Raw genomic sequence first — 258,882 nt, 5'->3', positions numbered from 1 at the left:
AACTCGATTTGTTCGTAGCCGCCCCGGCGCTTAGTACAGTGCCTGGAGTACAGTGGTTGTACTCCACTGTACATTATTATTATTATCGTATTCACTATCATTACCATTCCTGAGCAGTGGGGCTTTCACTTACATAGAGTGTGAGCCCCATGAGGAACCTAATCATCATAATAATTAATTAGTATTATTATGGTATTTAAGCTCTTCCTATGTGTGAAGCACTGTTCTAAGCGCTGGGGTAGATACAAGGCAACCGGGTTGTCCCACGTGGGGCTCACCGTCTTCATCTGTAAAATGGGGATTAAAAGTGTGTGAGCCCCACGTGGGACAACCTGATAACCCTGTCTCTCCCCCAGCGCTTAGAACAGTGCTCGGCCCTTAGTAAGCGCTTAACAAATACTAACATTATTATTATTATTATTATTCATCTCCATTTTACAGATGAGATAACTGAGGCACAGAGAAGTGGTTTTCCCCAGGTCACATAACAGACAAGTGGCAGAGCCAAGATTAGAACCCACATCCCCTGACTCCCAAGGCTGTGTTCTTGCCACTAGGCCGTGCTGCTTCTCTAATTAACAATCAATTATGTAGTTAATAATAGGATGGTACTTGCTAAGCCCTTACTATCGTCCCAGCACCGGAGCAGATACAAATTAATGAGCTACGGCACAGTCCCTGTCCCATGTGGGGCTCAGAATCTCACTCCCCCTTTTACAGATGAGGAAACTGAGGCCCAGAGAAGTGAAGCGACCGGCCCAAGTCCACACAGCAGATAAGGGGCGGAGCCGGGCTTAGAACCCAGGTCCTTCTGACTCCCAGGCCCAGGCTCTACCCACGGAGCCACGCCGCTTCTACTAGGGCTGATGATCTCGTATCTACCCCAGCGCCTGACACGTAGTAAGCACTTAAATACAATGATGATGAATATAATAGCAATAATAATGAGGATAATGATAATAACTTGTTTAGATGCTTTGCTGTCTGTCTCCCCCGTTTAGACCGAACCCGTTATAGGGCAGGGATTGTCTCTACTTCTCTGGGCCTTAGTTACCTCATCTGTAAAAGGGGGATTAACCGTGAACCTCACGTGGGACAACCTGATGATCCTGTATCTCCCCCAGCGCTTAGAACGGTGCTCTGCACATAGTAAGCGCTTAACAAATACCAACATTATCATTATTATTATCCGTCGCCCAGTTGTCCATTCCAAACGTTTAGTACAGTGCTCTGCACGTTCCCCCGATTAGACCGTAAGCCCGTCAAACGGCAGGGACCGTCCCTATCTGTTGCCGACTTGTTCATTCCAAGCGCTTAGTACAGTGCTCTGCACATAGTAAGCGCTCAATAAATACTATTGAATGAATGGATACTATTGAATGAATGAGGGCGGGGTGGGGCGGATCAGGGCGGGGCGAACAGGGGTGTCTGGGCGCGTCTCTAGACTGTGAATACGTTGTGATTTGTTGCTGTACCCTCCCAGGCGCTTAGTACAGTCCTCGGGACATAGTAAGCGCTCAGTCAATACGATTGAATTAATGAATGAAGTGTCGGGGCGGGGCTTGGCGGTGCATGACGTAATAAGGGGGCGGGGCTTGGAGGTTGAGGGCGGGGGTCGGAGCGCGCCCAGAGATGGCGCGATCGCGCATGCGCGGAGACGTGCGCGCGCGGAGGAAGGTGCGCGCACGCGCACTACTGGAGGTTGTCTGGGAGAGACGGTCAGAGACAGAGTGAGACAGTGAGAGACACCGAGACAGAGTGGGGGGGAGAGAGACAGAGACAGAGTCTGGGGAGGGAGACAGAGACAGTGAGAGGAAAGCCAGGGAGACAGTGTGAGAGACCAAGACAGAGCGCTCAGTCCAGTGCTCTGCACACAGGAGACGGTCAGCTCCTTGAGGGCGGGCATCGTGTCTGCTCGCTCTGTTGGACCCTCCCCAGCACTCAGCACAGTGCTTCGCGCACCCTAGGTGCTCAACAGATAGTATTAGTCGACTAGAAGATCTGAGGGCGGGGACTGTGGCTGACTCTACAGTCATTCAATTGAGCGCTTCCTGTGCGCAGGGCGCTGGACTGGACGCCTGGGAGAGTCCAGTGCGACAATAAACACCCATCCCCTGCCCACGATGAGCCGACTGTCCTCTCCCAAGCGCTCGGTACAGCCCTTAGCACCCAGCGGGCACTCAGTGAACATCACGGATGGTCTGAACCCATCAAATCCACATTTCCTCTACCTATCATTCATTTATTTCTCTTCACGTCCATCTCCCGCTCCAGACCGTCGGCTCCTTGTGGGCAGGGAGCGTGTGTCTGGGGTTCTACTGGACTCTCCCAAGCGCTCAGTCCAGTGCTCTGCGCCCAGTAAGCGCTCCATAAACACGACGGCCTGACGGACTGACCGCGTGAGGAAGCGGGCCTTCCTCCGGCTCGTCCCGCTTCGGTTCCAGGCCGCCGCTGTGATTTCCGGGGTGACCCCGGCTTAGCCCTCCGTGGGGCCGGGGGGTGGGCGGAGCTCGGTTCCCCCGGGATTCGGGGGGCGCCTGGGTCCCCCGAAGGCCCCCCAGGGCGACCCACCCGGCCCCCACCTCACCGACCGGAAGGACACACAACAGGCGGCGGCCGGTGACGTCCGTTTGTATTGTGTCCGCGCCTTCTCCTCCGTCCGAACACCCGAAATCTTCTGCGTCCTGAGGGTGGCCGGGGGGGAGGGGAAGGATCGGGGGGGAGACCCCCCACACACGGTCCCCTCCCCCCAGCCCCGTCCCCATTCCCCCACCGGTCACCCCAGGCCCAAGATGGCGGTCTTCGGTCTTCACAGGAACATGTTGTCGAAGCCGGGGGGCGGCAGGTGGTCGGGGGTCGGCCTGCAACGGGGAGGGGGGACACACACCAGGAAACGTTGGGAGGTGTGGGGGGGGGGGGGGCGTCTGTGAGGGGTGGGGTGTTTGGGGAGTTTCTGTGAGAGTGTCTGTGGGGCGTTTGTGAGGTGTGTGAGGGATGTGGGGTGTGTTTGTGCAGTGTGGCGTGTGTTCGTGAGGCGGGTGTGGTGTACCTAGGTGTGAGGTGTGTCTGTGAGACAGGGTGAGAGAAGAACCTCCCCCAGGGGGGCACAAGACCTCAGTGACCCCCCACCCTCAACCCCCTGCAGGGAGAAGTGTGTGGTGTGTGTTTCTGTATCCTCTACCCCAGACTGGGCACTTTTCTTTCATTCTGCCTCTTTCTCCCCCTCCCACCCCACCTCACGGAGCAGATCGTCCTCCTCCTCCTCCCCCTCATTCCCCCAACTCTGTTGCATTGGACTGTCCCAAGCGCTCAGTACAGCGCCCGGCACGCAGGAAGCGCTCGATAAATACCACCGACGAACGAATGGACCGTCAGCTCCCTGCGGGCGGGGGAGCGTTGTCCGCCAGCTCCGTTGGATCGGACTCCCCCAAGCGCTCGGTCCAGCACCCTGCCCTCGGGAAGGGTCCAATAAATACCCACCCCGAAGCGCTGGTTCCGTTGGGCCCGAACGGGTCGAAGCGGGCTCCCGGGGGGACGGCGCCGGGCGGGAGGCGGTTGGGGAGGCCGGAGGAGGGGTCGAAGAAGGGCCTCGGGTAGCCGGACCGCAGCGGGTCCATGATCATCCCGCCGAGGTGACCCCTGCTGCCCGGGACACGCACGGAGAACGAGGTCACGTCAGCGCCCCTCCCTCCACGGGGCCCGCGACGGGCGGTGTCCGGTCCGAGGTGACTCCGCAGGCCGGGCCGCGGGGAGAACCCAGTTCGGCCTACGACCTCCCGGACTATCCCCCCGCCACGGGCCTCGGTTCCGACCCACGCCTCCCTCCTCCTCCTGTAGACACGCGGGCAGGGACGGTATCCGCCAACTTCGGGTTGGCCGCTCCCGGGCGCTAAGTCCAGTGCTCCGCACACAGGGAGCGCTCAATAAATACCACCGGCGGATTGCTAGACTGTCGGCTGCTTGCTGGCGGGGAACATGCCTATGCGCTCTGCTGAACTGGACTCTCCCAAGCGCTCAGTCCAGTGCTCCGCACATAGGAAGCGCTCGATAATAATAACGTTGGTATTTGTTAAGCGCTTACTATGTGCCGAACACTGTTTTAAGCACTGGGGTAGATACAGGGTCATCGGGTTGTCCCAAGTGAGGCTCACAGTCTTAATCTCCGTTTTCCAGATAAGGTCACTGAGGCACCGAGAAGTGAAGTGACTTGCCCAAAGTCACCCAGCTGACAGGTGGCGGAGCCGGGATTAGAACCCATGACCTCTGACTCCTAAAGCCGGGCTCTTTCCACTGAGCCACGCTGCTTCTCAATAAATACCACCGATGGATTGCCAGACAGTCAGCTGGCAGGCACTCTATGTGTCTATGCACTCCACTGTAGTGGACTCTCCCAAGCGCTCAGTCCAGTGCTCTGCACAGAGGGAGCGCGCCACAGATAGCCCGGGGATGGACTGACCGGGGGTGGGGGGGAGACGTGTCGGCGGGGTGTGCCCCCCGAATCTGCTCACCCAAAGGGGTCCAGGTCGGCTCGTCCCACGGCAAAAGGGTCCAGCGGGTTGGGCCTGAGGTAGACAGAGAGGGTTTCATCAGAGGAAGTCGGGGGGTGGGTGGGGGGCGTCCGGAAATGGGGGTCCTCGGGCCTTTTGGGGAGGGGCGGTGGTCCAGAAACTGGGTCAACCCAACCTTCTCACCGCCCTCCACCCGGTCTCTCCGGCCCCCCGGCCCATCTACCCTGGAAGCCCGTCTCCCGCCTGTCGGCTGGTCGTGGGCGGGGAGTACTCACCCGGGGGCCGGGCTGCGGGCGTCCGGGTGCGGGGGCCGACCGCGCAGGGGGTCGGGGTCGGGATCGGCGCGGGGGGCCCGGTCGTCGTCGGCGGCCTTGCTCCGGGGGCAGAGGAGGAGGGGGCTGACGACGGCGGAGGCGATCAGGGCCCGGAGAGCTTCGCGGTCCTTGTAGACCCTGCCGGGCCCAGGAGGGGCGGGGGGTGTCGGGGAGGGGTCGGGGGGCCGGTCCCCGGACCCCCGGGGGCGAGGGCGGGCCCGGCGGGCCGGCGGAGGCCTGCGGGCCCCCCGGGGGCGAGGCCGAGGCCGGCGGGCCCCGCGGGGGCGAGGGCGGGGTCCGGCTCTCCCACCCCGGCCTTTCGGGCCCTTGCCACGGCTCCTCCTTGGCATCGAAGCGGCCCCTACTGCCCTCGCCCCCGCCCGCCCGGGGTCCCTCCCGTCGTCTGTCATTGTGAGCTCACCGACGGGCGCGTCACCGGGCCGGGACCCCGGGGCTCGGAGAGATGTCCGACAGCACCAGCCCGGGGCCTCGGGGTTCGGGGCCCCTTCGTGGATGAACCTCGAGTAACTCCACCCTCTTCCTTCCATGCTTTCATCCCTGTGGGTGATCTTTCCCTCCAGCCTTTGCTCCTCCCCACCCTGGAATGGTCCCCTATTGCCTCGGTTGCCGCTACCGGGGGAATTTCCTGGACGATGGACGGAACGTACGACTTATCGCGGTGGATACGGGAGGTCGGTGGGGAAGCCCGGCCAAGTGAGGGGGACCTCCCGGGACATAAAGACGGGTGGAAGTCGATGGAAGGGCTGCAGGGGGTCTGGCGCGAGCTGGGGGTGCGACAGGTTATAGACGTAGGCCCGTCTTTAAGGGACCCAATGCCGTCCTGTTCGCGGCCGGGATGAAGAGTCGCATCCTCCGAGGGGTAGGGAGTTTGAGTATCGACGTCGGGGCCCTCAGAGGGGAGAACGGTATATGTCGTAGGCCAGGCTGTGGCAGATCTAGGCGAGGCGGGGCGGACTCGGGAGAGCCGGGACGCCCGCGTCCGCAGGACAGACCGAGAGGCCCCAGGAGGTACCCCGAAGATACGGGAGGGGGAAGCCGTAAGGGTGAGCCGTAGACAGATGTGGATCGATCTCCTAGCGGCTACCCCGCGGAAACAGACCGGGAAACAACCTGACGCCGCGCTGGGGAGCGGGTGGAAACGGGTCCGTCCGGCCCGGCCGTTTCGACCGTTGGATTCAGCCCTGCCGTCGGCCGCTGCCCCCGCGACCCCTGATGGAACAGGGGGAGGTGGGGGAGAAGGGCCGGTTCCCAACCCGGCCCCTACCCTGGGGGTGGGGCCCGGCGGGAGACCGGGGGCCGCGAGCAGAGATGGCGATCGACCGGACCCGCACTAATAAGCGGCGGGTCCTAGCCCCGGTGGACACCGGGGCAGGACGTGCCCCTATCTACGGTACCGTGTCTCGTTTTCCTCGACCCGGAACAGCCATCGATGGAGACGGCGGGAGGACGGTGAAAGCTGCCTCCTCCCTATTCCTGCAGATAGGCCGCTTGGCCACCGCGCCGTATCAAGCGTACACACCTCCGATTCCAGAATACATTCTCCGGGAGGAGAGCTATTGCGGGGCCTAGAGGCGATGACTACAGTGGGAGAATTGTGCCGGCGCGTGCGAGCGGTGAAAGCGGCCCTCCGAGGCCACGCCCGACGGCGCTCACGCCAATGCCGGCTACTGGGAGGACACCAAGAAACCGCGCCTATGTCGTCTTTGCGCCCTTAAGCTTAGCGTTCCCCACGGCCCGGCCCGTGCCGGGCACGGGGAACGTCTTCCTCCACCGGGCGAGTACCGTGGCCTCTGCGATGAACCGGTCCGACCGTTGGGTGTGCGCCCACCTGCCGGTGTCCAGCGCCGGGTGGGTGTCCGTCCCCGGCGTGGGACCGACCGGAGTGCCGTGCAAGCCTGAGACAATGCTACCGCGGGCTTGTGGACGGCGGATGACCGGAGACCCGCCGGACACCATCGCCTCTTTAGCGGCAACCGGACCCGCTCCGGAGCCCGACTGCGGGCCCGGGATCCGTTCGACGCCACCGGCTCCGGGCGGGTCGGACGTGGGTCGCAACTCGGTGGGATTTTCCCTTCCGGGGACCTCTCCCCAGTCCCACCCCCAGCCCACACGCTTCCTGGGTGCACCCCTCAACCCTACGGGGGGTGAGGGGGAGGGAGGGGGACCCCCCCCCCCCAAGTACCTGTGGAAATCCTGCAGGTGTTCCTCATCGACGTAATCAGCCACATTCAAGGTCAAACTCACCACTTGCTGGGAGTTGCACTCCTAGGGAAAAATAATAATGATAGTACCAGGTAAGTGCTTACTATGTGCCAAGCACTGTTATAAGCACTGGAGTAGATAGAAGCTAATCAGAGTGGACACTGTCCCCGCCCCCCGTGGGGCTCACGGTCTTCACCCCCATTTTACAAAAGAGGGAACTGAGACCCAGAGAAGTCAAGTGACTTGTTCAAGGACACACAGCGGACATGCGGGGGGCGGGTAGAGCTAGAAGTGGGTGGGGTTACGGGGGGGGGGCTTAGGGAGTTTGGGAGAAGGAAGCCTCCCTGGGTCCTGGTTGGGGGCTCAAGGAGCTCTAATAGCAATTAATGTATCTTAATACCAACATTTATCATTCTCATTGCACCCTATGGTGTGTTTACAATCAGTAATGAGTATTTGCCTCAAAAATCATTAATATTATCATAATAATTACAGAAGCAGAGCAGCCTAGTAGAAAAAGCCCCGGCCCGGGAGTCGGAAGGACCTGGGTTCTCATCCCGGCTCCGCCCCTCCTCTGCTGTGCGACCTTAGGCCGGTCGCTTCCCTTCTCTGGCCCTCGGTTCCCTCCTCTGTAAAATGGGGACCAGGACCGTGAGCGCCCTGCGGGGCGGGGACCGCGTCCAACCCGATGAGGTTCTATCATCTCCCCCGGGGCTCAGAACGGTGCTCGGCACACAGTAAGCCTTTAACAGATACCGTCATCATGAAATACTACGAGAAGAAAAACGGGGCAACGGACGGAAGGCCCCTCCCGCTGCCTCCCGGGTTCCCTTTCCCCTCGGTCTCCCCGGGGGGCGGACGGGCGGACGGGCGGTCTCACCATGGCGTTGAGGATGAGGGTGCCATCGACGGGGACGGCCTTGAGGAGCAGCTCTCGGGGGGCGGCGGCGGGGTCACGGTGGTCCGCGGCCCGGCGGTAGCGTAGGGTGAAGAGGTCCGGGTCGGCGTTCCACCCGGCGGGGAGCAGCTCCGACTCCTCCTCTTCCGGACCCGCCTGCCGACCGGATTCGATCGTATTTATCGAGCGCTCACCGGGCGCGGGTCACTGCACTAAGCACTTGGGAGAGGACGGTACAGAGACGGCACCGGAACGGGGTCTCCAGACGTGCCCTTCCCTTCTCCATCTACACCCACTCCCTTGGAGAGTTCGTTTGTCCCCGTGATTCAACTCCCACCACAATAATAAAAATAATGATTATTATTGTTGTTGCGCGCTTACCGTGTGCAGAGCACTAGACTAAGCATTTGGGAGAATCCAACACGGCAATATAACAGATAAAACGAGCTGCCCCCAAGGAGCTGACGGTCTAGAGGGGGAGCTGGACGTGAAGAGAAATGAATAAATGGTGGAAGTGGCATTCCCTGCCCACAGTGAGCTGAGGGAGTCTTGGGGGAGTTTGTGGATGCTAAAAAACACTAACCCAAAACCCCAAAACAACAGTGGGGAAAAAAAAGTGGGGGGGGGGTGGAGGTTCTGAAACTGGAAACTGTCCCTGGGGCCGTTAAGGAGGGGAAAAGGAAAATGAAAAAATCAAAAACGAAAGTGAGATCTGCCTGAGGCCGGGAAATGATGGGGGGCGGGGCCGGGGGGGCGGGGGGAGACAGAGACAGAAAAAAGAGAGACACAGTGAGAGGCAGAGAGAGACAGAGAGAGACGAGGCGGAAGCAGGGGAGAGGGATCCCAGGACAGCTGAGACCCCCTCACACCCTGAAGCCGGGGGAGGGCGGGCAGGGTGCGGGTCCGACCCGATCGTGAGGCGTTTAGCGCATAGTAAGCGCTTCAATCTATCCCTAAATGCTGTCGGTCCCACCTTCACGACATCGCTCTTCTCTGCATGCCAACGGCTCCCACATTAACCCAAGCGCTCATCCTCTCCCGGCCGGAGGACCGCCTCGGCCTCCTGGCCGATCTCCCGGCCTCTCGCCGCTCCAGTCCGGGCTTGGCTTTGCCGCCCGCGTCCTTCTTCTACAAAAACGCTGAGGCCGCTTTTCTCCCCACCGTCCCCGAGACGCCCCAGTGCTCACCCGGCCCCCTCATTCGTTCAGTCCTATTTACTGAGCGCTTACGGTGCGCAGAGCACCGTACGCTGCCCCCGCCGCACACGGACACGGGTGGCCGTCGACCGTGAAGGCCTCGGTCCGCCGGCCCGCACCCGCCTCACCTCGCCGAGCGGCTGGTGCAGTCCGGCCCTCGCACCCCGCTCCTCCGATGCCAACCTGGTCTGTGCCCTTCGCCTCGTTCCTCTCGCCGACCCCTCGCCCGTGTCCGGCCTCGAACCCCTTCCCGGTCCATCGCCGACAGACGACCCCCACCCTTCAAAGTTCTCCTAAGACCCCCACCTCCTCCGGGAAGCCGTCCCTGATTAAGCCCTCTTCCTCCCTCCCCCCCCACACCTCGGCCGTGATCCCTTTCCCCCTCTGGTCCTCCCCCAGCCCCGCTCACGTCTGCGTCCTCACGCTCTGCCCCATCGGTTCGACTGCCTGTCTCCCCCTCGACCCCGTGCTCTCCACTGTACTGGACTCCCCGAAGCGCTCAGCCCAGCGCTCGGCACACGGCAGACGCTCCGCCGAGTCGCTTCTCCGGGCCTCGGTGCCCCCGTCTGTCAAGCGGGGCTGGAGACGGCGGGCACCCCCGGTTGGGACGTGTCCGCCCCGATTCGCTGGCCTCCACCCCAGCGCTTAGTACGGAGCCCGGCCCATAGTCAGCGCTTGAATGGACACCACGGCTGTCGTTATCGTCGTAAAGAAACAGCAGCGATGGGCCGGTTGGCGACTCTCTCGGCTCCTTCTCTGAGCCTGGGGGAGGAGGGAGGTTTCCGCTATCTTTCGGACGCCGGGAACCGGAGGCGGGGGTGGGCCCGGTGGGGGACGGGGGTGACCCGGGCAGATAGGAGATGCGATGACTGGACATTTTGGACAGTAAACAAGTCCGCCGGGCCGGTGGGGGTCGGAGAAGCGGCGCGGCCTCGGCGCGGCCTAGAGGGTAGAGCCCGGGCCTGCGAGGCACGAGGACCTGGGTTCTAATCCCGCCTCCGCCACCCGTCGGCCGTGTGACCTTTCCCTTCTCTGGGCCTCAGTCCCCTCCTCCGGAAGATGGGGATGGAGAGAGGGTCGGCCCCCTGTGGGACAGGGGTTGGGTCCGACCCGATTTTCCCAGATCCGCCCGGGGCGCTTAGTACGGTGCCTGCCACCTAGTAGGCGCCGAACGGATAACACAGCCGTTTCAGTCCGGTGCCTGGCACGTAGTGAGCGCCGTGACGCCTACCACGGGGAAATCAATGGCGATTAATAAGTGCTGGGGGACTCGTTCGGCGCTCACTGCGTACTGTACTGAGCGTTGGGGTGGATAGGAGCTTAGGAGTCGGAGGTCACGGGTTCGAGTCCCGGCTCTGCCACTTGTTGGTATTTGTTAAGCGCTTACTATGTCAGCTGTGTGACCTTGGGCGAGCCACTTCACTTCTCTGGGCCTCAGTTCCCTCATCTGCAAGATGGGGATGCGGACCGTGAGCCTCACGTGGGACACCCTGACGACCCTGGGACTGCCCCAGCGCTTAGCACAGTGCTCTGCACATAGCGAGCGCTTAACAAATACCAACGTTATCATCAGACGGGTGTCGGGGGCCGGGCTGGGGAGGGGGGGGCGGGGACCCCCGGCTCCAACACCTTGGGGGAGGGGAAACACCCTGGGGAGGGGCCTGGCGGTCGGGTGGGGGAGTGGTTAGGGTTATCACCGTTATTATTAGTAATAATAATTTGTATTTATTGGATGCAGAGCACCGTACTAAGCGCTTCGGAGAGGACATCGCGGGGGGGGGGGGGGTAACCCCAAAAGGCAGGCTCTCCCTCGGACCCGTGGGAATGGGAGGTTGGGGTGGGGGGAGGCCGGAGAGGGGTCAGGGGTCACGGGGAGGGGGGCGGCACCTGGTCCCCGGCGCCGAGGCAGCGGTAGCGGTGGGTGACGAGCTCCCAGTGGACGAAGCAGAGCAGCGCGTCGTGCGGGCGGGCGAGGCCCGGGGAGGCCCAGCGGAACAGCAGCTCCAGCCCCGCGCCCGACTCCGACCCCGACATCCCCGCACGGCCGCGCGCTCGGGCGCGCCCCCGACGCGCGCCCCCGACGCTAGGGGCGGGGCCGGCGCCCGCGACGTCAGGGGGCAGGGACCTCGAAACGCCACGCCCATCGCGACGCCGCCCGATCCAGGCCACGCCTTCGCCGCGAGAGGGGGCGGAGCCTGGAGACGCCACGCCCACCGCCCGGATGACGTCGTCGGGCCCCGCCTTCGCGTTCGGGGCGGGGCCTGGAGGCGCCACGCCCACCTCTGTCATACGTCACCTACCGCTGCGCACGCTCCCCCCGCCCTAGGCCACGCCCGGCGCGCCCCTACGTCACGCCTCGCGCGCAGAGGGGCGGGGCCCGTCGAGGCCCCGCCCCCTCCCCGCCGCCTTATCTCTACTCCCGGCCCGCCGCCTTCTTTCTACCAACGCCAACCTTCTCCCCGGGCGTTCTCTCCCGAGCGCTCAGCACAGTGCTAAGGAATAATAATAATTCATTCATTCATTCATTCAATAGTATTTATTGAGCGCTTACTATGTGCAGAGCACTGTACTAAGCGCTTGGGATGAACAAGTCGGCAACAGATAGAGACGGTCCCTGCCGTTTGACGAGCTTACGGTCTAATACTGAGGTCGGTATCCGTTAAGCGCTTACTATGTGCCGAGCACTGTGCTGAGCGCTCGGGAGAGATCAAGGGGTCCCCCGTGGGGCTCACGGTCTTCGTCCCCATTCGACAGATGAGGCCACTGAGGCGCGGAGGAGCGAAGTGACCCACCCCAGGTCACGCGGCAGACCCGGGGCGGAGCTGGCATCGGAATCGAGGCCCATCCGGATCCCAGGCCAAATAGCGTTTGACGAAGAGCAAGCCCCTAACAAATAATATTTAAAAAAAAAAAAACCAAAACAAAGAACGAGAGGAAATACTTTCCACGCAGTGAGGCCAGAGGAAGCGTCAGGATCGGATCGGAGTTGGAGACGACCTGTTGGAAAAAACGTCAGAATAAATAAATTAATTTATAAATAAATACACAACTCTATAAATACGGATGCCGTGCACGCTCAGCGCATACTGAGCGTTTAATGAAAACCACAGTGATTACCCTTATTTCGAGGCTAGTGCTAGGGGAACGTGTTGGGAAATTTTTCTTTTATGGAATTGGGTGAGCGCTTCCTACGTGCCGGGCGCTGTGCTAAGCGCTGGGGTGGATCCAAGCGGTCCCTGCTGTGTGGTCTTGGGTAAGTCCCTTCACTTCTCCGTGTGCAAAATGCACAACTGCAAAATGGGGATTCGATCCCTCTTCTCCTTCCTTGTTAGACTCTGAATCCCGTGTGGGACAGGGACTGGGTCCAACCTGGACGTTTAGCACGGTGGTAGGCACATAGTAAGCGAGCTCCTCGCGGGGAGGGAATCGCGTCTACCAAGTCGGCTGTGTCGGATTCTCCCGAGCGCTCGGTACAGAGCCCTGCGCACCGTTAGTGCTCAAGAAGCAGCGCGGCTCAGTGGAGAGAGCCCAGGCTTGGGAGTCGGAGGTCACGGGTTCGAATCCTGGCTCTGCCACTTGTCAGCTGTGTGACTGTGGGCAAGGCACTTCACTTCTCCGGGCCTCCGTCACCTCATCTGCAAAATGGGGATGAAGACTGGGAGCCTCATGTGGGACGACCTGATGACCTTGTATCTCCCCCAGCGCTTAGAACGGTGCTCTGCACAGAGTAAGCGCCTAACGAATACCAACATTATTATTGTTATGAATACCACGGATTGATTGCTAGACTTGCAGCTCCTTGTGGACAGGGAATGGGTCGCTGACCCCGTTCAGTTGACCTCTCCCAAGCGCTCGGTACAGCGCTCAGCGCTCAATAAATACCGTCGATGGATTAATAGACTGTCAGCTCCTTGTGGGCGGGGAACGTGTCTACCGACTCTGTTTTATTGGACGCTCCCAAGCGATCGTTGGTTAGTTCAATCGTATTTTTCGGGTGCTGACTGCGTGCAGAGCACTGTACTGGGCGCTTGGGAGAGTCCAATACAACGATAAAGAGATACACGCCCTGCCCGCAAGGAGCCGACGGCCTAGGAGGGAGGTGGACGTGAAAAGAAATGAGGAAATGAGGGGAGGTGGACGTGAGCGATGCGGGGCCGGGGCGGAGGGAGGAAGAGAGGGAAGCAGTGGGGGCGACGCGGGAGGAAGCGGGGAGACGGAGAGAAGGGGGCGCAGTCAGGGAAGGCTTCTCGGGGGAGGAGGCGGGCCTGCCAGAAGGCTTTGAAGGAGAGGAGAGTCAATGTCGGATAAATACGGTGCTCGGTACGGTGTTCTGCACACCGTAGGCGCTCAATAAATGCACTCGACAGAGGAGCCGAGGCACAGATACTATTAGAAAAAACCGTCGTCGTCGTCGTCTCCGGCCAGGAAGCTTTTCCACAAACCGCGTGAGGCTGTTTCTCGGCAAGGAGGAAACAGCCCCGAGATGGAGAATCGTCGGGGCCTTTCCTGACCCAACCTCTGCTTTCTCGGCTTTAATTAGGTTAATAGACGAAGTTGGACTTCATCGCATCGGCTAATTAGCTTAGTCACCCTCGATTACAAGCCACAACTATCTAAATAGATCTCCGCTCGGCTCTCCGGAGAGGAGGCTCCATTAAGGGCGGTTAAGAAGAGAGCGGACTCGATTTTCCGAAGCTCGGAGTTCAAAGTTCACCCCCAGTTTAGTTCCTTAGAGAGGCAGCGGGGCTCAGTGGGGAGAACCGGGGCCTGGGAGTCAGAGGTCGTGGGTTCCAGTCCCGGCTCTGCCGTTTCTCTGCCGGGTGGCCTTGGGCAAGCCGCTTCCCTTCTATGGGCCTCAGTTCCCTCATCTGTAAAATGAGGTTGAAGAGTGTGAGCCCCACGTGGGACAACCTGATGACCTGGTGTCTCCCCCAGCGCTTAGAACGGTGCCTGGCACATAATAAGCGCTTAAATATCATCATCATTATTATTATTGCTCTCCTTCTTTCTCCCCCTTTTCCCTCACTCCTTCCCTTCCTCTTTTTCTGCTCTCCGCTCTCGTGCCGGATATAAATTCTCCATTTAACTTCCATTAATGTCCGTCTCCCCCTCTAACTCCTTGTGGGAAGGGAACGTGCCTAACCTCTCTGCTGGCTTGGACTCTCCGTAGGCGCTCAGGACAGCGCTCTGCACGCAGGAATCCCTCAAAAAGGGTGGATCGAAAGATTGTCAGCTCCTGTGGGCAGTGAACGTGTCCTTCGTCTCTTTTGCAGCGGACTCTCCCAAGCGCTCAGTACAGTGCTCTGCACGCAGAAAGCGCTCAGTAAGTACCACGGATGGATTGCTAGACCGTCAGCTCCTCGTGGGCAGGGAACGTGTCTACCCACTCGGATTGGACTCTCCCAAGTACAGTGGTAAGCGCTCAATAAACACCATTGATGGACGGATTATTCTGTTCTTTTCCAAAGCGATCAGTTTGCTCCCTTCCCGGCTTTTATATTCTGAGTTTTTCGTCCTTCTCTGAATCAGATTTCAAAGCTAATTTTTAGATCAGGTAATGTTGTTCTTCTCCCTAGCCTGAAAGCTCCTTGTGGGCAAGGAATATTTCTATCAACTCTGTAGGACAGAACTCTCCTCGTGCTCAATAAATACCATTAACCGATTGATTCCTCTACTCCGGAAGATGGACTCTTTAATTCTCCCACTGTTCTTTCTTTTTTTAATAGTATTTTTTAAGCGCTTACTATGTGCTAGGCACCGGGATAGAGGGAAGCAGCACGGCCCAGCGGAGAGAGCCCGGGGCTGGGAGTCAGAAGGACCCGGGTTCTCATCCCGACTCTGCCACTTGTCTGCTGTGTGACCATGGGCCGGTCACTTCCGTTGTCTGGGCCTCAGTTCCCTCCTCTGTCAGATGGACATGAAGACCGTGAGTTACGGGGGACGGGGACTGGGTCCAAACCAATCATCTCGTATCTACCCCAGCGCTTAGAACAGTGCCTGCCGCATAGTAAGAGCTTAACGATTCCATCGTTATTATACAATATCCCCTTTAAAGCTCACAGTCTTATTCCCCACTTTGCGGATGAGGGGAATGAGGCTCGGAGAAGGAAAGTGACCGGCCCAAGGTCACCCGGCAGACAAGAGGCGGAGCCGGGATGAGAACCCAGGTCCTCTGGGCTCTATCCGCTAGACCGCGCTTTTTCCCACATCAAGCGTTTGATGATCGCCACATCCTCCACCACGCAGCGCTTATGTACAGATCTGGAATTTATTTCTATTAATGTCTGTCTCCCCCACTCTGAACTGTCAGCTCATTGCGAGCAGGGAATATGTCCGATATATTGTTCCACTGGACTCTCCCAAGCACTTAGTCCAGTGTTCTGCACACAGAAAGCGCTCAATAGATACCAACGACTGGCCGACGCTTGGTTTAGTGCTCTGCACACGGTAAGCGCTCAATAAATAGAGAAGAAGTGTGGCCTAGCGGGAAGAGCCTGGGCCCGGGAGGCGAAGGACCTGGGTTCTAAGCCCACCTCTGCCAGTCGCTTTCTGTGTGACCCTGGGTGAGTCACTTCACTTCTCTGTTCCTCACTTACCTCATCTGTAAAATGGAGATTCTTTGTTCTCCGTCAGCTAAGACAGTGAGACCCAGGTGAGACGGGGGCTGCGTCCAACATGGTTAATTTGTCTCGGCTTCAGTGTTTAGAGCAGTGTTTGACAAATAGGAAGTTTAATAAATACAATAAAAAATTTAAAAATATCATTGGTTGATTGATTGACCCCAGTTAAATATGGGAGTCTAAAGTGGGTTCCACTGACCTTAGAGAGAAGGAGAAGAGGAGGAGGAGGAGGAGAAGAGGAGGAGAAGAAAAGGAGAAAGAAGAAAAAGAAGAAGAAAGATAGGACAAAGGAGAAGAAAAGAGGAAGAAAAGGAAGAAGAGGAGGAGAAAGGTAGGACGAAGGAGTAGAAAAGAGGAAGAAAAGGAGGAAGAGGAGGAGGAGAAAAAGAAGAAGAAAGGACGAAGGAGAAGAAAAGAGGAAGAAAAGGAAGAAGAGAGGGAGAAGAAAAAGAAGAAGAAAGGAAGAAGAAAAGAAAAGGAAGAAAAGGAAGAAGAGAAGGAGAAGAAAAAGAAAAAGAAGAAGAAAGATAGAAAGTAGAAGAAGAAAAGAAGAGGAAGAAAAGGAAGAAAGAGGAGGAGGAGAGAAGAGGACGGAAAAAGAGAAGAAGAAGAAGAAGAAAGAGGAGGAGGAGGAGAAAAAGAAGAGGAAGAAAAATAATAAAAAGAAGAAGAAAAAAGAAGAGGAAGAATAAAAAGAAAGAGGAGAGGAAGAGGAAGGAGAAAGAAAAAGGATGACCAAAGAAGAAAGAGCAGAAGAAGAAAAGGAGAAGGAGGGGAGTGGGGAAGAAGAGAAAGAAGGAGGAGGAGAAGCAGGAGGAGGAAGAGGAGAAAGACGGGCTACCGGTCTTGAGGGGAAATGTCTCCCCCAGCGCTTAGTACAGTGCCCGGCACATAGGGAGCGTTTCACAAATACCCTAAAAAAACACAAGAAAAAGAAAAAGAGGGGAAAAACACTCCCTTTATGAAAAAGGAGCCGAAAGGCCGAGCCGGAGTCGAGGGGGAGAAGTGGGAGCCGTTTCCTAAGCCCGGCAGGGGTCCTGGGTTCCTTCGCTGCTTTTATTGGAAATCTGTTGCTCCCGATGGATCCACAAGCCTGGAAACCGTTTCAAAACTTTCCCGGCTCTCAGCGGGCAAACATTTTTCAATAATTAAAAACTTAATGAAAAAAAACCAACGGACCCAATCCCCGGAAATTGTGCGTGCGGGGGCGGGAACGTGATTTTTCTGCCATGGGGCTGGAGCCCAGGCCGGGGGAGAGAGAGTGGACGCTTGTCTCGGCCCGAAAGCCCGCCTCTTCCAGGCTGCCTTCCCGGATTGACCCTCCAAGGCCCCACCAGTGTGAAGGGCCCTGGACTGAACCCTAGGGAGAGTCCAGTAGGCTTCACAGACACATTCCCTGCCCCCAAGGAGCCGACAATCTATCGATCAACCCGTGGTATTCGTTGAGCGCTCACTGTGCGCACAGTGAGCGCTCAAGAAATACGATCGAATGAATGAACGAACGCAAGGGTCGGTCGGTCGATCACATTTATTGAGCCTGAGGAGCTGACGGTCTGGGAATCCATCGGTGGTATTTACTGAGCGCCTCCCGTGTGCAGAGCGCTGTGCTAGACGCTTGGGAGAGGACAGTACAACAGAATGGATCGACAGACTCCGGGTCCACGAGGAACTGACAGTCTAGGAATCCATCACTGGTATTTACTGAGCACCTACTGTGTGCAGAGCACTGTACTGAGCGCTTGGGAGAGTCCGATCCAACAGAGTGGGTAGACACGTTCCCCGCCCACAAGGAACTAACAGTCTATCAGTTCATCGATAGCATTTATGGAGCGCTTTCTGGGTGCAGAGCACTGTACTGAGCGTTTGGGAGAGTCCAGTCCAACAGAGTGGGTAGACACGATCCCGGCCCACAGGAGCTGACGGTGTATCAGTCCAGCGATGGTATTCATTGAGCGCTTCCTGTGTGCAGAGACCCGTACTGAGCGCTCGGGAGAGTCCAGTCCAATCCAGAGGGTGGACCTAAGCTTTTCCAGCGCTCAGTACAGTACCTGGCACTTAGTAAGAGCCTAAGAAATACCATCTTTATTATTATTATAGTTACTCCTCCGGGCCATCCCTCCAGGTAGAGGCCGTTTCTCTCAAAGGTCCATCCGGAAGCTTCAGTGTTGCCCGAGTCGGCATCCTGTTTATCCGACAAAACAAACTTTGGGAATCTGGAGCCCCGTCGGTCCGAGCCCATCCCGGCTCTCCGGGGATTCGTCGATCTTTCTGGAGTCCGGGCGAACTGGGCCCCGGGAAGCCGGAGGGGCAAGACGGGGTTCGGAGGGAAACCGAGGAAGGGCCCGCGGGGAGACGGGGGCGGGCCGGAGGAGGAGAGGGGGGAGGAGAGGCAGGGCGGCCTAGCGGATAGAGCCCGGGGCTGGGAGCCAGGGGAGCCGGGTTCTCGTCCCGGCTCTGCCCCTTGTCTGCTGCGTGACCTCGGATGAGTCGCTTCACTTCTCTGGGACTCGGTTTCCCTCCTCTGTCACATGGGGATGGAGATCGGGAGGCCCCAGTGGGACGGGGCCCGGGTCCGACCCGATGAACTTGCATCGGCCCCAGCGCTCAGCCCAGTGCCTGGCACCTAGTAAGCGCTTATTACTATGAGCCCCGGGCTCCGGAGCACGGTCGGCGCTCGACGGATACCCCGCTCCTTATTATGAACAGACGTCGGCCTGTCTGACGCTCGTCGGGGAGGAAAATCTGAGCCCCGAGAAGCATCGCCCTGAAATGCTCGGTTGTCTGCAGGGGTGTCAGCTCTGTTTGTCATTAAACTCCCGTCTTCGCCTTGATTTCCCCCAGATGTCGAAGGCTCCCGACTTAGACGCCGAGCCAGGAACCTCGTCTGCCGGCTCTCTTCTGTTCTGTCGGACGCTCCCCGGGGCTCGACGCGGTGCTCTGCACGCAGTAGGCGCTCACTAATGATGATAACGACCACGACGGTGACCGTTAGGGAGGCAGAGCGGCCTAGAGGGGAGAGGCCGGGCCCGGGAGTCGGAGGGCCTGGGTCCTCGTCCCGGCTCTGCCCCTCGTCCGCCGTGCGACCTCGGGCCGGTCGCCTCGCTCCTCCGGGCCTCGGTTCCCTCCTCTGGAAAACGGGGACGGAAACAGTGAGCCCACGGGGGACGACCCGATGACCTCGGCTCTACCCCGGCGCTTAGAACGGGGCTTGGCACCTAGTAAGGGCTTAACCGATGCCATTATCATTATTATCGTTATTATCGTGCCCTTACTATGAGTCGGGCAGTTACGTACAAGTCTGTAATTTATTTATTTGTATTAATGTCCGTCTAGACCGTCAGCTCGTGGTGGGCAGAGAGCGTGTCTACCGAGTCTGTCGGATCGGACCCTCCCAAGCGCTCAGTACAGTGCTCCGCACCCGGTAAGCGCACAGTAAATACCACTGATTGATCAAATTCATCAATCAATGGTATTCATTGAGTGCCCCCTCCCTCCTTTCCTCTTCTTCTCCCCCTTTCTTCGTCCTCTTCCTCCCTTCCTCCTCCTCCCCCTTCGTTTCTCCTCTCCCTTGTCCTCTTTTTTTTTTATGGTATTTGTTAAGCCCCCACTGTGTGCCGGGCACCGTCCTGAGCGCCGGGGTAGATACGAGATCGCCGGATTGGACCCGCTCCCCGTCCCACAGGGGGCTCGGGGTCTTCATCCCCCCTTTTACAGATGAGGCAACCGAAGCCCAGGGAAGTGAAGTGACCAGGGTCACACTCTTCCCCCCCGCCTTTCTTAAGTCCCCCCACAAAGCTGCCTTTCTTAAGTGGAAAATTGAAATCCATCATTTCCAGGCGGGGAGGGTGATGGAGGGAGGGCGTGCGGTCACATAATACAGCGCAATAAAGCCCAAACGATATCGTTTAAGAGCCGTCATTAAGCCCGTTTTCCCTCGGATGAGGGTATTTAGGCGTGGGGGGTGTCGGGTTGGGGGGGACCCTCCCCCCAAACCCCTCATTACGGCCCAAGAAGCCTCCTGGTTCTTCCCAGAGGTCAGAGCCCGGGGATCGCGATGCTCCAAATCTGCCCTTGTTCTCCTTCCACGGCCGAGGACCGCGGGGATCCTATCTGGGGCTGTTCCCTCGGCAGCTCTTGGAGGGCAGGCAGGGCGTCTGCTCACTCTACCGGACCCTCCCTAGCGCTCGGCACAGTGTTCTGCACAAAGTAGACGGTCAGGTCCTTTCCAAGCGCTTAGTACAGTGCTCCGCACACAGTAAGCGCTCAATAAATACGACTGAATGAATGAATGAAATGGGGATTCAGACTGTGAGCCCCATGTGGGACGGGGACGGAGTCCAACTCGGTTACCTCGTCTCTATCCCAGCAGCTTAGAACAGTGCTCGGCACATAGTAAGCGCTTAACAGATGCCATCGTTATTAATTATTATGTAGCCTGGCTCAGCGGCAAAAGCCTGGGCTTGGGAGTCAGAGGTCATGGGTTCTAATCCCGGCTCCGCCATTTGTCAGCTGTGTGACTTTGGGCAAGACATTTAGCTTCTCTGGGCCTCAGTTCCCTCATCTGACAAATGGGGATGAAGACTGGGAGCCCCACTTAGGACAACCTGATGACCTCGTTTCAACCCCATTGCTTAGAACAGTGCTTGGCACATAGTAAGCGCCTACCAAATTCCATCGTTATTAATTATTATTATTATGTAGGGGAGGGACGCTCTCCACAGAGCCACATTTGACATCCAAACTTCCAAGATCATGAAGGAACAGACGCTTTCAAACGAAAAATGAAAAAGCCTGCTTCTCTCACTCAGTCCATCCTATTTATTGAGCACTTAACGTGTGCGGGGCACTGTACTTAACGCTTGAGAGCGTCAAACAGAAGAGTAGAACGGACCCATTCCCTGCCCACAACCAGCTGACAGTCCAGAGGGGGAGACAGGCACGAAGAGAAATAAATTCATTACTCCCGCTAGGGCGACTTGCCATCGGATGGAATCGGTCGGTCCATCGGTGCTATTTATTGAACACTTTGGATAGGGCCCGGGCCTGGGAGTCAGAAGGACCTGGGTTCTAATCCCGGCTCTGCCACATATTAATAATAATGAAAATGATGGTATTTATTAAGCGCTTACTACGTGCCAAGCACGGTTCTAAGCATCGGGGTAGATACAAGGTGATCAGGTGGTCCCCCGTGGGGCTCACGGTCTTCATCCCCATTTGAAAGATGAGGTCACTGAGGCACAGAGAAGTGAGGTGGCTTGCCCAAGGTCCCCAAGCAGACAAGGGGCGGAGGCGGGATTAGAGCCCACATCCTCTGACTCCCGAACCCGGGATCTTGCCACTTTGCCATGCTGCTTCTCTGCTGTGTGACCTTGAGCAAGTCACTTCGCTTCTCTGGGCCTCAGTTCCCTCTTCTGGAAAATGGGGATGAAGACTGGGACCCCCACGGGGAACAAGGGACTGGGTCCAACCCGATTAATTTGGATCCACCCCAGCGCTTAGAACAGTGCTGGGCACACGATGAACACTTAACAAGTACCATAATTATTATTCAGAAGCAGCATGGCGTAGTGGCAAGACCACAGGCCCGGGAGTCAAAAGGTCAGGGGTTCTAATCCTGCCTTTGCCACTTGTCTGCTGGGTGACCTTGGGCCAGTCCTTTCCCTCCTCTGAGCCTCGGTCCCTCCTTCCGTCAAATGGGGACGGAGATCGCGAGCCCCACGGGGGACGGAGGACCGTGACCGACCCGACTGGCTCGGATCCACCCTGGGGCTGAATGCAGCGCGTCACACATAGTAAGCGCTCAACAAATACCATAAATATTATTATTATTATCATTAATGCCATCTTTATTGCGCAAAAGTTCACCCAGCCCAGGAATGGGAGAGAACAGAATGCCAGTTGGGAGGAGTCCTGGATTTGGGGGGGACGGGGAGGGGGACGGAGGAGGTGGCAAGCCAGAGAGGGAATGGTCGCCGGGGCGACCGTTGCCTAGGCAGGACAGGAAAGCCTCCAATTCTCCGGGCGGACGCAGCCGGAGCGAGACTTCGTCGTCTCCTCTTCCGTCGGTCCCCGCGCGGAGCCCCCGGCTCGGGAGGAGCAGACGGGGCCTGGGCGTTTTCGTCCGTTCGACTCCTCGGTTCCGTCCCTCCCGCTCTGACCATCCTCCCCCCTCCCGGGATTTGGGCACTCTACTAAGCGCTGGGGCGGATCCAAGCAAATCGAGCTGGACCCGATAATAACGTCAGTATCTGTTAAGCGCTTACTATGCGCAGAGCACCGTTCTAAGCGCTGGGGGAGATACAGGGTCATCAGGTTGTCCCATGTGAGGCTCCCGGTTAATCTCCATTTTACAGATGAGGTCAGTGAGGCACAGAAAAGTCACAGTCACCCAAATGCCAATTGGCCGATCTGGGATTCGAACCCATGACCTCTGACTCCCAAGCCCGCGCTCTTTCCACTGAGCCACGCTGCTTCTCGTAATCCCTGTCCTCCGTGGGGCTCCCGGTCTCCAACTGCAATTGGGAACCGAGGCCCGGAGAAGGGAAGTGACGGGTCCAGGGTCAGCCGGCAGACGAGCGGAGGAGCCGGGATTAGAACCCCTCGACCTTCTGACTCCCGGGCCCGGGCTCTACCCGCTGAGCCGCGCTGCTTCCCAGCCGCTGGACGCTGGAAATTGCACCCTGATCCCTCGGTGATGGTTCACTCCCTCCCTGGAGTGGCAGAGGGGAAGGTGCCAGTCTGGATACCCAAGGCAGGGTCACTAAGGAGCCTGTTGTGGGCAGGGGATGTCGCCGTTTATTGTCTTGTACTTCCCAAGCGCTTAGTTCGGTGCTCTGCATGCAGTAAGCGCTCAATGAATACGAAAGAATGAATGAATTAAAGCCGACGTCCCTCTCTTCTTGTTGAGGAGTGCAAGGCCTAGTGGGTAGAGCTCTGGGCCTGGGAGCTCTCTGTCCCTCAGTTCCCTCATCTGTAAAATAATAAGAATAATGGTGGCACTTGTCAAGTGCTTATTACATGTCAGGCTCTGTACTAAAGGGTGGGGTGGATCCAAGCAAATCGGTCGGACCCAGTCCCCGTCCCCTGTGGGGCTCACAGTCTCCATCCCCATTTGACAGAGGAGGGAACTGAGGCCCGGAGAAGGCAAGCGACCGGCCCGAGGCCACGCGGCAGACGCGGGGCGGAGCCGGGATGAGAACCCACGACCTCCGACTCCCGAGCCCGGGCTCCGCTGTGTGACCCTGGGCCGGTCATTTCACTTCTCTGTTCCTCAGTTCCCTCGACTGGAAAATAAGAAGAAGAAGAACTGTGGTCTTCGTTAAGCGCTTAGCGTGCGGCAGGGACCGTACTAAGCGCCGGGGCGGATCCAAGCAGTTCGGGTTGGACACGGTCCCCATCCCCATCTTACCGATGAGGGGACCGAGGCCCGGAGGAGCCAAGTGACTCGCCCAGTGGGGATCGAGACCGTGAGCCCCTCGTGACCGGCTCGTCTGCAGCGCTTAGCACGGTGCCCGGTACGTAGTAGGCGCCTAACAGACCGCCGGCATTTTTTTTCCTCTCTTTAATTTATTTTTTTCTCCGAGCCCATCCCCGGCCTCGGAGCCCGCAGCTCGGGCGGACGATGCCCTCTCCGTTCTTGATGCGTGAGTCCCACAGCTGTAATAATTTTCCCTCCCCTCACCGACCTCTCCCTCCACATTCTTCCCGCTCCCTTATTAGTAGAGGAAAAAAAAGAATTAAGCCTTTTTAATTCTTTTCCAGATGGTTGGAATTGAATCCGGGGCCTCGCCGCTCCAGCCGCCACCGTTGGCCTTTCCAAACTAACGTGAGCCCAGACACATCTCCGTGGGTGAAGACCTCCGCTCCGCACCCAAGCCGGGCCTCCTCCTGTCTCTGAGGGAGACGGAGAGCCCGAGGCCGGAGAGACGCCCGCTGGCGCCGAGGGACAGATCTTTCCTTCGATCGGACTTCGGTCCCCCGGTGCGCGGAGGACTGTGCTGAGCGCTTGGGAGAGTCCAACGCGGCACAGCCGGTAGACGGGCGCCAGGATAATAATAATGTTGGTATTTGTTAAGCGCTCACTATGTGCAGAGCACCGTTCTAAGCGCCGGGGTAGATACAGGGTCATCGGGTCGTCCCACGTGAGGCTCACGGTTAATCCCCATTTTACAGATGAGGTCACTGAGGCACAGAGAAGTGAAGTGACTCGCCCACGGTCACACGGCTGACAAGAGGCAGAGCCGGGAGTCGAACCCACGACCTCTGACTCCGAAGCCCAGGCTCTTTCCACTGAGCCACGCTGTCAATCCATCGGGGTTTCCTGAGCGCTCACTTGTGCGGAGCACTGGCCCCAACGCTTGGAAGAGGCCGGTAATAACGGCGGTATTCGTTAAGCGCTTACTGTGTGCCAGGCACTGTGCTAAGCCCCGGGGTGGATCCAAGCGAATGCCGAATTGTCCATTCCAAACGCTCGGTACAGTGCTCTGCACATAGTAAGCGCTCAATAAATGCTATTGAATGAATGAACGGGTTGGACACAGTCCCCGTCCCTCGTGGGGCTCACGGACTCCATCCTCCTGGCCTAGAGGCGAGAGGCCGGGCTTGGGAGTCAGAGGTCGTGGGCTCTAATCCCGGTTTCGCCCCTTGTCTGCTGGGGGACCTTGGACCAGTCACTTCCCTTCTGTGGGCCTCAGTTCCCTCCTCTGGAAATGGGGATGGAGACCGTGAGCCCCACGGGGGACCCTCTGAGGACCTTGTATTAACCCCAGCGCTTAGAAGAGCGCTCGGCAACTAGTAAGCGCTTAACAAATACCATCATAATTAATAAGGGAAGCGAGAACTCGAGAAGTGAAGTGACTCCAGCATGACGAGACACAATCCCTGCCCTCCGGGACGTTCAAATCAATTCTCCCTTCCTTATTCCTAACCCCAGACATTCATGGGCGAATGGGAAGCGAAGGAGGTTAAATGAAAGTACTGGACTCCTCTCTTCACCTGCCTTCCCCGTGGCCTCCTGAGAAAACACGTTGGGCCGGGAACCTGGGTTCTAATCCCACCCCTTGCCGCTGACATGCTGCGTTTCTTTTTTTTTTTTCCTTTTTTCCATTTTTCGATGGTATCGGTTAAGTGCTCACTATGTGCCGGGCACCGTACTGAGCGCCGGCGGAAGCTACAGGTAGTCGGGTTGGCTGCAGCTCCCGTCCCAAAGAAGAAGAAGAAGAAGAAGAATTATGGTATTGGTTAAGCGCTTACTATGTACCCAGCACTGTTCTAAGCACTGTTCTGAGGGCTCACGGGCTTCATCCCCATTTTCCAGGTGAGGGAACTGAGGCCCAGAGAAGTGAAGCGACCGGCCCAAGGTCACAGAGCAGATGAGTGGAGGATCGGGATTAGAACCCAGGCCCCTCTGACTCCCAGTCCCGGGCTCTTTCCGCTGGGGCCCGCTGCCGTGTGACCTGGAGCCGGTGACTTTACCTCTCTGGGCCTCCGTTTCCTCATCCGGAAAATGGGGATTCAGTCTTTTTCTCCCTCCATGTCGGACGGAGACCCCGTTCGACCTCATCGTCTTGGGCTGCGCCCGGCGCTCGGCATACAGCGAGCGCTTAATACGTCACGTCGACGTTACCATCGAGCGGGCCTTCCTTCGGAGGGTTCTCTTTCTCCAGGGGGTTTAGAGAAGCACCGCGGCCCGGTCGGATTCCGGGACCGCTGACCCTCCCGACCCACGTTCTATCCGCCAGACCGGGGCTATGTACTGAACGCGCTTCGGGTGCGTCTTAGAGGCTAAGAGAAAGACGAGAAGATGCTGAGCACCTGCTCTAGATTCTAGGAAATGAATCGATGCTATTTATCGAGCGTCCGCTGTGTGCCGAACACTGTACTGAGCGCTTTTGAGAGTCCAATAGAGTGAGTTGGGTAGGGATGGTCTCTAGCTGTTGCCGAATTGGACTTTCCAAGCGCTTTAGTCCAGTGCTCTGCACACGGTAAGCGCTCAATAAATAGCAGTGAATGAATAAATGAATGAGTGGACACGATCCCCGCGCTCAAGAAGCTGCCAGTCTGTTGGGTGCCGAGCACTGTACTGAGAGCCTTCGAGAGCCCAGTACAGGTAATGGACACGGTCCCTCCCCTCAAGGAGCTGATAGACATCTGTCCGCAGAGCTCTGTGCTGAGCGCTGGGGAGAGTCCAATAGAGTGACCGGACCCTGCCCTCGAGGAAGTGACAATCCAGTGGGGGAGAGGGACCCAAAATGGTTTACGTTTGAGGAGGAAAAGGAAAATGGAGAGGGGTGACAGGGTCCGAGGTTCCAAGAGGAGCTTGTGAGGGGGATGCGAGCAAAAGGGACGTGGGGTCTGGAAGCGCGCAGGTGAGAGTGAGAAGCAGCGTGGCCTAGTGGGTCAGAAGGTTCTGGGTTCTAGTCCCTGTTCTGCCGCTTGTCCGCCGGGTGACCTTGGGCCGGTCACTTCACTTCTCCGCGCCTCAGTTCCCTCCTCTGGAAAATGGGGGTGGAGACTGCCAGCCCCACGGGGGACAGAGACCGTGTCCGACCCGATCTGCTTGGATCCACGCCAGCGGTTAGTCCAGTGCCCGGCACAGGGTGAGCGCTTAACAAATGCCCCAGTTATTCTTCTTATTCTCCGGTCCTCAGTCCCCTCCTCTGTCAAATGGGGATGAAGACTGTGAGCCCCCTGTGGGACAGGGACTGGGTCCAACCCGACTTGCTTGTGTCCGCCCCAGCGCTTAGTACAGTGCCTGGCAACTAGTAAGCACTTAACAAATACCACAATTATTGGCATTATTCTCCGGGCCTCAGTTCCTTCCTCTGTCAGCACGGCTCAGTGGGAAGATTCCGGGTTTGAGAGTCAGAGGTGATGGGTTCTAATCCTGCCTCCGCTACTTATCAGCTGTGGGGCACTGGGCAAGTCGCTTCACTTCTCTGGGCCTCAGTTGCCTCATCTGTAAAAGGGGGATTAAGACCGGGAGCCCCAAGGGGGACAAACCGATGACCTCGTATCTGCCCCACTGCTTAGACCAGCGCTTTGTAGAGTCCCAGCGCTTAGTACAGTGCCCGGCACATAGGAAGCGCTTAACAAATACCACAATGACTAACAGCGCTTGGCACTTAGTAAGCGCTTAACAAATACCATCATTATTATCAAATGGGGATGACGACAGGGACCGGATCCAACCCGATTTGCCGGTATCCGCCCCAGCGCCGAATACAGTGCTTGGCACATAGTAAGCGCGTAATACCGTAACACAAACCATCAGAACAGATAAAAAGCGGGAGCTTCCTTCTCCCAGTGTTTTTCTGCCCTCCCTCTCCCTCCCCTAAGATTCCCAAGAACCTCTCCGTCCGCTCCCAAGTCACCGGTCTCCATTCCAACCTCCCCCGAACGGGCCCGTGTCTGTCCTTTCTAAATGCCGTCTTCGGCTGCCAGCAAATAGCTTCAAATGGGAAAAATATGTCCAAAATTAAACCAGAAAATAAAAGAAAAATGAGGATCAAAGGGCGCCTGGGAACCGGAATGGGTTTTCAACGTCGGGGGAAGACGCCGTCTCTTCTTCCTTTAGGCTGTCGGCTCGCTGTGGGCAGGGAACGTGTCCGTTCATCGTTCGACTGTCGTCTCCGCGCGCAGGAAGCGCTCCCTAAATGCAACCGAATGAATGAAAGCGCTTAGTAAGGGGCTTCGCACGCAGTAAGCGCTCAATAAATACGATTGAATGAATGAATGAAAGGACCAGGGCAGGTCGATCAGTTGATCAACCGATTATTGAATACTCTCCCTCCTACTTTTTTGGTGGTGTTTGTCAAGCGCTTACTACGTGCCAGGCACTGTTCTAGGCGCTGAGGTGAATACGTGGTAACCGGGGTGGACCCGGTCCTCGTCCCAGGTGGGGCTCACGGTCTTTCTCCTCATTTTACAGAGGAGGGAACGGAGGCCCAGAGGAGGGAAGTGACCGGTCCAAGGTCACCCGGCAGACGAGTGGCAGAGCCGGGATGAGAACCCGGCTACTTCTGACTCCCGGCCCCGGGCTCTGCCCGCTAGGCCGCCCTGCTTTTCTGTCGGCTTAGATCGTGAGCCTCATGTAGGACCCGGTTATCTTTTATCTCCCCCAGGGTTCAGTACAGTGTACTAGTACACAGTAAGCGCTTAATAAATACTATTATTGTATTTTTATACTATAAAATTTAGATTTATATTATATATATTTATAAGTGCGTTTATGTAATATATAATTATAATAGTAATTGTTAAGCACTTACTATGTAAGAAAGAAGAAGAAGAAGCATTTACCACGTGCAGGGCACCGAACTAAGCCTTGACAGGAGTCTAGTACGGTAGAGTTCGTAGGCACGGTCCAATCGATGAATCGATCCGAGGTATTTATCGAGCACTTAGCTGTGTGAATTCAGGCTCCCACGTGAATTCAATCACTCATCCTATCGGTCTCCTCGCCGACCTCCCGGCCTCCGGCCTCTCTCCACTCCAGTCCAGACTTCACTCCTCTGCCCGCATCATTTTTCTACAAAAACGTTGAGGACACGTCACCCCGCTCTTCAGAAAACTCCAGGGGTCACCCGTCCACCTCCATATCAAACGGAAACTTGTCACCATCGGCTTTAAAGACGTCGATCCCCTGCCCCCTCCTGCCTCACCTCACCGGTTTTCTATTATAGTCTAGCCCATACACTTCTCTCCTCTAATGCATTTTCTCCCGTGTGGCCGCTGACCCCTGATCCCCATCCTGCCTCACGACCCTCAGACCGTCGCTCTCCCTGCCTTCAAAGCCTTCCGGCGGGCCCGCCTCCTCCTCCTCCTCCTCCGAGAAGCCTTCCCTGACCGCGCCCTCCTCTCCTCTTCTCACGCTCCCTTCGCGTCGCCCCGACCGGCCCCCTCTCTTCCTCCCCCCGGCCCGGCCCGCACCGCTCATGTCCCCCTCCCCTCATTTCTTCATTTCTCTTCACCTCCGTCTCCCCCTCTAGACCGGCAGCTCCTTGTGGGCAGGGAATGTGTCCGTTTAGTGTTCTATTGGACTCTCCCAAGCGCTTAGTACAGTGCTCCTCACACAGTAAGCGCTCTATAAATGCCACCGATGGATTGCTAGACTGTCAGCTCTTTGTGGGCAGGGAGCTTGTCTACCCGCTCTGTTGTTTTGGACTTTCCCGGGCGCTTAGTACAGTAAATGATCGATAGATACCACTCATTGATCGATTAACACTGAGAGGCTTTGGTGAAGTCACACCATCTCCCTGGGCCTCAGTCTCCTCACCTGTAAAATGGGGATGAAACCTCTGTAGTAATGATCGTATTTACTAAGCTCCCGCTGGGTGCAGAGCACCGTACCGAGCGCTGGGAATCATCTCCTGCCCCGCCGGGGTTCTCATCCCAGCTCTGCCCCGTGTCTGCTGCTTGATCTTGGGCCAGTCACTTCGCTTCTCTGGGCCTCGGTTTCCTCCTCTGTAAAATGGGATTCTGAGCCACATCCAACCCCATGATCTCCTGTCTAACCCTAGCGCTCGAACAGCGCTCCTCACCAAGTAAGCGCTCAGTAAATACGATTGAATGATTGAGCCCTAAGCGCTTCGGAAATGATTATCATTTTATTATCTCCGTCGGCGTTCTTTCTCTGTGACTTTTATAAAGTGCACGCCCGTGCATTCATTCGATCGTCTTTGTCGGACGCTAACTGCGTGCAAGGCGCTGGACCGGAGAGCTCAACGTCCACGATTCTCAAAGGCCAGGAGCAACGTGACCTGGTGGAAAGAGCCCAGGGCTGGGCGTCGGAAGACCTGGGTTCCCCCTCGACACCCTCCTCCCGGGAGTCAAGCGATGTGTGGGCTGGGGAAATAAAAGGACTTCAAGGCCTGTCTCTAGACTCGTTTGTTTATGGAAAGAAAGTCCGGGCCGGAGGCTCAAAAACCTGCGTTTTATGGGTAATTTTTCAATTTCTTTTACACTGGTATTAAAAAAATCCCAGTCATTATTACATCGGGCTCCTCTGTGGGAGGGAGGGCTCGGAGGCCTTTAGGAAACCTGGCCGGGAAAGGAGAACAGAAAGAGGGGGTAATCAGACGGCTCAGAGAGGACAGGATGAAAAGGGAGAAGGAGGCCGAGGGTTTTCGAGGCCTCGGTTCATTCGTTCGATCGTGTTTGTTGAGCGCTCGCTGTGTGCGGAACACTGGACTGAGCGGTTGGGGGAGTCCGTCACAACTATTTACAGCCACGTTCCCCGCCCGCGACCAGCTGACATTCAGGGCCTCTTGGGAGGTTTCCCCATCCCGGCCTTTTCCCCATTATTCTCCCAAATATTCTCCCCCCACCCCTTTATGGTATTTGTTAAGCGCTTACTAAGCGCTGGGAGAGACACCAGCTCCCTTTATTCATCCCCCTCCCAGCCCCACCTCACTTATGCCCGTACTTGAAATTTATTGATTTCCATTCACGTCTGTCTCCCCTCTAGACCGTCAGCTCCTTGTGGGCAGGGAATGTGTCCATTTATCGTTGTACTGGACTCTCCCAAGCGCTCGGTACAGCGCCCTGACCGGGCAGGGATCATATCTACTCACTCTCGTACCTGCCCGAGCGCGCAGTACGGGGCTCTGCACACACAGCAAGCACCTAGTAAATGCCACTGACTGGGGCAGAGGGAGAACAAGGTATCGAATCCCCATTTTCCAGAGGAGGGAACTGAGGCCCAGAGAAGTGAAGTGACCGACCCAAGGTCACATGGCAGACAAGCGGCGGAGCTGGGATGAGAACCCAGGTCCTCTGACTCCCAGCCCCCGGGGCTCTTTCCTTCCTTCCTTCATTAATTCAGTCATTTTTGGAGCACTTGCTGTGTGTGGAGCGCTCTACTAAGCGCTTGGGAAAGTACAACACAGTGCTTCTCTTAGAGGCTGCACGGCAGAGTGGATAGAGCCCGGGCCTGGGAGTCAGAAGGTCAAGGGTTCTAATCCCGGCTCTCTTTCTGCTGTGTGACCTTGGTCAAGTCGCTTCCCTTCTCCGGGGCCTCAGTTCCCTCCTCTGCCAAATGGGGATGGGGTCCGTGAGCCCCACCTGGGACGGGGACTGCGTCCATCTCGATTTGCTTGCACCCATCCCAGCGCTTAGTACACTGCCCGGCACCTAATAAGCGCTTAACAAATACTAATGTCTGTCTCCCCCTCTAGACCGTGAGCTCATTACGGGCAGGACTGTGTCTATCTGGTGTTAGATCGTCCTCTCCCAAGAGCTTAGTAGGGTGCTTCGCAGGCAGTAAGAGCGCAATAAATAGAACCGAATGAGCGAATGAAATCCCGTCATTATTACTAAGACAGATGAAGTGACTTGCCCAAGGTCACGCAGCCGACGAGCGAGGGAGCCGGAATTAGGACCCGGGTCCTCGGACTCCGAGGAGCGAAGCGGGGTGGGAGGGCTGCGATAGGGCTGTGGAAGGGTTAAAGCGACCCACCCCCTCCCACCCCCCCAACTTTCCTTCCTCTCCGCTTCCCGTTCTTAAAGGGAGATTTATTTGGTGTCAGGAAAGAGAGGTCACTTGGGAAAATCCAAGATCGTTGGATCCTTCCTCTCTCCGCTACTAGAGACCGGGCCTGGAAAATCAGCCAGCCGGCCTGGTGGCCCCCTGACGTATACACTTGTTATTATAATTATTATTATTAAAGAATTAATAGTAAGTGCTGAAATACCATTATTCAATTATATCATTATTATAATCGTAAGTGCTTAAACGCCATTAATATTAATAGTGATAATAATAATAATGGCATTTAAGCACTTACTATGTGGCAGGCACCGCACTATGCGCTGGGGAGGTTATAAGCGAATTGGGTTGGACACGGTCCCTGTCCTACTTGGGGCTCACCGTCTCAATCCCTATAATAGTGATAATAATTACTATAATAATAATTGCGGTATTTGTTAAGCACTCACTAGGTGGCGGGTCCTGTACGAAGCGCCGGGGTGGTACGAGCAAATCGGGTCGGACACGGTCCCCGTCCCCCGGACTCCGTCCCCGTTTGACAGATGAGGGAACCGAGGCCCGGAGAAGTGAAACGACTTGCCCGAGGTCACACAGCAGACATGTGGCGGAGCCGGGAGTAGAACCCGTGACCTTCTGACGCCCGGGCCCGGGCTCCACCCATCGGGCAACACGACCCCAAGAAGGATGCGGCGGGGCAGGGGGGAAAGGGAGTGACAGAGATACGGGTGCAGAGACATGGGGAGAGGTGGAGAGGGAGGAAAAGGGAGAGAGGGGAAGAGAGACAGAGACGGGGGAGAGAGGGAGACGGAGGGAGAGAAAGGAGAGACGGGGGAAGAGAGAAAGGGATGGAGAGACAGAGAGAGGAAGGGAGAGGCAGAGAGGGAGACGGAGAGACGGAAAGAAAGGGAGGGAGAGAGGCAGAGGGAAAAAGAGACGGAGAGGGAGAGAGGGAGATGGAGAGACGGAAAGGAGAGTGAGACAGAGAGGAGAAAGGGAGGCAGAGGCAGAGATAGCGAGACAGGGAGAGAGCAGAAGAGATGGAGAGAAAGGGAGAGACTGAGAGAGAAAGAGATAAAGGGAGATGCAGAGAGAAAGGAAGAGACGGAGGCAGAGAGAGGGATAAAGAGGCAGAGATAGAGAAACAGAGATAAAGAGAGAGGCAGAGACAGAGAGACGGGGGGCAGAGACAGAGAGACTGAAAGGGGGAGGCAGAGACAGAGAGGCCTAAAGGGGGTGGCAGAGGCAGGGAGACCGAAAGGGAGAGGAAGAGACAGAGAGAAAGGGAGAGGAAGAAGAGAGAGAGAGACTGAAAGGGGGAGGCAGAGCCAGAGAGGCCTAGAGTGGGTGGCAGAGACAGAGACTGAAAGGGAGAGGAAGAGACAGAGAAAGGGAGAGGCAGAGACAGGGAGAGAGAAGACAAGTCAGAGAGACTGAGAGGGAGAGAGACTGAAAAGAGAAGGCAGAGACCGAGAGACAGACAAGGAGAGGCAGAGACAGAGAGAAGGGGAGAGGAAGAAGAGAGAGAGAGGCAGGGAGAGAAGGAGAGACAGAAAGAAAGTGAGGCCGAGACAGAGAGACAGAAAGGGAGAGGCAGAGACAGAGAGACGGCAAGGGAAAGGCAGAGACAGGGAGAGACAGAAAGGGCGAGGGGGCAGAGATGCGGGGGGTGGGGGCGAGACAGACAGGAAGGAGCGGGGTGTGGAGCCGAGAGGGTTAAAGTCTCCCTCGATGGCTCCTCCACCCCCATCTCTGAGGTCTCTCCCGAGTCTCTGAGGTCTCCCCCTCCCATCTCTGAGGTCTCTCCCGGGCCTCTGAGGTCCCCCCTCCCATCTCTGAGGTCTCCCCTGTGTCTCTGAGGTCTCTCCTGGGCCTCTGAGGTCTCCCCCTCCCATCTCTGAGGTCTCCCCTGTGTCTCTGAGGTCTCTTCCCGAGTCTCTGAGATCTCTCCTTCCCATCTCTGAGGTCTCCCCGGTGTCTCTGAGGTCTCTCCTGGGTCTCTGAGGTCTCCTCCTCCCATCTCTGAGGTCTCTCCTGGGCCTCTGAGGTCTCCCCCTCCCATCTCTGAGGTCTCCCCTGTGTCTCTGAGGTCTCTTCCCGAGTCTCTGAGATCTCTCCTTCCCATCTCTGAGGACTCCCCGGTGTCTCTGAGGTCTCTCTGGGTCTCTGAGGTCTCCCCCTCCCATCTCTGAGGTCTCTCCTGGGCCTCTGAGGTCTCCCCGTCCCATCTCTGAGGTCTCCCCGGTGTCTCTGAGGTCTCTCCCTCCCGTCTCTGAGGTCTCCCCTGGGTCTCTGAGGTCTCTCCCTCCCCTCCCACCCCGTCTCTCCTCCCCAGATCTGCGTCCAAGACAGGCGGCAGGCGGGCCGGGGAGGGGGGGCGTGTGTCCCTGGGGGTGTGTCTCTGGGGGGGCGGGAGGGGGCAGAGATCTCTCCTATAAAGCCCGGAGCCCCCGCTTGCCCCCTGCCTCAGTTTCCTCCGCTCTCCGCTCCCACCGGCCCCCAGCTCGGCCCCTCTCCCTCCTCCGGGGGGGAAAGAAGAGGAGTGTGTGGGGGGGGGGGGGCGCGCGGCGCTGTGCTGAGCGTCCCCGGGCCTCCCCCCGGGCAAGGAGCAGGGCGTCCAGTCCAGTCCGGTCCCGATGCCCCTGCCGCTGGCCGAGCTGCTGGTGATGCTCCTCCTGCGGGCGGCGGAGGCGGTCGGCCCGGCCCGAAGGAAGAGCCACGGTAAAGCGGGAGGGCGGCCGGGAGGAGGGGGCCGGGCTCTCCCCACCGCTCAGTACGGTGTTCGGCCCGCAGCGGCCGCTCAGGAAATAGCCGGGACCGGTCGATCGATCGTTAACGGGCTGGAGGGCGGGAGTCGGGTGTTCTTTCCCTCTGGGGCTCCTCCGAGCGCTCAGTACGGTGCTCGGCCCGCAGTAAGCGCTCAATACATAGCCAGGACCGGTCGATCGATCGTTAACGGGCTCGAGGGTGGGAGTCGGGTCTTCTTTCGCTCTGGGGCTCTCCCGAGCGCTCAGTACGGTGCTCGGCCCGCAGTAAGCGCTCAGTAAATAGCCCGGACAGTTTGATTGTAACAGACGAGGGTGGAAGTCGTGTCTTTTGCTGTTGCACTCCTCCAAGCGCTCGGTACGGTGTCCCGCGTGCGGTAAGCGCTCAGTAAATAGCCCGGACTGTTCGACTGAGTGATTCTAACAGCCTTGAGGGCGGGCGTCGTGTCTTCTTTTGCTATCGGACTCTCCCAAGCGCTCAGTACAGTGCTCGGCCCGCAGTAAGCGCTCAGTAAATAGCCAGGACTGTTTGTTTGAGCGTTAACAGGCTGGAGGGCGGGAGCCTGTCTTCTTTTCTCATTTGCCTCTGCCAAGCGCTCGGGACAGTGTTCGGCACGCAGTAAGCGCTCAATAAATCACCCTGACGGTGTACAGTGTTCTGCATGCGGTAAGCGCTCAGTGAATAGCCCGGACTGTTTGATTGAGCATAACGGGCTTGAGGGGGGAAGTCGTGTCTTCTTTAACTGCTCAGTACAGTGTCGCGTACGCAGTAAGCGCTCAATAATATTAATAATGATAATGGCATTGGTGGGGCACTTACTAGGTGCCAGGCTCTGTACTAAGCCTGCTCACCGTCTCCATCCCCGTTTTCCAGAGGAGGGAACTGAGGCCCAGAGGAAGGGAAGTGACCGGCCCGAGGTCACACAGCAGACATGGGGCGGAGCTGGAAATGAGGACCGATATTAAGCGCTTTCTATGTACCCGGCACTGTTCTAAGCGCTGGGGCAGGTACGAGGTCATCGGGGTGGATACGTGGGGCTCACAATCTTCATCCCCATTTTGCAGATGAGGGAACTGAGGCCCGGAGAAGGGAAGTGACTGGCCCAAGGTCACACCGGCGGACAAGAGACCCGGGCTCTCCCCGCTACCCCAGGCTGCTTCTCTACTACAGTGCCCGTCACGCCGTAAGCGCTTAAAAAATACCCGAATTATTATTATCATTGTTAACAACAAGAAATATTGATAGTAAAAATAATTAAAAAAGAAACAAAGCGCTTAATACAGTGCTTTGCTCACTGTAAGTGCTTAATACATACCAGAATTATTATTAATGAATAACAGTAGAGGTATAATTAGTAATGATAACATAAGATATAAATCAAGCGTTTAGTAGTCCTTTGCACCCTGTAAGCGCTTAACTACCTGGATTATTAGTATTAACGAATAATAATGCTGATAACCTTAAGAAAAATAAAATCATAAACAAATCAAGCGCTTCGTGTAGCGCTTTGCACACGGGAAGCGCTTGACAGATACCTGGATGATTATTATTAATGAATAACAGATAGTCTTAATGATAATTAAATAAATCAAGCGCTGAGTACAGTGCTTTGCATACTGTGAGCGCTTAATAGATACCTGAATTGTTATTATTAATGAATGATAGTATTGATAGTATTAATAATGAAATAATGAATTAAATCAAGCCCTTAGTACAGTGCTTTGCATACTGTAAGCGCTTAATAAATACCTGAATTATTATTAATAATGAATAATAGCATGGATAGTATTAATAATGAAATAATAAAACAAGCGCTTAGTACAGTGGTTTGCAAACTGTAAGCGCTTAACAAAGACCTGAATTATTATTATTATTAACGAATAATAGTATGGCTAATCTTAATAATAAAATAATAAGTAAATCAACTCAGTACAGTGCTTCGCAGAGGGGAAGCGCTCCATAAATACGATCGATTGAACGAACGAGCGAACGTCGCCCCCTCGTGGCGCGCAGCGGCCCTGCAAAGGTACCGAGGGCACAGCGCCCCCGCGCGGCCGGGCCCCGCTATAGGCTTTAAAGCGAAGCAGCGCGGCTCAGTGGCAAGAGGCCGGGCTGGAGAGTCAGAGGTCGTGGGTTCCAATCCCGACTCCGTCGCTTGCCGGCTGGGTGACTTTGGGCAAATCACTTATCTTCTCTGAGCTTCGGTGACCTCATCTGGAAAATGGGGATGAAGGCAGTGAGCCCCACGTGGGACCACCTTGTATCCTCCCCGGCGCTTAGAACAGTGCTTTCCACCTAGGAAGCGCTTAACAAATAACACTGTTATTATTAAAGCCATCCCCCACCTCGCCCCCTCCTTCCTCACCTCTGATCGTCTACTACAGTCCGATTGGCACACTTGACTCCTCTAACGCCAATCTTCTCCTCGGGCCTCCATCTCTCCCACCTCTGGCCCGGAAGGCCCTCCCGCCTCAAATCCCACAGACGGTGCCTCTCCCCCGCCTTCAAGCCTTATCGAAGGCCCACCTCCTCCTCCAAGAGGCCTTCCCTGACTAAGCCCCACTTTTCCTCATCTCCCCCTCCCTTCCGCATCGCCCTGACTGGCTCCCTTTGCCCTTCCCCGCCTCCCAGCCCCACACCGCTTCGTCCATATCGGTCATTTTATTCCTTTGTATTGATGAGTGTCTCCCCATTCATCTGTAAAATGGGGATGAAGACTGTGCTCCCCACGTGGGACAACTTGATGACCTCGTATCTACCCCGGTGCGTAGAAAAGTGCTCGGCACATAGTAAGCGCTTAACCAATATCATCATCATCATCCCCCCGCTGGACTGTGAGCTCGTTGTGGGCAGGGAGTGGAAAGAGCCCAGGCTTGGGAGTCTGAGGTTGTGGATTCTAATCCCGGCTCTGCCACTTATCAGCTGTGTGACTTTGGGCAAGTGACTTGACTTCTCTGTGCCTCAGTGATCTCATCTGTAAAATGGCGATTGAGACTGTGAGCCCTAGAGGGGACAACTTGATGATCTTGTATGTACCCCAGTGTTTAGAACGGTGCTTGGCACATAGTAAGTGCTTAACAAATATCATCATTGTTATTATTATCACTGTACTTTCTCAAGCGCTTAGTACAGTGCTCTGCACGCAGTAAGCGCCTAATGAATCCGACTGAATGAAAAAATGAACGAAAGGCGCAATGCCAGCAGGCCAGTGGGATGAAGACCGAGGGCGCAGGCGTAAACGCGGGAGGGCGAAAGGGCCGAGGGCGCAGGCGCGAACGCAGGAGGGCTAAAGAGCCGAGGGCGCAGGCGCGAACACAGGAGGGCGAAAGGGCCAAGGGCGCAGGCGCGGACACGAGCGCGAAAGGGCCAAGAGCGCAGGCGCGGACACAGGAGCGTGAAAGGGCCGACGGCGCAGGCGCGGATGCGGGAGTGGGTTAGTTTCGAGGGCGCATGTGCGGAAAGTGTACGGAGCCGGCCACGCCCTTTACAGCTCTTCCTTCGAGTCTTTTCAGCTTTAATAATAATAATAATAATAGTAAAAAGGCTCTAAGGCACTGTACTAATCGGGGGGATGAATACAAGGCAATCAGGATTGGACAGAGTCCCTGTCCCAGATGAGGCTCACGGTCTTAATCCCTGGGTCCTTTGCTAATTATTGCTGAATTGTACTTTCCAAGCGCTTAGTACAGTGCTCTGCACACCGTAACTGCCCACTAAATTACGGTTGAATGGATGAATGAATGCTGTGACCTTGGGCAAGTCACTTCATTTCCCTGTGCCTCAGTTCCCTCCTCTGGAAAATAGAGATGAAGTCTGGGAGCCCAATGTGGGACAGAGACTGTCCAACTCGATGAGCTTGTATCCACCACAGCGCTTAGTACAGAGTCTGGCAGATAGTAAGCACTTAACAAATACCACAATTATTATTAGTATTATTGATATCAATCCCCATTTTGCAGAGAAGGGAACAGAGGCCCACTGGAGGACGGGCACTGTATTGAGCACTGGGGAAAGGACGGTACGGTGAGGGGGCCCGTTCCCTGCCCTCAAGGGGCTTCAATTCTAATGGCTTAGTAGACATCGTGGCATTTATTGAGGACCCCCTAGGTGTAGGACACTGAACTGAGCTCAGGGGAAAGAACAAGACACAGAAAGGACCCAGTCCCTGTCTACAAGGGGCTTTCACTCGAACGGTCTTGTAGTCATCGTGGTATTTATTGAGCGCCCCGTAGGTGTAGGGCACCGTACTGAGCGCAGGGGAAAGTACAAAGCACGGAAAGGACCCATTCCCTGTCAACAAGGGGCTTCCACTCGGATGGTGTTGTAGTCATCGTGGGATTTATTGAGCGCCTCCTGGGTGCGGGGCCCCGTACTGAGCGTTGGGGCTGGGGGGGACAGAGAGCCGAGGCGGGTGGGTCCCCCCCCCACGCCCACGCCGCCAGGGCTGGTTGTGGGCAGGGAACGGGTGAATCGGACTCACCCCAACGCTCGGTCCAGTGCTCTGCACGCAAGAAGCGCTCAACCAAGAGGATGGAACGCACGACGGAGGGGGTGACGGGGTCCGTGATGTGTGGGCAGGGAGCACGGAGGGGAACACGGTGGGGAGCGCCGGCGGGGGTCCGCGGAGGAGCTGCCCGGGCTGCCTGAGCTGCTCGGAGGAGAACGGCTGCCTGTCCTGCCGCGACAAGCTCTTCCTCTACATCGGCCGCGAGGGCCTCCGCCAGGTGGGCCTCTGCCTCCACGACTGCCCCCGGGGACACTTCGGCCTGCGCGCCCACGACGCCAACCGCTGCAAGAGTACGTCCGGGCCGGCCGGGGGACGGCGGGGCTGGGGGCGGACGGGACCGGGGCCTGCCTGGATCGGCTAGTCCGAGGAATCGCCCCCTCTGGGAAGCCTCCCGTGACTCAGCTCTCGTCTCCCCGTTATCGGGATGCCGCGCCGACCACGTGCCGAGCGCTGTTCTAAGCGCCGGGAGGGGCGCGAGGTCATCAGGTGGTCCCGCACGGGGCTCGCGGTCTCCATCCCCATTTTCCCCATGGAAATGAAGTGACCGGCCCAAGGTCACAAAGCAGACAAATGGCGGGGCCGCGATTAGAACCCGAGACCTTCTGACTCCCAGGCCCGGGTTCTACCCGTTAGGCCGTGCTGCTTCTCAGTGGTTCAGGGAATTCCCTCCTCCAGGGAGCGTTTCCGGACTAAGCCCACGTTTCCCCTCCCCCCACGTCCTGCCGAATCAGTCCGTCTGGACTCCGGGAAGCCTCCCCCTGCTGGGCCCTCATCTCCCGTCCCCGCAACTCCCTGCTGAACTCCCCATTCTAGCAATCCACGGAATCGCCTCCTCCAGGAAGCCTTCCCCGACTAAGCCCTCATTTCCCTTCTCCCACTCCCTTCCGTGTCATTCTCGCACGGGATTTGGCCCCTTTATTCCCCCCCACCTCCGACCCCACGCCGCTTAGGTCCACATCCGAAATTGCTTTACTTCTCTTCACGTCCATCTCCCCCTCTCCTCGTATCTACCCCCTCTGTTCCACTGGACCCTCCCAAGCGCTCACTACGGTGCTGTGCACACGGGAAGTGGTCCGTCGATCCCGCTGATGGATAGCTAGACTGACATCTCTTTGAGGGGAGGGATCGCGTCTACCAACAAGCGCTCGGCGCAGTGCTCCGCGCACAGTAAGCGCTCGATAAATACGAAAGAAACCCAAACTCTGTTGTACTGGACTTTCCCAAGCTCTCAGTACAGCGCTCGGCACAGTGCCTGGCACATAGTAAGCGCATAACTGATGCCATAAAAAAACCTCCAAACCACACACGCACCCAGGGATTGCACGGAGGAGGAGACGGAGGCCCAGGGGCAGGGAAATGACTCACCCGAGGTCACGCGGGTGGAGCCGGGACTCGAACCCGGGTGTCCCCCTCACCCACCCGGGCTCTACCCACTGGGCCGCACCGCTGAGGGGAGGGGAGGGGAAGGGTCCGGCGGGAGTCCCGCGGTGTCCGAGCCGGGAGGGGGAGGGTCTCCGTGTCCGCGGTCTCCGTCTCTGTGTCTCCGTAGGATGCAGCTCCACCTGCGAGAGCTGCTTTAGCCAGGATTTCTGCATCCGCTGCTCGGGCGGCTTCTTCCTGCACAAGGGCAAGTGCCAACCCACGTGCCCGCCGGGTACGGAGCCCCGGCCCGGAGACGCCCGAGAGTGCCAAGGTGCGGGGGGGAGGGGAGGAGCCCGCCGCCTCAGCCCCCCGACCCCGATCTGACCCCAGGCCCGACCCCCAGCCTCGACCGTGACCCCTGACCCTGTTCCGCAATCCCGACCTGATCCCGGGCCCGACCTCCAAGCCCACCTGTGACCTCTGACCCCAGCTCCGACCCCCGTTCCTCAACCCGGATCTGCCCCCGGTCCCGATCCCCCCCGACCCCAACCGTGACCCCGGATCCGTTTCCCCGTTCCCCACTGCGGGTCCGACCGCAGCCTGACCCCAACTGTGACCTCTGACCCCATCCCCGTTCTCTAACCCCAACCGTGACCCCCGCCCCCCGCCCCCGATCCGAGGTCGGGGCGGTCAGGGGCTGAGGGTCCGGTACCCCGCGCAGAGTCCTGCGAGGCGTCGGGCTGGAGCCCCTGGGGTGGGTGCGGGCCGCCGGGGCGGGCCTCTGCTTCGCCCCGGGGGCTGGAGACCCGCACCCGCCAGGAGCCCCCCGCCTGCCTCCCCCGCAGCCAGGCCAGGACCTGCCCCCTCCGCGCACGCTGCCAATCGGGTGAGGACCCTTGGCCGCCAGGGCCGGGGCCGCGGGGGGCGGCGGGGGACCTGGGTCCTCCTCCTCTTTTCTCCTCCTCTACCTCCTTCCTCTCCTCCGCTCCACCCTCCTGCTCCTCATCCTTTCTCCTCCTCCTCCTTTCTCCTCCTTTTCTTTCTTTTTCTCCTCCTCCCTCTCTTCGCTTCTCCTTGCAAAATCCTTATTTTTCTCCTCCTCCTTCTCACCTTCCTCCTCTTCTCTCCTGTCTCCTCTTCCTCCTCCTTCTTCTCCTCCTCCTTTATCCTCCTCCTCTCCTTCTCCTCCTCTTCCTCCTCTTCTCCCGCCTGCCGATCGGGGGATTTATCAGCCCGGACATTCTCCTTTCTTCATCTCCTTTTGCAGAGAACAGCGTGAGCAGGAGGAGAGGAAAGAAGGAGCGGACACAGCAGAAGGAGAGGAAACCCGAGCCGTCTCCCTAAGGCTCGATCCCGGCCCCGGCCTCCCGCCCCGGGGACCCAAACACCCCCCTTCGACCCTCACTGCCCTCCACCGCCCCCCAAATCTGCCTGGAGAGTCAGGAAGTCAGTCAGTCCTATTTATCGAGTGCTTCTTGTGTGCCAAGAAAGCACACGGGAAGCTTCCTGTGTGCTAAGCACTGTACTGAGCGCTTGGGAGAGTCCAGTAGAACAACAAACTGACACATTCCCTGCCCTCAACGAGCTGACAATCTAGAGGGGGAGACGGACGTGAATAAAAATAAATAAATGAGAGATGTGGACGTACGTTGTGGGGGCTGGGACGGGGGAGGAAGAAAGGGAGCCAGTCGGGGTGACGTGGAAGGGAGGGGGAGAGGAGGAAAGGAGGGTGCAGTCAGGGAAGGCCTCTGGGAGGAGGAGACGGGCCTTCGATAAGGCCGTGAAGGCGGGGAGAGCGACGGTGTGCGGGCCGTGAGGCGAGAGGGCCTTCCGGGCCGGAGGCGGGACGGGGGTCGGAGGACGGCGGCCACACGGGACCCATCGAGGCCCAGCCAGAAGGTTGGCATTAGAGGAGCCGAGTGTGCAGGCTGGGCCGGAGTAGACGAACGGCGAGTGGAGGTGGGAGGGGTGAGCCTGGTTTTGTCTTTTGGGGGAGAGAGGAAGAGGAGGAGGAAGGAGAGGGAAGAGGGACCACCAGCCGCAAGGAATTCCCTTGTTTGCCGGGGACTTGGCCGCGTTTTTGAGGGAAGGGGTGGCTCCGGCTCCGCAGTGACCTTCCCCCCTCCCCGCCGACCGGCTCAAACCGGCCCGAACCGGCCCGAACCGGTTCCATCTCCGCATGGTGACCTTCTCCATCCCCCAACCCCCCGAATTCCAGGTCCCCACGCGTGACGACCGACCACACTTGGCTCCGTTGGCCGGGTGTCACTGTGGCCTAGCGGGTAGAGCCCGGGCCTGGGAGTCAAAGGACCTGGGTTCTCCCCCCGGCTCCGCCACCCGTCTGCTGCGCGACCCTGGATCAGTCACTTCGCTTCTCCGGGCCTCAGTTCCCTCCTCTGTCGAATGAAAATGAAGATCGGGAGCCCCACGCGGGACAGGGACTGGGTCCAACGCGAGTGGCTCGGATCCGTCCCAGCGCTTTGAACAGTGCCTGGCACCTAGTAAGCACTTAACAAATGCCATGACGGTAACAATGATTATTATGAGCTTGTGCCTCCCCCAGTGCTTAGTACAGTGCCTGCCACATAGTAAGCGCTTATCAGATGGCATTAAAAAAAAAAAAAGCCAGCATCCTACCCGCAGCCAAGCCAGCCGAAGGGGGAGTGGATCCAGAAGCCCCCTTCCCCCTCCCAAGCCCCCGCCTCCCTTCGGAAGAGTTAACGGTTACCCCAATTTACCCCCACCCCCATAATCCGGTTGTGGTCAGGAAGCCCGGGGCTTAAACCCTCCCTTTAGACTGTCAGCTCATTGTGGGCAGGAAATGCGTCTGTTTCCTCTCCCCAGTGCTTAGACCAGGGCTCTGCACACAGCAAGTAATAAATACGATTGAATGAAAGTGCCTGCTTCTTGGTGTATTGGACTTTCCCAAGCGCTCTGCACACGCTATTTTTATTCCCACTGATGTCTGTCTCCCCCTCTAGACTGCCGGCTCCTTGTGAGCAGAGAATGTGTCCCTTTACTGTTCTGTCGTTCCCTCCCCAGCGCTGAGTACAGTGCTCTGCACACAGTATATTTATTTCTATTAATGTCTGCCTCCCCTTCTAGGCTGTCAGCTCGCTGTAGGCAAGGAATGTGTCTTTACTGTTGTGTTGGACTCTCCCAAGCGCCTGGCACACTGCTCTGCGCCTGGGAAGCGCTCGATAAATACCACTGAATGTACGAACGAATGTATCTGCTTGTTGTTTTGTATTCTCCCAAGCGCTTAGTACAGTGCTCTGCACGTAGTAAGCGCTAAGTAAATCCGAATGAATGAATGAATGAGCCTGAGGAGAAGCAAGTGTATTTTATTCCCTGGAAGGACCGAGAGCGGGATGGGGGAATAAATAACCCAGGGAGACGGCAGAGGGATGGATTTGGGGGGGGGGTCAGTGGGATGGGTGGGAGCTAGCGAAGAGGGGGTCCCGGGGGCAGGGACCCCAGGATTGACAGACAACTGCCCCATGGAGCTCTGGGAAAAAAGAGGCAGGCTCCCCCACCCTCTCGGGGACACTGTACTGAACGGGGACAGCCCGGCCTAGCGGATAGACCTGGGTCCTCATCCCGGCTACGTCCCTTATCTGCCGCGCGACCTCGGACGAGTCACTTCCCCTTCTCGGGGCCTCGGTCCCCTCCTCTGTAATAGGAGGATGAAGAGACGAGACGGGGACTACTGTGTCCTACCCGATTAGCTTGGATCTGCCTCAGCGCTTAGTAGAGTGCTTGGCACAGAGTAAGTGTCTAAGAAATACCATAAAAAATACAGTGCTTCGCCTACAATAGGCACACGACACAGTGCTCTTTGTGCAGAAGGTGCTCAGCAAAAAGTCCTGACTGTAATAGGCACACAGGAAGCAGCACGATCTGGTGGAAAGAGCCCGAGCCTGGGAGCCCTAAGGTTATGAGTTCTAATCCCAGCTCTGCCCCTCGTCTGCCCGGTGACCTCGGACGAGTCGCTTCCCTTCTCTGGGTCTCAGTAGCCTCATCTGACAAATGGGGATGAAGACCGTGAGCCCCACGGGGGAAGGGGACGGTGTCCGACCCGATTTGCTTGGATCCGCCCCGGCGCTTAGACCGGTCCCCGGCACGAGGTTAGCACTTAACCAAAACATCTGTTTATGATGTATTGGACTCTCAAGTGCTCAGAACAGTGCTCTGCACACAGAGAGTGCTCAATGAATATGTCTGAATGAATGAATGTAGCGAATGGGTCTGTTTATTGTTGTGTTGTCCTCTCCCAAGCGCTCTGCAACCAGAGAGTGCTCAATAAATACAATCGACTGACTGGCTAAACGAATGAAATACCATTTTTTTCCCTCCCCTCCGGGGGCAGGGTACTTCCAGTGCTCGGTACAGTGCCTGGCGCGTAGTAAGCGCTTAACAAATACCACCATCATTATTATTATTATTCTGGCTCTCACCCATCCCTCTGGCGGTCGGGGGTCGTGTGGGCGAGGAGGGTGATTAAGAGCGTGAGCCCCACACGGGACAACCTGATTGCCTCGTGTCTCCCCCAGCGCTTAGAAGAGTGCTCGGCCCAGAGTAAGCACTCAACGAGCACCATCCGGATTATTCTTAGGTGTCCCGGGCCCCCTGGGCGGCTCTCAGCCCATAGAGCCACTTGATGACGCGGGCGTTGCGCTCCACGGCCGACACCCCGTAAGGGGCCCGGGGGGACCCCCCGTCGCCCCCGTCGCCCGTGCCCGCGCTTCTCGGGGACCCGGGCCCGCCCCAGCCCGCGTCCGACCCGTCGCTCGGGGGCCGGGCCGAGGCTCCGTCCGAGCTGGGCCGGGGGGCGAGGGAGGCCTGGGGGGGCAGCTGGTCGGGGTCCAGGCCGCAGAGGGCGAAGAAGCGGTCCGCCTCGCACGCCCCCCGAGAGAACCTATCGCTCACGTCCGACTTGGAGCGGTGCGGGGGGCCCGGACGCCTGGGGCGGGAGGCCCGAAATCTGGGGGGCCCGGGGCTGGGGTTTTCCGACGTGGGGGTCCCGCCCCAGGGGGTCTCGGGAGCGGTGGTCCCCGACGTGGAGGGCCCGGGCGCGGGGGTCCCAGATTTGGGGGTCCCGGGCGTGAGGGTGCTGGTTGTGGGGGTCCTGAAGGTGGGGTCTCCAAGTGTCAAAGTCCCGGGGGTGGGAGTCCCAGATTTGGGGGTCCCGGGCCTGGGGGTCCCGGGGGTGGGAGTCCCAGATTTGGGGGTCCCGGGCGTGGGGGTCCCGGGCGTGGGGGTCCCAGATTTGGGGGTCCTGGATGTGGAGGTCCAAAATGTGGGGGTCCCGGGGGTTGGAGTCCCAGATTTGGGGGTCCCAGACTTGGGGGTCCCGGGGGTTGGAGTCCCAGATTTGGGGGTCCCAAATGTGGGGGTCCCGGGCGTTGGAGTCCCAGATTTGGGGGGCCGGGGTGTGGGGGTCCCGGGCGTGGGTGTCTTGGTAGGGGGGTCCCCTAACGCGGGGATCCCGGGGGTGGGAATCCCAGACTTGGGGATCCCGGCCACGGGGTACCCAGCCGCAGGGGGCCAAGGGACCTTGACCCCCCGGGTCCTTGAGGAAGGGGCTGCGGAGATCTCGGCCGTGGGGGGATACCCATAGGGGAGGGTCCGGGGGGGCCCGCAGGGCCTGACGTCCACTCGGCGGACCGGGGGCCCCAGCCGGGGGCGGGCGGGGGTCACGGGGACCGCGGCGGGGGTCACGGCGGGGGTCGCGGCGGGGGCCGGGGGGCTCTCGCAGAGGTCGATGAGGCGGGCCAGGGTGTCCAGGTTGAGGTGTGGGGTGGGGGGCCCCCGGGGGGGGACGGGGGTCCTCCTCCGCGGGGGCGGGGGCCGGGACGCGACCCCCCTCGGGCTCTTGACGTACTTGGCCTTGTCGGCCTCCAGCCGTTCCACCGCGGTGGGCGGGCGACCCCCGGCAGGGGCGGGGGGCTCCACCGGCATCTCGCTCCCTCGGAGGTCACATCCCGGAGCGCGGAGTTCCGGCCGGTCCGCGCGGAGAGAAGCCCCCCTGTGAGGGGGAGGCAAGGGAGGGTGAGGGGAGACACGGAAAGAGGGGCCGTCGGGGGGGGAAGACCACCGGGACCCTCGGACACGGCTCGGGCCCCAACGCTGGCGGTGGGACTGGTGTCCCTCCCTCTTAGACTGTGAGCTCCCTGTGAGGCAGGGATCGTGTGAGATCGTCACTTACCTGCTGTGGGACCTTGGGCCGGTCACTTCACTTCTCTGGGCCTCAGTTCTCTCATCTGTAAAATGGGGATTGAGAGGGTGAGCCCCACGTGGAACAGGGACCGAGTCATAACCTGACGATCTTGTATCTCCCCCGGCGCTTAGAACAGGGCCTGGCACATAGTAAGGGCTTAACAAATACGATCCAAAAAAATATATATTTAGCACCTGTTCCGGGCAGACCGCTGTACTGAGCACTTGGTGGAGTCCAGTAGAGTTAACTGCCATCATCCCTGCCCTCGAGGAGTTGACGGTCTATCAATCGGTACCATTTTTGGAACGCCTTCCATGCACAGAGCGCTTTTCTGAGCTCTTGGAAGAGTCCGGGAGAGGTAGTCTACAATCTATCCATCAACGGTATTTATTGAGGGCCTATTCTGGGCAACACTAGTAATTGAGTGGGGAGAGATAAGAGGCATATCTGTAATCTTATATATCTGTAATTTTATTTATTTGTATTGCTATTTGTATTGATGTCTGTCTCCCCCCCCCGACCCCGTCGACTGTGAGCTCATTGCGGGCAGGGATGGTTACTCTTTATTGTTGTACTGTACTTTCCCAAGTGCTTAGGACAGTGCTCTGCATACAGTAAGCGCTCAATAAATACAATCGAATGAATAAACAAATGAGACAGGGAGGTCAGCGAGGCGGCAGATAGAGTAATCCTGGCAGGAGAGGATAAGAGAGCCATGTGGCTTAGTGGCAAGAGTCAGATGATGTGTGTTATTATTATTATTATGGTATTTGTTAAGCGCTTAATATGTGCCAAGCACTGTTCTAATCACCGGGGTAGATATAAGGTTGTCCCACGTCTCACAGTCTTCATCCCCATTTTATAGTTGAGGTCACTGAGGCCCAGAGAAGTGCAGTGACTTGCCCTAGGTCACCCATCTGACAAGTGGCAGAGGTAGGATTAGAACCCACATCCTCTGACTCCCAAGCCTGTGCTCTTGCCACTAAGCCACGCTGCATCTCAATAATCCCGGCTCCGCTATTTATCTGCCGTGGGACCTTGGGCAAGTCACTTCAGTTCTCTGTGCCTCAGTGACCTCATCTGTAAAATGGGGATGAAGACTGCGCGCCCCACGTGGGGCAATCTGATTACCCTGCTTCTACCCCATCGCTTTGAACAGTGATTGGCACGGAGTAAACACTTAACAAGTGCCATAACTGTAATTACTATTCACTGTACTAGGCTCTTGGGGGAGGACAATATAACAATATAACCGACACATTCCTTGCCCACAGTGAGCTTACTACCTCTGCCATCTGCCAGGTGACCTTGGGCCAGTCACTTCCCTTCTCTGGGCCTCAGTTCCCTCCTCTATCAAATGGGGATGGAGACCGCGAGCCCCACGGGGGAGAAGGGTTGGGTCCAACCCGATTGGCTTGGATCCACCCTAGCGCTCAGTACAGTTTCTGCCACATAGCCAACCCATAACAAATACCATTAATATTATTATTAGCATTATGAGAAGCCGGGTGTGCAGACTTGGCAGCCCTGAGCGCTTTCCATTGGACCTCACTGCCCGGGCGCACGAGGGCGTCGCACGTGCGGTGCGTGCAGTGCACGTGCAGGGCGCAGGCTCGTGCACCGAGGGGTGCGATGTCACGTGGCCCGGGCGTGCCGCCGCGCGCCACGCCCCCGTAGCATCCGGGAATTTCCCATGATTGACCTCGCGCCGGGGCACCATGTGACAGGCCCTGCAGCCAATGAGAGGCCGGGGGCGGGACCTTCCCTAAAGAGCGGCCGCCCCGAACACCTTCGGGGGGAGCCGCGCCCCCACGCGAGCGCTGCAGCCAATGAGAAGCCGGGGGGCGGGACCTTCCCTAGGAGCGGCCGCCACGAACAACTTCGGGATAAGCCACGCCCCCACACGAGCCCTATAACCAATGAGGGGGTGGGGGGGGCCGGAACCTTCCCTAGGAGCGGCCGCCCCGAACTACTTCGCGATAAGCCACGCCCCCACACGAGCCCTAAAGCCAATGAGAGGGCGGGACCTTCCCTAGGAGCGGGCCCCCCCGAGGGCGGAGCCACGCCCCCACCCGAGGGCCCCAGCCAATGAGAGGCCGAGGGCCCCGAACGCCCTCGGGAAGCCACGCCCTCACCTGAGGCCTTCAGCCAATGAGAGGCCGGGGGCGGGGCTCCTCGCCCCGAACCAGGTTGGGCGCGGCCGGGAACCAGTCGGACCGGCCGCTGCCCGCCTAAGCCCGGGAGGGGAAACGGGAGGAGGGGGAGGGGAGGGGACCGTCCGTTCCCCCCCCGCCCCGAGTGCCTGACCCCAAACCTAATCCCCTCCCCTTTTTCATGGTATAATAATAATAATAATAATATTGATGATGGTATTTTTTAAGCACTTACTATGCGTCAGGCACTGTCCTAAGCACTGGGGTGGATCCGAGCTCATCGGGCTGGACACGGTCTCCATCCCCATTTGACACTATACTAAGCACTGGAGTAGATATAAGCTAATAATAATTGTGGTATTTGTTAAGTGCTTATTATGTGCCGAGCACGGTTCTAAACCAGTTAATCGGGTTTGGACACAGTCTAGCTAATAATAATAATGATACTAATAATAATTATGGTGTTCGTTAAGCGCTTAGCATGTGCCAGGCGTTACACTAAGCACTAATCCAGGCTCCACCACGTCTAATGTGTGACCTTGGGCAAGTCACTTCCCTGGGCCTCAGTGACGACATCTGTCAAATGGGGATTGCGACTATGAACCCCATGTGGGACGGGGACCGCGTCCAACCCGATTTGCTTGAATCCACCCCAGCGCTTAGTACAGTGCTTGGTACAGAGTAAGCACTTAAATACCAATAATATTATTATTATAATAGGTTGGACACGGTCCCCGTCCCACATGGGGCTCACAGGCTTCATCCCCATTTTTTTAGAGATGAGGTAATTGAGGCCCAGAGAAGTGAAGTGACTTGCCCGAGGTCACACAGCAGACAAGTATGCTGCGCTGCGAGAAACAGCAGGGCCTAGTGGCTAGAGCCCGGGCCTGGGAGTCAGAGGATCTGGGTTCCCGGCTCCACCACTGGCCTGCAGTGTGACCTTGGGCAAGTCACTTGTTATTATTATTATTAATTATTATTAATGTGGTATTTGTTAAGCACTTACTATGTGCCGAGCACTGTTCTAAGCACTGGGGTAGATCCAAGGTCATGCGGTTGGTCACATTCCCTGTCCCCCGTGGGGCTCACAGTCTTCATCCCCATTTTACAGAGGAAGGAACTGAGACCCAGAGAAGGGAAGTGACTGGGCCAAGGTCACCCAGCGGACAAGTGGCAGAGTCGGGATGAGAACCCAGGTCCCCTGACTCACAGGTCTGGGCTCTACCCACTTCGCCAGGCTGCTTCGAGTCACTTCCCCTCTCTGTGCCTCAGTTTCCTCCTCTGTAAAATGCGGGTTCAACCCCTGTTCTCCCACACCCTTAGACTGTGCGCCCTACACGGGACAGGGACTGTTTCCCACCTGGTTACTGTATATCTGTATCTACCCCAGCATGTAGCTCAGTGCTTGGCACATAGTAAGTGCTTCATAAACCCCTTCACTATTGTATACCTCTTCTCTAGATCACACTCCCTCTCTAGACCATCAGCTCCTTAAGGGCAGAGGAATTGCCTTCCAAATCTGTTTTTTTTATTTTTATCTTTTAGTGGTGTTTGTTAAGCGCTTACTATGTGGCAGGCACTGTACTAAGCACTGCGGGAGATACAGGTTGGGCACCGTCCCTGTCCCACATTCATTCATTGATTGATCGAGAGGGACCGTGTCCCGTACGTTTATCCTGTATCTACCCCAGCGTACAGCACAGGGCTTAGCACCGAGCAAAGGCCAAGCTACTGCCTCTGGGGCCGGTGCGGGGAGGGAGGGTGTCAGTCTGACCTAGGCTCTTCCAGCCTCCTCCTCCTCCTCCTCCAGGAGAACCCCCAGGCCTCCTTCCTCCCTCAGCTACCACTTCCACTTTTCTTCCAGACATAGAGAGACCTCCTCCTCTCCTCCTCTCCTCCTCTTCCTCCTCTCCTCCTCTTCCTCCTCCTCTTCCCTCTTCTTTCCTCCTCCTCGCTTCCCCTCATTTCTTCCTCTTTTTCTCCTCCTCCTCTTCTTCCTTCTCCTTTCTTCCTCCCCTCTTCCTCCTCTCTTCCCCTCATTTCTTCCTCTTCCTCCTCCTCCACCGTTCCTCTCCCTCCACCTTCTCTCTTCCTCATCCTCCTTTTTTCCTCCTCTTCTCCTCCTCCTCCTTTCGTTCTCCTCCTCCTCCACCTTCTCTCTTCCCCTCATTTCTTCCTCCTCCTCTTCCTCCTTTCTCCTCCTCCTCCGTTCCTCTTCCTCCACCTACTCTCTTCCTCATCCTCCTTTTTTCCTCCTCTTCTCCTCCTCCTCCTTTCTTTCTCCTCCTTTCTCCTCCTCCACCTTCTCTCTTCCTCGTCTTCCTCTGCCTTGTCCTTCCCTCTTCTTCCTCCTCTCCCCAGAAGCAAATCCCGGTCGCAGCCCTGACTGAGATTGCAAAGTCCCCGTGACCCCAAGACCGGCCCCCTCCCCAAACACTCCCCCACACACATCCAGAGACCCCGACTCCTCTGAAGGTGGTGGGGGGGGGGGTGGTCCCTGGACCCCTCCCACACAGGGACCACCTGGAAACCAGACAGACCAGTTTGCCCAGACAGGGGTCAGCCCGGGTGGCGGCCCGGAGCCCCCCTCCCCACACGCTCTCCGCCCTCCCTCCTACCTGCCGCTTCTCCCGGAGAGTTTGCAGAACGCACACCTGCACCTAGGCCTCGGACAGTCCCCTTCGTGGCACTTCTTGTCGGGTCCTCGGAGACGGATGGGGCGGCCAGAGACCGGGAGAGGTCAAGGCCCCAGCTGGGATTCCTCGATCGGCCCGGAGCTACCGGAGGTGGGAGAGGAGACGACTCGAACTGAGATCCCCCCCGGCCCAGACCTCCCGGGGACGGGAGAGGAGAAGTGTCAAGTTGGGATCTCTGGATCGGCCCGGACCTACCGGAGATGGGAGAGGAGAAGGCCCGCGTTGTGATTCCTCCGTCGGTCCGGAACTCCAGGACACCGAGGAGGAGAAGTCTCAAGCTGCGATCTCTGGATCGGCCCGGAGCCGGCAGGGACCAGAGAGGAGAGGAGTCGTGCTCCCCGGATCAGCCCGGACCTACCGGAGACGGGAGAGGAGAAGTCTCAAATTGTAATCGCTGGATCGGCCCGCGACACGGGCAAACTCTCCCCCAAGTCGGGGAGGGACTGACAGATGGGTGGAAGGTTGAGGGGGGAGGAGGAGAAAGAAGACGAGGAGGAGGAGAAGAAAGGGTGGAGGAGGGCAGGTGGCTGAGAGTCTGAAACTTGAGCTCTGACTCCTCGCCCTGTGACACCATCTGGGCCTCGGGGCTAGGCCGCCTGGGTCCTGTCAATCAAAGCTCATCCCCTCTAGACTGACAGCTCGTTGTGGGCAGGGAATGTGCCTCTTTATTGTTGTACTGGACGCTCCCAAGCGCTTAGAACAGTGCTCCGCACACACAATATTGATTTCTGCTCATGTCTGTCTCCCCCTCTAGACTGTCAGCTCGCTGTGGGAAGGGAATGTGTCCGCTTATTGTTCTATTGGATGCTCCCAAGCGCTTAGGACAGTGCTCTGCACACCAAAAGAGCTCAATCCAAGCACTTAGTACAGTGCTCGGCACACAGTAAGCGCTCAATAAATGCGACTGAATGAACAAATGAATACAATTGAATGAATGAAGGAATGCCGTTTGCTAAGAGATTATGGGGGCACTGGGCTGAGCGCCTGGAAGACGGAAGAATTGGTAGACGCGATCCCTGCCCCGAAAGAGCGGACGGTCTACTTATGCTGAGCACTGTACTGAGCGCTTATGGGAGTCCAAAAGTCAGTAGACACAAGGCCCTTACAGTCTGCAAAGGGAGACGGTCATTAAAATGGATTCTTCTAGACCGTCAGCTCATAGTGGGCAGGGAACGTGTCCACCGCCCTGTTCTATTGGACTCTCCCAAGTGCTCAGTACAGTGCTCTGCACACGAGAAGCTCCCAGTAAATACCACTGATTGTCTGAATGAGTGTAAGCTCCTTGTGGGAGGGGAACGCGTCTACCAATCTGTAATACTGGCCTCTCCTTAGTGCTCGGTAAGGTGCTCTGCACACAAAAACTACTCAACTAAATTTTTGTATACTATTTGTTAAGCAGTTGCTATGTGCCAGACACTGTACTAAGCGCCTGGGTGGAGACGAGCAAATCGAGTTGGACGATCGAGTCCTAAGCGGAGCTCACAGTCTTAATCTCTCCCAGACAAGGGAATTGAGGAGTGACGTGACTCACCCAGGGTCACAGGCAGACAAGTGGCAGAGCCAGGATTAGAACCCAGGACCTTCTGATTCCCAGGCCTGCGATCTAGCTACTAGGCCCTGCTGCTGTGATTGATTGATTGATTGTAGATGGGAGAGTGATTGTAGGGGGTGTGTGGGGGGATTAAGGGCCCCAGATCATGCTGGGAAGTTATGTGGGTGACTCAGTGGGAATTTCTCCATCCCTTGAGTCACAGCTGAATCCACCCCCTGGGGAGAGGGAGGACACCCAGCCAAACCCCAGATGAAAATGAAAAATCCGGCGGAATTTCCCCCTCAGACGGGAGGGTCCGGGACTACTTCTTCTCTTTTTTAATGGTATTTTAGTGGCCGAAGAGTGCGAGTTGGGGTCGAGCGGAAGAAGAGACCAGATGGGCAGGAGGGAGAGAGCTGATTAGAGAGACACTGGTAGGATCAAAGCCCCTTCTGCTTACTCTTCAATAATATTAATATTACTGAAGAGTAGCAAGGGCTAGTGGATAGGCTCTCCTCCCTCTCCCCCTTCAATTAATTAATTAATTAATTAAATTGTATTTATTGAGCACTTCCTATGTGCAGAGCACTGGACTAAGCGCTTGGAGAAGGACAATACAGCAATAAAGCTTGACAATCCTTGCCCACAACGAGCTCACAGTTGGGGGGGGGAAGAGCAAGGGGAGCAAGTCGGGGCGATGCAGGAGGGGGAGAAGAGAGAAGGAGGGTGTAGTCAGGGAAGGCTTCCTGGAGGAGGAGGAGGTGGTGGCCTTCCATAAGGCTTTGAAGGTGGGAAGAGTGATGTTCTGCGGGATTTGAGGTAGGAGAGCCTTTCGGGCCAGAGGCAAGATGTGGGCCAGGCGTCAGTGGCCACTCAGTTGAGTTTTCCTCCCTCTCCCCTACCTAATAATAATAATAATAATCTGTTCAGCGTTTACCATGTGCCAAGCACTGTTCTAAGCACTGGGGCAGATACAGGATAAGGAGGTTGGGCCCAATCCCTGTCCCACATGAGGCTCACACTCTTAATCCCCATATTCCAGATGAGGTCACTGAGGCCCAGAGCTGGGAAGTGACTGGCCCAAGGTCACCCAGCAGAAAAGGGGCGGAGTCGGGATTTAGAACCCACGACCTTTGACTCCCAAGGCTGGGTTCTAGCCAGTAGGCCCTGCTGCTTCCTTCCTCATCTCTCCTCTTCCTCATCCATTCAATCTTATGTATTGAGCGCTTCCTCATTCATTCGATGCTATTTATTGAGCGCTTCCTGTGTGCAGAGCACTGTACTAAGCGCTTGGGAGAGGCAAATCCAACAATAAACAAGACACATTCCCTGCCCACAAACTCTTCCTCTCTTCTTCCTCCCCCCCTTCTAGACTGTGAGCCCTTCGTTGGGTGGAACTTGTCTCTGGTGCCAAACTGAACTTTCCAAGCGCTTAGTACAGTGCTCTACACGCAGGAAGCGCTCAATAAGTACCACTGAATTAGTGAATGAAATACGATTGAATGAATGAATGAATCCCCCCCAAAAAAAGGTTCCAAAGCGGGAAACGAGGCCGCGGACGCTACCACTCGCTCGGTGAAGAGGGGGGACCACCCCGCCCCCCCGTGAGTGGACGCTTCCGGCGACGCCCTGCCACCCCCACCTTTCGTCAGCGCGTGGAGCAGTCCGACTCCGCAGCCTCCCCGACGCGGGACCGTCCACGTTGCTCTGGCCCGAGGGGCGTGCGAAGCGCGCTTTTATAGTCCTCGCCTCCCCCCCGCCGTCTGGGGCGCTGTGGTTCGCTCCTGGCACTCTCATTGGTCGCCGGGCTCCGTTCGAACGCCGCGCCGCTAGGGTTGCCGAGCAACAGGCCCCGCCTCCGCCAGGCAGGGCTATTTATTGAGCTCCTACGGTGTGCTGAACACTGTATTAAGCGCTAGGAGAGTCCGCCATAATGATAAACAGACACATTCCCTGCCCACAGTGAGCTTTGGTGTTTGTTAAGCGCTTCCTATGTGCCAGACAAGGTTCTAAATGCTGAACTAAACGATAAGAATAATAATAAAATGTGGTCTTTGTTAAGCGCTTCCTATGCGCCAGACACTGTGCTAAATGCTGAGGCAAATAATAATAATAAAATGTGGTCTTGGTTAAGCGCTTCCTATGTGCCAGACACTGTGCTAAATGCTGAGGTAAGTGTTATTAATAATAATAATAATAATGGCATTTTAAGCGGTTATGTGCCAGGCACTGTCCTAAGTGCTGAGCTAAATAATAATAATAATTGTAATTGTTAAGCGCTTCCTATGGGCTGGGCACTGTTCTGAGTGCTTAGGTAAATAATAATAGTAAAAGAATAATAACAATAATGGTATTTGCTAAGCGCTATGTGCTAAGCACTGTTCTAAGCACTGGGGTAGATAGAAAGTCATCAGGGTGTCCCTCGTGGGGCTCCCAGTCTTCATGCCCATTTTCCAGATGACGACAATGAGGCCCAGAGAAGTGAAGTGATTTGCCCAAGGTCACACAGCAGACAAGTGGCAGGGGCGGGATTCGAACCCACGACCTCCGACTCCCAACCCTGGGCACTTTCCACTGGGACACGCTGCTTCTCATAACTTAAGTGCTTACTATGTGCCAGGCACTGTTCTAAGTGCTGAAGTTAATAATAATAATAATTCTGGTATTTGTTAAGTGCCTATTATGTGCCAGATACTGTTCTAAGTGCTGAGGTTAATAATAATAATTTTGGTATTTTTTAAGCGCTTACTATGTGCCAGACACTGTTCTAAGTGCTGAGTGTAAATAACAATAATAATAATAATTCTGGTATTTGTTAAGTGCTTACTATGTGCCAGACACTGTTCTAAGTGCTGAGGTAAATAAAAATAATTCTGGTATTTGTTAAGTGCTTACTATGTGCCAGACACTAAGTGCTGAGGTAAATAACCACAATAATAATAATAATAATAATTGTGGTATTTGTTAAGCACTTACTATGGGCTAGGCACTGTTCTAAGTGCTGTGGTAAATAATAATAATAATCATTCTGGTATTTGTTAAGCGCTTACTATATGCGAGGTACTGTTTTAAGTGCTGAGGTAAATAACAATAATAATAGTGATAATAACTGTGGTATTTGTTATGCGCTTACTATGTGCCAGACACTGTTCTAAGTGCTGAGGTAAATAATAATAATAATTCTGGTATTTGTTAAGCGCTTACTATATGCCAGACACTGTTCTAAATGCTGAGGTAAATAATAATAATAATTCTGGTATTTGTTAAGCGCTTACTATATGCCAGACACTGTTCTAAATGCTGAGGTTAATAATAATAATAATTCTGGTATTTGTTAAGTGTTTACTAAGTGCTGAGGTAAATAATGACAATAATAATAACAATAATTGTATTTGTTAAGCGCTTACTATGGGCTAGGCACTGTTCTAAGTGCTGAGGTAAATAATAATAATAATAATAATAATAATTGTGGCATTTGTTAAGCGCTTACTATATGCCAGACACAGTTCCAAGTGCTGAGGTAAATGATAATAATTGTGGTATTTGTTAAGCGCTTACTATGGGCTAGGCACTGTTCTAAGTGCTGAGGTAAATAATAATAATAATTGTGGTGTTTGTTAAGCTCTTACTGTGGCCAGGCATGGTTCTGAGCATTCAATAAAAATGATTGAATTAATTGAAATAATATTAACAAAAATTCTAGTATTTGTTAGGCATTCACTCTGTTCCAGGCACGGTTCTAAGTATTGAGGTAAATAATAATAATAATTGTGGTATTGGTTAAGTGCTATGTGCCAGGCACTGTTCTAAGTGCTGAGGTAAATAATAAAATAATAATAATAATAATAATAATTGAGATGTTTGTTAAGTGCTTACTATGGGGGAGGCACTAATTGCTGAGGTTAATAAGAACAAAAATAATAATAATAATAATTGAGGTGTTTAAGTGCTTACAATGGGGGAGGAACTAAGTGCTGAGGTTAATAAGAACAATAATAATAATAATAATAATTGAGGTGGTTGTTAAGTACTTACTATAGGGGAGTAAATAAGAACAATAATAATAATAATTCTGGTATTTAAGTGCTTACTATGTGACAGGCATGTTCTAAGTGCTGAGGTTATTAATAATAATAGTGATAATAGTAATAATTCTGGTGCTTGTTAAGCACTTACTATGTGCCAGGCATTGTTCTACATGCTGAGGTAAAAAATAATTATAATGATGATTATGGTATTTGTTAAGTGCTTAATATGTTCCAGGCACTGTTCTAAGTGCTGAGGGTTAACAATAATAATAATAATAATAATTCGGATATTCCCCTTTCCCATGTCCTCCCTCCGGCCCGGATCTCCCTCCCTCCTCATATCGGACAGACCACCACTTTCCCTACCTTCAAAGCATTATTAAAATCACGCCTCCTCCAGGAGGCCTTCCCTGCTTCGGCCCGCTTTACCTTGACTCAGTTTCCCCTCTGCGTTGCCGCTGCACCTTGATCTGTGACCCTTGGATATTAGGTGTTTCCCCCTCCCCTAATCCCACAGCACTTGGGTCCATATCATTAATTATATATTATGACACCCCCCCTCTCCCCCCCCCCCCGCCGTGAGCCCCATGGGGCACATGGACTGCTTCCAACCTGATTAGCCTTGTATCCACCACAGCGTTTAGGACAGTGCTTGGCACTTAGTAAGTGCTTAACGAACACCTCACACGGACATAAAGCAAATAAATAATGTCCGTCTCCCCCTCTAGACTGTAAACCTGTTGTGGGTGGGAAATGTGTCCGTTTATTTCCATATTGGACTCTCCCAAGCTCTTAGTACAGTGCTTTGCACACTGTAAGCGCTCAGTAAACACAAATGAATGACTGAATAAATGGACTGTCAGCTTCTTGAGGGTAGGAAATATGTCTCTCTCCCTCTCTAGACTGCAGACTTGTTGTGAGCAGGTAATGTGTCTGTTTATTGCTATATTGGACTCTTCCAAACACTTAGTACAGTGCTTTGCACCCAGTAAGCGCTCAATAAATATGAATGAATGAATGGAGGGAATGAATGAATGGAGTGAATGAATGAATAAGTGGACTGTTAGCTCTTTGTGGTTAGGAAATATGTCTGTTGTATTGGACCCTCTCAAGTGCTTAATACTTAATCGCGCTCAATATAGTGCTTGGCACATAGCGCTTAACAAGCACCAAAATTATTATTATTATTAAATACCGTTGCTGGATTGACAGGGACCGTTTCCAACCTAATTACCTTGCATCTCCCCCAGCGCTTAGTACAGTGCCTGGCACATAGTAAGCGCTTTCCAAATACCATAAGAAAAGATAATAGCCATGATGATGGTAATCCTATTTGTGGAGCACTTACTATGCAGACTCCTTGTGGGCAGAGAATGTGTCTGTTTCTTGTTCTGTTGTCCTCTCCCGAGCGCTTAGTACAGTGCTGTGCACACAGTAAGCACTCAGTAAATACAAAAGAATGAATGAATGTGCCTAGCACAGGGATGGATAAAAGATAACCAGGACGGTCACAGTCGGTTAATTCTCTGGCTGGGCCTCAATGAGTCCCAGGTGGCCGCAGACCCCTGACCCCTGTCTCGCCTCTCGGCCCCCAGACTGTCGCTCTCCCAGCCTTCAAAGCCTTCTGGCAGGCCCGCCTCCTCCTCCTCTGAGAAGCCTTCCCCGACTGCGCCCTTCGCTTGGATTAACGTGGGAGCCGTTTGGATGGAGAGGAGAGGGCAGATTTGAGCCATGTGAAGGTGGGACCGACAGGATTTAGTGAGCACTTCCTGGTGCAGAGCACTGTACTAAGCGCTAGGGAGAGAACAGCAATAAACAGACACATTCCCTGCCCACACTGAGCTCACAGTCTAGGGGAGGAGCACTCATGTCCAGATTTGTAATTTATTTCGATTTAAAGTCGGTCTCCCCCTCTAAACTGTCAGCTCTTTGTGGCCAGGGAATGTGTCTGTTTACTGTTCTGTCGGACTCTCTCCAGCGCTTAGTACAGTGCTCTGCAAACAGTAAGCACTCAATAAATACGACTGAAAGATGAATGAACTTGTCAGCTATGTGACTTTGGGCAAGTTAACTTCTCTGGGCCTCCGTGACCTCATCTGGAAAATGGGGATGAAGCCTGTGAGCCCCATGTGGGACAACCTGATGACCTTGTATCTACCCCAGCGCTTAGAACAGCGCTTGGCACATAGTAAGCGCTTGACCAATACCATCATCATTATTATAATTATTAAAAATTCGATTTTAATGAACCCAGGTCCACGGACTCCCAGGCCTGGATTCTTATTCTCCTGGCTGCGCTGCTTCTCTAAGAGAAGTGAAGTGACTGGCCCAGGATCTCACAGCAGATAAGTAGTGGAGCCGGGATAATGAGAAGCAGCGTGGCTTAGTGGAAAGAGCCCGGTCCTGGGAGTCAGAGGATGTGGGTTCTAATTCCGGCTCCGCCACTTGTCAGCTGTGTGACCTTGGGCCAGTGACTTTACTTCTCTGTGCCTCAGTTACCTCATCTGTAAAATGGGGATTAAGAACGTGAGCCCCAGGTGGGACAACCCGATTACCTCGTATCTATCCCAGCGCTTAGAACAGTGCTTGGTACATAGTAAGCGCTTCATAAACACCATAATTATTATAATTTATTAGTGGGTAGAGTCCGGGCCTGGGAGTCAGAAGGTCACGGGTTCTAATTCCGGCTTCTCCACTTGTCTGCCGGGTGACCTTGGGTGAGTCACTTCACTCCTCTTAGAGAAGCAGCGCGGCCTAGCTGGGGGCCTGGGAGTCAAGAGGACGTGGGTTCTAATCCTGCCTCTGCCATTCGCCCGCTGTGCGACCTTGGGCAAGTGGCTTTACTTCTCCGTGCCTCAGTTACCTCCTTTGTAAAAGGGGGATGGAGACCGCGAGCCCCAGGTGGGACAGGGACTGTGTCCAACGTGCTTAGCTTGCATCGACCCCAGCGCTTACTACAGTGCCCGGCACATAGTAAGGGCTTAACAGAGACCGCAATTATTATTATTAGAACCCAGGTCTTTGGATTTCCAGGCCCGGGCTCTTTCCGCTAGGCCGGGCTGCAGTGGGTCAGAGGTGGGTTGGGGGTGGGGTCTCCCCCCTCGTGACTGTCTGACCCTGTGCCCCCTCAACTCTGGTTTGGAGGGGGTTGGGGGAGGGTCTGGGCCCCAGCCGTTGGTCAATGGAATCAGCTGACCGGGAAGTCTTCAATCCCCTCTGAGCCCTGCCCGGAGCCAGGAGCAGGTGGGAATAATAATACCTTTGGTATTTGTTGAGTGTTTACTAAATGCCAAACCTTGCCAGGTAATAGATACAGAATAATCAGGTCTGACCCGATCCCTAGCCCACGCCCCAAATAGGAGGAAGGAAAACCGAGATCTAATCTCCCTTTTGCAGCGGAGTAAAACGAAGTCCAGAGAAGTGAAGTGAAGTGACTGACCCAAGGTCACCCGGCAGGCAGGTGGCGGAGCCAGGATTAGATCTCCGGGCCAAGGTTCTTTTAGATGGGGGGGGGGGGGGGGCTGCGGGGGCGGGGGAAGGGGGGCAGGGGAAGGGAGGCGGAGAGGGATTTTCCCAGAGTTCAGGAAGAAGGGAGGTGCTGGAGGCTTTATCAGGAAGGCCGTGTCCTTTCCTCCACTTCTCACAGGGAGGGAGGGAAAGAAAGGGGACTGCTCTTTCTCCCCCTCCTCCTCCCCCTTCTCTCTTCTCCTCCTCTTTCCCTTCTCTCTCCTTCTCTTCTTCCTTCTTCTCCTGTCTTCTCCCTTCTCTCTCCTCTTTCCTTTCCTTTCCTTCTCTCTTCCTCCTCTTCCTCCTTCTCTTCTTCCTCTTCCTCCTCTCTCCTCCTCCTCCTCCTCCTCAGTCTTCTCTCCTCCTTCTCTCTCATCCTCCTTCTCTTCCTTCTTTCTCCTCCTCCTTCTCTTCCTCCTCCTCCTCTTCCTCAGTCTTCTCTTTCTTTCTCCTCCTCCTCTCTCTTCCTCCTCCTCTTCCTTCCTCCTTCTCTTTCTCCTCCTCTTCCTTCTTCTCTTCCTCCTTTTCCTCCTCCTCCTTCTTCTCTCTCCTCCTCCTCCTCTCCCTTCTCATTCATTCATTCAATCCTATTTATTGAGCACTTACCGTGTGTAGAGCACTGGACTAAGCGCTTGGGAGAGTCCAATACAATAAACAGAACCATTTCCTACCCGTGAAGAGCTCCTTCTCCTCCTCTCCCTTCTAGAGCCTGGGTCTGTGATTCAGATTTTCATGGGTTCTAATTAATCCTGCTCTGCCACTTGTCTGCTGTGTGATCTTGAGCAAGTCACTTCACTTCTCTGGGCCTCAGTTTCCACCTCTGTAAAATGGGGATGAAGGCTAGGAGCCCCAAGTGGGACGGGGATTGGGTCCAACCCGATTTACTTGTATCCATCCCAGGGCTTAGTAAAGTGCCTGGCACATAGTAAGTGCTTAACAAATATTATTATTATCCTCCTTTCTCTTCCTTCTTCTCCTTTCTTCCTCCTTTTTCTCCTCCTCTTTTCCTCTTCCTCCTCCTCCTTTCTTCCTCCTCCTCCTTTCTTCCTCCTCCTCCTTTCTTCCTCTTCTTCCATGGGCCTGGGAGTCAGAAGGCCATGGGTTCTAATCCCAGCTCTGCTGGGGTGACCTCGGCCAAGCCAGTTCTCTTCGCTGGACCTCAGTTCCTTATCTGTCAACTGGGGACGGAGACTGTGAGCCCCACGTGGGACAGGGACTGCGTCCAACCTCATGGCCTTGGATCTACTCCAGTACCTACTACAGTGCCTCACACATAGTAAGTGGTTCACAGATACCATCGTTAAATTTTATTTATTATTTCCTCCTCCTCCTCCTCTTTCTCCTCCTCTTTCTCCTTCTCCTCCTCCTCCTCCTTTTTCTCCTCCTCCTCCTCTTGTGGTCTGTGTGTCTTCCCCAGGAACAGGAAGAGCAGAGAGCAGGCCACCCTGAGCCCTCCTGCTTTGCCCCTCCGTACCCACCCGGGGCTCCAGGACCCCAGGGCGGAGGCCGCAGCCCGGCCCACCCACCCCCCAGCCTGGCCACTGCCCACGGCGGAGGTGGGAGACCCAGGACCGGCGGAGCGCGGACAGTGCCGACCGGGTCGACTCCCGCGGACCCGGCCGGCCGCTGACCAGCCCGTGGCAAGACCGGCGTGGACGTGACCGGGGCGGACGGAGCACCCCGGGAATCTGAAGCCCCTCTGCAGGTGAGGAGCTGGGCTGGGGAGGTGGGCTTCGGAGGGGGAGACAGAAAGCCCTCTCTTGGGCATTGGAAAAGGGATGGGATCATCATTCATTCGTTCAGTCATTCAGCCAGTCTCTCCGGGGAGAGATGGGGGCTGCTGGTCTTCATCCTTGATGGGGGTCTCTGCCAGTCAGTCGGTCAGGCGATTGTATTTATTGAGCGCTTACCGCATGCAGAGCACTGAACCGACCCAGTCTATAGTATTTACTGAGTGCTTTACTGTGTGCAGAACACTGGACTAAGCCATTCGGCAATCAGTCAATTGTATTTATTGAGCGCTTACTGTGTGCAGAACACTGGACTAAGCCATTCGGCAATCAGTCAATTGTATTTATTGAGCGCTTACTGTGTGTAGAGCACTGGACCGACGCAGTCACTCAGTTGCTTGTAGTTATTATTATTAATAATAATAATAGCGCTTATTTGTTAAGTGCTTATTGAGCACTTACTGTGTGCAGAATACTGGAATAAGCCAGTGTCAGTAGTAGTTATTGAGCGCCTACTGTGTGCAGAGCACTGAATGATCAGTTGCATTTACTGAGCACTTACTATGTGCAGAGCACTGGACTAAGCCAGCCAGTTGCAGTTATTAGTAATAATGACAATAATAATAGTGCTGTTTATTAACCGCTTATTGAGCGCTTACTGTATGCAGGGCACTGGACTAAGCCAGTCAGTCATATTTATTGAGGGCTCACTATGTGCAGAACACTGGACTAAGCGCTTGGGAGAGTCCAGTATAACAGTAAACAGACACCTTCCCTGCCCACAAGGAACTGGCAGTCTAGCGGGGGAGACGGACATTGATAAAAAATAACAACAAATAATCTGCGTCGGGATGGTACTATCTGTTAAGCGCCAGCTATGTGCTAAGCACTGGGATGAGCACTGGGGAAGAGCCAAGATGATCAAGTTGGACGCAGCCCCTGTCCCTAATAATATAATAACTGTGTTAACCCTAGTTATTGTTATTATTGTTACTATAAAGAAGTAGCGTGGCTCAGTGGAAAGAGCCCGGGCTTGGGAGTCAGAGGTCATGGGTTCGAATCCCAGTTCTGCCACTTGTCCTCCGTGTGACTGTGGGCAAATCACTTAACTTCTCTGTGCCTCAGTTCATTCATTCATTCAATAGTATTTATTGAGCGCTTACTATGTGCAGAGCACTGTACTAAGCGCTTGGAATGAACAAGTCGGCAACAGATACAGTCCCTGCCGTTTGACACATCTGTAGAATGGGGAGTAACTGTGAGCCTCATGTGGGACAACCTGATGACCCTGTATCTACCCCAGCGCTTAGAACAGTGCTCTGCATATAGTAAGCACTTAAATACCAACGTTATTATTATTATTATTATAAAGTTTTCTGTTAGGCACTTAGTATGTGCCAAGCACTATGCTAAATGCTGGGGGAAGAAACAAAGTAATCAGGTTGGACAGGGTCCCTGTCCCTAATAATAATAGTAATGATGCTAATGATGGTGCCCCTAATTATTATAATATAGTAATAATGATCATTGTTATTCTGGAATCTGTTAAGCACTTACTAGGTGCAAAACCCTGTGCTAAGTGCTGAGGTTCCAAGACCATCAGGCTGGGTGCTGTCTTGTCCCTCCTGAGGCTCACAATCCAAGTCAAGGCGGGGGAGTGCGGAGGGGGAGAATGGGGGAGCTGGAGGCGCTGGGAGTTTTGGGGGGCTGCGGTTTCTGGGGGGCTAGGACTTCGGGAGGGCTGGGGTTTCTGGGGAGCTGGGGTTTCTGGGGGAGCTAGGAGTTCTGGGGGAGCCGGGGTAAGGGCTCTGCCAGATGGGAAGGGTGTCAGTGTGCGGAGGGGGGTCTTAGAGTTGAGAACACGGGATGGGGGTGGTTAGGGGATGGGAGGGTGGTCTCAGTGTGAGGGTCTTGGGGTCGCCACCGGACCCGACGAGCTCGGGTGAAGGTTTGGGTTGGTAAGAAATCGGTTTTCCAGAGGTTTGGCTGCAGAGCATGGTACAGACACAGGCCCCGGGCCCCGAAACCCACCCAGAGACCGGCCCTGACCAGAATCCGCCCCGGCCCCGGTAGGAAGCCAGGTGGCCCACATCTAAAACCGGCCAGAACCGGAAAGAAACCAGCCCAGACCAGAAACCGACCCGGACCGAGAAACCGGCCCATACTGAAAATCCACCCAGACCGGGAACCGGCCCGGACCATGAAAATGCCCCTGACTAAAAACCGGCCCAAACCAAGAAAACGTCTCTGACTAAAAACCAGCTCAGACCAAAAACCAGCCCAGACTCAAATCCAGCCCAGACTGAAACCGGCCTACATCGAAATCTGGCCTGGACCAGACCTGGACCAAGAAATTGGCCCCGACCAAAAACCAGCTCAGGCCAAGAAAATGTCCCAGACTAAAGACAGACCCAGGCCAGAAATCAGACCAGACCAAGAAAACATCCCCGACTAAATATTGGTTCAGACCAGAAACGGCCCCAGGCCGAAGTGTTCCCCGACAGGAAAATCAATGCAGACCCGGTCCGGGTCTACAGTTCATTCATCCAGTCGTATTTCTTGGGCGCTTACTGTGTGCAGAGCACTGGACTAAGCACTTGGGAAGGTCCAATACAACAATAAAAGTGACATTCCCAGCCCAGAACGTACAGTTTCTAACCACTCAACGAGGACAAACATTAGATCCAACTGCAGTTGAACGAACGCCTAGACACACAAGTCAACGAGTGCTTGTGGCCCGAAGGAGGTGCGAGCTACAGTATTTGCTAAGCGCTCACCAGGTGCCAGGGCGCTGTACTGAGCGCTGGGGTAGAGATGAGATTATCGGGTTGGGCGCGGTCCCTGTCCCACGTGGGGCTCACGGTTCTCACCCCTGTTTTACAGATGAGGGAACAGAGGCCCAGAGAAGTGAAGTGACCTGCCCGAGCCGCCCGGCAGGTACGGGTAGGAGGCGGGATTCGAACCCAGGCCCTTCTGTCTCCCCGGCCCCCAGAGCGCCCCCTGGTGGTCCAGAGTCAAAGGGCAGGGGCTCTCAGAGAACCGTGGCTCTCACCCCGGGTGCCCCCTGGTGGCCTAGAGGAGAAGCGCAGGGGGGGCTCAGAAAAAATATGGCGCCCACTGGTGGTCAAGAGGAGAAGTGCAAGGGACGGGCGGTCTGAGAAACGTGGCGCCCTCTGGTGACCGAGAGGAGATGCGCAAGGGGAGATGCGCCCCCCTGGTGGCCTAGAAGGAAAGCACAGGGGAGGAGGAATCTCAGAAAAGCGAGGCGCCCCCTGGTGACCGAGAGGGGAAGCGTAGGGAAAGAGAGGGCTCAGGGCAACCTGGCGCCCTCTGGTGGCCTAGAGAAGTGCAAGGGGGGGTCTCCGAGCAAAGTGACGCCCCCTGGTGGCCGAGAGAAACGCGGGGACGGGCAGGTCTGAGAGGAAACGTGGCGCTCCCTGGTGGCCGAGGGGAGAAGGGCAGGGGGTTCTGAGATAAAAATGGCGCCCCCGGCGGCCTAGAGGAGAAACGCAAGGGGGGGCTCAGGGAAACGTGGTGTCCCCTGGTGGCCGAGGGGAGAATCGCGGGGGGGGGGGCTGAGAGAAAAGTGGCGCCCCCGGCGGCCGAGAGGAGAAGCGCAGGGGGGTCTCAGAGAAACGTGGCGCCACCCGACGGCCGAGAGGAGAAGTGCGGCCCGAGGGGGTGGGTCTCAGAAAACGTTGTCTCTCCCCCTTTCCTTTCCCTCCCCTCCTCAAGGCACCCCTCGTCGGCAAAGAGGAGCAGCACGGCGGCGGCCATGTCCCTGCTGACCCACGTGCTGGTGTGCGCCTTCGGGTCGGGGTCCTGGGTGGCCATCAACGGGCTGTGGGTGGAGCTGCCCCTGCTGGTCCCGGAGTTGCCCGAGGGCTGGGCCCTCCCCTCTTACCTCACGGTGGTCACCCAGCTGGCCAACGCCGGCCCCCTGGCCTTGGCCCTGGCCCACCGCCTCCTCCGCCCGGCCGGCCTGCCCGAGGTCGCGCTCATCGCCGCCCTGCTGGCCCTCGGCTGCACCTCCTGCCTGCTCCTGGCCTTCCTCTGGAGGGAGACCTCCGCCGTCGGCCGGACCCGCCACAGTACCGCCTTCCTGACCCTGACCTTCCTCCTGGCCCTGGTGGACTGCACCTCGTCCGTCACCTTCCTCCCCTTCATGGCCCGCTTCCGGCCCGCCTACCTCACCTCCTACTTCGTGGGCGAGGGGCTGAGCGGCACCTTGCCGGCCCTGGTCGCCCTGGCTCAGGGCTCCGGGCAGGTCGTCTGCGTCGGGGGCAACGCCACCGGCAACGCCACCGCCGGCCCCGAGGCCCGCTACCTCCCGGCCAACTTCTCCCCCGCCGTCTTCTTCGGCCTGTTGGCGGCCCTCATGGGCATCTGCCTGGCCGCCTTCCTCCTGTTGGCCCGCCGGGCCGAGGCGCCGGGGTCTTCGACCCAGGACCTCCTGGCCGGGCAGGTGACCCTCAGCGCCTTCCGGGAGCTGGACGCCCCCGGGCGCGGGGCGCCGGACGGGGACCCCGGGGTCCGGGAGGATGGGGAGGACAAGGTGGCCGCCCGCTCGCTGCCTCGGCTGGCCTTCATCTACGCCCTCGTGGCCCTGGTGAATTCGCTGACCAACGGGGTCCTGCCGTCGGTACAGACGTACTCCTGCATGGCCTACGGGGCTCGGGCCTATCACCTCGCCGCCTCGCTCAGTTCCACCGCCAACCCCCTGGCCTGCCTCGTCGCCATGTTTCTCCCCAGCAGGTACGGCCTCCTGGGCCCCCCACCCCTTCATTCATAACGGTGGTATGTGTGAAGCGCCCCCTCTGTGCCGGGCACTGGACTAAGCGCCGGGGTGGGTACAATTAAATCGGCTTTAATTGCCCAGTCTGTAGGAATCAGCGGGGCCTTCCGCTAATGAGGGGAGGGTCCCCCGATAGACCCCCCCCCCCAATGATTTCTCCTTCCCCCCAACCCCGGGTTTCCCCCAGGTCCTTGGTGAAGCTGGGGTTCATCACCTTGGCGGGGACAACCTTCGCCGCCTACAACATGGCCATGGCCGTCATGAGCCCCTGCCCGCTGCTGCAAGGCTCGAAATGGGGAGAGGTCGTCATCGTGAGTACCCCCTCCCCCCACCCTAGGCCCGGGACCCCCACCTCCCATATGGAGGGGGCTGAAAATCCCCCGGCTTCCTCTCACCGCCTCCCGCCTGCCTCCTCGTCCCTGCCTCTGGAGCTCGCCCTCTTTTCCCACAATCCTCGCGCCAGGATAAGGACACTCTTTTCCCGCGATCTGCCGGGCCAGGGCAAAGACCCTCTTTTCCCATGATCGCCTGGACCAAGACAAGGCCCCTCTTTTCCCGTGACCCCCCGCGCCAGGACGAGACCCCTCCTTTCTCACGCTCCCTCAAGCTAGGACAGAGATGCCCTTTTCCCATGACGCCCCCGTGCCAGGACAAGGCCCCTCTTTTCCCATGACCCCTTGCACTGGGGCAAGGTCCCTCTTTTCTCCTGACCCCCACCCGAGGATACGACCTCTCTTTTCTCACGATCCCCCGCACCGGGGCGAGATCCATCTTTTCACGACCCCCTGCACCGGGACAAAGCCCCCTCTTTTCCCATGATCCCCCCCCACGCCGGGACAGGACCCATCTTTTCCCATGACCCCCCGCACCGGGACAAAGCCCCTCTTTGACCGTGACCCACCATGCCGGCACAAGACCCCTCTTTTCCCATGACCCCCCGTGCCAGGACAGGACCCCTCTTTTCCCATGATCCCCCGTGCCGGGACAAGACCCCCCCCCCCCCAGCCCCAGGACAAGACCCCTCTTTTCTCATGATCCCCCGCACCAGGACAAGATCCATCTTTCCATGACCCCCTGCACCGGGACAAGGCCCCCCCCTTTGACCATGTTCCCCTGCCCCAGGACAAGACCCTCTTTTCCCATGACCCCCTGCATCGGGACAAGACCCCTCTTTTCCCACGACCCCCTGCACCGGCACAAGGCCCCTCTTTTCCCACGACCCCCACCCGAGGATAAGACCCCTCTTGTCCCACGACGCCCCCCCCGCCGGGACCAGGACACTCTTTTCCCATGATCCCCCCTGCCAGGACAAGACCGCCCCCCAGACTAGGACAGAGACGCCCATATTCCGTGGCCACCCCCGTTTCCCATGACAAGGACGGGCTTGTCCCCCCGCGCGGGTCGGGGGGTGTCGGGGGTCCCGGCGGCGGCGTCCTGAGGCGGGCTCCGTTTGGGCCGCCAGGTGGCGTCGTGGGTCCTGTTCGTGGGCGCGCTGAGCTACGTGAAGGTGATGACGGGCGCCATCTTGCGCGGCCACGGCCACGGCGCCCTCGTTTGGTGTGGCGCGGTGGTGCAGCTCGGCTCCGCCCTGGGGGCGCTGCTCATGTTCCCGCTCGTCAACGTCTTCGGCTACTTCCGACAGGCCGACTTGTGCGACGCCCGCTGCTGAGCCCGGCGGCGACCGCCACCGGACTGGGCGGGGGCCACGGAGTCATCATCATCATCATCATCATCGGGATCGGCGTCGTACTGATGGCATCCCTTAAGCACTTACGAGGCGCCCGGCGCTGTGCTAAGCGCCGGGAGGGAATACGAGGTCATCGGGTTGTCCCTCGTGGGGAGCGCAGTCTCCATCCCCCTTTTCCAGATGAGGTCACCCGGAGAAGGGAAGTGACCGGCTCAGAGTCACCGAGCTGACCGGGGCGGAGGCGGGATTAGAACCCACGACCGAACCCGGGGTCCGCACCGAGCCGCGATGCTTTTCCGTTATGATTGGGTCCTGCCCGATAATAATAACAATGATAATGCTGCTGTTTGTGAAGCGCTTCCTGTGTGCCCAGCACTGTTCTAAGCGCTGGGGGAGACCCGAGGTCATGAGGTGGTCCCCCTTGGGGCTTCCGGTCTTCATCCCCATTTTCCAGAGGAGGTCACCGAGGCCCAGAGAAGGGAAGTGACTTGCCCAGAATCACCCAGCGGACAAGTGGCGGAGGCGGGGTTAGAACCCACGACCTCTGACGCCCAAGCCCCGGGTCTTTTCACTGAACCACGTTGCTTCGCACTGATTGGAGGGGGGGCTGGTGGTGGGCGGGCCCTGGAAAACGGTCCTTGTTGCGCTCGCCTCAGTCCACCGACGGATGGTAATAATCATATTGGTATTTGTTAAGCACTTACTATGTGCTGAGCACTGCTCTAAGCGCTGGGGGAGTTACAGGGTAATCAGGTCCCACGTGAGGCTCACAGTTAATCCCCATTTTACAGATGAGGTCACTGAGGCCCAGAGAAGTTAAGTGACTTGCCCACAGTCACACAGCTGACAAGTGGCAGAGCCGGGATTCGAACCCATGACCTCTGACTCCCAAGCCCGGACTCTTTGTACTGAGTGCCTCCCGCCTGCGGAGCACTGTACTGAGCGCCTGGGGGAGTCCGATCCCGTCCAGTCTGCAGCCGAAGAGAAAACACTGACCGTCTCCCTTCTCCGTCCATCCTCGCCCGACTTGGGGCATCTCTGGGGACCCCAAGGGCCGAGCCCACCTCGACAGGCCCCCCCCCCGCAAACTTTATTTTTATTGTATTTGCTAAGCGCCGACCAAGAGTCGATCGCCGTGCTGAGCGCCGGGGAGACGAGATCATCGAGTCGGACGCGGTCCCTGTCCCGCGGGGGGCTCCCGGCCTAAGCCGGAGGGAGAACAGGGATTTTTATTGTGATTGAATGAATGGATGGATGAATAGATGAAGGGAGGTGGACATAAGCGGTGTGGGGCTGAGCGGGGGAGGAAGGAAGGGGGAGAAGAGGAAAGGGGGGCGCTTGGCACAGTCCAAAATGGGGATGGGGACTGTGAGCCCCCAGTGGGACAGGGCCCGGGTCCAACCTCAGTGGGAGAATAGAAGTGAAGCACGGACCGTGTCTCTTGGCCGGGGGCGGGGGGTGCTCGCAGTGTATCTGTCTGTATGTGTGTTGGAAAGGATAGTATTTATTAAGTGTAGTAAGTGCTTACAGTGTGCAAAGAACTGTACTAAGTGCTGGGGAGAAACTACACCAGTGGGACCCTCCCTCTCCCAGCCGCCCGTCTGATGTGGGCGCTTAGTACAGAGCTCTGTATCCCGTAAGCGCTCAGTCATATGATCGAATGAATGAATGAGAGTCCCTCAACCCTATGTTTGACTCTTTATGGTATTTATCCTGGTACAGAGTTAAGCGCTTAACAAATACCACAATTAGTAGTATTATTATTTGGGGAGGGGCTGCACTTCCAGGCGTCCACCCCGCTCCCCACTGGGGAGGGGCCTGGGCTCTGGAGGGGCTCTCCCCCACCCCCCCCAAACCTCCCCTTCCCCCCTCACCTGCAGCCCCGGGAGGGGGTGTTTCCTGACCTTTGACCCGCAGTCGGGGTCAAGCTGCCTGCACAGATAATGATGATAATGATGGTATGTCGTTAAGCGCTTACTATGTGCCAAGCACTGTTCTAAGCACTGGGGCAGATACCAGGTCATCAGGTAATCCCTCGTGGGGCACAGTCTTCATCCCCGTTTTACAGATGAGGAAACTGTGACCTATGTGGCCCCTGACCCCCATCCCGCTTTACGGCCCACAGACCATCGCTCTTCCCCCCCCAAGCCTTACGGCAGGCCCGCCTCCTCCTCCGAGAAGCCTTCCCGGACTGTGCCCCCCCTTTCCTCCTCTCTTCTGCGTCGCCCCGACTCGCTCCCTCTCTTCCTCCCCCGCATTCATTCATTCCATCGTATTTATTGAGCGCTTATTGTGTGCAGAGCACTGTACTAAGCGCTTGGAATGACCAATTCGGCAACAGATAGAGACCATCCCTGCCCAACAACAGGCCCTACACCACGCATGTCCACCTCCCTCATTCATTCCTCTTCCTGTCCATCTCCACCACTCTAGGCTGTCAGCACCTTTTGGGTAGGGATGTCACAGTTTATTGTTGTGTTGTACTTTCCCAAGCGCTTAGTACAGCGCTCTGCACCCAGTAAGCGCCAATCAATATGATTGAATGAGTGAGTGAATGAATGAAGCGAGGAGGGAGGGCGCTGAGTCACCCTCTCCTCCTCGGGGGGCGGGGGGCGCTGCTGAATCACGCTGATTCGGTCCCCCGGCTAGGCGCGCCCACCTTTCCTCTCCGGGGGGATGGGAGAAAAGACAACGGAGAAATCCCCCAACCCGCCCGCCGGAAGGAGACCCCGAAAACCCAGACGACCCTAAACTACTGTTATCGAAGGGTCAGCGGCTATATGGAGAACGGATCCATCTTTGGGGCTCCGGGGAGGTTCCACTTAGGATGGCTCCCTCCCCTCTGTGAGGAATGGTACGGTCCCAGGGGGTGGTGAAGTCCCGTCGGCGGTTCCGCGCGGCCACTAGGGGGCAGGATGGGGCCGCGGGACGGCGCAGGCGCGGTCGTTGGCGCACCCAGCTCTGCAGTTTGTCTGCTATGTGATCGTAGGTAAATCACTTCAATTCTCTGGGCTTCAGTCTCCTCATCTGTAAAATGGGGATGGAGACTCTGAGCCCCACGGGGGACAGGTACCGTGTCCAACCCAATTTGCTGGTATCCACCCCAGCGTTTAATGCAGTGCCTGGCACATAGTAAGCTATTAATAAATACGACCATTACGATTATGAGGGCGCTGAGTCATCCTCTCCTCCCCGGGGGGCGGGTGGTGCTGCTGAGTCACGCTGATTCGGTCCCCCTGCCGGGCGCGCGCACCCCTCCTCTACCGAGGGAGGAAGGGGAGAAAAGCCAACATGGAATCCCCCAACCTGCCCCCCGGAAGGGGACCCCCCCCCCCAAAACCCAGACGACGTTAAAACGGTCGAACTGGGGGGGGTGTTCAGCGGCTATTTGGAGGACGGATCCATCTTTGGGGCTCCGGGGGAGGGACTTCTGGGGATGGCGCCCTCCCCTCTGTGAGGAATGGTACGGTCCCAGCGGGTGGTTAAAGCCCCGGCGTCGGCTCCGCGTGGCCACTAGGGGGCGGGATGGGGCCGGGGGAAGGCGTCGGCGCAGGCGCAGTGGAGGGCGCCGGACCGGCGCCGGAGCACCGTAGCATCCACTCGGGGAGCATCGCCACCGTGCACAACATTCCGATGAGCGTTCTCATCCGGCCCCTGCCCTCCGTGCTGGACCCCGCCAAGGTGAAGAGCCTCGTGAAGACCATCCAGGTGAGACCACCTCCCTCCCCTGGAAGCGGGTGGCGGGCAGGGGGAGTCTCTGTTGGACTCTCCCTAGCGCTCAGCAGAGTGTTCTGCACGCAGTAGTCACTGTCAGCTCCTCCGGGGCAGGGATGGTGTAGAATAGTGCTTGGCACATAGCGCTTAACAAATGCCATGATTATTGCTATAATAATTATTACTCACTCTATTGGACTCTCCTAAATGCTGTGCACACAGTAGACACTGTCAGCTCCTCCAGGGCAGGGATGGTGTCTATCAACTCGGACTCTCCAAGCGCTCAGCACAGTGCTCTGCACCCGGTCGACTGGCAGCCCGTTGAGGGCAGCAAACGTGTCTAAATATTGGACTCTCCCAAATGCTCAGTAGAGTAGTAATGATTGTGGTGTCTTCCATCAGTCCTATTTACTGCGTGTTTACTGTGTGCAAAGCGCTGTACCGAGTGCTTGGGAGAGTCCGATCCAAGAGCATTTGTTTTATGATAAGTGCTCACGCTGTGAACGGTGATATTTGCTAAGTGCTTACCCTTTGCTAGGCACTATACTAAGCGCTGGGGGAGATGCAAACTCAACAGGTTGGATACAGGCCCTGTCCGGCAGGAGACTCCCAGGCTTCATCCCCATTTTCCAGACGAGGTCACTGAGGCCCAGAGAAGGGAAGTGACTTGCCTAAAGTCCCACAGCTGACAGGCGGCGGAGCCGGGATTAGAACTCAAGACCTCCGACTCCCAAGCCCGGGCTCCTTGCACTAAGCCACGATGATTCTCCGTTAAGACTGGGTCCTGCCTGGTAATAATAATCATAATGCTGGTATTTGTTAAGTGCTTACTTGGTGCCAAGCACTGTTCTAAGCACTGGGGGAAATACAAAGTCATCAGGTTGTCCTCTGTGGGGCTCACAGGCTTCATCCCCATTTTCCAGATGAGGTCACCGAGGCACAGAGAAGTGACGTGACTTGTCCAAGGTCACACAGCTGACAAGTGGCGGAGCCGGGATCAGAACCCACGACCCCTGACTCCCAAGCCCGGGCTCTTGCCATTCAGCCACTCTGCTCCTGTCTACCCTAGTGCTTAGTACATTGCCCGACCCATAGTAAGCGCTTCACAGATACCGCTTTTTTCTTTAAAAAAAAAAAAAAGTGCTCTTGATGGATGGTTTGATGGTGCTCTCTCCACCTGCCTTCTTACCCAGGAAGAACCGGAGCGGGTCCCCCCGATCGACGTCTTGTGGGTCAAGGGGTCCCAGGGCGGGGACTACTATTACTGTTTCGGGGGTTGTCACCGGCACGCGGCCTACGTGGCGCTCAACAAGGAGACCCTCCCGGCCAAAATCGTCCGCTCCACCGCGTCAGATCTGCGCCTCTACCTCGGCTCCTCCGCCCCTAACCTGAAGTAGCCCCTTCCCGCGCCTCCGCCAGGCCGTCCGACAGATGAGGAGCCAGGCGGCCAAGCAGGTGGAGCCTGGGAGTCGGGAGGACCCGGGTTCTTCGTCCCGGCCTCCGCCGCCTGTCCGCTGCGTGACTTTGGGCCGGTCTCTTCGCTTCTCTGGACCTCGGTTCCCTCATCCGGAAAATGGGGGTGAAGCCCGAGAGCCTCTTGCGGACGGGGCCTGGATCCAGCCCGTTGAGTTTGCATCTCCCCAAGCGCACAGTATGGTATTTTTTAAATACCGTTAAAAAATAATAAAAAAAATTGGGGCAAGAACTGGAGTCAGAGGAGGCCTCCTGTCTCACTTCCCTTTTGGCACCCTCGGTTTTTCCACCCGTCAGTTGGGCGAGTAAAGCACCTCACGTGGCCTAGTGGGAAGAGCCCAGGCCTGGGAGTCAAAAGGACCTGGGTTCCAATCCTGCCACCGCCACTCGTCGGCTCAATGGAGTAGGGACCGGGTCTACCGACTCCGTTCTGTTGCTCCATCTGACTCTCCCAGACCTCATGAGTACAGGCCTCATGTAGGAGGTGCTCAGTAAATACCTCTGAAGGAATGATTTATGTTAATAATAATAAAAATAATAATGTTGGTATTTGTTAAGCGCTTACTATGTGCAGAGCACTGTTCTGAGCACCGGGGGAGAACCAGGGTCATCGGGTTGTCCCACGTGCGGCTCACAGTCTCAATCCCCATTTTACAGATGAGGTAACTGAGGCCCAGAGAAGTGAAGTGACTTGCCCACAGTCACACAGCTGACAAGTGTCAGAGGCGGAATTCAAACCCATGACCTCTGACGCCCAAGCCCGTGCTCTTTCTACGGAGCCACGCTGCTTCTCAATGTTAATGTCCGTATCCCCTCAAGACCGTCAGCTCACGGTGGGCGGGGACCGTGTCTACCCACTCATGTCTGTTGCTCTATCGGGCTCTCCTAGGCGCTCAGTACAGCACTGTGCGCATGGGAAGCGCTCAATAAATACCTCTGATCTGTCTCGTTGCACTGGGCTGAGGCAGTGCCGGGAATGGCCAGCAGGTGGAGCCGTTTCTCCGAGCCATTCATTCATTCAAAGGAATTTAATAATAATAATAATAATGTTGGTATTTGTTAAGCGCTTACTATGTGCCGAGCACTGTTCTAAGCGCTGGGTAGACAGAGGGGAAGCAGGTTGTCCCACGTGGGGCTCACAGTCTTAATCCCCATTTTACAGATGAGGGAACTGAGGCACAGAGAAGTTACTGAGCGCTTACTATGTGCAGAGCACTACTAAGCGCTTGGAATGGAAAATTGGGCAACAGAGACAATCCCTGCCCAATGACGGGCTCACAGTCTAAACAGGGAAATGGACAACAGAACGAAACAGAACAAAACAAGTAGTCTGGCGTCAATATCATCGAGATAAATAGAATCATAGAGATATACACATCATTAACAAAATAAATAGAGTAATAAATAATATATACAAAGAGACACAAGTGCTGTGGGGAGGGGAAGGGGGAAGAGCAGAGGGCGGGAGAAGGGGGAATGGGGAGGAGAGGAGGAGCAGAATTTATTCAGTCGTAATAATGATGATGGCATTTGTTTAAGCGCTTGCTATGGGCCAACCACTGTTCTAAGCACTGGGGGAGATCCAGAGTCATCAGGTTGTCCCCCGTGGGGCTCATGGTCTTCATCCCCATTTTACAGGTGAGGTCACTGAGGCCCAAAGAAGTGAAGTGACTGGCCCAAAGTCACACAGCAGGCGAGCGGCGGGGGGGGGGGGGATTAGAACCCATTACCTCCGACTTCCAAGCCCGGCCTCTTGCCACCGAACCGCGCCGGAGAAGAGAGTGGAGAAATAGGAGGGAGAGAGCCGATTGAACCTCTTACCCCTGGCCGCACAACAAGGAGCCAGGTAGGGGATGAGAACCCAGGCTTCCTGCCTCTCAGCCCCGGGGCTTTTTGCCCCCGTCCCCACGGACCACCCCTACCCACCCCCCCCCCCCCCCCATCCAGACTCTGTATTGGGCGTCTGATGGAGGATGAGAAGCAGCCTGGGGGTCAGATGGGTTCTAATCCCGGTCCTCCCCTTGTCCGCTGTGTGACCTCGGGCCAGTCCCTTCACCTCTCTGGGCCTCAGTTCCCTCTTCTGTCCAACGGGGGACAGGGACTGGGTTGGGTTGGATCCACCCCAGTGCTTAGGACAGGGCCTGCCACAGAGTAAGTGCTTAACAAATGCCATTATTATTATTACGTCCTCAGCTGCCTCAGATCCCTGGGGGACGGGGTCCGGCTCCTCCCCTCAATCTGGGGGTCGGGGCAGGGGGAGGGAGGGGGCCTGCAACTCTGACAAGCGTATAATGTCTCCCACCTGCCCGTCTGGGACAACTTGTCCACGGTGACCTCGGTGACCTCCCCCCTCCCCGCTCCCAGCCCACCCCCTGTTCCCACGGAGGAGGGGAAACTGAGGCCTCAAGCCAGGAAACCGCCTTGGACTCCCACCACCCGCGCATCTCTCTTTTTTTTTTTTTTAATGGAATTTGTAGTCCTTATAATTGTGCTATTTTCGAAGCTGTCACTATGGCCCGGGAAATATACTAAGCGCCGGGGCAGAGCTGGGATTAGAACCCAGGTCCCCTGACTCCCAGGCCTGGGTTCTTTGCGCTATTTTTTTATTAATGTTATTTGTTAAGCGCTTACTATGTGCCAGGCACTGTTCTAAGCACCGGGGTGGATGGCTCAGTGGATGAAGAGCCTCCAGAGCCTTCTGGCAGGCCCGCCTCCTCCTCCGAGAAGCCTTCCCTGACCGCGCCCTCCTTCCCTCTTCTCCCGCTCCCTTCCGGGTCACCCCGACCGGCTCCCTTTCTTCCTCTCCCTCGTCCCAGCCCCGTACCGCTCACGTCCCCCTTCCTCACGTGTTCATTTCTCTTCCTGTCCGTCTCCCTCTCTACATCGGCAGCTCCCTGTGGGCGGGGAAAGTGTCTCTTTACTGTTGCATTATCCTCTCCTAAGCACTTAGTACAGTGCTCTGCACACAGTAAGTGCTCGATAAATACGATAGATTGATCGAGAAGCAGTGTAGCATAATGTTTAGAGCCCGGGCCTGGGAGTCAGAAGGAGCTGGGTTCTCATCCCGGCTCTGCCGCTTGTCTGCCGGGTGACCTCGGGCCGGTCGCTTCGCTTCTCCGGGCCTCAGTTCCCTCCTCTGTAAGATGAGGATGGAGACCGGGAGCCCCACGGGGGACAGCCTGCGTCCGACCCGATTTGCTTGTCTCCACCCCAGCGCTCGGTACACTGCCTGCCCCATGGTAAGCGCTTAACACGTACCACCATTATTATTATTAGGATTATGTCAGCCCGGACGGAGGCCCCCCAGTTAAAATCATCGATCGGTCCGGCCACCCGTCTTTAAGGGCGCTAAGCGCTGTGCCAAGCCGAGCGGACCCAGCCCCTGCCCCGTGCGGGACTCACAGTCACAGGCCGATCTCGGGGAGGCCGGGGGAGTCTCCGGCCGACGGCCCCCAGAGGTCACGCCGTCCTGGGCTGTGGGAAGCCCCACCCTCACCCCATCATTCATTCTCCCGTTCACTGGTCCCCCTTTTTCCCGAGGGAGGACCGGAGGCCCAGAGAGGCCAAGCGACCGGCCCGAGGTCACCCGGCAGACGAGGGGCGGAGCCGGGATGAGAGCCCGGGTCCTCCTGCCTCCCAGGCCCGGGCTCTGCCCGCTAGGCCCCCCTCACCGCCGAGGGCCAAGCGGGGGGCGGCCAAGGGGGAGACCGGAGGTGACGGGAAGATCCCGAGACGCCAAATCTTGAATCCATTTGTGCCGCGAGGAATGTTTTCCGAGCTGGGCCGGAGCGGAGACCCCCCGGCGGGGGAGGTGGGGTGGGGGGCCCGCGGTCCATCTGTCCCACGTCCGGGCCGGGGACCCCTCCCCCGACTCCCGAAGACCCCCATCTGGTCCCCTGTTTATTTACCCACATTCTCGTCTCACCTCGCACCCCAAACAGCCGGGGGATAGCGGAGCCGGTCGGGGCGGGGGGGGTCCCTCGACCCTCCCCCGCCGGCCGAGAACAGCCCGGGGGGGTCTCCCCGTCATCTGACCCGGAGGGCGACCTCCCTCCCCTGAAGACCCCCGCCGCATCTCCTACTCCCCCTGACAACCTGGAGCCTCCTTCCCTTCTCTTCTTTCCTCCCTCCCTCCCTCCTTCCTTCCGTCCTTCCTTCCTGAGATTTAGAGGAGCGGTGTAGCCTAGTGGGTAGAGCACATCCTCCTTCCCGGCAGGGAACCGCGGCTGCTGATTCCGTGGCCTCGTGCCCTCCCCGGCGCTTAGGACAGCGCTCAATCAATACGACGGATCGACTGACGGAAAGGAAGCGCTTTACTAATACCACTGTTATTAGCCTCACGCGAGGGAGATGGGAGTTGGCATCCTGGGCCATGAAGCTCAGAGAGGGGATAGTCATAGTAATCATCACGATAACTGCGGTATTTGTTAAGCGCTTACTATGTGCTAACTGCTGTTCTAAGCTCTAGGGGAGATCCGAGGTCATCTGGTTGGACAGAGTCCCTGTCCCCCGTGGGGATCACGGTCTCAGTCCCCTTTGACAGTGGAGAAGGAAGTGACCAGCCCAAGGTCACACGGCAGATGAGAGGTGGAGCCGGGGTGAGAACCCAGGACCTTTTGACTCCCAGGCCCGGGCTCTACCCACTGAGCCGTACCGCTTCTCCCGAGCGCTTAGTCCAGTGCTCTCCACACAGTAAACACTCAACAGATGCTTTTTTTTTTAATGGTATTTGAAGTGCCTACTATGTAGCAGGCACAGTACTAAGCGCCGGACTAGATCCAAGTTCATCAGGTTGGACACAGTCCCTGTCCCACGTGGGGCTTACATTCTGAGCTCCCGTTTTACAGCCGAGGTAACCGGGGCCCCAGAGAAGTGACTGGCCCAAGGTCACACGGCAGAGAGGTGATGGAGCCGGGAATAATAATAATATTATTGATGTTAATGATAATAATCACAATAGTTGTGGTATTTGTTAAGCTCTAGCTATGTGCCAGGCCCCGGGGTAGATCCTAGCTCATCAGTTTGGACAAGGTCCCTGTCCCAAATGGGCTCACAGGCTTCAGCCCCATTTTACGGATGAGGGAACTGAGGCACAGTACTCTGCACATAGGAAGCGCTCAATAAATACGGTTGAATTAATAAATGCTTCTCATTGATTTAATTTATTGATTGATTGTCACCCAAGCGGCGGTGATCAGGGCGGTAAATTGTGCCGGGGTTATGGACCCCCAACCCCCAGTGCTTCATTCCCCCTCCACGCCCGCAGGACAGAACCAGATCTGTTCCTCGTTGACCCCTACCTCCCATCCTTCTCATTCAGTCATTCAATTCCACTGTATTTATTGAGGGCTACCTGTGTGCAGAGCAGTGTGCTAAGCGCTTGGGAGAGGACAACGGAGCAATAAAACAGATGCGTTGCCTGCCCGCAAGGAGCCGCCGGTCTAGAGGGGGAGACGGAGGTGAAGAGAAATGAAGAAATGGTGGAGGGGGACGCGAGCGGTGCGGGGCCGGGACGGGGGAGGAAGAGACACGGGGAAGAGAGCGGGAGAAGAGGAGGGCGCGGTCAGGGAAGGCTTCTCGGAGGAGGAGGAGGCGGGCCCGCCGTAAGGCTCCGAAGGCCGGGAGAGCGACGGTCTGGGGGCCGTGAGGCGGGACGGGGGTCAGCGGCCACCCGGGACCCATCGAGGCTCAGCCGGAAGGTTGGCGTTAGAGGGGCCGAGTGTGCGGCCTGGACTGTAGTAGATGATCTACTTTAAAGCCGACGGTGAGGAGTTTCTGTTCGATGTGGAGGTGGATGGGCAACCGCCAGAGGGTCTGGAGAAGCAGCGGGGCTAAGTGGAAAGAGCCCGGGCCTGGGAGTCAGAGGTCATAGGTTCAAATGCCAGCTCAGCCGCTTGTCAGCTGTGTGACTTTGGGCAAGTCATTTCACTTCTCTGCGCCTCAGTGACCTCATCTGGAAAAGGGGGATGAAGACCGTGAGGCCCACGTAGGACAAGCTGATCACCTCGTATCCTCCCCTGCGCTTAGAACAGTGTTCTGCACATAGTAAGCGCTTAACAAATGCCGTCAGTAGTATTATTATTATGGAGGAGTGGGGTGACGTGTCCTCGATCTTTTTGTAGAAAAAACAATGCGGGCCGTGGAGTTCAGGTCTAGACCGGAGCGGGGAGAGGCCGGAGGCCGGGGAGGTCAGCGAGGAGGCCGAGGCGGTCATCCGGGCGGGAGAGGAACGAGCGCTCGATGAACGTCGGAGCCGTTTGGATGGAGAGGAGAGGGCGGAATTCAGCGACGCGGAGAAGGCCGAACGGCCGGGATCTCGTGACGGTTAGAAAATGTGGGTTGAATGAGAGAGCCGAACGTCTTCCTCCCCTCCCCTTCCCACAGCCCCCCTGGACAATTTGGCCCACCCCCGGGCCCCCTCCTCCGGGAAGCTCTCCACCCCGGGAAAAGTCAACAGAGTCGTCGGTTCCCACTCCCCGGAGGGAGCGGAGGTTAAAGGTCGTCGGCGCTTTTACAGGTGTGTCCCCCCCCAGGCTCCGGGGAGGGGGCCGGCGGGGGGCTTCCCCCGCCTCCGCTCTCACCCGGACCCCTGACCGGACCCCCCGCCGGACCCCCGCGTTTGCTACCAACGGCCTGAAACCGGCCAGGAAACCCGGGTGGTGGTTGGATGGTTGTTTGTTTTCATGGCCCATCTTGGGTTGACCCTTTGTTTGTTTGTTTTAACGGAGACCGTTAAGCCCTTATTTTGTTCCCCGGGCACTGTGGTGAGCCCTGGAGGAGATCGTCTTTATCATCATTACCATTTTTTAATGGTATTTGTGAAGCGCTTGCGAGGTGCCGGGCACTGCAGTAAACGCTGGAGGAGATCATCATGGGCTTTGGAGTCAGAGGTCATGGGTTCGAATCCCGGCTCCGCCACTTGTCAGCTGTGTGACTGTGGGCGAGTCACTTAACTTCTCTGTGCCTCAGTTACCTCATCTGTAAAATGGGGATGAAGACTGTGAGCCCCACGTGGGACAACCTGATTTCCCTGTGTCTACCCCGGCGCTTACTGCTCTGCACATAGTAAGCGCTTAACAAATACCAACATTATTATTAGATCATCGTTAGCATCGATACCATTTTTTTAAAATGATATTTTATTAAGTGCTTATTTAGTGCCGGGCACCGTAGTAAGCGCCGGGGGAATTCATCGTTATCATCAATACCATTTTTTTACGGTATTTGTTAAGCACTTACTAGGTGCCGGGTACTGTACTAAGCGCTGGTGGGGAGATCGTCATGATCATCAATACCATTTTTTTACGGTACCTGTTAAGCGTTTATTCTGTGCCGGACACTGTAGTAATTGCTGGGGGAGATCATCGGGATCATCAATACCCTTTTTTTATGTTATTTGTTAAGCGCTTACTACGTGCCAGGCACCGTGTTGAGCGCTTGGGTAGATCAGGTTGGATCCAGTCCGTGTCCCATTTAGAACTCAAGAGTTTTCATTCCCATCTGACAGGGGACGGAACCGAGGGCCCGAGAAGAGAAATGACTGGCCCAAGGTCATACAGCAGACAGACCGATCCCCTCACGGTCACAACGAGCCGACAGTCCAGAGGGGGAGACGGACGTGAAGAGAAATGAATAAAATCACAGATACGGACACAAGTGCCGTGGGGCCTTGCGGGGGCCGGTGAATAAAAAGGAGCAAGTCACCAGCGCTTAGTCCAGTGCTCTGCACACAGAAAGTGCGCCATAGATCCCGTTGATCGACTGATTAAGCAGCCCAGCCCAGTGGGTAGAGCCCGGGCCTGGGAGTCTGTGGAAAGAGCCCGGGCTGGGGAGTCGGAGGTCGTGGGTTCTAATCCCGGCTCCGCCGCTTGTCAGCCGGGTGACCTCGGGCGAGTTGCTTCACTTCTCTGGACCTCAGTTCCCTCATCTGAAAAATGGGGATGAAGACTGGGAGCCCCAGGTGGGACAACCCCATCACTTTCTATCCTCCCCAGCGCTTAGAACGGTGCTCTGCACAGAGTAAGCGCTTAATGATATTTCTCCCCCGTTTAGACTGGGAGCCCCTCATCGGGCAGGGATGGTCTCTATCTGTTGCCGAATTGTACATTCCAAGCGCTTAGTCCAGTGCTGTGCACATAGTAAGCGCTCTATAAATACGATTGAATGAATGCATGAATCCCGGCTCCGCCTCTCGTCCGCTGTGTGACCTTGGCCCGGTCACTTCGCCTCTCCGGGCCTCAGTTCCCTCCTCTGGAAAATGGGGATGGAGACTGTGAGCCCTAATGTGGGATCGGGGCAGTGTCCAACCTCATTTGCTTGTCTCCACCCCAGCGCTTAGTACTGTGCTGGGCATGTAGCGATTGCTTAAGAAATACCATAATCATCACTATTACAATTCTTCTTAAAAGAAAAAATCTATTCAAAAGAGGAGAAAACTAAAAAGAGGCATAAATTAAAAAGAAAAAATTAAAGAAAATGAAGTAAAAAGTAACAAATTTAAAAGGCCAAAATTAAAGAGAACAATAAATTAAAATGAAAGGTAAATTAAAAAGAGAAAGTTAAAGAGAAATATAAAGTAAAAAAGTGAATTAAAAAGAAATTAAAGAGAAAAAAAGAAAATTGAAAAAAGTGCAAAGAAAAATCAAGTAAAAAGGTAAATTAGAAAGGAGGAAAAGTAAAATGAAAACTAAATTAAAAAGAATAGGTGAAAAGAAACATAAATTAAAAATAAAGTGAAAAGATGAATTTAAAAGAAAGGAAAGAAGATGAATTAAAAGGAAAAAGAAGGCTGAATGAAAAGGAAAAAGAGGAATTAAAAAGAAAGGAAGATGGATTAATTAAAGAAAAAGAAATGAATTAATTAAAAAGGAAAAAGATGAATTAAAAGGAAAGGACAAGGAGATATAGATCGAAAGGAAAAAATCCCAACGAAAACAAAGTAAAAAGAAACGAATGCAAAAGGATGGAAAAGAAAAATCAGGTCAAAGGACCCCTAAATTAAATGGAAAAGAAAAATAGAGTCCAAAGAAAAATCGAAAAGAAGAGAGAGTCAAAAGACACATCGGTGAAAAAGAGAAAAAGTTCAAAAGAAGAATCCAGTCAAAAGAAAGAAACTGAAAGGGAAAATGGCAAGGAAAAGAGAGGGGGTAAGGAGAGGTCGACGCAAAAGGCGTCGGAAGGGAAGGAGGGGCTCCGGGCTCCGGGCTCCGGGCTCCGGGCTCCGGGCTCCGGGCTCCGGGCTCCGCGCTCCGGGCTCCGCGGCCGGCGATCCCGGCTCCGGGTCGTCGGGGCGGCCGGCCGGGGGCGCGAGGCCGAGCGGCGCCCTCCCATTGGGCGGCTCGGGGGCCCCGCCGCGCCGCCATTGGCCGCCGCCGGGCGCCGCCCCGCCCCCTCCCCCCGCGCGCCCCTCGCGGCCTAGAAAAGGGCGCGCGGGGCGCGGGCCGCCTCAGAGCGCGCGGGGCGTGGGCGGCGGGCGCGCCTGCGCGGAGGTGCGCGCGCGCGGGCCCCGGCGCCCATGGCCTTCGCCGTGCTGCGGGCGGCGTCGGCGCACGTGTCCTACCGGACCCCCGACAGCGACGACGACGACGACGACGGCGACGCCCGCAGCGACGGCGACGGCGACGGGTCGGACGGCGGGCCGCGGGCGGGGCCCGGGGCGGGGGCGGGGCCCGGGGCGGGCCCGGGGTGCGGGGTCCGCAGCGCCAGGCGGCCAACGCGCGCGAGCGGGACCGGACCCAGAGCGTCAACACGGCCTTCTCGGCGCTGCGCATGCTCATCCCCACCGAGCCCGAGGACCGCCGCCTGTCCAAGGTGGAGACGCTGCGGCTGGCCGCCGGCTACATCGCGCACCTGGCCAACGTGCTCCTCCTCCACGCGCGCCCGCCGCCGCCGACGCCGACGCCGCCGGGACCCCCGGGCCCCGCCCCCCCGCCCTGCGGGCGCGCCCTCCGCGGGCCCCGCGCCATCTGCACCTTCTGCCTCAGCGACCAGCGCAGAGCCGTGAGTCGCACCCCGCCTCTCGCCCGCCTCCCCCCCGACGCTCTCTGGGGTCCCCCCCATCTCCGGGGTCTCTCCTGTCATCTCCGCAACCCCCCCATCTCTGGGGTCGCTCCTCTCTCTGCAAAACCCCCCCCATCTCTGTCTGGAGTCTCTCCTATCTCTCTGCGATCTCCCCATCTCCTTCTCTCCGGGGTCTCCCCTGTCTCTCTCTCTCCCTGTCTCTCTCTGGGATCCCCCCATCTCTCTCTGCAACTCTGCCTCTCTCTAGAGTCTCTCCTTATCTCTCTCTGGGGCCCCCCCATCTCTCCCTGCCCCCCAACTCTCTCTCTCTGGGGTCCCTCCTATCTCTTTCTCTCTGAAGTCTCCCCCTGTCTCTCTCCGCAGTCCCCCCCCCAGGCGTGGTGGTCAGTTTATCTCTCGGGGGGGGGGGTCCCTTTATCTCTGCCTGGGGTGCCCTCCTATCTCTCTGGGGAGTCCCTTTATTTCTTTCTGGGATCTCCCCCTAGCTCTGTCTCTCTCTCGCTGCAGGCCCCTTCTTTCTCTCTCTGGGGTCTCCCCTTATCTCTGCAGTCCCCTCTGTGTCTGCAGGCCCCCCCATCTCCCCCCCTTTTCTCTGGGTTCCCCCCCAACTGTCTCTCTCTGGGGTCCCCTCCTGTCTCTGTCTGTCTGTCTCTGTGTCTCTCTCATCTTCCCTCCTGCCCATTCCGCCCCCCGACCCTGTAACAAACTGGGGACGGGCGGGGGGACACGGTCAGACAGACGGATGGACACCTCTCTCCCTCTCTCCCTCTCTCCCTCCCTCCCCTCCGCTGTCCCGCTCGGAGGAGGAGGAGGAGGAGGGACGAAGGCAGCAGCCGCGGCCCTGGCTCCCGACCGTCCACCGACCCGCCCCTCGGAGGGTATTTATTGAGCGTCCATCCCGTGCAGGGGAGCCCCGGGCTGGGCGCTTGGAAGAGGTCAGAGAGCAGACCGTAGGGAGAAGCGGGTCCGGCCCAGCGGAAGGAACCTCGCGGCCCGGCTCCGACACCTGTCTGCCGCGCCGCCTTGGGCCGGTCGCTCCCCTCCTCCGGGCCTCGCTTTCCCCCTCCGTAAAATGGGGATTCCCTCCCCGTCCGACCCGATGAGCTCCTCTCCTCTCCCGGGCGCCCGGCAGTGACGTGATCGTCGTGGGATTTGGTAAGCGCTTACTCTGTGCCGGCCGCTGTACCGAGCGCCGGGGTGGAGGCGAGCTGATCGGGTCGGACCCGGTCCCCGTCCCTTGTGAAGCAGCGTGGCTCAGTGGAAAGAGCATGGGCTTTGGAGTCAGGGCTCATGAGTTCGAATCCCAGCTCTGCCACTTGTCGGCTGTGTGACTGTGGGCGAGTCACTTCACTTCTCTGGGCCTCAGTTCCCTCATCTGTAAAATGGGGATGAAGACTGTGAGCCCCACGTGGGACAACCCGATTCCCCTATGTCTACCCCAGCGCTTAGAACAGTGCTCGGCACATAGTAAGCGCTTAACAAATACCAACATTATTGTGGGGCTCGCGGTCTCCGTCCCCGTTGGACAGAGGAGGGAACTGAGGCCCGGAGGGGTGAAGCGATCGGCCCGAGGTCACCCGGCGGAGCCGAGCCGAGCCGGGAGGAGACCCTGGGCCCCGGGCCCTAACCATTGGGCCCCGGGCCCTAACCATTGGGCCACAGTGCTAGTAAGTGCGCATCGGATAGCCTAAACCCCTCCCACCACCGGTCCGAAAGGATGGCGTTTAAGCGCCCGCGCTGTGCCGAGCACTGGGGAGAGGCAGGGCGGCTCAGTCTCCGTCCCGTCCGCCGGGGAGACGGGGGAGCCTGACCGTTGTGGTGCTAAGCACCTGGTACGGTGCTCACCCCGCTCCCTGTAAGCTCCACGTCGCACCCCTGGCATCCCAGAGATGGGACAGCCGATCAACCGCCGGTATTTATTGAGCGTCCACCGTGCGCAGAGCACTGTGCTGAGCACCTGGGAGAGTCCAGTCTACACAGATGCGATCTCGGTCAGTTGCTGGTGTTTGAGTCCTGACCGTAGGCAGAGCGCCGTACTGAGCGCCTGGGAGGGTCCAGTCCAGGAGAGCTGGGAGATAAGGCTCTTAATCGAAGGTGTTTAATTGAGCCTTCACTTGGGCAGAGCACCGTACCGAGTGCCTGGGAGAGTCCAGTAGAGTTGGGAGACACGATCTCCATCAGTTGATGGTTTTTGTTGAGCACTCACCGTGAGCAGGAGACTATACCGAGCACCCGGGAGAGTTCAGTCTAATAGAGATGGAAGACACCCTCCCAATCGATCACTGGTATCGATCGAACATTTAGTGTGGGCAGGGCACCGTACTGAACGCCTGCGAGAGTTCGATCCGGTAGAGGTGGGAGACACGATCCCTGCCCTCGAGGAGAAACTGAGGCAGCGCTCGAGTGGTGTTGATGGTGGGCGGGGGGCGCCCGGGTGACCGCCCCCAGGAGACCAGTGGGGATGCGGTCACTTGCATGTCCCCTCCCCAGTGTTCTGCCGCGTGACCTCGGGCGAGTCACTCGGCCTCCGTCTCGTCCTCTGTAGAATGGGGTTTCGGGGCCCGTTGTCCCCGTTCCTCGGATCGCGAGCCCAGGGTGGGACCGGATGATCTCGTGTCTCCCCCGGCGCTTAGCGCATAGATCGTTGTCACATCGTGCTCCGCGGGCGCTCGGTACGTCCCCTCACTACCACCTGAACGGCGATGGCCACTCCACGACCGATGGTCGACGGCGACAACCCCCTGGGGGTTAGGACGGAATCCCTAGGTGCTCAGTACATTCTCATCCTGCAACCAGAAAACAGCAACTCGTTTCTACAAACGTCCATCTCCCCCTGTGGGCAGGGAATGGGTCTAACATTCTATTGTCCTCTCCCCAGCACTTAGATAAATACAGTGGACCGAGAGACTCCGCCTCCATGCCCGTAGGTTGACGGTGAGCCCTCCTCCTCCCTCTGGGGTTCAGGCCCGAGTCGCTAGGCGCTCGGTACATCCTGAGCAGCGTGGCCTCGCAGGCAGAGCCCGGGGCCTGGGAGTCGGAAGGACCCGGGTCCTCATCCCGGCTCTGCCCCTCGTCCGCTGTGCGACCTAGGGCGGGTCACTTCGCTTCTCTGGACCTCGGTTCCCTCCTCTGAAAAGTGGGGATGGAGACCGGGAGCCCCACGGGGGACGGGGACTGGGTCCAACCCCATTTGCTCAGATCCACCCCAGCGCTTAGAACAGTGCCTACCACAAAGTAAGCGCTTAACAGATACCGCCGTGGTCATCATTATCAATATTATAGTATACGATTAACATTCTTATCAACCAGAACAGCGACTCCAACTCCACAGCCGTCGGTTGACGGCGCGTTCTCCCTGGGGTTCGGGACAGAGTCGCCGGGCGCTCGGTACATCCCGTGACCACAGCTCGGACGGCGACTCTAGGGCCGCGGGGCCGGCGGAGAGGCCGGTCGAGCTGTTACGCGTTCACTATGTGCCAAGCACTGTTTTAAGCGCCAGGAGAGAGACGGACTAATCGGGTTGGACCCAGTCCCCGTCCCCCGTGGGGCTCCCGGGCTTCATCCTCATTTTCCAGAGGAGGGAACGGAAGCCCGGAGCGGTGAAGTGAGCGGCCCGAGGTCGCCCGGCGGACGAGGGGCGGAGCCGGGACGAGAACCCGGGTCCCTCTGCCTCCCAGGCCCGGGCTCTACCCGCTAGGCCTCGCTCCCTTGTCCGGATCTTCCGTCGGCCGTGCGGGCGGCCCCTGTGGCATCTGCCAAGCGCTCACTGTGTGCTGAGCGCTGGGCGAGCTCCGAGCCCATCAGCATGAACCCGGTCCCCGGCCCACCTGTACAGTGGGGATTGAATTCTCGTCCTCCCTCCCCTATAGACGCTCGGCCCCGTGCGGGACCGGGACTGTGTCCGACCTGATTAACTGGTGTCTACCCGGCATTCGGTACGGGGCCCGGCACGTACCGAGCGCCTAAGAACTATCGCTCGTTATTGTATTTTCCATCTGCCTAGGACAGTGCACCTAGGACAGTCCCCAGTGAGTGCTCAGGTCATGGCACGGCTGCTACCAGACTCCTCGTGGGACCCCTTCTCCGCCTCGTACTTTTTCCCCAAGCGCTCAGCGCAGTACCCCGAACCCACTGGGCGCTCCATAAATACCGAGACTATTACTAAGAACATTAGAGCGGAAGCCCCTTGTGAGCAAGGAACGGGGTCTCCGTCTCACCCTTTTCCCGGCGCTCAGTACGGCATCCCTCCACCGTGACCTTCGGACGCCCCGGCTGGCCTGCGGCGTGACCGCGGGAGAGACCCCTTCAACCTTCCAGGGCCTCCGTTGGCAAATCTGCAAAATGGGGAGAATCGATCGATCGATCAGTGGTATCTAAAGAATACAGAGCACTGTACTACGCGCTTGGGGGTGTCCGATTTTCAGAGTTGGTAGACTTCTGCCCTAGACCGTGATGATGATTCATAATGATAAATAATGGTATTCGTTATGTGCTTACTATGTGGCAGGCTCTGAACTAAGCGCCGGGGTGGACCCAAGCAAATCGGGTTGGGCCCAGCCCCCGCCCCACGTGGGGATCACGTCACGTCGTCCCCATATTCCGGATGAGGGAACTGAGGTCCAGAAAAGTGAAATGAGTGGCCCGAGGTCACCCAGCAGCCGAGAGACGGAGTCGGAATTAGAACCCACGACCTTCCGACTCCTCTCTCCAATGATATTTATTGCCCTGTTTATTTTGTTAACGAGGTGTACATCTCCTCGATTCTGTTTATCTTGGTGATGTCTTGTTTTTGTTTTGTTCTCTTCTGCTTTGCTGTCTGTCTCCCCCGTTTAGACCGTGAGCCCGTCGTCGGGCAGGGACGGTCTCTATCTGTTGCCGAATTGTCCGTTCCAGGCGCTTAGTACGGTGCTCTGCACACAGTAAGCGCTCAATAAATACTATCGAATGAATGAATCCACCGGGGGTTTTTATTGCTCGGTACCGGTGGGCAGAGCGCCGTGCCAAGCACTTTCAGCATCACCTAGATCCTCCCGGGCCCCTCGAATCCGTGCAGGGCTCTAGCTCGACGTGGGCCGGGAAGAGGTCGGCTTTTTTCTGTCTCGCTGCCCTCTCCCAAGCGCTCGGCACAGCCCTCTGCCCACAGTAGACTGTCGGCTCCTTGAGGGCAGGGATCTTGGCCGCTAGCTCTACCGTGTGCCGAGCGCTGTTCCCAGCGCTTAGGAGCGTCCAGTGGACTGTCAGCTCCTTGAGGGCAGGGATCGTATCTGCTGCCTGGATCGGCCTCTCCCAAGTGCTTAGTACAGCGCCGTGCGCCTGGCGGGGGCTCGGTGCGTGGTACAGGTTGACGCACCCAAAGCAGCGGGACTGAGCGTGTAGGGGAATCAGAAGGCCCTGGGTTCTCATCCCGGCTCTGCCCCTCATCCGCGGGGAGACCTCGGCCCGGTCATTTCACTTCTCCGGGCCTCAGTCCCCTCCTCTGCAAAATGGGGGTGGACGCCGTGAACCTCACGTGGGACAGGGACGGTGTCCAACCCGATCGACCTGGGTCCACCCCGGCGCTCAGTACAGGGGCTGGCGCGCAACGAGCGCTTAACAGAGAAGCAGTGCGGCCCAGTGACAGGAGCCCGGGCTTGGGAGTCAGAGGACGTGGGTTCCCATCCCGCCTCCGCCTCTTAATAATAATAATAATAATAATGGTATTTGTTAAGCGCCGTTCTAAGCGCCGGGGAGATACAAGGTAATCAGGTTGTCCCACGTGGGGCTCACGGTTTTAATCCCCATTTTACAGACGCGGGAACTGAGCCACAGAGAAGTGAAGTGACTTGCCCAAAGTCACACAGCTGGCGAGCGGCAGAGCCGAGATTAGAACCCATGACCTGACTCTCCCAAGCCCGGGCTCTTTCCACTGAGCCACGCTGCTTCTCCTCTTGTCTGCCGTGTGGCCTTGGGCCAGTCACTTGACTTGTCTGCGCCTCAGTGACTTCACCTGTCAAAGGGGGATGGAGACGGTGACCCCACGGGGGGCCGCCTGATACGAGCTGCTTAGAACGGTGCAGGGCACATAGTAAGCGCTCAACAAATACCGTCATCGTTATTATTCTTATGATACCACTCGAGGGTCCGGGCCCCGTAGCGGGTGCTCCCCGGGAGCCGGCCCCGGTGCTCGCCCCGCGGCGGTCCCCCGGGATTGACCTGTCGGTTGTTGTCGTGTCCCCCCCGGCAGGGCGGGCGTCGAGACCCCTCCGGCGGCTGCTTCAAGGCCAGAGGAGCCCACCCCCACCGCGGACCGCGAAGATGAGCCCCCCGACCCCCACCCCCCCCCGACGGCGGCGACGTTCAAGACACTGGGTGCTCGGCGCGGGGCTCGGCGCCCCCGCGGAGACGAGGCGGGGGCCGCTGGATGAGACGTCCCCCGCGCCGGAACCGGCTCCGCGGGGCGGGGAAGGGTCCCCCGCCCCCCGGCATGGCCTCCGGCCCCCCGCCAGCCGAGGGGGCGGCCGGCGCCGCTGTACTGAGCGACACGAGGACTGAGATTTATCGGACGGGCGGGCGGGCGGACGGGTTTTCTATGTAGCAGATGAGAAATAAAAGTTATTTTTGACGCCGGCGTCTGATTCCTGCGGGGCGTCCGCCCACCCTAGCGGACTCTCCCCCCGGCGCTCAGTAAGTATGGGGAGGCAGCGTGGCCTGGTGGATAGAGCGAATCCGAGAAGCGTTTCTGAGAAGCAGCGCCATCCGGCCCGGGAGCGGGAGCCAGAAGGACCTGGATTCTAATCCCGGCACCACCTCTCGCCTCCTGCGTGACTTTGGGCCGGTCACTTCCCTTCTCCGGGCCTCAGTTTCCTCCTCTGTCAGAGGGGATGGAGACCGCGAGCCCCACGGGGGACGGGGTCTGGGTCCAACCCGATCGGGTCGTATCCGCCCCGGCGCTCAGTACGGTGCCCGGCGCATGGTAAGCGCCAAACAAATACAGTTATTATCGATTGACAGAGATCGGGAGCTTGAGGGCGGGGAGCGGGCCTGGCAACCGGATTGGACCCTCCCAAGCGCCCTGCGCACAGGCGCTTAGTAAATACCGCCGACGGACAGATGCCCAGCTCCTTGAGAACGGGGATCGTGTCTGCCAACCGCACCGTGGTGGAGTGGAGAGACCCCGGGCCTGGGTTCTAATCCCAGATCCACCCATTGTCTGCTGCGTGGCCTCGGGCCAGTCACTTCTCTGGGCCTCAGTTCCCTCCTCTGTCAAATGGGGATGGAGCTTGGCAGCCCCCCGGGGCACAGGGACCGTTTCCGACCCGATTTACTTGTATCCACCCAACGCTCAGTACGGAGCCCGGCCCATACTAAGCGCTTAACAGATACCGCGATTATTGTTAATATTCTCATCCCAGCTCTGCCTCTTGCCCGCCGCCGGGTCACCTCGGACCAGATCCTTCACGTTCATTCATTCAGCCGTATTTATTGAGCACTTGCCGTGTGCAGAGCACTGTGCCAAGTGCTTGGGAGAGTTCACGACAACAAACACATTCCCTGCGCAAGACGAGCTGCCAACCTAGAGCTTCCGGTCTTCGCCTCTCTGTGCCTCAGTTTCCTCTTCTGCCAAATGGGGTCTCAATCCCCGTTCTCCCTCCCCCAGAGAGCCGGGGGACTGTGCCCAGCCCGATCGTCTGCTGTCTCCCCCAGCGCTTAGCACACAGCAAGCGCTTAACAAATACCTCCTTTCTGAAGTCGTCTTCATCCGAGCGTTGGGTCCAGTGCTCTACACAAAATAAGCACTCATAAATACCATTAAATGAATGATCGAAGGGGCGGGGTGCCTCTCTCCCCTTATCCTTAAAATGACCCCACGTCGAGTGACCCCTGACCCCTCCGGAAGGGGCCAGCGTCGGGGGGGGGGGGGGGGGGGCGAGGTCAGGCCCGAGAGACCCCTCCCCTCGGGGTCTTCCCGTCCCGTAGTGGAGCGGCGCCGTCTAGCGGGTCGAGCCCGGGCCCGGGACTCGGAAGCCCCTCGGTTCTCCCGGCTCTGCCCCCCGTCTGCCGTGTGTCCTCGGCCGGGTCACTTCCCTTCTCTGAGCCTCAGTTCCCTCCTCCGTAAAACAGGGACCGTGTCCGACCCGATTTGCTCGTGTCCACCCCAGCGCTTAGTATAGTGCCCGCCCCATGGTAGGCGCCTAACAGATACCGTCATTATGAGCTTCTGTCTCCCCCAGTGCTCGGGACAGTGCCCGCCACAGAGTAAGCGCTTAACAGATGCCATCATCGTTATCTTTATGAGCTTATATCTCCCCCGGCACTCGGTACGGTGCCCGCCCCAGAACGCCGTCGTCGTTATTACGAGCTTACATCTCCCCCGGCGCTTAGAACGGTGCTCGGCACCTAGTAAGCACTTAACAAATACCATCACCGTCGTCATGAGCTCGTAACTCCCCCAGCGCTGGGTTCGGTGCCTGCCGCAAAGTAAGCGCTTAACAAATGCCATCATCATTATCATCATCATCAACCTCCCGGGTCAGGTCATCCCTCTCCCGTCCCGGGCCCTGAGACCCTCCCCCCCCCGCCGCCCCCCCCATGTGATTTATGGGCCGTCTGGTCCGGTGCAGCTGTGCGATCGACCCCCCTCTGGGAGCGGCGTGGGGGTGGGGAGGGGGGTGAGTCCTGGCCGTATCTAATCTGGACCAGATTCCGAGGAGGCGAGGAGCTCCCCGGATCCCACAGCGGGGGGCGGGGGGCGGGCTGGGACTCGGCGGAGCCGCGGCCCCCGCCGTGGGAGCCGGGGCCACCTGGCTTCTCAGCGGGCCCGGGGCCGCGGGACCTCGGCCCGGCGGCCTCGCTTCTCCGGGCCTCCTCCCCTCTCCTCCTCTGGAAAACGGGCAACGGCCGGCCGGACTCCGCCTCTCCACCGTCGCCTCGTTGCGGGCGGGGGACGGGTCCGTCGAGGGCTGGATTGGGCTCTCCCAAGCGCTCGGCCCGGTGCTCCGCACACAGGAACGCTCAGTAGATACCGTCGACTGACGCCCCTGGTCTGCCGTGAGACCTCGGGCAAGTCGCTTCGCTTCTCTGGGCCTCTTTCCCCCTCTGTAAAATAGGGTTTCGACACTCGGTCACCCCCTCTGCGCCGTCAGCTCGTTGTGGGCAGGGGATGTGTCCGTCTACTACTACTACTAATAATAATGTTGATATTTGTTTAGCGCTTACTATGTGCCGAGCACCGTTCTAAGCGCTGAGGTAGATACAGGTAATCAGGTTGTCCTACGTGAGGCTCACAGTTAATCCCCATTTTACAGATGAGGTAAATGAGGCACAGAGAAGTTAAGCGACTCGCCCACAGTCACACAGCTGACGAGTGGCAGAGCTGGGATTCGAACTCATGACCTCTGACTCCCAAGCCCGTGCTCTTTCCACTGAGCCACGCTGCCTCTCACTGCATTGGATTCTCATTGCATTACTATCGCATTGGACGCTCCCAAGCGCTTAGCACGGTGCTCCGCACACAGTGAATCGATTTCTAGTCACGTCCGTCTCCCCCTCTAGACCGTCCGCTCCTCGTGGGCAGGGAACGGGTCCGTTTAGCGTTGTATCGGACGCTCCCGAGCGGGCCGGGCTGCAGAAGGAGAGCAGCGAGGTGAGGTCGGAGGGGGCCCGGGATGGACGCCTTTAAACACAAAGACTTTTGTGTTTGTGATTGATGCGCCGGAGGGTCCTGAGAAGTGGGGGGACGTGTCCTCAACTTTTCTGTAGAAAAATGATGCGGGCAGCGGAGTGAAGTCCGGGCCGGAGCGGGGAGAGAGCGGAGGCCGGGAGGTCGGCGAGGAGGCCGATACGGTCAGTCGGGCGGGAGAGGTCGAGCGCTTGGATTGACGTGGGAGCCGTTTGGGTGGAGAGGAGAGGGCGGATCGTAGCCAGGTCGTGAAGGTGGGACCCTCGGGTTTCAGCGACGGATCGACGAGAGAGAGGAGTGGAGGAGAAGGCCGAGATCCGGGCCCCGGGAGACGGGCGGGACGGCGGCCGCGGCCACGGCCACGGGAAAGTCCGGGGGAGGACGGGGTTCGGGCGGGAAGGCGAGGAGCTCTGTTTTGGACGCTTTAAATTGGAGGGGACGGGAGGACCTCCGAGCAGAGACGTCCCGGAGGCAGGAGGGGATGGGAGGCGGCGGGGAAGGAGAGAGACCAGGGCCGGAAAGGGAGATTTGGGAATCGTCCGCGTGGAGGTGGGGGTGGGAGCGGTGGGAGGGAACGAGGAGTTCTCCCAGGGGGCGGGGGCGGAGGGACAAGAGAAGGGGACCCAGGACTGAACCTAATCATTATCATTATTATTATTACTACTCAGTAAGCAGAGTGGACGCATAGGTTCCAGAGGCCTGGGTCGTTCCCGCTAGGCCGCCCCGCTTCTTCGGCTGGAAACACGAGAGGCGGTGTGGCTCAGTGGGTAGAGCCCCGGCTTGGGAGTCAGGGGAGCCGGGTTCTCATCCCGGCTCCACCCCCTGCCTGCTGTGTGACCTTGGGCCGGTCACTTTACTTCCCTGGGGCTTCGGTTTCCTCCTCCGTAAAATGGGGGTGAAGACCGTGAGCCCCACGGGGGACTCATCTGTCTATATTATCTGTATATATTATTTATTAGCCTATTTATTTTGTTAATGAGATGTACATCCCCTCGATTCTACTTATCTTGGCGATGTTGTCTTGTTTTGGTTTCGTTCTGTTTCGCTCTGCCGTCTGTCTCCCCCGTTTAGACCGTGAGCCCGTCACCGGGCAGGGATGGACTCTCACTGTTGCCGAATTGTACATTCCAAGCGCTTAGTACAGTGCTCTGCACATAGTAAGCGCTCAGTAAATACTATTGAATGAATGACAACCTGATGACCTTGTATCTACCCCGGGGCTTAGGACAGGGCCTGGCACATATTAAGCGCTTCACAAATACCATGATTGATTCATTAATTAAACGCTCCCCCCTCCCCAAATGTTCCCTGAGCATGGGAAGGGGCGGGGGGAGGGTCCCCCCACCCCGTCCCCGACCGCGGCGAGGTGCAGCCGAGGTTCGGGGAGAGACGGAAATAGAATGGCTTTTCTGCGCTGGGAAAAGTGAGAGGGACAGACATGGAGAGATAAAAATACTCGCCTCGATAACACGGGAGGAAAAAGCGCCAGGAGGGAAAAAGTTGGGAGGGAGAGGAGAGAGAGGAGACACACACACACACACACACACACACACACACACACACAAACCTCCACCACCTCCAAGAAGCGGCGCGGCCTAGTGGGTAGAGCCCGGGCCCGGGAGTCGGAAGGACCCGGGTTCTGATTCCAACTCTGCCCCTTGGCTGCTGTGTAACGTTGGGTGAGTCACTTTCCTTCCCTAGGCCTCAATTCCCTCTTCTGTCAAACGGGGATGGAGACTGGGAGCCCCACGGGGACGGGGACCGGGTCCAACCCGATGAGCTTGCGTCTCCCCCAGGACGGTGCCTGGCACATGGTAAGTGCTTAACGAATACCACTGTTATCATTATTAATATTATTATTACCTCCATCGCCTGCCCCTCCACCACCTCCCACACCTTCAGTCAGCCAGTCATGAGAAGCAGCGCCCGAGAGTCAGGGGACGTGGGTTCTAATCCCGGCTCCGCCACCCGTCTGCTGCGTGACCTGGGCCAAGCCACTTCCCTTCTCTCTGTCCCGGTCACCTCATCCGTAAAATGGGGATGAAGACGTGAGCCCCACTGCGGGACAACCCGATGGCCTCGTACCTACCCCGGCGCTTAGGACGGCGCTCGGCAAAGAGTAAGCGTCGAACAAATACCATCGTTATGATTATCGTGACCCCAGCTCCCTAGCAGCTGAGGAGTTAAGACAGTCCACCCCGAGGCCAGTTGCTGAGCGGGACGGCGTGTCTTTTCGGGCCCGTCCCCCTCCCGTCCCCACCCGGGGGACGGCGCCTCCTCGCCGTCACCCCCGGGGGACCCCCGGACGCCCGGGGATGGATTCTCTGAGACGGGAAGGAGACCCCCTCCCCGCGCCCCCAAATCTCAGGAAGGGAAAAGAGTCGGCGCCGACCCCTTCGGGAGGGTCAGCGGGACGGTGGGGGGGGGGGGCGGGGGGTCTGGCGGGGGTCCCGGCCTGACATCACTTGGGAACCGGGGGGGACGTGCAGCTGCTGAGCCTCCTCTCCCGGCTCTTGGTTGTTTTTTTTCATTTTCTCTTACGGACGCGTGTTTGGAAACGATCTTTTTATAGTTTGGGGGGCGGATTTTGGCCTCTGGCCCCTTCCCGGTATTCCGGGAGCACCTGCCTCTCCTTTCCCTCCGGGCCCCGGCCGGCCGGCGGCGGGACGTGTCGAGGGCCCGCTCCGTGAGGAGCGCTGCGCTGGGAGCTCGGGAGAGGACGGCGATTCGACCCCGGGTCCCCGCTTGCAGGGAGCTCCCTCGTTTATCAGTGGAGAGAGGCCGGGCTTGGGAGTCAGAAGTCATGGGTTCAAATCCCGGATCAGGCGCTTGTCAGCTGTGTGACTTTGGGCAAGTCCCTTCGCTTCTCTGGGCCTCAGTTCCCTCATCTGTGAAATGAGGATGAAGACCGTGAGCCCCACGGGGGACGACCCGATCGCCTTGTATCCTCCCCGGCGCTTAGAACGGTGCTCGGCACATAGTAAGCGCTTAGCAAATGCCATCATTATTATTAGTAGTATTTAATCGTAGGTAGGCATTCATCCCGGCGTAGTTGTTGAGCTCTTACTGCGTGTGGGCCACTGAACCGAGCGCTGGAGAGAGTCCAATAGTACAAGCAGAACAGACACATTCCCTGCCCACAAGGAGCGGACGGTCTAGAGGTGCTTACTGTGTGCACCGTGCTGTACTGAGCGCTTGGGAGAGTCCAGTAGAACAGTAAAGAGACACATACCCTGTCCACAGAGAGCTGCCGGTCTAGAGGGGGAGACGGAGGTGAAGAGAAATGAAGAAACGAGGGAAGGGGGACGTGAGCCGTGCGGGGCCGGGACGGAGGGAAGAAGAGAGGGAGCCGGTCGGGGCCACGCGGAAGGGAGCGGGAGAAGAGGTCGGGAGGGTACGGTCAGGGAAGGCTTCTGGGAGGAGGAGGTGGGCCCGCCAGAAGGCTTTGAAAGGGGGGGATAGTGATCACGCCCCCAGGGAGTTGACAGTCTAGAAATGATTCCTTCCTATCCCTGCTCCCTAAGGGCAAGGATTGTGTCTACTCACTGTATCTGAAGCTCCCAAGCGCTCAGCCCAGGGCCCTGCACACCGTATATCGATTTCTATGGACGTCTGCCCTCGCCCTCTAGACCATCAGCTCGCCGTGGGCGGGGAATGGGTCTGTTCATTGCTCTGCCGGACTCTGCCCGACGCTCAGCCCAGCCCTCTGCCCGCAATACAGTCATTTCTATTAACGTCCCTCTGCCCCTCCAGGCCGTCAGCGCGCTGTGGGCAGGGAACGGGTCTGTTCAGCGTTGCGTTGGACTCTCCCAGGCGCTCGGCCCAGTGCTCCGCACGCGGTAGGCCCTCGGTAAATACGCCGGTCCGACCCAACGCCTTTCCCCCTTGCTCCGGCCGGCTCCCCCCGTTTCTCGCCCCCACAGTCATTCATTCATTCGACGGTATCAATGGAGCGCTTACTCCGCGCGGGGCACTGTACCGAGCGCTCGGAATGTACCACGTCCAACGACGGGCTTGCCCATCTTCCTCTCCCTCCGTCTCTCTGTCCCCGTGCCCCTCCTCCCCTTCCCCGGCCTGGCCTAGAGGGTCTCCTCTCCTCTGATTGAGCCCCAGGTTAATTTCCGACCTGAGCTTCCCTCCGAAAACAATGAGACAATGCCCAGCCGGAGACCGTCTGCGTCAGCCCCCCGACAAAGGGGAAGCTTGTAATATTTCTATTTAGCCGGGAGTCGACGGGAGAAGAGAATTCTAAAGGTAAAACCCAGCCATCCCTGGCCCGCATCCCACCGGCCGGGCCAGCGCCGGCCCCTGGGGAACCCCGCCCCGCCCCCGTGTCCCCCGACCCCCCGAAGAAACCCTCGACGCTCAAGGTCACCCGAGCCCCCCCCCCCCCGTGAAAACAGAGACGGATTCTCCGTCCGGCACCGGGCAGGGGGAGAATGAGGACGGGGAGGGGAGGATTTGTCCCCGGGTCTCGGGGGGATCCCTGCCTTAGCCATGGTACTGTTTTCCCAGAGGCCTCTGGGGTCCCGGGGAGGGCCGTCCGGGCTGCGGGGGGAGGCCGGGAGGGGAGGCCCGGAGGGGCCGTGAGGTCTGTTTCTCAGAGATAAAATCCCCCTAGATGCCCCGGGTGGGGAGGTTGGGGGAGAGGCGGCGAGGCCCGGCGGAAAGCACCCGGGCCCGGGAGTCGGGAGGACCTGGGTTCCGATCCCGGCTCCTCCCCTTGGCTGCCGGGTGACCTGGGGTGAGTCACTTCTGCTCTCTTAGAGCGGCAGCGGGGCCTAGCGGGTAGAGCCCGGGCCTGGGAGTCGGCAGGACCTGGGTTCTAATCCCGGCTCCTCCCCTTGGCTGCCCGGTGACCTGGGGTGAGTCACTTCTTTTTCTCTTAGAGGAGCTGCGGGGCCTAGCGGGGGATAGAGCCCCGGCCTGGGAGTCGGGAGGACCTGGGTTCTCGTCCCGGCTCCGCCCCTTGGCTGCTGGTAACCTTGGGTGAGTCATTTCACTTCTCCGAGAGTATTGAGCGAGAGTTCACGGTGTGCAGAGCAATAATAATAACAATAGTACTCGTTAAGCGCTTACTCTGTCCCGAGCAGAGCACTGGGGGAGATATCATTTAGTCAGGTTGGACCCGGTCCCTGTCCCACCTGGGGCTCACAGTCTCCATCCCCGTTTTCCAGATGAGGGAACTGAGGCACAGAGGAGTGAAGTGACTCGCCCGAGGTCACCCAGCAGACGAATGGCAGCGGGGGGATTGAGAACCCAGGTCCTAAGGGCTCCCAGGCCCGGGCTCTACCCACTGGGCCGTGCCGCTTCTCACAATATAACAACGCAATAACAGTCCAATAGAACAATAAAAAGACACATTCCCTGCTCACAACAAGCCGAAAGTCTAGAGGGGAAGGGAAACATCGGCTGGGCACGCTTAAATATTATCATTATTCATGTTCTTAATCTTATCGGTATTTACAGATTAGGGTTTGACTCTGAAGCGGCGTGGTCCGGCCGGTAGAGCCCGGGCCCGGGAGCCCCACGTGAGACAACCCCATAACCTTATACCCACCCCGCCCTTTAGAACGGCACTTGGCACCCAGTAAGCGCTTAACAGATACCATTATTATTATTATTGTCATCGTGGATGGGTGGATAATCACAACGATGATATTTGTTAAACACCTACTTTGTACTAAGCTCCGGGGTGGATACGAGCAAGTCAGGTTGGACGCAGTCCCCGTCCCACATGGGGCTCGCGGTCTCCATCCCCGTCATTACGGGGACCGCGTCCGGTCCGATTCGCCAGTCTCCGCTTTAGCGGTTAGCACGGTGCCTGGCACGTAGTAAGCGCTTAATGAATACCATTGTTATTATTATTATTACCGTGGGCAGGGAACGTGTCCACCAATTCTGTCGGAGTGGACTCTCCCAAGCGCTCCGTCCAGTGCTCCGCACACAGTAAGCGCTGGATAAATAGCACCGACGGATGGATGGACCCTCGGAGGGTGAGGGGGGCTACGCTCGTCCCCTCCTGGCTGGGGGGGGGGGGTCTCGTCTCCATCTTCTTTGGGAAGGTCTCCGGGGCCGGACCCACCTCCCCCCCTCGGCCCCCGTGGCCGGCTATTTTTAGGCCCCGGCGTGACAATGGGGGGAAGAGGGCCGACCGTCCCTAGGGCCTCCCGGCCGCGAAGCCGAGTTTCCTCGATGACCCCGGGCGGCCAAACAATAGCAGGAAGGCCGAGCGGGGGCAGCCAGAGGGCGGGCCGGGCCGGGGAGGGGGTGGGGGTCGAGGCCGCTGACCCTCGCCCTCCCCGGGACAGATAAGCTCCTGGGAACCGCCTCCCCCTAAACCTCCACCCCGCCGCACACCCAGACGCAATGGAGGGGAGCCCCTTTGCTCCAGTCGACCGACTCGCCCAAGGTCACGCGTCCAGTCCGTCCATCCATCCGTCCGTGTTAATAATAATGATGACTATGGGATTCGTTAAGCGCTGACTAACGTGCCGGGCACCGTAGTAAGCGCTGGGGCCGATCCAAGCCAATCGGGCCGGACCCGGTCCCCGTCCCCCGTGGGGCTCACCTTCTCCGTCCCCATTCGACAGATGAGGGAACTGAGGCCCGGAGAAGCGAAGCGAGCGGCCCGAGGTCACCCTGCAGACGAGGGGCGGAGCCGGGATGAGAACCCGGGGCCTTCTGACTCCCAGGCCTGGGCTCCACCCGGGCTTCTCCGATAGGTACCGATGGAGCGCTCACTGTGCACGGAGCACTGTACCTTCGGAATCCCAGGTCTATTGTGTCGGACTCTCCCAGGCGCTCAGTACAGTGCCCTGCACACAGTAGGCTCCCGGTGAGAACTCTCGACGGTGTCTGGAGCGCAGGGAGTCGGATATTAGGGGCCGGTCCGTCTGAAAGCCGGGGCCGAGGCGGCGGCCGTCGTGGTGACCTCTGCCTTTGATTAGAAGCGGTGTGGCTCAGTGGAAAGAGCACGGGCTTTGGAGTCAGGGCTCATGAGTTCGAATCCCAGCTCTGCCACTTGTCGGCCGTGTGACTGTGGGCGAGTCACTTCACTTCTCTGTGCCTCAGTTCCCTCATCTGTAAAATGGGGATTAAGACTGTGAGCCCCACGTGGGACAACCTGATTCCCCTATGTCCACCCCAGCGCTTAGAACAGTGCTCGGCACACAGTAAGCGCTTAACAAATACCAACATTATTATTATTATCCACAAGGGGTGCGAGTGACCGGCCCGGCCCCCCCGCCCGTCTGCCGGGTGACCTTGGGCCGGTCACCTCCCTCCTCTGGGCCTCCGTTTCCTCATCTGTCAAATGGGGATGGAGACCGTGAGCCCCAAGTGGGCTCCTCTGGTGCCGCTCACCTCCTCACCGTCCCTCGGTCTCGCCTGTCCCGCCGTCGACCCCTGGGCCACGTCCTCCTGTGGTCCTGGAACGCCCTCCCTCCTCACCTCCGCCAAACTAACTCTCTTCCCCTATTCCAAGCCCTGCTGAGAGCTCACCTCCTCCGGGAGGCCTTCCCAGACTGAGCCCTTCTTTTCCCTCCACTCCTCCTCCCCTCCCCACTCCCCCTTCTCCCTCCCTCTGCTCTTCTCCCTTCCCCTCCCCACAGCACTTGCGCATATTTCTATATATTATTTATTCCTCTATTTTATTAATGATGTGTCTAGATCTCTAATTCTATTTTTCTGTCGATGCTATCGATGCCTGCCGACTTGTTTTGATACCCGTCTCCCCCATTCTAGACCGTCATCCCATTGCGGGCAGGGACTGTCTCTCTCTGTTGCCGAATTGTACTTTCCAAGCGCTTAGTCCAGTGCTCTGCACACAGTAAACGCTCAATAAATACGATTGAACGAATGAACGAATGACAGGGACTGTGGTCAACTCGATGACCGTGTATCTCCCCTAGCGCTTAGAACAGTGCCTGGCACATAGTAAGTACTTGTAGAGAAGCAGCGTGGCTTAGCGGAAAGAGGCCGGGCTTGGGAGCCAGAGGTCGTGGGTTCTGATCCGGCTCCGCCGTCGTTCAACTGTGTGATATTGGGCAAGTCACTTCACTTCTCTGTGCCTCAGTGACCTCATCTGTAAAATGGGGATGAAAACCGTGAGCTCCTCATGGGACAACTTTATAAACTTATATCTATCCCAGTGCTTAGAACGGTGCTCGGCACATAGTAAGCGCTTAACAAATATCGTCATTATTACTAACAAATACCATTATTATTATTATTATTATTATCTGCCTCTACCCACCTCGTGCTCTCCGCGTACAAATCTTTCTCCTCGTCTCATAGTTTCCGACTTTCATCATTTTGTCTTTCCTCTTCTGTCTCTCACCCACTGCCCTCCCCCCGAAAAAAGACTTCTTAAATTTGGAAACTCCTGGGGGTCGGTCTCCTGAGACTTTTTCTCCTCCGTGGATTCTTTCCCACGTAACACAGTGCTCTCACTCCAACAAGCATTTTTTTGTTGTTTGTTTTTGGGTTGTTTTTTTTTTTTTAATGGCATTTGTTAAGCGCTTACTATGTGCCAGGCACCGTACTAAGCGCCGGGAGAGATACAAGTGGTGGGAAGGGAATGTATCCGTCACTCGTCATTGTTGTATGGTAAATTCCCAAGTGCTTCGTGCAGAATTGAATAAATGAGGGGAGGTGGACGTGAGCGATGCAGGGCTGGGACGGCCGGGGGGGGGGGGGGGGGGGGGGAGGAAGAAAGGGAGCCAGTCGGGGCGACGAGGAAGGGAGTGGGAGAATTCATTCATTCATCAGATTGTATATATTGAGTGCTTACTGTGTGCAGAGCACTGAACTAAGCTCCTGGAAAGTACAATTTACCAATAAAGAGAGACAATCCCTGCCCACACAGGGCTTACGGTCTAGAGAGGGGGAGACAGATGTCGAAAGAGGTCAAAGGCCTCAATATAAATTAATAGAATTATAGATATGTGCAAGTCAAAACAAGTGAACAGGGATTAACAGATATAGAATTATAGAGATGGACCGAGTGCTGTGGAGCGGGGACCGGGGGGATAGAGCAGAGGGAGGGAGTCGGGGCGATGGGGAGGTGAGGAGGAGCAGAGGGAAAGGGGGGGCTCAGTCTGGGAAGGCCTCCTGGAGGAGGTGAGCTCTCAGTAGGGCTTTGAAGGGGGGAGAGGGCTAGTTTGGCGGCTGTGAGGAGGGAGGTAATTCCAGGCCAGAGGCAGGACGTGGGCCGGGGGTCGACGGCTGGGAGGAGAGGAAAGGAGGGGGCTGATTCAGGGACCCTTCCGGGGTGACGGGGAGAATCCCCATTTTCCAGATGGAGGAACTGAGGCCCAGAGGAGGGAAGCGACTCGCTCAAGGTCACCCAGCAGACAAGGGGCAGAGTCAAGATTAAAACTCAGGTGCTGGGGACTCCCAGGCCTGGACTCTATCCGGAATTGCTTTATCGCTCTTCGTGTCTGTCTCCCTCCCCCAGACTGTCAGCTCCTTGTGGGCAGGGAATGGGTCCGTTTAGTGTGGTACTCGAGTCTCCCAAGCGCTTAGTACAGTGCTCAGCACACGGGGAGCGCTCAGTAAATACGATTGACCGACGGGTCGGCCAAAGGTTGAGGACCCCGGCCCGGGAGCGCCACCCCGTGGGGGAAGATGGAACTACAACGGCTTTCATTCATTCATTCAATCATTCGATCTATTTATTGAGCGCTTACTGGGTGCCGAGCACTGTACTAAGCGCTTGGAAAGGACAATTCAGCAACAAGGAGAGACAATCTCTGCCCACAGCGGGCTCACAGTCTAGTATTTAATAATGTTGGTATTTGTTAAGCGCTTACTATGTGCAGAGCACTGTTCTAAGCGCCGGGGTAGACAGGGGAATCAGGTGGTCCCACGTGGGGCTCACAGTCTTCATCCCCATTTTACAGATGCGGGAACTGCGGCACAGAGAAGTGAAGTGACTTGCCCACAGTCACACAGCTGAAAAGTGGCAGAGCCGGGATTCGAACCCATCACCTCTAACTCCAAAGCCCGTGCTCTTTCCACTGAGCACGCTGTATTTGTGAGTGCTTACTGCAGGCCAAGAACTGCACTGGGGGAGGGATGCAAAATTGATTCAGTCGTATTTCTTGAGCGCTTACTGTGTGCGGAGCACTGGACTATACTATTGAATTGAATGGTCGGGAGAGTCCGCTGGAGTCCGCCCCATGACTTTTTGGACGGAGCGAAGCCCCCAGGAGGCTGAGGCGGAAGCAAGGCGCCCCCACGAAGAGCTTGGAGCTGGGGATTGGAGGGGAGGAGGAGAAGCAGCACATGATTCCCCCCCCCCGACTCCCGACCCCTGACCCCCGAAGCAGCACGGCCTAGTGGTTAGAGCCCGGGCCTGGGAGTCAGGAGCAACTCGGTTCTCCTTCCGGCTCCTCCACGTCCAGTCACTTCACTGGGCCTCGGTTCTCCCATCTGTAAAATGGGGATGAAGAATGGGAGCCCCACGTGGGACAACCTGATCACCTTGTATCTCCCTCAGTGCTTCAAACAGTGCTTGGCACGTAGAAAGTGTTTAACAAATACCCTAATAATCAGAGAAGCAGCGTGGCTCAGTGGAAAGAGGCGGGGCTTGGGAGTCAGCGGTCATGGGTTTGAATCGCCAGCGTGGCTAAGTGGAAAGAGCCAGGGCTTCGGAGTCAGAGGTCATGGGTTCGATTCCAGGCTCTGCCACTTGTCAGCTGTGTGACTGCCGGCGAGTCACTTCACTGTGCCTCAGTTACCTCATCTGTAAAATGGGGGTTAACTGTGACCCTCACGTGGGACAACCTGATGACCCTGTATCTACCTCATCGCTTAGAACAATGCTCTGCACATAGTAAGCGCTTAACCAATACCAACATTATTATCCCCGCTCTGCCACTTGTCAGCTGTGTGACTGTGGGCAAGTCACTTCACTTCTCTGGGCCTCAGTTCCCTCATCTGTCAAATGGGGATGAAGACTGTGAACCTCACGTGGGACAACCTGATGACCCTGTATCTCCCCCAGCGCTTAGAACAGTGCTCTGCACATAGTAAGCGCTTAACAAATACCAACATTATTATTATAATGTAGTAGGAGCTTCAGAAATACCATCATTATTATTACTGTTCCCTGGGCCTCAGTTCCCTCCTCTGTAAAATGGGGATGAGGCGGGGGGGGGGGGGGGGGGACAGGGATTGTGTCCAACCCGATGGGTTGGATCCACCCCAGCGTCTAGTACAGTGCTTGTCACACAGTAAGCGCTTAAAAATGACCACAGTCGTTATTCATCTCGAGCGGCGGCCCGAGGACTACAACTCCCAGGAGGCCCCGCGAAGGTCGGCGAGTCGCGCATGCGCCATGGCGGGCGGGGGACTTGCAGTCCGGATGGAGATTCAGCCACTGAAGGGAGCGCGCGGGGAGGGGGAGGGGAGCAACTTCAGCCGCCGCCATCTTAGTCCGGGCCAAACCAAGTCGGAGGCCGGAAAGGGGGGGAATCCCGTTCCCGTCCCCGCGTCTTTTTCTTTTCCCTCCTCCCAGAGGCTCCCCAACAGATCCCCCGCCTGATTTCTAAACTCTTATTTCTGTCGTGTGGCCTCGCTGCTTTCGGGGTCAGGGCCGGCGCGGCGGGGGGGGGGTGTGGCGCCCGTTAGTCTCACCCAACATGGCGGCTCCCACCCTCCGTCCCCAGGCGGCGCCGGAAGCGCCCCGGCCGCGAGCGGGCGGGGTTTCCGCTTCCGGGCGCGGAGGCCGCAGCCTCGCTGTGGGGGCCTGGGGCGGGCGAGCCCCGCCCGGGCCGCGGCCTGCGTGCGCGTGTCCGCTTGCGTGCGCGGGCCCGGCCGCCTGGCGCGCGCCCTCCTCCCTCCCTCCCGACGACGGCGCCGCCATATTGTCTGTGTGAGGAGACCGGGCGACGACGAGGAGGAGGAGGAGGAGGAAGGGGAGGAGGAGGAGGAGGTGGTGAGGGGAGAGAAGCGCGGCCGTCGGCACAGGTAGGGGCGGAGGGGGCGCCGGGGACCCCGCATTTCTGCCCCCTCCCCCGCTCCGGGGACGCCTGAGGGGGGGGAGGGGCGGGGCCGGGGGGGGGGGCGGGAAGGGTGATCACCCAACACTGTGCTGAACACTGAGGGGAGAGGAAGGGCGGGGCAGTTGGTTTCTGTTGCTCCCCGGCCGGGGGAAGTGCGGACACTGCGCCGGCCGCTGCGGACGGGAGCACCGGGGGATGATGATGATGATGATGATGATGATGACGACGACGACGACGGTGTTATTTGTGCGGCGCCGAGGGGGCATCAGACACTGTAGTAAGCAGTGGGGAGAGGTCAGCGGGGGCTCCGGGAGGAGCCGGAGGCCGCAGCGCGGCGGGGCTGGAAGCCCATTTGGCAGAGGAGGAAACTGAGGCCCAGAGAAGGGAAAGGACCGGCCCAAGGTCACACGGCAGCCGGGGGGCGGGGCGGGAGGAGAGCCCACGTGCTGCGTCTGCCCCAGGCCCAAAGGACTGTCCCTGGGCAGCCCCTCCCCCTCCCCAAGCCCCCCCGGGGGGCTCCCGGACCTGGGGGGAGCGGGGGGCGTCTTATACAGAGGCAGAAGGCGGGGGAAGCCAGCCGGCCAGTTACTTATTGGACACTTGCTGGGTGCTGAGCACTGGGGAGCGTCCAGTACAGCAGTAAACCCACACCTTCCCTGCCCACAAGGGGCTGACGATCTAGAGGGAGAGGCACCCATGAAGAGAATTCAGTATACCGTGTGCAGAGCACTGGGCTAAACACCTGGGAGCGTCCAGTACAACAATAAATGGACACATTCCCCACCCATAAGGAGCTGACGGGCTACGGGCAAGATGGACATGAAGAAAAATCAATAGACCGTGTGCAGAGCACTGGGCTAAGCACTTGGGAGCGTCCAATATAACGGTAAACTAACACCTTCCCCGCCCAGAAGGAGCTGACGGGCTACAGGGGAGACGGACACGAAGAGAAATCAACAGACCGTGTGCAGAGCACTGGGCTCAGCACTTGGGAGCGTCCAGTACAGCAGTAAATGGACACATTCCCTGCCCACGAGGAGCTGACGGTCTACGGGCAAGACGGACACGAAGAGAAATAATCAACAGACCGTGTGCAGAGCACTGGGCTCAGCACTCGGGACCGTCCAGTACAGCAGTAAACGGACACATTCCCTGCCCACGAGGAGCTGACGGTCTAGGGAGGAGGCGGACATGAAGGGAAATGAATGTACTGTGTGCAGAGCACTGGGCTAAGCGCTTGGGAGAGTCCAGTATGAGACCCATTCCCCGCCCACAAGGAGATGAGAGTGTAGAGAGCGAGATGGACATTCACAGAAAGAAAAACACTGTGTGCAGAGCACGGTACCGAGCGCTTGGGAGAGGACGGTAGAAGAATAAAACAGACCCATTCCCTGCCCACAAGGAGCTGATGGTCTAGAGCGGGAAAGACGGACGGGAAGAGCAATAAAAATACCCCCGTGCAGAGCACTGTACTAAGCGCTGGGGAGAGTCCAATACAGTAGTAAACGGACACATTCCCCGCCCCGAAGGAGCTGACGGGGGAAGGTTGGCTTTGAGGGTTAGGAAAAGCTGGAAGCTGTTGGTGGGGATTCCTTATTATTATTATTATCATCATCATGGTATTTAAGCACTATGTGGCCGGCACTGTAGTAAGCGTTGGGGTGGATCGGAGCCGATGCGGTTGGCCCCGGTCCCCCGTGGGGCTGACCGTCTCCATCCCCATTTTCCAGAGGAGGGAACTGAGGTCCAGAGGAGGGAAGTGACTGGCCCAAGGTCACCCAGCAGCCACTTTTGAGGGGAATGGGCCTGGGAGATCCGCAGCGTCTTCACGTGACCGCCAACTCTGTTATAATGTGTTGTTGGACTCTCCCGAGCGCTCGGTCCGGTGCTCCGCACACAGGAAGCGCCCAGTAAGTATCCCCCGCTTGTCTGCCGGGTGGCCCTGGGCAAGTCTCTTCTCTGGGCCTCAGTTCCCTCGTGTCAAATGGGGATGAAGACCGTGAGCCCCACGCGGGACAGGGCCTGGTCCAACCTGATTTGCTTGCATCCACTCCAGCGCTTAGTACAGTGCTTGGCACATAGCAAGCGCTTAACAAGTACCACAGCGCTTATGCTCATTAACGGATGGATGGATCTGAATCAGGAAGGCCGAAAGAAGCCTTCAGGAAGGGGGAGGTTTTTGCAAAACCGGGAGTCAGAAGGACCTGGGTTCTCATCCCGACTCCGTCCCTCATCTGCCGTGTGACCTCGGGCCGGTCACTCCCCTTCCCTCTGCCCCCAGGAAGCGCCCGATAAATACCGTTGATCGATCTGGGCTGGGGGTGGGGTGACGAGTTTTGGGAGTTTGGGTCTCCCGCGGGGTGGGTGATGGGAAGGGGCCGTTTCGGGGGCGCCGAGTCCAGTGGTCTCCACGCAGTAAGCCTTCAATAAGGACGATTCGTAAAGAAAGAAAGAGAACTAAAGCTGGGCGCCTCCCGAGATGATGATGATGATGGTAAAAAATTGATCCGTAATCAATCAGCGGGCAACGGTGGGCGGAGCCGGGCTCAAGAAGCGGGGCGGCCTAGCGGGTGGAGCCCGGGGCTGGGAGTCCGAGGAACCCGGGTTGCCCGCCCCTTGTCCGCTGTGTGACCTTGGGTCGGTCACTTCCCGTCTCCGGGCCTCAGTTCCCTCCTCTGGAAAATGGGGATGGAGACCGGGAGCCCCACGGGAGGATGGGGACCGCGTCCGACCCGATTAGCTCTCGTCTACCCCGGTGCTCGGCACACAGTAAGCGCTTAACAGTTACCGTCATAATTATTATTAGCATTATTATTCTCTTGGGCAGCTTGGCGTAGCAGGTAGAGCCCGGGCCTGGGAGGCAGAAGGCCCTGGGTTCTCATCCCGGCTGTGCCCGCTGTCTGCCGTGTGACCTTGGGCCGCTCACTTCACTTCTCTTAGAGAAGCAAAGTGGCCTAGTGGAGGGAGCCCCGGTCTGGGTGTCGGGGGACCTGGGTTTTCATCCCAGCTCCGCCCCTTTCATTCGTTCATCCCGTTGTATTTCTTGAGCGCTCACTGTGTGTAGAGCACTGTACTGAGCGCTTGGGAGAGGACAATAAAACTGACGCGTTGCCTGCCCGCAAGGAGCCGCCGGTCTAGAGGGGGAGACGGAGGTGAAGAGAAATGAAGAAATGATGGAGGGGGACGCGAGCGGTGCGGGGCCGGGACGGGGGAGGAAGAGACGCGGAAGAGAGCGGGAGAAGAGGAGGGCGCGGTCAGGGAAGGCTTCTCGGAGGAGGAGGAGGAGGAGGAGGCGGGCCCGCCGTAAGGCTCCGAAGACCGGGAGAGCGACGGTCTGGGGGCCGTGAGGCGGGACGGGGGTCGGGGGTCAGCGGCCACCCGGGACCCATCGAGGCCCAGCCGGAAGGTTGGCGTTCGAGGAGCCGAGCCTGCGGCCCGGACCGTACTAGACGACCGGCCGGGGGAGGTCGGAGGGGGCCGCGGGATGGACGGCTTCCAAGCCGACGGCGACGAGTTAGTGTTTGTCGCGGAGGGGGCCGGGCCACCGCCCGAGGGTCTCGAGAAGCCGGGGGACGGGTCCTCAACCTTTTTCTTCCGCGTGACCCTGGGCCAGTCACCCCTCCTCTTACGGAAGCAGCGCGGCCGAGCGGGTAGAGCCCGGCCCCGGGAGGCAGAAAGACCCGGGTTCTAATTCCCGCTCCCCCCCCATCTGCCGTGTGACCTCGGCCCGCTCACTTCCCTTCTCTGGGCCTCACTTTCCTCCTCTGTAAGTTGGGGGTTCCATCCCCGTCCTCCCTCCTCCTCAGCTCCCGTGTGGGACCCGATGGTCTTGTGTCTCTCCCGGCGCTTAGTACGGTGCCCGGCACATAGTAAGCGCTTAACCCATAACGTTTTTAGCATTTGGGCAGGTTCGTTCATTCAAGCGTATTTATCGAGCGCTTAATGAGTTACAGTACTTAAGGCACTGTACTGAGCACTTGGGAGAGGACAGTAGAGCTGGTAGACAAGATCCCTGCCCTCAAGGAGCTTCCGGTCTCCTGTGGACGGAGCACTGGACTGAGCGCTTGGGAGAGTCCAGTAAAGTAACCAGACACGGATCCCTGCCCTCGAGGAGCTGACGGTGAGCGGAGCACTGTACTGAGCGCTGGGGAGCATCCAGTAGAGTTACCAGACACCATCCCTGCCCTCGAGAAGCTTGAAAGGCCAGCAGGAGAGACGGACACTGAAATAATTTCATCGTTGGTACTTACTGAGCTCTTTCTGCGGGCAGAGCGCTTTACTGAGCGGTCGGGGGAGTCCAGTCCCGCAGAATCGACATGATCCTTGCCCCCAAAGGGAGGAGGAGAGACGTACTGCGGACAGACGAGCCCCGTTCCGATTTTAGAGGAACAAAGTAGGGCTTGTCTCTTTTGCGGAATTGAACGTTCCAAGCGCTTAGTACAGCGCTGTGCACACAGTAAGCGCTCGATAAAGGCGTTTGAACGAATGAAGGGTCGACGCACCTTTAGGTGCCCGGGAAAAGGATTAGAAAATGGCGGGAGCAGGTTCTTGGACCAGTTGTCTAGAAAAGAAGCAAACCTGCCTTTCCAGCCCCCTTAGCTTGCAGCCCTCCCGGCGCTCAGTACAGTAATAACCATGCTACTCCTTAAGCGCTCCCCAGGCGCACAGCCCCGAGGGAGATCCGGGCCCACGAGCCCGGATCCCGGCCCACGCCGGGCTCCCGGGCGGAGGAGGAGGAGGGAGAGCAGGGTTCGAATCCCCCGTCTTACAGAGGAGGAAACCGAGGTCCCCAGAGGTGAAACCGAGGCCCCCAGAGGTGAAGCCGCCGGCCCGAGGTCACGCGGCAGACGAGGGGCGGAGCCGGGGTATAATAATCATTGTGAAATTTGTTCATTCATTCCGTCGTATTTACTGAACGCTTACTGGGTGCAGAGCACTGTACTAAGCGCTTAAAAATAGTATTGTTAAGCGCTTACTATGTGTCAAGTACTGTTCTAAGCACTGGGGTAGATTCGAGCTAATGAGGTTGCCCCACGGGGGGCTCACAGTCTTCATCCCCGTTGGACAGATGAGGTCACGGAGGCACAGAGAAGCGAAGGGACTTGGCCAGAGTCACACAGCGGACAAGTGGCGGAAGCGGGATCAGAACCCGGGTCCTTCTGAGTCCCAGCCCCGGGCTCCATCCGAAACATTGATTTCTCTTCACGTCCGTCTCCCCCTCTGGACCGTCAGCTCCCTGTGGGCAGGGACCACGTCGGTTGCATTCTGTCATCCTCTCTTGAGCGCTCAGTAAATACGATCGATAGATGTGTATGAACGTCCCTCTCCCCCTCTAGACCGTGAGTTCCCCGCGGGCACGGAACGGGTCCGTTTATCGGTCTGTCGGACTCTCCCAGGCGCTCAGTACAGTGCTCTGCACACGGTATATTCATTTCTGTTCCTGTCCGTCTCCCCCGGTAGCCCGTCAGCTCCTTGTGGGCGGGGTTGGGTCTGTTTATTGTTGTTTTTGGACGCTCCCGAGCGCTGGGAGCGCTCAATAAATGCCGTCGACGGATTTCTATTAACGTCCGTCTCCCCCCTCGAGACTGCCGGCTCGTTGCGGGCAGGGAACGTTTCTACCCGCTGAGCGCTCCCTGGGCGCGGAGCACTGGGCCGTTGGCCTCTCCCGAGCGCTCGGTACGGTGCTCCGCGCACAGGAAGTGCTCGGCGAATGCCGCCGTTGGGTCGATTCCTGTTCGCGTCTGTCTCCCCCCTCCGTCGTCAGCCAGCTGTGGGCCTAGGAGCGTGCCTGCCGGCTCTGTACTGGACCCTCCCGAGCGTTCTGTCCTGCGCTGTGCACACGGGGAGCGCCCAGTAGATGCTGTCGGTCGATTGATACGTTTTAATGTCCGCCTCCCCCTCCCCACTGTCGTTTTGTTAATGGCGTGGGTTAGGCGGGAGGGCTCAGTCAGGGAAGGCCTCCTGGAGGGGGACTGAAATTTCATTCCCGCCCTCAACGAGCTGGCGGTTCGTCGTCGTCATAGCGATGGTGGTATCTGTTAAGCGCCTACCGTGCGGCGGGGACCGGACCGAGCGCCGGGTTGGATCCGAGCAAGTGGGGTCGGACCCGATCCCCGTCCCGGGCGGGGCCGACCGGCTCCATCCCCGCGGGTTTCCCAGAGGAGGGAACTGAGGCTCGGAGAAGGGAAGTGACCGGTCCGAGGCCACACGGCAGACGGGGGGCGGAGTCGGGAGGAGAACCCAGGACCTTCTGCCTCCCGGCCCCGGGGCTCTACCCACTGGCCCGTCCCCTGTCTCTCTGTATCTCTCTCCTTTCTTTCCGGTGGGTCTCTGTCTCCGTCCCCCTCGGTCCTCCTGTGGTTTCTGTCTCTTTCCCCCACCTGGCTCTGGTCTCTGTCTCTGTCCCCCGCCTTCCTCTGTGTCTCTGTCCCTGCCCCCCCTTCTGTGTGTCTCTAATAATTAACTTTAATAATTGTGGTATTTAAGCACTTAATAATGGCATTTGCTAAGCGCTTACTGTGTGCAAAGCACTATTCCAAGCACCGGGGAGGATACAGGGCGATCGGGTCGTGCCACGTGGGGCTCACGGTCTTCATCCCCATTTTCCAGATGGGGTGATTGAGGCCCAGTGAAGTGACTTTCCGAAGTCACCCCGCCGACAAGGATCTGAGCCGGGATTCGAACCCGTGACCCCTGTCTCCCGAGCCCGGGCTCTTCCCACGGAGCCACGCTGCTTCTCTCCGCGGCAGGCAGCGTACTAAGCGCTGGGGTGAACCTAGGCCTGATGGGTTGGGGCGTAGCGGTCTCTGCCCCTCGTGGGGCTCACGGTCTCCTTCCTCGTTTCCCAGAGGCCCAGAGAAGGGAAGTGACAGGTCCGAGGTGACCCCGGCCGAGCCGGGGGCGGGCGGGAGGGGCGGTGGGGCGGGGGTTCGAACCCAGACCCGCGTCCCCTCGGCGGCGCGTCTCCTTGCCGAGCGCCGCCCGCTTCTCTTTCCGCAGTCGGAGGCGCCCGGGGGTCCGGAGGAGGCCCGCCCCGCCCCCGCCCCCCGCCCCGAGGGTCTCGGAGCCCCCCGCCGGCCCGCCGCCCCGCCCCCGCCGCCCCCGCCACCCTGTCGGACATGTCGGGGCCCGTGCCGAGCAGGGCCAGGGTCTACACGGACGTCAACACGCACAGACCCCGAGACTACTGGGATTACGAGTCGCACGTCGTCGAATGGGGGTGGGTACAACCGGCTCCGCGCGGGGCGGCCCGGGGACGGGCGGGGGGACCCGGGGGGCCGGGGGGAGAGCCTCGGCACACCCCATCGCCTCCGGATCGACGAGGTCTAAACCCTATCTGTCTATCGCTCCGGTGGATGGCGCTCTCCCAGGCGCTCGGTACAGCGCTCCGCGCACGGGGAGCGCTCGGCGGAACCCACCGCCCCGGCGAGAGAGGCGGAAGACACGCTCCCGCTCGCATCTAGGAGTCCGGCGTTCTCAATTCTATTTTATCCTACCACTCTGCTGGGTCGGACTTGCCCAGGCGCTCAGTACAGTGCTCCGCACGCAGAAACTGCTCAGTAAACACCACTGATGCGGCGACAGGTCTAATAATAATAACGTTGGTATCTGTTCAGCGCCTACTATGTGCCGAGCACCGTTCTAATCGCTGGGGGAGATACGGGGTCATCGGGTTGTCCCGCGCCCGGTCTCCATCCCCATTTTACGGACGAGGTCACCGAGGCCCAGAGAAGTAAAGTGACCGGCCCCAGGTCGCCCAGCAGACCAGCGGCGGAGCCGGGATTAGAACCCGTGACCCTCTGACTCCCAGGCCCGGGCTCTACCCACTGAGCCACGCTGCTTCTAAATTACTTTATGTTTTTCATCTATAAATAAAACATATATATATATATATAGAGTCACCATAAATTATTTATAAAACATCTGTCTCCCCCTCTAGACCCTCAGCTCCTTTTGGGCAGGGAAGGCGTCTACCCTCCCCGTTGGATCGGACGCTCCCGAGCGCTCAGTACAGTGCTCTGCACAAAGGAAGCGCTCGGTAAATTCCCTTGATTGCAGCCATAGGGGTGGAAGACACGAGTGAGTTCGCGTCTATAACTCCCGAATTATAAACTACCAATAAACCACTTTATAAATTACTGTAAACTACTCTATAAACTACTCCAAATTATAAGCCGCTCTATATTTCATTATATATAAATATAAATCAAACATTTTATTTGTCTACGTAGAAGTGATTACTATAAATAGCGTACTTGATAATAAAGTCTTTCTCCCCCTCTAGACCGTTGGTTACAGTCTACCAGATGTGCTGGATCGAACTCTCCCAAGCGTTCAGGACAGTGCTCTAGGTTCTAGGCTATACATTATATTATATGTATGTGAATAAAATAGCCAAATAAAATGTAAATAAAGTAACAGATAATATGCAATACAATTATAATAAAGTAAAATATATTTTATTAAAATAATTGTGAGCCTCACACGGGACAACCCGATTACTCTGTTTCTACTCCAGCGCGTAGAACAGTCCTGCGCACGTAGTAAGCGCTTAACGAATGCCATCGTTATACAGTATATTATCACTAAAAATTGCCTATTTATAATCACGTCCGTCTCCCCCGTAGACCTCGGGCTCCTTGTGGGCAGGGAAGCTTGTCGATCGGGTCCTCCCGAGCGCTCGGTACAGCGCTCCGCCCACGGGAAGCGCTCAGAAAACACCGTAGATGCCGAGAGTTGGAAGACGAGACTGTCACATCTCTAACTTCCAAATTAGAAATTACTTTATTTACCATATGTGTAAATAACGTATATATTTGTATGTAATCACTGCAGGTTACTTATTTACGATCACGTCGGTCTCCCCCACCCCAGACCGTCAGCTCCTTGCGGGCAGGCAACGCGTCTGCCCACTCTGTTAGGGCGGACTCTCCCGAGCGCTCGGGGCGGCGCTCCGTACGCGGGAAGCGCTCAGTAAATCCCACTGAGCGACCCTCCCTCCCCCCTCACAGGGGACAGACACCGCTCAGCGCTCCGCACGCCGTAAGCGCTCGGTGAATGCCTTCGACGATGGCGACCGGCGATCCCGGCCCTCGAGGAGCCCCGGGCTGAGCGCCTGGGGGAGTCCGATCCAGTTAGCCGACCCCGACGGCTGCCCTCAAGGAGCCGACGGTCTGGCAGTCCGTCGGTGATGTTGACTGAGCGCTTCCCGCCTGCGGAGCACTGGACTGAGCGCGTGGGGGAGTCCAGTCCAATAAAGCGGGTAGATAGGATCCCTACCCACAAGGAGCTGACAGCCTAGCAGTCCGCCGGTGTTATTTACCGAGCGCTTCCTGCGGGCGCGGCGCTTCGGAGAGTCCGTCCCAGTAGAACCGTTCGGCGCCGTCCCTGCCCCCAGGGAGCTGTGAGCTCGTTGCGGGCAGGGAACGTGTCCGTTCAGCGTTGTCCTGGACTCTCCCGAGCGCTCAGTACAGCGCCCCGCGCCCGGTCTGTTCATTTCTCTTCACGTCGGTCTCCCCCTCTGGACCGTCAGCCCCTCGCCGGCCGGGAACGGGTCTCTTTACCCTTCTCTCGGACTCTGGTTCGGTCGTGTTTTTTGAGCGCTTACTGTGTGAACTTCCCAAGCGCTCGAATTGTCCTTTCCGACCGCTTAGTCCAGTGCCCTGCGCACGGTCAGCGCCCAGTAAATATGATCGAATGAATGCAGAGCGCTGTACTAAGCGCTTAATCCGCTGCTCCGCATCCAGTAAGCGCTCAGTAGATACGATCGAGTGAGTGAACGAAGGAGCTTCCCACTCTCTGAAAATGTGGGGGGTCTGGGGGGGGGGCGGGGTGTCTGCTGCAGATCAGAGACCCCAAAAACCTGTGGGGCGGGGGGATGGGGGGAGAAGATGACTCCGCGCCCCCCCCGGTGACCCCCCGCGCCCCCCCCCCCCGATCCCCCCCCCCCCCCCCCGCAGGAACCAGGACGACTACCAGCTCGTCCGGAAACTAGGCCGCGGGAAATACAGCGAGGTGTTCGAAGCCATCAACATCACCAACAACGAGAAGGTCGTCGTCAAAATTCTCAAGGTCGGTGGGGCGGCGGGGGGCCGGGGGGGACCTCTGGGGAGGGCGAGGGGGGCCCGGGGTCAGGGTCCGCCCGCTAGGCCGCCCGGCTTCTCCCCACTTCCTCTCTAAGAGAAGGGAAGTGACTCATCCAGGCTCACACGGCAGCCAGGCAGACGGTCCTATTCGTCGAGCGAGAAGCGGCGCGGCTCAGTGGAAAGAGGTCGGGCTTGGGAGTCAGAGGTGGTGGGTTCTAATCCCGCCTCCGCCGCTTCTCAGCTGGGTGACTTTGGGCCAGTCACTTCGCTTCTCTGGGCCGCAGTGACCTCATCCGGAAAATGGGGATGAAAACTGTTAGCCCACGTGGGACAACCTGATGACCTTATATCCCCCCTTAGCGCTTAGAACAGTGCTTGGCACATAGTAAGTGCTTAACAAATGCCGTTGTTTTTATTATTATCGTTCTTTACAAGCGCGGCCTAGCGGAGAGAGCCCCGGGGCCGGGAGTCGGAGGCCCCGGGTTCTCGGTGTGGCTCCTCCGCCCGTCTGCCGCAATTTAATCTCATCCATGGTTTATTGATTCCTCTTCCTGTCCGTCTCCCCCTCGAGACCTTTAGCTCCTTGTGGGCGGGGGGGTGTGTCTCTTTATTGTTATATTGGACTCTCCCGAACGCTTAGGACAGCGCTCTGCCTGCAGTATATTTATATTCATATCTGTCTTCCCCTCTAGGCGGTCAGCTTCTTGTGGACAGGGAATATTTCTATTAGATTCTTCTTTTGGTCGCTCCCGAGCGCTTAACCCAGTGCCCTGCACCCACCCTATTCATTCTCTTCGCGTCTGTCTCCCTCTGCTCTAGACCGCCAGCTCCTTGTGGGCAGGGAATGGTTCTGTGTATTGTGGTATTGCACTCTCCCAAGCGCTCAGCACAGTGCTCCGCATCCACTATATTCATTTCCCTTCCTGTCGGTGTCCCCCTCTAGACCGTCAGCTCGGGGTGGGCAGGGACGGAGCCTGTTCATTCTCCTCTCGTAATCAGCCGGTCAGTCGGTGCTATTTAGCGAGCACTTGCTGCGTGCAGAGCAGTGTACAGAGCGCTTGGGAGAGTCCCATAGAAGAGATGCATCCCCTGCCCCCACCGAGCTTACGATAGTATCCATTCCGGTGGGCCTTAAGCGCTTACTGTGTGCTAAGGGCTGGGGGAGACGGAGGCCGACGGGGTCGGCCCCGGTCCCCGTCCCCCCGGGAGGTTCACGGGCGGGAGGGCCGAGGTGGAACCCCCATCTTGCAGGTGAGGTCACTGAGGCCCAGAGGAGTGGCGCGGCTCGCCCGAGGCTCAACAGCAGAGCCCCGGCGGAGCCGGGCTGAGAACCCAGGAGCTCCCGCCACCCAGCCCCGGCCGGCCTCTACCCGCTAGGCCGCCCTGCTGCTTCCCACCTGGCCACCCCTCCGAGCCCCATCGGAGGCCCGCCGCCGCCGCCTCCTCCCAGAAGCCTTCCCTGGCTTCTCCCGCTCCCTTCCGCGTCGCCCCGACTCCCTCCCTTTCTCCCTCCCCCCTCCCAGCGCTTAGTACGGCGCTCTGCACGCGGGGAGCGCTCGGTCAGTGTAATCATTAACGATAATAGTAACGGTGGGATGCGTTGGGCGCTTACCCTGTGCCAGGCATTGGACTAAGCGCTGGGGCGGGGCCGAGCAAATGGGGTGGGACACAGTCCCTGTCTTCGAGGAGCTGACGAGACACCGAGGGTATTCCTTGAGCGCCTCAACGGGGGATGTGTATCGAGCGCCTCAGGCGGGGTGTTCATCGAGCGCCTCGACCAGGGGTCGTTCACTGAGCACCTCCGGTGAGTGGCGCTCTGTACTGAGCACTTGAGAGCGCCCAGGGCCGCGTAGCCACCCGGCACCTCTCTTCTTCCAGCCGGTGAAAAAGAAGAAAATCAAGCGGGAAATAAAAATCTTAGAAAACCTGCGCGGAGGACCCAACATCATCACCCTGGCCGACATCGTCAAAGACCCCGTGGTGAGGACCCCGGACCCCCCGGACCCCCTTGGTCCCCTGGACCCCGGGATTTCCTCCTCCCTCCGCCCAGCCCCTAACCTGGGCCCGTCTCGGTCTCTCTCCATCTCTGTCTCTCTCCGTCTCTGTCTCCCCTCTGGCCTAGTCCCGGACCCCGGCCCTGGTTTTCGAGCACGTAAACAACACAGACTTTAAGGTACGTGGGGTGGCGGCGGGCGGGCAGGGGGTTTCTCGGTTGACTGTTTTGTAACGGGGGCGGGGGGCTGGGAGTCAGAGGACCCGGGTTCTCATCCCGGCTCCGCCCCTTTCTGCCGTGTGACCTTGGACCGGTCACTTCCCTCGTCTCGGAGCAGCAGCACGGCCTAGCGGGGAGAGCCCGGGGCTGGGGGTCAAGGAGCTTGGGTTCTCACCCCTACCCCGCTCTCCCCCCGCTTTTCCCCCCATCTGGGTCACACGCGTGTACACGCGTGGGCGTGCCCACACCCACCCACCCCCGCCCTCTGTCCCCGCAGCAACTGTACCAGACGTTAACGGACTACGACATCCGGTTTTACATGTATGAGATCCTCAAGGTGAGTGGGGGCGGGGGAGACGGGGCCCCGGGGGTGGGGGTCGTTTCTACCCAGACCCACCCTGGCGCCGATCGATCGATCGGTGCTATGTATTGAGCGCTTCCTGGTGGCAGAGCGCTGGACTGAGCGCTTGGGAGAGTCCGACCCAACAGAGTTGGGAGACCTGTTCCGTGCCCAAAAGGAGCGATCGGTCGATCCATCCGTGCGGTGTATTGAGCGCTTCCTGGGGGCAGAGCCCCGTAGTAAGCGGTCGGGAGAGGCCGATGTAAAAGAGCAGGTAGACGCGTTCCCCGCCCACAAGGAGCTGACAGTCTGTCAGTCCAGCGATGGTATTTATTGAGCACCAGCTGTGTGCAGAGCGCTACCCCGAGCTCTTGGGAGAGTCCAGTCCAACAGGGTGGGTGGTAGACCCGAGCCCTGCCCAGAAGGAGCTGGCAGTCCAGTATCCATCGATGGTATTTTTTGAACGCTTCCCATGTGCAGAGCACTGTAGTAAACGGTCGGGAGAGTCCTTTGTATCTAGTGCGTAGGCCCGTTTCCCGCCCACGACGAGCTGACGGTCTGGCAGTCATCGGCTGTGTGACCTTGGAGCAGTCACTTCACTTCTCTGGGCCTCAGTTCCCCCTCTGTCAAATGAGGATTCAGAATTTAAGTTCCGCGTGGGACAGGGACCGTGTCCAATCTGATGATGTTGTTTCTCCCCCAGCGCTTAGTACAGTGCCTGGCACATAGTAAGCGCTTCCCAGAATCTAATTATTACTGTTATGCCACCGAATAATTGATTCCAGGTAGTGTAGGCGATCGATTCACCACAGCAACCCAGGGGCATCCTGGCTGCTGAGGGAATAATAATAATAATAATAGTGGTATTTATTAAGTGCTTACTGTGTGCCAACCACTGTACTAAGCGCTAGGGGAGATCCCAGGTCTTCAGGTCCCACCTGGGGCTCACAGTCGTAAGTAGGAGGGGGAACAGGGATTGAATCCCCATTTTGCAGAGGAGGGAACTGAGGCCCAGAGAAGTGAAGTGACTTGTCTAAGGTCACACAGCAGGCAAGGGGTGGAGTCGGGACTAGAACCCAGGTCCTTCTGACTCCCAGCCCCCGGGCTCTACCCATTAGGCCGCTCTGCTTCTGTTCTATATGTTATTGTCCGTCTCCCCTTCTAGACCGTCAGCTCGATGCGGGCAGGGACCGCGACTGCCCCCTCTGCTACACTGAATTCTCCCACCTGCTTAGTGCAGCAAAGGAGCCAGAATTAGAACCCAGATCCTTCTGGCGCCCAGGCCCGGGCTGTTCCCGCTGGGCCGTGGGGAAGCGATGTGCGTCGCGCGCGCGCCGGGGGAGGCCGAGGAAGGGAGCGGCAGAAGTGGGTCCCCTCTCAGGGTCCGGGGCGAAGGTCGACCGTGTTGACTCGCACAATCGTCTCTCCCCCCGCAAAAATCGTCTCTCCCCTCCTTCCGCTCACCCACGCGACCCTTGGCGAGGAGGTAAAAGACGGTTTTCGTGAGCCCTGCCGCTCACGCCGGGGTAAGGAGAGGAGTGGCTCGCGGCGGGCAGGAAACGTGTCTGTTTAGTGGCCTGTCGCACTCTTCCGGGCGCTCGGTAGAGTGCTCTGCACACAGTAAGCGCTCAGTAAACGCGACTGAATGAAAGAGGAGAAGCAGGGGTCGGGCCTTCTCCCAGATCCCCGGGCGAATGGGCTGAAAGCAGGAGGGATTGCAGTTAGATGTAAGGAAGAGCCCGCCGGGAACCAGGGGCGAAGAGACGCCGGCTTCAGGAGGGAGGAGAGGGCGGAGGCTCCCGCCCGGGGAGACGTTGGAGGAAGGCGCGCTCGCCTGACCTCCCTCCCGCGGGTCTCCCTCCCCCGGCCACCTCCAGGCCCTGGATTACTGCCACAGCATGGGGATCATGCACAGAGACGTCAAGCCCCACAACGTCATGATCGACCACGAACACAGAAAGGTACCCGGCGGATCGCCCCCCACCCCCCACCCCGGGCTCCCCGCCGGCTGCGGGTCGGGGGGCTCGCCCCATTTGCCTTACTCTTTGGGGATGGGGAGAGGCGGTCCTCATGGGGGTGACCCTCCGCAAGAGGGATGGGGCAATTACGAGGGGAATTCAGTCCGGCAGGAAGGGAGAGTAGGAGGGGAAAATCGGAGGTCGGAGACGATCTTCTTTGGGTTAGCCCCAGAACGGGGGTGGGGCGATTACGAGGGGAATTTAGTCCGGCAGGAAGGAGAGTAGGAGGGAAAAATGGGAAGCCGGGGAGAGACGATCCTCCCTGGCGTAGTCCCAGAACGGGTGGCGTATTTACGAGGGGAATTTAGTCCGGCAGGAAGGAGAGTAGAAGGGAAAAGTCGGAGGCCGGGAAGAGACGGTAAGCAGCGTGGCTCAGTGGGAAAGCACGGGCTTAGGAGTCAGGGGTCGTGGGGTCTAATGCCGGCCTCGCCACCTGTCAGCTGTGTGACTTTGGGCCAGTCACTTCACTTCTCCGTGCCTCAGTGACCTCATCTCTGAAATGGGGATTAAGATCGTGAGGCTCACGTGGACAGCCTGATTACCCTGTATCGACCCCAGCGCTTAGAACGGTGCTTTGCACATAGCGCTGAACAAACACCGACATCATTATGAAGGAGGTGGCCCCAGAGCAGAGGTTAGGAAATTACGAGGGGAATTTAGTGAGGCAGGAAGGAGAGTAGGGTCGCTCAGAGGCCGGGGAGAAACGGTCCCCGTTGGGTAGCCCCAGAACAGGGGTGGGGCAATTATGAGAGAAATTTAGTGTGGCGGGAAGGAGAGCGGGGGGGAAATCGGAGGTCGGGGAGAGGCTGGGGGCGGCCTCCCTTCCCACGGCCCCAGTCGCGACGAGGCCCGGGTTCGATCAGACCCCCCGGCCGCCCCTCCCGCCCCCGCCCCCGCCCCGGGACCCACCGTTTCCCCCCTCCCTCCTCCCGTCGGCCAGTTGCGGCTGATCGACTGGGGCCTGGCCGAGTTCTACCACCCGGGGCAGGAGTACAACGTGCGAGTCGCCTCCCGCTACTTCAAGGGGCCCGAGCTGCTCGTCGACTACCAGGTGTGTGCTCGCAGGGGCTGTGGGGGCGGGGCGGCGGGGGGGACCGGCCCGGAGGGGACGTGACGGACGCCGCGAGGGACCCCCCCCCGCCCCCCGAAGGTGCCAACCGAGCCTCCCGGGAAAACTTCCCGACCTCAGCAGCCCCTCGGCGGGGTTTGTCGAGCGCCTCCCGTGCGCAGAGCGCCGTACTGAGCGCTTCGGGGAGGGTCCAGTAGGGCAGAGTTGGTAAACACATCGTCCCGTGCCTGCGAGGAGCTGACGGTCAGTCGGTCAGCGGGCCTGGGCCGACCCCTGTCTCTGAAGGAGTCGGTGAGACGCGCTCACAGTCTCGCTCTGCCCTTCGGGTGAGGCTGGGGGGACGACGCGGGGGGTGCCGGCTACGTGGGCGCGTAGGTTAGGAGGCGGGCGCCCGAGGGCGGCATCGGTCGACTCCGAAGGTCCCGGGTTCGGCCCGGGGCCGGTCGCTTCGCTTCTGGGCCTCCGTTCCTTCCTCCATCCGGTGGGGATGGCGACGGCCAGCCCCGCGGGCGACGGGGACCGGGTCCGACCCGACGGGCTCGTGTCTCCCGCAGCGCTCAGTACGGTCCCCGGCACCGAGTAAGCGCGTAACAAATGCCAGCCTTACTGTTACCGTTACCGCGGTGACCCCCGGGGGGCGGGCGGGACCGGGGCGGGGCGGCGGTGTCCCCCCCCCCCCCAGAGGTGACAGGGGCCGCTGTCGGGGGGCGCGGGCGCAGATGTACGACTACAGCCTGGACATGTGGAGCCTGGGCTGCATGCTCGCCAGCATGATCTTCCGCAAGGAGCCCTTCTTCCACGGACACGACAACTACGACCAGGTGACCGCCGGCCCCCCGCCCCGCCCCTGGGGTCGCCCGGGCCGGGAGGTGGGGAGGGCGAGGCGGCCCCGGCCCGGCCCCGGGGAAACGGGGAGGGGTCTCCCGGGGGTCCGGAGGGCCGCCCGCGTCCGCCCCGCGCTGAGCGCCGCGTCCTCCGCCTGCGACGCAGCTGGTGAGAATAGCCAAGGTCCTGGGCACGGAGGACCTCTACGACTACATCGACAAGTACAACATCGAGCTCGACCCCAGGTTCAACGACATCTTGGGCAGGTGAGGCGCCCCCCGCCCAGCCCGACCCGGGCATCTCCCCCCCACCCTCCGGAGGCACCAGCCGGGTGCCCGTGTTGAGAAGCAGCACGGCATAGCGGGTGGAGCTCGGGGCTGGGAGTCGGAAGGTCCTGAGTTCTAAACCCGCCTCTGCCCCTTGTCTGCTGTGTGACCTCGGGTGAGCCACTTCTCTTCTCTGGGGCCTCGGTTCTCTCATCTGCCAAATGGGGATGAAGACCGTGAGCCCCACGTGGGACAGCCCGACGACGGTGCTCAGCACGTAGTAAGCGCTTCACTAATACCATCTATACAGAGCTCGGGCCGGGTGGACAGGAGGTCCCCGGTTCCCCTCCCGGCTCCGCCCCTCGTCTGCCGGGTGACCTCGGGCCGGTCGCTTCCCTGCTCCGGGCCTCGGTTCCCTCCTCCGTCAAATGGGGCCGAAGACCGTGAGCCCCACGGGGGACGGGGACGGCGTCCATCCCGATGACCCTGTATCTCCCCCAGAGCGTAGAACAGCGCTCGGCCCGGAGTAAGCGCTGAACAGACACCGCCACGATTATCAGCCGAGGCTCTCCCTGGCCCGCCCCGGGTCTGTCCCCGCTGAGCGCTTGGGAAGGGGGGCGTCTAGCAGAGCGAGTCGCCACGGTCCCCGCCTCCCGGGAGGCGACTCCGGCGTGGCGGCGGGGGGCGGCGGGGAGCCGCCCGTGCCGTCCGTCCCGTGGTGGGCGGGGAAACTGAGGCCGGACGCCTCTCTCTCGCCCCGCCAGGCACTCGCGGAAGCGGTGGGAGCGCTTTGTGCACAGCGAGAACCAGCACCTGGTCAGCCCCGAGGCCCTGGACTTCCTGGACAAGCTGCTGCGATACGACCACCAGTCCCGCCTCACCGCCCGCGAGGCCATGGAGCACCCCTACTTCTGTGAGCCGGACCCCGAAACGAAGACGAGTACCCCGCGGGGAGGGCGGCGGGGGGGGGGGCCGTCCGCCCGAGGCCGCGTCCGCGTCCCGCCGCCGGCGTCGGCCCGAGCCCGCCCGCCCGGCGATCCTTCGTCCGTTCGGTCCCGTTGGTTGACGCCCGGGGGTCGTCGGTCGTATCTATCGAGCGCCCGCCGTGTGCGGAGCGCTGGGCCGAGCGCCCGGAAAGTACAGATGGGCCGCAGAGGGAGACCGTCCCCGCCCACCGCGGGCTCACGGGCTCCGGGGGGGAGGCGGGCGAGTCGACGGGCGGCGATAGGAAGAAAGAGAGTTAGACGTCTCTAATTGTACACGTCACAACGAGTTAGAGGGGTTTTAATGTAAATCAGATAGAACGACAGAGAGGAGTAAATGGAATTAACAGACGTAGGAGGGACGACGTCGGTCCGCGTGTGGCCGTAGGGGGGCCGGGTCCGCTCGCGGCTCGCGCGTGTGGGGCCGTGCGGGCCCGTGACCGCGTGTGTCGGCGTGCGTCCGCCCGCGACCGTCCGGGGGGGGGGGGTCTGTCCTGTCCGGCTACTGGCTTGTGACCACGTGTGGTTTTGTGCGTCCGGGGGCTCTGACCGACTACTAGCGTGTGACCACGGGGGTGTGTGTGTCTGCGAGAGACAAAGTGCCAGAGAGGCGGAGACGCAGAGACTCCCACACACGCACGGGCCGAGCGTCCGGGCGGTGCCGGGGCGCGACGGCCCCCGCGGTGACGCCCCCTCCCCCGTCTCCTCCCCCTCCCCGCCCCCTCCCCCAGACCCCATCGTGAAGGACCAGGCGCGGATGGGCTCGTCCACCCTGGCCGGGGGCAGCGCCCCCGTCAGCACCGCCAACATGATGGCAGGTCAGTGCCGCCGCCGCCGCCGGGACCCCCGGCGGGACGCCGGGGGGGGCGCGGGGCGGGGGGGGGGGGGGGGGGAAGCGGGGGGGGGGGGGTCCGAGGCGCGACCGCCCGCTTCCTTACGTTGCAGGGATCTCGTCGGTGCCGACGCCGTCCCCGCTGGGGCCCCTGAGCGGCTCCCCCGTCATGGCCGCCGCCGCCGCCGCCGCCGCCAACCCCCTGGGGCTCCCGGTGCCCGCGCCCGCCGCCGCCGCCGCCGCCCCCCAATAATGCCCGCGCGGCCCGGGGGGCGGGCGCGGGCGCGGGGGCGGGGCCGCGGCGGCGGGGAGGGGGCGGCCGCCCGTTGCTTGTGGATTTATAGTAGTTCAGTCATTATAAAAAACAAAAAAAGAATTTATTCTAGGCTGACTTATTTTTCTTTCTCCCCCCACCCCTCCCCTCTCCGCCCCCTCCCTCCCCTCTCCCCCCCGCCCCCTTTCCCATTATTTTTTACTCACTTTTTGGGAACTCGGGGGCTCCCCTGAAAACGACCCGCGGGTGAGGGAACGGTCGAGGGACGGACACGGTGTGGGAGCGGTTTGGGGGGCGGCTTCCCGTGGGGCCGCTCCCCTGCCTCCTCGCCCAGCTGGGTCTCCCTTCCCCCCCTCACACACACACACACACACACACGACACGGGCCCCCACCCCCTCGGGGTCGGGGGTCCGGAACGGGGGGCTTTTCCTCACCCCGGAGACGGGGGAGGAGGAGGAGGAGCCGTCTGAGCGGAGCTCGGCGGGCCACGGTGATGGAAACCGGACGTTGGTCCCATCCCGCCCCCCAAAATTCCTCTTTTGGACACCCCCCAACCTCCCCCTCTTCCCTCAGGGGCGAGGGCGTCCCAGAAACGTCTCCCGGTCCCGGGGCGGGGGGCCGGCGGGAGGACCCCAACCCCCGCCCCCCCCGTTTCCTTTCCGAACGTGGAATTTCGAAATGAATTTTGATCCTGACTCTCTGACCCCTCTCTTCTGTTTTCCCAAAGAGGATTTAAAAACAAAAATAATAGTTTTCGCGCGGAAGGACGCCGAGGTGGCCGCTCAACGGACGGAGACCCCCCCCCACCTTCAGGCAAAAGCCGCCGGTGGGGTTTTCCATCTCCCGCCTCCCCCCCGACCCCCTTTCGCGTCCCCCGGAGAACAGAAGCGGGGAACAAAAAAAAAATCAAATTATGAACCCGGGGACCCCAGGCCAAGTATGCGGGGTCCCTCCTCTCCCTTCCCTCTGCCCCCGTTCTCCGCCCCCACCCCCACCCCCGCCTTCTTTGCTGTGTGTATATATATATAAAAAATACCTTGTCCTTCATATGTGAAAGATCCAGTGGTGGAATTCTTTGGTGTAAATAAATGTTTGGTTTTATTTATCGAGGTTAAACTTAAGTTCCCTGTGTAAAAGGTCTCTCGGGGTGGGCGCGGGGGGGGGCGGGGGCGCGATCCGACGGGAGGGGGATTAAGCTTTTCCCGTTTTTACGCACCCTTTGTACGATCTGCTGGGGGAGTTGAGGGGTGCGGCGTCTGAATGGCAGAAACAAGCCAAAGTTATCTCTATTTTCGGGTCCTCTGCCCTAAAGCTATTTGGGGTGACGCCTCACCGCGATTTGGGGGGGTCGAAGCCGGTTCGGGGGGTGCCGATTCTCCCCCCACCCCCCGGTCATGGCCGCCCGGGCCTCCTCTAAGCACAATAGTTGAGCCTCGGTGGTCCCGGTCCCCGCCCCCACCCCCCACCGCCACCCCCCGGGCCGGACGGAGACGAAATCTCGGGGTCGGGGGGGAGGGTCGCCGCCGTGTCTGCTTGTGCGACGGAGGAGGGAGCGCAGAGAGACCGGAGTCGGCCCTCGGCGGGAGCCGGGGCGTCTTTCGTGCCTTCTTCGAATCTCGTCTTTCTTTTTTGCTTTTCCTGAAAAAACTCATAAACAAAAAGGCCACGAGAGACGCCGCCGGAGCGGGAAGAACCGAACAGGAGTCCGGGCGGGCGACGAGAGCTTCCGGGCGCCCCCTTACCTCCGCCGAAGAAGGCCGAGCGGGAGCCGCCGTCCCCGCGCCGCGGCGGGCGGAGGGACCTCCGAGTCCGCTCCCGGCTCAGCCCCCTCGGACGGGGAGAGGTTTTTCGGTTTTCTTTCTTTTCACTTTTCAGCGTATTTCTTGAACCCCGTCGGATCCGGCCCCGTCTCGGCGTCGGCTGAGAGCCGGGAGGTGGGGGGGTGCTTGGGGGAGAAGCAGCGCGGCCGTGGCCGTGGGTTCGAATCCCGGGCCCTCCCCTCGCCCGCCGGGTGACGCCGGGAGACCCCGCTTCGCTCCTCTGGGCCTCGGCCGCCTGCCACGTCTGCGAGACGGGGATTCGGACCTCGACCGTGAGCCCCGTGTGGGATGGGGACCGGGTCCGACCTGCTGAGCTCGCACCTACCCCGGCGCTCGGTACGGAGCTTGGCCCGGAGCGAGCGCTTGGGAAATCCCACGGTAACCCCGATTATCTTTGGACTTTCGTTGGTTCGAAAACCGCATTGTAATCGACGCGACTAAAACCTCACTCTGTGCCGGGAAGAAGATGCTCCCTCGGGGGTCTTGCGTTATCATTATTATTATTATTTTTTAAAATAAAAACATTTAAACCAACGGACGGTCACCTCTGCCTGAGTTTTGGGTCCGGAGGGTTTTTTGCGTCACTGAGGCAGATCGGGCCTTCTCGGGGGTGTGTACCGAGGGCTCGGGGGAATCCCACACCACAGAAATCGGACCGTCTAACGTCGGGGTTCCTGGGGAGGAAAGAGCGTTTTCCCCCCGGGACGTTGGGGGAATCGATCCGAACGGAGCCCGGGCCCGCGGTCGTCACGAGAGGCGGCGCGGCCCGGCCCGGCGGAAAGAGCCCGGGCCCGGGCGTCGGAGGCCCCGGGTCCCCGGCCCGGCTCCGCCCTCGTCTTCCGGGTGACCTTGGGTCAGCCGCTTCGCTGCTCTGGGCCTCAGTTTCCCCCTCTGTTAAATCGGGATTCGATCCCCGTTCTCCCTCAGAGCGGGAGCCCCGTGTGGGACCCGATGCTTCCGGAGCTATCCCAGCGCTTAGTACAGCACCGGGCCCGTAGCGCGGACTTCTCGGGCCCCCTCCCCGGTGATGAGGAGGAAGATCAGGAGGAAGGGGGGGGTGGGAGGAAGCGGGCCACGAGGAAGAGGGAGAACTTTCATTCATTCATTCGATGGCGTTTATTGAGCGCCTACTGTGTGCAGAGCGCTGTACCAAGCGCTTGGAAAGGACAACTCTTGAGGAGGATCGTAAATGTAGAGGAGGACCGTGAAGAGGCTCAAGGAAGGGAAGGAGGAAGAGGACGTCTGAGAGAGGCAGCCTGGCGTAGTGGATGGGCCTGGGAGCTGGAGGGTCGTGAGTTCTAATCCCGCCCCCACCACTGCTCTGCTGCACGTGACTACTCTGGCCCCCTCATCTGTCAAACGACAAGCCCGTGAGCCCCACGGGGGCCCACCCGATCACCTCGTCTCTCCCCCGGCCCTCGGAACAGTGCTTGGCACCTAGCATCGTTCCTCGTCTTATTGTCGTTATTAAGGGGGAGCGGGGGGAGGGGGAGGAGGGCGGGGGAGGGGCGCCTCCCCGCTCTGCGCATGCGCCGACCGTCTCCCCGGGCGGGGGGCGCGCGCGGAGGGCCGGCCCGGAGGCCGCCTTGGATTGGCCGCGAGCCGCGCGCAGGCGCCACAGGGCCGGGAGGTCGGAGGCGGCCGTCGCCAGGGAGACGGCGGCGTGGCGGGTGACGTGCTGACGCAGGCGGCGGAGCGGTGACGCGCGCACGTCGGGCGGAGGGCGGAGGGCGGAGGGCGCAGGGGGGAGGGGGGAGGCCATCGGTGCGGGGGCCGCTGCGGGGCCGCCGCCCCCGGCCATGGCGGTGCGGACCGGACCCGGGGCACCCGATGGAGGCGGAGGAGGAGGAGGAGGCGGCGCAGGAGGCGTCATCGGCGGGGCCGGCGCAACAGGTAGCGGCCCGCCGCGGTCCGCCCAGGAGCAGAAGGAGGAGAAGGCCCGGGTTGGGGGGGGAGGGTCGGTCTGCCCGGGAGCCGAAGGATCGCCCGGGGGCGAGGAGAGGGGAGGGGAGGGGAGGGGAGGGGAGGGGAGGGGAGGCCCACCTGCTCCGTGGCACGGGGGAGACGCTGGAAAGGGAGAGTCCGTCCCGGTCGGCGACCGAGGGGAGAGGCCGTCTGAGCCCCTGGGTCACCGGGGAGAGGAGAGAGGCTGCCCCGGACACTGTCGAAAAGCAGCATGATAATGTTGGTATCTGGTAAGCGCTTGCTTCCTCTGTGCCCAGCACTGGTCTAAGCGCTGGGGGAGACCCGGGGGAATCGGGTCGCCCCCCGTGGGGCTCCCAGGCTTCATCCCCATTCGACAGAGGAGGTCGCCGAGGCACCGAGAAGTCAAGTGACTCGCCCAGAGTCACCCAGCTGACAAGTGGCCGAGCCGGGATTCGAACCCGTGACCTCTGACTCCAAAGCCCGGGCTCTTTCCACCGAGCCACGCTGCTTCTCGTGGAAAGGAGAAGGAGAGTCCGCCCCGCTCGGGGTCAGAGGGGAGAGTCCGTCTGAGCCACAGGGTCAGGGGAGAGAGTCCGAGGGGAGGGAAGGGGAGGGGAGGGGAGGGGACGACCCTGCCCCGGGCCGGGTGGAAAGGGAGAGCCCGGCCGGCTCAGGACCAGAGGGGAGAGTCTGTCTGAGCCACGGGATCGGAGGGAGGAGAGAACCCGGACCCGTCAGGACCAGAGGGGAGAGTCTGTCTGAGCCATGGGATCGGGGTGGGGGAGAGAACCCGGACCCGTCAGGACCAGAGGGGAAAGTCTGTCTGAGCCACGGGATCGGAGGGAGGAGAGAACCCGGACCCGTCAGGACCAGAGGGGAGAGTCTGTCTGAGCCACGGGATCGGAGGGGGGAGAGAGTCCGTCCCGCTCGGCGTCAGCTTGGAGGATCTCTCGGGGCCCCCGGTGTCCGAGGGAGGGGAGCGTCTCCCCGGGACGGCGGGAGGGGGCGGGGCTGATCTGGGGGGCAGACCCCGTGGGCCCGCGGTCAGGGGGTTAGAGGGCAGGGCGCCGGACCCCCCCCCCCCCCCGCATTTCCGGCCCGGCCGTCCGGTCGTCTCCCGGGCGCTCGGCACGCGGTAAACGCTCGGGAAACGCCGCCGACGGACGGATCGACGGCCTCGACCCCGGCGGACGGCGGCGCGGCCCGGCGGGTAGAGCCCGGGGCTGGGAGTCGGGGGGCCCCGGGACGTCACCCCAGCTCCGCCGCCCGTCCGCCCGGTGACCCCGGGCCGGTCGCTTCCCTTCTCGTAGAGAAGCGGCGCTCCCTGTGCGGACGGAGCCCCGGGCCGGGAGTCGGAGCTCCCGGCTCCTCGTCCCGGCTTTGCCCGCTGCTTGCCGGGTGACCTCGGGCGGGGCGCCTGACTTCCCCGGGCCTCGGTCTCCTCGACTGTGAGATGGGGACTCGACCCCCGTCGGCCCCCCTGCCCGGACCAGACGGACCCGTCGGTCCGTCGGGTGGTTTATTGAGCGCCTGCCTTGCGCAGAGCGCTGGACCGAGCGCCCGGGAGCGTCCGGCGGCGCGACAGAACAGACGCGTTCCCTGCCCGCGACGAGCTCGCGACCTGCTCGGATCCACCCCGGCGCTCGGCACGGCGTTTGACGCACAGTAAGCGCCTGACGGATACCGTTATTAAAAAAAATGCCCCCAGACCGTCAGCCGGTCGTGGGCAGGGAACGCCTCTCCGGTATCGATCGGACTCTACCGAGCACGGTGGTCCGCGTACGGTAGAAGCCGTCGGTCGGCGACGGCGACGATGAGCGTCTACCGTGTGGCGGACGCTATGCTAAGCGCCGGGGTGGATCCGAGCCTACGGGGGTCGGACACGGTCCGCGTCCCTCGTGGGGCTCTCGGTCTCCGTCCGCATTTGAGGGAAATCATCGGGCACCGGGAGAGTCCGGTGGAGTTCGCAGACACGGTCTCGACGGACGTGGCGGGGGAAGGGGGACGGGCGTCCGGCCTCGGTCCGGTTCCCGCCCACCCCCTCCCCGGATGATCGGTCCTCCGTCGGCGGTGTCTACCGAGCACCTGCTACGTGCGGAGCACTGGACCGAGCGCCGGGAGAGCCCGACGGAGTCCGTGAACGTAGCGTGGGGCGCGGGGTGGCGGGGGGCGGCCTCGGTCCGATTCCCGCCCGCCCCCCCCCCAGCCCCTCCGCGGGACCGGTCAAGCAAGCGGTGGGTCGGCCGGTCTCCCGGGGCGCCCCGGGCCGGTCCGCGCGCCGTGTATCGAGCGTCTCTCTCTCTCTCTCTCCCCCCGGGTCCCCAGACGCGGAGGCCAAGAGGCAGCGTAAGATGGCGGAGCTGGAGCGCGCGGTCAGCCGGCAGCCCCCGGACGTGGCCGCCCTGCGCCGCCTGGCCATCAGCGACGGCGGCCTCCTCGACGACCGCTTCCGCCGCCGCGCCTGGCCCACCCTCCTCAACGTCCCCGCCGGGACCCAGCCCCCGCCCCCGCCCGGTAACGCCCGCCCCCCAACCCTGACCCAAGGGGCGGGGGAGGCCCGGGACCCCTCTAGACGGCGGGGATCGCCTCGCTTTAGTGCCGCGTTGTCTAAGCTCTCCCAAGCGTTTAGCGTGGCGCTCTGCGCACAGTAGCGCTCAGTAAGTACGACTGGATGACCCCGGGGCAAGTCGCTTCGCTTCTCCGGGCCTCGGTCTCCTCTGGAAGATGCGGGGGGGCGGAGAGGGCCCATCCCTGTAAGAGCGATGAGAAGAACGGCGGGGTTTGTTAGGCGTTTACTACGTGGCCGGCACCGTGCCGAGCGCCGGGGTGGGGACACGCTAATCGGTCTCCGTCCCCCGAGGGCCTCACGGTCTCCATCCCCCTTAGACGGAGGAGGGAACCGAGGCCCGCAGAGGGGAAGGGACTTGGTCAGGATCCCAGGGCAGACGAGGGGCGGAGTCGGTATTAGAACCCAGGTCCTTCTGGCTCCCAGGCCTTCCCTGTCCTCCCTCCCCCTTTGACCGTGAGGCTTTTAGGGAAGTAGAGCAGCCTGGGGGAAAACCGAGCCTGGGGCCGGGAGGCGGGGGACCCACCCGGGTTCTCATCCCGGCTCTGACGCCTTGCCTCCCGGGCGACCTGGGCCCGGTCATTTCCCTTCTCTCAGAGAAGCAGCGCGGCCTGAAAGGGCCCGGGCCCGGGCATCAGAGGATCTGGGTTCCAGTCCCGGCTCTGCCGCTTGTCTGCCGCGTGACCCCGGGCCAGTCATTTCACTTCCCCGGGCCTCAGTTTCTTCCTCTGTAAACCGGGGGTCAGAGAAGCAGCGCGGTCCCAGCGGACGGAGCCCGGGGCTGGGGGTCAGAGGACGGGGGTTCTCATCCCGCTTCCGCTCCCTTGTCCGCTGCGTGACCTAGGGCGAGTCACCTCACCTCCCTCGACCCCCGCCGTGGCCCGCGGTGGGGAGGGGGCGGGGAGGACGCCGGCCGGGCCGGGGGCGGGGCGAAGGGAGGGGAGAGGTGACCCCGCGGTCCGGCCTTTCCGTCGCGTCCCGGCAGGGAAGGAGCTGCGGGAGACCAGCCCGGATTTCCAGCAGGTTGTCCTGGACGTCCGACGTTCCCTGCGACGCTTCCCCCCGGGTGAGACCCCCCGACCCCGTCCCCCCGCCGTCCCTCACGCTTCCCGTCCGGGGGGTGGGGGGCAGAATCTGCCAGGCGTCAAGCCGCGCGGCCCGGCGGTAAGAGCCCGGGCCCGGGCGTCGGGGGACCCGGCTTCTCGTCCCGGCTCCCGCCGCCCGTCCGCCGGGTGACCCTGGGCCGGTCGCCACGCTTCTCCGGGCCTCGGGCGGACGGGAATTAAGACCGGGAGCCCCGTGTGGGACTTGGGGTTTGGGAGAGTCCGGTACCGGCGGGAGACACGGCTCGCAGATACGCTGGCCGCTCCTCGAGGGCGGGGATGCCGTCCGCTCACTCTCCTGGACTCTCCCAAGCGCTCACCACAGTGCTCTGCACACGGGAGACCGACAGCTTCTCGAGGAGCTACTGGACTCTTCCCCGGTGCTCAGCGCGGCGCTCTGCCCGCGGAAGGCCTCCGCTCAGAACCGTGGACGGACGGACGGACGCCTCCGTCCCCCTCCGCCAAGTGGTCGCCCCGGCCCCGAATCGCGGGGGGCCGGAGGGGCGGGGCGGGGGGGGGGGGGGGCGGGGTCCCCCATCCCGTCGAGGCCGGCCCGGCCCTCCCCCGACCTCCCGGTCCTCCCCCCCGCCCCCGGCCCGCAGGGATGCCGGCGGAGCAGCGCGAGGGATTGCAGGAGGAGCTGGTGGACGTGATCCTGTGGGTGCTGGCGCGCAACGGGCAGCTGCACTACTACCAGGGCTTCCACGACGTGGCCGTCACCTTCCTCCTCGTCCTCGGCCCCGGACTGGCCGCGCAACTCCTCGACAAGCTGGCCACCCACCACCTCAGGTACCCCACACACGCTCGGGGCCGAGGGGGGCGCCTTCCCTCCCGGGGACCCCCCCCTCCCCGGCCCCGGGTCCCGGGGGCCCCGGCCGCACCGTCGTATCCGCGCCTCCGCCCGCCCGCCCGCAGGGACTTCATGGATCCCACGATGGACAACACGAAGCACCTCCTCAACTACCTGTCGCCCATCCTGGAGCGGACGAACCCCGACCTCCACGACTTCATGCAGAGGTGGGCGAGGCCCAGAGAGGGGAGGCGGCCGGCCCGGGGCTCGCCCGGGGTCCCGCGGCGGGCGGCGGGGCCGAGCCGGGAGCGGAGCCCGGGGCCTCGGGACTCCCGGGCCCGCGGGTCGCCGCGTCGCGGGCCGGCCTGGGCGGGTCCGACGGATCCCTGCCCGCCGGGAGCTGCCGGGCCGTCGGTTGCGGGGCGCTGTGCCGAGCGCCGGGGACGGTCCAGTGGAGTCAGTAGGCACGGTCCCCGTCTACTTAACGGGGCGGGCTTCCCGGAGGAGGTGGGGTTTCGGGAAGGGAGACGTTGGGCGGGGGAGATGAATCCGGGAGGGCTTCCCGGGGGAGGTGAGGTTTGGGAAGGCTACGTCGGGGAGGGACGCGGGGGAGAGGGGAATCCGGGAGGGCTTCCCGGGGGAGGGGAGGTTTCAAGAGGACCGCGCTAGGAGAGGTGAATCCGGGAGGGCCGCCCGGAGGAGCTCAGGTTTCCGGAAGGCGACAGAGGGGGGTGGGACGAGGTGGGGCGGTGCAAGATGAATCGGGGAGGGCTTCCCGAAGGAGGTGGGGTTTCAGGAGGGCGGCGGCGCGGTGGAACGAAGAGGGGTAGAGCAGAGGCGGATGAGGGAAGGCTCCCCGGCGGAGGTGACGTTGGGGGCCGGGGGCGGTCGCGACGGGGACCCTGGGCCCCCGCCCAGAAAGCCCCGGCGGGGATGGAGGGCCCGGGTGGCGGGGCGTCGGGGAGAAGCGGCGCGGCCTAGCGGGCGGAGCCCCGGGAGCCGGACGGAGACCTGGGTTCCCATCCCGGCGTCGCCCCTCGCCCGCCGGCCCACCTCGGCCAAGTCGTTTCCTTCCCCCCCCCCCCCCCGGCGCCAGCTCGCAGGTGGGCACGGTGTTCGCCCTGAGCTGGCTCATCACCTGGTTTGGCCACGTCCTGTCGGACCTGAGCCAGGTCGTCCGGCTCTACGACTTCTTCCTGGCCTGCCACCCGCTCATGCCCATCTACTTCGCCGCCGTGGTAGGTGCCGCCCGGGGGGCCGGGGTCGCCGGGGAGGGCGGGGGTCGGCATCGGCCTCGCGGCGTGACTGTCGCGGACGACGACCGCGGTCGTCGGGAAGCGGCGCGGCCCAGCCCGCGGAGCCCGGGCGTCGGAGGACGTGGGTTCTCCTCTCGGCTCCGCCACCGGCGTCTGCCGGGTGACCTCGGCCGAGTCAATCTCCTTCTCTGGGCCTCGGTTCCCTCGTCCGGAAGATGGGGACGAGGCCCCCGAGCCCCACGGGGGACGTGGACCGGGTCAGCCCCGATGAGCTTGGATCTCCCCCAGGCGCTGGGGACAGTGCTCGGCACATAGGAAGCGCGAGAAGCAGGCTGGGCTTGTGGGTAGAGTCCGGGCCCGGGAGTCAGAGGGACCTGGGTTCTCATCCCGGCTCTGCCGCTCGTCTGCCGGGTGACCTCGGCCCGGTCGCCTCACTTTTCTGGCCCTCAGTTCCCTCCTCTGGAAAAGGGGGATGGGGACCGGGAGCCCCCTTTGAGACGGGGACAGTCTCCAATCCCATTCGCTTGTATCTCTCACCGAAGCGCTCAGTGCAGCGCCTGGCACTTGACAAGTACCCCAGTCGTCATCGTCGTCAATAATAATAACCGGTCCCGTAACTGTAATTATTATCACGCGTCAAGCCCCATACCGAGCGCCGGGGCGCATCCGAGCCGGTCGGGCGGGACCCGGCCCCCGCGCCCCGTGGGGCTGGCCGTGTCCGTCCCCGTTTGACGGAGGAGGGAACCGAGGCCCGGAGAAGGGAAAAGGCTTGCCCCAAGTCACCCGGCAGACAGGCGGCGGAGCCGAGATGGGAAGCCACGTCCTCGGGCTCCCACGCCCGGGCCCTGCCCGCTGGGCCGCGCCGCCTCTCGACTACCGCGATCATCCTCGACGATTTATCTCGATAAATAGCGCGATCATTATTAGGGGAGGGGGGTATACGGGGTCCCTCCCCCCGACCGTCCTTCCCCGAGCGTCGGTCTCCCGATTCCCGCCCCCGGGAACCCCCAGCCCCCGAGCGCGACCGGGTCCGTCCGCGGGTCCCCGGGCCGACCGCCGTCCCCCCGGGGCTCGGCTCCCCTCCCGCCCCCGGCAGATCGTCCTGCACCGCGAGCGGGAGGTCCTGGCCTGCGAGTGCGACATGGCGTCGGTCCACCACCTCCTGGCCCAGATCCCCCAGGACCTGCCCTACGAGCGGCTGGTCAGCAGGGCCGGCGACCTCTTCGTCCAGCTGCCCCCCTCCAAGTTGGCCCGCGTCGCCGCCCAGCAGCAGCAGCAGCAGGACGACAGGTGAGCCCCCCCCACCCCCCGGGGACACCCCCCACATCCCAACACACACACACCCCCCCTCCTCTTCCCACTCCTCCTCCCCTTCCCGCTCCGTCCTTTCTCACTCTTACCTTCCCACCTCTTCTCCCCTTCCCGCTCCTTCCTTTCCCATTACTCTTTACCTTCTCCCTCTTCCTCCCCGCTCCTTTTCCCACTCCTCCTTCCCCACACCTTTCTTTTCCCACTCATCCTGCCCCTCCCCCTCTTTCTCACTCCATACCATCTCATTCCTTTCCCACTCGCCACCCCCTCCCCCCGTTCTCCCCCGCGCCCATCGCCGTCCCTCTCTCGGTGTCCGTGTCCGTGTCCCCCCACAGGACGGCGGCGTCGACGTTCGAGGACTTTGAGCTGGCCTCGGCCCAGCGGCGGCCGGACGCGGTGCTGCGTCGGCGCGGCGTCGGGGGCCGGGGGGCCCTCGGGGGCCGGTGGTCTCGGGGCCGGGCGGAGGCGGAGGCGCGGCCCGAGGGCGGGTCCCTGCGGGGCCGGGGGCCGCCTCCCCGCCTGGTGAAGCTGGCCGTCATGGGGCTGACCGTGGCGCTGGGCGCCGCCGCCCTCGCCGTGGTGAGGACCGCGCTCGACTGGGCCCCCAAACTGGACGTGCGCCTCTTCCCCTGACCGCCCGAGGCGAGGCGGGCGGGCGAGCCCCGAGCGCCGTGGGCCCGGAGGCCGGCCGGCGGGGGCACGGCCCGAGACGAGCGAGGCGGTCGCCGCGGGGGACAGACCCATCCGGCAGACGCCGTCGGACCGCCGCCGTCGGACCGCGACTCCGTCGGCCCCGAGCGCCACGGGCCGGGAGACGGGCCACGGCGCCATCACGGACCGGCGAGGAAGTCGCCGTGGGGACCGAGCCGGCCGCCGGCCGTCACGCTCCATCCCGTCGCTCTGCCCCGCTCCGGCCCCCCCCACCCCCAATCCCCCACCTCTAGTCTCCCCACGACCCCTCCCCCGCTCAGGAATTCCCGCGGGCCGGAGCCGGCCGGCTTAGAGCTTAGGACTCGGTTCCCCGGCACCCCGCCGGGGTGGACCCCGCCCCAGCCAGATGCGGTTTGTAGCCCCGCCTCCCCCACGGCCCCCCCCCCCGAGCCCTTTTGCTTGGAAAACTAGCCCCTTTCCCGACCCCCACACATCCCCCTTGGAAAAATAGCTCTTAACCAAACAGACCTCAAAGGCTGGAAGAGGATGCTCCCCATCCCCACACCCGACGTCTGCCCGCCGGAGGGGTGCCGCCCCCAGACCCGCCCCCCGGCGGGCAGCCCGGACCGGAGGCTTCTGAGGAGAGGAGCCGGGGTCAGGGTGGACCCCGGGCGAGGGCAGCGGATCGCGCGGGGGGGGGGGCCGGAGGGGCGAGGCGCCACGGCCCCCACGCTCTCTGGCCGACCCGCCGGCTCGACCCCCGACGTGGCTGGGGAAAAGTGCCTTTAGTTTCCGCGGAGACGTCGGGACGCCGAGACCCTCCCCTCGGGCCGCCCCCTCCACCCGTTCCAACCCGGGTCCCCGGGGCCGGAGGGGCCGGGAGGCCGGGTCTAGGGTGTCTCACTCTGGCACTTTATTAATAAGACGGTATTTGTTAAGCCCTCGGTATGTGCCAAAGCACTGTTCTAAGCGCTGGGGCGGATACAAGCTCTTCAGGTTGTCCCACGCGGGGCTCGCGGTCTTCACCCCCTTCTGCCAGTTGAGGGAACCGAGTCCCAGTGAAGTGACTCGCCCAAAGTCGTCCCGCTGACAAGCGGCAGAACCGGGATCAGAACCCGAGGGGGCGGGCTCCGCCCCGAGACCCGTTCCCGCCGTCCTCCCGCCCCCGACCCCCTGCTAGCGGACCACAGGGCGGCCTTCTGGGGGGTGGGGGGAGAAGACGGCGGGGAAGAACGCGGACGTAGCGAGCCGTACGGAGCGCGCACGCAATAAAGTCGCCGCGGGGACTCACGGAAGCTCGGCTGTCCCGGCCTGATCCCGGACCCGGCGGGGGCGGGGGGGACGGTGACCGCGTCCGGCCCGGCGGGCTCGGATCTCCCCGAGGCGCTCGGTTCGGCGGCCGGCGCGGAGCGGAAGCCGGCGTCGTCGGCGTGGGAGGGGTCGGCGGGGGGCGGGGGGGGGTCCGGCCTCAGTGGCAGTTCTGGCAGCTGGGGTGGCAGGGAACCCCGTTGACCCTGCAGCCGCACCCGCCGCTGGTGTCGCCGGGGCCCTGGGGGAGACGGGGCCTCAGGGAGACGCCCGGGGCTCCCCCCCTCCCCCCGCCGTCCCCCGGCCCCGCGCCCGCTCACCCCCGGCCCCCAGCGCGGGCCCTTGGTGACCCAGCAGATCTCGGTGTGGCACAGCGGGCAGCGCACCCAGTCGCAGCCGTCCTTCTTCTGGACCACCACCTGGCACTGCGGGCAGCGCATCGCCTCCCCCTGCTCCAGCAGCAGCTGCCCCCGCCCGCCCCGACCCACGGGGAGATTGTGGGGGGGACGGGTGGTCAGAATGGACAGGGGGAGAGACAGAGGAGGCCGCAGGGACCGTCGGGGGCCCGGGGAGACGGGTGGCGGAGAGATGGGGGGGGGGGACACAGACCATCAGAGAAGGGGGAGGCGGATAGAGACGGGGGGGGGGGGAGACGGAGAGAGACGTGGACACGGAAAGAAGGTGAGGGGCGGGCGGGTCCCACGGAGGGGGCCAAGACCCCCCTCCTCCGGTCTCCCCGCCTCCAGCTCCCTCCCCACGTCGGATTCCCCCATCGACCCCCTCACCTTGAGCATCTGGCTGGTCTGCGTGGCGGCCACGTCGTTCTGCGCCCGCAGGGCCAGCTCTTCCTGGTAGTCCTTGCACGTCATGTTCTCGTGGATGGCCTGGGGGAGGGGGCCGGGGGGCAGTCCTGGGGCTGGGGGGAGGGACCGGACCCCCGTCTCCCCCGTTCCCGGGACCCCCGGGGGGTCGGGTCCGGCCGAGCGGGGAGGGAAGAGGTCCGGTCCGGCGGATGAGGGAGGGAAGACCTCCCTTTTACAGAGGGGGAAACCGAGGTCCGGAGTCACCCGGCCGGAGGCGGGATCGGGACCCGGCTTTCTTGCTTTTACGGTAGGGGGTCAGCGCTCACTACGTGCCGGGGGCCGTGGCCGATCGGGACGGACACGGTCGGGACCGGGGCCGGGGGGGTCCGGAGGGGCCCAGCGGGGAACGAGAGAAGCGGTGCGACCTAGTGGGTAGTGCCCGGGCCGGGCTCTAATCCTGCCCGTCGCGTGACCTCGGCCAAGTCACTCCCCTCCTCCGTAACACGGGGATGAAGACCGTGAGCCCCAGCCGGGAAGGGGACCGGGTCCGACCCGCTCGTCTCGAATCCAGCCCGGCACTTGCCACGGTGCCCGGCGCGCAGCGAGCGCTTCCCAAACAGGATCGTCGTGAACGAATCCCACCGTCGTCTCCTACCCCGTGGGCCTGAATCCCCCCCCTCCCCGGCGCTCGGTCCGGTGCCCGGCAGATAGTAGGCGCTCCCCCGACGCCCCGGGTCCAATTACCGGGTCTGACCCGACGATTTCGCATCGACCCCGGCGGCCGGCGGCCGGGGCGGGGGACGGGGGCACGGGGGGCGGGCACCTTGCAGAGGAGGCAGTTGAGGCGTCGGCAGACGGGGCAGAGGAAGGCGTCCCCGGGGCCGTCGCGGAAGCACCACCCGCGGCAGTCGGACGTCCGGCAGTGGAAGCTGGAGGGGCTGCGGCGCTCGGCCAGGCTGACCCCCAGCTCCAGGAACCGCTCGTAGTCCTCGGGGCTCGCCAGCTGGCACGGACCCCCCGACCCCGTCCACGGCTCAGGTGCCGGGCGCCGCCCCGGGACCCCGCGCCCGCCCCGTCCGGCCCCGGCCCGCCCCCCGCCGCCCCCGGCTCCTACCGCCCGGATCTCCCGCTCCTGGAGTTTCCCCGGGCAGGAGTAGACGGCGTCGATGTAGGGGCAGGACACCTCCGCTTCCTGGCTGTTGCGGATGGTGCCCAGCAGGCAGTCCCTGCCGGAGGAGGGGGAGGAGGGCCGGGGTCGGGCGACGCTCCGGGCCCGGGACCACGTCGGGGAGGGGACGCGGCGCCGGGGCCGCCGAGACGGGGGAGGGGACGGCCCGGCGGGGGGCGCCGGCCCCCCCCGCCCGTGGGGGAGCGGAGGGCGGACCCCGGCGCCCGCTCTCGGCGGGGCGCCGTCCCGAGCCCCCGGGCGAGTCCGGCCCGACGGAGTCGGCCCGCCGGCTCCCCGCCCGCGGCGAGCTTCCGGGCCGTCGACCCCTCGGCGCTACTCTCCGAGGGCCTCCGGCGGACGGGGCGCCGTGCCGAAGACGGAGTCCGCCGGGGGGCCGGGGGGGGGGGGTCCTACCTGCAGAAGGAGTGGAGGCACTCGCGGAGCACCACCCCCTGGCCGGGCTCCAGGGTGGTGAAGCAGATGGGGCAGTCCACGGGCCCGTCGGTGGGCACCAGGTTCTGGGCGTCCACCTCCACCAGCTCCTGGTAGTTCCCCTCCTGCCGCCGCTGCTTCCTCTGCGGCCAAAGGGGGGGGGGGGTGTGACCGTCGGGGTCCGGGCTACTTCCCGAGCCCTTCCTTCCCTCGGATCTACCTCGGCGCTCGGGACGGCCCCGGGCACGGACCGTGCGCTTAACGAGCACCGTGGGTCGTCCGAGCGTGTCTACTAAGCGCTCCCCGTACGCGGAGCACTCGGGGGAGTCGCTGGACCGGCCGCCTCCTCCCCGTTCCTCGGTTTCCCCACCACCCGCTCACACCACCGACCGGCCTCCTCCTCTCCCGTCTCTCGGTCTCCCCTCCCACGCGGCTGTCCGTACCACGACGGGGCCTCTCCCTCCCGCTCCCGGGGGTCCCGTCTCCTCGGTTTTCCCCGAGCGGCCCCGGGGCCCCCGGCGGGAGCTCCCGGAGGCCTCCTCCTCCCCCACCCCACCCCACCCCCCGCCGGCGACCCCGGTTCCTCGGTCTCCCCCGGCGGGGCGGCGGCACCTGGTGGTAGCGGCGGAGGGCGTCCTCCTCGGTGCGGATGCGGGCGCGCTCGTCGCCGTCGGGCCGGTGGGCGGCGGGCACCCGGTAGTCCTCGGGCCGGGCCCCGCAGCAGATCTCGCAGCCCGGGCGCGTCGGCTTGTTGACGAAGGTGCAGCCGGGGCACTCCCAACCCACCTGCCCGGGGGCGGGGGAAGCGCCGGATGGGAACGAGGGAGGCGGGGGGCGGGGGGGGGGGGGTGCGCCAGGTTGGACGGCGGAGGGCCCGGGGACGGGGGAAGCGCCGGATTGGGCGGAGGGAGGGAGGGAGGGAGGGAAGGAGGATGTCGGCGGGGGGCGGGGGGAGGTCTCACCACGGGGTTTCCGGGGTCCGCGTCCACCTGCGGGCTTCCGACGGCGGGGCCGGGCGGGGGGCCGCCCGTGCCCGCCGTCTCCCCCTGCCCCCGGGACTGGAGGGTGATGTCACCGAACCCCAGATCTGAGGGCGGAGGTCGGGGGTCAGGGGCCGAGCCCCGCCCCCTCCCCGGCCCACCCCCTCCCCGGTCCCTGATGGCCGGGAAGCAGCGCGGCCTGGCGGGCGCAGCCCGGGGCCGGGAGTCCCAGGGACCCCGGTCCTCGTCCCGGCTGCGCCCCTCGTCCGCCGCGTGACCTCGGAGCGGTCGCTCCCTTCTCCGGGCCTCAGTTCCCTCCTCTGGGAAACGGGGACGGAAACAGTGAGCCCCACGGGGGACCGCCCGACGAGCTTCTGTCTCCCCCAGCGCTCGCAGTAAGCGCTCACCGGATACCACCCTCAGGATAACGGTATCGATCCCCGGCGCTTAGAAGGGCGCCCGGCCCGCAGGCGGGGCGGGGGTGGGGGTCCCCGGGGTCCCCGGCGCCCGCCCGCCCTCCGTCCGCGGGCCCGGCCCGACCCTGCAGGGCGCGGAGCTGGCGCTGGCGCTGGAGGTCCCTCTGGCAGAGGTTGGCCCGGCGGGCGGAGAGCAGGTAGAGGAAGGCGGCCTGTCCGTCCCGCTTCAGCCCGTGGGCCAGGAGCGTGTCCTCGTCCCGGGGCAGCCGCCGCCCGATCACCCACTGCTGCAGGCCCGGCGGGAAGCCGTACTCCAAGAACACCTGCCGGACGCACGCGGCCGCCTCGCACCCGCCGCCTCGGCCCGGGGGGACCGCCGCGCCGGGACGGCGGGAGCCTCCGGAGGGCGGGCTACGGGCCCCTCCTCCGTCCCCGGCCCCTCCCCGGCGCTCGGGAAATCCCAGGACGACTACCGACTCCGGGGTTAGAGCGGGAGGCCCTCGTGGGCGGGGAACGGGTCCTTTCTCCAGCTCGTCCTTTCCCCGGCGCTCAGTAGAGTGCCCCGCGTCCTGGGGGCGCTCAATAAATCCCAGGACGACTACTAGATGGTTAAAGTGGAAAGGCCTCGTGGGCGAGGAATGGGTCCTCTCTCCATCTCGTCCTTTCCCCCGCGCTCGGTACGGTGCCCCGCACCCCGGGGGGCGCTCAGTAGATCCCAGGACGACTCGTAGACGGTTAGACCGGAAGCCCCTTGAGGGCACGGGGCGGGGCCCTTCCCCAGCGCTCGGTACGGTGCCCCCCCCCCCCCCGGCGGGTCCTCGCTAAGTACCCCGGACCCCCGCCGGGCCCCGGCGCGTACCATGTCCTTGACGGAGGCCAGCGTCATATCCGGGCGCAGGGTCAGCCAGATGGAGAGGTTTTGCATCTGGGGGTCTTCCACGGTCACCCACAGCCTGCGGGACACGGTCGGGACGCCCGGGGGGTAGAGGGGGCCGCCACTGGACCAGGGCGGCCGGTACGCCCTGCCCTCCCCTCCCCACCCCAGGCCCGCCCAGAGACGGATCCGATTATTCCCACGAATGTCCGTCTCCCCCACTCGGCCGGCACCTCGTCGCGGGCAGGGAACGTGTCTGTTTCTTGTTCTCTCGTCCTCTCCCCGGCGCTCGGCCCAGTGCTCTGCACACGGTGAGCGCTCGATAAATACGACCGAACGAATGAAGGAGTGTCTCCCCCAACCTAGTCCCTGGCTGTGGGCAGGGACTGCGTCCGTTGATCGGTGGGTCGGACTCTCCCGGGGGCTCGGGCCAGGGCTCTGCCCGCGGGAAGCGCTCAGTGAATGGGACGGAATGAATGAGCGTGGAGGGGGAGCGGGGGTCGGTGTCCCACCTGATCTCGGGCTTCTGGTCGGCGTCCGTCTTCAGCTTCACGGCCAAGGAGGCGCGTTGGCCGGCCAGCCAGGCGGCGCAGCTGACCGCCGCCTCCTCGTCCCCGCCGGCCACCGCCCGGGCCAGCCTCTGAGCCACCTCCTCCACTGGGGGAGAGTCCGGGGGGCCACGGGGAGGCGTCCTCAGGGGCCACCGGGACCCCCCCCGCGCCCCCTACGGCCCCGGGGGGGGGGGGGGTCTGGGAAGAACAGCCTAGACAGGGTCACCTCCGTCTCCCCCCTGGACTGTCCGCTCTTGTGGGCGGGGAATGTGTCCGCTTATCGCTCTCCTGGACTCTCCCAAGCGCTCGGTACGGTGCTCTGTTCTCAGTAAGCGCTCGATGCACTGGACTGAATGAACGGCTTTTATCTTTCACTTCTACGAATGCCCATCTCCCCCTCTAGACCGAGCTCAATGTGGGCGGGGGTTGCGTCTGTCCGTTCTCCTTTTGGCCTCTCCCCGGCGCTCAGGAGCGCTCCGCACGCGGGGGAAGTGCTCGCTAAATACGAACTGACTGGGTGCCCTCGGGCAGGTCGCTCCCCTGCTCTGGGTCTCGGTCTCCTCATCCGTAAAACGGGGCTGATGACCGCCAGCCCCACGTGGGACGGCGACTGGGGCCAACTTGACTGGCTTGAATCTATCCCAGTGCCGGCCACAGAGTTAACGCTTAGTAAATACCATTGGGAAAAAAGAAATGAAAGTGGGTCCTCGGTAAATACCACTGGGGGGGGGGGGGGGGCGGAGGGGAACAAAAAATGGGGGGCTTCCCTCCCTCCCTCCCACACACATAGAGACAGGCTTGCAAACATACATAGACACGCACACAAACGTCTAGACACACAGAGCCACACAAGCATATAGACACATACATCCATGTACATGCACACGTGCACACACACGGAGCCATACATCAGGAACCACACACAGACCCAAACACGGAGACCCACACACGGGATCCCACCTTTCTTGGTCTTCCCGTCCATCAGAGACCCCCCAGGGCCTGGAAGAAGAAAGCCGAGCCCTTAACGATAACGACGACGACGACGGCATTTCGTAAGGGCTTCCTATGTGCCGAGCACTGTTCTAAGCGCTGGGGGAGATACGAGGTCATCGGGGGGTCCCCCGTGGGGCTCCCGGTCTTCACCCCCATTTTACAGATGAGGTCACTGAAGCGCAGAGACGTGAGGCGTCTTGCCCAAAGCCACACAACTGACAGAGTGGCGGTGCGGGATTGGAACCCGCGACCTGTGACTCCCAAGCCCGGGTTCTTGCCACTGAGCCTCGCTGCCTCTCACCCCGAGGGAGCTCCTTCACCCCAAATCCTCATTCCCGGCATCGCCGGACCCCCAGGGCCCTCCGTCCCCCCTCCGGCTGCCAGCTCCACCCTGGGGGAGTCCTCTACACCGTCGCCTCCTTGTTGGGGACGCGTCTCCCACTCTGTTGGATCAGACTTTTCCCACCGCTCAGTCCAGCGCTCTGCACACGGAAAGCGCTCCTTACACATCCCTGGGCGATGAATCAATTGACTGATGGCCGGACCCGGAATTTATGTTGGTGTCTGCCCCCTGCCCCGCTCTGCCCCTTGCCAGCCGGGTGACCTCGGACCGGTCATTTCCCTTCTCCGAGCCTCAGTTCCCTCCTCTGTCAAATGGGGATGGGGACCGCGGCCGACCCGACTGGTCTGTCTCCACCCCGGCGCTTAGGACAGTGGCGGCCACATAGTAAGCGCCTAACGAGCACCACTATTATTATTATCAGACTGTTAATTCGTCAAGGGGGCAGGGAACGTGCCCGCCGGCTCGGTTCTGTCGTCCTCCCCCGAGCGCTTAGTACAGTGCTCTGCACATACTGAGTGATTGCTAGCTCCACCACGTGAATGGGAGTGGGAGGAGGAGGAAGGGGTGTTGGGGAAACGCCTCCCGGCCTTGACCTCTGACTCCCGGACCCCTGAACTCCGCCCCCGCCCGCTCACTGACCTCCAACGCTGACCCTTGACCCCTGACCCCCAGGCCGCCCCCCTGCCCTCACTCACCGACCCCCAAGGCGGCGGCGGCGGCGGCGGCGGCAACGGGAGGGAGGGAGGGAGGGAGGGAGGGAGGAAGGAAGGAAGGAGGAAGGACGAGCGGGAAGGGGCGGGGCGACGGCTAAGCCCCGCCCACCGATGGACGCCACGGACGCCCATTGGTCCGTCCCGCCGAAGCCCCCGCCCGCCGGAGGGCCCGCTTTCTCGCACAGGCCCCGCCCCTCGCGTCATCGGTTGCCGGGCAGGTTTGACGTATTGACCTCTTTCCATCTCCAGGCGGCAGCCCCGCCCCCCTCTTGCGTCATCGGTCGCCGGGCAGATTTGGCACGTTGGCATCTCCGTTGGTCGGGAGCCCGCGAGGGGTGGGCGGGGGGCGGGAGGGTGCTGGTCACCGGGTCAATCAATCAATCAATCAATCAATCAATCCATCGATGGTATTTTTTAGTATTTATTGAGGCCTTCCTGTGTGCAGAATATTGTCCTGAGCGCTTAGGAGAGTCCGAGAGGAGGAGCAGTGCCGCTTATTGGGTAGAGCCTGGACCTGGGAGTCAGAGGAGCTGCGTTATTATTATTATAATCATAATTTGTTATTATATTAGCATTTGTTAAGCACTTACTATGTGCAAAGCACTGTTCTGACCACTGGGTTCTCATCCCGGCTCGGCCTCTTGCCTGCTGTGTGACCTAGGCCAAGTCATTTCACTATTCTGGGCCTCGGTTTCCTCCTCTGTCAAATGGGGATTCGATCCCAGTTCTCCCCCACCCCCAGACTGCAAGCTACATGTGGGACGGGGCTGTGTCCGAACCTGATTACAGCTGTATTCATCATAATAATAATGATAAGAATCATTGTAGTATCTGTTACAACCTTACTGGGCACCAGGCACTGTACTAAGCGTTGGGGTGGATGCAAGTTGGACACAGTCCCTGTCCCACATGGGGCTCACTATCTTCATCCCCACTTGACACATGAGGGAACTGAGGCCCAGGAAAGGGAAGTGACTTGCCCAACGTCACAGCAGGCAAGTGGCGGAGCTGGGATTAATCAAGTCAGAGGTCACGGGTTCTAATCCCGGCTCCGCCGCTTATCAGCTGTGTGACTGTGGGCAAGTCACTTCACTTCTCTGTGCCTCAGTTCCCTCATCTGGAAAATGGGAATGAAGACTGCGAGCCCCACGGGGGACAACCCGATTAGCTTCTATCTCCATCAGTGCTTAGACTATAGACTGCGTATATAGGTACATATCTATAATTCTATTTATATTAATGCCCGTTGACCTGTTTTGACGTGTACATATAATAATGACCGCATTTGTTAAGCGTTTACTAATAATAACGATGGCATCTGTTAAGTGCTTACTATGTGCAAAGCACTGTCCTAAGCACTGGAGAGGATACAAGGTGATCAGGTTGTCCCATGTGGGGCTCACAGTCTTACTGCCCATTTTACAGATGAGGTCACTGAGGCATAGAGGAGTGAAGTGACTTGCCCAAAGTCACACAGCTGACAAGCGGCGGATCCGGGATTTGAACCCATGACCTCCAACTCCCGAGCCCGTGCTCTTTCCAGCGAGCCACGGCTGCTTCTCTATGTACCACGTACCGAGCACCGTTCTAAGCGCTGCGGTAGATGTGAGGTCATCGGGTTGTCCCACGGGGGGCTCACAGTCTCCATCCCTGTTTTACCGCTGAGGGAACCGAGGCCCAGAGAAGTTAAGCGACCTGCCCAAAGTCACACAGTTAAGTGGCAGTGTATATATCTAAAATTCCATTTATTTATACTGATGCTATTGATGCCTGTTGACTTGTTTTGATGCCCGGCTGCCCCCTTCTACACTGTGAACCCCTTGTGGGCGGGGCTTGTCTCTCTAGGTTGCCTAATTGAACTTTCCAGGCCCTTAGTCCAGTGTTCTGCAGACAGTAAGCACTCAATACACACGATTGAATGAATGAATGAATGAGCAGTGCTTGGCACATAGTAAGCGCTTTTATTATTATTGTTAGATCTTACTAGAATTCCTTAACCGCCTAGAATTCCTTAACTCCCATTCTGTCCCGGAACCCCTCCAATCTGGCTTCCGTCCCCTCCACTCTACCGAGACTGCTCTCTCTAAGGTCACCCACGACCTCTTTCTTGCCAGATCCAATGGCTCCTACTCTATCTTAATCCTCCTCGACCTCTCAGCTGCCTTTGACACCGTCGACCATCCCCTTCTCCTCCACACCTTACCTCACCTCGGTTTCAAGGACTCCGTCCTCTCCCGGTTCTCCTCTCATCTCTCTGGCCGGTCATTCTCGGTCTCCTTCGCGGGCTCCTCCCCCCCCCCCCCCCCCCCCCCCCCCCCCCATCCTCTAACTGTTGGAGTTCCTCAAGGGTCAGTCCTCGGCCTTCTTCTGTTCTCCATCTACACTCGCTCCCTCGGTGAACTCATCCGCTCTCCCGGCTTCGACTATCATCTCTACGCAGATGACACACAGATCTACATCTCCGCCCCTGTCCTCTCCCCCCTCCCTTCAGGCTCGTATCTCCTCCCGCCTCCGGGAAGTCTCTACCCAGATGTCTGCCCGCCACCTAAAACTCAACATGTCCAAAACTGAGCTGCTCATCTTCCGTCCCAAGCCCCATCCTCTCCCTGACTTCCCTATCACCGTGGATGGTACGACCATCCTTCCCGTCTCTGGGGCCCGCGACCTCGGTGTCATCTTTGACTCGGCTCTCTCGTTCACCCCACACATCCGATCCGTCACCAAAACCTGCCGGTCTCACCTTTATAATATCGCCAAGATCCGCCCTTTCCTCTCCACCCAAACGGCTATCTTACTGCTACAGGCACTCACAATATCCCGGCTGGATTATCGTGTCAGCCTCCTCTCCGATCTCCCTTCCTCCCGTCTCTCCCCGCTCCGGTCTATTCTTCGTCCCGCTGCCTGGCTCATCTTTCTGTAGAAACGCTCTGGGCCTGTCACCCCCCCTTCTTAAAAACCTCCGGTGGTTGCCCATAGACCTCTGCACGAAACAAAAGCTCTTCACTCTAGGCTTCGAGGCTGTCCATCACCTCGTCCCCTCCTACTTCTCCTCCCTTCTCTCTTTCCACTGCCCACCCCGCACGTTACGCTCCTCCGCCGCCCACCTCCTCGCCATCCCCCGTTCTCGCCTATCCCGCCGTCGACCCCCGGCCCACGTCCTCCCGCGATCCCGGAACTTCCTCCCTCCTCACCTCCGCCAAACTCATTCTCTTCCCCTCTTCAAAGCCCTATTTAGAGCTCACCTCCTCCGAGAGACCTTCCCAGACTGAGCTCCCCCTTTCCCTCTGCTCCCCCTCTCTACCCCCCCTTCACCTCCCCTCAGCTAAGCCCTCTTTTTCCCCTTTCCCCTCTGCTCCTCCCCAACTCCCTTCCCCTCCCCTCAGCACTGTGCTCGTCCGCTCAATTGTATATATTTTCATTATCCTATTTATCTTGTTAATGAGATGTACATCACCTTGATTCTATTTACTGCTACTGTTTTAATGAGATATTCATCCCCTTGATTCGATTTATTGCTATTGTTTTTGTCTGTCTCCCCCGATTAGACTGTAAGCCCGACAGTGGGCAAGGACCGTCTCTATCTGTTGCCGATTTGTACATTCCAAGCACTTAGTACAGTGCTCTGCACATAATAAGGGCTCAATAAATACTATTGAATGAATGAATGAATCCTATCCGGTCCCTGCCCCAACTCGTCAAATCGGACCGTCTCTAGCCCGGCCTAACACACACGTGTATCCACCAGAGGGCGCTGCCGCCCGGCCCCCGCCTCTCCACCGGAGGAGGTGTGCAGTCCTGAGTCCGCCCGTCCACCAGAGGGCGCTGCGGCCCGCCCCGCCTGCGCGCCCACAAGAGGGCGCTGCCGCCCGGCCCCTGCCTCTCCACCGGAGGAGGTGTGCAGCCCTGAGCCCGCCCGTCCACCAGAGGGCGCTGCGGCCCGCCCCCTCCGCGCGTCCACAAGAGGGCGCTGCCGCCCGGCCCCCGCTTCTCCACCGGAGGAGGTGTGCAGTCCTGAGTCCGCCCGTCCACCAGAGGGCGCTGCGGCCCGCCCCCTCCGCGCGTCCACAAGAGGGCGCTGCCGCCCGGCCCCCGCCTCTCCACCGGAGGAGGTGTGCAGTCCTGAGCCCGCCCGTCCACCAGAGGGCGCTGCGGCCCGCCCCCTCCGCGCGTCCACAAGAGGGCGCTGCCGCCCGGCCCCCGCCTCTCCACCGGAGGAGGTGTGCAGTCCTGAGTCCGCCCGTCCACCAGAGGGCGCTGCGGCCCGCCCCGCCTGCGCGCCCACAAGAGGGCGCTGCCGCCCGGCCCCCGCCTCTCCACCGGAGGAGGTGTGCAGTCCTGAGCCCGCCCGTCCACCAGAGGGCGCTGCGGCCCGCCCCCTCCGCGCGTCCACAAGAGGGCGCTGCCGCCCGGCCCCCGCCTCTCCACCGGAGGAGGTGTGCAGTCCTGAGCCCGCCCGTCCACCAGAGGGCGCTGCGGCCCGCCCCCTCCGCGCGTCCACAAGAGGGCGCTGCCGCCCGGCCCCCGCCTCTCCACCGGAGGAGGTGTGCAGTCCTGAGCCCGCCCGTCCACCAGAGGGCGCTGCGGCCCGCCCCCTCCGCGCGTCCACAAGAGGGCGCTGCCGCCCGGCCCCCGCTTCTCCAGCGGAGGAGGTGTGCAGTCCTGAGTCCGCCCGTCCACCAGAGGGCGCTGCGGCTCGCCCCCTCCGCGCGTCCACAAGAGGGCGCTGCCGCCCGGCCCCCGCCTCTCCACCGGAGGAGGTGTGCAGTCCTGAGCCCGCCCGTCCACCAGAGGGCGCTGCGGCCCGCCCCCTCCGCGCGTCCACAAGAGGGCGCTGCCGCCCGGCCCCCGCCTCTCCACCGGAGGAGGTGTGCAGTCCTGAGTCCGCCCGTCCACCAGAGGGCGCTGCGGCCCGCCCCCTCCGCACGTCCACAAGAGGGCGCTGCCGCCCGGCCCCCGCCTCTCCAGCGGAGGAGGTGTGCAGTCCTGAGTCCGCCCGTCCACCAGAGGGCGCTGCGGCCCGCCCCGCCTGCGCGCCCACAAGAGGGCGCTGCCGCCCGGCCCCCGCCTCTCCACCGGAGGTGTGCAGTCCTGAGTCCGCCCGTCCACCAGAGGGCGCTGCGGCCCGCCCCCTCCGCGCGTCCACAAGAGGGCGCTGCCGCCCGGCCCCCGCCTCTCCACCGGAGGAGGTGTGCAGTCCTGAGTCCGCCCGTCCACCAGAGGGCGCTGCGGCCCGCCCCCTCCGCGCGTCCACAAGAGGGCGCTGCCGCCCGGCCCCGCCTCTCCACCGGAGGAGGTGTGCAGTCCTGAGTCCGCCCGTCCACCAGAGGGCGCTGCGGCCCGCCCCCTCCGCGCGTCCACAAGAGGGCGCTGCCGCCCGGCCCCCGCCTCTCCACCGGAGGAGGTGTGCAGTCCTGAGTCCGCCCGTCCACCAGAGGGCGCTGCGGCCCTCCCCGCCTGCGCGCCCACAAGAGGGCGCTACCGCCCGGCCCCCGCCTCTCCACCGGAGGAGGTGTGCAGTCCTGAGCCCGCCCGTCCACCAGAGGGCGCTGCGGCCCGCCCCCTCCGCGCGTCCACAAGAGGGCGCTGCCGCCCGGCCCCCGCCTCTCCACCGGAGGAGGTGTGCAGTCCTGAGTCCGCCCGTCCACCAGAGGGCGCTGCGGCCCTCCCCGCCTGCGCGCCCACAAGAGGGCGCTACCGCCCGGCCCCGCCTCTCCACCGGAGGAGGTGTGCAGTCCTGAGCCCGCCCATCCACCAGAGGGCGCTGCGGCCCGCCCCCTCCGCGCGTCCACAAGAGGGCGCTGCCGCCCGGCCCCCGCCTCTCCACCGGAGGAGGTGTGCAGTCCTGAGTCCGCCCGTCCACCAGAGGGCGCTGCGGCCCGCCCCCTCCGCGCGCCCACAAGAGGGCGCTGCCGCCCGGCCCCCGCCTCTCCACCGGAGGAGGTGTGCAGTCCTGAGTCCGCCCGTCCACCAGAGGGCGCTGCGGCCCGCCCCCTCCGCGCGTCCACAAGAGGGCGCTGCCGCCCGGCCCCCGCCTCTCCACCGGAGGAGGTGTGCAGTCCTGAGTCCGCCCGTCCACCAGAGGGCGCTGCGGCCCGCCCCGCCTGCGCGCCCACAAGAGGGCGCTGCCGCCCGGCCCCCGCCTCTCCACCGGAGGAGGTGTGCAGTCCTGAGTCCGCCCGTCCACCAGAGGGCGCTGCGGCCCGCCCCGCCTGCGCGCCCACAAGAGGGCGCTGCCGCCCGGCCCCCGCCTCTCCACCGGAGGAGGTGTGCAGTCCTGAGTCCGCCCGTCCACCAGAGGGCGCTGCGGCCCGCCCCTCCGCGCGTCCACAAGAGGGCGCTGCCGCCCGGCCCCCGCCTCTCCACCGGAGGAGGTGTGCAGTCCTGAGTCCGCCCGTCCACCAGAGGGCGCTGCGGCCCGCCCCGCCTGCGCGCCCACAAGAGGGCGCTGCCGCCCGGCCCCCGCCTCTCCAGCGGAGGAGGTGTGCAGTCCTGAGTCCGCCCGTCCACCAGAGGGCGCTGCGGCCCGCCCCGCCTGCGCGCCCACAAGAGGCCGCTGCCGCCCGGCCCCCGCCTCTCCACCGGAGGAGGTGTGCAGTCCTGAGTCCGCCCGTCCACCAGAGGGCGCTGCGGCCCGCCCCCTCCGCGCGTCCACAAGAGGGCGCTGCCGCCCGGCCCCCGCCTCTCCACCGGAGGAGGTGAGCAGTCCTGAGTCCGCCCGTCCACCAGAGGGCGCTGCGGCCCGCCCCCTCCGCGCGTCCACAAGAGGGCGCTGCCGCCCGGCCCCCGCCTCTCCACCGGAGGAGGTGTGCAGTCCTGAGTCCGCCCGTCCACCAGAGGGCGCTGCGGCCCGCCCCTCCGCGCGCCCACAAGAGGGCGCTGCCGCCCGGCCCCCGCCTCTCCACCGGAGGAGGTGTGCAGTCCTGAGTCCGCCCGTCCACCAGAGGGCGCTGCGGCCCGCCCCTCCGCGCGTCCACAAGAGGGCGCTGCCGCCCGGCCCCCGCCTCTCCACCGGAGGAGGTGTGCAGTCCTGAGTCCGCCCGTCCACCAGAGGGCGCTGCGGCCCGCCCCGCCTGCGCGCCCACAAGAGGGCGCTGCCGCCCGGCCCCCGCCTCTCCACCAGAGGAGGTGTGCAGTCCTGAGTCCGCCCGTCCACCAGAGGGCGCTGCGGCCCGCCCCTCCGCGCGTCCACAAGAGGGCGCTGCCGCCCGGCCCCCGCCTCTCCACCGGAGGAGGTGTGCAGTCCTGAGTCCGCCCGTCCACCAGAGGGCGCTGCGGCCCGCCCCGCCTGCGCGCCCACAAGAGGCCGCTGCCGCCTGGCCCCCGCCTCTCCACCGGAGGAGGTGTGCAGTCCTGAGTCCGCCCGTCCACCAGAGGGCGCTGCGGCCCGCCCCCTCCGCGCGTCCACAAGAGGGCGCTGCCGCCCGGCCCCCGCCTCTCCACCGGAGGAGGTGAGCAGTCCTGAGTCCGCCCGTCCACCAGAGGGCGCTGCGGCCCGCCCCGCCTGCGCGCCCACAAGAGGGCGCTGCCGCCCGGCCCCCGCCTCTCCACCGGAGGAGGTGTGCAGTCCTGAGTCCGCCCGTCCACCAGAGGGCGCTGCGGCCCGCCCCGCCTGCGCGCCCACAAGAGGGCGCTGCCGCCCGGCCCCCGCCTCTCCACCGGAGGAGGTGTGCAGTCCTGAGTCCGCCCGTCCACCAGAGGGCGCTGCGGCCCGCCCCTCCGCGCGTCCACAAGAGGGCGCTGCCGCCCGGCCCCCGCCTCTCCACCGGAGGAGGTGTGCAGTCCTGAGTCCGCCCGTCCACCAGAGGGCGCTGCGGCCCGCCCCTCCGCGCGTCCACAAGAGGGCGCTGCCGCCCGGCCCCCGCCTCTCCACCGGGGGAGGTGTGCAGTCCTGAGCCCGCCCGTCCACCAGAGGGCGCTGCGGCCCGCCCCCTCCGCGCGTCCACAAGAGGGCGCTGCCGCCCGGCCCCCGCCTCTCCACCGGAGGAGGTGAGCAGTCCTGAGTCCGCCCGTCCACCAGAGGGCGCTGCGGCCCGCCCCCTCCGCGCGTCCACAAGAGGGCGCTGCCGCCCGGCCCCCGCCTCTCCACCGGAGGAGGTGTGCAGTCCTGAGTCCGCCCGTCCACCAGAGGGCGCTGCGGCCCGCCCCGCCTGCGCGCCCACAAGAGGGCGCTGCCGCCCGGCCCCCGCCTCTCCACCGGAGGAGGTGTGCAGTCCTGAGCCCGCCCGTCCACCAGAGGGCGCTGCGGCCCGCCCCCTCCGCGCGTCCACAAGAGGGCGCTGCCGCCCGGCCCCCGCCTCTCCACCGGAGGAGGTGTGCAGTCCTGAGCCCGCCCGTCCACCAGAGGGCGCTGCGGCCCGCCCCCTCCGCGCGTCCACAAGAGGGCGCTGCCGCCCGGCCCCCGCCTCTCCACCGGAGGAGGTGTGCAGTCCTGAGCCCGCCCGTCCACCAGAGGGCGCTGCGGCCCGCCCCGCCTGCGCGCCCACAAGAGGGCGCTGCCGCCCGGCCCCTGCCTCTCCACCGGAGGAGGTGTGCAGCCCTGAGCCCGCCCGTCCACCAGAGGGCGCTGCGGCCCGCCCCCTCCGCGCGTCCACAAGAGGGCGCTGCCGCCCGGCCCCCGCCTCTCCACCAGAGGAGGTGTGCAGTCCTGAGCCCGCCCGTCCACCAGAGGGCGCTGCGGCCCGCCCCCTCCGCGCGTCCACAAGAGGGCGCTGCCGCCCGGCCCCCGCTTCTCCAGCGGAGGAGGTGTGCAGTCCTGAGTCCGCCCGTCCACCAGAGGGCGCTGCGGCTCGCCCCCTCCGCGCGTCCACAAGAGGGCGCTGCCGCCCGGCCCCCGCCTCTCCACCGGAGGAGGTGTGCAGTCCTGAGTCCGCCCGTCCACCAGAGGGCGCTGCGGCCCGCCCCGCCTGCGCGCCCACAAGAGGGCGCTACCGCCCGGCCCCCGCCTCTCCACCGGAGGAGGTGTGCAGTCCTGAGCCCGCCCATCCACCAGAGGGCGCTGCGGCCCGCCCCCTCCGCGCGTCCACAAGAGGGCGCTGCCGCCCGGCCCCCGCCTCTCCACCGGAGGAGGTGTGCAGTCCTGAGTCCGCCCGTCCACCAGAGGGCGCTGCGGCCCGCCCCCTCCGCGCGTCCACAAGAGGGCGCTGCCGCCCGGCCCCCGCCTCTCCACCGGAGGAGGTGTGCAGTCCTGAGTCCGCCCGTCCACCAGAGGGCGCTGCGGCCCGCCCCGCCTGCGCGCCCACAAGAGGGCGCTGCCGCCCGGCCCCCGCCTCTCCACCGGAGGAGGTGTGCAGTCCTGAGTCCGCCCGTCCACCAGAGGGCGCTGCGGCCCGCCCCGCCTGCGCGCCCACAAGAGGGCGCTGCCGCCCGGCCCCCGCCTCTCCACCGGAGGAGGTGTGTAGTCCTGAGTCCGCCCGTCCACCAGAGGGCGCTGCGGCCCGCCCCTCCGCGCGTCCACAAGAGGGCGCTGCCGCCCGGCCCCCGCCTCTCCACCGGAGGAGGTGTGCAGTCCTGAGTCCGCCCGTCCACCAGAGGGCGCTGCGGCCCGCCCCCTCCGCGCGTCCACAAGAGGGCGCTGCCGTCCTGACCCCGCCCCTCCACCAGAGGGCGGTGCGGCGCGTCCTGTTGCTAGGAGGCGGGCCTCGGGGCGCCCCCTGGCGGAGTCCGGCGAGACCCGATGGAGGCGCGCAGCCGGTGAGCGCCGGGCAGCGGCCGCGGGCCGAGGCCGGGGTGGTGGGTTCGAATTTTACCCCGCCGCTCCCTTCTGCTCTCCGCAGGGGCCTCGGGCGCTTCCTGCGGCCCCGGAGCCACGGAGCCCCGGGAATCAACCCGACGGTGAGCCGGGGGGCGGGGGGGAGACACAAGCCCCTCCCCCCCAGGTCCAGCTGCCCCCCCCATTCATTCATTCATTCAATGGTATTTATTGAGCGCTTCCTGCGTGCAGAGCACTGGTCTGCTTTTGATGTCTGACTCCCCCGCCCCCGCCCCCCCCCCCCGACTGTCAACCCCTTGTGGGCAGGGCTTGTTTCTCTCTGTTGCTGTCTTGGACTCTCCCAAGCGCTCAGTACAGTGCTCTGCACACAGGAAGCGCTCAATAAAGACGACTGAATGAATGACTGAATGTATGACTACTAAACGCTTGGGAACCCCTCCCTCCGTCCCCCAGGTCCAGGGAGGGGGCCCCCCATTCACTCAGTGGTATGTATTGAGCGCTTCCTGTGTGCAGAGCGCTGGACTACGCGCCCTAGGGAGTCCAATACAGTAATGAAGAGTGAGCCTGCTCAGGAGGAGCTGACAGTCTGGGGGGCCGGGGGGGCTTCTCGCCTCCCTTCCCCCTCCCCCACTCGGGGGATCCAGCAGCCATGGTTGTCCCTGAGCCTGGGCCTGGGCCAGGATCCGCACCCGCGTCCGGAGCCGAAGGTCCCGGGGCAGGATCCGCACCCGCGTCCGAAGCCGAAGGTCCCGGGGCGTCCGCCTCTGCCGCCCCTCCGCGCCGGCCCCGCCCGCCCGGGACGGAGGACCGCCGCCCCCCGCCGGACCCCAGGTGAGCCGGGATCCCAGCCCAGAAGGGGCATCGTGCCCTCCCGATCCCGGAGACGTGGGGAGAGGAGGAGGAGGAGGAGGAGGAGAGAAACTCCTTATGATCATAATGACGACGACGGTATTTGTTCAGCGCTCACTGTGTGCCAAGCACCGTTCTAAGCGCCGGGGAAGATACGAGGTCATCGGGTCATCCCCCGTAGGGCTCCCGGTCTCCGTCCCCATTTTAGAGGAGGGAACTGAGGCCCGGAGAAGTGCATCGGCTTGCCCAGGGTCACACAGCAGACAAGTGGCCGAGTCGGAATTAGAACCCATTTCCTCCGACTCCCAGACCCGGGCTCCGCCCGCTGAGCCACGCTGCTCCATGCTGCTTATGGGCAGGGAACGAGGGAACGTGTCTGCTGATTCTGGTGTCCTGTCCTCTCCCAAGCGTTCGGGACAGCGCTCCGTACACAGGAAGCGCTCAGTAATGCCATCGATTGAGTATAGTGGGTGTCCGACGTGCTCCACACCGATTTCCGCCCCCCCCCCCCCCCTTTAGACTGACGGCTCCTTGGGGGCAGGGAATCGTCTGTTCTATCGGTCTATTGGACGCTCCCAAGCGCTCGGCACAGCGCTCCTCCGCACACAGTCAACGCTCAGTAGAGACCACTGCACGAATGAATGAATGACGAGAGAGAGCCCCTGCCTCGATAGGGTCCGCAGAGGGCACGTCCTCTCCCTGGGCAGGACCCCGGACCTCCTCCGGCCGCAGAGCTCAGCAGAAGAGACTCGCCGTCGCCGACCCGGACCCCGTCCCCGTCAGACTTCACGAAACCAACCAGATCCTCAGGGTCGGTGGACGCCGGGACGCCGGACCGAGCGCCCGGGGGAGTCCGAGACAGTCAGCCCCGACGCTCCCCGCCCTCCGGGACCCGCCGGTTGGCTGGGGGCGGGACCCGGGGCCGGAGCGCTTGGGGGAGGCCGGCACACTTAGCGGACACGGTCCCGGGCCTCGAGGAGCTGCCGGTTGGCTTGGGGGCGGAGCACTGGACCCAGCGCCGGGGAGCGTCCAGTAGAGTGAGCAGACACCATCCCCGACCTCGAGACGGTGACTGTCTAGTGGGGGAGACGGACACTGAAATAAATTCCAATCCTCACTGCTTCTCCATTCCCTCCTGCTCCTCTTCTGCCTCTTCCTCTCCTCCTCGTCTTCCTTCTTCTTTTCCCTCCTTTTCATCTTCATCATCCTCCTTCTCCTCCTTTTCATCTTCATCATCCTTTTCCTCCCTTTCATCTTCATCATCCTTTTCCTCCCTTTCATCCTCTTCTTCCTTTTCACCTTCATCCTTCTCTTCTTTTTCCTTTTTGTCTCCATCCTCCTCTTCCTTCTTTTCATCCTCTTCTTCCTTTTCCTTCTTTTCATCTTCATCCTCCTCTTCTCCTTTTTCGTCTTCATCTTTATCGTCATCTTTCTCCTTCTTTTCATCCTCCTCTTCTTCCTTTTCCTCCTTCTCATCCTCCTCCTCTTCTCCTCTTTCCTCTTCCTGTTTCCTTCTTTTCATCCTCTTCTTCCTTTTTCTCTTTTTCGTCTTCATCCTCTTGTTCCTCTTCCTCCTCCTCCGTCCTCGGGATGTCGGCTTGCGGGCCCGCAGCTGATGCTGCAGGTTCGGCGGCGCTCCCTGGAGGAGGTGAAGGCCCAGGCGCGCGTCCTGAGGAAGGCCAACTGGGCCCTGGCCGAGAGCACGCGCCGCACCGAGATCCTGCTGGTGGACCACGTGCGGGAGCTGCTCCAGCAGCAGGATCTCTTCGAGGTCAGAGACGCCGCCCTTCCCCTCCCCGCCGACCCCGGACCGCTGGGAGAGCCCCTGCTACCTACTGAGCGCCCGCCGCGGGCGGGGCTCTGGACCAAGCGCTAGGGAAATCATCCATCCATCTACAATCCACCCACAATCCATCCATCAGCGGGGCTTAGTGGAAAGGGGCCGGGCTGGGGAGTCAGAGGTCGTGGGTTCTAATCCCGGCTCCGCCCCTTGTCAGCTGGGTGGCTTTGGGCCAGTCGCTTCACTTCTCTGGGCTTCAGTTCCCTTCTCTGGAAAATGGGGACGAAGACCGTGAGCCCCACGTGGGACAGCCCGATGACCCTGTATCTACCCCAGTGCTTAGAACAGCGCTTGGCACATAGTGAGCGCTTCATTATTATCCAACCATCCACAATCCCTCCACCCATCCGCAATCCATCCATCCATAATCCACCCACAAGCCCTCCATCCATCCACAGTCAACCCACCCATCCATCCATCCAGTTATCCATTCATTCAATCCTATTTATTGAGCACTTACTGTGTGCAGAGCACTGTACTAAGCGCTCGGGGGAGTCCAGTAGGACAATGAGCATACACATTCCCTGCCCACAACGAGCTGGCCTTCTAGAGGAGGTCAGGGAGTGCGTTTTGGGGGGCAGGGGAGCGCCAGCATTCGCAGGAGGGATCCTTGGGGGGGGGAGTCCGGGAGTCCGGGGACGGGGGGAGGGGGGCAGCCGGTGACCCCCGCCCTTTGCCCCTCCCCCAGACCATGATTGCCACCCTGGAATCGTCCAATCAGAGGCAGCTCCACATCACCAAGCGCCAACTGGAAGAGACGGAAGAGAGGGAGAAGGCCAAAATGGAGGGTGGGGCAGCCGGCTCATTCATTTGGTATCTACTGAGCGCTTGCTGTGTGCAGAGCACCGGACGGAGCGCCTGGGAGAGTCCTCTAGACGGAGAGGAGCTCGCCGTGGGCCGGAATGTGTCCGTTTGTTATTGCACCGGACTCTCCCAAACCCTTAGAACGGTGCTCTGCGCACAGTAAGCGCTCCAAAAATCCGATCTTGACTGTGGTCTTTAGGGCCCGGGATCCGGGGGGGCGGGGGCGGATCCCAGGAGAGGGGAATTCATTCAGTGGTATTTACTGAGCGCTTACCGTGCGCGGAGCACCGTGCTAAGCGCTCGGGAAAGCACGGTACGACAAAGAGAGACCATCCCCGCCCTCGGCGAGCTCGGAGCGTAGAGTACGGGCCCCCTCGGAGCCAGGGGTCGTCCCCTGAGTCTGCGGGACGCCTCCTCCCGCTCCCCCGCCCCCCTCGACAGTGCTCCAACGCCAGCTGAGCCGACTGACGGCCCGGAACGGCAAGGCCCAGGAGGAGCTGAACGTTCTCCTCGCCTACATGGACCAGGACTTCCCGCTCAAGGTCGTGCAGATATCCAGCCTCCTCAGGCAGGTCCAGCAGCTGAAGGACGCCCAGCAGGTAGCCGCCCCAGGGCCCCCCCCGGGGTTGGGGGGGGCGGGGAGGGTCCTCCGCTCTCACGGCCCCACGGCCCCACGGCCCCGGACCGCCGGCAGGACGAGCTGGAGGAGCTGAAGCTGATGCGCAGGACGGTGCTGGGATCCATGGAGAGGAAGGCCCGGGAGGCCAAGGAGAAGATCCTGAAGCGTCTGGCCGACGTGAGAAGCCGGGGCGGGAGGGGTGGGGGGCGGCCGGGCCGGGAGGCGGGGGGCCTGGGTCCTCATCCCGCCCCCGCCGCTTGTCGGCCGGGTGACCTCGGGCCGGTCACTTCCCTCCTCCGGGCCTCGGTTCCCTCCTCTGTCAAATGGGGAGGAAGCCTGTGAGCCCCACGGGGGACAACCCGATGACCCCGTGTCTATCCTAGCGCTGAGAACGGCGCTCGGCACACGGAAAGCGCTTAACACGTACCATCGTCGTATTATTATCTGTAAAAAGGGACGGAGGCCCCAAGCCCCACGTGGGACAGGGGACCGGGTCCGACCCCAACAGCTTGGATCCGCCCCAGCGCTCGGTACGGCGCCTGGCACAGTCTAAGCGCTTAACGCATACCTCCGTTATCATTTCTGTCATCATGCGGGACGTGGACCGTATCCAATCTGATGCTCTGGTATCTCCCCCGGCGCTCGGTACAGTGCCCGGCACGGAGTAAGCGCGTAAACAACGCCATTAAGAAAAAGAAAGAGAGCCTGGGGCCGGGAGTCAGAGGACCTGGGTTCTCATCCTGCCCCGCCGCTGGTCCGCTGGGCGGAGCTCCCTCGGGATCGTCGGCTCGCCGTGGGCGGGGGATGCGTCCGTTTACCGTTCCAGTATCCCCTCCCCAGCGCTTAGGACAGCGCTCTGCACACGGGAAGCGCTCAACAAATAATACGACGGGCGGATTTCCGTCGACGTCCGTCTTCCCCTCTAGACCGTGAGGTCGAGGCGGGCAGGGGATGGGTCACGCCGCCGGACTCTCCCGAGCGCTCGGGCCGGGGCTCCGCCCGCTGTAGGCGCTCAGTAGGTAAGACTGAACCGACGAAGCGTCCGTGCCCTCCCTTTCCCGCAGAAGAAGATCCGTCCCTACGAGGAGGTTCTGGCCCAGAAGACCAAGGCCAACAAGGAGATGGTGGAGCAGATCTCCTACTTCCAGAGGGTGAGAGGTTCCCGAGACCCCCCCCACCCCCTCCGGGATCCCCCGGGACCCTTCCGGGACGCCCCCCCGCGGACCGGCCTCCGCTTCCCGGTGGGAATCGGGGGGAGAAAGGAGCGCGGAATTCCCCGGGGCCTCTGGGAGAAGCTTGGATGTCCGTGGAGATCGCCTGGGGTAATGGTGATAATAACAATAATAATTCATTCATCCGTTCCTATTTAGGGAGCGCTTACAGTGTGCGGAACACTGGACTAAGCGCTTGGAAGATACAATTCAGCAATAATGAGGGTATCTGTGAAGCCATTACTATGTGCCAAGCACTGTTCTGAGCACTGGGGGGAGAAACAAGGTCATGGGTTCTAATCCCGGCTCCTCCACCTCTCAGCTGACTTTGGGCAAGCCACTTCAGTTCTCTGGGCCTCAGTCCCCTCATCTGTCAAATGGGGAGCCCCACGTGGGACAACCTGATGACCTTCCGTCTCCCTCCATGCTTAGAACAGTGCTTGGCACATAGTAAGCGCTTCCCAAATACCACCATCATTATTATTATTATTATTACCAACGAAGGGCTCATCCTCCAGCGCTTGCCCTTGCGGGGGGCGGCGGGGAGCTGACGTCTGGGGGCCTCCCCCGTCCCCGCCCCGCGTGTCCCCCTCCCCCGGTGGCAGCTGGTGGACAGACTGGAGGAGGAAATCCCCCGGCTGGAGGCCCAAGTGAAGACATTACAGTCCCAGACCCCCGGACTCCTACGGGAGATCATCTTCCCGGACATCCTCCTGAGAAAGCCGAAGTACGAGGTCAAGGTTCAAGAGCCCTCCTCCCCTCCCACCACCCTCACCAGGCCCCTTCCCCCCGACTCTCGCCCTTCTCCTTAGGAGGGGGCGCTCAATACAGCGTCCCACCCGCGGCGAGCGCTCAGTACATACCGTGGAATGGAGGGCGTGGAAGCTCCTCCAGGGCAGGGAATGGGTCTCTTCTTTTCTGAGAGTTCAGTACAGTGCCCCGCACTCGGTGGGAGCCCAGTAAATACCACGCCGACTGCTAGGCGGTTGGAGGGGCAGTCCCTCGGGGGAGGGCGGCGGGTCCCTTCTCCGTCTCATCCGCTCCCCGGCGCTCAGTACGGCGCCCCGCACCCGTGGGCGCTCAATAAATCCCATGACGACGACCAGACCGTCATGGGGGAAGCGCCTTGGGGGCAAGAACCGGGCCGCTTCTCTGTCTTGCCTTTCCCGGGCGGCCGGTACAGCTCCCGGGGCCCCTCGGGAAGTACCACGTGTCTGCTGCGTGACTTTGGACCGGTCACCTGACCTCTCTGGGCCTCAGTTGCCTCCTCTGTCAAATAGGGATGGAGACGGTCAGCCCCACTGGGGGAAGGGGACCGGGTCCGACCCCCTTGGCTCGTATCCACCCCGGCGCTTACTACAGGGCCCGGCGCGTAGTAAACGCTTAACAAATGCCATCGTCGTCGATTAGGTGACACCGTCGCCCCGTCCCGTCCCCCCACCCAAATTCCCCACCTCCATCCCGACTTTCCCTGTCGTCGTCTCCCAGGTGCCTGCCGGACACAGACATCTGCCTCGATATCCCCAGGGAAGAGCGGCTGCCTTTCTAGCCCGAGGAGGGGGCATGGGGAGAGGACCCGGCGGGGAGGGTCCGGGGACCAATAAAACCACTTCTATTCACTCCCTCGGCCGACCCGTGGTATTTATTGAGGACCAACAGTCAGCTGAACATATTTATTGAGCGCTTACTGCATGCAGAACACCGGGAGCGTCCAGTACAATCATCAACAGACACATTCCTTCATTCACTCATTCCATCGTATCCACCGAGCACCTTGAGTCAGCCGATCGCATTTATTGAGCGCTTACTGCGTGCGGAGCACCGAGAGAGTCCAGAACAGTCATCAACAGACGCTTTCGTCCGTTCACTCATTCCATCGTATCTCTTGAGCGCCTTCAGTCAGTCGATCGCATTTATTGAGCGCTTATTGCGTGCAGAGCACCGGGAGAGTCCAGTACGATCATCGACGACGCATTCGTTTGTTCACTCATTCACTCCCTCATCTGTTCACTCACGAAGCTCCTGGAAGGCAGGGGTTGTGTTCGGTGACTGTATTGGACTCCCCCAAGCGCTCAGTCCGGTGCCCTGCACACAGTAGGTGCTCTCGTTATATCCCGGCTAGACTACCGTGTCGGCCTTCTCTCTGACCTCCCTTCCTCCTCTCTCGCCCCGCTCCGGTCTATTCTTCACTCCGCCGCCCGGCTCATCTTCCCGCAGAGACGATCCGGGCACGTCACTCCCCTTCTTAAACAACTCCAGTGGTTGCCTATCGACCTCCGCTCCAAACAGAAACTCCTCACTCTAGGCTTCGAGGCTCTCCGTCACCTTGCCCCTTCCTACCTCTCCTCCCTTCTCTCTTTCCACCGCCCACCTCCTCGCCGTCCCTCGGTCTCGCCCGTCCCGCCGTCGACCCCCGGGTCGCGTCCTCCCGCGGTCCCGGAACGCCCTCCCTCCTCACCTCTGCCAAACCGATTCTCTTTCCCTCTTCGAAACCCTACTTAGAACTCACCTCCTCCGAGAGGCCTTCCCAGACTGAGCTCCTCTTCTCCCTCTACTCCCTCTGCCACCCCCCCTTCACCTCTCCGCAGCTAAACCCTCTTTTTCCCCTTTTCCCTCTGCTCCTCCGCCTCTCCCTTCCCATCCCCACAGCACTGTGCTCGTCCGCTCAACTGTATATATTTTCGTTACCCTATTTATTTTGTTCATGAATTGTACATCGCCTCGATTCTATTTAGTTGCCATTGTTTTTACGAGACGTTCTTCCCCTTGACTCTATTTATCGCCATTGTTCTCGTCTGTCCGTCTCCCCCTATTAGACCGTAAGCCCGTCAAACGGCAGGGACCGTCTCTATCTGTTGCCGACTTGTTCATCCCAAGCGCTTAGTACAGTGCTCTGCACATAGTAAGCGCTCAATAAATACTATCGAATGAATGAATCAATAAAGCCCCCTGATCGACTGATAGATCCTAAGCTCCCTGACGGCGGTGATCCCGTTTTCCCACTCAATCGGACTCTCCCAGGAGCTCAATACAGCGCTGCGCCCCCCCCCCCCCCCCCGCAGCAGATTCTTTGTAACTGATATTGGTCGATCGATTGATTCATTCGTATTTATGGAGCGCTTACTGTGTGCAAAGCACTGTAATAAACGCAAGGGAGAGCACAATGCAACGGACCCATTCCCTACCGACAACAAGCTCTGATTGATCCATTCACTCAGCGGTATTTTCTGAGCGCTGACGGTGAGCAGAGCACTGTACTAAGCGCAGAGAGAGTCCACTACAGCAACAGGCAGGCATATTCTATTCCCTGCCCACAAGGAGCTCTGATGAATTGAGGCAGCCCAGGCCTAGCCCCCCCATCCCCCCCGAATCTCCCAGACCCCCTGGGGCGCGGAGCACCGTGCTAGGCTGGGGTCGAGCACCCTCGGGCGCGGAGCACCGGGCTCCGTTGTGCCTGAGCACCCTCAGGCGTAGAGCAGTGTGCTCGCCTGTGGTGGAGGACTCAAGGGGGTGGAGTAGTAATAATAATAATGAATAATGATGGCATCAGTTAAGCGCTTACTACGTGCCAGCCACCGTACTAAGCACTGGGGTGGAGACGAGCAAATCTGGATGGATACGGTCCCTTGTCCCCAGTGGGGCTCACGGTCTCCATCCCCACTTGACGGAGGAGGAGGAAACCGAGGCCCGGAGAAGTGAAGCGACTTGCCCGAGGTCACACAGCGGGCGGGTGGCGGGGGTGGGATTAGAATCCAGGACCTCCTGACTTCCAGGCCCGGGCTCCACCCGCTAGGCCACACTGCTTCGTAGCGCCGTGGGGTCAGCTGGGGTCCGGCAGCTCAGCGTTATTACTCTCTGAGCTGCAGTGGCCTCACCTGTCAATAATAATAATAATATTAATAATGTCGGCATCTGTTAGGCGCTTACTAGGTGCAGAGGACTGTGCTAAGCGCTGGGGGAGATGCAGGGTCATCAGGTTTTCCCCCCGTGGGGCTCCCAATCTTCATCCCCATTTGACAGAGGAGGTCACTGAGGCCCAGACAAGCGAAGTGGCAGAGGCGGGATTCGAACCCATGACCTCTGACTCCCAAGCCCGAGCTCTTTCCACTGAGCCGCGCTGCCCGGGAGTCCCACCTGATGACCTTCTATTCCCCCCAGCGCTTAGAACAGTGCTTCGCCCATGGCAAGCTCTAAAGAAATACCATTTTTTAAAAAAAAGGCCCGCCCTCCTTCCCTCCCTCCTCCTCCTGCTGCTCCCAGAGGCCTTGGCCGCCTCAGCCTCAGCCGCCGCCATCTTGTTTCTTTGCCTTCCGCTGTCCCGTCAGCCCCCGCGGGGCCGGGCACGGGTCTCCGCCGGCCTCCCCTCGCGCAAGCGCGGCGGCCCAGCTGGGGCGGGGGGGGGGGGGGGCCAGAATCCCGTCTCCTAGCGACGGTCGTCCTCCTGCCTCCCCGCACTTCCGACCTGGCGCGGCGCACGCGCGGCGGTTACGGCCGGCGGGGGGGGGGGGGGAAATTCAGGCTCCGGTCTCCTAGCAACACTGCCTCCCCGCACTTCCGGCGTCCGCTGCGTGCGCGCGCGGGGAGGCGGCGCGGTGACGTCACGTCCGGCCCGGCGGGCGCAGGGGAACGTGGCCTTGGCCCGCCCGCCGCCCGCCCGCCCGCCCGCCTGCCTGCCGCCCTCCTTCCTTCCTTCCTTCCTTCTTTCCTTCCCTCCCTCCCTCCCTCCCTCCCTCCCTCCGCCCCTCCGCCCGTCCCGCCCGCCCGTCCATCCGTCCCGCCCGTCCATCCGTCCCGCCCTCCCGCCGCCGCGCGCCATGGAGGCGGCCCCCAGCGACCCCCCGAGCGGCCCGGGCCCCGGCGGCCCCGGAAACGCCACCACGCGGCCCCCGGCCACCCCGGAGGGCGCCGCCCTGGCCTACGGCGGCCTGCTGCTCATGGCGCTGCTGCCCATCTTCTTCGGGGCCCTGCGCTCCGTGCGCTGCGCCAAGAGCAAGGTCTGACCCCTCCCCCCTCCCCCCCGGGATGCTCTCCCTCCCTCCCTCCCTCCCTCCCTCCCTCCCTCCCTCTCTCTCTCTGTTGCCGAATCGTCCTTTCCAAGCGCTCAGTGCACCCAAAAGGCGCTCAATCGGTACCGTTGAATGAATGACACCCCCCCGGACCACCCCCCCATTTTCCCCCGACTGTGGACCCCAAGGGCCCCTCCCCCCGAAGCCCCCAACCCTCTCCCCTCCAGGACCCCAGGACTCCACCCCCCCCCGACTCTTGGTTCACTCTCGGTCTACCCCAAGACCCCACCCCCAGGACCCCGCCAGGACCCCCAACCCTCTCCTCTACCCCAAGATCCCCCCCCAGAAAGCCCCCGTTTCACCAGACTCTGGACCCCAGGACCCCCGCCCCCCCAGGACCCCCGACCTTCCCCCCACTCTACCCCAAGACCCCCCCGTACCCCTCAGAACCCCCCACCCTTCCCCCCGACTCTGCACCCTACTCTATCCCAAAACCCTCCTGCACCCCCGGACCCTCCTCCTCCCCCCCAGGGCCTCCCACCCTTCTCCCTAAACCCAGTACCCCAAGATCCCTCCAAGACCCTTCCTTCCCCCCAACTGCCCCCCGCCCCCCCCCCCCCCCCCGGCGCCAGGACCCCCACCCGGCCGCCAGACCCAGAACCCCGACACCCCTCCACACAACCCACAGCGTTTTTCAGAGGGTATTTGTGGAGAAAAATGACGTGCCCCACGACTGGCCCATAATAACACGTACCGTTAAAAGTGCCATTGATGAAAATGTTGTTCTCCCCCAGCGCTTTGTACGATGCCTAGCGCAATAGTAAGCGCTTAACAGATAGCATTAAACAAATGGTATTGATGCTGACGGTGATCTCCCTTAGCACTCAGTACACTGCCTGGCACCTGGTAAGCGCTTAACAAATACCAGGAAAAAAAAATGGTATTGATGATAATGAACTCCCTCAGCATTTAGTACGGTCCCCGGCACCTGGTAAGTGTTTAACAAATACCAAAAAAAAATTGGTATTGACGATAACGATCATCTCCCTCAGCGTTTAATACAGTCCCCGGCGTCTGGTAAACGCTTAATAAATGCCAAAAAAAAAAATGGTATCGATGATGATGATCTCCCTCAGCACTTAGTACAGAGCACAGCACCAAGTAAGCGCTCAAATACCATTTAAAAAAAAATGGCATTGATGATAACGATCATCTTCCCCCAGCGCTTCGTCCAGTGCCCGGCACCTAGTAAGCGCTTCACAGAGACCATGAGGGGATAAAAAAACCTGTTATCACTGATAATGACCATCTTTCCCAGTGCTAAGCCCGGTGCCCGGTACCTAGCAAGCGCTCCGCAAAGACCACAAAAAATCAAATATCAGAGAAACTTTGTCGGGAGGCGTCGGCCTGAGCCTTGACGTTTTGTCCGTCAGAACGCGACGGACATGCCCGAGACCATCACCAGCCGTGACGCCGCGCGCTTCCCCATCATCGCCAGCTGTACCCTGCTCGGCCTCTACCTCTTCTTCAAGGTCGGACCCCGCCCCGCGCCCCCGGGACCCCCAGCCAGCCGTCCGTCCCTCGGGACTATTTAATGAACTCCTGCCGAGCGCTTGGGAGAGTCCAGTCAGTCCGTCGTGATTCTCGAGCGCTTATACTGTGCCGAGCGCTGGAGAGAGGGCAGAGAACAGAGCTAGTAGACACGTTCCCTGCCCGCAAGGGAGCACCGGACGGGAGCGCCGAGCGGGGCGGGACCGGGTGCGAGGCGGGCTCCGGCACGGGTCCCTCCACCACTGCCCATCTTCCCCTCCCTTGTGCCCATGTGCCCGCAGATCTTCTCCCAAGAATACATCAACCTCCTGCTGTCCATGTACTTCTTCGTCCTGGGTATCCTGGCGCTCTCCCACACCATCAGGTAACCGCCCCCGTGCCCTCCCGTGTTCTCCCCCAGGCCGAGAAGCCCCGGCTAGCACTGTTTTCTGCCCGGGAGGTAGAAGGGGGGAAATTGAGGCTAGGAAGCTAGAAGTCCTCCCCCGCCCCCGGCCAAAGTTCCAGGGAGGGAGCGGGCGAGGCCGGAGGTCATGGCCTGATGGGGAGGAAGAGGGAGAGGCCCACGGGGCCCCAAACGCCCCCATCCTCACCAGAAGCAGCGAGGCCTAGTGGGTAGATACCAGGCCTGGGATTCAGAAGGATGCGGCTTCTCCTCCCGGCTTCGCTCCCTTGTCCGTTGGAGACCGATTAGCATCTCCCCACCCCGGCACTCAGCTCGGTGCCTGCCACGTGGTAAGCGCTTAACAAGTACCCCGGTTATTATATTGGGGTTTAATGATAGTGAGAATAATGACGACGGCATTTATTAAGGGCTTACAGTGTGCCAGGCACCAGTCTAAGCACTCGGGGAGATTCGGGGTCATCAGTTTATCCCACATGAGGCTCGCAGTCTCAATTCCCATTTTCCAGACGAGGTCACTGAGGCCCAGAGAAGCAGAGTGACTGGCCCAAAGTCACACGGAAAAGTGGCAGAGAGCCGGGATGAGGACGAAACGAACCCACGTCCTCTGATTCCCAAGCCCGGGCCCTTGCCGCTAAGGGAACTGAGTCCCAGAGGATAATAATAATAATGATGATGATGATGGTATTTGCTAAGCGCTTATTATTTGCCAGGCACTGTACTAAGTTACTCTTCTCTGGGCCTCAGTTCCCTCACCTGTAAAATGGGGTGAAGAGCGCAAGCCCCACGGGGGACGGGGACTGCGGCCAACCCGATCGGCTTGGATCTCTCTCCCCCGGCGCTTAGAACAGTGCCTGGATGCTTGTGAGCCCCACGTGGGACAACCTGATGACCTTGCCGCTCCCCCAGCGCTCAGTCCAGTGCCTGGCACGTAGTAAGCGCTTAACAAGTGCCACGATGATTATTTTTATTACCGTGACGATGATGGTGACGGTGGTGGTGTCCCCCCCTCTCCCCCGTGCAGCCCCTTCATGACCAAATTCTTCCCGGCCAATTTCCCCAACAAACAATATCAGCTGCTCTTCACCCAGGGCTCCGGGGAGAACAAGGAAGGTAAGTAAGCGCCCCCCGAGACCCGCCCCGTCCCCCCCGTTCCCAGACGACCCCCTCCACCGGCCGGAAGAGCCAGCCGTCAGTCACTCGGGGCTATTTACCGATCGCCTCCGTGGCTCTCGGGAGAGTCCAGGCAGCCGATGGTACTCCTCGAGCGATCGTTCGGTGCTCCGCACTGCGGAGCGGTCGGGAGAGGACATCGGAACGGAGCCGGCGGACGGACAGTTTCCCCGCCTCACGGTCTAGGGGGGAGTACAGTCGACGAGCGGCATTTATGGAGCACCTGCTGTGTGCCGGGCGCTGTACCCAGCGCTCGGGGACCGCTAGTCAGGCTAGTCAGGCGGTCGTCGGTAACGACGACGGTACTCGTCAAACGCTTAGCGTGTGCAAAGCGCCGTTCTGAGCGTTGGGGGCGATGCAGGTTAATCAGGTTGGACGGATGCGGTCGTTAGACGCGGCGCCTCGGGTCGGGTCGCGTCGTCGGTCTGGCGTGGGCCGGGGGTGGGCCACCGTCCCGGAGACCGGCCGTGACTCAGTCTACCCGCGGGCGGAAACCGGAACTCCCCCCTCGTCTCCGGGGGCGGGGGCGGCGAGGGCTCCCCGGCCCGGAAGCCTTCGCCCGAAGCCTCCCTCCCGGTGTCGAGACCCTCTCGGTCACCGTGGGAGGGGCGGGACCCCCGAGGGCCCCCCCACCCCGGGGGGGGGGAGGGGGGCGCTCACCGGCGGGGGACCCCCCGCCCCCTACCCCCCCCTCGCCCCAGAAATCGTCAACTACGAGTTTGACACGAAGGACCTGGTGTGCCTGGCTCTGAGCAGCGTCGTGGGCGTCTGGTACCTGCTGAGGAAGGTGAGGGGTCGGCGGGGGCCCGGGGAGGGGGCGGGGGGTGTCGGCGGGGGGCCCCCCGAGCCCGGGACGACCCCGCCCCCGGCTGAGCGCCCCCCTCCCCCGGGCAGCACTGGATCGCCAACAACCTCTTCGGCCTGGCCTTCTCCCTCAACGGCGTGGAACTGCTGCACCTCAACAACGTCAGCACGGGCTGCATCCTCCTCGGGGGGCTCTTCGTCTACGACGTCTTCTGGGTCAGCGGGCGGCGGGGACCGCCGGGGAGGGGCTGCGGGGCCCGGAGCGGGGGTTGGGGGCGGAGAGGAGGAGGAGGGAAGTGGCGCTGGTGGTGGTGGTGGTGGTGGAGGAGGAGGAGGAGGAGGAAGGAGGAGGGAGTTATGGCGGAGGTAGAGCTGGTTGTGGTGGAGGACGAGGTTTCGGTGGAGGTGGAAGAGGAGGAGGAGGAGGAGGAGGAGGTAGAGCTGGGTGTGGAGGAGGAGGAGGAGGTGGTTTCGGTGGAGGTGGGAAAGAGAGGAGGAGGTAGAGCTGGTGGTGGAGGAGGAGGAGGTGGGGGCGGGGAGAGGTGGTTGCGGTGGAGGAGGGAGGAGGATGAAGGCGGCGGTTATGGCGGAGGAGGAAGAGCCGGTGGCCGCGGTGGTGGAGGAGGAGGTGGAGGCCGCGCCCCAGACCCCGTCCACCCCTCGGGGCCCCCGGCCTCCCGTCTGTCCCTCGTCCCCCGCCTCCTTCACGCCCGGCCCCCCTTCCCCCACCGACCCCCGCAGGTCTTCGGGACCAACGTGATGGTGACCGTGGCCCGGTCGTTCGAGGCGCCGATAAAACGTGAGGGTCGGAGCCCCCGGCCGCCCCCTTCCCCCCGTGCCCTTCGGGGGACCCCCTCCCCATCCTCTTCCCTCCGGGGACCCCTCCCCGTCCCCCACCCCCATTCATTCACGGCCGCCCCGGCCCTGGGGGTGGGGGGACGGCCGCGGGCAGCTGCTCCCCGGTTCGTCCGTCCGTAGGTATTTATCGAGCGCTTACTGTGTGCGGAGCGCTGGGCCGCGCACTTGGGAGCGGACAGTAGAACGAAGGCCGGACGCCTTCCCCGCCCGCAAGGAGCTTACGGTCTAGCGGGCGTCCCGCTTTGATAATAGTAATAGCCGTGGCGTCGGTTAAGCGCTGACCAGGCGCCGGGCACCGTGCTAAGCGCCGAGGCGGGGAGGAAACGAGGAAGTTAAGTTGGACACGGCGACTGTGTCCCCACGTGGGTTTCACAGACTCGATCCACATTTGACAGAGGAGGGAACTGAGGCCCGGAGCGGTGAGGTGACCGGCCTGAGGTCCCAGAGCAGACGGGGGGCGGAGCCGGGATGAGGACCCGGGTCCTTCCGACTCCCGGGCCCCGGGCTCCACCCATTGGGCCGCGCCGCTTCCGCGGTCGGCTCGACCCCGGGGGCGCCCCCGCCCCAGCCCCCTGCGTGACCTCGGGCACGTCGCCGCACCTCTCTGGGCCTGTTTCCTCCCCGCAAGAGAACGGGGTGACGGTTGAGGGTGAGGCCCCGGGTGGGGTGGGGGGACTGGGCCGGCGGCTGCCCGGGACTCAGGCCCCGTTCTCCCGTCCCCGCCCGGCCAGTGGTGTTCCCCCAAGATCTGCTGGAGAAAGGCTTGGCGGCCAACAACTTTGCCATGCTGGGGCTCGGCGACATCGTCATTCCTGGTGAGGGGGGTGGGCGTCCGGGTGGGGGCCGGGGCAAGGGGCTGGGGGAGGAAAAGGGATGAGGGGGAACAGGGATGGAGGGAGAGGAGGGAATGGAGAGGGAGCGGGAGGGATTCGGGGGGGATGGGTTTTGGGGGGAGGATGGGAGGAATGTGGGGGGCGGGAGGATGGAGGGGGTGGGAAAGGTGTGGAGGATCCAAGGGGGATGGGAGGGAATATCGGAGGCAGGGGGGACTCGGGGGGGACAGGGGACAGTGTAGAATGGATGAGGGCTCCCCCCCTGTGTGGTGCTGTGTGACGCCAGGCCCCTTCTCCCCTCTCCCGGGCCAGGAATCTTCATCGCTTTGCTGCTGCGCTTTGACGTCAGGTGAGCGGGGGGCGGGCACGGGGGTCCACCCCACGGGACCCTCCCCGGGGGGCGGGGGTCCGCTCCCTGCGCCGTCCCCCGGGGGCCCCCGCGGTAACCCCACCTGCCCTGCAGCACGGATCTGCCGAGCAGCCGCTGTGCGCAGAACAGAGCGCCGTACCGAGCGCCTGGGAGCGGCCAGCAGTCAGAAGACGCCATCGCCGTCTTGGGGGTGCCGCCGGTCCGCTGGGGGCCGAGCACCGGACTGAGCGCTGGGGAGGAGAGTCCAATAGGGTTGGGAGACGCGATCCTTTCCCTCAAGGAGCTGATGGTCTACCGTGTGCAGAGCACTGTGCTGAGCGCTTAGGAGAGTCCAATAGAGTGAGCAGACGCCATCCCAGCCCTGGAAGAGCTGCCGGTCTGGCCCTGTGGACGGGCAGGAGTCCCCCTCCCGGAACCGCTCCGGATGCCCATCGTCACCCCCCGTCACCCCCCCCCCCCGCCGCCCCAAATCCCTGCGGGGGCGTGTCGCGAGCCGAGCCGGCGGTCCGGGTCGCCACGGTAACGATGTCCCCCGCGCGCCCCGTGTCCGTGGGTCTCCGCGTGTCACCGCCCCGCAGCCTGAAGAAGAACACGCACACGTACTTCTACACCAGCTTCGCGGCCTACATCTTCGGCCTCGGCCTCACCATCTTCATCATGCACGTCTTCAAGCACGCCCAGGTGGGACCGCCCCCGCCCACCCCCTCCATCCTCCTCCTTCCTCTTCTCCCTCCTTCCCCCTTTACTCCTCTTCCTCCTCCATCCCTCCTCTTCTCCCATCCCTCCTCCGCCCTCTTTATTCCCCATCCCTCCTCCCCCTCCATCCCTCTCCGCCCCCCTTCCCCAAAGGGCCCGGGCCCGGCGGGGAGGAGGGAGCGGACAGATGGTGTGGGCGTCCGGCAGGTGGCGCCCCGGGCCGCGGGCCCCGGTCTCGCACTCAGACCCAGGGCTCGCGGCGGCCCGGCTGCGGCGGGGGGAGGCCGCCCTCTAGGCACCCCGTCCTCCGCCCCCTCCCCGGAACACCACCGGCCCCCGCCCGGAGCCCCCTCCGGGGCACAGAGGCGCCCGGCCCGGGGATCGGGGACACCCCACCGGCCCGGCCCACCTCCCGCCCCCGGCCCACCTCCCGCCCCCGCCCCGCTGCACCGAACGCTCCCGGCACGGGGGGGAACCGGACCCGAGGGGATCGGGCCAAGGGGACGGGCAGGCGGTGGGACCCCCTTGTACAGAGGAGGAAACCGAGGCCTAGAGAGGTCACGTGACCGGTGTTCCCAGGCTGTCTCTGAGTGGGCGGTGGCCGTCTCTCTCTCTGTCTCTGTCTGTCTCCGTCTCCATCAGCCGGCCCTCCTCTACCTGGTCCCCGCCTGCATCGGCTTCCCCCTCCTGGTGGCCCTGGCCAAGGGAGAGGTCACGGAGATGTTCAGGTGAGGGGCGGGGGGCTCCGGGGTCCCGGGGGGAGGGGCGGGAGTCCGCCCCCCGACTCGCGTCTCTCCGCGGCTCGTCGGGACGGGCCCGGGCGTCCCCCGGACTCCTCGGCTCCCGCGGCGGGGCGGCGGAAGACCGGGCCGAGCGCCCGGGAGAGTCCGACGGAGTCGGCGGACGTGATCCCTGCCCTCGAGGAGCCGGCACGGTCCGCCGTGGGCGGGGCGGTGGGCCGAGCGCTCGGGAGAGTCGGACGGACGGGCGGGAAAATAGCCGACGGCGAGAGGAGAGGGGAAACGGAGGCGGGAGGCGGCGTCTTTGGGAGGGGCGGGGCAGACACCCGGGCCTCGGGATCCGGGAGGGAAGCGGGGGTCGGGGGGGGGCCGGGGGCCGCCCGCAGGTCGGCGGGCGGGAAGCCGGGGCAACCCCAGAAGGGGGGGCGGGGGCTGGAGACGGGACCCGGCGGCCGACGGGAAGGGGGAGGCCGAGGGAGAGGTGACCGCCCCCCGACCTCTCTACGGACCGGCCCGAGATCCCTCACGCTCACCCCCATCCGCGCCGCCTCCCCGGAAACCCGCCGCCGTCCCCCGAGCTGTCGCCACCCCGCAAGCCGCCGGGCCGGACCGGGCCTGGGGGTCCCCGGGGAGAAGCCCCTCTCTGACCCTCCCCCTTAAACCCCCGGCCTCCCCGGGCCTCCCGGCCTCGAGCAGAGCGCCGCCCTTGGGGAAATAAATCTCTCTTTCTCTCTCTCTCTCTCCCCCCCCCCCTCTCTCCCCCTCTGTCTCTTCCCCCTGCCCGTCTCCCCCATCTCCCGCCTGGAAAACTCCTGCCCGCTCCCCACACCCGTCTTTTCCCCCCGGCTTCTCCCTCCTCACGGCCTCCCTGTGCGCCGCGGCCTCCCTCCCTCCCTCCTCCCCTCCCTCCTCCCGCCGCGGCCCGGCCCCCGCCGCCTCCCCCGCGTCCCCTCGGCGCTCGGGCCGTCGGCGGGCGCAGCTTCGAGTCCTGGGCGTGGGAGGTCCCGCCTCCCAGGCGGCGGCTGCGGGAGTTCCCGGCGGTCTCCGGGTGCCCCGCCAGCCTCGCCGATGCCATGCGGCCCAGGCCGCCCCCCTCCTCCGCCCACCGCCGCCGCCGCCACCGCCCCCCGCCCGCCCCGTCCGCCGCCGCCTCGTAGCCCCCCCCGGGGTCCCCTCCCCCTCCGCCCTCCCCCCCCCCCCCAAAAGTCCTCCACCCCTCCATCGACCGATCGGCGCGGCTCCCTGTACCGAGCGCCCCGGAGGGTCCCCCAGCGCACGCGGCGGACGGTCCGTCGATGGGCGGTGTCTGTTGAGGGCCCGCTGCGGGCACGGCCCCGTGCCGGGCGCTTGGGAGAGTCCGAGAGGCGGCGGGCGCCGCCCCCGCCCTCGAGCCGGCAGCCTGTCGGTCCCTAGTATTTACCGAGCGCCTATTGCGCGCGGAGGACCCGACCCAGCGCTCGAGAGGACGACGGAGGCGGTAGACACGATCCCCGCCCTCAGTGGCGCTTAACGAGCGCTGGCCGCGTGCAGAGCACTGGACTGGGCGCCTGGGAGGGTCCGCTAGAAGGCGCGGACGCCGTCCCTGCCCTCGAGGAACTGAGAGAGCACCTCCCGGAGGGTCTCGACCCCTACCTGTGGAGAAACTGAGGCGGGGACGCGGTCAGTGGCCTGAGCCGCGTCAGGCGCACGACGGGTTCGAGTCTCCACCCCCGAGACCCTCCTAGCGCCCCCCCCCCCCAAAAGACCGCCTCCGGGAACCCACTCCCAGAAGCCTCTGCTCTGTCCCAGCCTCCCCCCCCCACCCCGTGGTCCTCTTGCGTTAAGGTCGCGGGTGACCCGGGTTGTAATCGGGTCCCCGCCCCCCGGGCACCTGCTGTGTGCCGAGCACTGTGCCAAGCCCCAGGGGGAGGAGCGGGATCGACTCGAACCCCGGCCCGGCTGGGGGGAAGCAGGTGGGGACTTCACCCTCGGACGGATGAGGAAAACCGAGGCCCAGAGCAACGGCGGGTTCGGGGATTCGGGACTCCTGGGACCCGGCCGAGGGAACACCACCCCCCTCTTCTCCCTCATCTGACAGGCGGGGAGACCGAGGCCCCCAGCGGTCTGGGGGGAGGGGGAGGCCCCCCGCCGGCCCACGCTCCCCCGCTCACCGCCCCCTCCCCCTCCCCCTCCCCCCGCCCCTCCGTCTCTGTCCCCCCCAGTTACGAGGAGACGAACCCCAAGGAGGCCGGTGGCGGAGGCTGCCCCAGCGGGGACGGGGACGGGGCCGCGGCGGAGCCCGACAAGAAGGACAAGTGACCGAGGGGAGGGGGGAGGGGGACCCTCGCCCACCCCCGCGCCCGCCCCCCCAAGCGCCCACCCCCCCCCCCGCCCTCCCCCCGTCACCCGCCCCGGGGCCGGTTTTTAAATTTTGTATCATGGACTCGCTTTCCTGTCGCATTAAAGACCCCCGTCTCAACCCGCCGCCGTCGTCGTCCCCCTGCCTCGGTTTCCCCACCCCCTCCGGCGGGGTTGGGGGCGCAGAATGATGATAATGAGGAATACGAGGAGCCGTTACGGTGTCGAGGCTACGTACTGAGCGGCGGAAGGGAGGGAGAACGTGTCCGATGCGGGCCCCTGCCCCCCCCACGCCCCCTGTCTGAGAGGGAGGGAGGAAACCGAGGCCCAGAGAGGTTAGGCGACTCCCCCGAGGTGTCTCGGCAACAGCAACGGCGGTATCTGTGAAGCGCCGACTGGGTGGCGAGCGCCGGGGGAGATGGGAGCCGATCGGGTGGGACCCGGTTCCCGTCCCACCTGGGGCTCGGGCGGAGTCAAGATTGGAACCCGGCTCCCCGGCCCACCCCCCGAGTCCCGGCTTCCGCTGGCCTCCACGGGAGTGGGGAGGGAGCGGCCCGGGGGTGTTCATCGAACGCCGGCCCTAGCCACCTCGCCGCTTAGTTCGGTGCCTGGCTCGTGGTAATCGCTTAAATACCACAGTTATCAACGGGGGGAGATGCTTGCGCACACTCTGGATCTTATCCGGGCCCAGTGTTGATGGGGGGAACTGAGTCCCGGCCCTCAGCTGGGAGAGGGTCGGGGGGCTCCTGGGCGGGGGGGGGGGCTGACCGGGGTGGGGTTCGCTGCGGGTCTGAACTGACCACCTGCTGGCCATAGAGCACAGGCACAGAGCCCTGTAGTGGGCACCTACCTACCGCAGGTAGAGCATTATCCAGCACAACGTTCGGCATGTAATGATTGGTACTCGTTAAGCACTTACTATGTGCCTAGCACTGTCCTAAGCCCCGGGGGAGATCCGGGCTCATCGGGTCGGACCCAATCCCTGTCCCCCGTGGGGCTCACGGTCTCCATCCCCATTTTCCAGAGGAGGGAACTGAGGCCCAGAGATGGGAAGCGACTGGCCCAAGGTCACAGAGCAGACGTGATGGAGCCGGGATTAGAATCCAGGACCTTCTGACTCCCAGGCCCGGGCTTTATCCACTAAACTGCGTTGCCTCGCTCTACAAATGCCCCCAGTGTCTCGGGATCCAGTCCGATGCTTGGCACGTAGTTAAGTGCTCAGTTTGGTGCTTTACACACAGTAAGCGCCCAATAAATTGGGTTGGAATGAACAGAGTACGCCCTGAACCCATACCCCAGGGGATCTCATTATCTGGCACTGTTTGGCCCGTACTAAGCGCTCCACCAACGCCCGGTCTGTCTCACGATCCGTCTCAGCGCTCGGCACAGAGCTTGGCACGTCGTAGACGCTTCTGAAGTCCCCAGATGCCGGGTGTTGATTTCTTTCACGCCCCTTGCGCCCAAGGGGCCGCCACGAGTGGATAGAGGGGTCCGTTCAGTCGTATTTCTTGAGCGTTGACTGCGTGCAGAGCACTGTGCCAAATGCTTGGGAGAGTCCAGTAGAACGATAGACCCATTCCTTGCCCACAACGAACTCACAGTCCTCGTAATAATAATCGTACTCGTTATGCGCTTACTATGTGCCAGGCACTGTTCCAAGCACTGAGGGAGATACAAGGTCATCAGGTTGGACCCAGTCCCTTTCCCATTATTATTATTATTAGGAGGGAGGGGAGGGGAAAAGAGGGAGGGAGAGGAAGGAAGAAAGGGTGGGACAGTGAAAGGAGTGGAGAGGAAGGGAGAGAAGGAAGGGAGGGAAAGAGCAGAAAAGGAGGGGAGAGTGGAAGGAGGGAAAAGGAGCGTGGAGGGAAGGAAATAATGATGGTATTTGTTAAGCGCTTACTCTGTGCCAAGCACTGTTCTAAGGGCTGGGTCAAGGTCAAGGATACAAGGTCATCAGGATGTCCCACGTAGGGCTCAGTCTTCATCCCCATTTTCCAGATGAGGTCACTGAGGCCCAGAGAAGTGAAGCGGCTTGCCCAAGGTCACGCAGCCGACGTGGCGAAGTGGCGGAGCCGGAATTAGAACCCATGTTCTCTGACTCCCAGGCCCGGGCTCCACCCACTAAACCGAGGCAGAAAGAAGGAGGGAGGGAGAGGAAGGGAGACGGAGGGCAAGATGGAGTGGGAAAAGAAAGGGGGGTCTGAACACGGAGGTGGGCAGCAGAGGGTGTTTCTTGCTCAGGCGGTACTCGTTACAGTGCTCGCCACACGTGGGACTCCGTACAGCGTGCTCCCACCTTAGAGAAGTAGCACGGCCTGGAGGAAAGAGTCCGGGGACCCGGAGTCAGAAGGGCCCTGGATTCTCGTCCCGGCTCCGCCGCCTGTCTGCTGTGTGGCCTTGAGCAAGTCACTTCTCTTCTCTGGGCCTCAGTTCCCTCCTCTGGAAAATGGGGATGAAGACCGGGAGCCTCAGGTGGGACGGGGACTGCATCCGACCTGATTTGCTTGTATCCACCCCAGGGCTTAGTCCACTGCCTGGCACATAGTAAGCACTTCACAAATACCAGAAGAAAAAATCCCCTCTGCAAAAAAGAAAGGAAAAAATCCCCCCCCCCCCCAACCGTGAAAAATAAACACTCTTTATTTAAACTCCTTGTCACGCAGTAAAAATGCAAAAGATAAAACTAGGGAGTGTAAAATATCACCCAGAAGAAAGCAGCTCGGCCTAATGGGCAGAGCCCGGGGCTGGGGCGTCAGAAGGACCTGGATTCCCATCCAGGCTCCGCCCCTCATCCGCTGTGCGACCTTGGACGAGTCACTTGGCTTCTCCGGGCCTCAGTTTCCTCATCTGTAAAATGGGGATGGAACCCGTGAGCCCCGTGAGGGACGGGGACTGGGTCCGACCCGATCGTCTCGGATCCACCCCCGTGCTTAGTAGTGATAATATTAATAACGGTGATATCTGTTAAGCTCTTACTAGGTGCCAAGCACTGATGGAAGCACTGGGGTAGAAACAGGGTCATCGGGTTGCCCCCCGTGGGTCTCACTGTTCTCAATCCATTTTCCAGATGAGGTCACCGAGGCACATAGAAGAATAATAAGGTTGGTATCTGTTAAGCGCTGGGGGAGATACAGGGGAATCGGGCTGTCCCCTATGAGGCTCAGTCTTGATCCCCATTTTCCAGATGAGGTCACCGAGGCGCCGACAAGTGAAGCGACTTGCTCAAAGTCGCCCAGCTGACAAGTGGCAGAGCCGGGATTAGAACCCGTGACCTCTGACCGTCAAGTCCGGGCTCTCGCCACTGTGCCACAAGTGCCCGGCACGCAATAAGCGCTTGACAAATACCAGAAAGACAAAAGCGGCGTCCATTGGCTGATGAGAAGATTCTGCTTTTCTGTGGGAGTTGGGGGCTGGGGGCTCCGGGGGTGGGCTTCGTTTAGGGAGCGGAGGTGGAGATTAAGGACCGGGAAGGCTGAGTCGGTGGGCTCGAACTCTCCCGAGCGTTTACTACAGTGCTCCGCGCATGGTCAGCGCTCGATTGATTGGATCGATTAATATCACCTGTCCGGGGGGTGGGGGGGTCTTTCTTGCTTAGATCGACAGCCGTCCCCCCCCCCAGACGGTCAGCTCCTTGCCTAGTGCTCAGTCCAGTGGTGTGCACGTAGTAAGCGCCCAGGGTTATGAGAATGGAAAGGGAGAAACGGAGAAGCAGCGTGGCTTAGTGGTCAGATCCCGGGCCCCGGGGTCAGATCGACCTGGGTTCCGATTCCGTTGCCGCCCCTTGTCCGCCGGGTGACCTCGGGCCGGTCGCTTCCCTTCCCCGGGCCTCAGTTCCCTCCTCTGTCAAATGGGGATGGAGACGGCCAGCCCCACGGGGGACGCGGACGGGGTCCACCCCGACCGGCCCGTATCCAGCCCGGCGCTCGCAACAGTGCCCGGCCCAGATTAAGCGCTGAACGGATACCACGATTCTCAGCCGAGCCCCCAGTGATTAGACTCCTCCGAGGCCTCGGTTTCCTCGTCTCTAAAAGCGGCCCGGGACCCGGGACTCGGGACCCGGGACTCGGGACCCGGGACCCGGGACGGGCTCCACTGGGGGCCTCGGGCCTGGGGAGCGCTCAATAAATAGGAACATCGGCGCCTGGGCCGGGCCGGGCCGGGCCGGGCCGGGCCGGGCCGGGTCGGAGGGAGGGAGGGAGGGAGGTTCCCTCTAAGGCTTTTCCTGTCCAGGAAGGGTTTGGCGTCACCCCAAGTCTCAGGAAATGGGGGGGGAGGTGGGAAGGGGGGCCCTGATTTTGTGCAATTCTGAGAATCGCTTTCTTTATGTTGGAGCCAGACAAGGGCCCCGGGGCGGGGAGAGGAAGAGGGGGTCACTCGCCCAGGCCTTGGCATTGCCTTGACCCCCCCAACCCCGAGGGTGGGAAGGGGGCTCCCCATTCCTTCCAGGCCTAGGCGGTGAAGTCGGGGGGACTTTCTGTTGTGGGTGGGGGCACGAGGAGACCCCCCCCCTTCCCCGGGGTATGGGGAGGAGGGGGCTTCTCCCTCCAGGGCTGGGCGGAGGAATGGGGGGGTTCAGGAGACCCCCTGGGTATGGGGGTGGGTGGGAAGGGGGCTTCTCTTTGCTCAGAGCTGGGTGGAGGAATTGGGGGGCTGCCCGCGTCGGGCGGGAGGGGGCTCCCCAGCCCCTCCGGGCCCGGGCGGTCAAGTCGGGGGGAGGGGGGACCCCCGAGGGGGAAGGGGGACCCCCCGAGGGGGAGGGGTCCGCAGGTGCGGGGCGGTGGAGCCCCCTCCCCCCCCCCCCCGATGCCCCCCGGGAGCGAGGAGCGTTGCAGGTGAGGCGGGGGGAGGGGGAGAGGGCGGGGGGGGCGGGGGGCGCTGTTTGTGGTCTCCATGGCGACCGCCCCGGCGGCGCCACCCTGACAGCCCGCCCGGGTTTTATGAATGGGTGACGTCACGGGACTGGCGTCTAACGGTCTGAGCCGCTTGTTTGGACGCGGACACGGGCGGCGGGGGGGAGGGGGGCGACGGACGGGGGGCGGGGGGGACCCCCGCAGCTGCTGCCCCCCCCACCCCCGGGCGGGGGGACGCCGGCCTTCCCACCCCTGGAATGGGAAGCCGGAGGGGGGAGCGGGCCCCCGTCTGTCCCCGTCCCCCTCCCCCCGCCTAGGAAAACTGGGGTGCGGAGACTCCCCCCCCCCCATGCTGCCAGGGGACCCCCGGCCCCTCCCCCAGGCGCCGCACCCCCAACATCTTTGGGGTAAGGGGGTTGCCCGAGGGCATGCGGGACCCGGGTTCTAATCCCGCCCCCCCGCGGGGACCCTGGGCGAGCCCGCCTCGCTCTCCGGGCCTCAGTTTCCCCATCTGCAAAGCGGGAATGAGAGGGGCGGGGGGGACGGGCCTCCCATCCCGGCCCAGCGAGCCGCGCAAAGAGGATGGATTTTTCCTGACCGCCCCCACCGGGGAGGGCCGTCCCCCTCGTGTAGACCGTGTCTGCCAGCTGTGCTGTCTTGGACTCCCCCGGGCGCTCGGTACAGTGCCCCGCACGCAGGAAGCCCTCGATACATTCCTTTGGTCTACCGGTTGTGCTGCCTGGGAGTCTCCCGGGCGCTCGGTACAGCGCCCCGCGCTCGGTAAATCCCATTAATTGGGACCGTATCTTCCAGCTGTGCCGTCTTGCATTCTTCCAGGCGCTCAGCACAGCGCCCGGCACGTAGAAAGCGCTCCATCGTCACCCCCGATCGATTGGGAACGTGCCCACCGACTCCGGCGCATCGGCCTCTCCGGGCGCTCAGCACAGCGCCCTGCACCTAGGAAGCGCTCAATCGCCGCCACTGATCGGTGGGGAACGTCTCCGGCCGCCTCGGCCTCTCCCGGGCGCTCAGCACAGCGCCCTGCCGCCGCGCAGAGGAAGCGCTGAACGAATAGCCCGGAGCTCTGCGTGGGTCGCTGGCCCTTTAACACCGCGGGCGGGGGCGGGGCCGCGGGCCGGGAGGCCCCGCCCCCTCGCCGATCCGAGCCCTCCCATTGGTCGGTTTCGAAGGCCGTGGCCCCGCCCGGCGGCCGCCCGGGAGGGTCTATAAATAGGAGCGGCGCGAGCCCCAAGTCGGACTGCTTTGACTTCGGCCGTTCCTCGCGCAGGCGCCGTGGTCGCCTCGGAGCCCCGCGCCCCGCCGCCCGCAGGGTCCTAGCGCCCGCCCCGTTCCCCGCCGGAGCCATGAAGGTGGGCCAAGCCCTGTCGCCGGGGCTGGGCACGGGCCCCGGGACGGCCCCGGCCCCGGCGCCGGGCGACATGAAGGGCTGCTACTCGCGGCTGAAGGAGCTGGTGCCCACCCTGCCCCAGGACCGGCGGGTCAGCCGCGTGGAGATCCTGCAGCACGTCATCGACTACATCTGGGACCTGCAGCTGGAGCTGGACTCCCAGGACGACGCCACCGAGGCCGCCGCCGCCGCCGCCGCCGCCGCCGCCGCCCCCAACCCCGCCGCCGCCCCCGGCCCGGGACCCCGGCCTCTGCCCGCCGAGGTCAGCTCTTCCACACGCCCGCCGCCACGCACTTTTCCGCCGCTCAATAAGTAGCCCTCGGGACGGTGACTGACTCGCTCGCTTCTTCCTCTCGGTTCTAGGCTGCCTGTCGGGGCCATCCGGAGCGCTCACTATAGTGCTCCGCCCAGACCAGGCGCTCAATAAGTAGCCCAGGGGACGGTGACCGACCCGCTTGTTCCTTCCTCTCTATTCCAGGCCGCCTGCCTGGGCCTCCCGGAGCGCTCAGTACAGTGGTCCGCCCAGAACAGACGCTCAATACGTACCCCAGGGGACGGTGACTGACCGCTTCCTCTCTGTTCCAAGCTGTCTCGGGGGGAGGGCTTCCCTGGCGCTCATTACAGCGTTCCACGCAGAGCGGCCGCTCAACAAGTAGGACGGGCGACGGCGACTGTTTCAGGTGGCCACACTCACTGTGTCGAGGCCTCCCCGGGTGGCCAGTACAGCGCTCTGCGCCGAGTAGGTAATCACCAAGTAGTAGAGGTTGATGCGAACTCGGGCCGCTTGGGCCGAGCGCTCGGTAAGTGGGACGGCGGGCGAGGGTGACTTAGGCGCCGCTCCTTCCTGTGTTTCAGGCTGCCCGTGTCGGGGCCGACGACCGAATCCTGTGCCGCTGAAGGGGAGACCCCCCCCCGCCCCCCGAGACCCCCCTCATCCCTCCCCAGCGAGGCCGGGGGCGGGGGGGCCAAGAAGAAGTGGTGGCCACAAGCCACGTTTCCGGCTGGACTAAGCGACCCGAGCTGGACGCCTCCCCGCCCTCCCCACCCACTAAATACCTCCAGGGTGGTCATCCCCCTGCCGTAGAGCCCCGAGGGGATCGAAGGCCGCCTCTCCTCCCCGCCGACCGCGGGGCGCTGGACTGTGTGCAGTTTTATTTTTTAAATACTAAAAAATGGAGTCACGTCCTAGCCTTCTCAGATTTCTGAGGAAAAAAAGAGAAGATACTGATTGCCCGTATTGTATATTACAATGACTGCCTACCGAGAATATTGTTTTACAATAGGTTGCCGGGTTTTTTTGTTATTAAACAAATGTTCATTATAAAGTCGCCTTCATAGCCCCCCCCCCCCATCGATCCAGGCTTCTTGAGTGCTCAGTACAGTGCTCCGTATGCAGTAAGTAGTAATAATAATGAAGAGAGTATTAGTTAAGCGCTTACTATGTACCAGGCACCGTTCTAAGCGCTGGGGGAGATACAAGATAATTAAGCAGTCCCAGGTGGGGCTGAGTCTTCACCCCCATTTTCCGGGTGAGCGAACGGAGGCCCAGGGAAGTGAAGTGATTTGGCCAAGGTCACACAGCAGACGAGCGGCGGAGGGGGGATTAGAACCCACGACCTGGGACTCGAGCTGTTTCTACTGAGTCGCGCTGCTTCGGATGTCGTTGATACAGGCTGATTGGGTTTTTTTCCTTTTTTCCATGGGCTCATTCGTTCAGTCGAATTTGTTGAGGGCTTACTGTGTGCAGAGCACTGAAGTAAAGCGCTGGGGAGAGGGTAATGACACCGTCGGTCCGCAGTTCGTCTTTAAAGCTCCTCTGAGCTTTAGAAAGAACTGAGGGACACGTGTTTCGGGGTGAGGGGCCCAGAGGGGAGGAAGGGGGTCGCTAAAACGGGGTGGAGGGGGAAAATCCTCTCTAGGCCTCCTTGACCCCGGCAGGCTGGGGGAGGGCGTCTTCCCAATAGCCTCCCTCCCCTTTGTCCGTCTGTTGGGTGCAGGAGGTGTGGGGGGCTCTGTCCGCTTCTCGGCCTCGACAGTTAGATAGGGGATTTGTTAAGGGCTCAGTATGTGGCAGGCACTGTACTGAGCACTTGGGGGGGGGGGTTCAAGCAAATCGAGTTGGACACAGCCACTGGAGTGTGTGTGTGTTTTGGGGGGTGGGGGAGAGTCCAGCCTGGGTTTCTGGGGAGAGATTTATTCAATTGCATTGGTGCGCTGACTGGGTGCAGAGCACTATACTAAGCGCTTGGAAAGTACAATTCAGCCATAATGGGGGGGCACCCAGGTGTGTGTGTTCGTGGGGGTGTTTGCATAGCGAAGTCGGGGGGGATGCAGTCTGGGTTTCTGGTTAAGAGATGGGGGGGCCCAGTTTTTTTGGTGTGTGTGTGTGGGGGGGGTTCTTTCCCTCAAGTTCCCCCACCCTCCAGCTGAGGGTTAAGGACCTTGTGTGAGATCTGCCTCAGTTTCTCCCATTCGGAGCCGGTGGGATGGGGAGGACAGAGACCCAGAGAGACGGGGAGAGACACCCAGAGACAGAGAGAGAGAGCCAGCCGGGGGCGGGGAAAACGGGGGCTGCCAGCTGGGCGTCCGGGCCGGACCCCGGCCCCGGGCCCCCGGCCCCGGGCCCCAGGAGGTCGGCCAGGTGGGCCCGAGGCGCCGCGCTGTCTGCCCGGGCCCGCCCCCGGACCCCAGCCCCCCCGACCCCCGGGCCCAGGACCACCCCCACACCCCCAACCCCCGGACCCACCGCCGCCTCCGCCCACAGATCGGTTGGAGACACACACACACACACACACACACACACAGACATGCAGACAGTCCCGGCTGCTTTCTGGACCTTTGAGGACGCCCCTTCCCCTTCCCCTTCTCTTCCTTCCCCTCCCCCCCCCCCGGCCGCCGCAGCTGCGCTGACAAGCCTGGGAAAGCCTCTGCACCACAGCCCCGGGCCGACGGACGAAGAGGAGGGAGAGCGCTTAGTACAGTCCCCGGTCCACAGTGAGCGGTCGACAAATACGACTGAACGAAAGGGAGACAGAGAACGAAAGGCGACCGAGGGACACAGAGGGAGACAGACGCACAGAAAGGAGAGAGACAGAGACACAGAAATGGGAGAGATGGGGAAGACAGAGAAAGGAGAGATGGACAGAGACACACAGAGGAAGGAGAGAGAGACACAGAGAAAGAGAGAGACAGCAAGAGAGAAGGAGAGGTAAAAAACGGTGCTCCTGGTAAAGTGGGTCGAGCCCGGGGTGGGGAGCCAGAAAGTCCTGGGTTCTCCTCCCGGCTCCGCCCCTCGTCTGCTGTGTCACCTTGGACAAGTCACTTGGCTTCCCTGGGCCTCAGTTCCCTCACCTGTAAAATGGGGATGAAGACTGTGAGCCCCCGGGGGATGGGGCCTGGGTTCGACTTGATTAGCTTGGATCTGCCCCAGCGCTTAGAACGGTGCCAGGTACAGAGTAAGCGCTCAACTAATGCCCGCATTGTTCTTATTATTATCGTTATATATCTGTTTAAATCGCTTCACTTCTCCAGGCCTCGGTTGCCCTGGACTGTAAAATGGGGATTCATTCGCCGCCCTCCCGCTTAGGCTCTGAGCCTCGCGTGGGACAAGGACTGGTCCAACCTGATCATCTGGAATCTCGCTCATCGCTTAGCACAGTGCTTAGCACGTAGTAGATATCACTGTCCTTATTATGGCGGGGTAGACTATCTCCTTTCTGCATCTCCCCGACTGCCTCCTTTTCTTCCTCTCCCCGTCCCGGCCCCGCACCCATCACGTCATTCCTTCAGTCGTATTTATTGAGCGCTTACTGTGTGCAGAGCACTGGACTAAGCGCTTAGCATTCCTGCATTATTTTCTGTCTTTCTCTTCATGTGGGCCTCCCCCTCTGGGCCGTCAGCACCTTGTGGGCAGCTCGTTGGGTCTGTTCTATTGCCGGATCGGACTCTCCCCAGTGTTTAGTCCAGTGCTCGGCACGCATTATATTGATTTCTTTTCCTGTCGGTCTCCCCTTCTAGACTGTCAGCTCCTTGTGTCAATCCAGTGCTCTGCACAAAGTAGGTGCTCAATAAATACCACTGATGGATTCATTTAAGGCCTGTCTTTCCCCCCTAGGCTGCCAGCTCCGTGGGTGTGTCCAGCTCCGACTGACCCCTGGGTGGGCAACGAAGGTGGGGGGGGGGGGTCATTCAATCATTCAATGGTATGTATTGAGCGCTTCCAGTGTGCACTGTCCTAAGCGCTCGGGAGAGTCCAATCCAACAATAAACAGCCCCATTCCCTGGCCACGAGGCTGACCCAGGAGTCCGGGGGATCCCCCAGACCGGGGAGAGGGGGGTGGGGGTCCGGGGGGGGTCGGGAGAGGGCGGGGGGGCTCTTGCATTTCCGCCCGCGTTGTTGCAAAACTTGCTGAGAAGGTTGGAAGCTCCAACTTTGCAGGCCAAAGGAAATTGCATCACGGGCTCATTGTGCAAAACCCCCTCCCCCCCAGCTGCAGACCTCCCCCCCACCCCGGGGGAGGGGTCCACTACACCCCCCACAACCACCAGCCCAGCTGCAGGCTCCCCCCTCTTCCACCCCCCTGGGAGCCAGCCTCCGACCCCACCCCCTACTACGAATCCTCCTTAGGGTGGTGCTCGTTAATAATGTTGGTATTTTATTAAGCACTTACTATGTGCAGAGCACTGTTCTAATCGCTGGGGTAGATAAAGGGTAATCAGGTTGTCCCACGTGAGGCTCACAGTTCATCCCCATTTTACAGATGAGGTAACTGAGGCACAGAGAAGTTAAGTGACTTGCCCACAGTCACGCAGCTGACAAGTGGCAGAGCTGGGAGTCGAACCCATGACCTCTGACTCTGAAGCCCAGGCTTTTTCCACTGAACCACGCTGCTTTCCTTCACTCCATCTGTTGCCGAATTGTCCATTCCGAGCGCTTAGTACGGTGCTCTGCACATAGTAAGCGTTCAATAAATACTATTGAATGAATGAATGAAAATGGGGATTAAGACTATGAACCCCACGGGGGGGGCAACCCGGTGACTTTATATCTATCCCAGCGCTTAGAACAGTGCTTGGCACATAGTAAGTGCTTAACAAATACTATCGTCATTATTATTATTAATAAATACCATTGAATGGAGGGAGGGATGAATGAATGATTGAATGAATGAATGAGACGTCCCCCCCACTTCGTCCTCTTGGCGCCCCCTGGTGGCGGGAGCGCTAAGTCGGGGCCGGGGCGTCCTCTAGCGGCTGAACCCGAGACTGCAGCCCGGCGGAGCTCCGCCTCCCATCAGTCGGTCAGTCAATCCATCCATGCTATTTATTCATTCAATAATAATAATAATGCCGGTATTTGTTAAGCACTTACTATGTGCGGAGCACTCTTCTAAGCGCTGAGGTAGACACAGGGTAATCAGATTGCCCCCGTGGGGTTCACATTTTTTTAATCCCCATTTTTACAGATGAGGGAACTGAGGCACAGAGAAGTGAAGTGATTGTTATGTGCTTACTATGTGCAGAGCACTGTTCTAAGCGCTGGGGTAGATACAGAGTAATCAGGTTATCCCCATGAACTGAGGCCCAGTGAAGTGGCTTGCCCACAGTCACACAGCTGACAAGTGGCAGAGCCAGGATTAGAACCCACGACCTCTGACTCCCAAGCCCGGGCTCTTTCCACTGAGGCACACTGCTTCTTGCAAACAGTACATACTAACATACATGTTCGATGAATGTCCGTTGCCCCCTCTAGACTGTGAGCTTGTCGTGGGTGGGGAATGGGTCTGTTGTAGCGTTGGATTGGATTCTCCCAAGTGCTCAATACAGTGCTATAAGTCTGAGGGAGAGCAGGGACTGAATCCCCATTTGGCAGAGGAGGAAACTGAGGCCCAGAGGAAGTCTTTCCTCTGGCTCCTCTTCCCCCTCCCCCTCTTCCTCCTCAACTCCTCCACCCAGAAGCGGCGCAGCCCAGCAGGTAGAGCCCGGGCCCGGGAGTCAGAAGGTCCTGGGTTCTCATCCCAGCTCTGCCACTTGTCCGCGGTGAGACCTTGGGCAAGCCAGTTACCTTCTCTGGGCCTCGGTTCCCTCATCTGTCAAATGGGGATTGAGACTGTCAGCCCCACGGAGGACAAACTGATGAGCTTCTATCTCCCCCAGCGCTTAGAACAGTGCTTGGCATATAATAAGCGCTTAACAAATACCACAGTTATTATTATCCTCTTCCTCCTCCTCCCCCTACTCTCCCTCCTCCACTTCCCCTCCTCCTCCCCCCCCTTTCCCTTCTTCCCTATTCCCTCGCCCTTCCTACCTCTCTCTTCCTCCCCCTTCCTACCTCCCTCTTCCTCCCCCTCCTCCTCTCTCCCTCCTCTTCCTCCCCCTTCCTCTCCTCTCCCTCCTCCTCTTTCCCTCCCTCCCCATTCCCTCCCCACTTCCTCCCTCTCTCCTCTCCCTCCCTCCCTTCCCATGAGAATTTGGGAATGTCGTTTCTCCATTTCTCTCAGTTGCTTCCTTCTAGAGCCCTGGGCTCCCCCCCCACATACACACCCTGGGGGTCAGGGATCGGGGTCAGAGGTCGGGGGCCTGGGGGGAAGGGGCCGCGGGGAGGTGTCCAGCACTTAGAGGAGAAACCAACCAGAATCCAGACCCGTAAACTCCTCCAGGGCAGGGACTGTGCTCCTAACTCTATTGGCCTCTCCCAAACTCTCAGCTCAGTGCTCTGCACAGGGTAGCCGGCACACTCCTTGAAGGCGGGGATGGTGTCTACTCTGTTGGCCTCTCCCAAGTGCTCTGCTCAGTGCTCTGCGCATGGCAGGTGCTCAATAAATACCCCACTGATGGATCGATAGAGTGTCAGTTCCTCATGTCTACTAAGATGCTACAGAGAAGGCGTGTGGCCTGTGGTTAGAGCCCGGGTCTGGGAATCAGAAGGAACTGGGTTCCACCCCTCGTCTGCTGTGTGACCTTGAGCCGGTCACTTCACTTCTCCGGGCCTCAGTGACCTCATCTGAACAATGGGGATGAAGACTGTGAGCCCCAGGAGGGACAACCTGATGACCTTGTATCTCCCCCAGTGCTTAGAACAGTGCTTGATGCATACTAAGCGCTTAACAAATACCATCTTCATTATTATTGTTATTCTCGTTAGTCCCCCTCACCTGTAAAATGGAGATGAAGACCGTGAGCCCCATGTGGGACAGGGACTGCATCCAACCTGATTTGCTTGAATCTCCTCCAGCGCTTAGTACAGTGCAGGGCACATAGTAAGCACTTACCCAGTTATTATTATTAGTAGTAGTAGTATGGTCTCTCCGGGCTCCGCCTGCCTCCCGGAGACTGCGAACTCCAACGGAGCTGCTAGGGTGGGGTCAGGGGTGAAGGGTGAAGGGTCAGCCGCAGAGAGCGGCTGTTTTCCAGATGTTGTGCTCTCACGGTCCGGACCATCTGGCCGAGGGGATGCCGGGGGGGAGGTGATGGGGCTGTGTTGTGGCCGCCCCCCCCCCCCCGCCCCTCCGCCCGCCCCAGGGGCCTGGCCAGCTGGTAGTCCCCCCCTCCTCCTCCCCGGCTGTCTCCGGGCAGGGGGGCCGGGCCGGGGAGGCGGGCTCCGGTCCTCCCGTCCTGCTGTGCAGCTGGCGAGACGGTCATCCCGTCCGTCCGTCCGGCGACGGCCCCTCCGGACCCCCTCATCCCGGCCCCGGAATCTCCCCCCGACCACAGTGAGTGACCGGAGGAGGACGGAGGAGAGGGAAGGGGCCGAGCGGGATCCGGGGGGCCGGCGGGAGGGGAGAGTAGCCTCGTCCCGTCCGCCTCGGGGGGGTCTCTTCGGACCCTCCCTCGGCCGGGGTCAGGAAAGGGACCGGCTAACGGGGCTGGGGGCTCCAGGCCGCCTGGCGGGGGCTGGTGCGTCGGGAGACCCCGAGCTGCGAGGAGAAGGAAGCTATTTCATAATAACCGTGGTACATGTGAGGCGCTTACTATAATAACGAGTAATAATTCTCATAATGGTATCTGTTAAGCGCTTTCTATGTGGCAAGCACTGTACTAAGCGCTGAGGGAGAGACAAGCAAATCGGGTCGGACCCAGTCCCTGTCTCACATAGGGTTCCCTGTCTACATCCCCATTTTCCAGAGGAGGGAACTGAGGCCCAAAGAGTGAAGTGACTGACCCAAGGTCACACAGCGGACAGGTGGCAGAGCCGGGATGAGAACTCAGGTCCTCTGACTCCCAGGCCCGGGCTCTACCTACTAGGCCATGCTGCTTCTCTAATAATTGTGGTATTTATTAAGTGCTTACTATGTGCCAGGGACTGTACTAAGCACTGGAGAAGATAATAATAATGATGGTATTTATTAAGTGCTTACTATGTGCCAGGGACTGTACTAAGCGCTAGGGAAGATAATAATAATAATGATGGTATTTGTTAAGTGCTTCCTATGAGCCAGGCACTCTAATAATAATAATATGGTATTTGTTAAGCGGTTACTATGTGCAAAGCACTGTTCTCTGTACTAAGTGCTGGAGGAGATAATGATAATGGCATTTGTTAAGCACTTACTGTGTGCCTGGCAATGTACTAAGCGCTGGAGGAGATAACAGTAATGATAATAATGGTATTTGTTAAGCACTTACTATGTGCCAGGCACTGTACTAAGCACTGAAAGAGATGATAATAATAATAATGATGATTCTGGTACTTGTTAAGCTCTTACTGTGTGACAGGCACTGTACTAAGCACTGGAAGAGATGATAATATAATGCTAATAATAGTATTTGTTAAGCACTCACTATGTGTCAGGTACTGTACTAAGCGCTGGGCTGGATCCAAGCTCATCAGGTTGGATCCAGTCCCCGCCCCGCTTGGGGCTCCCGTCTTCATCCCCATTTGACAGAAGAGGGAACCGAGGCCCAGAGCAGTGAAGCGACCTGCCCAAGGTCACCCAGCAGAGAGGCGGCGGAGCCGGGAGGAGAACCCAGGTCCTTCTGACTCCCAGGCCCGGGCTCTGCCCGCTAGGCCCTGCTATCTGTTAAGCGCTTCTTCTGGTCCCCGGGCTCGGGGTGGCCTGGCACACGTAGCTGTCACATCATTAGCAGCGGAGGAGGGGTGGACGGAAACCAGACGGGAACGTGCCGTCCTGAGCTGGTGTCCCTCGCCCACCCCCGGGGGGGCCGCTGGGATTGCGGGGGAGAGGGAGGGGAAACGCCCCGACCTCACCCCCACCACCACAGCTGCGTGACCTTGGACCGGTCACTTCCCTTCTCTGGGCCTCAGTTCTCTCCTCCGTACAATGGGGATGGGGACCGTGAGCCCCACGGGGGACGGGGACAGGGTCAGACCCGACTGGTCTGTATCTACCCCAGCGCTTAGTAATAATAATAATAATTTTGGTATTTGTTAAGCGCTTATTATGTGCAGAGCACTGTTCTAAGCGCTGGGGGAGATACAGGGTCATCAGGTCGTCCCACGTGAGGCTCACGGTCTTCATCCCCATTTTACAGATGAGGTCACGGAGGCACCGAGAAGTGAAGTGACTTGCCCAAGGTCACCCAGCTGACAGGTGGCGAAGCCAGGATTAGAACCCATGACCTCTGATTCCCAAGCCCGGGCTCTTTCCTCTGAGCCACGCTGCTTCTCCACATTGCTTAGCACATAGGAAACGCTTAACGAATACCATTATTATTACAGCAAGCACTTAGCAAGTGTCCAAACTGATGGGCTTGTATCCACCCCAACCTTTAGTACAGTGCTTGGCACACAGAAAGTGTTTAGCAAGTACAGGGGCTGTATCCATGAGTTCGAATCCCAGCTCTGCCACTTGTCAGCTGTGTGACTGTGGGCAAGTCACTTAACTTCTCTGTGCCTCAGTTCCCTCATCTGTAAAATGGGGATTAAGACTGTGAGCCCCACGTGGGACAACCTGATTCCCCTGTGTCTACCCCAGCGCTTAGAACAGTGCTCTGCACATAGTAAGCGCTTAACAAATACCAACATTATTATTATCCAACCTGATGAGCTTGGGTCTCCCCCAGCGCTTAGAAAGTGCTTAGCAACTACCGTCACCATGAGCCCCATGTGGTACAGAGACTGTGTCCTAACCCAATTACCTTGTATCTCCTCCAGCGCTTAGTACAGTCCCTGCCACACAGTAAACTTTAACAAATACCACCATTATTATTATTATCATCATTATTATTATTACCTGTTAGCCGGCCTGGGACTCTTGCGCCTGCAGTGTTAGATTCGGCCAGCAGAGGGCGCCCATCACATAGTAAGCGCTTTAACAAATAGCCATTCATTCATTCATTCATTCATTCATTCAATCGTATTCACTAAGCGCTTACTGTGCGCAGAGCACTGGACTAAGCGCTTGGGAGAGTACAGAGAACACTAAAGAGTGACAATCCCTGCCCACAAGGAACTCACAGTCTGGTCATTCATTTATTCATTCATTCAAACATATTTATTGAGTGCTTATTGTGTGCAAAGCACTGTACTAAGCGCTTGGGGAAAAAAAATGGTATTTGTTAAGCGCTTACTACATGCAAAGCACTGTTCTAAGCGCTAGGGGCGGAAACAAGGTGATCAGGTTGTCCCATGTGGGGCTCACAGTCTTAATCCCCATTTTACAGATGAGGGAACTAAGGCACAGAGAAGTGAAATGACTTGCCCAAAGTCACAGGGTTGACAAGCGGCAGAGCCGGGATTAGAACCCATGACCTCTGACTCCCAAGCCCAGCCTCTTTCCACTGAGCCCCGCTGTTTCTCCAAGTACAACAGAACGATAAAGAGGGACAATCTCTGCCCACAATGAACTCAGTCTGGGCATTCATTGAAACATTTATTGAGCACTTATTGTGTGCCGAGCACTGTACTAAGCGCTTGAGTAAGGACAATGCAACAATAAGCCTACACACATCCCCTGCCCACAACGAGCTGACAGCTTAGAGATGAGTTTAGAAGGAGAAGCAGTGTGGCCTGGAGGGGAGAACAGGGGCCTGGAAGTCAGAGGTCACGGGTTCTAATCCTGCCTCCACCCCTTGCCTGCTCTGTGTCCTTGGGTGAGTCACTTCACTTCTCTGGCCCTCCGTTCCCTCCTCTGGAAAATAGGGATGGAGACTGTGAGCTCCATGTGGGACCAGGGACTGGGTCCAACATGATTGGCTTGGATCCACCCCAGCGTTTAGTACAGTGCCAGGTACATAGTAAGCGCTTAACAAACACCACAGTGATTATTATTATTAGGAGCCCGGTGGGGTGGGGGTGGGGAGCTTCAGGGTCAGGTGGGGGTGAGGGACCACCTCCAGCAGACCCCCCGTACCCCCGCCGGGTCCCTCCGCTCCTTCCCCACAGATGTTTTCCGCGTGGCGAACTCTGGCGAAGAGAGGATGGTGGATGTCCTTCGTCATCCGAACGGTCCACGGCCCCGGGGGTCCAGGTAAGGGAAGCAGAGCGGCCCAGCGGGTAGCGTCCGGGCCTGGGAGGCAGAGGGACCTGGGTTCTAATCCCGGCTCCGCCCCTCGTCTGCTGGGCGACCTTGGCGCAGTCACTTCTCTTCTCTGGGGCTCAGTTCCCTCATTTGGAAGATGGGGAGTCAATCCCTGTTCTCCCTCTGATCTGTACTGTGATGTCCGTGTGGGACAGGGACTGGGTCCCTGGGTAGATCCAACCTGGTGAGCTTGGATCTACCCCAGCGCTTAGAAGAGTGCTCGGCACACAGTAAGAACTTAACAAATACCACAATTATTATTATTATTACTGTAATGCATTGTGATATAATTATCATAATTATTACATAATTATCGTAACAGACTGTCCAATACAATGACCTTGCATCTCCCCCAGCGCTTAGTACGGTGCCTGGCATATGGTAAGCGCTTAATAAATACCATCATTATTATAGTACAGTGCCTGGCACATGGTAAGTGCTTAAGAAATACAATCATTAATATAGTAGAGCGCCTGGCACGTGGGGAGCGCTTAATAAATATCATCATTATTATAGTACAGTGCCTGGCACATGGTAACTGCTTAAGAAATACCGTCATTATTATAGTACAGTGCCTGGCACGTGGTGAGCGCTTAAGAAATGCCATCATTAATACAGTACAGTGCCTGGCACGTGGTAAGCGCTTAAGAAATACCATCATTAAAACAGTAGAGTACCTGGCACGTGGTAAGCGCTTAAGAAATACCATCATTATTATAGTACAGTGCCTGGCACGTGGTAAGCGCTTAAGAAATATCGTCATTTCTATAGTACAGTGCCTGACACATGGTAAGCGCTGAAGAAATACCTTAAGGAAAAAAGCCCCCCGTCCCGTGCCCCTCAAGCCTGCTCGGGGTGGGCCAGGGGGCGTTGGGGGGTGAATTGGTGGATGTTGAGGGGTCGCTCTCCCGCCCCCCTTCCTCCTCAGGGCCCGGCGAGGGGGTCCCGGGCTCCCCCCCGCCCCCCACGAGGCGCAGCCACCCCCTGCCCTACGAGGCTCTGCGGCGGGACCTCCGGCCCGAAGAGCGGGAGCTCAAGGAGAAGGAGAAGGGGGCCTGGACCCGGCTCAGCAACGACGAGAAAGTCGCCCGTATGTGCTGGGCCGGGGGGTGGACACGGGGATGGGCCGGGGGGTGGGCCGGGGGGTCCGGGGGGCATGGGAGGGTCCGGAAGGCCGGAACCGCCCCCCGGCCACGAGAAGCAGCGTGGCTCAGTGAAAAGAGGCCGGGCTTGGGAGTCAGAGGTCATGGGTTCGAACCCCGGCTCTACCGCTTGTCAGCTGTGTGACTTTGGGCAAGTCACTTAGCTTCTCGGTGCCTCAGTGACCTCATCTGTAAAATGGGGATTAAGACTGTGAGCCCCACGTGGGACAACCTGATTCCCCTGTGTCTACCCCAGCGCTTAGAACAGTGCTCGGCACATAGTAAGCGCTTAACAAATACCAACATTATTATTATGGGTTCTAATTCCGGCTCCGCCGCTTGACAGCTGTGTGACTCTGGGCCAGTCACTTCCCTTCTCTGGGCCTCGGTTCCCTCATCTGTCAAATGGGGATTACAACTGTGAGCCCCACATGGGACAACCTGATCACCTTGCATCCCGCCCCAGCGCTTAGAACCACGCTTTGCACATAATAAGCGCTTAACGGATACCACTATTATTATTATTATTAGAAACAGCACAGCCTAATAGTTAGAGCCCGGGCCTGGGAGACAGAGGACCTGAGTTCCCATCCCAGCTCTGCCGCTTGTCTTCTGGGTGACCTTGGGCCAGTCACTTTCCTTCTCCGGGCCTCAGTTCCCTCATCTGTAAACAGGGATGGAGACTGTGAGCCCCAGGTGGGACAGGAATTATGTCCAACCCAATTTGCTTGTCTCCACCCCAGCACTTAGTACAGTGCCTTGCACCTAGTAAACAATAAATACCAGTGTTATTATTATTTATTGAGCACTTACTGTGTGCAGGGCGCTGCACTAAGCATTGGGGAGACTCTAATATACCAATATAAAAAGCAGCGAGGCTCAGTGGAAAGATCCCGGGCTTGGGAGTCAGAGGTCGTGGGTTCTAATCCCGGCTCCGCCACTTGTCAGCTGTGGGACTTTGGGCAAGTCACTTCACTTCCCCGGGCCTCGGTTCCCTCATCTGGAAAATGGGGATGGAGGCTGTGAGCCCCATGGGGGACAACCTGGTTCCCACATATCCCCCCTCAGCACTTAGAACATTGCTTGGTACATAGTAAGCGCTTAACAAATACTATTATCATCTAACGGACACGTTCTCTGTCCACAGTGAATAGAACAGTGCTTGGCACAGAGTTAGCGCTTACAAATACCATAAAGAAACAACAGCAAACCCTTGGATTTATCCCCTTCAGTTTTCCCTCCCTCAGCCCCACAGTCCGTATGTCCACGTCTGGAATTTATTCCTATTCATGTCAGTCTCCCGCTCTAGATCGTCAGCTCCTTGTGGGCAGGGAACAGGGCTGTTATTACTGTCCTACTGGACTCTGCCCAGCGTTTAGAACTAGTGCTCTGCACACAGCAAGCGCTCAATAAATACCACCGACTGACTGACCAAGGTCACCCAGCAGACTAGTAGCGGATCTGGGATGAGAACCCAGGTTCCCCGATTCCCAGGCCCGGGCTCTACCCGCTAGGCCGCTCCGGGTTGTTGGGGAGGAGGTTGGGTTGCGGGTGGGCGGATGGGGTTCCGGGGGGGGGGGTCCTCTAAGTTGCCCCCATCCCTCGCGCAGTGTATCGCCTACAGTTCCCGCAGACCCTGGCGGAGGCGAAGAGGCCGTCCGGCGAGTGGAAGGCCGTCCTCGGGGGCTTCTTCTTCTTCCTCGGCCTCACGGCGCTCATGATGGCGTGGCAGAGGGTCTACGGTGAGACGGGCGCGTGCGGAGAAGGGGCGCCCCCCGCCCCCCGGGGGGTGATGGGAGAGGCCTCGTCATCATCGTCGTTCTCTGGGCCTCAGTTTCCTCATTTGTAAAATGGGATTCTCCTCCCAGCCTTAGTTTCTAGTATCTGTTAGGTGCTTACTATGCCTCAGGCACGGTACTGAGCGCTTAGACCGGCAGCCCCGCGTGGGGCAGGGACTTGCCCCAGGGGGTGTCGGGAAGGGGGTGAGGGAGGCCCCGGGAGGAGGGAGAGGTGGTGGCCCTGGGGATGAGGGGAAGGCGGAGAGGGTCCCGGGCGATTGTGGGTGGATGGAGAGGGCGGGGAGATGGTGCCCTGTGGGCCTGGCTGGAGGACAGCCAGAGAGAAAGAGGGGCAGTGTCCTGGGGGGATCGCGGGTGGACTGTAGGGGGGCGGAGCGGCGGGTTCCCGGTCCCCCCGGTCCCCTCCCGGTCCCCCGGCGACGTGTCCCGCCTTGTCCCGCCCCGGCAGTGTTCCCGGAGAAGCCCCCGACCCTGTCGGCCCGGTGGAAGGCCCAGCAGCTCCGCCGGACCCTCGACATGAAGGCCAATCCCGTCCAGGGCCTCGCCTCCAAGTGGGATTACCGCCGCGACCAGTGGAAGAAGTGACGGGGGCCACCGGGGCCTCCCCGACCCGGGCCCGACCCTGGCCCGACCCTCTCCGCCCTCGCCAGCCTCTCCCACCCCTCCGCCGTAAAATCCCATCGCCTTTCCCCTCGTAATGCCCCGAAGAAGGACGTTCTCCGTTGGGCGCTTACTAGGGGGCAGGCACCGTGATAATAATAATGATAATGGTATCTGATAAGCGCTTACTACGTGCAGAGCACTATTCTGAGGGCTGGGGGAGATCCAAGCTCGTCAGGTCGGACGCGGTCCCGGTCCCACGCGGCGCTCTTTATTCCCCGTTTTACGGATGAGGGAACCGAGGTATGGAGAATGATGACGACGATGATGATATCTGCTATGCCGGCTCGGCCCCTCGTCCGCTGGGTGGCCTTGGGCAAGTCACTTCAGGCCCGTCAATGGGCAGGGATTGTCTCTATCTGTTGCCGAACTGTACATTCCCAGTGCTCTGCACATAGTAAGTGCTCAATAAATATTATTGAATGAATGAATGGACTTCTCTGGGCCTCAGTGACTTCACCTGGAAAATGGGGATCGAGGCCGGAGGGATAAACTCGCTCCCTATCCTCAAGGAGCTTCGCCAGTCGGTAGGACGGGGTCTGGCTCCAACCCGATTGATTCGGACGGATTTATCGAGCGCTCCCCGTGTGCGGAGCACCGTACCGAGCGCCCGGGAGATTGCAATCCAACAACATAACCGACACATAACAATAGTAACGTTGGTATTTGTTAAGCGCTCACTATGTGCCGAGCACTGTTCTAAGCGCTGGGGGTGATACAGGGCGATCACGTGGTCCACGTGAGACTCGCGTTCTTCATCCCCATCTTCCAGATGAGGGAACTGAGGCCCCGAGAAGTGAAGTGACTTGCCCCAAGTCACCCAGCCGACAGGTGGCGGTGCTGGGATTAGAACCCATGACCCCTGACTCCTAAGCCCGGGCTCTTTCCACTGAGGCACTACGCTGCTTCCCCCCTGCCCACGGTGAGTTTAGGAGCTTGGATCTCCCCGAACTTCGAACGGGGCCCGACACGTAGGAGGCGCCTAATACATACCATCATCGTCGGGAGGGGGGGGGGGTCTTCGGTCAGGCTTCCCCGCGGCCCCCGAAGAGCCACACGAGACACACGTGGACGCTGCGAATCCAACACGGTTTATTAGAGAATCTGCATTTTCACCGGCACACAGACTATTCCAAAAAAGTCGGGGAGGCGGGGGTGGGGGAAGGAGCGGGGGGCATTGGTTCCGCCAGGCCGGGGGGCCGGGGGCGGGAACCAAGACGCGCGCCGTTCCCGGCCCGCCTCAGTTTCCCCCTCCCCGGGGCTACCCGTCACGGGCCCCACCTGGTGAGGGAGGACCCTCCATTGGTTTCACACATAAATACAGACACACGCTTAACAAAAATAGTATATCGTATTCACATGGAATAAAAACTAGTCTCAAATATGTACAGCGAAGACAAGGCCATGGTACACGGGCGAGGCGGGCCCGGGGACCCGGGTTCTCATCCCGCCTCCGCCCCGCCGGGTGACCTTTGCCCAGTCACTGCCCTTCTCCGGGCCTCCGTTTCCTCCTCTGTCCGAATAGGGGGTGGGGGGTGGGGGGGTTTCAATCCCCTCCTCTCCCTCGGTCTGGGGGCCCCGTGTGGGACGGGGATCGTGTCCGCCCTGACTCCGCTGGGTCTCCCCGCGGCGCTAAGCACAGTGCTTGGCACGGAGTAAGTGCTCCAGAGATAGCACAAAGTAGTGGGGGGGAGGGAGGGAGGGAGAGTGGGGGCGGCGGGGGAGACTTTTTCTTTTTATGGGATTTGTATTTAGTGCTTACCATGTGCCGGGCACTGTACTAAGCGCTGGGGGAGATCCAAGCGAATGGGGTCGGACACGGTTCCTGTCCCACGTGGGGGCTCCTGGTCTTCATCCCCATTTTTCAGAGGAGGGAACTGAGGCTCGGAGTAGGGAAGCGACCGGCCCAAGGTCACCCGGCAGATAAGGGCCGGAGCTGGGATGAGAACCCAGCTCCTTCTGACTCCCGGGCCCGGGCTCTACCCGCTAGGCTTCCCTGCTTCTTTTTCGGCCACGACGTTTGTCCGTCCTGCTCCATCCTCCCTCTCCCTCCTCCGATCCTCGTCTTCCCTCCCTGATCCCAGGATTGCTCCGGGGGGGCTGGGGCGGGACACGGAGGAGCTCAGTACAGTGCTCCACACCCAGGAGGCGCTCGGCAAGTAGCACGGACTAGACCGTCAGCTCGTCGTGGGCCGGGAACCTGACTACGGGCTCTTATCTCGGACTCTCCCAAGCGCTCAGCACGGCGCTCTGCACCCGGGAGGCGCTCAGTAAATACCATCGGTCGACGGACGGTACGATCCTGGAGGGCGGGGGTCGTGCTTTCTGGCTTCTCTTGGTCTCCCCCTGGCTCTCAGTCCGGTGCTCTGGACTCAAAAGGCGTCCAATAAATAGTATTGTCGGATAGAACGGGAGCTCATCGAGGGCAGGGATCCTGTCTCGTAATCTGCTCCGGCCGGGAGAGCGCTTGATATGGGGTTCTGCACACGGAAGGCTCCCGATAAATAGCACTGATAAGCTCCAATAAATAGCACTTACACTAAGCTCCTTGAGGGCAGGAATCGGGTCTACCGATTCTACTGCATTCTCCCGAGCGTTTAGCACGCTGCTCCGCACCCGCAGAAGGCGCCCGATAAATAGCATCGACGGTTGGGCCGCAAGCTCCGTCAGGGCAGCGGGGACCTTACCGGCTCTAGCGCTCTCCTGAGCGCTCAGTCCAGTGCTCGGCACACGGCAGACCGTCAGCTCCTTGAGGGCAGGGATTGGACTAGCTCTATCGCACTCTCCCTGGCGCTCAGTCTACCGTTAGGCAGCCGGCAGGCGCTCAACGGATAGCACGGCTGGATCCTAAGCTCCTCGAAGGTGGGGGGGGGGGCGCGGCTCTACTGGACTCCCCCGGGAGCCCAACCCAGTGGCAGGCAGACGGCAGGCGCTCAATAAATAGCACGGATAGATTGATCGTAAGCTCCTGGAGGGCGGGGATGGGGTCTACGGGTTTCGGGAGGCTGGGCCGGCGCGGTCCCGCTTCTCCGGACGCTGAGGGAGATGGGGGGGGGGGGGTACGGGAGTGGTCCCTGCCTCTCCTGGGAACGGAGGCAATTATGGGGGGCGGCGGGGAGGAGGAGGGGAGACCTGCAAGGGGCACCGTGGCATCAGGCAGGACAACCTGGAACTTGGGGGCGCTGCCCAGGGGTGGCTGGGTTTGGTGGCCGGGAAGCATCTTCATCATCATCGTAATTACGGTACTCGCCAAGCACTTACTATGTGCCAAGCACTGTTCTAAGCGCTGGGGTGGATACGGGCTAATCGGGTTGGACGCGGTCCCTGTCCCACGTGGGGCTGACCGTCTCCATTCCCATTTTACGGAGGAGGGAACTGAGGCCCAGGGAAGCGGAGTGACCGGCCCAGGGTCCCGCTGCAGGCGGGTGGAGGAGCCGGGAGGAGAACCCGGGTCCTCCTGCCTCCCCGGCCCCGGCTCTGCCCGCTCGGCCGCGCCGCTTCTCTGCCCCGCACTTAAGGGTCCCCTCCCCAGGGCAGGCCTCTGGGTTCCGATGCTCCCGGCTCCGCCGTGTGACCTTGGACGGGTCACTTGTCCCGACCGACCGGAGCTGCTGAGACCGGGGAGGGGGTCGGCGAAGGACGGCGGGAGAGGAGGGCCTGGGTGTAGGGGTGGGGGGGGAAATGACTTATCCCGGTCACGCTGGAGGAAAACAAAGCTGGTTTATTCTTTTTCCAGGGACACGAGCCTTAAAGATCCTTTTAATCATCTCTGAGGCTGCCGGTCAGCTTGTCTGGGGGCGTGGAGCCCCCCGCCCCGGCACGGGGGCTCTCCCTGCCCGAGGGGAGAGCTGACGGGTCGGGGTGTCCCTTTCGGAGGGGAGAGCTGCCGGGTTAACGGGGCCCTCCCTGAGGGGAGAGCTGTCCGGCCAGGGATGTCCTTCCCCGAGGGGAGAGCCGAAGGGTCGGCGTGTCCCTCCCCGAGGGGAGAGCTGACAGACTAACGTGTCCACCCTAGAGGGGAGAGCTGCTGGACCGGGATGTCCCTCCCTTAGGGGAGAGCTTACGGGTCGGGGTGACCCTCCTCCCTGAGGGGAGAGTCTCTCCCCGAGGGGAAAGCGGCTAGGCGGAGAGTCCCTCCCCGAGGGGACAGCTACCAGACTAACGTGTCCATCCCGGAGGGGACAGATGCTGGGTCGAGGTGACCCTCCCCGAGGGGAGAGCTGACGGGCCGGGGTGACCCTCCCTGAGGGGAGAGCTGATGGGTCGGGGTGTCCCTCCCCGAGGGGAGAGCCGATGGGTCGGGGTGTCCCTCCCCGAGGGGAGAGTTGATGGGTCGGGGTGACCCTCCCCGAGGGGAGAGCTGACGGGCTAACGTGTCCCTCCCCGAGGGAAGAGCCTCTAGGCCGGGGTGCCCCTCCCCGAGGGGAGAGCCGATGGGTCGGGGTGTCCCTCCCCGAGGGGAGAGCCGATGGGCCGGGGTGACCCACCCCGAGGGGAGAGCTGACGGGCCGGGGTGACCCTCCCTGAGGGGAGAGCTGATGGGTCGGGGTGTCCCTCCCCGAGGGGAGAGTTGATGGGTCGGGGTGACCCTCCCCGAGGGGAGAGCTGACGGGCTAACGTGTCCCTCCCCGAGGGAAGAGCCTCTAGGCCGGGGTGCCCCTCCCCGAGGGGAGAGCCGATGGGTCGGGGTGTCCCTCCCCGAGGGGAGAGCCGATGGGCCGGGGTGACCCACCCCGAGGGGAGAGCTGACGGGCCGGGGTGACCCTCCCCGAGGGGAGAGCTGATGGGTCGGGGTGTCCCTCCCCGAGGGGAGAGCTGATGAGTCGGGGTGTCCCTCCCCGAGGGGAGAGTTGATGGGTCGGGGTGACCCTCCCCGAGGGGAGAGCTGACGGGCTAACGTGTCCCTCCCCGAGGGAAGAGCCTCTAGGCCGGGGTGCCCCTCCCCGAGGGGAGAGCCGATGGGTCGGGGTGTCCCTCCCCGAGGGGAGAGCCGATGGGCCGGGGTGACCCACCCCGAGGGGAGAGCTGACGGGCTAATGTGTCCCTCCCCGAGGGGAGAGCCACTGGGCTGGGGTGACCCTCCCTGAGGGGAGAGCTGAGGGGGTGGATTGTCCCTCCCGGAGGGGAGAGTTGCCGGGTTGACATGTCCCTCCCCGAGGGGAGAGCTGCCGGGCCAGGATGACCCTCCCCGAGGGGAGAGCTGCTGGGCTAACGTGTGTCCCTCCCCGAGGGGAGAGCTGAGGGGCCGGGTCGTCCCTCCCCGAGGGGAGAGCCACCGGGCTAACGACTCCCACCCCGAGGGGAGAGCGGCCGGGTGGCCCGGTCGTCCCTCCCCGAGGGGAGAGCCGCCCGGTTTCTTTATTTGACATCTGCAGCGGGGCGGGGGGCGTTCTCATTTGCAGGCAGGGTGTCGGGGTCCGGGGTCCGGGGTCACTTGCGGGTGAACAGGGAGCCGAGCAGCAGGACGGCGGCCACGGTGAGGCCGGTGAGCAGCCAGCGGTTGAAGCGTTCTTGGTCCTTCCGGCTCTGGGCGGCCGCGTCGTTGCCGTAGAGCTCCACGAACGTGTCCTGCAGCGGGGGGACGGAGGGGGACACGGCGGGGGCCGGGGGCAGGCGCCCGTGTCAGTTGGGGATCCCACCCCTCTCACCGCCTGCCGCCAGGCCCCTGTCCATCGCCGTGACGACGGAGCCCCCGAGGCACAGAATGTCCATTCTCTGTCCATACGTCGGTAACGACAGACAAAGCTCCAGGGTGGTGGAGCCCAGAACCCCCATTGCCCCCTAGGAATGACCCAGGCCACAATTACCATAATCATAATAATGGTATTTGTTAAGGGTTTACTATGTGCCAAGCACTGTTCTAAGCTCTAGGGTACATCCAAGGTCATCAAGTTGTCCCACGTGGGGCTCACGGTCTTCATCCCCTTTTGACAGATGAGGCCACTGAGGCCCAGAGAAGCAGTTTGCCCAGGGTGACGCAGCAGATACGTTGTGGTGCCGGAATTAGAACCCACATCCCCTGACTCCCAAACCCAAGCTCTTTCCACTAAGACACACTATTTATAATATTATGGATAATCGCACTCTTGGTTAATAATAATAGTAATAGTGGTATTTGTTGAGTGCTTACTATGTGGCAGGCACAGTACTAAGCGCCACCCCCATTTTCCTGATGAGGGAACTGAGGCCCAGAGAAGTGAAGTGACTGGCCAGAAATCACACAGCCGACAAGGGGCGGAGCCGGGATTAGAACCCAGGTCCTTTTGACTCCCAGGCCTGGACTCTATCCACTAGGCCACCCTGTTCTCCCAGTGTTAAATACTATGTGCTAAACACTGGGCCAAGCCCTGAGAGAGACACAAGATCATCAGGTCCGACACGATTAGCATTCACGGTCATAGGGGGAGGGGGAACTGGGATCGAATCTCCATTTTACAGAGGAGGAAATGGAAGCCCAGAGAAGTGAAGTGACCGGGCCGAGGTCACCCAGCAGACAAGGTGGGCACCATATGGGAGAGACCAGAGTTGACAGACGCGTTCCCTGCTCACAAGTAGCTGGGAGTCTAGGGGACAGTCCGTCAATCACTGCTATTTATGAAGCACTTACTTTGTGCAGAACGCTGTACCGAGTGCTTCGGAGAGCCCAATAAGAGAATTAGTGGCCAGATTCTTTGCCCACAAGGAGCTGAGAGTCTACAATCATCCATTCAATAGTATTTACTGAGTGCATAATATGCGTAGAGCACTGTACTCAGCGCTTGGAATGTACAATTCGGCAACAGATCTCTGACGCGGGAAGACACCGGGACGATTCCTGAGAGGCGGGTTCCTTAGAGCCCGGGCCCGGGAGTCAGAACGACCTGGGTCCTCATCCCGGCTCCGCCACTTGTCTGCAGTGTGACCTTGGGCAAGTCGCTTCAATTCTCTGGGCCTCAGTTCCCTCCTCTGGAAGATGGGGATGAAGACTGTGAGTCCCATGTCAGACAACCTGACTACTTTGTATCTACCCCAGCGCTTAGAACAGTGCTTGGTACACAGAGAAGCTGCGTGGCTCAGTGGCAAGAGCCCGGGCTTGGGAGTCAGAGGTCATGGGTTCGGACCCCGGCTCCGCCACTTGTCAGCTGTGTGACTGTGACAAGTCACTTCACCTCTCTGTGCCTCAGTTACCTCATCTGTAAAATGGGGATTAAGACTGTGAGCCTCATGTGGGACAACCTGATTACCCTGTATCTATCCCGGCGCTTAGAAAAGTGCTCTGCACATAGTAAGTGCTTAACAAATACCAACATTATTACATAGTAAGCGCTTAACAAATACCATCATAGTGCTTAGTTCGGTGCTCAAGAGCTTAGTACAGTGCTCTGCACATAGTAAGCGCTCAATAAATACTATTGAATTCTTCCCATCCCAGCTCCGCCATGCACCTGCTGGGCGATCTTGGGCAAGTGGCTTCCATTCTTTGGGCCTCAGTTCCCTCATCTGGAAAATGGGGATGGAGCCTGTGAGCCCTACCTAAGACATGGACTGTGCCTGACCCTACTACCCTGTATCCACCCCAGGGCTTTCCACAGTGCCTAGCACATTGTCTAGTGGGGGAGAGAACGTTAGAAATCCTGGCTTAGTGGCAAGAGCCCGGGCCTGGGAGTGAGAGGTCGTGGGTTCCAATCCCTACTCCCTCGCTTGTCAGCTGTGTGACTCTGGGCGAGACACTCTACTTCTCTGGGCCTCAATCCCCTCATCTGTAAAATGGGGATGAAGACGGTGAGCCCCATGGAGGACAACCTGACGGTCTTGTATCTACCCCGGTGCTTGGCCCATAGTAAGCACTTCACACAGAACCACCACTGGTTTATTTTTAAATATTTTATAATAGTCAACTTAAAGATATACACAGAGTGACTGACAGGTCTGTGGTGGAGAGATGACGTTGCAGTAATGAAATTGGCGCCAGGTGGCTTCACACCCCCACCAGACCGGAAACGGAAGTGGCATCGGGAGCGCGCGGCGGCCATTTTCCCAGCCGCTCACTGTGGGGGCTGAGCTAACCTGGCCGGGGGGGGGGGGGGGGGGGGAGGAGAAAAGAAAGGGGTCTCACGTCTCGCGAGACTTTGGGGACCCCGCGCGCGCGCACTCCCTCTCCCTCCCCTGGGAGGGCGGGGACAACCGGCTTCCCGCGGCCACCGCCCAGGGCGGTCCGATGACGCGGCCCGCTTTTGTTATGGCAACGGAAGTGGAGGCGGGGGGGCGGGGCCCGGTCTCCTGGCAACCGCCGTGACTGACGCTTCCGCAAGCCAAACGCACTCAACTAGCCGCGCCCCGAGGGAGGATCAAGGGAAGCGCCCAGTTGTCATGGATACCGCGAGCGACGTCACGACCGCCGCCCTTCGCGGGGGCCCCGAAACCACGCGCCAGTGACGTCACGCGCCTTGGTGGGCGGTGTCATTCATTCATTCATTCATCCATCCGTCCATCCATCCATCCATCGGTATTTTTTGAGCGCTTCTTGTGGGCGGAGCACTGTGCTGAGCGCTTGGGAGCGTCCACTCCAACAATAAGCAGTGACGTTCTGGGCCCACAACCACCTCACTGTCTAGAGGGGGCGAGACACGTCGATACAAGTAGCTAAAGTATTTATTTATAAGTGGCTTTATAAATAAATATTTACCTATAAATATATTCATAAATCACATGCATAAATATTTATAAATATTTCTGTTTGTAAATGCAAAATATCTGTTAATAGCGCAATGTAATTTATAGTTGAACAATTCACTTATGTTTAAATTTAGAATATTCATGAACAATGAATATCTATAGATCATATTGAATTGTATCAATTATATAAACATTTATAAATATATGCATAAATTCAGTTACTATCCTTTCATATCTATATGCTATATAAAATTGTATTACATTAATTGCATTATATTTCTAGATTTATAAAACCAGAGAATATATCTATATATTCACATATATAAAATTGTGTTATATTGAGTTGTATTATATATTATAAATATTTATAAATACATGTATAAAACCCCCCCAGCTCCCATACACATTCATTCACTCCATCGTATTTTTGAGGGCTTACTATCCACGACATACAGAGCGCTTAGTACAGTGCTGCGCACACAGGAAGCGCTCAGTCCATACCCTTGGTGATGGTGCCCCCTGGATGGCTGCGGATGGGCTCCGTCCTCATTAGCAGGCACACGGTAAGCGCTTAACAAGTATCATTATTATCATCGCGATGAATATGACCCTTACCGTGTGGCAGGTCCCGGCTCCCTAATACAAAATTAATACCGATAATAATGGTCTGTTAAGCGCTTACTATGTGGCAGGCACTGTACTAAGCGCTGAGGCGGATCCAAGCGAATCGGGTTGGTCACGGTCCCACGTGGGGTTCACAGCCCTAATCCCCATTTGGCGCATGAGGGAACTGAGGCCCAGAGAAGTCAAGGGACCGGCCTAAGGTCACACAGCAGACAAGTGGCAGAGGCGGCATTAGAACCCAGGACCTTCTGACTTGCGGTCCGCCATGCTGCTGCTTCTCCCTCACGCTGATTATCCTGGGGCTGGGGGTGGGCAGCTGCCACAAGGCGAGCGGGAGACCCTTTTTTTTAAACGGTTTTTGTTACGGTCTATGTGCCGGGCTCTGTGCTAAGTGCCGGGGGAGATCCGAGCTCATCAGGTTGGACCCGGTCCCATTCCCCCGTGGGGCTCACGGTCCTCATCCCCGTTTTCCAGATGAGCCGACTGAGGCCCGGTGGAAGGGACTGGGCTCAGGTCACCCAGGGGACAAGCGACGGAGCCGGGATGAGAACCCAGGTCCCCTGACTCCCAGGACTGGGCTCTACCCGCTAGGCCGTACTGCAGGTCTCTTCCTCAAGCTTGGGGGAGCAGAGAGGGATGGGGGGATGGGGGAAGCGGAGAGGTAAACTGAGTCAGCTCCGTGTCCTCCCCCCGCTCGCCCTCGGGGCCGGCCGGGGCCGGACTTCCTCTCGGGCCGGGCCGTACCGTCCCTTCAGGCCGGGGTTATTCTGGGGACCGGAAAGCTGGGAGGAAACTGCGGGGTGTGACGTCAACCCCTCCTAATCGGCGCCGCACCACACTCTTGCCCCGTCACCCGCTGACTCACTTTCCCTCCTGGTGCCTCGGTTTACCCCGGGCCCAAGCCCAGCCGCTCCTGGGGAAGGCCGAGGGGGGTGGAGCCCCGTTGTCGCCCCCTCCCCCTGGGGGGACTGGGATTTGGGGGTCGGGGTTCACCGAGGGGGTCCTGTCGGGGGGCGGAAGCCGGGGCCCGAGGACGCCCGGGTCCCCGCTGCTCCTGTTTTTGAGAAGAGGAAGTGGTTGGGCCGGGAAGATAACGGTGTCTGGGGGGGGCGGGGGCGGTTATCGGGGATGCCAGAGTGGGTGGGGATCCCTCCCCCCACCCCCCGGACCTGCTGGGGTTCCCCCGGCCACCCCCCGTCACCCTGGAAACGGACGGGAGACTCCGCCAGGCGCTCGCTGTGGGCCGAGCAGCGTCTCCTGGCTCCCAGGTGCTCAGGACGGTGCCCTCGAAAAATAATAATTATGGTATTTGTTAAGCGCTTAATCTGTGCCGGGCACCGTTCTAAGCGCGGGGGTGGACACGGGCCAATCGGGTTGGACGCGGTCCCCTGTCCCCCGTGGGGCTCAAGGTCTCCATCCCCATTTGACAGATGAGGGAACCGAGGCCCGGAGAAGGGAAGCGACTGGCCCAAGGTCACACGGCAGGCGAGTGGCGGAGCCGGGATTAGAACCCGTGACCGCCTGACTCCCGGGCCCGGGCTCTACCCGCTTCGCCACGCTGCTTCTCAGAGGGCTCAAGGGTCGGGGAGGAAAATGGGTATGGAATCCCCATTTTACAGGTGGGCAGACTGAGGCCCGGAGAAGTGAAGTGCCTTTTAAAAAAAGGAAGGTATTTCTTAAGCGCTCACTATGTGCTGGGGACTGTACTGAGCGCTGCAGGGACATCCGAGCGGATCAGGTCGGACACGGTTCCAGTCCCACAAGCGGATTCACATTCTTCATCCCCACAAGTCTCTTATCTTATTAAGTCACTTCGCTTCTCTGAGCCTCAGTTTCCTCCTCTGTAAAATGGGAGTTCAATCCCCGCTCTGTCTCCCCCTTAGACCGGGGGCCACCTGACTGGGTTGTATCCCCCCAGCGCTTAGTACAGTGCTTGACACATTCATTCACTCACTCAATCGTTTTAATTGAGCACTTGCTGTGTGCAGAGCACTGGACTAATAGTAAGGGCCTAACAAATACCAAATTATTATTATTCATTCTTTCACTCGTATTTACTGAGCGCTTACTGTGTACAGAGCACTGTACTAAGCGCCTGGAAAGTACAATTCAGCAACAAAGAGAGACAATCCCTGCCCACAACGGGCTGACGGTCTAAAAATTATGATGTCACTTATTAAGTCACTTCCCTTCTCTGGACCTCAGTTTCCACCTCTGGAAAATGGGGATTCGATCCCCGTTCTCCCTCCGATTTAGACTGTGAGCCCCGTGAGAGAGAAGGATTGGGTCCACCCTGATTGTCTTGGATCTCCCCCAGTGCTTAGTACAGTGCTTGGCACATAGTGAGTGCTTAACAAATACCATCATTATTATTATGTCATTTATCGAATTAAGTCGCTTCACTGAGCCTCAGTTTCCTCATCTGTAAAATGGGGACTTGATCCCCGTTCTCCCTCCTCCACAGACCTCCTGTGTGACCTTGGATGAGTCGCTTCACTTCTCTGGGCCTCGCTTTCTATAAAATGGGGGTTCAATCCGTCCTTCTTCCCCTTAGACCGGATGGGACGGGGACTGGGTCCCACCTTAATCATTCCTATCATCTACCCCAGCGCTCAACACAGAGTTGGGGGTCAGGATGTAGCCCCCAGCACAGAGTCGGAGCTCAGCACAGATTCTTTTTTTTAAATGGCTATTCGTTAAGCGCTTACTATGTGGCCGGCACTGTAGTGAGCGCCGGGGTGGATCCAAACAAATGGAGTTGGACCCTATCCCCGTCCCCCGTGGGGTTCACCGTCTCCATCCCCATTTGACAGAGGAGGAAACTGAGGCCCGGAGAAGGGAAGTGATCGACCCAGGGTCATATAGACGGGTGAGGGAGCAGGAATTTGAACCCAGAACCTTCTGGCTCTCAGGTCCGGGCTCCAAGGGGAAACCGGATGGTCGTCACAACACCTGGACGAATATCTGCCGGGGGGGCTGGGGGCAGGGCATTCCTGGGGCCGGCTTGGCTTCCTTCCTCCCTCCCTGCTTCCTTCCTTTTCCTTCCTCCCTTTCCTTCCTTCCTTCCTTCCTTCCTTCCTTCCTTCCTTCCTTCCTTCCTTCCTTCCTTCCTTCCTTCCTTCCTTCCTTCCTTCCTTCCTTCCTTCCTTCCTTCCTTCCTTCCTTCCTCCCTCCCTCCCTCCCTTCCCTCCCTTCCCTCCCTTCCCTCCCTCCTTTTTTCCTGCAGTTGCCCAACAACCCCCGGCTGGATTCGAGTTAGACTTCTCGGTGAGACACGCGGTGACAGAGACGGAAGCAGAGACAGAGGTGGACAGAGACAGAAACGGACCCAGAGGCAGAGACACCAAGGTACAGAGAAAAATGTAGGAAGAGACAGAGACCGACACAGAGGCGGAGACAGGCAGAGATGGGCATGGACTGAGACAGACACAGAGATACAGAGACAGACACAGAGGCAGAGAGACAGAGATGGACCCAGACTGCGAGAGACAGAAGCAGACACAGAGACGGATACAAAGACACAGAGACAGGCACAGAGACAGAGATGGGTACAGGCTGAGAGAGACACACACAGAGATACACAGACGAAGAGAGACAGAGACAGACACAGGAAGAGACAGAGATAGAGACAGAGAGACACAGACGCAGAGAGACAGAGATCTTCATTGGCAGAAACAGACACAAAGGATACAGAGACAAATAGAGACAGAGAGAGACACAGAGAGAGAAAGAGGCAGAGGTAGAGAGAGATGGGCACAGAGAGACAGAGATGTTCACAGGCTGATGAACAGACACAGAGGATACAGAGACAGACAGAGGCAGAGACAGAGATGGGCACAGACTGAGAGAGAGAGAAACAGAGACTGACACAGAGATACAGAGACAAATCTAGACAGGGACAGGGATAAAGACAGAGACTTACAGAGACAGGGCAGAGACAGAGCAACACAGAGAGACAGAAAAGAGACAGACACAAAAATGCAGAGACAAATCTAGACAGAGACAGAGGCAGAGACAGTCAGAGACGGTCCCAGACAGAGATACAAAGGGAGAGACAGAGACGGATCTAGATAGAAACAGGGGCACGCAGACTGAGAGACGGAGACAAAGAGAGGCAGAAACAACACAGAGAGACAGAGACAAGGGTAGGCAGAGACGGGGTGAGACAGAGGCAGACGTAGAGACACACAGAGACAAAGATAGATCTGGAGTGAGATGGGCTCAGAGAGACAGAGACACAAAGAGACAGAGAGAGACATGGGCAGAGACAGGCAAAGTTGGGGCTGGGCCGGGGGGTTTTGGGGGGAGAGGAGGGAGACGGGACCCCAGACTTGTCTTCTGTAAAATGGGGATTTAGGGAAGCAGCGTGGTCTAGTGGTTGGAGCCCGGGGCCTGGGAGTCGAAGGACCTGGGTTCTAATTCCGGCTCCGCCACTTGTCTGCTACATGACCTTGGGACGGTCACTTCCCTTCTCTGGCCCTCAGTTTCCTCTTCTGTACAATGGAGCCGCGGGGCCGGTCCTCCCTCCCCCTCAGGCGGGGACTGAGCGCCACTTGAGAAGCAGCGTGGCTCAGTGGAAAGAGCACGGGCTTTGGAGTCAGGGCTCATGAGTTCGAATCCCAGCTCTGCCATTTGTCGGCTGTGTGACTGTGGGCAAGTCACTTAACTTCTCCGTGCCTCAGTTCCCTCATCTGTAAAATGGGGATTAAGACTGTGAGCCCCACGTGGGACAACCTGATTCCCCTATGTCTACCCCAGCGCTTAGAACAGTGCTCGGCACATAGTAAGCGCTTAACAAATACCAACATTATTATTACTTGATGGCCCGGTGTCCGCCCCGGGAATCGGTACGTAGCGAGCGCTCGCTTCCCAAATCCCGTGGGAATGGGGATGATTGTAATACGCCTGTCCTCCCCACTTCCCCCTCTTAGATGGGGAATCTTGCCCCGCCTGACTGAATCGGCTCCACCGCGGCGCTCAGCACATAGTCAATACTATGTTTTCGGACTGTCCTCTCCCAAGGGCTTAGTAAAGGGCTCCACACACACTAAGCGCTCAATAAATACGACGACTGAATGAATACTGAAAAGGACCGAGTTACCCGATTAGCTTGTGTCTCCCCCGGGGCTTGGCCGAGTGCCTAGCACATAGTCAAACGCTGAACCTTAGACCGCTAACCCGGTCCCACCTGAACGGATCGCCTCTACCGCAACGCTCGGCACACAGTCGACGCTGAATAGGACCGAGTCTGACCGGTTTGGCTTCTATCTCCCTCAGATTTTGGTCCAACGCTTAGCACATAGTCAACGCTGAAGCTTGTATCTCCCTCAGGTCTTAGCCCAATACTTAGCACACAGTCAACACTGAGGCTTGTATCTCCCTCAGGTCTTAGCCCAACTCTCAGCACACAGTCAAAGCTGAAGCTTGCACCTCTCCCAGAGCTTAGCCCAATGCTTAGCACAGAGTCAACACTGAAGCTTGCATCTCCCCCAGCGCTCAGCCCACAGTCAACGCGGAAAGGTATGGAGTCCCAACCTGATCGGCTTCTAACTCCCCCAGGGTATAGCACATAGTAAGCACTACTATTATTCTTCTATCCCTATCCTCCCTCCCCCATTGGACTGGGAGCCCTGCGGGGGAGGGACAAGACCGTCTTGTCTCTGCTGCAGCGTTCAGTACATAGTAAGCTCTTTTAACCCTCCAGCACTTAGGTCCAGATCCAGAATTTATTTCAATTTAACGTCCGTCTTCCTCCCTCGACTGTCGGCTCCTTGTGGGCAGGGAATGTGTCTGCTCTATTGTTGTACTAGATTCTCCCGAGTGCTCAGTAACAGTGCTCTGCACACGGTAAGCGCTCGATAAATACGACTGATGGATTGATCGGACTCCCCCAAGCGCTTATTACAGTGTTCTGGAGACGGTGAGCGCTCAATACCATTGACTGATTATTGGACTCTCCCAAGCGCTTGGCACAGTGTTCTGCAGCCGGTAAACGCTCAATAAATACAATTAATTGATCACTGGACTCTCCCAAGTGCTTAGTACAGTGTTCTGCAGACGGTAAGCGCTCCATAAATACCACTGACTGATTATTGGACTCTCCCAAGCGCTTGGTACAGTGTTCTGCAGCCGGTAAACGCTCAATAAATACAATTAATTGATCACTGGACTCTCCCAAGCGCTTAGTACAGTGTTCTGCAGACGGTAAGCGCTCCATAAATACCACTGACTGATTATTGGACTCTCTCAAGAGCTTAGTCCAGTGCCCTGAGAATGGTAAGCGCTCAATCGAGCCCACTGAATGCTCACTCTGTGTCGCAGGTGCTCAATAAATACCATTGAAGGATGCATTGGTTACTGAATGCACCCAAGTGCTCAGTCCAGTGTTCTGCACAAAGTAAGCAAGCGCTCAATAAATACCACTGACGGATAGACTGCCAGCTCGTTATGGGCAGGGAACGTATCTACCCACTCCGCTGTCCTGAACGCTCAGCAGTGCTCTCCTCCCAGGAAGCGCTCAATAAGTAAGTACCATTGACGGACTGCTCTGACAGACCGACAGGCGGGACTGGGGCGGCGCCGGTTCCGTTATGCCTCCTCCCCGTCCCCGAGGGCTCAGCACAACGCGAGCCCCTGGTCACCCACCCCAACCCCACCCCCCCCATTTATCATCAGTATCTGCTCGAACCCAGGCAGCTCCCAACGGGTGGTCGGCGGGGGTGGGGAAGGCCGGGCTGAGAGGGCCGAGGAGGCCGGTCTGAGAGGGCCAGGGAGGCCGGTCTGTGGGGGACAGGGAGGCTGATTTGTGAGGGTCGGGGAGGCCATCTTCTGAGGGCCGGGGAGGCCGGTTTGTGAAGGTCGGGGAGGCCCTTTTGTGAGGGCCGGGGACGCCGATTTATGAAGGTCGAGGAGGCCTTTCCGTCAGGGTCAGGAAGGCCAGTTTGTGAGGGCCACGGAGGCTGATTTATGAGGGTCAGGGAGGCCGGTCTGCGAGGGCCAGGGAGGCCTTTTAGTGAGGGCCGGGAGGCCGCTTTATGAAGGTCGGGGAGGCTGATTTACGAAGGTCAGGGAGACCTTTTTGTGAAGGTGGGGGAGGCCGGTCCGGGTGGGCCGGAGCGGCCGATCTGCGGCGAGCGGGGTGTGAGTCTCGGCGCGGGCCGCCCCCTCCCCAGTCGGTCGCCCGCCCGCCCGCCCGCCCGCCCGCAGACCCGCCCCCGCTCACCCAGCCTCCGTTGTCTCGGATCCAGGGGTCGAGGCGGCGGTCGAGGTAGGTGGCCATCCAGCTCCCGACGCGTCCGACGAGGGGGCCCATCTCCTTGTCGGCGCTCTCCACGCAGAGGGCCCCGCCGAAGGCGAAGAAGGCCACCACGCGGCCCCAGTTGACGCCGTCGCGGAAGAGCTCGTTGACCACCTGCTCGAAGCTCTGGTAGGCCGTGGCCGGGGTGATGTGCAGCTGCCAGGCCAGGTCGCTGAACGCCCGCCGGTACCTCACCTCGAACTCGTCCCCGGCCTCCCTCAGGGTCCGCCTCACGGCCTCGTCGTCGTCCTCCGCCGCCGCCGGGGCCGCCCGGCCCCCCTCGGCCCCCTCGGCCCCCGTGTCCGGGGCCTCCGGGTCGACCAGCCGGCTCCAGTCGTGCCCGCGCTGGGCCAGCTTGTAGGAGACGAAGTCTCTCACCAGGTCGTAGTTCCGCAGAGACATCTTCAGGCCGGGGCGTCCATGGTGAGGTCGGGGCTGGCTCGGGCGGAGGGGGCGGCCGGGGGGGGCTCCTCCTGCCCCCCCCCCTCCTCGCTTTCTTCTATTTTCTCTCTTCGGCCCCTCTCGGGTCCCGGGCGACGAGGCGGGACCTGCACCACCACGACAACGAAAATTGGGGTCTACCGCTACTCCTCGCGGGTATTACGGTACTCCTGAAGCGCTCGCTCTGTGCCGAGCGCTTCTAAGCGCTGGGGTAAAAAAAAAAACAACAGGTCGTCGGGCTGGACCCGGTCCCCGTCCCGCCTGGGGCTCGTGGGCTTCATCCCCCTCCGACGGAGGAGGGGACCGAGGCCCGGAGAAGCCAAGTGACCGGCCCGAGGCGGACACGTGGCGGGGCCGGGATTAGAACCCGTGACCTTCTGACGCCCAGGCCCGGACTCTACCCACCAAGCCGTGCTGTAGTCAGGGTATTTGTTAAGCGCTTACTGGGTGCCAAGCACCGTTCTAAGGGCTGGGGGAGACAAAGGTCATCAGGTGGTCCCCCGTGGGGCTCGCAGGCTTCGTCCCCATTTGACAGATGAGGTCACCGAGGCCTAGAGAAGGGGAGTGGCTTGCCCAAGGTCACCCAGCAGCCAAGGGGGCGGAGCCGGGACTAGAACCCACGTCCTCTGACTCCCAAGCCCGGCTTCTTGTCACTAGGCCACGCTGCTTCTCTAAATGCCTGGCCCTGTAATTATAATTGTAATAACACTAACAGTGCTGGTAATGTGTTAGGCGCTTACTATGTGTCAGGCGTTGTTCTAAGCGCTGGGGGATATCCAGGATAATCCGGTCGGACCCAGTCCCCGTCCCACCTGGGGCTCACAGTCTTCATCCCCGTTTTGCGGAGGGGGGAACCGAGGCCCAGAGAAGGGAAGTGACTGGCCCAAGGTCACCCGGCTGGCAAGGGGCGGAGTGGGGATTAGAACCCAGGTCCTTCTAGCGCCCAGGTCTGGGCTCTACCCGCTAGGCCGCCCCGCTTTTACTCGGAGCGTGGGGTGGATCCAGGCAGATGGAGTTGGACAGGGCCCGTCCCTCGTGGGGCTCACCGTCTCTCTGATGGACAGAGAGGTCAGGCCGCCAGTCGTTCGATTGTATTTATTGAGCGCTGACCCTGTGCAGAGCACTGGACAAAGCGCTGGGGAGAGGACCATACAACAATTTATTCATTGAAACGTATTTATTGAGCGCTGACTGTGTGCAGAGCACTGTATTAAGTGCTGGGGAGAGTCCGATACAACAATAACTGGGCAAATTCCCTACCCACAAGGAGCTGTTGGTCTAGAGGGGGAGAGGGACATGAAGAGAAATCAACATACTGTGTGCACAGCACTGTACTAACCGCTTGGGAGAGTCCAATAAACAGATTAATTCCTTGCCCTCGAGGAGCTCACAGAGGGGGAGACGGATGTTAATAGAAATCCATCAGTTGTATTTATTGAGCTCTTACTGGGTGCAGAGCACTGTACTAAGCGCTCGGGAGAGGACACTACAACAATAAACAGACGCATTCCCTGCCCAAAGCAAGCTCACGGTCTAGAGGGGGAGACGGGCGTTAACAGAAATCCATCAATTGTATTTACTGAGCACTTATTGTGTGCAGAGCACTGTACTAAGCGCTTGGGAGAGTCCAATACAATAATAAACAGACACATTCCCTGCCCATAACAAGCTCAGAGTCTAGAGGGAGAGACGGACATAAATAGAAATAAATTGGATTATGGATGTGGACATGAGTGCTGCAGGGCTGGGAGGCGGGAGGAAAAAGGGAGTGAGTCAGGGCGACGCAGAAGGGAGTGGGAGAAGAGAAAAGGAGGGGCTTAGTACACCACCCGGTAAGTGCTCACTAAATACCACTGACTAATAGAGTGTCAGCTCCTTGAAGGCGGGGACTATGTCTCTTTACCCTATTGGACTTTCTCCAGCGCTTAGTACGGCACACAACAGGCGCCCAATAAATACTACCGGCTAATTGTCAGCGGCTTGGGGGTGTGGAAGCAGTCTCTTCACTCTACTGGACTCCCCCCAGGGCTTAATACAGCACCGAGTAGACGCTCAATAAATACCACTGACTAATAGATCGTCAGCTGCTTGAAGGCGGAGAATGTGTCTCTTTACCCTCCTGGATTCTCCCCAGCGCTCAGTACAGCACCCGGTAGGCGCTTCATAAATACCACTGACTAATAGATGGTCAGCTTCTGGAGGGCGGGGATCCTTGCCTCCTTACCCAGTTGGACTCTCTCCAGTGCTCGGTAAAATGCTCTGCACTCAGAAGGACCTCGATAAATATTATTGATTGATTGACAGACGGTCAGCTCCCTTAAGGGGAGGGGGGGGTGTCTACGGCATCTATTAGCCGCCCCCAAGCGCTTAGTACAGTACTCTGACACCCCCCCCCAAGAGGTCCATAACCTCCCAGAGGGCAGGGAGCACCTGCCGTCTCGCCCGCTCCCGGGCGTTCGGTACAGTGCTCGGTACCCTGTGGTTGATTCATAGAAAAGCAGCGAGGCCCAATCAGTGGTATTTATTAATAATAATAATGATAATTTCTGTATTTGTTAAGTGCTTACTATGTGCCAAGCACTGCTCTGAGCACTGGGGGAGATACAAGGTCATCAGGTTGTCCCACGTGGGGCTCACAGTCTTCATTCCCATTTTACGGATGAGGGAACTGAGGCCCGGAGAAGTGAAGTGACCCGCCCAAGGTCACACAGCAGACAAGTGGCGGACCCGGAATCAGCAGCCAGGACCTGCTGACTGCCAGGCCCGGGACCTACCGACTGGGCCACGTTGTGTGCGGAGCACTGTGCTAAGCGCTCGGGAGGGTCCGATTCAACAGAGCGGACACATTCCCTGCTGACAAGGAGTTGACACAGTCTACTGTGTGCAGAGCAGTGTACTGAACGCTTGGGAGAGTCCAATACAACAGAGTTGGCAGCCCCGTCCGCTGACCCGCCAGGAGCTGACAGTCAATCAGGCCACCCATGGTTATTTACGGAGCTCTTACCGTGAGGAGAGCGCTGTACTGGGCACTTATCACGAGTAGAGCATTGTACCAAGCGTTTACTTCGAGGAGAGGACTGTACTGAGCGTTTAAAGTGAGGACAGCGCTGTCCTGAGTGCCATACTGAAAGAGATTACTGTGAGCAGAGCACTATACTGAGTGCTCACTGTGGCTTAGTGGCAAGAGGCCGGGCTTGGGAGTCAGAGGTCGTGAGTTCTAATTCTACCTCACCACTTCCCTTCTCTGTGCCTCAGGTCCCCCATCTGTCAAATGGGGATGAAGACCGGGAGCCCCACGGGGGACCACCTCATTACCGTCTATCTCCCCCAGTGCTTAGCACATAGTAAGAGCTTAACAAATACCACTATTACTATTATTATTAAGTGCTTCCTGTGAGGAGAGCGCTGTAGTGAGCGCCTCCCCTGAGGAGAGAGTGCTATACTGAGGATTCCCATGAGGAGAGTGCTGAAGTGAGCGCCCCCCGTGAGGAGAGAGCGCTACACTGAGGACTCCCGTGAGGAGAGCGCTACAGTGAGCGCTGTCGTGAGCGCCTCCCCTGAGGAGGGCGCGCTCTACTGAGGATTCCCGTGAGGAGAAGGCTGAGGTGAGCGGCCCCCGTGAGGAGAGAGCGCTCTACTGACGACTCCCGTGAGGGGAGAGCGCCGCAGTGAGCGCCCCCCGTGAGGAGGGCTCCGTAGTGAGCGCTTACCTGGAGGGCGGCGCTGGACGGGTCGGCGGGTCGGCGGGTCTGCGGGTCGGTGCGGGCGCCGGCAGGTGCGGCGGGGCCTGAGGGGGCGGGGCGGGCGGGGCGGGGCCTGGGGGGGGGCGGCGGGGCGGGGCGGGGCGGCCGGTCACGCGCCTGACCTCGGGCGCCGGCCCTGCCGCCCGAGGTCGGCCGCTCCCGCGCAGCGTCCCGGGCCGGGGCCGCGCGGGCGCGAGAGAGGGGGGGGGGGGGCGGGGCACAAAGGGGCCGCGGGGCCGCGCGCGCGCCCCCGCCCCCGCGCGTCCGGGCCGGCGCCGCGTTGCTAGGCAACCGCTTCCCCCTCCCCCCCGCCCCCGCGGGGCGCCCCCGACCCCCGCCCGCCCGCCCACCCCCCCCCCCGCGCCCGCCGGCCAATCGGGGAGCGGGGCCCGGGGCCCCCCGGCCTGCCATTGGCCGAGGCGCGCGCCGCTCAGCGCGCGGACCGACGGAGGGGGGAGGGGCGGCGCGCTCACCTGACGAGCCCCACGAGCGGGGGCGGAGGGGGAGGGGCAGGGGGCGGCGGCGGCGGGGGCGGCGGCCCGCCCGCCCCCCCGCGGGTCCGGCGGCTCCCGGGGCTCGGCGCCCGCCTTCCCCCGCTCACTCCCCCGCCCCCTCTCAGGTCGGCGGCCGGCCCGGACTCAGTTTCCCCCGCCCCGCCTCCCCTCAACGTGAGGAGACCGGGGGAACTCGCTCACCGGCCACTTCCGGTGCCGCCGCGAGCGCGCGCGCGCGCGCGAGAGAGGCGGAGGCCGCGCGTGCCCAGTGGGCCGCCGGGCCGGGGGAGGGGCGGGGCGGGGCGGCGGCGGCGCCCCCGCCTGGCCGCCCGGGGCAGCGCCGCCCTCCCTCGGGAAGAGGGACGGTGCTGGACGCTCGGCGCGTACTACGCGGCGGGCGCTGGACTGAGCGCTGGGTTAGGGGCGAGAGCACGGGCTTGGGAGTCGGCGGTCGTGGGTTTCCCGCCTTGTGAGCCCTCTGTGGACCGCTATCGTCTCCCTTGGTTGCTGCATTGTTCTTTCCAAGCGCTCAGTACGGTGCTCTGCATCCAGGAAGCGCTCAGTAAATACGACTGAATGAATGAATCCCGGCTCCGACACTCGTCTGCTGGGTGACTTGGGGTCAGTCACTTCCCTTCTCCGGGCCTCAGGGACCTCATCTGCAAAATGGGGATGAAGGCTGTGAGCCCCCCGGGGAAAACCTGATGACCTTGCATCTCCCCCAGCGCTTAGAACAGTGCTTGGCACATCTAAGTGGAAAGAGCCCGGGCTTGGGAGTCAGCGGTCATGGGTTCGAATCCCGGCTCTGCCACTTGTCAGCTGTGGGACTGTGGGCGAGTCACTTCGCTTCTCTGGGCCTCAGTGACCTCATCTGTAAAATGGGGATGAACTGTGAGCCTCCCGTGGGACAACCTGATTTCCCTGTATCTCCCCCAGCGCTTAGAACAGTGCCCTGCACATAGTAAGCGCTTATCAAATACCAACATTATTATTTTTATAGTAAACGCTTCCCAAAGACCATCATCATTCTTAGTAGTACTACTACTGAGCACCGGGCCTCGCCCTTCGGCTCGCGCTGCCCCGCCCCCCTACGCCCCGCCCCGCCCTGTCCGTCAAACCCTTCTCGGGCTCCGATTGGTCGATCCCTCGCGGGCGCGGCCCCCGTCGGGCTCGCGCTTTTCAGCCCCGCCCTTCAAGCCCTCCTCGGGCGCCGATTGGTCGACCCGTCGCGGGCGCGGCCCCCGTCGGGCTCGCGCAGTTCCGCCCCCGCAAACCCCGCCTCCCCCCCGCCCGTCAAACCCTTCTCGAGCGCCGATTGGTCGATCCGTAGCGGGCGCGCGCGGCTCCCTTCGGGCTCGCGCAGTCCCGCCCCCGCAGCTCCGCGCGGCCGCTGGGACTACATTTCCCAGGATCCCCGGCGGGGCCCGGCCTTCCGCCATCCGGGTCCCGGAGACGGGTCCCGCTCGGGCCAATCAGGAGGCGGCGCGGCGGGGCTCCCCTGGCTCTGATTGGTCCGTTCAGACCCGGGAGGCCGCGTTCAAATCTCCAACGGGTGGCGCGCGGAGCGCGAAGAAGGACGCGGCCTCGGCCTCGGCCTCCAAAAGTGAGTCTCCCCCAAATCTATCGATCGATCCATCGATCCATCGGTTCCTTGCTTCCCCCGCCCCCGGGCGGTGGTCCTTTGGAGCGCTTCCCCTGGGCGCGGAGCGCTTGGGAAGACCCTATGAGCCATGAATCAATCGGTGGTACTTACTGAGCGCTCAGAGTGGGTGCACAGCGCTGTGCTGAACGCTCGGGAAGGGCCCATCATCGTTCACTCAGTCGGTGGTAGTTGAGCGCTCAGAGTGGGTGCAGAGCGCTGTGCTGAGCGCTTGGGAGGGTCTCATCGTCACACATTCAGTGGGTGGTACTTACTGAGCGCTCCTACTGGGTGCAGAGCGCTGTGCTGAGCGCTTGGGAGGGCCCCATCCTCATTCATTCAGTCGGTGGTACTGACTGAGCGCTCCTACTGGGTGCAGAGCGCTGTGCTGAGCGCTTGGGAGGGCCCCATCCTCATTCATTCAATCGGTGGTACTGACTGAGCGCTCCTACTGGGGCAGGGCACTGTGCTGAGCGCTTGGAAGAATCCCATAATCACTCCGTCGGTGGGATTTCTGGAGAGCGCATATTCGTGGCTCAGTGGAAAGAGGCCGGGCTTGGGAGTCAGAGGGCAGGGGTTCGAATCCCGGCTACCTCATCTGGAAAATGGGGATGAAGACTGTGAGCCTCACGTGGGACGACCCGATGACCCTGTATCTCCCCCAAGCGCTTAGTACAGTGCTCTGCACATAGTAAGCGCTTAACAAATACCGACATTATTTATTATTTATAATGGGTGCAGAGCACTTGGGAGTGTCCGATAATCAGTCGGTGGTTGAGTGCTCAGAGTGGGTGCGGAGTGCATATCTATAATTCTATTTATTTCTATTGATGCCTGTTTACTTGTTCTGATGTGTGTGTGTGTGTGTATAAAATTATATATTATTCTATTTATTTTATATTATTCAAAATTCTATTCTATATTCTCCCTATATAATTCTATATAGAGACTACATATATATAATTCTATTGATTTCTATTGATGCCTGTTGACTTGTTTGGATGCCTGCCTCGCCCCTTGTAGACTGTGAGCCCGCGGTGGGCAGGGCTCGTCTCTCTATGTCGCTGAATTGTACTTCCCAACCGCTCAGTCCAGTGCTCTGCCCACAGTAAGCGCTCGATAAATACCATCGAATGAATAAATGAATGAAGGCAGGGACCTTGGGAGAGTCCATAATAAATCGGTGGTATTTATTGAGCGCTCTGTCAATCATATTTGTTGAGCACTCACGGTGTGCAGGGCACTGGACTGAGCGCTTGGGAGAGGACGGTAGAACGATAGAATAGATCCGTTCCCTGTCCACAAGGAGCCGACGGACAGGAAGAGAAATAAATCAATGAGGGATGCGGACGAGGGATGAAATACTAACCGTCACCTTTTCATTTTCTGCTAAGCACTGTGCTAAACCCACGGGGCAGAAGCGACCCGGTCAGGTCGGACCCGGCCCCTCTTCCTCGCGCTCGCAGGCCGAAGGAGGGGGATCGGATCCCCAGTTTTCCAATCCCCCGCCGGCCTGCGTCCGATCCGATCGTGTCCTGTCTCCCCCAGTCCGTCGATGGTATTTATCGAGCGCTTCCCGTGTGCAGAACACTGTACTGAGCGCTTGGGAGAGTCCGGTGCGACCGTCGGAAGACACGTTGCCCGCCCACGGGGAACTGACAGTCTGTCAGTTCATCAGTGGTATTTAGTGAGGGTTTCCTGTGGGCAGAGCGCTGTACTGAGCGCCTGGGAGAGTCCAGTCCAACAGACTCGGGAGATACGCTTCTCTACCCACGGGGAACCGACAGTCGAGCCATCCGTCAGTGGGATTTGTCGAGTGCTTCAGATTCATTCGATCGTACTTATTGAACGCTTACTACGTGCGCGGCGCCATCCTGAACGCTTGGGAGAGTCCGATACAGCAATAACCAGACACGGTCCCTGCCCTCAACGAGCCTGTGCGGAGTACTGGATTAAGCTCTTGGGAGAGTCCAATAGAACGGGCATCTTCTGTGCATGGTGAGCTTAGAGCGCTCAGCACAGTGCTGAGCTCACTGGAAGTGCTCAGTAAATAGTGCAGGCGTGTTTCTCTAGACTGTCAGCTTGTCCTCTAGCTGGGAGCTCATTGTGGGCGGGGAATGCGTCTGTTTAGTGATCTTTTGGACTCTCCCAAGCGCTCAGTACAGTGCTCTGCACACAGCATATTGATTTCTATTCCTGTCCGCCTCCCCCTCTAGACTGTCGGCTCCTTGTGGGCGGGGAGTGGATCTATTATACTGTTGTATGGACTCTCCCCAGTGCTCAGTACAGTGCTCTGCACGCAGGACATTGATTTCTATTCCTGTCCATTTCCCCCTCTAGATTGTCAGCCCCTTGTGGGCACGGAATGAGTCTATTGTATTGTTCTGTTGGACTCTCCCAAGCGCTCAGTAGTGCTCTGCCCACAGCGTATCGATTGCTCTTCCTGTCCGTCTCCCCCTCCAGACCGTCGGCTCCTTGCGGGCAGGGAATGGGTCTATTATATTGTCGTATTGGACTCTCCCCAGCGCTCAGTCCAGTGCTCTGCACCCACTCTATTCATTTCTCTTCATGTCTGTCTCCCCGTCTAGCCTGGCAGCTCGTGGTGGGCGGGGAATGGATCTGCCTATCGTTGTATTGGACTCCCCCAGCGCTCAGTACGGTGCTCGGTACCCGCCATATCGACTCCTGTCACGTCGGCCTCCCCTTCTAGACGGTCAGCTCCTCGTGGGCAGGGAACGGGTCCGTTTACCGTCGTACCGACGCCTCCGGAGCGCTCCGTACAGCGCTCCGCGCCGGCCGGAGGCGGACCCGAGTGAGAGGCCGCGGGCGGGTCGCGGGGTCACGGGGGAAAATGAAACCCGCCGGGTCCGCCTCAGGTTTCCCAGCGGTGACGGACGGGGGCAACTGTCAGGACCCCCGAGCTGGGCCGGGGCCCGGCCGCGGCCCCCGGGTTCTGGCAAGGGCCCGGGCTCCCCGTCAACAGATCCGGTTTCGGCGTCCGGCTCAGGGAGGAGCGGGGCCCGCCGGCGGGAAGACACCCCCCCGCCCCGGCCTGCCAGGCCGGGAGGTCACGGGTTCGAATCCCAGGATGGAACGTTTTCTGTGGGCGGAGCACTCTACTAAGCGCTTGGGGGAGTTCAGAACAACAGAGTTGGGAGCCCCCCACCCCGGTCCACGAGGAGCTGATAGTCGAGCAGTCCGTCGGTGGTATTTAATAATAATAATAATAATAATAACGAGGATGGTATTTGGTAAGCGCTTACTATGTGCCGAGTACCGTTCTAAGTGCTGGGCTTGATACAAGGTCATCAGGTGGTCCCCCTTGGGGCTCACGGTCTACATCCCCATTTGCCAGATTGAGGTCACTGAGGCCCGGAGAAGCGAAGGGACTTGCCCAAAGTCACACAGCTGACAAGTGGTGGATCCGGGATTAGAACCCACAACCTCGGACTCAGACCCTACAGATAATTGTAAATAATTTACCTCAGCACTTAGTTCAGTGTCTGGCACATAGTAAGCCCTTAAATCCTATAAATTATAATCTACCCCCCAACCCTTAATACAGTCTCTGGCACGTAATAGGCACTTAACGAGTACTAGGATTAATTATAGATCATCTACCCCAGTGCTCAGTTCAGCGTCTGACCCGTAGTAAGCACTTAATAAATGCTATAAATAATTATAAATTTACCTCAGCGCTTAGTACAGTGTCTGGCACGTAATAAGCGCCTAACAGAGACTATGAATAATTATAAAACATCTAGCCCAGTGCTCAGTTCAGCATCTGGCCCATGGTAAGCACTTAATATAGACTCTAAATAAGTGTGAATTTACCTCAGCGCTTAGTACAGTGTCTGGCACATGCTAAGCGCTTTGTGGGCAGGGAATATGTCTATTCTTCTAGTGTCCTCTCCCAAGGGCCTAGTCGGGTGCTCTGCGCACAGTAAGCGCTCAGTAAATATGATCGAATGAAGCACTTAACAAATCCTGTAAATCCTTTGCCCCGGTGCTTAGTACAGCGTCTGGCACATTGTAGGCACTTAACAAATCCTATAAATAATTATAAATGCCCCAGCACTTAATACAGTGTCTGACCCACAGTAAGCGCTTAACAAATCCTATAAGCAATTGTAAATAATTTATCCCAGTGATTTGTACAGCATCTGGCCCATAGTAAGCGCTTAACAAATCCTATAAATAATTGTAATTCATTTATTCCAGTGTTTAGTGGCGTCTGGTGCACAGTAAGCGCTTAATAACTATTCTAAATCATTCATTCAATTGTATTTCTTGAGCACTTCCCGTGTGCCAAGCACTGTACTGAGCGCTTAGGAGAGTCCAGTAGAACAATAAGCAGACACGTTCCCCGCCCACAAGGAGCTGACGGTCTAGAGGGGGAGACAGATATTGCTCGATAAATAAATAGACGAATAATAAATAGATTTACTAGATCTGAGAAATAGATTTCATGATAAATAAGTGAAGCACAGATATATCCACAGGGCGATAGGTGGAAAGAGCGACAAATGATTTAACGGTCTCAGCGCTTAGAACGGTGCTTGGCGCATAGTAAGCGCTCAACAAATACCACCGTCATTAGTCCATAAAGCTAATTAAAGGAATGAATTGGGGGCGGCGGGGGCCCGGACCCCCTCTCTCTCTCTCCGTCGAGTCCGAGGAGAAGGAAATCCAGTCAGCATTTCGTCCCCGAGCCCGACGAAAATAGCAAATAGCCGCCCCTCCATCCGAGCCCGGGCCCGTAGCCCGTAACTCGATCCCGGGGCCCGCCTCCGCCCAAACCCTCTGACGCCACTCGGAAAAGCCAGGGGACCACCCTCCGCCCGCCGGCCCACCGCCCAGAAATGGCCGGTATTTCTGGAGCGTTTCCTGCGTGCGGGGCACTGGACCGAACGCTCCGGGGAGTCCAGTACGACATTCGGTGGACACGTTCCCGGCTCACAAGGAGCTGAGTGGCTCAGCGGCAAGAGGCCGGGCTGGAGAGTCAGAAGTCATGGGTTCTAATCCCGGCTCCGCCGCTTGTCAGCTGTGTGGCTTTGGGCCAGTCGCTTCACTTCTCTGGGCCTCAGTGACCTCATCTGGAAAATGGGCATGAAGACTGTGAGCCCCACGTCGGACAACCCGATGACCTTGTATCCCCCCCAGTGCTTAGAACAGTGCTTTGTACAAAGTAAGCGCTTAACAAATGCCGTCGTTGTTATTAATCTATCAATGGTGTTTATTGGGCACTTACTGCACGCGGGGCACTGGACTGAGCAGTTGGGAGAGTCCACTACATCAGAGTCTTTTAGACCGTGAGCCCGTCGTTGGGCAGGGATTGTCTCTATCTGTTGCCAAATTGTACACTCCAAGCGCTTAGTGCAGCGCTCTGCACACAGTAAGCGCTCAATAAATACGATCGAATGAATCAGAGTGGGTAGACCCATTCCCAGCTCACAAGGAGCTGACGGTCTATTAATATATCAGTGGTATTTATTGAGCGCTTCCTGTGCAGAGCCTTGGACCGAGCGTCTGGGAGAGTCCGATACAGCAGTGTTGGTAGACACATCCCCTGCCCACAAGGAGCTCACGATCTAGAGGACAATCTGTGTTACTTACTGAGCGCTTACTGTCTGCAGGGCACTGGACCGAGCGCTCGGGAGAGTCTTCTGATGTAGTGTCCGCTACATCAGAGTGGGTAGACACGTTCCTAGCTCACAAGGAGCTGACGGTCTATTAATATATCAGTGGTATTTATCGAGCGCTTCCTGTGTGCAGAGCACTATACTGAGCGCTCGGGAGAGTCCACTAGAACGGAGCGGGTAGCCAGGTTCTCTGCCCGCTAGGAGCGGATCAGTCCCGAGGGGAAAGCCCAAAGTCATCAGCTGGAACATTGTCCTGGTCCGTATGAGGTCTCCCCCAGCGCTTAGAACAGCGCTTGGCAAATAGTAAGTGCTTAACAAATACCATCATTATCATTATTATCATCATCATCATCTCTCCCAAGCACTTTGTACAGTGCTTGGCACACAGTAAGCGCTCGGTAGATACAATTACTAATCATTATCATCATTCTTTGGTCCTCAGTTTTGTCATCTGTAAAATGGGGATCCAATCCCTGTTCTTTTCCCTGCCTTTTTTTTTTTTTCTGGTATCTGTTAAAGGCTCATCAGGTGCCAGGCACTGTACTAAACGCTTAGACCGGGAACCCCAGGTAGGGCAGGGACTGTGTCCGGCCTGATTTCACTGTCTCTCCCCCAGTGCTCAGCACAGTGCTTGGTCCAAATCATGCATTTTTAACAAATACCATTATTATTATTATTTCCTGTAAAATGGGGGTGGAGGCTGTGAGCCCCACGTGGGACAGGGACCGGGTCCGGTCCGCCTTGCTTTTCTCCACCCCGGCACTTAGTACAGTGCCTGCCACAGAGTAAGCGCCTAACAAATACCAGAATTATAATAATTATTATTCTCTGAGCCTCTGTCTTCTCAAGTGTAAAATGAGGATCGATTCGCTGTTCTCCCTCCTGCTCCTCCACCTCCTCCTGCTTCTCATTCATTCATTCCTTTGGTCATATTTATTGAGCGCTGCCACCACCTCCTCTTCCTCCTCTTCCTCCTCCTCTTCCTCCTCCTCTTCCTCCTCCTCTTCCTCTTCCTCCTCTTCGCCCTCCTCTTCCTCCTCCTCTCCCTCCTCCTCCACCTCAACCCCTTCCTCCTCCTCCTCCTCCTCCTCTTCCTCCTCCTCTTCCACCACCTCCTCCTCCTCTTCCTCCTCCTCCTCCACCTCGACCTCTTCCTCCTCCTCCTCTTCGCCCTCCTCCTCTCTCATCCTTCTCCTCTTCCTTCTCTTCGCTTTCCTCCTCTTTCTGCTCCTCGACCTCTTCCTCCTCCTCCTCTTCCTCCTCCGGGTCCTCCCCCTCCCCCTCCCTGTCTCCCGTGGACCCTTTCCAAAGCATTCCAGCCTGGGAATGGCTCCCAGTGACTCAGTTGGGTCCCCGGGGTCCTGAGAATCCCGCCGTTTCCCATGCTCCCCCCACCCCGTACCCTGCCCGGTGAAGTGACGGGCCCAAGGTCACCCAGCCCGCAAGGGGCAGAGCCGGGATCAGGACCCGGGGGTCGCTCCCTCCCCCCTGCCCCGCGTGGGCCCGGGGGGTCGGGTCCGACTCCACGATCCTGGATCTCTCCCCAGCGCTCGGCGCGGTAGCTGAGGACGGGGCTCGGCACTCGGAAAGGGCCGGATCGATACCCCGATTCATCCGAACCAGAGCCTTGAGGGCCTGGGAGTTAGAAGGACCTTTTTTAAAAAATGGTCTTTGTTAAGCGCTTACCGTGTGCCAGGCACCGTACTAACCGCTGGGTTAGAGGCAGGCCGGGCAGGTTGGACATAGTCCCTGCCTCCCTGGGGCTCACAGTCTTCACCCCCCATTTTACAGAGGAGGAAACTGAGGCACAGTGAAGTGACTTGGCCAAGGTCACAGGCAGACCAGGGGCAGAGCCGGGATGAGGATCCAGGTCCATCCGACTCCCGGGCCCGGGGCTCCACCCGCTAGGCCGCGCTGGGTTCTCGACCCGGCTCCGCCGCTTGTCTGCCGTGTGATCTTGGGCAGGTCACTTGTCCGGGACTCACTTTCCTCACCTGTAAAATGGAGGGGGATAGAGAAGCAATGCTGCCTGGTGGTTCCACCCGCCCCCCTCCCCCGGGCCTGGGAATCAGAGGACGCGGGATCTCATCCCGGCTCCGCCACTCGTTGCCGGGTGACTTTGGGCAAGTTCCATCGGATCGTATTTATTGAGCGGTTACTGGGTGGCCGCCGTACTGAGCTCTGGGGAGAGTCCGGGAGTTAGGAGACACCATCCTTGCCCTCCAGGAGTCTGTAAGCAGTGCCCCAGGAGTATGTATGGGGTGTCTTCCTGTGGGCTGGACACTGTAGGAAGCGCCTCTGGGCTGTGGTGAGGGTTGGGGAGGGGGAATCGGTGTTACCTGGGGGCGGAGGGTCTACAATCCGGAAATGTTTCTCTCCAGGCAAGCGTCTGGATCAGAGGGAGGCTGCGGGAGAGGGAGGCTGACAGGAGAGGAGGCCGGCTGAGAGGGAGGCCGGCGGCGGGGCCGAGGATGGCGCAGAGAGAGGAGTCGTATTCCTTCGACGCCCCCAGCGCCTTCATCAACTTCACGGCCCTGGACGAGGACGACGGACACCATGCCGACACGTGGTTCGGTAGGTGGCCGGGGACCCCGCGGGCCGGAGGGGGACGGTTGGGCCCATCTGGAGTGGACCGGCCGCCTCGAGCTCGGGCCCCTGGGGGCCGGCGGTGTGGCCGCCGTGACTCTGTGGCCGCTCCTGGTGTCTGGGGAGGGGGGTGGTCCTGACCGGCGGGCGCGGGGCACTGCTTCTCCGCACAGACCAGAAGGCCGACCAGGAGAACGTCCCCCCGGCCCAGCCCGCCATCCGGCTCCCGACGGCCAAGACCCCCCTGAGGGCGGCAAACCTCCCCCAAGCCATCGTCACCCCCCTGCTCAAGTCGGGTAAGGAGACCCCCGCCAGCTGCGAGTTCGAATCCACCCCAGCGGGATCGGTCCACGAGGGACCCCGGCCCGGGCCTCGGTCTGTCCGGCGAAGAAACGGGGCGGCGGGGGGAGATCGCCGGCCTGCCCGCCCCGATCGGTTGGCTAGCGATCCGTCGGCGGGATTGATTGAGCGCGGAGCACTGTACTGAGCGCCTGGGAGAGTCTGAGACGACAGGGTGGGTGGACACGTTCCCCGCCCACGAGGAGCTGACGGTTTTGAGGGGGAGACGGACACGAAGAGAAACATCAGACAGGAGGGAGTCAGGTCGGACCCAGAACCGCCCCGTCCGCCGGCCCGGGGCTCACGCCGTCCGAGGGGGAGACCGTTGCACGGATGAGGGGGCGGAGGCCCGGAGAGGTGCAGCGACCGGCCCAAGGCCGCACGGCGGGGTCGCCGTGGCGGAGCCGGGACTCCATCCGAGCACCCTGGGGTCTTTCCCCCGGGCCCAGCCCTTCTTCCGGTGCTCCTCCTTGTCCTCATCCTTTTTTTCCCCCTCGACCTCCTCGTCTTACTCCTCCTCATCTTCCTCCTCCTCCTCGTCTTCCTCCACTCTAGACTAAATTTGTTGTGGGCAGGGAATGTGTCTGTTCTATTGTCTTTGCCCATGTGCTTAATACAGTGCTCTGCACAAAGTAAGCGCTCAGTAAATGCAGTTGACTGACTTCTCTTTCTCCTCCTCTCCTTTTCCTGCTCCTCTTCCTCCTCCCACTCCTTCCTTCTTCCTCCTCCTCCTCCCACTCCTCTTTGTTCTTCTTCCTCCTTCCTATTCCTTCTCTTCCTCCTCCTCCTTCTGTCCTCCTCCCACTTCTCTTCCTTCTTCTTCCTCCTCCTTCCATTTCCTCCTCTTCTTCCTCCTCCTCTTCCTCCTCCTCCTCTCCTCTTCCTCCTCCCCTCCCTCCTCCTTTTCCTCCTCCCTCCGCCCGCCAGCCAGGCCTAGGTGAAGTCGGGTGAAATCCGGAAATAAACCCAGGCCCCCCCCCCCCCCCGGCAGCGGCCGCCCCACCCGGCGCACCCGCCCGCCCGCCCGGAGCCCCCAGCTCGGATTTCCCGGTGGCGGCTGGTGGCCCCCGGGCCCGCCTGTCTGCCTGCTGACAAGGGCCTGTCCGCCGGGAAATCCCTCAAGGGGGCAAACCCGAGCCCACCCCCCGGCCCGCCCCCACCCCCGGGCTCGGACGAACCGAGACCCAAGAAAGCGGCCGCGGTGGCACTTGTGACTTGGGCTCCATTTCCTTGCCTGGAAATATGGGGAGGAAAAACCCCCGGTCTCTCTTCCCCCGTAGGGACCGTGTCTCGTCCTCGTCGTTCGTGCTATTTGTCGAGCGCTTCCTGTGTGCAGAGCACTGCGCTAAGCGGTTGGGAGGGTGCTGTTCAGCAGAGTTGGCAGACACGTTCCCTGCCCACCGGGAGCTGACAGTCGACGCGGGGGAGACGGGCAGGAAGAGAAATCAATGTCCTGTGTGCAGAGCGCTGTTCTAAGCGCTTGGGAGAGTCCGGTAGAACAATAAACAGACACATTCCCTGCCCACAAGGAGCTGACAGTCGAGAGGGGGAGACCGGCATGAAGAGAAATCAACATGCTGTGCGCAGAGCACTGGACTGAGCGCTCGGAGAGTCCAATACAACAATGATCAGAAACATTCCCTGCCCACAAGGAGCTGACAATCGAGAGGGGCCGTTCCCCCAACTCCCCGTTCCCGCTCTGACCCGTTTCTCCCTTGTATCGTGCACATGTAGAGGACGTCCCCCTCGCTGAGAAGAAGAAGGAGGCGGCGGTGGCGTCCAGACCAGTCCTCACAAATGTCTGCGATTCGCTGGAGGCCTGGAGGGTCACGGCTAAGAACGTCCCCGGCCCCGGGGTGCAGCCACGGAGGTGAGGGGACCCCGGGGGCCGCCCCCGGGAGGTGCTCGGCACCGGCCGGCCCGATCCGGGCTAATAACGATAATAATGATGATGGTCCTTGTTAAGCGCTTACTATGTGGCAGGCACTGTGCTAAACGCTAGGGGAGATACGAGCTCATCAGGTCGGACACGGGCTCTGTCCCGCATGGGACTCGTAGTCTTCGTCCCCATTTGACAGAGGAGGGAACTGAGGCCCAGAGAAATGAAGCGACTGGTCCAAGATCACACGGCAGACATGGGCAGAGCTAGGCTTAGAACCCAGGACCTTTTAAATCCCAGGCCCGGGCTCTACCCACTAGCGCCGAGGGCCCGAGGTGGGGAGTGGGAAGGAACGACAGAGGCGGTAGGCTCGGTCCTGGCCCTCAAGGGGTTACTGTGCACAGAGCACTGTGCTGAGCGCCGGGGAGTGGACTGAATAGACACGGTCCTGCCCTCAAGGAGCTGGCGATCTACTCTGGGCAGAGCATTGGGCTGAGCGCTTGGGAGTCCAGTAGAACAGTCGGTAGACCCGTTCCCCGTCCACGGCGAGCCGGCAGTCTAGAGAAAAATCAATCGATTGTATTTATTGTGCCTCTTTAGGGCCGGGCTCGGCACTAAGCGCTCGGGAGAGTCCACGGAACGGAGTCGGCAGACACGTTCCCTGCCCACCAGGAGCTTCCGGCCCACGCCCGGGGAAGCGTGTGACCCCCCCCCCCCCTTCCTCTGCAGGAATTGTGGGGAAAAACCCACCCGGGTCTGATGGGTTTGGCGGTGGGGGGGTGGCCCGGGGGGGAGGTTCTGGGGCTCTGATCCCTCCCTATCTCCCCCCCACCCCCGCCGACCCCGAGAAGCAGTGTGGCTTAGTGGCAAGACCCCGGGCTTGGGAGTCGGAGGCCATGGGTTCTAATCCCATCTCCGCCACTTGTCAGCTGCGTGACTTTAGGCCAGTCACTTCCCTTCTCTGGGCCTCAGTTCCCTCCTCTGTCAAATGGGGGTAAAGCCCGTGAGCCCCACCTTGGACCACCTGATGACTTTGCATCCCCCCCAGCGCTTAGAACGGTGCTCGGCACCTAGGGAGCGCTTAGCACAAACCGTCATTATTATTATTAGGACGTCGAAGCGTCTGTCGGCCCAGAAGAGAGCGGAGAGGCAGCGCTGCCCGGCCGGGCCCGGGGCCACGCCTGACGCCAATCACCAGGTGCCGCCCTCCAAGAAGAGGAAGATGTAAGTGTCCCTGGCGCCTTCTGCCCTCTCCTACTGGCAACCCCGGGGTTTTTTTCCCCTCACCTCCTCTGCCCTCTCCAGCTGGCCACCCTTGGCTTTTTGTTGTATTTTTTTATGATATTTAAGCGCTCACTACCAGCCAACCTATCAGTGGTATTTATCGAGCCCCAGTTGGGTGCAGGGCACTGTTCTAAGCCATCGGGAGAGGACAACACGACGATATAAAAGACACAAGCGTTCCCTGCCCACATTGAGCTGTCAGTGTAGAGGGAGCTTACCGTCTGCTACGTGCCAGGCACTGTACTAAGCGCCGACGTAAGCAGATCGGACTGGACGCAGGCCAGCGGTTGGTAGGCCCCAGTCCCCACCCTCGAGAAGCTGCCGGTCTCCTGGGTGCAGGGCACCGTCCCGAGCACTGCTTTGTGCCGAGCACCGGATTGAGCGTTTGGGAGCATTCCGCGTCCGCCACGAGCTCGCCCCCCCTCCCCCGCCTCCGTTTGAAAACAGCACCCGGCTTCGGCGAGGGGGGTGGGGGTCCGGTGGTCGGCCCCGGGAGACCCCACGAACACACACCCCGAGGACCATCGGAGGTCCGGCCTCTCGTCCGCGAGGGTGAGGGGGTGCGGACACCGGCGACGGAATTGGAGAGGGGAGCTACACGGTCACCGGCCCGGTCCCCCCACCCACCTCACCCTCCCGGACTCCCCGGGGGTCGTCCCGGCGGTGCCGGGTGGGAGACCACCGGGGGCGACGAAAGCGCTCGAGACCCCCGGCGACTCTTTCCTTATTTTGTATTTTTTTTTTTAATCGAATAATTTCCTTTAATTCTGCCCCCCGCCCCAGCTCGAACAGCAGAAGCAAATCGACGGGAAGCAACGCGCAAGGCGGCAAGACGGGCGAGCCTCCTCTCTTGAAGTAAGGCCCGCCCCCGACCGTCCGGGCTCTCTGGGGGTGGGGAGGGAGGGGTCCCGTCCCCACCCACCCACCCGGTCGCCCCCTCCCCGGCCGGCTACAGGAAGAAGGTGGTAAAGAGCACGGAGGAGCAGGAACTGGAGACGAGGATGAGGATGCAGCAGGAGGTGATGGAGATGAGGAGAAAGAACGAGGAGTCCCTCAAAGCCGCCCTGGCCGGAGTGGGTGAGACCTCCCTCCTCCCCCCGGCTCCCGATCGATCCATCGATCGATCCCGTTTACTGAGAGCGGACGGTGTGCAGACGCTGGACCGAGCGCCGGGGAGAGTCCAATAATCAATCGGTCCATCGATTTAGTATTTATTGAGCGCTGACTGTGGAGAGAACTGTACTGAGTGCTCGGGAGAGTCCAATCATCAGTCAATCCGTCGGTAGTATTTATTAAGTGCCGACGCTGTGGAGAGCACTGTACTGAGTGCTTAGGAGAGTCCAATGATCGATTGATCCGTCGACAGTATTCTTGAGCGCCGGCTGCGTGCCGAGCACCGTACCGAGCCCTTGAGAGAGGACAGTATAGCGGACAGGTTCCCTGCCCGCCACGAGCCGACAGTCTAGAGGAGCGGCGTGGCACAGCCGTTAGAGCACGGGCCTCTGCTGCGTGACCTCGGGCCGGTCACTTCCCTCCTCTGGAAAATGGGGATGGAGACCGTGAGCCCACGGGGGACGGGCTCCTGGCGGTGACGTGTACCTGCCCTCCCCGCCGCCCCCCAGGGAAGCCGGTGAAGAAGACGTCCGGGCACGTGACCAAGACGGTGGATTTCCACTTCTGCACGGACCAGCGCGTCAAGCCCCCCCCCCGCCGACAGCCAGGAGCCCTACAGGGAGACCACCTTCCCCTCCCACCTCAGGAAGCACCCCCCGTCCCCGGTCAGTCCGGCGGGGGAAGCGGGGGACCCCCGGGGGAGGGATATGGGGTGGAGGCCGCCGGGTGGACTGGACGCCGGCTCCGGGCTAGGCCTCGCGTCCGGTGGGGGTGGGCTGCCGGGCGGACGTCGGTTGTAAGATGGGCTCCGTCTCCGACGAGGAGGGGGCCGCCAAACGGACATCGGTTAAGACTAGGCCTCGTGTCCGGTGATGGGTAGGATGGTGGGCTCCATCTCCGGCGAGGAGGGGGCTGCCGGGTGGACAGTGGCTCCGGGCTAGGCCTCTTGTCCGGCGAGGGGTGGGCCGGTGGGCGGACCCTGGTTATAGTTTGGGCCCCGTCTCCGTCTCTCGGAAAGGGGTGGGCCGCCGGGCGGTCCCCGGGTACAGACTGGACCCCTCCCCTGTCCTCTGGTTTGGAGAAGGGGGCACCGGGTGGACCCTGGGTATAGGCCGGACCCCTCCCCTGTTGCCCGGGCAGGGGGGTGGGCCCTCAGACGGACCCCCGTTTCCAGGCCGGGCCCGGGCGGACGAGGGAGTCCGAGATCCCAGCACCGGGCCGTACCGTGGGAGGTCGGGGTCCGCCACGTCACGTGACCCCTCCCCGTCCCCCCCCGATCTGTCTCCCGCAGGTCCAGGGATGCAAAGGCCCCACGGTCCCGAAGCCTTTCAACCTGTCGCGGGGCAAGAAGCGTCAGCTGGAGGAGGGGGCGGCGGGGGGCGGCGGGGCTCCGGGCTACGTGCCCCTGGCCCAGCAGGTCGAGGCCTTCCAGCGGCGGACCCCCAGCCGCTACCACCTCCGCAGCAAGAAGGACGGCGACGGTGAGCCCCCTTCCCCTACCCCCACCCCCCCTCCTGAGGGCAAGAGTGATCGTAATCATAATAACTGTGGTATCTGTAAAGCTCTTACTCCGTGCCAAGCACTGGACTGAGCGCCGGGGTAAAGACGAGCAAATTGGGTCGGACCCAGTCCCCGTCCCCCGTGGGGTTTGCCGTCCTCATCCCCATTCTACGGAAGAGGGAACCGAGGCCCAGAGAAGTGAAGTGACCGGCCCGAGGTCACCCAACGGACAAGTGCCAAGTCCCCGCCGAGCGGCCTCAGACCGGCCGCCACCCTCTCTGGGCCCCCGGTTCCTCCCGCTGACCCGTTCCCCCTCCCCCTTGGACCGGGAGTCGCCGGTGGGGCTAGGGCCGGGTCCAAACCAGTCTGTCTTGCGTCCCCCGCAGCGTTCGACACGCTGCCGAGTGCACAGTAAGCGCTTCACAAATGCCCCCTCCATTCCGAATCAGCACGGCGTAGTGGGTAGAGCCCGGGCCTGGGAGTCAGAAGGTCACAGGTTCTAATTCCGGCTCCGCCGCTTGCCTGCTGTGTGACCTTGGGCAAGCCACGTCACTTCTCCGGGCCTCGGTTCCCTCCTCTGGAAAATGGGGATGGAGACGGTGAGCCCCACGGGGGACCGCGTCCGACCCGACTGGCTTGCATCCACTCCGGCGCTTAATACCGTGCCTGGCACGTAGTAAGCACTTAACAAATACCCCGATTATTATTATTCATCCCTTCCGTCGTACTTACCGAGCGCCGACTGCGTGCAGAGCACCGTGCCGAGCGCTTGGGAGAGGACAGTATGCGGTGACGATGTCCCTGTTCCCCCCCGCCCCCTTGGGCGTGGCGGGGGCCGGGCCCGGACGGGACGATCTCGGGTCTCCCCCACCCCGACCCGTCGACCGCGCGTCTCCCCGCCGCCACGTCTCTCCCCGGCGGCTGACCGCACGTCTCTCCCCCCTTGCCGGGCCTTGCAGTCCTGTTACCCCCGAAGCCGAACGCCCCCAAGCTGACCCAGCCCCGGACCCCCAGCTTCCAGACCAAGGGACGCCTGAGGCCGCCCACCTGCAAGAGCGCCGCCCAGCTCGAGGCCGAGGAGCTGGAGAAGCTGCAGCAGTGAGTCCCGAGACCCTCCCCGCCGGCCCCCGGCCCCCCCAAGCCGGGGCGACCCCCCAAAATCCCCCCCCCCCCCCACCGGCAGCGTTCTTGGGAGAATCCAGTGGAGTTAGACACAGTCCCTGCCTTCAGAGGGCTTAGAATCTATCCATCCAGTCGGTGGTATCTGTCGAACACCGTGTGCGGAGCACTGTGTGCGGAGCATCGGGCTGAGCGCCTGGGAGAGCCCAGTAGAGTTACGCCCAATCCCTGCTCTCAGAGGGCTTACGGTCTTCCGCCTGTCCGCTGCGTGACCTTGGGCAACTCACTCGTCTTGTGTCTCGGTGACCTCCTCTGGAGAAAGGGGTTGGAGACCGCGAGCCCCACGAGGGACGGGGACTGCGTCCAACTCGATTGGCTGGGATGCACCCCGGCGCTTAGTACGGCGCCGGCCACATAGTAAGGGCTTTTAACAGATACCGTCGTTATTACTCATTATTATCTATCAATCAGTCGACGGTGTTGGTCGAGCACTGTGTGCGGAGCCCTGGACTGAGCGCTTGCGAGAGTCCAATAGTCAGCACGTTCCCCGTCCGCAACGAGCTGACAGTCTCTCGATCCATCAGCGGTATTTAGTGGCAAGAAGCCGGGCTTGGGAGTCAGAGGTCGTGGGTTCTAATCCCGGCTCCGCCGCTCGTCGGCTGGGTGACTTTGGGCAAGTCACTTCACTTCCCTGAACCTCAGTGACCTCATCTGTCAAATGAGGATGAGGACTGAGCCCCACGGGGGACAACCTTATGACCTTGTATCCACCCCAGCGCTTAGAACAGCCCTGTAAGCACTTAACAAATGCCATCATCATTATTATTGAGCTTTTCCAGAGCGCTGTACTGAGCGCCTGGGACAGTCCAACGGAGCGGGGGGCGGGCGCCAGTCCGGTTCTTCCCATCCGGGACCCATCGGGGTCGCCTGCCTTTCGATCGACGCTATTTATTGAGCGCTTACTGCACGTGGAGCGCCGTATTAAGCGCCCGCATTTCCACCTCCGTCTCCCCACCCCGGGCAGGTACAAATTCAAAGCCCGGGAGGTGGACCCCCGGATCTTGGAGGGAGGCCCGATCCTGCCCAAGAAGCCCCCCGTCAAGCCCCCCACCCAGCCCGTGGCCTTCGACTTGGAGATCGAGCGGAGGATCCAGGAGCGGGAGGGGAAGAAGCCGCTGGCGGAGGAGGAGGAGGACGCGGCCGCTTTCGAGTTCCACCCCAGGCCCTGCCCCACCAAGATCCTGGAGGACGTCGTGGTCAGTACTCGCCACCCCCTCTTCCCCCTTCACTGTGTGCAGAGCACTGGGCTCGGCACCCGGGAGCAGCCTGGATGGCAGGTAGTCACGGGCCCCTGCCGCGGAGAAGCTGACGGTCTGCTGCGTGCGGGGCGCTGTGCAAAACGCCTCGGAGCGTTCCAGAGAGTGGGTAGTCACCATCCCCGCCCTCCGGGAGCCGGCAGTCCGCTCTGTGCTGAGCGCTGGGGAGAGTCCAATAGGGTCAGCGGACACGATCCTGCCCTCGAGGAGCCGTCCGGCTCCCGGCGGTCGGAGCCGTGGGCGGAGGGTGGGTGGGCCCAGGAGGGGGTCCGGCGGAGGGGGCGGGAGGAGCCGGGGTAACGGGGCCATCCCCTCCCTTCGCCCCCCAGGGTGTTCCCCAGAAGAGACAGCTGCCCATCACCGTACCCAAATCCCCCGCCTTCGCGCTGAAGAACCGCATGAGGGGCATCACTCGGGATGAGGACGAGGTGCGGGGGGCTGCTGGGGAGAGAGTCTGCCTCGTGGGGAGTGGGGCCTGGGGACTCCGTCGGTGACCGTCTGAGGGGTCCCTCTGGGCTTCGTCGCTCTCTGGGTGGGTCTGAGAGCGTCTCTGTCTCGGTGTGTGTCTGAGGGTGTCTCCGTCCCCGGCGTCTTTGTCTCTGTGGGGACTTGAGGGTGTCTCGGTCTCCGGGTGTGTTTCCGTCCGTGTGGTCTCGGTCTCTGTGTGTGTCTGAGAGTGTCTCTATCCCCGGTGTCGTCGTCTCTGTGTCTGTCCGAGGGTGTCTCTGTCGCCTCTGTCTCTGTGTGTCTCTGTCCCCGTGTGTGTCTGAGTGTGTCTCTATCCTCGGTGTCTCTGTCTCTCCCGGAATAATAATAATAATGATGGTATTTGTTCAGAGCTTACTATGTGCCAGACACTGTACTAGGCGCTGGGGTGGATCCAAGCCAGTCGGATTGGACACGGGCCCTGACCCATGTGGGGCTCACAGTCTCCATCCCCCTTTTCTGTCCCTCTGGTCTCTGTCTCTGTGTTGTGCTTGAGGGGGTCTCTGCCCCTTTGGTCTCCGGCCCTGTGTGTCTGAGGGGGTCTCTGTCTCTGTATCTTTGTCTCTGTGTGTGTGTCTCTCTGTTTTGTGTTTTGTGTGTGTGATTCAGTATTCTGAATTTTGTCTTCCCTTTCCCCCTCCCCAGTAGGAAGAGAGACAACCCCCCACCCAACCCCCACTGGGGCTCTGTCCTGGACCTCCCAGTCCCCATCCCAGCCCCCTCTAATCTCCGACCGTCCCCGGGGTCCCCGGGGAGGCGTTGGGAGGATGGGGCGCGGGGGCAGGGGCTAAGGGGGCCCGTCCGATTTCAGAAGGAGGAAGAAGCCCCCCTCAGAGCGCGCCCGGTGCCCCATTACGGGGTGCCCTTCAAGCCCACCGCCCCGGAGCCGCGGGGCCTGGACGTCCGCCCCTTCTCCTTCGACGCCCGCGACCGCCAGAGGCAGCTGCACAAGGAGAAGATGATGGAGGAGCTGCGCCGGGAGGAGGTGGTATTTATTAAGCGCTTACCGTGTGCCAGAAACCGTACCAGGCACTGGGGTGGAACCAAGCAAATGGGGTTGGACACGGGCTCTGTCCCACGTGGGGCTCACAGTCTCCATCCCCATTTTCCAGATGAAGGAACCGAGGCCCAGAGAAGGGATATGACTGGCCCAGGGTCACCCAGCAGACAAGTGGCAGAGCCGGGATTGGAACTCAGGGCCTTCCGACTCAGACCCGGGGCTCTACCCACTCGGGCGTGAGGGACGGTCCACGGTCAGGGGGTCGGGGGAGGAGGAGGAGTCCACGAAAGAGACGGAGAATGAGTTGCCGGAGAGAAGGGAGAACCGGGACGTGGTCAGGGAAACCGAGGCCGGACGACGTTTCCGGGAGAAGGGGGCGGTCCAGGGGTCAAAGGCGGCTGAGGGGTCGAGGGGGACGAGGACGGAGTCGAGGCGGTGGGATCTGTCCAGAAGGAGACGGTCGGTTGATTGGAAGCTCCTCAAGGGCGGGGATCTTGTCTTCTAACTGGGGGATGTCCTCTCCCAAGCGCTCAGTACAATGCCCTGCATCCAGCAGACGGGTGATCGACACCGTTGATCGCGCTCATGGTACTTGAGACTCCCCTCTGACCAGGGTGGCCCGATTCCCCTTTTATTCGCCATCATCCTCTTCGTCATCGGTGCTATTTATTGAGCGCTCCCCGTGGGCAGAGCACCGGACTAAGCGCTTGGGGGGAGTCCAGTCCAACAGAGTTGGCAAGCACGTTCCCGGCCCAGGAGGAGCTGACCTTCTTGAAGGGGAGACCGTCGTTAATATAAATAGGTGCTTTATTTTGCATATTTATACTTTTTAAATATATATATGTATATAATCATAGTATTTTTTACATGAATTATAGTAGAGAAGCATCAGGCCTAGTGGGTAGAGCCCCAGGCCTGGGAGTCGGAAGGACCTGGGTCCTCAATCCCGGCTCCGCCACGTCTGCCGCATGACCTTGGGCCGCTCCCTTCACTTCCCTGGGCCTAGGTGACCTCGTCCGTAAAATGGGGATGAAGACTGAGGAGTCCCTTGTGGGACACGGACTGTGTCCGTCCTGATGAGCTTGGATCTCCCTTAACGCTTAGAACGGTGCTTGACACATAGTAAGCCCTCAACAAGTCCCATAATTATTATTACTAATTATCTAGAAGGGGAGACCAACATTAATATAAAGAAATTAAATTTATTTAGCCTGTGCTTAGTATTATAACAGACTATAATATATAATTATAGTATTATAATAGACTATAATGTATAATTATAGTAAACTATACAATATAATTACAGTATTATAGGCTATACTATATATAGTGTTATACTATATAACATCTCCCCCATCCATTCATTTATTCAGGCATATTTACTCAGTGCTTACCGAGTGCGAAGCACCACGCTAAGCGCTTGAGAGAGTACAGCGCTCAGTCCGGCGCTCGGCACGTAGCAAGCGCCCAACGACCACCCGAAACCATCGATTACCCAAACGAGGCGCTTCGTCCGGTGCTTGGCTCGGAGCAAGCGCTCAATAAATTGTACATTCCAAGCGCTTAGTACAGTGCTCTGCACACAGTAAGCGCTCAATAAATACGATTGAATGAATAAATCCGAACGAACTACCGCACTCGGTTAAGTCCCACTTCGGTGACCCCGGCCCGCCCGCCCCCCGCAGGAACAGGTGCCCAAGTTTAAGGCCCACCCCCTGCCGGCCTTCGACACGGTGGTCCTCCCCGAGAGGAAGGTGAAGACCGCCACCCAGTTGGAGCCCTTCCACCTGCACACCGACGAGCGGGGCGCCCTCAAGGCTGAGACGTGGAAGCAGCAGGTGGGCCCGGGGCGGGCCGGGGTCGCGGGGGTCCCCGGGGCTGGGGGGCGGCCCCGGGGCGGGTGGGGAAGGCCGGTACAGAGGCTCCTCGGCTCTGACGGATTGGCTCGCTCGCTCGTTTTCCCTCTTTCACGTAATGGCTCGCGCTCTCTCTTCCTCTCCCGTACTTTCTCCCTCTCGCCCTCTCTCTCGCTCACTCTTGCCGTCTCCCCCAGTCTTGCTCTCTCTCTTGCTCTGTCATTTGGGCTCTCTCTTGGTCTCTCTCTCGTTCTCTGCCACTCTTGCACTCTCTTGATCTCGCTCTCTCCCGCTGTCACTCTTGCTCTCGCACTCTTGCTTATTCTTGCTCTCTCCCTCTTGCTGTCTCTCTTGCTCTCTCTCACCCTTGCGCACTCTCGATCTCACCCTCTCGTTCTCTCTCGTTCTCTCTCGCTTTTGCTGTCTCTCACACTCCTGCTCTCTCACTCTGGCTCACTCGTTCTCATTCTCGTTCTTCCTCTCACTCTTGATCTCTCGCTCTCACTGTTGCTCACTCTTTTTCTCTCCCTCTCACACTCTCGCTCGCACTTGCTGTCTCACACTCTTGCACTCTCTCGCTCTGACTCTTGGTCACTCACTCTTCCTCTCTCCCTCTTTCTTGCTCTCTCACTCTTTTGCTCTTGCTCATTATCTCTCTCGCGCTCTCACTTGCTTTCACTCCCCCACTCGCTCTCCCTCGCTCATTTTCTCTCGCTCCGTCACTCACCGTCTCTGTCTCTCCCTCACAGCTGGAAGAAGACCTGAGGCAGCAGAAAGAGGCGGCCTGCTTCAAGGCCCGCCCGAACGTCATCATCCACCAGGAACCCTTCGTCCCCAGGAAGGACAGCAAACTGGCCACGGGTGAGCGGGCTAGCCCCCCTGCCCCTCACCTCCTCCCCGACCCCAAGCCCCCTCCGTGTCGGCTAAGAGCCCCCGGGACCGGCTGGGAGCCCCCGGCCAGCGGAGGCTTCGGAGGGGGCGAGAGGGGGAGCGGGGCGTCTCTCTCATCACGTCGTGGCAGAGGATGCTGGGAGGAGGGGAGGGCTCCCTGAGGATCGCACCCGTGGCCGCCCACGACCGCGGGCCGTCTGCCGACCCCGCACCGAACGTGGTCCGTCTGTCCCCGCCCCCACCCCGGTAGCCCAGGACGGCTTCGAGCTGGCCACGGAGAAGAGGGCCCGCGAGCGGCAGGAGTTCGAGAAGCAGTTGGCGGAGCTGGAGGCCCAGCGGGCCCAGCGGCAGGAGCAGGAGCGCCAACGGCAGGAGGACGACAGGAGGGAGGCCCTGGCCAAGCTCAGGCAGGACACGGTGAGTCCCCGGAGCCGGGGAGGGAGGGGGCGCCGGGGGGTGGGGGAAGGGTCCCCTCAGCCCCGGCCCGCGCCCCCCCAACCTCCCTCCCCCAACGCCCACAGGTGCACAGAGCCAACCCCATCCGCAAGTACCGGAGCGTGGAGGTGAAGCCCAGCGACCAGCCGCTCACCACGCCCGTCTCCCCCAAATTCTCCGACCGCTTCAAATGTTAGGCCGGGGACCCCCCCGAACCCGCGGACACCCTCCTCCCCGACCTCGGACGACCGGTCCCCCCCTCCCCAACCCCCCACGCGCCCCCCGGCGTAGCCCCGAACCCGACAGCCCGTTCTTTTATTCGGGCAGGGGGCTTTACTTACTTCAATAAAGACGTTCAAGAGATGCAGGCGTGAGTGCAGGGTTGGGGGAGATGCTGCCCCTCTTCCCCCCCGGCCTCCCCGAGGCCACTTCCCGTATTTTCCTCCTCACTTCCGGCTCCCTCCCCGGGAAGGAGCCGGGCGTGGGGGGAGCTCCCCTCCCCAGGTGGGGGGGCGGTCCCCCAACCCCTGGACCGTCCACATTTCCTGCTCTTTCACAAGGCCGCATTCTCTCCCTACCACCTCTCATCTTCAGCATCAGTAAAACAGTAATTAATAATAATAACTGTGGTATTTGTTAAGCGCTTACTACGCGCTAAGCGCCGAGGGTGGCGAAAGATCCTCGGGTTCCTCCCGGGGGTCCCGGGAGGGAGAAGGGGGACCGAATCGCCCCTTTGGCAGAGGAGGGGACCGAGGCCCGGAGAAGGGAAGGGGCCGGCCCGAGGTCACGGCAGCGGACAAGCAGTGGAGCGGGGACGAGGACCCAGCCGTCCTGAAGTCCAGACTCCGGGATCTTTCCATTAGGCTGCGCTCCTTCCCCGGTGGTTCTCTCCGGGGGAGGGGGCGGTCTCCAAAGGCTCCGGTTTGTGTGACAACCCTTGCCGGGGGGAGGGGGAGAAAACATGGGGCAGGGGGGCGGGGGGAGTTGGCTTCAGGGCCTCAGACCCCAGGGCCTAGGAAAGATGGACAGTCATTCATTTGGTCGTATTTATTAATGTGCAGAGCACTCTACTAAGCACTTGGAAGAGTCCAGTAGAACCATAATCAGACACATTTCCTGCCGCCCCTTCCCCCCCCACACACATTTCAACATCTTTGGGGGAGATGGGGTAGAGAGGCAGTCCCTGGGGAGATGATGATAATAGTATCTGTTCATTCATTCAGTCGTATTCATTCATTCAGTCGTATTTATTGAGTGCTTACTATGTGCAGAGCACTGTATTAAGTGCTTGGAATGCACAATTGGGCAACAGAGACAGTCCCTGCCCAACAATGGGCTCAGTGTAAAAGGGAGAGACAGACAACGAAACAAAAGTAGTCTGGTGTCAATATCATCAAGATAAATAGAATCATAGATATATACACATTTATTTATATATACATTTATTGAGTGCTTACTGTGTGGAGAGCACTGTACTAAGCGCTTGGGAAAGTAGAATTCAACAATCAAGAGAGACAATCCCTGCCCACAATGAGCTCACCATCTAATCCGTTAGTAATGATTACAGCATTCGTTAAGCGCTTACTAGGTGCCAAGCACTGTTCTAAGCACTGGACAGACTATCAGGTGGAACAGTCCCTGTCCCATATGGGGCTCCCAGGCTTCATCCCCATTTTCCAGATGAGGGAACTGAGTCCCGGAGAAGTGAAGCGACTGGTCCAAGGCCACATAGCAATCAAGTGATGGAGGCATGATTAGAACCCGGGTCCCAGGCCCAGGCTCTACCTGCCAGGCCGTGCTGCTTCTCCATTCTCCCTTCTCTGTTTTCTCCTCTCCTCTCACACTCCCTGCCCAGGTTTTGGATTTCCCTTCCCACCCCCCACTTTCCTTCCCTGTCTGTCAACCCCCCATTCTTTGAGCCCCATTTTCTCCCTCCTCACATTTCCCCCTGCCCCCGCCCCCAGTTTCGGATTTCCCCTACCACCTACTTTTTCACCTCTCCTAACCTGTCATTCCCCCCTAGTTTTTGAGCCCCCATTTCTTTCCCCTTCACACTCCCACCTGCCTTCCAAATTTTGGCTTTCCCCCCTCCTCACTTTCTTCCATCTCTTTCCCTGGTATCCCCCAGGTTTTGGGGGTTCCCTCCCACCCCCCACTTTCTCCCCTCTCCGCTGGCCCCCAAGGTTTGGGGTTTCCCTCCCACCCCCACTCTGTCCCCCTCCTCTCCCATGCTCCCCAGGTTTGGAGCTCCCATTTCCTCACCCTTCACACTCCCCCGCACCCCCAGATTTTGGCTTTCCTCTCTCCCCTCTCCTTCCCTGTCGTCTCCCCCCCAGGTTTGGGGGGTTCCCTCCCACCCCCCGCTTTCTCCCCTTTCCTGAATCTTCCCCCTCCCCCCCAGGTTTCAATCCCCCATTTCCTCCACCGCCCCCTCCCCCAGATTGGAGGCTCCTATTTCGGCCGGCCTCCTCGCCCTGACCCCCGCCTCCCGCCCCCGTCCCCCGGTCGTGTGTCCAGCCCGGCTTTGAGGGGGAGGAGGGCTGGGCCCGGTAACCCTAGAGCCGGTGTCCCGTGTCCGTCCCGGAGGGTGTCCGGGGGCCGGGCTGGGAGTCGGAATCCTCCGGCAGTGACCTTGGGTCCCTGAGGCAGCCGGGAGGCCCACACGGTCCCCTCGACGCCGGCCGGCCCGGCCCTCGGAGAGAAGTCCGGCCGGCCGCCTGGCCGGACGGCAGGAGCGAGCACTGAATATCTGCAGGGCGCTTGGGGGACCGACCGATTGGGGGAGTCCAATAAAGTCGGTAGACACGATCCCTGCCCTCAAGTAGCTGACAGTCTACCCGGTGCAAAGCACTGGACTGAGCATTGGGCAGAGTCTAGTAGAGCGACCAGACAATCCCTGTCTTCAAGGTACTCACAGTCTACCGTGTGCAGAGCACTGTTGGGGGAGTCCAATAGACTCCCAAGCCTAGGCTCTACCCGTTAGGCCACGCTGCTTCTCCATTCTTCTCCCTTCGAGGAGCTGCCAATCCATCAATAGTATTTATTGAGCGCCTACCGCCTGCAGAGCACTGGACTGAGCGCTTGGGAGAGTCCAGTGGAACAGAGTCGGAAGACACGTTCCCTGCCCAGAATGAGCCGAGGTCTGGAGGACAACTCTAGTGTTTCGGACTCTCCCAAGCGCTCAGTACAGCGCTCAGTCCCCAGGGACCGCTCAAAAAATAACACTAACGGATGGATTGATTGAATCCCATTCAAAGCGCCGTTCTCGGGAAATGGAGCGCCACAAGATTCGTCCAGGGGGTGAAGGGTGAGGGATTTGCGAGAGGAAGAGACGGAGCGAAAGTAAGAACTGTGGTGTTCGATACGTGCTCACTACATGCCAAACACTCTACTAGGCGCTGGGGTCGATGCAACCTAATCGGGTGGGACACAATCCCTGTCCCAAACGGGGCTCGCGGTCTAAAGTAGGAGGGAGGATGGGGATTGAATCTCTGTATTACAGAGGAGGAAACTGAGGCCTAGAGAAGGGAAGTGACTGGCCCGAGGTCAGCCAGCAGACACGAGGCGGAGCCTCCCGGGCCCGGGCTCTTTCAATCAATCCACTTCTCCGGGCCTCGGTTTCCTCATCCGTCAAATGGGGATGAAGATTTGGGAAGCCTCATGCGGGACAGGGACCGCATCCGGCCTGATGAGCTTGGATCTCCCCGAGGCGCTCAGTCCGGTGCCTGACACATAGTAAGCGCTTAACAAATGCCATTTGGAAAAAAAAAAAGAAGTTGACAACCTGAATGGAGGGAGGAATGAATGAATCCCAAGACGGTTGAAGAAAGGAGCAGGGAACTCGGAGCATCTGGAATTCCTGGCTCCGATGGCTTCTTCTTCCCACCTGTTCTCCCGGGGCCTCCCAGCCTCCCATGCTCTGAGCTGGGATCTCCCTCCCCACCTCCCCCACAACTACCAGCCTCGGTCGTGTCCCCCTCCCCCCCCCATCAATCAATCAACAGTCTTTATTGAGCGTTTACTGTGCAGAACACTGGACTAAGTGCTTTAGAGAGAGTCCAATGCAGCCCCCCAAATCAGAAAAGTATTTATTGAGCCTCATCCCTGCTCCCCCCATTCCTCCCTCCTCCCCTCTAGCCCCCTCATCCTTAGCCCCCCACCTCATCCCTGTCCCCCTCCTCATCCCTGCCCCCTCCCATCTCTAGCCCCCTCCCCCGCATCTCTAGCCCCCATCCCTGTCCCCCTCCTCCATCTCTAGCCTCCTCCTCATCTCTATCCCATCCCTGTCCCCCTCCCCTATCTCTAACCCCCTCCTCCTCATCTCTAACCCCCCTCCCCTCATCCTTGTCCCCCCATCTCTAGCCCCCCCCATCCCTGTCCCCCTCCCCATCTCTAGCCCCCTCCCTTCATCCCTGTCCCCCTCCCCATCTCTAGCCCCTTTCTCATCTCTAGCCCGCCTCCCCCTATCTCTAGCCCCCCTCCTCACCTCTATCTCCAGCCCCCTCCCCCTCCCTGCGTCCCGCTCCCCTCCCCCGCCCTCGGGGAGAACATGTTCTCGGAGCGGCGGCCAAAAGCGACAGGTGTCCGGGAGGCTAAAGGGGGGCTGCGGGGCGGGGGGGGAGGGGCTCATGGCCTCCCCCTCCTCCTCCTCCTCCTCGGGCCCGGCTCCACCACCGCCGGCCACCACCGGCCTCCACCGCCGTCGCTCCGGGGGAGACCCGGGGGTCCCGTCCCCCCCACCTCCAGCCCCCCGCTCTGCAGGTAACCCCTTCTCCCCATTTCTCTCCCCCTCCCCGCCCCCCCCACCCCCAAGACTGAGTCCTTCTGCTTCAGGGAGGTCCCAGCGCCCCACAGACACAAACCACACAGAGGAGGAGACAGACAGACAAGGAGGCCCCAGAGACACAACTCCCCCAGAAGGACGGACGGACGGACGGACGGACGGACAGCTGCCCCACAGACAGAGTTGCCCCAGAGATAGCCGCTCTCGAGAGACCTGCTCCAGAAAGATCTAACCCAGAGAGAGAGAGGCCCCACAGATACAACTCCCCCAGGGAGACACCGAGGGAGATGCCCCCAGAGAGACAGTTGCCCCAGAGAGATCTGCCCCAGAGAGTTAGCGGCCCCAGAGATACAACTCCCCCCCACAGAGAGATCTGCACCACAGAGACAGTTGCTTCGGAGAGAGAGAGATCTATCTCAGAGAGATAGCGGACCCAGAGATACAACTCCCCCAGAGAGAGAGATCTGCCCCCAGAGAGATAGTCGCCCCAGAGAGAGAGCTCTACCCCAGAGAGATAGCGGTCCCAGAGATACAACTCCTCCAGAGAGAGATCTGTCCCCAGAGAGAGATAGATCTACCCCAGAGAGACAGCGGCTCCAGAAATACAACTCCCCCACAGAGAGAGATCTGCACCAGAGAGACAGCTGCTTCAGAGAGAGATCTACCCCAGAGAGAGAGAAATCTGCCCCAGAGAGACAGTTGCCCAGAGAGAGATCTATCCGAGAGATAGCAACCCCAGAGATACAACTCCCCCAGAGAGAGAGATCTGCCTCCAGAGAGATAGTTGCTCCTGAGAGATCTGCTCCAGAAAGATCTACCCCAGAGAGATGGCAGCCCCAGAGATACAACTCCCCCAGAGAGACACAGAGAGATCTGCCCCGGAGAGACAGTTGCCCCAGAGAGAGAGAGAGTTACCTCAGAGAGAAATTTGCCCCAGAGATACCTCAGAGAGAGATCTACCCCAGGGGGAGATAACGGCCCTAGAGATATAACTCCCCCAGAGAGAGAGATCGTTGCCCCGAGAGAGATAGTTGCTTTAGAGAGAGAAATTTACCGCAGAGAGAATTACCTCAGAGACAGAGATCCAACCCTGAGAGAGATAGTGACCCCAGAGACAGAGAGAGATCTACCTCAGAGAGAGACGGCGGCCCTCTCTTGCTTTCTCCTCTGTGGCCCTTTGGTGCCCAAGCTCACTCCCACCCTCACACCCTCACACACCCTCACCTCCTCCCCCGGGGGCAGGACACTCTTGTCTGCCCTTAGGGTGCGGCCAGGGAAACTGAGGCCGGACGAGGAGCCGACCAGTAGCCGCGGCCCATGGCGACAGGGGAGACTGAGGCGGGGCTGAGCGCTCTTCTCCTCCGGCCCGCAGGTAACTGGGGAAGGGGGGGCCGGCCGAGGTTGGGGGTTCATCATAGGGCTGCCCCCAACCCTCATCCCCTCCCCTCCCCCTTCTCCTGCTGCTGCTGCCCCCCCCCCCCAGCCCACAACCGCCCCCATGCCCCCCGCGATCCTCATGACTCCCTGGGGGCTCCAGGGATCACAGCCTGGGGTCCGACCCGCCTGGGGCACGTCAGCGGAGGGGAGTGGGTCTGGGGGTGTCTGTGTGTGTGTGTGAGTGTGAGTGAGTGTGCGAGTGTATGCAACAAGTGAGAGTCAGGGTGTGGGTGAGTGCAAGAGTCCCCCGAGGTCTCCCTCTCGCCCTCTCTTTGTCCCCCTTCTTTTCTTCTTCCTCCCTCTCCCTCCTTTCTCCCTCTCTATGTCCCTCTCTTCTCTCCCACCTTCCTCTTCCTCCCTCTCCCTCCTTCTTCCTCCCTCTCTCCTTCTTCCTTTTTCCTTCCTCTCCCTTCTTCTTCCTCCCTCTTCCTCCCTCTCCTTTTCTCTCTCTCCCCCACCCCACTCTTCCTCCCTCTCCCTTCCTCCTCTGTCTCTATCTCTGACCTGTGACAGCTGTCAGTCCCATGGAGGGGCAGGGCTTGTGAGGTGGCCCACATCCCGGCCGGCCCCAGGCTCCCTCCTCCCCTGCAGCTCCCCAAAAGGGAACCCCCACCCCCCCAAAGCCTCGGGGTGCTCGGGGAGGGAGGCCCTGGAAAGGGTGGGGGGGAAGGGTCCCTCAGGGTCACCCCCGGGGTGGAGCGAGGGAGCAGGAGGGGCAGTGTGGCCTAGCAGATAAAGCCCGGGCCTGGGAGTCAGAAAGTCCTGGGTTCTCATCCCGGCTCTGCCACGTGTCTGCGGTGTGACCCTGGGCCACTCACTTCACTTCTCTGGGGCTCAGTTCCCTCGTCTGTAAAATGGGGACAAAGACTGTGAGTCCCGCTTGGGACAGGAACTGTGTCCAACCTGATGATCTTGTATCTCTCCCAGCACTTGGTATAGTGCCTGGCACAGAGTAAGTGCTTAACAAATACCATGATTATTATTATTATTAGTGGATAGAGTCTGGGTCCCTGAGTCAAAAGGATGGCGTTCTAATCCCGGCTCTGCCACTTCACTTCTCTGTGCCTCAGTACCCTCATTTGTAAAATGAGGATGGAGACTGTGAGCCCCCACGTGGGACAGGGACTGTGTCCAACCCATTGGCTTGGATCCACCCCAGCACCGAGCACAGTGCCTGGCTCATGGTAAATGCTTAACAGATACCAATTATTATTATTAGTAGCAAGCGCTTAACAAATACCGTGAAAAAAAAGGGGTGGGTCAGAACTGTGCAGGGGTTGGGGAAGGGTCTCCTGGCTGCCCCCCGGGGCTGACGGCATCTTATCTCCCCCTGCAGATCACACGGCCCCTGCAGCCGAAATCAGGGCACAAGATGAGCCCGTCGCTTGCCCGGCCCAGGTCCTGCCCGCCGACCAGGGTCCGGCCAAGGTCGGAGGAAGCCCAGGTCCCCTGGACGCAGCCACTGTTGGTGTAGGAGACCCGGGCGGGGGGTCGGACGGGGGCGGACCCCCGGGGGAGGAGGGGGGAGCCGGGCAGACCGCCTCCCTGCCCCCTGCCTCAGCCGGGGATGGATCTCTGAAGTCCAACGATGAGAAAGCCAAGGCCAAAAATGAGACGTCAAAGGCCAAAGATGAGAAATCGCACACCGAAAATGAAAAATCAAAAGCCAAAGATGAGAAATCTAAGGTTAAAGATGAGAAATCAAAGGCCAAAGAAGAGAAGTCAAAGGCCATAGACAAGAAGTCACAACCTAAAGACGAGAAGACCCAGGCCAAAGATGAGAAATCACAGGCCAAAGATGAGAAGTCACAGGCCAAAGATGAGAAATCCCAGGCCAAAGATGAGAAGTCACAGGCCAAAGATGAGAAATCAAAAGCCAAAGAGGAGAAATCACAGGTCGAAAGCGGGAAATCAAAAGCTAAAGATGAGAAGTCACAGGCCAAGGATGAGAAATCAAAGGCCAAAGATGAAAAATCACAGGCTAAAGACGAGAAATCGAAGACCAAAGATGAGAAGCCACAGCCCCAAGATGAGAAATCCAAGGCCGAAGATGAGAAGTTACAAGTCAAAGATGAGAAAGCAAAGACCATAGAGGAGAAGTCACAAATTAAAGATGAGAAATCAAAAGCCAAAGAGAAGTCACAGTCTAAAGATGAGAAGTCCCAGGCCAAAGATGAGAAATCACAGGCTAAAGATGAGAAGTCACAGGCCAAAGATGAGAAATCACAGGCCAAAGATGAGAAATCAAAGGTCATAGACAAGAAGTCACAGGCCAAGGATGAAAAATCAAAGTCCAAAGATGAAAAATCACAGGCTAAAGATGAGAAATCGAAGACCAAAGATGAGAAGCCACAGCCCCAAGATGAGAAATCCAAGGCCGAAGATGAGAAGTTACAAGTCAAAGATGAGAAAGCAAAGACCATAGAGGAGAAGTCACAAATCAAAGATGAGAAATCAAAAGCCAAAGAGAAGACACAGGCTAAAGATGAGAAGTCACAGGCCAAGGATGAGAAATCAAAGGCCAAAGATGAAAAATCACAGGCTAAAGACGAGAAATCGAAGACCAAAGATGAGAAATCCAAGGCCGAAGATGAGAAGTCACAAGTCAAAGATGAGAAATCAAAGACTATAGAGGAGAAGTCACAAATCAAAGATGAGAAATCAAAAGCCAAAGAGAAGTCACAAGCTAAAGATGAGAAGTCACAGGCCAAAGATGAGAAATCACAGGCCAAAGATGAGAAATCAAAGGTCATAGACAAGAAGTCACAGGCCAAAGATGAAAAGTTACAGGCCAAAGAGGAGAAGTCACAAGTCAAAGATGAGAAATCAAAGGCCAAAGATGAGAAATCGAAGGCCAAAGAGGAGAAATCACAGTCAAAAGACGAGAAGTCGGGAGTCAAAGTGGACGAGTCCGGGGCCGAAGACGAGAAATCGAAGGTCAGAGACCAAAAGTCAGAGGCCAAAGATGGGACGTCAGACACCGAGAACCAGAAGTCAGAGGCTGAAGACCAGCAGTCAAAGGTCGAAGACCAGAAGTCAGAGGTCAAAGACCGGAAGGGGGCCGGGACTGGGAAGGAGAGTGAGAAGAGCAGAGAGGAAGGAAGGCAGAAGGAGGCGGAGAAAGGTCCAGAGCGAGGGGAGGCCGGACCCAGGAAGGCCCCACACAACTACACGTTCAGTCCCAGCTGTCCGGCTGCCATTCAGCGGTGAGCCCCCTCTCCCCATTCCCTCTCCCAGCCCCAATCCGTACTGGGCCCCCCCCTGGGTTTTCACCTGCTCTTCCCAAATCCCACGATCTTAGAAAAGCAGCACGGCCTAGCGGGTAGAGCCCGGGCCTGGGAGTCAGAAGGTCCTGGGTTCTCCTCCCGGCGCTGCCGCTTGTCTGCTTGGTGACCTTGGACAAGTCACTTCATTTCACTTAGAGAAGCGGCATGGCCTAATGGAGAGAGCCCAGGCCTGGGAATCAGAAGGACCTGGGTTCTAATCCCGGCTCCACCCCTTGACTGCTGGGTGACCTGGGACTTTCCCTTCTCTGGGCCTCAGTTCCCTCATCTGTAAAATGGGGATGAAGACTGTGAGCCCCACGTGGGACAGGGACTGGGTCCATCCTGACTTGCTTGTAATTCCCCACCGGAATTAGTACAGTGCCTGCTACATAGTAAGCAATTAGCAAATACCACAATTATCATCATCATTGTTATTATTATTGTCCCATCTCTCTTAGCCCTCAGCCTGCATGGTTCAATCCGTTGATCGATCCGCTGTATTTGCTGAGCGCCTACTGCATGCAGAGTACTGGACTGAGCGCTTGGGAGAGCCCAACAGAATAGAGTTGGTAGACAAGATCCCTGCTCTTAGGGAGCTGACTGTCTAGAGGATAATCTATCAGTGGTATTTATTGAGAGCCTACCTGGTACAGAGCACTGTACTGAGCGCTTGGGAGAGCACAGAGTAGGCAGTCACTATCCCTTCCCCCGAGGAGCTGACAGTCTAGAGGACAATTAATCACTCAATGGTATTTATTTAGTGCTCAGTGGTATTTACTGAGAGCTCAGTGGTATTTATTGAGAGCTCAGTGGCATTTATTGAGCACTCAGTGGTATTTATTGAGAGTTTGATGATATTTATTGAGCACTCCGGTATTTATTGAGTGCTCAGTGGTATTTATTGAGAGCTTAGTGATATTTATTGAGAGTTCAGTGATATTTGTTGAGTGCTCAGTGGTATTTATTGAGCACCTACTGTGTACAGAGCACCGTACTGAGTGCTTGAGAGAGTCCAATACAACGGATTTGGTAGGCTTGATCCCTGCCCTCAAGGAGCTGACTGTCCTCCCCCACCCCGCCCCCATCCATCTCAGGGGGTCCGGGATTCTTGGTGCACAGCACTTAGAAAAGGGCTTGGCACATAGTAATGATAATAATGATATTTGTTAAGCACTTCCTATGTGCCAAGCACTGTTCTAAGCGCTGGGGGAGGTCACCGAGGCCCAGAAAAGTGAAGTGACTTGCCCAGTCACCCAGCTGACAAATGGCACCGTGACTCAATGAAATGAGCCACGGCTTGGGAGTCAGAGGTCGTGGGTTCTAATCCCGGCACTGCCACTTGTCGGCTGGGTGACTTTGGGCACATCACTTCACTTCTCTGGACCTCAGTTCCCTCATCTGTAAAACGGAGATGAAGACCGTGAGCCCCTTGTGGGACAACCTGATGACCTTCTATCTACCTCAGGGCTAAGAACAGGGTTTGGTAATAATAATAATAATAATAATAATGTTGGTATTTGTTAAGCGCTTACTACGTGCAGAGCACTGTTCTAAGCGCTGGGGTAGATACAGGGGAATGAGGTTGTCCCATGAGAAGCTCACAGTCTTCATCCCCATTTTACAGATGAGGGAACTGAGGCACAGAGAAGTGATGTGACTCACCCACAGTCACACAGCTGACAAGGGGCAGAGTAAGTGCTTAACAAATACCATCATTATTATTTATTATTATTATTATTATTATTATTAAGTGGCAGAGCCAGCATTAGAACCCAGCATTAGAAGCAGCGTGGCTCAGTGGAAAGAGCACGGGCTTTGGAGTCAGGGCTCATGGGTTCGAATGAGTTCGAATCCCAGCTCTGCCACTTGTCGGCTGTGTGACTGTGGGCGAGTCACTTCACTTCTCTGCGCCTCAGTTCCCTCATCTGTAAAATGGGGATTAAGACTGTGAGCCCCACGTGGGACAACCTGATTCCCCAATGTCTACCCCAGCGCTTAGAACAGTGCTCGGCACATAGTAAGCGCTTAACAAATACCAACATTATTATTATCACTAACCCACGTCCTCTGATTCCCAAGCCCGGCCTCTTTCCATTAAGCCACGTGCTTAACCAATACCATCATTTGATGATGATGATGATGATGACTGCTATTCTTATTGCCCCCCCGACCCCCACCCCCGGCCCCAGCCTCTCACCCAGGGTTCTGTCCCCGCAGGCCTGACCCTCCGGCCGAGAAGGAAGCCGACATCCTGGAGACCATCCCGGAGGGGGTGGCGGCCTCCCAAGGACCCTTCCCCGTCCACGGGGACCCGGACCTCGACTTCCAGCCCTGCGGGCCGGGCCGGGGGTCCGGGCAGAAGGAGGAGGAGGAGGAGGCCGCGGGCGGGACAGGCCCCCGCCCCACCCGCCAAGACTGCTTCCAGATCCTAGGTAACCCCCGGGATCGGGGGCGCCCCCGGCCTGGGCCTCTGACACTGGGGCAATCCAGGGATCCAACGGGGGCGGTTATTAAGCACCTACTCCCGAGACCTTAGTACAGTGCCCAGAGTGAGCGCTCAATAGATGCCACTGATTGATTGATCGAAGGAAGAGCGGGGCCTGCTATCCCGGCTCTGACCACGGGAGGGCGGGCTCCCCCAAGGCCGGGCGGGACCGAGCTTGCTATCCCGCTTCTGACCACGGGGGGGCGGGCTCATTCATTCAATCGTATTTATTGAGCGCTTCCTGTGTGCAGAGCACTGGACTAAACGCTTGAGCGAGACCGGGCCTGCTATCCCGCTTCTGGCACGGGGCGGGGCGGGGCGGGGCGGGGCGGGCTCCTCCAGGACGGGGGCGGGGCCGGAGGCCGGGCCCGCTATCCCGTCTGTGACCACGGGGTGGCGGGCTCCCTCCAGGCCGGGACCGGGACCGGGACCGGGACTGCTATCCCGCCTATGACCACAGGGTGGCGGGAAGGGGCTCCCCCAGGCCAAGGGAGGAGCCTGCTGTCCCGCCTGTGACCACGGGGGGGCGGGGCGGGTTCCCCCGTGACGTCACGGTCTCTGCCCCCTCAGACGACTGCCCGCCCCCGCCCGCTCCCTTCGCTCACCGCCAGGTGTCGCTGACGGCGGCCAACGCCAGCAGCCAATACAGCATCAACACCAAGGAGGCGCTGGGGGGGTAAGGGGGCGGGGCTTGTCGGAGAGGGGGCGGGGCTTGTCGGGAGAGGGGGAGGGGCATGTCGGGAGAGCAGGGGGGGCGGGGGGGCCGGGGTCCTCCTCCAGACCTCGGGATTCCCATCCCGGCTCTGCCGCCCACCTGCTGGGTGACCCTGGGCAACTCACTCAACCTCTCTGGGCCTCACTTCATTCATTCCATGGCATTTATTGAGCGCTTACTGTGTGCAGAGCACTGTACTAAGCGCTTGGAAAGTACAATTGGGCAACAGAGACCGTCTCCCCGCCCAACGACGGGCTCACAGTCTAGGAGGGGGAGACAGACAGCAGAGCAGAACAAGTAGACAGGCAACCATAGCATCAAAATAGGTCAATAGAAGCGGTGCGACCTAGTGGGTAGAGCCCCAGGCCTGGGAGGAAGAGGGACCTGGGTACTCATCCCGGCTCTGCTCCTTGTCTGCTTTGGGACCTTGGGCCAGTCACTTCCCTCTTCCGTGCCTCAGTTCCCTCTTCTGTCAAATGGGGTTGGAGTCTGTGAGCCCCACGGAGGACAGGGACCGGGTCCGACCCAATTACTTGTCTCCGCCCCAGCGCTTAGTCCAGTGCCTGACACGTAGTAAGCGCTTAGCAAATCTCACTATTATTATTATTATTATTATTATTAAGAGAGTCCGATAGAACAGTAAGCAGGGACGTTCCCTGCCCACAAGAGCTGACGGTCTAGAGGGGAAGGCGGGCATGAAGAGAAATCAATATACTGTGTGCAGAGCACTGGCCTACGCGCTTGGGAGAGTCCAGCAACAACAATAAAGAGACGCATTCCCTGCCCACAAGGAGCTGACGGTCTAGAGCAGGATGCAGATATGAATAGAAATAAAGAAATGAATAAATAAATTACAAATACTATTACGAAAAAAAGTAACCACTATAAATACCATCGACGGGTCTTCTGTGAGCTCATCGTGGGCAGAGAAGGTGTCTACCCACTCTGCTGGATGGGACTCTCCCAAGTGCTCAGTCCAGTGCTCTGCACACGGGAAGAGTTCACTAAATAGCACTTCTGGTTTCATCAATTGATTGATATATTGATCGATTGCTGTGGCTTCTCCCACCCCCAGGGGGAAGTTTGGGGAAGTCTGCACTTGCACGGAGAAAGCCACCGGCCTCAAACTGGCCGCCAAGATCATCAAGAAGCAAAGCGCCAAGGATAAAGTGAGTCACTGCCGCAGCCCTTCTCCTCTTCCTCCTCCGCTTCTTGCTCGAGGTCACCCGGCAGACCAGTGGCAGAGCCGGGATTAGAACCCAGGACCTCCCAACTCCCAGGCCTGGGCTCTACCCTCTAGGCCACACTGCTTCTCCAGACTGTCAGCTCACTGTGGTCAGCGAACGTCTGCTAATCCTGTGGGATTGGACGCTCCCAAGCGCTCAACGCAGCGCTCGGCACACAGTGAGGGGTCAGAGAACACCAATGGTTGATGGATATGAGGGCGGGGGCCGTGCCCTCTGACTCCTCTTCCTCCCCCCGCCCACAGGACATGGTGCTGCTGGAGATCGAAGTCATGAATCTACTGAACCACCAGAACCTGATCCAACTTTACGCCGCCATCGAGAGCCCACACCACATCATCCTCTTCATGGAATTGTGAGTCTGGGGGCCGGGGGTGGGAGTCTGTCCGGGTGGAGCTCGGGGGGCTCGGGGGACCGGGGATGGGGAGGTGAGGGAGCCTCCGGGGACCCGGTCCTGGGCTCCTCACTGAGATCCAGCCCGGATCCATCCATCGATCAATCGCCGGGGCAGCCGTTAAGCGCCTACTCTGTGCCAGCCACTGTACCGAACGCTGGGGGAGAGACAGGATCATCAGGTTGGACACAGTCCCTGCCCCATGTGGGGCTCCCAGCCCAATCATATTCTTATTATTATTATTAAGCAATTCCAATTCAGTTGTATTTATTGAGCACTTACTGTGTGCAAAGCACTGTACTAAGCACTTGAGAGAGTACAATATAACAATAAGCAGACACATTCTCTGCCCACACAGGTTCACAGTCTAGAGGGGGAGACAGACATTGATAAAAATAAATAAATGAATAACACAGATAGATAGATATAGATAGATAGATAGATAGATAGATAGATAGATAGATAGATAGATAGATACATAGATACATAGATACATAGATACATAGATAGGATGACTTGTTCATCCCAAGCGCTTAGTACAGTGCTCTGCACATAGTAAGCGCTCAATAAATACTATTGAATGAATGAAGGGATAGATAGATAGATAGATAGATAGATAGATAGATAGATAGATAGAGAGATACATAGATAGATATATAGATAGATACATAGATAGATACATAGATAGATCTCTTTGGAGCTGGGAGGGAAGATGAAGGAAGGAGCCAATAAGAGCGATGTGGAAGGGAGCGGGAGAAGAGGAGAGGAGGGCTTAATCAGGGAAGGCTTCTTGGAGGAAGAGGCGGGCCTTTGATAAGGTTTTGAAGTGGGGGAGAGCCATCACCTGCGAGGTTTGAGGCGGGAGGGCCTTCCGGGCCAGAGGCGGGATGGGGGTCAGGGGGTGGCGGCAACAGAGACGAGATGGAGGCCCAGGGAGAAGGTTGGCGTTAGAGGAGAGGAGCGTGCGGGCCGGGCTGGACTAGATGACCGGCGAGGGGAGGTAGGAGGGGGCGAGGGGACGGACGGCTTTAAAACCACCGACGAATCATTGACGCGGGCGGCAGAGCGAAGGGAGGACCCGAGCGGGGAGAGGGCGGAGGCCGGGAGGCCGGGAGGCGGGCCCGGGCCGGGTGGTGGGGCGGCGGGGGCAGAAGGTACTGTGTCGGTGCAGCATCGAGGGCGGGGAACTGTTCGAGCGGATCGTCGACGAAGACTACCAGCTGACCGAGGTGGACACCATGGTGTTCGTCCGGCAGATCTGCGACGGCGTCCTCTTCATGCACAAGATGATGGTTTTACACTTGGATCTCAAGGTAGCCGCCGCTGATGATGGTATCTGTGAAGCACGTACTATGTGCCAAGCACTGTTCTCAGCACTGGGGGAGTTACAAGGTCATCAGGTGGTCCCACGTGGGGTTCACGGTCTTCATCCTCGTTTTACAGACGAGGTCACTGAGGCACAGAGAAGCGAAGTGGTTTGCCCAAGGTCACGCGGCAGTCAAGGGGCCAAACCGGGATTGGAACCCACATCTTCTGACTCTCAACTCTGGGTTCTTGCCACTGAGCCGCGCTGCTTCTGCCACGGCAGATGTGGGGAGCGGGGTAGGGGATGGAGGGGAGTGTTCTGAACACCTACTGGTGTTTGGCACTCTACCGAGCGCTTGAGGGAGTCCGATAGAGTGAAGTAGACACCATCCCTGCCCTCGAGGAGCTGACAGTCAACCCATCAACCTGCTCTGTGCAGGGCATTGTGTTAAGCACTTCAGAGAGTCCGATACAACATTCAATCGATCGGTAATATGTACTGAGCACCTATCATGCAGAGAACTGTACTGAGCACTTGGGAGAGCACTGTAGAGTTAGTAGATGCAGTCCCTGTCCTCAAGGAACTGTCTACCATGTGCAGAGCACTCTAGTGAGCGCTTGGGAGAGTCCAATACAGTGAGTAGATCCCATCCCTGCCCTCGAGGAGTGGACAGGGAAATATATTGTCCCCGTGTTCTTCCGAGATTATTGTATTCCTGCTAAACTGATGTCCTCTGCCTCCTCCTCTTCCTCTTCCTTCTCCTCCTTTTCCTCCCCCTCCTCTTCCTTCCCTTCTCCTCCTCCCCTTCCTCCTCCCCTTCCTTTTTCTTTTCCTCTCCTCCTCTGCCTTCACCTTCTCCTTTTCCTCCCTCGTTCTTCTTCCTCCTCCTTCCCCTTCCTTCCCTTCTCCTCCTCCTCTTCCTCCTCCCCTTCCTTTTCCTTTTCCTCTCCTCCTCTGCCTTCACCTTCTCCTTTTCCTCCCCCCTTCTTCTTCCTCCTCCTCCCCTCTTCCTTCCCTTCTCCCTTCCTCCTACCTCCTTTTCCTTCTCTCCTCTTTCTTTTCCTTCTCCTCTTCCTCCTCCCCCTCCCCTCTTCCTCTTCCTCCTCCTTTTCCTCCTCCACCTCTCCCACCTGGCCTTCTCCTTCCTCCTCTTCCTCCTCCCTCCCGCCGTCGACCGTCCCCGTCCCGGCCCAGCCGGAAAACATCCTGTGCGTCAGCTCCACCGGACACATGGTCAAGATCATCGACTTCGGCCTGGCTCGCAGGTACCCCCGACCCCCAACCCCTCCCCCTCCCCCAAAGGGCGTCTCCCCCATCCTCCCCTCACTCCTGCTCCCCCCAACACCCCCAGCCCCCAACCCACCCCAGGAGCCCACCGTCCAGGGATGGATCTGACTAAGCGGGAGGGACTCCTGAGTTTTCCTCACCCGGACCCCTCCCGCGGTGACCCCTCGCACGGTGACCCCTTCGGTGACCCCCCCCCCCACGGTGACCCCCCCCCCAGATATAACCCCAAGGAGAAGCTCCAAGTCAACTTTGGGACCCCGGAATTCCTGTCTCCCGAAGTGGTGAACTACGACCGGATTTCCGAGAAGACGGACATGTGGAGCGTGGGGGTCATCACCTACATGCTGTGAGCGGGCGGCGGGGGGCGGGGGGCTGGCCGCCTCGCAGGTAGCCACGCTCATGGGTTGTGCTGAGCGCCCAGAGGGGAGGGGACACTCTACTGAGCGCTTTTGGGCACATTCCACAGGAGCCTGGGACCCGTTCCCTACCCCCGGGGGGCTTCCGCTCTAACCGTGTAGTAGTAGCGGTAATCGTAGGGCTATTTATTGAACACCCCGTGGGTGGGGTACACTGTACCGAGCGCTCGGGAAGGTTCGACAGAAGGCTGGGACGCATTCCCTGCCTGAGAAACAGTATGGCCTAGCAGTCAGAAAGTGACGGGCTCTAATTCCGGCTCTGCCACCTGTCTGCTGGGTGACCTTGGCCGAGCCACTTCGCTTCTCTGGGCCTCAGTTCCCTCCTCTGGAAAATGGGGATGAAGACCGTGAGCCCCACGGGGGACGGGGACTGGGTCCGACCCGATTTGCCCGTATCCACCCCAGCGCTTAGTACAGTGCCTGGCACCTAGTAAGTGCTTAACAAATGCCACAATTGCAATTAGTATTATCACCGTTATTCCTATTAGACCGTCGGCTCTTTGAGGGCAGGCCCTCTGTCTACCAACTCGGTTGTACTGGGCTCTCCCAAGCGCTCAGCACAGGGCTCTGCTCACGGTAGGCGCTCAGTAAACAGCACCGATGTGGTTTGGAAAAAATAAATAGGTTGGAAAACGAGGTTGTCGGGGCCGAGGGAGGGGGCTCCCGGTCTGAGGAGGAGGGAGGATGGGGATGGACTCGCCATTTTACAGGTGAGGAAGCCGAGGCCCAGAGAGGGCAAGTGACTGGCCTCAGGTCCCACAGCAGGGCAGGAGATTAGAACCCAGGTCCCCCCGACTGCCTGGCACGGGCACCTTCCACTCGGCTGGGCTGCCTCTCTAAAGAGGCATCGGGATCAATGCGTGGGATTTGCTGAGCACTTCCTGTGGGCGGAGCTCTGTACTGAACGCCTCCTGTAGTCAGGGCGCTGTACTGATGCTTCCTGTTTGCGGAGGCTGAGCGCTTCCTGTGGGTAGAGCGCTGTACTGAGTGCTTCCTGCACATGGAGCGCCGTGCTGACGGCTTCTCACGTGCAGAGCCCTTACTGAGCGCTTCTTGGGTGTGTAGCCTGTACTGAGCGCTTCTTCTGTGTGGGGCCTATACTGAGCGCTCCCTGTACATGCTGCCGGTGGGTGAAGCACTGTAATGAGCACTTCCTGCGTGCGGAGCACTGTATCCGAACGCTTGCTGTGTGCTAAGCGCTTCCTGTTGCCAGGGCGCTGTAGTGAGAGCTTCCTGCGGGGGGAGCATCTTACGGAGGGCCGTCCCCGGGGGGGTTAGAGCGCTGTGCTGAGCGGTCGGAGCCCTTCCCGGGCGGTGGGAGGGTGAGCCTGGGTCCAGGTCGGGGGTCGGGGTCTCCATGTGGGTGTCTCGGGCTGTAGACTGAGCGGCCTCTCCCCCTTCCTGGGGGACAACGACACCGAGACCCTCAACAACGTCCTGGCGGCCAACTGGTATTTCGACGAGGAGACGTTCGAGATGGTCTCCCCCGAGGCCAAGGACTTCGTCTCCCACCTCATCGTCAAGGACCAGAGGTCAGCCCCGACCCTCCGACGCCTCCCCCCGCCCCTCACACTGCTATTTACTGAGCGCCTATTGAGAGCAGACCCCTGGGCTAAGCACTTGGGAGAGGACAGGAGAGTTTATGGGCACCATCCTTACCCTCAAGAAACGCACAAGCGTTCCGTCGCGCAGCGGTGCGACTGTGTGCCGAGCACTGTACTGAGCGCTTGGGAGAGTCCGGTGGCGTGAGTGATAATTGGGGAACTTGGGAAGCGCTAACTCTGTGCCGGGCGCTGTACTAAACGCTGGGGTGGATATAAGCAAATCGGGTTGGAGTAGAAGTGATCCTCACCCTCAAGGAGCGCTTGCTGTGTGCAGAGCACTGTACAGAGCGCTCGGGAGTGCGTGGAAAGAGCCCGGGCTTGGGAGTCAGAAGGACCCGGGTTCTAATCCCGGCTCCGCCACTTATCTGCTGGGTGACCTTGGGCAAGCCACTTCACTTCTCTAGGCCTCAGTGATCTCATCTGTCAAATGGGGATGAAGGCTGTGAGCCCCACG

General features: G+C 60.0%; 14 protein-coding genes across 18 annotated transcripts; 11 read left to right on the top strand and 3 right to left on the bottom strand.

Moving 5' to 3' along the window:
- Positions 1–2,614: 2,614 nt before the first annotated feature.
- Positions 2,615–11,206, bottom strand: PSMF1 (proteasome inhibitor subunit 1). Of its 3 annotated transcripts, none has more exons than XM_029049435.2 (7): positions 11,027–11,206; positions 7,926–8,099; positions 7,026–7,108; positions 4,784–4,960; positions 4,509–4,562; positions 3,481–3,642; positions 2,615–2,861 (listed from the first exon to the last, which is right to left on the bottom strand). In XM_029049435.2, the coding sequence occupies exons 1-7, from the start codon at positions 11,171–11,173 to the stop codon at positions 2,810–2,812; spliced, it is 849 nt and encodes a 282-aa protein (XP_028905268.1). In that variant the 5' UTR covers positions 11,174–11,206; the 3' UTR covers positions 2,615–2,809. The 3 variants fall into 3 exon arrangements, with proteins under 3 accessions (XP_028905268.1, XP_028905269.1, XP_028905270.1); XM_029049436.2 differs by having other exon boundaries at positions 3,481–3,639; XM_029049437.2 differs by lacking the exon at positions 11,027–11,206 and adding an exon at positions 9,549–9,635.
- Positions 11,207–33,879: 22,673 nt separating this feature from the next.
- On the top strand, positions 33,880–41,432 carry RSPO4 (R-spondin 4). The gene is made up of 4 exons (XM_039910064.1): positions 33,880–33,964; positions 38,492–38,806; positions 40,066–40,209; positions 41,146–41,432. The coding sequence occupies exons 1-4, from the start codon at positions 33,880–33,882 to the stop codon at positions 41,220–41,222; spliced, it is 621 nt and encodes a 206-aa protein (XP_039765998.1). The 3' UTR covers positions 41,223–41,432.
- A 19,964-nt stretch (positions 41,433–61,396) lies between these two features.
- SLC52A3 (solute carrier family 52 member 3) lies at positions 61,397–68,367 on the top strand. 2 transcript variants are annotated; one of them, XM_029048737.1, is made up of 4 exons: positions 61,397–61,718; positions 65,479–66,498; positions 66,726–66,849; positions 68,001–68,367. In XM_029048737.1, exons 2-4 carry the CDS (start codon positions 65,519–65,521, stop codon positions 68,205–68,207), a joined length of 1,311 nt encoding a protein of 436 aa, XP_028904570.1. In that variant the 5' UTR covers positions 61,397–61,718; positions 65,479–65,518; the 3' UTR covers positions 68,208–68,367. The 2 variants fall into 2 exon arrangements, with proteins under 2 accessions (XP_028904570.1, XP_028904573.1); XM_029048740.1 differs by lacking the exon at positions 61,397–61,718 and adding an exon at positions 64,644–64,680.
- Positions 68,368–71,323: 2,956 nt separating this feature from the next.
- On the top strand, positions 71,324–73,653 carry SRXN1 (sulfiredoxin 1). Its single transcript, XM_001512459.6, has 2 exons — positions 71,324–71,933; positions 73,133–73,653. The coding sequence occupies exons 1-2, from the start codon at positions 71,751–71,753 to the stop codon at positions 73,334–73,336; spliced, it is 387 nt and encodes a 128-aa protein (XP_001512509.1). The 5' UTR covers positions 71,324–71,750; the 3' UTR covers positions 73,337–73,653.
- Positions 73,654–82,926: 9,273 nt separating this feature from the next.
- TCF15 (transcription factor 15) lies at positions 82,927–90,033 on the top strand. Its single transcript, XM_029049567.1, has 3 exons — positions 82,927–82,962; positions 83,019–83,411; positions 89,656–90,033. Exons 1-3 carry the CDS (start codon positions 82,927–82,929, stop codon positions 89,728–89,730), a joined length of 504 nt encoding a protein of 167 aa, XP_028905400.1. The 3' UTR covers positions 89,731–90,033.
- A 22,153-nt stretch (positions 90,034–112,186) lies between these two features.
- On the top strand, positions 112,187–123,984 carry CSNK2A1 (casein kinase 2 alpha 1). Its single transcript, XM_029049412.2, has 12 exons — positions 112,187–112,320; positions 115,061–115,172; positions 117,065–117,166; positions 117,309–117,359; positions 117,676–117,735; positions 119,616–119,699; positions 120,697–120,807; positions 121,545–121,646; positions 121,816–121,916; positions 122,681–122,829; positions 123,631–123,717; positions 123,845–123,984. Exons 1-12 carry the CDS (start codon positions 112,220–112,222, stop codon positions 123,982–123,984), a joined length of 1,200 nt encoding a protein of 399 aa, XP_028905245.2. The 5' UTR covers positions 112,187–112,219.
- A 3,578-nt stretch (positions 123,985–127,562) lies between these two features.
- Positions 127,563–136,367, top strand: TBC1D20 (TBC1 domain family member 20). Its single transcript, XM_029048636.2, has 8 exons — positions 127,563–127,719; positions 130,078–130,266; positions 131,304–131,384; positions 132,024–132,210; positions 132,337–132,438; positions 133,308–133,449; positions 134,564–134,757; positions 135,114–136,367. The coding sequence occupies exons 1-8, from the start codon at positions 127,626–127,628 to the stop codon at positions 135,409–135,411; spliced, it is 1,287 nt and encodes a 428-aa protein (XP_028904469.1). The 5' UTR covers positions 127,563–127,625; the 3' UTR covers positions 135,412–136,367.
- Positions 136,321–144,022, bottom strand: RBCK1 (RANBP2-type and C3HC4-type zinc finger containing 1). 2 transcript variants are annotated; one of them, XR_005661248.1, is made up of 14 exons: positions 143,993–144,022; positions 142,922–142,960; positions 141,923–142,067; positions 141,396–141,489; positions 140,661–140,859; positions 140,103–140,227; positions 139,753–139,926; positions 139,123–139,283; positions 138,655–138,766; positions 138,364–138,543; positions 137,523–137,621; positions 137,058–137,201; positions 136,721–136,978; positions 136,478–136,515 (listed from the first exon to the last, which is right to left on the bottom strand). XR_005661248.1 is itself a non-coding variant. In XM_029048633.2 (13 exons), the coding sequence occupies exons 2-13, from the start codon at positions 142,941–142,943 to the stop codon at positions 136,898–136,900; spliced, it is 1,536 nt and encodes a 511-aa protein (XP_028904466.1). In that variant the 5' UTR covers positions 142,944–142,960; positions 143,993–144,022; the 3' UTR covers positions 136,321–136,897. The 2 variants fall into 2 exon arrangements, 1 of the variants encoding a protein (XP_028904466.1); XM_029048633.2 differs by having other exon boundaries at positions 136,321–136,978.
- Positions 144,023–154,180: 10,158 nt separating this feature from the next.
- Positions 154,181–160,664, top strand: C21H20orf96 (chromosome 21 C20orf96 homolog). Its single transcript, XM_039910082.1, has 9 exons — positions 154,181–154,550; positions 155,276–155,379; positions 156,181–156,339; positions 157,097–157,196; positions 157,654–157,811; positions 157,907–158,008; positions 158,896–158,982; positions 159,648–159,769; positions 160,531–160,664. The coding sequence occupies exons 1-9, from the start codon at positions 154,271–154,273 to the stop codon at positions 160,589–160,591; spliced, it is 1,173 nt and encodes a 390-aa protein (XP_039766016.1). The 5' UTR covers positions 154,181–154,270; the 3' UTR covers positions 160,592–160,664.
- Positions 160,665–163,841: 3,177 nt separating this feature from the next.
- On the top strand, positions 163,842–173,821 carry HM13 (histocompatibility minor 13). The gene is made up of 12 exons (XM_029049434.1): positions 163,842–164,036; positions 165,482–165,580; positions 165,881–165,963; positions 167,024–167,112; positions 167,874–167,959; positions 168,067–168,192; positions 168,718–168,775; positions 169,566–169,649; positions 169,980–170,016; positions 170,616–170,718; positions 171,376–171,461; positions 173,675–173,821. Exons 1-12 carry the CDS (start codon positions 163,857–163,859, stop codon positions 173,769–173,771), a joined length of 1,128 nt encoding a protein of 375 aa, XP_028905267.1. The 5' UTR covers positions 163,842–163,856; the 3' UTR covers positions 173,772–173,821.
- A 6,028-nt stretch (positions 173,822–179,849) lies between these two features.
- ID1 (inhibitor of DNA binding 1, HLH protein) lies at positions 179,850–181,396 on the top strand. The gene is made up of 2 exons (XM_029049564.2): positions 179,850–180,333; positions 180,927–181,396. The coding sequence occupies exons 1-2, from the start codon at positions 180,028–180,030 to the stop codon at positions 180,966–180,968; spliced, it is 348 nt and encodes a 115-aa protein (XP_028905397.2). The 5' UTR covers positions 179,850–180,027; the 3' UTR covers positions 180,969–181,396.
- A 6,306-nt stretch (positions 181,397–187,702) lies between these two features.
- Positions 187,703–195,271, top strand: LOC114806037. Its single transcript, XM_029048735.2, has 5 exons — positions 187,703–187,783; positions 191,416–191,500; positions 192,480–192,641; positions 194,304–194,435; positions 194,941–195,271. Exons 2-5 carry the CDS (start codon positions 191,416–191,418, stop codon positions 195,075–195,077), a joined length of 516 nt encoding a protein of 171 aa, XP_028904568.1. The 5' UTR covers positions 187,703–187,783; the 3' UTR covers positions 195,078–195,271.
- Positions 195,272–198,858: 3,587 nt separating this feature from the next.
- Positions 198,859–215,944, bottom strand: BCL2L1 (BCL2 like 1). Its single transcript, XM_029049223.2, has 3 exons — positions 215,880–215,944; positions 211,654–212,276; positions 198,859–200,720 (listed from the first exon to the last, which is right to left on the bottom strand). Exons 2-3 carry the CDS (start codon positions 212,128–212,130, stop codon positions 200,583–200,585), a joined length of 615 nt encoding a protein of 204 aa, XP_028905056.1. The 5' UTR covers positions 212,131–212,276; positions 215,880–215,944; the 3' UTR covers positions 198,859–200,582.
- A 1,938-nt stretch (positions 215,945–217,882) lies between these two features.
- Positions 217,883–240,112, top strand: TPX2 (TPX2 microtubule nucleation factor). The gene is given in 18 exon segments (XM_029049627.2): positions 217,883–218,009; positions 226,069–226,261; positions 226,447–226,569; positions 228,347–228,482; positions 229,602–229,715; positions 230,559–230,630; positions 230,731–230,852; positions 231,398–231,494; positions 231,496–231,553; positions 232,180–232,369; positions 233,348–233,486; positions 234,532–234,763; positions 235,153–235,251; positions 236,121–236,294; positions 237,995–238,147; positions 238,915–239,026; positions 239,307–239,473; positions 239,578–240,112. Coding segments are annotated over 17 exon segments (2,202 nt in total). The 5' UTR covers positions 217,883–218,009; positions 226,069–226,158; the 3' UTR covers positions 239,689–240,112.
- The last annotated feature ends 18,770 nt before the right edge of the window (positions 240,113–258,882 follow it).

The sequence above is a fragment of the Ornithorhynchus anatinus genome, chromosome 21 (genome assembly GCF_004115215.2).
Source record: "Ornithorhynchus anatinus isolate Pmale09 chromosome 21, mOrnAna1.pri.v4, whole genome shotgun sequence".
NCBI lineage: Eukaryota > Metazoa > Chordata > Mammalia > Monotremata > Ornithorhynchidae > Ornithorhynchus > Ornithorhynchus anatinus.
This window is presented reverse-complemented; position numbering and strand designations above follow the sequence as displayed.

Coding starts and splice junctions, on each gene's coding strand:
- PSMF1 (XM_029049435.2), bottom strand. CDS start 11,173: ATGTCGGGGTCGGAGTCGGGCGCGGGGCTGGAGCTGCTGTTCCGCTGG. Junction 4,563..4,783: donor GCCCGCAGCCCGGCCCCCGG/GTGAGTACTCCC, acceptor TGTCTACCTCAG/GCCCAACCCGCTGGACCCTT. Junction 3,643..4,508: donor GCCGACCTGGACCCCTTTGG/GTGAGCAGATTC, acceptor TGTCCCGGGCAG/CAGGGGTCACCTCGGCGGGA.
- RSPO4 (XM_039910064.1), top strand. CDS start 33,880: ATGCCCCTGCCGCTGGCCGAGCTGCTGGTGATGCTCCTCCTGCGGGCG. Junction 33,965..38,491: donor GGCCCGAAGGAAGAGCCACG/GTAAAGCGGGAG, acceptor TCGGACTCACCC/CAACGCTCGGTCCAGTGCTC. Junction 38,807..40,065: donor CGACGCCAACCGCTGCAAGA/GTACGTCCGGGC, acceptor GTGTCTCCGTAG/GATGCAGCTCCACCTGCGAG.
- SLC52A3 (XM_029048737.1), top strand. CDS start 65,519: ATGTCCCTGCTGACCCACGTGCTGGTGTGCGCCTTCGGGTCGGGGTCC. Junction 66,499..66,725: donor GCCATGTTTCTCCCCAGCAG/GTACGGCCTCCT, acceptor GGTTTCCCCCAG/GTCCTTGGTGAAGCTGGGGT. Junction 66,850..68,000: donor AATGGGGAGAGGTCGTCATC/GTGAGTACCCCC, acceptor TTGGGCCGCCAG/GTGGCGTCGTGGGTCCTGTT.
- SRXN1 (XM_001512459.6), top strand. CDS start 71,751: ATGGGGCCGGGGGAAGGCGTCGGCGCAGGCGCAGTGGAGGGCGCCGGA. Junction 71,934..73,132: donor GCCTCGTGAAGACCATCCAG/GTGAGACCACCT, acceptor CTTCTTACCCAG/GAAGAACCGGAGCGGGTCCC.
- TCF15 (XM_029049567.1), top strand. CDS start 82,927: ATGGCCTTCGCCGTGCTGCGGGCGGCGTCGGCGCAC. Junction 82,963..83,018: donor TGCGGGCGGCGTCGGCGCAC/GTGTCCTACCGG, acceptor CGACGCCCGCAG/CGACGGCGACGGCGACGGGT. Junction 83,412..89,655: donor TCAGCGACCAGCGCAGAGCC/GTGAGTCGCACC, acceptor CCCCCCCGGCAG/GGCGGGCGTCGAGACCCCTC.
- CSNK2A1 (XM_029049412.2), top strand. CDS start 112,220: ATGTCGGGGCCCGTGCCGAGCAGGGCCAGGGTCTACACGGACGTCAAC. Junction 112,321..115,060: donor TCGCACGTCGTCGAATGGGG/GTGGGTACAACC, acceptor CCCCCCCCGCAG/GAACCAGGACGACTACCAGC. Junction 119,700..120,696: donor TCGACCACGAACACAGAAAG/GTACCCGGCGGA, acceptor CCCGTCGGCCAG/TTGCGGCTGATCGACTGGGG.
- TBC1D20 (XM_029048636.2), top strand. CDS start 127,626: ATGGCGGTGCGGACCGGACCCGGGGCACCCGATGGAGGCGGAGGAGGA. Junction 132,439..133,307: donor CTCCACGACTTCATGCAGAG/GTGGGCGAGGCC, acceptor CCCCGGCGCCAG/CTCGCAGGTGGGCACGGTGT. Junction 134,758..135,113: donor CAGCAGCAGCAGGACGACAG/GTGAGCCCCCCC, acceptor GTCCCCCCACAG/GACGGCGGCGTCGACGTTCG.
- RBCK1 (XM_029048633.2), bottom strand. CDS start 142,943: ATGGACGGGAAGACCAAGAAAG. Junction 142,068..142,921: donor GGACGGGAAGACCAAGAAAG/GTGGGATCCCGT, acceptor ACTCTCCCCCAG/TGGAGGAGGTGGCTCAGAGG. Junction 139,927..140,102: donor CGGACCCCGGAAACCCCGTG/GTGAGACCTCCC, acceptor GCCCCCGGGCAG/GTGGGTTGGGAGTGCCCCGG.
- C21H20orf96 (XM_039910082.1), top strand. CDS start 154,271: ATGAAGAGTGAGCCTGCTCAGGAGGAGCTGACAGTCTGGGGGGCCGGG. Junction 157,197..157,653: donor GGAGAAGGCCAAAATGGAGG/GTGGGGCAGCCG, acceptor CCCCCTCGACAG/TGCTCCAACGCCAGCTGAGC. Junction 158,009..158,895: donor TCCTGAAGCGTCTGGCCGAC/GTGAGAAGCCGG, acceptor CCTTTCCCGCAG/AAGAAGATCCGTCCCTACGA.
- HM13 (XM_029049434.1), top strand. CDS start 163,857: ATGGAGGCGGCCCCCAGCGACCCCCCGAGCGGCCCGGGCCCCGGCGGC. Junction 168,776..169,565: donor GTTCGAGGCGCCGATAAAAC/GTGAGGGTCGGA, acceptor CCGCCCGGCCAG/TGGTGTTCCCCCAAGATCTG. Junction 170,719..171,375: donor ACGTCTTCAAGCACGCCCAG/GTGGGACCGCCC, acceptor CGTCTCCATCAG/CCGGCCCTCCTCTACCTGGT.
- ID1 (XM_029049564.2), top strand. CDS start 180,028: ATGAAGGTGGGCCAAGCCCTGTCGCCGGGGCTGGGCACGGGCCCCGGG. Junction 180,334..180,926: donor CCCGGCCTCTGCCCGCCGAG/GTCAGCTCTTCC, acceptor CCTGTGTTTCAG/GCTGCCCGTGTCGGGGCCGA.
- LOC114806037 (XM_029048735.2), top strand. CDS start 191,416: ATGTTTTCCGCGTGGCGAACTCTGGCGAAGAGAGGATGGTGGATGTCC. Junction 191,501..192,479: donor CCACGGCCCCGGGGGTCCAG/GTAAGGGAAGCA, acceptor CTTCCTCCTCAG/GGCCCGGCGAGGGGGTCCCG. Junction 192,642..194,303: donor CAACGACGAGAAAGTCGCCC/GTATGTGCTGGG, acceptor TCCCTCGCGCAG/TGTATCGCCTACAGTTCCCG.
- BCL2L1 (XM_029049223.2), bottom strand. CDS start 212,130: ATGTCTCTGCGGAACTACGACCTGGTGAGAGACTTCGTCTCCTACAAG. Junction 200,721..211,653: donor TCCGAGACAACGGAGGCTGG/GTGAGCGGGGGC, acceptor CCCCCGCTGCAG/GACACGTTCGTGGAGCTCTA.